At 40.2% G+C, this 288358-nt stretch overlaps 4 protein-coding genes across 6 annotated transcripts; all 4 read left to right on the plus strand.

Annotated features, from left to right (window-relative positions):
* The first annotated feature begins 958 nt into the window (after window positions 1–958).
* Window positions 959–150318, plus strand: PCSK6 (proprotein convertase subtilisin/kexin type 6). 3 transcript variants are annotated; one of them, XM_075207657.1, is made up of 21 exons: window positions 959–1201; window positions 43418–43522; window positions 68800–68910; window positions 69935–70078; window positions 70903–70979; window positions 71591–71679; window positions 84228–84400; window positions 86705–86917; window positions 91908–92008; window positions 92830–92933; window positions 93476–93593; window positions 103630–103818; window positions 106560–106696; window positions 113911–114087; window positions 115878–115980; window positions 116339–116535; window positions 118011–118098; window positions 134811–134914; window positions 147181–147310; window positions 147404–147516; window positions 147970–150318. In XM_075207657.1, exons 1-21 carry the CDS (start codon window positions 1040–1042, stop codon window positions 148065–148067), a joined length of 2733 nt encoding a protein of 910 aa, XP_075063758.1. In that variant the 5' UTR covers window positions 959–1039; the 3' UTR covers window positions 148068–150318. The 3 variants fall into 3 exon arrangements, 2 of the variants coding, with proteins under 2 accessions (XP_075063758.1, XP_075063759.1); XR_012691231.1 differs by lacking the exons at window positions 118011–118098; window positions 134811–134914; window positions 147181–147310; window positions 147404–147516; window positions 147970–150318 and having other exon boundaries at window positions 113911–114100; window positions 116339–116356; XM_075207658.1 differs by lacking the exons at window positions 106560–106696; window positions 113911–114087; window positions 115878–115980; ... (4 more) ...; window positions 147404–147516; window positions 147970–150318 and having other exon boundaries at window positions 93480–93593; window positions 103630–103756.
* Window positions 150319–176224: 25906 nt separating this feature from the next.
* SNRPA1 (small nuclear ribonucleoprotein polypeptide A') lies at window positions 176225–182239 on the plus strand. The gene is made up of 9 exons (XM_075207659.1): window positions 176225–176396; window positions 178423–178570; window positions 178798–178876; window positions 178968–179014; window positions 180138–180240; window positions 180693–180772; window positions 181254–181329; window positions 181691–181784; window positions 182093–182239. Exons 1-9 carry the CDS (start codon window positions 176315–176317, stop codon window positions 182161–182163), a joined length of 780 nt encoding a protein of 259 aa, XP_075063760.1. The 5' UTR covers window positions 176225–176314; the 3' UTR covers window positions 182164–182239.
* Window positions 182240–189725: 7486 nt separating this feature from the next.
* On the plus strand, window positions 189726–208707 carry SELENOS (selenoprotein S). The gene is made up of 6 exons (XM_075207660.1): window positions 189726–189879; window positions 196479–196604; window positions 199362–199468; window positions 205822–205911; window positions 206593–206674; window positions 207243–208707. The coding sequence occupies exons 1-6, from the start codon at window positions 189801–189803 to the stop codon at window positions 207320–207322; spliced, it is 564 nt and encodes a 187-aa protein (XP_075063761.1). The 5' UTR covers window positions 189726–189800; the 3' UTR covers window positions 207323–208707.
* Window positions 208708–241255: 32548 nt separating this feature from the next.
* Window positions 241256–284275, plus strand: CHSY1 (chondroitin sulfate synthase 1). The gene is made up of 3 exons (XM_075207661.1): window positions 241256–241946; window positions 246642–247137; window positions 281148–284275. The coding sequence occupies exons 1-3, from the start codon at window positions 241612–241614 to the stop codon at window positions 282738–282740; spliced, it is 2424 nt and encodes an 807-aa protein (XP_075063762.1). The 5' UTR covers window positions 241256–241611; the 3' UTR covers window positions 282741–284275.
* Window positions 284276–288358: the final 4083 nt, after the last annotated feature.

The following is a 288358-nucleotide window of genomic DNA, read 5'->3' on the forward strand; positions in this document are numbered from 1 at the left end:
GCTTTGTGATTGATCTTTCTGCTAACACCCTCCTCCACACCAGTTTTCTGTGAGAGAAATGGAGGAGTCCCATGAGCTTTGGCTAGTGGGAAGGTCCACTTAAGAAAAAATGTTTCCTAGGTGGCAATGTAATTTTAATACATATTAATAATAATAAAAAGTAATATTTAAAGGCTCACACGTGGGACTGGTAAAGAACCTCACCTTACACACCGCTTTCCTTACTGGAGCTCGGGCAGCTGCTCTATCTAGCCGTTTTTCCTAAATATCTGTTCATCATATCACAGGCAAAAGTTTAGATGCACAGATCAATAAGAAAACACAATCACATAGATTGCAGTTTTTATTGGTCCTCCTGTTGACACCAATCTCAGCAGCCGATAAATGATAAAGAATGAAGGGTACTATTATTACTAGTCAGTATTGCTGTTGATTTGTAAGGATCTGCACTGCTTTGCAGCACCAGACTGGTAGTGCAATGCTACAAAAATGGATAATCTCCAGGAAAAACTGCTTCAGTATGCAATTCCCAGTGCTCCAGTAAGGGAAAGGAGTAAATAAATGAAAACGTAGAGTATATATATCTGCATTTTAAAGAGGATACATAGTGATGCATACTAGCATTATTCTCCTTTACTTATCAAATTTCTGAATCAGTCCCTCCCTTGTACCTCTGAGTTTGTATAGTAGTTGTTTAAAGTCCCATGTTACTGTATTTCTACCTACTCTTTTAATGCATATGAGCACAGATGTAATGTATGTATATGTTCACAATCTCCCATACAGTTTACTACCTGTATTAATTGAATAATCACCCATCATGACCTCTCCTGTGCAGCTGTCCCCGCCCACTCACGCGTGGCCTCCTCGTCCAGACCCACCCTCTTCTCTCACCGTGTGCAGGTCGAGCTCCTGATTGGTCGATGAGTTGACAAATAGCATGTGGCGGAACGCGGCTTCCAGCAGATGTACAGAGCCGGGAAGTTGGCCACATTCTATCCGCCTGGTGCGCTCTGTGAGCGGGCAGTGGACTCCCAACATGCTCCCCCTCACCGGTCCGCTCTTCCTTCTCATCCTGCCAGCCTGCTTGGCGCTCAACCCCCGCCCTGTCTACTCCAACCACTGGGCTGTACGAGTACCAGGGGGACCCGAGAAAGCTGCGGAGCTGGCTACTAAATACGGCTACCTGAACCTGGGGCAGGTGGGCATCTGGTATCTGTGATACACTGTGCGGGGCAGCGCTGCTCTCTGTCTAATGTTATACCTTTTATATTGCTGCTTGTAACTTTACTACTTCTCATTACATAACTTACAGGATAGAGTATTATTATTATTATTATTATGTCCTATTCGTTCCTGGTCCGTCTGTTTCTATGTTTGCAGTGGTCATGAGCAGAAGATGAAGAATACAAAGGTACATCTGTAAATGCAGCTAAATGTTTAACAGTGCTGTCTAACACTTTTTGTAGTTCATTTCTAATGGAAGATAATGGGTTAAAATTTGTATGTTTTGTCAGTGTCTTATATCTTTAACCTGGATCAGTGGGATTTTGCCTTTGCTTTGGTTGTAAGCAGCTATTAGAACTCCAACTCTTATATGTAGCAACATCGCACTCTACAAACTATATATAGGATAATGTATTAATGAAAATACGTTTGTGTTTTGTTAGTTATCCTAGGTTCTGCATGATGTCATAACGGAATATGGTTTATGGTAAATTAATCTGATAACTTGATAAACTGTTTAGTGTCTTGGTTTTTTTTAATAGTTTAACTTTCTTTTGTTAATAAGATGATAGAGGCTTATAATACAAGTATTTTATTATAGGTTAATATTTTTATTTAGCAGGATTATAACTGTTTTAGTGGGCAGGTGAATTGTATTTGTATATGTGTGTATATATAATGTACTTTTATTTTTATTTTTTTCAAAGGAGCAATGTTTTATTTGTTCCCCGCAATCTGTTCTAATTAGCCATGCTTGTTGTTGCCTCAAAAGTTTTTTTGCTTTATTGCTGGTATTGGTTGGTGTTCATATGTTTAATATAAAGTGGGTTTTAATGTGTTGTGCTTTGTTGACCAGAGTTTGCTACCTAGGGCTTAAAGTGTTATGATCACCTCTCTGGTGCAGGTTTATTGTTCGGATACTTGGTTTTATTGGTAGTATTAGACAGCTTATGAATGGTATTTTTTTTTTTTTTTACTTGTCCCTGGATAAAAGGTTTTGTATTTATATATCCCAGATGATTCCATTTGCTATAAGCAGTGTAGATATGTATTTATCTGAGGTAGTCTTGAGTCTGCTGGGTGGAATTTGCCATTAATAGTCATTATATATTTCTCTACTGTTTCTGAGCAATGCACAGCACCCTTGCTATATATCCTTACATTTCTCACAGGAATGTCCCTCTGTTAACACTTAAACTTCTTTATAACACTACATCTGGTGTTAATTTCTACACAGCTGAGAATTTATCTGAGGTATGGTTAAATCCAGTTTGGTGCTTGTGTAAATGACATGAAGCATTATTTAAATAGATTCATAAGAAGCTGTTAGGAGCATGAACATGCTAATGAGCTTTGGGTAGCTACTGCAGTGTACAGAGTATATCTAGAATTGTACTGTGAATCAGTGCTGTATGGTTTCAGTGCTATATGAATCGGTGATGTTGAGTTTTAGCTTGGTCAAGTAATAGGGGGGAAGTATTGTGGCATAGGATAATTTACTGTCTGACATACTCCAGTAGGGTACCCCACCGTGGACTGATGTCTAGATTTTTTTTTGGGCATATTTAGTAGCAATTCCAAATACAAAAATAAAATAAAAATACTGCACCAGTTTGGGCAAATAAATTTTTAGAGCAAAGTAAATGAGTTTATTCTTAGCGAGTTGCTGATTTGCATTCTACCACTTTTGGAAGGCTAGATTGTGTACAATAATATAGCTGTCATTATAAGTCACACAGACACTGCTGCTTTTCTTTGCTGAACATCTTTCTGTTCAGTGGTTGTCAGTTAATATTGTCCTAGAATGCCTCTTATGATTTGCTTATATGTGTAAATGCTGTTATGGAGAATTTCTGACGTGTTTTTTTTTTTTTTTTTTTTGGGGCTGAAAATAACTTGATGTAAACTGCAACATGCTGCATTTTCTGTGGCAAGGAAAATGTTGATCTTGAAATGTTCCAGTTGTAATGAATAGCTCTATCTGTACTGAGAACAGTCCAAGCAAAGCAAGGCTTTATTGCAGTACAACTCCTATCCGCAAGCCTGAGTAGATAACATTTTATGTTAAAATCTGTTTACTCCATTTACTCAGGAGACAGTTGACCACCATTGAACTGAATTTTGTTGCTCTTTTGAGACACAAAGAAATAGGCTTTAGTGGTTTGTCGGACGCCTATAAATAAAATAAAGATGATGATCCGTTTGCATTGTGCAAAATATTATAAATATCACCATAAATATTTATGTAAATATTATGTTAGCTTTTATAGATGTAGAGCATTGTTTTGATGTCATGAGTAACTTGAAGGAAGAGTGATAACTGTAAACAAGACAAAAGTAAAGTATTTCAGCTTAATGATGGTTTTGCACGGTAGCAATAGAATGCGATGCTTGTACAGCTAGATAAACACACCTTTCATAAGAGGTGAATCGCTTACTGATTTATTACAGTGAAGGTGAAATACTCTTCCCCTGTCATATGAGCGCTGTCGTCTGATAGGGGGATGAGCAGTTTACCTGCTATGTGTCAGTGTGAATCCTATGAATGTTGTGACGTTCTAGCTGCAAGACTTTTATTTCTACAGTGTTGTCACCTCAAAACCTTTGAAATTTATTTATGATTTTGAACCTAAACATGATGGAAAAACACACCATTCATACTACAGATTACTTAATGAGGGAAGCAAGACACACTCACAGTATATCAGTCCGTGAAAGTAATAGGATGTATGCAAACCAGTCATCTACCCCAATGGTATTGAATTTGAAAAGGGTTAGCTACAACCATAGTCTGTTTATAATGTTTCAGGCAGTCAGACCAGCCTAAATCAGAGAGCGGTGTGAGATGTAGTCAGTCACAGTTCAGGGGGACGTGTCCAATGAGCCCAGCAGGCACATTTATAGGGAAGGAACTGAGAAATGAGGGCATAGCCAGGTCATATGCAACAAGGTGCCATTTCTGTGACACATTTGAAACAGGAATCTGAGTGCATTCACCCCATTTTATATAGAGTTAAATATGATTTGCCCAGGAAACAAATAGGGATGTGCACCGGCGACTTTTGAGGTCTCGTGTTTTGTGTTTTGGATCCGGATTTTCGTTATTTTTGAGGTTCGGATTTGTCTCGCAAAACACTTGACGAAAGGTCTCGGTTCGGATTTAAGGTATTGGATTCGGATTTTTTTTGAAAAAAACATAAAAAGTTTAAAAATCAAGTTTTTGGGCTTATTTTCACTCCTAGGCTATTATTAACCTCAATAACATTCAATAACAAGCATTTCCACTAATTTACAGTGTATTCTGAACACCTCACAATATAGTTATTAGTCCAAAACGTTGCAACAAGGTATCTTTCTGGACTGCGTAGAGGAGTGGGTCACCACAATATATATTAAAAACCCTGAACTTTTATGATTCGCACCAATAATTGTACCTGGACTGCGTAGAGGAGTGGGTCACCACAATATATTAAAAACCCTGAACTTTTATGAATCGCACCAATAAATGTACCTGGACTGCGTAGAGGAGTGGGTCACCACAATATATATAATAAGAAAACCATCAACTGGTTTGATTCGCACCAATAAATGTACCTGGACTGCGTAGAGGAGTGGGTCACCACAATATATTAAAAACCCTGAACTTTTATGAATCGCACCAATAAATGTACCTGGACTGCGTAGAGGAGTGGGTCACCACAATATATATAATAAGAAAACCATCAACTTGTTTGATTCGCACCAATAAATGTACCTGGACTGCGTAGAGGAGTGGGTCACCACAATATCTTAAAAACCCTGAACTTTTATGAATCGCACCAATAAATGTACCTGGACTGCGTAGAGGAGTGGGTCACCACAATATATATAATAAGAAAACCATCAACTTGTTTGATTCGCACCAATAAATGTACCTGGACTGCGTAGAGGAGTGGGTCACCACAATATATTAAAAACCCTGAACTTTTATGAATCGCACCAATAAATGTACCTGGACTGCGTAGAGGAGTGGGTCACCACAATATATATAATAAGAAAACCATCAACTGGTTTGATTCGCACCAATAAATGTACCTGGACTGCGTAGAGGAGTGGGTCACCACAATATATTAAAAACCCTGAACTTTTATGAATCGCACCAATAAATGTACCTGGACTGCGTAGAGGAGTGGGTCACCACAATATATATAATAAGAAAACCATCAACTTGTTTGATTCGCACCAATAAATGTACCTGGACTGCGTAGAGGAGTGGGTCACCACAATATCTTAAAAACCCTGAACTTTTATGAATCGCACCAATAAATGTACCTGGACTGCGTAGAGGAGTGGGTCACCACAATATATATAATAAGAAAACCATCAACTTGTTTGATTCGCACCAATAAATGTACCTGGACTGCGTAGAGGAGTGGGTCACCACAATATATTAAAAACCCTGAACTTTTATGAATCGCACCAATAAATGTACCTGGACTGCGTAGAGGAGTGGGTCACCACAATATCTTAAAAACCCTGAACTTTTATGAATCGCACCAATAAATGTACCTGGACTGCGTAGAGGAGTGGGTCACCACAATATATATAATAAGAAAACCATCAACTTGTTTGATTCGCACCAATAAATGTACCTGGACTGCGTAGAGGAGTGGGTCACCACAATATATATAATAAGAAAACCATCAACTTGTTTGATTCGCACCAATAAATGTACCTGGACTGCGTAGAGGAGTGGGCACTGGGCACCACAATAAAATATATAAAAAACCTTCAACAGGTCTGCATTACACTACACATACGGCTGCTCCTCCATCCTCTCCATCATATACATGTTGGAGTTTTAGCATGTGACAACCTCTTGTTTTTGATAATGTCAGTGCATTTTGAATATTTTTCAATTTGCCCCACACCACTGAATGTACTTTATCTATGATACGCATCTATCTATCTTGACTGCGTAGTGTGGTGGCCCCGGTACACAATTTGGTACCGGGGCCACAATAAAATAAATACACCCTCCACGTGTCAGAATTCCACCAAACAAGTATCTGGACTGCGTAGTGGGGTGGCCCCGGTACCCAACTTGATACCGGGGCCACAATAAAATAAATACACCCTCCACGTGTCAGAATTCCACCAAACAAGTATCTGGACTGCGTAGTGGGGTGGCCCCGGTACCCAACTTGATACCGGGGCCACAATAAAATAAATACACCCTCCACGTGTCAGAATTCCACCAAACAAGTATCTGGACTGCGTAGTGGGGTGGCCCCGGTACCCAACTTGATACCGGGGCCACAATAAAATAAATACACCCTCCACGTGTCAGAATTCCACCAAACAAGTATCTGGACTGCGTAGTGGGGTGGCCCCGGTACCCAACTTGATACCGGGGCCACAATAAAATAAATACACCCTCCACGTGTCAGAATTCCACCAAACAAGTATCTGGACTGCGTAGTGGGGTGGCCCCGGTACCCAACTTGATACCGGGGCCACAATAAAATAAATACACCCTCCACGTGTCAGAATTCCACCAAACAAGTATCTGGACTGCGTAGTGGGGTGGCCCCGGTACCCAACTTGATACCGGGGCCACAATACCTCCTCCAAACATGCTACAGACAATTCGTCATTGAGATCCCATTAAGTATGTTAAAGACAGACAGGGTCCAAGTGTTATTAGTTGACTTTGTAAAGAAAAAAACTGTCCCTGTTGCACATAGTCGTGCAATGAAGACTTACTTTTTCATTTAAAGGCACGATCTTTCAAGTGTAGTGTTTGTAAGTCTAAGTCATATTATACTTTTGGTAAAATTGGTTTTTTTGGTTCCTCTTTATGTTAATTAATTAGTAATAGAATTAAAGTAGGAAATAGAATTAAATAGAATTAAAGTAGGAAATAGAGTGGTATAGAGTTGTAGTGTGGTATAGATAGAGTGGTCCACACAATATAATAATAAAACCCTCAACTGGTCTGAATTCCACCAAACAAGTATCTTGACTGCGTAGTGTGGTGGCCCCGGTACACAATTTGGTACCGAGGCCACAATATAATTAAAAAACCCTCCACGTGTCGGAATTCCACCAAACAAGTATCTGGACTGCATAGTGGGGTGGCCCCGGTACCCAATTTGATACCGGGGCCACAATACCTCCTCAAAACATGCTCCAGACAATTCGTCATTGACAGACCCCAGACAGACAGGGTCGTAGTGTTATTGTTTGACTTTGTAAACCCAAAAAAATGTCCCTGTTGCACTTGCACATAGTCGTGCAATCAAGACTGACTTTTTCATTTAAAGGCACGATCTTTCAAGTGTCAGAAAGAGAGAGAAGACACAGGAGAGGAGAGTTGTAGCTGGGGACCTGGGGTGGAAGCTCCCAGGCTCCCCCAGCATTGCCTGGAAGTCTGAGCGTGGTGACTGAGCCAGGGCAAGGAATGTGTGCCCTGGATGAGGGGGAGAACTCCATGCCACTATAGTGAACCCAAGAGAGAGGGGGACACTGCACATGGAAGAGGCCCTGGAGTGAGGGCTGCTACAAGAGGCATGGTAGCTGTAGTGTCAGATCCTGAGGCTGAGAGTACACAGAGTGACGTGTCAGAGCACAGGAGACATTATCCCCGCAGAGGAGGGATGAGCTGCAGTTGAGAGGTCTGCTGTTGAAATAGGACATGCACACTTTAACAAACCAATCATTTCAGCGACAGGGCCTACCAAACAACTTTGACTGAAATGATTGGTTTGTTTGGGCCCCCACACCAAAAAAGCTATTCATCTCTCCCTGTACAGACTAAACAGGCTCTACTGAGGCAAGATGTCGTCCTCATCCTCAACCTCTGATTCCTCTCCCCCTACAGTGTCTACTTCCTCCTCATCACACATTATCAATTCGTCCCCGCTGGACTCCACAACCACAGGTCCCTCTGTAGTATCTGGAGGGCAGTGCTGTACTTCATTGAGGAATTGATTATTCATTTTTATAAACATCATTTTTTCAACGTTGTGAGGAAGCAACCTCCTTCGCCGCTCACTGACCAGGTTCCCCGCTGCACTAAAAACTCTTTCCGAGTACACACTGGAGGGGGGACAACTCAGGTAAAATAGAGCCAGTTTGTACAGGGGCTTCCAAACTGCCTTTTTTTCCTGCCAGTAACAATATGGACTGTCTGACATGTCTACTTGGATGGTGTCAGCAAAGTAATCATCCACAATTTTTTCTATTGTGACAGCATCCAATGCAGCGAGAGTAGACATGTCTGCAATGGTTGGCAGGTCCTTCAGTCCGGACCAGATGTTATCAGCATCCCCGCCAGTGCCTCTTTTGGGAAAACTGAGCTTTTTCCTCGCAGCCATAGATGTGGAAGAAAATGAGGGTGGAGCTGTTGGCATGTCACGGTCCTCTTCAGAGGACAATCTCCTGACCAGCAGGTCTTTGCACCGCTGTAGATTTGTGTCCGCCGGAAACAGAGACACAACATACGCTTTAAACCGAGGATCGAGCACGGTGGCCAGAATGTATTCCTCTGACTTTAAAAGAGTGACCACCCTCGGATCCTGGCAAAGCGTACGAAGGGCTACATCCACAAGAGCTACATGCTTGCTGTAATCGCAATGGCTTACCAGCTCCTCCCTCACTTTCTCCAGCTGCTTCTGCAACAGCCTGATCAGGGGAATGACCTGACTCAAGCTGGCAGTGTCGGAACTGACTTCTCGTGTGGCAAGTTCAAATGGCTGCAGAACCTTGCACAACACGGAAATCAGTCTCCACTGCGCTTGACTCAGGCGCATCCCCACTCCTTTGCCTATGTCGTAGGTGGCTGTGTAGGCCTGAATGGCCTTTTGCTGCTCCTCCATCCTCTGCAGCATATAGAGGGTGGAGTTCCAGCGCGTCACAACCTCTTGTTTGAGGTGATGGCAGGGCAGGTTCAAGCTTTTCTGATGTGCCTCTAGTCTGCGGTAGGCACTGGCTGAATGCCGAAAGTGTCCAGCAATTTTGCGGGCCACCGCAAGCATCTCCTGCACACCCCTGTCACTCTTGAGGTAATGCTGCACCACCAAATTAATGGTGTGGGCAAAACATGGGACGTGCTGGAAATTGCCCATATTTAATGCCCGCACAATGTTACTGGCATTGTCTGACACCACAAATCCCCATGAGAGTCTAAGTGGGGTAAGCCACTGGGAGATAATTTCCCTCATTTTCTCTAATATGTTGGCAGCGTTGTGCCTCTTATTAAAGCCTGTAATGCACAATGTTGCCTGCCTTTGCATGAGCAGCCATTTTGTAGATGCTGCTACTGATGCAGCTGTTGCTGTTGCTGCGGAAGGGGATGCATCTACCCAGTGGGCTGTCACAGTCATATAGTCCTTCGTTTGCCCAGAACCACTTGTCCACATGTCCGTGGTTAAGTGGACAGTGGGTACAACCGCATTTTTAAGAGCACTGAGGACACTTGATCGTACTTCTCTGTACATTTTTGGTATCGCCTGCCTAGTGAAGTGGAATCTCGAGGGGATTTGGTACCGGGGACACAATACCTCCATCAACCCTCTAAATCCCACTCCACTGATGGCGGACACCGGGCGCACGTCTAACACCAACATTGCAGTTACAGCCGCAGTTATACGCTTTGCAATAGGGTGACTACTATCGTATTTGGTGGTCATGGCAAACGACTGTTGGACGGTCAATTGTTTGGTGAAAGACTTAGCGGTCTTACGACTTCCCCTCTGGGAAGATGACCGACTAACAGCAGCAACAGCAGCAGTGGCAGTAGTAGGCGTACCGCTGCAGGATTCCTCGGATGAATCCCGTATTGAGGAGGACTCAGTCTGGCTGGTGACTTGGGCTGCAGGACTGAATCTGATGGAGATTGTGGAGGAAGTTGACGAGGAGGGTGTTGCTGGTGTGTATCCAACTGGACCACGGGATTTAGGTGTCCCTGTACCGATGAGGGTCCTAGCCCCAGTTCCTGAACTAACCACTGAACTATGAAGGTTATTCAGGTGACGTATAAGGGAGGATGTTCCTAGGTGGGCAAGATCCTTACCCCTGCTTATTTGAGCTTTACATAAGCTACATATTGCCATACATTGGTTGTCTGGATTTGGATAAAAATAACTCCAGACCGAAGAGGTGCATTTTTTGGTCTTCTGACCAGGCATGACGATGGGCTTTTTCATCCCATGGACATCAGCTGTTTCCCCCCCTGGTGCCTCATTTACAATAACCACATCACCATCCTCATCATCAAGTTCCTCCACAGCGCCAGCTACATCATCAATAGCCTCCTCCCGAGCCACCTCTTCCCGTACAGTGATGGGAAGGTCAGGCTTGACAACCACCAACACGCTTGGACTCGCCTTGGGGATTTGTGATAATTTCTCTTTAGAAGGCAGAGTTGTTTGCTGTTTTGTTGCTGACAGCATAACTCTCTTCAATTTTTTGTAGGGGGGGGGAGGAGGAGGAGGGCTAAGATCCGTGGGTGAAGCTGAACCACTAGTCATGAACACGGGCCAGGGCCTAAGCCGTTCCTTGCCACTCCGTGTCGTAAATGGCATATTGGCAACTTTACGTTTCTCCTCAGATGATTTTAAGTTTCTCTTTTTGCTACTTTTTCTTAACTTGGGCTTTTTGGATTTTACATGCCCGGTACTACGAGATTGGGCATCGGGCTTGGAAGACGACGTTGATGGCATTTCATCGTCTATGTCATGACTAGTGGCAGCAGCTTCAGCATTAGGAGGAAGTGGGTCTTGATCTTTCCCTACTTTATCCTCCAAATTTTTGGTCTCCATTATATGTAGCACAAGATACTGCAGAATGTGTGAACTTGGTAATATTGCAGTACCAATGGACTTATAATGCTGGATTGGTTTTGCAAATTTGGTTATAATTATTATATATATTTTTTTTTTTTTAAATTTTTTATTTTTTTTTACTTTTTTTTTATTTTTTACAAACTTGGGAATAATGGGGAAATAACTATGCCCTTAGAAGCACAGAGCACAGGACACAGCACCACTGGACTGAACAGGACACGGCACAGGACCCAGCAGCACTACGGAACTCAGCAGGACAGAGCACAGGACACAGCACCACTGGACTGATACTGCAGAATGTGTAAACTTTGTAATATTGCAGTACCACTGGACTTTTACTGCTGAATGTGTGAACTTGGTAATATTGCAGTACCAATGGACTTATAATGCTGGATTGGTTTTGCAAATTTGGTTATAATTATTATATATATTTTTTTTTTTTTTAATTTTTTATTTTTTTTTACTTTTTTTTTATTTTTTACAAACTTGGGAATAATGGGGAAATAACTATGCCCTTAGAAGCACAGAGCACAGGACACAGCACCACTGGACTGAACAGGACACGGCACAGGACCCAGCAGCACTACGGAACTCAGCAGGACAGAGCACAGGACACAGCACCACTGGACTGATACTGCAGAATGTGTAAACTTTGTAATATTGCAGTACCACTGGACTTTTACTGCTGAATGTGTGAACTTGGTAATATTGCAGTACCAATGGGCTTATACTGCAGGATTGGTTGTGAAAATTTTGTGGTAATTAAAAAATATTAAAGTAGTTTTTGGTATTTTATAAAAAAAACTTTTTTTTATTTTTTTAAACACAGGGGAATATTGGGGAAATAACTATGCCCTTAGAAGCACAGAGCACAGGACACAGCACCACTGGACTGAACAGGACACAGCACAGGACCCAGCAGCACCACTGACCTCAGAAGGACAGAGCACAGCACACAGCACCACTGGACTGATACTGCAGAACACAGCACAGCACAGCACAGCACAGCACTAAACAGCACAGCACTAAACAGCACAGAACTAAACAGCACAGAACTAAACAGCACAGAGGACCACCTAACACACCCTCCCTCTACCCTGATCAATGCCCGAGTGAAGATGGCGGCGACTAGCGGGGAATTTATAGGATCCGAGTATCGCGAGATCCGACAACGGGATTATGAGTCAGAGCCTCAGTTTCACTTTTGAATTTGGCGCCAATACCCGGATCTGTCTCGGATCCGACTCGGATCCGCAACGTTCGGGTGGGCTCGGATTTCAGAAATCCGAGCGCGCTCATCCCTAGAAACAAATATGGATGGGTATCATGTGACCAGATCAGTGAACAGGTCCAGGATGTTGTCCTATTTATCTCTGTTAGCTGAGGAAGAGCAGAGTGCCACTTGTTTCTGCATACTTGGAGTGTGTTTTTGAAACTTAGCAATGTGGCATATATTCCGATCAGCCACGACATGAAAACCACTGACAAGTACCATTGATTATCTTGTCACAAATGGCACCTGTCAAGAAGTGAACAGTTAGTTCTCGAAATTGATGTATTGGGAGCAGGAAAAATGGGCAAGTGCAAGGATCTGAACGACAAGAGCCAAATTATGATGGCGAGAGGACCGGGTTAGAGCATCTCCAAAACTGCTGGTCTTGTGGGGGTGATCCCGGTATGCAGTGGTTAGTACCTACCATACGTAGTGGTTCAGGAAGGTCAACTGGTGAATCGGCAACAGGGTCATGGGCACCCAATGCTCTTTGATGCGCTTGGGTAATGAAGGCTAGCTTGTCTGGTCCAGAACACAGTGTATCACAACTTGCTGCATAGCCGCAGACCATTCAGAGTGCCTATGCTGACACCTGTCCACTGGTAAAAGCACTCACAATGGGTATGTGAGCACCAGACCTGGGCCATGGAAAAATGGAAGAAGGTGGGCTGGTCTGATGAATCATGTTTTCTTTTACAGCCAGGTCTGTGTGCATTTACCTGAAGATATGGCCCCAAGATGCAATATGGGAAGAAGGCAAGGCGGCAGAGGCAGTGTAATGCTCTGGGCAATGTTATGCTGGGAAACCTTGAGTCCTGGCATTCATGTGGATGTTTGACGCGTATTACCTACTTAAACAATGTTGTAGACCAAATACATCCCTTTATGGCAACACTATTCTCTGATGGCAGTGCCCTCTTTCAGCAGTATAATGCACCCTGCCACACTGCAAAAATTGTCTTGGAATGGTTTGAGGAACATGAGTTCAAGGTACTGACTTGACCTCCAAATTTCCCAGCTCTCATTCAGATTGAGCATCTGTAGGATGTGCTGGAAAAACAAGTCCGCGGTATTAAGGCCCCACCTCGCAACTTACAGGACTTAAAGGATCTGCTGCTAACGGCTTAGTGCCAGATACCACAGGACACCTTCAGAGGTCTTGTGGAGTCCATGCCTTGATGGGTCAGAGCGGTTTTGCTGGCACAAGAGGAACCTACACAATATTAGACAGGTGGTTATATATCGATATATAGTAGATACTTTTTAGATTGTAAGAACTTGGAAGTGACTCTGAGGATCACTCCTTTGTAACGGAGGTTACAGGATGCATGGCAGCAGTAAGATGGAGACTTAAATACATGAAAAATAAATCGTTTGGAAGAGCAAAGCTTTCTTGTAAAGCATTGAAAGGCCAAAATGACTTAATGTATTTAATACCAATGGACGCCTACTGAAGGTGATCCTGCATAGAAAGAAATGTGTAATTGGGAGATCTATTAATGTTTTCTGAGATATTCAATTTACTTGCTCCATTCCAATATTTAATTATTGTCTGGTAATAAAGTATATATTGTCTTCCAGCAATATCCTTTATATACACTTGGAGAATGCCTTGTAAGAATCCACGGAGTGTAGCTCTTGGTGTACCACCAGTTTCTGTGTACGGTTTTAGGCACTAATATAAATAAACTGAGTTGCCAAAAAGTACATATGTAGATCTGGAAAGACAAATCCATCCTAGTCTGGCGTCTTTATAAACTGTTGAACTTATAGGAGCCAGATACCAAGATGAAGTCAGTGGTTGAAAGGGAGCTTTTTAGACATAGGAATAGGTCTGTTGTGAAATAGATATTGATAGTGGGTAAATTGTTTTGATATATTCCATTAAATTTAAAGGGAAAATGGACCAACCTTAACTTCTTGTAATCAATAACTGGTTGAATCTACATGGAGAAAACTGCCAGATACTAAAAGGATGTACAAGGAGAAGCTTTGAATAAGACCTGAAAAGTGCATGTCAAAAGTAGGCAGGGCCATCTTATTGAATATGTGCTGACTATGTAGGGAGTGTTCCATCTTTCCCTTTCTCATGCCATGCAAAGGGATGCATTAAGATGGCTAGGGACTCTGAGGCAAGTGCAAATAATTAGAGGAAAGGGTTAAAGCCCTGATGGGTTTCCCAAACAAAGGGCTGAAGGAATGGATTGGTGTGAATCCTAGCTTGTGATGCAAGGTGCTGCTTGTAAAGCCACTTGACCACCTTGACTGCCCTAGTAAAGTGAAGATGCAGGCGTGTACCCGTTTGTATCAGATTGACACAGCATGCCACCAAATATTACACATAGCCGCAAAAACTAGTGGTAGCTGTTCCAACTAACCAATCACAAAACACAAAAATGTGCAATCAAAGACTAAAACATCACCCGCACACCCAAACCTGCAACGCACAGAGAGTCTGAATTCCCAAACGAGAGACCAGTAACCTCTAAATTTAAGGAGACAATTGAGAAATTCTTGATATATTCCCAGCCCCCAAAATAGGGGAGAGGGAAAGCTGTGGCTGTAAGCAATAAATAAGCGCGGACAAGAAAAATCTGACACTTCGCTTTTTCTTCCTTGTGGTTAAGGAGACTGCTGTGTTTGACCAAGCCAGGAAGAGCCTTCAGTACTGAAAATAAATGGAGGGATGTCATCTACCGTCACATAGGGTATAACATTGCATATCGGTACTTAGTTACGTTGTTTGGGGCTCTTTGCTTGTGCACCTCAGCTGATTAATCTAGGGAAATTTAAATATTGCCACACCTTACTGCCTTCTTTTTTCTATCCAAGAGCTGATTATTGGAGAAATTGTAAACAATATAACTATTGGAGGTCGTAATGGAACAAATGGTTTAAGTAGATGGTGTTTGAAACCCCATGAGCCCCTCCATCCTTATTGGCCTTGCCAGGGGAGGTCTCTAACTAGTTCTTCAATAACTCTGGTTTATAGACTCCAAATTTCTCATTAAAGTCCTAAAGCCAAATGGTGTTCCCATGTAGTCTGTTTGCCAATTTGTCTCATAGGAGTCTCTCTAAAAAACTTTCCCATGCCTTGAGACATCTTTAATGTACAAACCAACTGTAATACATTTTCTAAATGTACCCAAGTGTACACTTAATATTTTTGTGAAGGTCAATGCATATTGGTAAAGCTCAATGAATACATATACAAAAATGTATGTGCTTTTCTTAAACATCGTTCACTTTTATCTGCAGTAGTTGTAGAAAAGTTAACTCTGAATTTAACATTTTGGAGTGTGGAGTGGCCCATTTCTTGTGTTAACACATAATAGTTTGAATAGGTACAGTAGATTGTATTGGTAAAAAAAAACACATGGAAAATGCCTTAAACATATCGCCAAGATCCGTCTAAAGTGCACATTGGTTTTAATGCATTTTATCGATTTCCCCAGCATGTGTGTAAATGAGCCATTAATCTACCTCCGTAAACCACCTTATCACGTCACCCATAACTTCCTGTGACAGAGATAAATTAGCATGGAGGATGAAATGTGTGACACTGGTTGGGATTCACTTGTCTAAATAATACTCCGTAACGGTGTCCTGAATAAAATGTGGGGTTTAATGTGGTTGAAGCAGATTGGTTAGGTGGGGTTATGAGGCAAATGGTTTAAAGTCCTTTGTTAATGTAACCATCACTTGCTTCACATGCAGAGTCTGGCACACTTGCTGAATAGTATGTTTCAGGCTGCTTATGAGGTTAAGTCTCCCGCTTGGATTTTGTGAGTATTATGTGAAATGTCAGATCTGGGACCTCCGCAAAACTGTAACCTGCATTCAATCAATATTTAATTTAAAAACATTCATTTTCCAGTCACACTGCATTTTGATTTGTTTTGTGGAGGATTGGGGCTGGAAAGAGGGGCTCAAATAATCCTGCTGTCTTGGGTGCAGAATCTGCTGACTTAGACCCTTTACGGGATTTAATTCTCAGTATGGAAAACTATAACCCTTGCTGTGCTAGCAAACGGAATTTTCAATACACTAACGCTTCCTGCCTGGTCCTGAAGTTGATAAAGCATTGTTGAGGTGTATTCAGTCTATGGGTTCTCTGGGTATGGCTTTCAGCTACCACCCTCCCACCCCGTTTCCAGAAGTCACAGGTCAGGTTGTCACTGTGGCTGGTCTCCCAGCTCTCGGGTCCCCTGCACTGTTTTTAATGAATTCTCCTGTCATCACCAGATTGAAAGTCCCAAAGCAGTAAATCATTTACACTTTTTCTGGTCTCCCTCTTCTCTTATTGACCAAAGATCTTGGTCCATGCAAGACATCTTGCACCAGGTTATTGCAAAGATTGGCTGCTAGGGCTAAATTGTCAAAAACCTAAAGTAAATTAATTGGGTGTAGACTAAAATGCACAAGTGATTTCAAATGTTTGATATAACATGCAGCCTGTGGGATAAGCCTAATCTATCCTCATTGTAATTTAACATTTACAGGGTGCCACACAATTCTGCAGCGCTGTACAGAGAGGTAGTACGATAAGGGTACATACAACACAAGTAACATTACATGGCACGAATAACAAGGAAAACAAGGGTAATGTTACACGAAGTATAAAAGACAAAATGATTGAACAGGGTGACATGGGGTCCTGAGAAGAAACGCTAAGCCTCTAGTTTTGTCACTAGTATCAGTGCCAAGAGAGATGCTCTGGAACACAGAGGCTGGTGATACTAAATGATAATACACGGTTCAAGGTGCTGCTAATCTCCCTCACGAGTGCTTGCTCTGAGGCACCTGCGAGGATAGAGACCGAACTTGCTGGAGTCCTCAGTGTGATCAAGTATGGAGAGATGCTACCTGGAGCCATACAATTATGCTGATGTGACTGCTGCTATGAACAGGCAGAAGTGAGAAAGATAGTACAACGACATGAGTGAGCTCTTATGCCAAGTAAAACCGCTGTAACTAAATGTAAATAAAAATCTAAATTATTTAAATCTCTTCAAATAAGATGGTTCAACACTGATAACTGTACACTGTTATTAAATCTGCATGTGCAGGACACCTGTCTTCTGTTCACCAACAGTGAGGTGAGCTCACCAGGGTGGATGACCCAAGGGAGTTGTATGTAATGGAGCAATACGCCATCAGGCAAACAGTGGGTTACATCATTGTGAAACATCCTTGAGTATTAACTTTGCATCTTCTGAATTTGTTTATCCATCGGGATGTTTACGCATACTTGCGGCATGTGCTGTGTACATTGATTTGCACAATCTTTTTTGGCTTGGGCATGAAGACCTTTTATCCAGATGTGTCGCACGACATTTAGTTTCATTCCTTTGTTATAGTATGATTTAGTGCCACCATTTGAGCATTTTCTGACCAGACTTTGATCTATTTACATGTTGTAGAGCTTTTATTTTTTGTTACTTGTGAAATTTTTTTTTTTTTTTTTTTACAGCTTAGCTTTGTCCGGTTTTAACCAGGACACGACTTATAAAATGTGTGGCTTTACACTTCGCACAGTTACTTTTAATTTATGAACTATACTAGAAAAATCTGAATCTTGTTGTTGTGGCATATGCTCCCATTTCATGTGCATCAGTTTTAATAAACATCAGAAAATGTTACTCTTCTATTTTTCAACAGTAAACTAATCTCTTAGAAGTCCAGAGTACAGCTTTGCATTTTTTAAGTAATAAACACTTTTCGTGCTAAAGAGTTAAACATTCTTGAAAACTTTCCGTGAATAAGTGATACTGTTTTATTTTGGGTTTTGACCAAATAATGCCACACTAACAAGGTGCCTGTTTGTGTATGTATATTTTCCTCAAAAAAAAAAAAAAAAAAAAAATATATATATATATATATATATATATATATATATATATATATATATATATATATATATATATATATATATATGAGAGAGAGAGAAACTGACATTTGCTCCTGTAGATATACATTTAGAATGTGTACTCTTCATACAGCTGGAATCATTTATCCCCTGTAAGTTTTTATTTTGGTGTATTATAAAAGAATTACAAACATTGTGTTAAACAATGTTGCTTGGTAAGGATTTTATAGTAATTGAGCTTTTGAAATGGTCACGAAATATTATAAGTGTAGTGGGTTTGTTAACTTGGTTATTTTAAAAGGTAACCACAACAGTATATTAAGATGTCTTATTTAGCTGTTAAAATAGCAGTAGCTGGAATTGGTAGGATTTATGATGAATGTATAGAGCACTTTCATGTTGTGCTATGTACCATGGTTACTGAAAACAGTAAACAAAATAAAACTTCAAGCTTCACAGGTATTTGATTGCAGGAGTAGCCTTTGCAATGAGTAGTGGAGGCCCTTGGGGTGGATGGCATGCTTTCAAGGGTATGTAGTTAGTGCTTGTCTATCACAGTAGTTGACATTCTCTAAACCAGTGATTACAGATTAGGAGCATGTCTCAGTGATAAAGCACAGTTTATGCTGGCCACACTCAGATATTGGAAATTGGCCTAGTACTGCCTCTTATGTTGCCTCAAAACAAGCATAATGCCAGAGAATCTGATGAAAGATCAGATAATTTTCTGTTGGCATCAGATTATCTGCTGTGTCGTCATCTGCTGTGTCGTCATCTGCTGTGTCGTCATCTGCTGTGTCGTCATCTGCTGTGTCGTCATCTGCTGTGTCGTCATCTGCTGTGTCGTCATCTGCTGATTACACTTTGACTCCTAGCGTGAGTGTCAAAAATCCAAGTCCGGGGTACACACTACAAAATCGTTCAAGCAATTTTTTTTACAAACGACCGTTCCAATCAGTCTGCCGATACATGCGTACACACTATACACTATTTACCTTCAGATCTGTGCTTTTCATCTGGTCCTCTAGTTGTTTAGAGAATGACTGCAAAGTATTCATTCCTGTCACATTGATTAACTGCCTTGTTATAGCTATCCACATGTCATTACAAGTTCCATTAGCTTCAGTGACCCTGAAACAAAATATTCAGTCTCAGCGAACGGACAAATCATTCAATCTACAACACTCACTACATGTATTCACCAGGCATGTTCATTGCTGGCATCGGCTGAAAAGACCATGACTCCATAAACTCTATGAAGATTGTGATCGTGAGTGCATATATAACTACATGATCGGAAGGCGGTTGGAACGAGATTAGGTTTACCGACCAACCAAATGAACCGACAATCTGTACTTTGGACCAACTATTAACCATCGTGTAAGTGTACACACTATTGCGATATTGGGCCGAACGGTCGGTTTATGGCTGTTTGGCCCGATAATCAACTGAAAAACCTGTAGTGTGTAGTAGTGAGTATCCAGCCTTAGCCATAGGTGTAAGGCCAAATTAAATGTATATCCTGTTTGCCATTACTTTAGCTTGAGGGGACACGATTTAGAGATAGATATAGATGGATATAGAGAAAGAGATATATATTCCCACACACTTGTGTTTTCCCAGCGAACATTTCACATTTAGGTGTTGACTTGTGCCATTCAGACAATGATTGAGGGAGTGGAAAGTTACTTGTTTCCCAGCACAAATAAATGCAGTGCAGGTAAGAATTGCATCGCCACTGTGGGTAATTCACCTATAAATATTTTTTTATTTTTTTTTTACTGCAATGAGCCTGTGTACTTTATACAGGCAGAACATTTTTTTTTTAAAACCACTCATAATTTTTATCTAAACAGACCTCTACAGTAAGTATGACTTTAAGTCTCATACAGACATTAATTTTAAGAATGTGCACTATTATAATTTGCACTCAGTCTATTAAATGCACTTTGATGCTGATGTTCTAAGAAATGTAAGTGAATGTATCTTTGTGTAAACTTTATTTTTTTTTTTTTACTTTTTTTTTTTCATTAGCCTTCGCTTTAACTTAAATTCAGCATTATCTGCCACAGAGGCATTAAACATAATAAAATTGTAAGGGAACGCTGACTTGGCACTCATCAAATCATTTAGCCAGCACTAGTCGTGGCGTATTTTTCTGCTAGACTGAACAACTTCCTGTGTCATCACCATAGAGTGCTAGCTGAGGAGCTGTGAGCTGCTAATCTGGATGATGGAACATCCTGAGCTGTACAAGTTGTTCAGACCTGGCTACAGTGGATACTACACAGAGGAGGCATTGCTGGATGTTGTCAAAGGGGACATATATTCTGTAATGGAATGTCCTGACATGAACAAGGAACAGCAAGGCAATATCATTTTTATCACAATTTTCATTTTCTTTCTTTGTTGTTTTTTAAATTGCTTCTACACTGGAATATTTTTAAAGTGTAATAGCAACTTCCCAGGGCCAGATTATCCAATAGGCTCACTGGGCTGCAGCCTAGGGCACAAAGCTTTTTGGAGGGTGTTACATTTTGGGGAGTGCGAAATTGTCGGAGGTTTAAACTGAAATTTTAAGATATAGGAGAATAATTGTTCCCCTAAGTAAAGAGAAAACATGAAAGAAAAATGTAAGATTTTAATCTTGATGTAACGGCTGAAGACAATGAGTTATCCTTGGGTGGCCACTTGAGGATAAGTGAGTAGGAGAGACAAGAATTTTGACAGGTACAGGTTTGGCAGCCCCCTCCAACTTTCACATCTACACCCTCAGTAGCGCTCGTTTATGCCTCCTTTCTGCTCTATAGTTCTGACTTTAATGGGGCGGTGAAGGAAGCCCGATTTTAAATTAAGAATGCGTTTGTTTTTACCTACCATGTATTAGTCGTGTGGAAAGCGAGCGGGTGCTATGAGCATATCAGCCTATGGCGGCCTGAACCCATAATCGGCCCTGCCACTCCCTCCCTTCAACGCCACATGCCTCCACTCTTGGATGCACCAGATACCACCCAAAACTAATCTAGTAACCATATTAAATAGTCACTACTTAAATCCAATTAAATTAATTTTAGTAACCTCAACCTAAGGATTGCTTACGTGCGATCTGGAGCCTGCAGAGGAAGAAGGAAGATTACACTGCACTCCCTCCACCTCTTTGGATTTCATGTGTTACGTGACTTCCCTTCATTGTGCGGAGGAGGTCATGTGATGGGGAATATGGCTGCTCCAGCTCAGTCGTCTTCTCTTTGTCATAAAGCAGAGAATAGGCCAGAGTGGAGGCAGGGCTGGGGGCTGCAGGAAAAGGATTGCGTATTGCCCATTACTGGATTAGAGGGATCTCAAAGCAGTCAAATGCCAACACTGCAGTACCTCAGACAAGATTAGGATACAGACTTACTTTCTGCAATTGCCGTTCCTAAGATGCATGAAGATGGGGTTCAAAATATGGATCGATTATCCTTTTATAGATCAAAATGCCTGTTTTTCATGATTTGTTTTCCCCTTTCAGAACTGTGGGAAAACTGAGAAAATCGATTCAGTCATTTGAATAGGAGAAAAGCCTCCTTACTGAGGAGACAGAGCAGCTGCAAGATTGATCTACATCTCTCACGCCTCCACTTCTGCTGTACCACTTTGCAAATCCCTACACTGGCTCCCTGTGTCCTCCAGAATCCAATTCAAATTCTCAGTTGCCTACAAAGCCCTCAACAACACCACCCTTTCATACATCTCAAATCTCCTATTAAAATACTCTCCCACCCTCTTAAATCTGCCTATGATCTCTCGCTTGTGCCTACAAGACTTCTCCCGTGCTGCTCCCCAATTATGGAATTCCCTACCATGCCCAATTAACCTTTCGCACAGCCTTTAAATCTGACGCTCTCTGGAAAAAAAAATATATATATTTTTATTGCTTATCATATCCCAGATGATCCCATAGTCACTCACTAATGCACCCTCACAACTGTCCCAATATTCACTCTGAGCCACACTCTCCTCGTTTCAGCTGTGCCCTTTTCCACTTACAATGCAAGTTCCCTCATGAGCTGGGCCCTCCATACCCTTTATTTTCATGTCTGCATTTATTTTGTCTACCTTCTATGCCCCTGTTTTATGTATGTACTGTTATCCCTACTGTACGGCACTGACGCCTTACAAATCGAAGGTAAAAGCATACAGAATTAAAGCCATGCATTGTCTGTTGCAACACCAAGATTCCTCTGTCCAGAGCAGGGAGCACCTAAAAAAGCCACCTGGGTGAGAAAAATTGTGGATCCACACTGCTCTGAAATAATGAAGTTCTCTGGTGATCTGAAGAACCAGCTTGAAAGAGCATTAACAAGAATGCAGGAGTAGGACATTTTGCACTTTAGGAAAAGTCTTCAAAGTAACCCATGAATGTGTCACCTTAATCGCTGTTTGTTGTTAAAACTAAACATTTTGGTAGATTAAAGGCTTTTAATCATGTACACCCTATACTACTCAAATTACTCCATGATTGTACCTATTCCAACATCTGCACCAAACTTGCATCTATTTCACTGACCTGCACGAACAGTCCCACTACAACATGCAGTATATATACTCCAACACAAACAGACCAAAGAGCACAGCATTTGTGTCCCTCCACATCCACGTCAATGGCCATTGAAACTTAAGGGTCTCTGGATATGGGCCTGACTACATACATATAGCCATCACTCATTTTATAAATCTCCATTGCTAGAACCTCTTAAGGTTCATGATCTGTAAATAGAATGTCATTTTGATTGTATTAATGTTATGTTTTATAACTAAAACATTTATTTACATGTTTGTTTTATCTGCGCAATGAAAAAAATAATAAACATAGTACAGCTTTTAAACATTTTCATTTCTTTATCTTAAATGATCAGTAAATAACGTTTAAAGAAATGAAAAACTATCTTTTTGATTTAAGGTATGCTTGAAGGGAAGATTGTTTGATATTACCAGGGTACTTTTCCAGCAGGAGAAATAAAATGTTGGTCAGATTTCTTTCAAGTGTTTGTCCTAAGCTGTACTTTAATTTTTTTTTTTTTTGCTGCTAAATATGTGGGAGGGGGGGGGGGGGGGGAATGACAAATCCGGATTGTAATGGATCTTATCACAAATGTTGTTTTCATTGAATGGCCTGTAAATGCACACAAGGTTAAAACAAACTTGTTATAGTGAGCTTGCACAGAAAAAAGATTGCTTAATAATTTAGCCTCCCCATCACAGCTATTTTAAGTATAGAGTGATCAAGTTGAGCAGTCTTATTTCTGACAGTTTAATTGCAAGATACAAGTTTGAAACCTTGGATGTGCCTCACATGTAGAGAGAATCATTTTATCCTACTGAGTGATTGTATCACGTGGAGAAAATCTTGTGCACGTTCACTTGTTGATAGCATGACCTGACACTAGTATACAAAGTACACAATACTTTTGTGAAGTTGAAGTACCTTCATGAAATTTCAGCAGCTAAGTAGAATGTCACAACCAATAAGCCGCACACCACACCTATGTTTAATATGAGGCAGCTGAATGAGTGTTCTTTAATTAGGATTTGTCCATGCAGGTATCTTGTAACCATGCAAGCTGTATGTTGTGTTAGAGAAAATTAACAATCATTGATCCTTATTATGCTATTAACACAGGTGTGCCTAGCTGTTAAATAAACATTTACACTGCGCTACCACTTTGGTCCCCCCCTTCCCCACCTCCAGCAGAGCTGATGGTAAGTGGATGAGTCTGCATGGAAACTTAACTCTTATGCTGCTCATTGTTCAACGCATCTTTAAACAAGAAGTGTAATGCAGTGTTAAAGTTATTGGTGTTTTCTGTAATGCCTTTTCTACTGGAAAAAGATGTTTCTAATAAATTTAAAAAAACAAACAAAAGTTATTGGTGTTTATATCTGGTGTTGCAGCGCATATAAATGCAGTTTAACTGTACAGGATATCAGTGGTGATCAGCACACACTTTTGCTTTACACCAGATGGATGTGGCCAGATTCTTTAGAGGGAGGGAATCGTGCTGACAGTCTCAATGAGATCTGTAACTATTTTACCAACGACAAAGTCCAAATGAGCGTGCTGGTTCATGTGTACACACCTACACCATTTACCTTCAGATCTGTCATAACCATCTGATGAAAAGATCTGCCTACACTGCTGGTGGTGAGTGCATACACAATTACCCGACATCGTTCCATTGTTAGATATTTTGTCCATTTATAAAATCAAATCAATGATACAATGTGCTTTGGTACAACAGAACATGATTGTGGGAACGCACCCACTAGTGTGATACCGGACCCAACAGTCCTTTATTGTGTGATTGGCACAATACTTGGGTGAAAAACCTGTAGTGTGTACCCAGCTTAAAAGCAGCATAACATTGTTTTCCACCTGGCTCTTGAGACGGCATAAAAACCAAATACATAATTTTGTTTAATAAATTCTGATTTATATGTATAGAAACAATTGTTTATAGTTTGATGGGTTTTTTTTTGTGCCAAATGTTCTCATTTGTGTCAAACAACTTTGCACTTGAGTCCCTATGATGAAAATAAAACAGAGTGCGATTAACACAGCAAGATGTATTGTACTGAAGTGAATGGTCTTTAAATTGCTACTGGCACTTTCTTCGAGTGCTCAAGATACATCACATTTCCTTTCCCCTTTATCCACTGAGCCACTCTGGGTGGGCTGAGCTCTCCATACCAGTAGAATTGACTTATGCAGATGTCTAAAATGTTTGAAAATGTACCTGTATGTTGCACGTATTCAAATAATAATAAATGTCGATTCTCTCATCATAAACTGTTTACGATGTTTCAGCATAAGTGGAATGTTGTGCACATTGATTTAAGCTTTTATCATGTATTTAATTGCAACAAATTGTAGTTTTAAGTTCATATTGTGTAACTCCTTTGTGTTGGTGACCCAATTCACTTTTTTTGTCCATTTTACAGTAGATTACATGAAATGTTGCACAGTATTGTCCAATCTTACCTTTAGTAAATTTGCTCAGACAGTTTGGATGTTGAATCAAACTTGAAGGGACCTTTGAACATGCTTGTTCCCTTTGTAGTCCCTTTGTAGTCCCTTTGTAGTCCCTTTGTAGTCCCGCTTTGGATTATTAGAGTGCTGATACTGGTGGCTGGCAGTATCTACCTGATTCATGTACACTCTATAATTTTCCAGAGTTCTGCTGTGACTTCGGCTATTGAATGTTAAAACGGTGTTCATAGGCGGCCTTTTAAGAGTTGGATGTAGTCACCGTCTTTCCCTGTCCTATACAATATTGCTGTGCTCTTAAGTGTTCAACATGTCCTGATTCAGTTCCTTGCAATTTATTCCTGAAAGCCCTTCCATTTTGAGATGCCTCTTTTCCTTGTGGGCATTCTCAGCCTAATGCCAATGGCTTCATCATGCAAATGAGCAGGAAGATATAGATTTTGCAAGAGTCTAATAGTATAAGGCATCCCTTTCGTGGACTAAACAAATGTTCATGAGATTGCAACCTACCAATTCATGAGGGTCCTCTATCTCATGAAAATATTAGGCCTCATGAATTTTAGTCAGGTGCTGCCTCAGTGAGGTCACTGTCTCAAAGCCCTTTAATATTTTGCATGCTCTTGTGGCACACTAAATGGCATGAGTCAGCCGGCGTCTGAGACAATGATCCAGATGACCCATATTTCCTTCATAGTTTGCAATCAAAGTGGGCTCATAGTAGTGAATCACCACCACTCGAGTAGTGTTAGCGCAAGCCCTACGTGATCTAGATTGTGGCAAAATGCTGTCTTGTCAAAGTCTTCAGGTGTTTACGGTTCACGGCCACTGCTCTGGGTTGCTCTTGAATTGTCCTTTCTGGTTTTCCACTATTGAAATACACAGCTAAGAACGAAGGCAACTGTACAAATGAGAAAGTAAATGCATGTTAACCCGTATATTGCAGCGGCAGCTCTGTCTTTATATACCGACCATTTTATCACTGGTGGGGTTTCATTAACAACAACTTTTTATAGATAACTAAGACAGGTTAAGTGCAGCTTGCAAGTACTTGCTTTCCCAATATATTTTTAATATGGCTTTGAACAGTACAAGGATAGATAAGAGTATAAAGCAAACAGTGAGGTAGTGAAACAGTCTATGGCTTGAATCATTGTAAATATAGGGCTAATTGACAATGAGCACAATTCAATATCACTATATTGCATATAAACCAGTACTGTCTAAATAGCCTTTTTTTTTTTAAACAATTTATATGTAAGCGTTTAGGTTATGAAGGTTACAATACTATTCTGTAAGATATTATGAAACCTTTTATAACAGTAATAAAACAAAACATTATAAAACTGCAGTCTTTATAGTGGATCTAATTGAATACATGTCCTTTGGCTGACAAGACATGCTGGAGCTTGTGGCTCTCTCGCTGCTGTGGGGATTACAAGTTGTCTTAGACTGTGCTACAGCATCTAAGCTTGTATCTGCCTATCCTGCTGTTAAATCCAGAGGATTCAGATTGGCCATCTGTGATTGATTCCCAGTTCCAGGTGTTCCCAATGATTAGCTCTCATATTTATTACTAGATTGGAACGCTGCAAAAATCTAAATATAGATGTGCTTTTTTTTTTATAGGTTTGTTCTGCTTAGGTCTTTACAATATATACTGTCACTCTAGACAACTTGTTCAGCACCACCCCCTATTCTCCCACCTATGCCATCAAAAACAATAGAGGAGAGATTAACTTACATTCATAAACTTTCATGGTGCACATTTACTGACAAATAGTCATTCAAGGAAATTGCAGATCATGTGGGATCATACTTTTGGTTTCCTTCTGCCCTGGCTCTGCACATTGATTGTACAGCCCATATCTCGCTTCTGAAATATAGAATTACGTTTATCCTTGTCTCACCCATGTGACTTGCATTTTCCTTGGGAAAGAATATGAAGATTTGGTAATAAACCTTGTCCAATTTCTATATAGATGATAAATGATTGCATAGCACGGGGCCTTGCAGCTGTTAGATGTTAACACTATTCCAAAGTAAATTGGCTGATACTTGTTACCATGGTGACAGGCCCATCATCGCCTTTCGTAAAGCCATAATGGCATTTAACATGCTGATAAAAGGCTTCCTTACTGTCTTTCATATCCTGTGCCTTTTGGATGCTCTAGAGGAAAAGTTTAAACTAGTCTGCTCCACCTAAATAGCACTGGAAAAGCTGCAGTGTGTTTTAAGCCTTAAAATGTGTTTCTTAGTAAGAAAACATTTTGTTTTTTATGTTTTAGGTACAAATACACACTAAAAGTATTGTAGAAGTGATAACTTTATCAGAAACAAATTTAAAAGTTTTAGGGCTTTGAGCAAAACTAAATCTGCAATGCTAACTACAATGGGGCCATCTCTCTCCTCTACCACTCTGTCCTGGCCCCATCGGACATTGCACCAGCCACTTGGCCTGGGAAGCAGACCTGAGCAATTCCCTTAACGATGAACAGTGGGGAAACAATCCATACTCATATTTCCAAATGCTCCACCAGTGTAGCTATTAAAGAAAATATCTATAAAATTCTCACCAGATGGTACCTGGTCCCCGCCCGCCTCCACACCATGTTCCCTAATGCCTCTGATACATGCTGGTGGCAGTGTGGCCAGCGGGGAGACTTCATGGAGATATGGTGGAAGTGCCTGGCAATGTCTTCCTTTTGGGCAGACAGACATCACTGGGCTCACCCTCACTTTGACCCCTGCCAATCTTCTCCTGTGTGCCCCCATCTTGGCAAAGCCGCTGATAAGTTGGTTTTGTACATTTCCTGTGCGGCACAGTTTCACCTAGCTCGCTATTGGGAAAAGAAGCAATCCCACCTTGTGCCGGGAAGTAGTTAACCGTATATGGTTCCAATGCTGCTTCCAAACTACTCTCTAACATCCTCACTTGACCTCTCCCAGTGGATTGAATCCGCTACTCATCAGAATGGCCACTGTCTTGATCTTGTTTTCTCTAGATTATACTCAGTTTCTGATTTCCTTAACACTCCTTTCCCCCTCTCGGATCATCACCTTATTAGCTACTCGCTCACCCCAGTTCTTTACTCTCGCTAGTGTCAAACACTTCCAAGCCTCCACACAACCGCAGGAATTTCAACTCTATTGATTTTCAACAGTTTTCCACCTCTCTCCAACACCACCTCTCCCCAATTTCTACATTCACCTCCCCTGATCGGGCAGTACCCCATTTTCATCTAACCCTAGCAACTGCCCTGGATCAAGTGGCTCCAGCGACACTACATACTTCGCGTAGAATTCGTTGGCAACTGTGGCACACTACAGTAACACAAACTCTACAAAAACTTTCTCGTAAAGCACAACATCACTGGCGTAAATCTTGTACCTCTAATGATTTCATCCCATATACTGATATCTACCACTCCAAAAGAAATGCTCTGGACACTGCTAAACAAACCTACTTCCAATCTCATCTATGCTCAGACTTCTAACCCCAAACGCCTCTTTAACACATTTAAATCTCTTCTGAATCCTTCTGCCCCAAATCCTCCAACTACCATCAGTGCACAGGATCTTGCTTCCTATGTCAAGGACAAAATTGATAAGATCAGACTTGAAATGATATCATCTCCCTTGACAAGCAATCGGCTCAATTCCTTTGTAGCACCCTCTGACACTCTCTTCATTTGATCCCACAAATGAAGAGGAAGTTTCTACTCTTATCTTCCTACTCTACCTCCTGTCCTCTTGATCCCATTCCCTCACAAATTGGTATGTCCCTGTCTCCTGTGCTCATTCCCCCTCAAACTAAAATCTGTAATCTATCTCTCTACTGGTATTTTTCCATCACTATTCAAGCAGTGATTACTCCCATTTTAAAAAAACAGAATTCTGACCCTAACTCTCTCGTAAATTACCGCCCCATCTCCCAGCTCCCATGCCCCTCCAAGCTTCTCGAGAGAATTGCCTACACTCGCCTCACACACTTTCTTACAGCAAACAACCTATTAGATCCTCTTCAGTCAGGCTTTCGCTCTCAACACTCCACAGAGACTGCGCTGACCAAGGCTGTCAATGATTTGATCACAGCAAAAAATAACCATTACTCTCTTTTAATTCTCCTGGATCTCTCTGCTGCATTTGACACTGTTGACCACTCTCTCCTCATACAAATGCTACAATCCCTGGGTCTTGATGGCACTGTCCTATCCTGGTTCTCATCCTACCTATCTAATCGCGCTTTCAGTGTTAATTTCTCTGGATCCACCTCTGCTCCGCTTCCTTTATCAGTTGGAGTACTACAAGGCTCAGTCCTAGGTCCTCTGCTATTCTCTATCTACACCACTTCTCTTGGAAAACTAATAAGCTCCTTTGGATTTCAGTATATTCTCTATGCAGATGATACACAAATCTGTCTATCCTCTCCTGATCTTTCACCATCTGTGCTGTCTCGCGTTACTGACTGTCTTTCTGCCATTTCATCTTTGTCTTCTCACCAACTCAATCTCAATCTTTCAAAAACTGAATTAATAATATTCCCACCCAAAAACCGAAGCTTCCTGCCTGACATTTCTATTTTTGTTGATAACATGACCATAAATCCCACCCCGCAAGCTCGTTGCCTAGGTGTAATCCTTGATTCACAGCTGTCATTTATTCCCCACATCAACTCTATCTAAATCATGCTACATACACCTAAAGAACATTTCCAGAATACGCACATTTCTTACACAAGACACCGCAAAAATATTAATTCATGCACTCATCTCCTGCATTGACTATTGCAATTCCATCCTTACTGGTCTTCCCAAAGTAAGACTTGAACCCCTACAATCTATTTTGCACGCAGCGGCTAGATTGATTTTCCTTGCAAACCGTTATTTCTCTGCTCAGCCACTCTGTCTCTACATTGGCTGCTTGTATTTCAACAAAACCAATATAAAATTCTTCTAACATATAAGGCCATCAACAAAATTGCACAGACATACATTTCCTCACTTGTCTCAAACTATCTCCCGACTCAACACCTCCGTTCTGCACAAGATCTACGTCTCTTCCACTCTCATCACATCCTCCCATTCTCGGTTACAGGATTTTTTCCGGGCTGCACCCACGTTGTGGAATTCCCTCCCACACACAGTAAGACTTTCCTCTAGTCTTCAAACCTTCAAGCGTTAACTGAAAACCCACCTCTTCAGACAAGGTTATGATATTCCTCAACCACCATCTTAATCTCCCCTATTACCATCCTCTACACTGCTAACACAAGACAACAACCCTCTGACCAACATTACAACACACACAGCCCACTCAATACTTTTACCTTTGCGTTCTAGCTGGTTCATTGTGCAATATGTTGCACATGCCCTTGTGTTTCAAACTCCCATTGTCCTATAGATTATAAGCTTGCGAGCAGGGTTCTCTTCTCTGTATGTATTATCCAGTATTGTCTTATTAATGTTTGTACCCAATTGTAAAGCGCTACGGAACTTGCTGGCGCTATATAAATAAATGTTGATGAGGATATGGTTTGTGTCTCAAATGGAATATATCACTAATCTCCAGAGCAACAAAGTGGTTTCCTTTCACAAAGTCTGGGGAGGTTGGTATTTGCACCACACGACCCCACTGCCCAGCGCACTGTAAACTCCTATGTTTACTCACTATCCCATACCTGTACTTCCCCCACTTGGTACCCTCAGTCAATAGAGGAGGCACACCCGGTTAGATAAAAGATACGTGCCTCACCCCGGCTCTTCAGACCACTGAACAAAGTCTGTACATCACATCCCGTGATGTTCCGGACAGGCTGAGCCTTTCTGTTTTGAACATGTCTTCCGCACTATGCCAGTGTGACTATTGTAATGCCATGCCTGTTTGTTTACTTCAGATTTCAAAAATAAAGAGAAGTTTTTGTCAGGCTATTTTGGTATTTTTATTTTTGTTTACCAAAGGAAGCAATTGCTACCACACATTTTACTGGTTAGCATGGTGCAACATTATTATTTTTCTTGAATTTCTCTTATAGCACCACATTATTATGTAGTGCTTTCCAGATATTTTTGAATCCTTCACATCCATTACCTGCCTCATTGAAGTCTACCACCTGCCAGTATATTTTCTGTGTAGGTGAAAATTGCACCACACACAAGAAACCCAGGCAAACACAGGGAGAACATACAAGCTTCACACAAAGTGTCCTGGTCAGAATCAAACCCATGGCCCCAGCACTGTAAGGCAGCATTTCTAATTATGGCGCCATAATGTCTCTGATCAAATGGGAACTTTACTAGTGACCATATTTAACTGATGGTTCCTGGGACAAAGAGTCTAAATTTCAGTGTCTTAAAACATTTTTGGCATTGATTTTAAACACTGGTGTTAAAATTGTGATTAAAACTGTGCAAGTTAAGCCCATGTAAATAGATGTGAAAATAAAATTCATTGTACTAACTTGGACCATATATATATTTGTGTGTTTACACCTTTAATGGATCTGGGAGAGGAAGAAACACGCTCAAGTCTTACCAGACCACAATTGTATGTTCTCCCTGTGTTTGCGTTGGTTTCCTCTGGGTGCTCTGGTTTCCTCCCACACTCCAAAAGCATACTGATAGGTTAACTGGCTATTAAATTGCCCTTATTCTCTCTTGGTCTGTGTGTGTGTGTTAGGGGATTTAGATCCCCTGATGGGGCAGGAACTGATATGAATGAGTGTGGCGCTGCGGAATTAGTGGCGCTATATAGATGATTAGAGTGGAATGATCTCCTTTGTTCTTTCAGGCAATAACCCAGCCTGCAAAACCTCAAATGCTCCCTAAAAACCTATCTGGTCAGGATAACCAAAAACGGTTCCTCTGTCTAACCTCTTCCCTTTCCCCCTCTTCACAATCCTCCTTCAATATTTGTGTTATACTTCACCCTCATTCCTACTTTATTCCTCTTACTACCCGCTCTTGCTCATCTCTCCCTCCTGAGTTCTTGTCCGCTTACCCTGACTCCCCACTTTGTGATTCTTGTCAGTCTGCCCCTTCCCTTTAGCGTTTAAGTTACCCGCTTTTCCTCATCCTCCTGTTCATCTTGCCTTTGGCTGTCCAGCTCCATTTTTGTATCTTGGCCTTTGGCAAAGATTGAGCTGGGGAGCCGAAGGCAAGGTGAACTTTTCCTCCTTCCTATTCATATTTTCTTTGTTCTGTAATTCGCCAATATCCTTTTGACCTGCGCACCTGTTCACAGCTGACATGATTTTATATCCTTGCAAAAGCACTGATTTTGATACGGTTATATTTCTGTATTAGCAATGTACTGATTTCTGAGGCCATAGGCATATGCCAGGGGGAGGAAATGTGTTTTCTGTGACTGAAGGCAGGTAATCTCATGTTAATTAGACGTTTTCATCTGTGTCCAGCACATCCCTTAGCCTGAAGGCAAGGGAGGGGCGGGGTTTAATTAAACTTGCAAGATTTCCTATGTCTCTTAGACGGGATGCAGGAAATCCAGAGATTGATGAAAATTCTGTTAAAGCTTAAATTGTGTTAAATCCTAGTCTGGCGGATCTTACATCCTGAGATATGATGTAATATTTCTGATGTTGCAGAGCCATATAGGATCAGGGGGAGGTGTTGCACCCTGCCATGCTGTGTCCATAACTACATAAAATAGCACTGTCCATGTAGTGCATTATACTATCTGTACTTCTAGAGATCCCTAGTATCTAAAAGTAGTGGATTTAACTGTCCTTATAAGGGCTACTTGAGCTAATAAAACATCAGTGCCTCAAGAACCTGCTTTGATGACTACTTAACCTGATGTAATTCCTGTGACCTGCAGATTATGCCAAATCTAATCAGTTATCCGGCTGTTCTAAGGTTGGAACCCTGCATCTAGTACAAACGCATTGCCAGCTACCTTGCAGCTCTGGCCAGTGTAATAGGCCATGGAAAACCATCCACAGCAACCCTGTTTTGAAGGCAAGAAGTCAGGGGTACCAGTCTAGGTGCCCAGCGAGTGGGTACACTAGCAGAAAGTTACCCAGAAGTAAACGGTGTTGGCAAAGGAGCCTAATGGTGGCAGCAGGCTCCTCCTACTGTGACAGGAGGGGTGCATTTGGGATAAAGAAAAGGGGACGGTGGCAAGTCCAACCGGGCCCCAGCAACAGGGTGGCATAGTTGGTCCATCCTCTCAGAGCTTTTTCAATAAAAAATGATACATGTCAAAGCAGGATCTTAAAGCAGTGACGTTTATGGCTCTGAAAGGGTCCTTGTAAGAACAGGTACATACTAGATAGTTACTAGTTATCACCCAGAAGATATATCTCAGGTGAAATGCAAAATATAGCTCTTTATACAGTTTTTGCACCTATTGACAGAGGAGGGTAAACCAGCTCCACCAAGTCTGAGATAAAACACAAAATGTTTAGCATCAAGATGCAATATATTCTCTAAGCTTGGATATAGCGCAATTTAAATTTTATCAAAATTTTAATCAATCTGATTTCCTAAATGACTTGCGATTTCATCAGTCAAATGGGTTCCCCAGCTCTAACACACAGGATGAAAAGTAGAACGACCCCCTGCTGTGCATTCAGGCGAAAAAGATGTGTTGGTCACTCACATGAAAAGGCTTAATTAGCATGGGTTTCCTTTATTCAGAAAACTTACAGAACCAAGTTGCCTCAATTGGGATATGAACATCTAAATCTATACTAGACCATGTGAAAATACATTTATACTCCCTGCTTGCCGGTTATTAACTGGTGCCACAGCGCCCATACTTTAAATATATACATTTAAATCAATAAACATCCCCTGGTGCTGGGGTTTAACCCATTCGGCGCACTAGCTTTTAGCCCTTTCTATGCTATATCGGCCAACTTGACCATATGGGAAGTGAGGGGGACCCAGTCACACTTGATATAATTTTTCCAGTTTGCAGTTTTTTCTTACAGATACTCATTGTTGTGGAACACATCTACTAGATAAACTAGGTTGTTTGAGCATAGCCATGTTGACCTTCACTGCACTCTGGAGTGACCAAGCATATATTTCTAATTTTATTTTGTTGCTGTGTACAATATGACGTAATTCTGACTTCAGTGACTAATAAGTTGAATGTTCTGACAATTATGAAGGCACTGAAGAGACAATTTAGTGCTCTTGTAGTTTGAGATGCTTGTTTCAGATTTGATTTTCAGTGGTATAATAGTCCATCCTTGATGTAAAGTGGGGATATATCAAAACTAAGCTAGGAATGCCACCCTAAACTTGAACTGAACTTGAAGTTCATGTAGGTGTTTAGCTTCCATAGCTGGGAATGTTATTTTGTCCTGGGTTGACATTTTAACATTTTAATATGTATTGCATGCTGTTTAAATCAGTCAACTGTCCTCAACTGAGACAAGGGTGTGTATTTGATGCATCCACTTTGAACCATGGTCTGAATTTAAAGCCCTTTACTTGAGCATAATGGTCAAGACTTGATGGTTTCTGATTTATATGCATTTATGCAGTGTATGTGGAGTACCTTGGGCAACACTTCAACACGGTGTTGTACACATTACACATCCCACATTTTTATATTGCACCATAAGACATCCCATTGCATATATTTACTAGGGATGTTCACAGGCCACTTTTGGTGTTTTGTGTTTTGGATTCGGATTTCCTTCGCAAAACACCTGACGAAAGGTTTTGGTTCGGATTTATTTTGAAAAAAACATAAGTGCTAAAAACCAGTTTTGTATTTTTTTTTTTTCACTCCTACGCTATTAACCTCAATAACATTCAATAACAATCATTTCCACTAATTTCCAGTCTATTCTGAACACCTCCCAATATTAACAACACGCTCATCTCTAATATTTACTACACCTGGCACAGAGATGACTTATAAGAGGATTGTATGTTAAGCACCACTGGTCCAGAACACCTTTGCTTTTAGAACACCCTTATGTTTGGCAAAATATGGGACACCCATGTCATATAAAGTAATCTTAATATCGCCTAATGTGTTTTTGGGAGTTAGATACTGTAAAATGTTTAAAAAAACGCTTAAGGGTTTATTTACAAAAACTTAAAAAGGAAAAGTGGAGCTATTGCCCATAGCATCCAATCTGATTCTGTTTAGTTTCTAAAATATACTAGAATAAAGCTAGAATATGATTGGGTACTATGGGCATTAGCTCAACTCTTCCTTTTTAGAAGATTTAGTAAATCTACACCCTATTCTAATCCATTTCTAGAAAAGTAAGCATTCTGTTTTCAAATTATCAATGACAAAACAGAAGGACTGCCCTCCAGACCTGGCAGCCCATAGACCTGTTTTAATTATTTCTAAAGCAGGTATTTAACACTTAATGTCCTGGCACAACTCAAGACCCTATTGTTTTAACATTCCCTTTTCATGAAATTTGGCCCAGTACTTCTGCCTTCCACATAACACATGTGGACTGTACAGCATTATGAAGGAAGCGTTGCCTTTAAATACTGGCAGATTTATTTGCCTTTAATCCAAACGATAAAATGAAATGATAGGTCGTGGAGCAGTACCTTGACAATGTCATCTTGGGTAATGTGAGTGTCAGGATCATATTAAATATTATACATAGATTTGTATTCCAGGGAGTTGTGAGCTCAATGTTTTAAGTTTTACTTTATTGCACCTAGCAGAAGGTCTAGCTAGAGGTTACTCAACCATGTTTTAATTTTTTTTTTATTAAGTCTGCCGGTTTTATCAGGGAAATGCCATAGGTTATTAGACAAAAAAAGGATTTAGGCTGGTGTTTTTATTTATTTCCATTAGGAGAGTAGAAAAGCGTGTGTCACATCTCAAGATGAAGCGAGCTATTTAGCTCACCCAAGCAGCAGAAAGAAATGATAGGAAGATGATCAAAGTGCATCATTACTCTCACATCTGAAAGTAGAACTAAAAATATAGTGAGTTGTGGTCTGCGAGACATCCCTGCACCAACATTCTTAATAAGAACAAGATTATCCTGAGCAGTAAAACCTTCCAGCTATTGCTTTCACAAAATAAGAAGCTGGTTATTCTGCATCGCATGAGCAGCATCAGGGAGAATATGGAGTCACTAAAAGGTGATGGATACGATTTATTAGTGAATTCACCTTAGTCTGGATAGTCAGGTGATTTCCAGATTGCACTTTTTGCTTAATAGCTCATCATACAAGAAGTGACGGCAGCAGCCGGTGATTACATAAGTTTATTGGGCCTAACAGGCACTATATATCCAGTCTAAAGGTTGTGTACGCTGTAGTTACAGATCATGAGTGCTGGTATATAGAATGTTGAGTGTTAAGATTAATATGGGCATAGTATTACTGAGGTATGCAGATATGCATTGATCCAACAATGTAAATATGGACCAGTAATGTAAATACAGAATGGCATTGCTTGAAGGTATAATTGGGAAGGATGTCCCACAGGCTGAATAGCCTACTGCTGTCCAACTTATGGAGGGTGAGATAACAATGTGATAGTAAGAGGTTGCTGTAAGTTTATATTATATTGATATATGGCAGAAAATGCTTATACGCACGATAACTTCACAGGTTTTAATTGGCGTTTTTGCACCTCTTGCACTCGAGTGAATTGGTTGCAAGTTTGTCACTTTTTTTTTTGCAATGGATTGAGTAAAAAATATTGTGCAGCATCGCATGCAGCAGTCACCTGAGCCTGTGACGTGTGGCAAATGATTAATCCGAACAAAAACTGGTCTGTCTGAAAAAATAATAATAAAATTGGCCTTTAATTTTACCTCGCAACTAACTACCACTACCAAGATTTGAATTCAAAGCGAACACTTTGTGGAATTTCTGCGGTTCTCCTTGATTTATATTCCACTACAATTAGTTATCATAAACAAAACAATCACCTGTATCTTGGTTATGTAGTGTTTTAAATAACCATGCTATATCTAGCATGTTAATCACTTAAGAACACAAAGACAGAACATTATTAAATGGAGTTTAATATAATGAAAAATGGTATAAAATGATGTAGTAAAGTGACACAGTAATATACAGTTAAGCAAAAGAATTTGTTAAAATAAAAATGAGAAATACATAAACCTGGGGTAAGCTAAAATATGGAACTAACCTTCCATAGCAAAATCCGCAGAAAGTGAACTGTGGATAAAAATTGTTTCATGGATTTTAACACACCTATTTCCCTCATCCGCTCTCTATGTGAACTCCCTGGAAAAGGTTTGTGTCTATTTACATTTTTTTTTAGCTCTATGTATTCAGAGCTCCTTTCTATTTAAAAATCCTACAACTATCCACCAAATCATAGAAATAATGCATTCAATCAACAGGACATAACTTCTTGCACATTTGGCACATGAAATATTACCTTATCAGGTCCAAAATATAGGAAGATACTTTGTTACTATAGACGTATGCAAAAATATTGATACCCTTGCCCTTTCTTCTAAACATAGATGAAATTAACAGTATTTGGTCTCCACTTTTTATCTGTTAATATTATTATTAATTTTTATTTATAAGGCGCCACAAGGCGTCCGCAGCGCCGTACAGAGACAAACAAATTACAATACAATGGGAGACAGCACAGTACAGTAAGCACAGCAACTCAGTAAGCTCAATGCACAGCTAGAGAGGGCGGGGAAGGGGGAGGGAGGATTCGCAAACGACGGGGCCCAAGAAGGAGGGCGCGGAAGGCAGGGAAACCCCCAGTGGGGAGGAGGGAGCGAGAGTGGACGACCCGCGAGGAGGAGGGCTAAGTAGCTGGAGAGCAGAGTTAGAAGTGGTGGAAACAGGAGGAGAGATGGCCCTGCTCAGAGGAGCGTACAATCTAAGTGGAGGGGTGGACAGACAGAGAGACGCAGGGGAGAGAGGGAGAGTAGGGGGACAGAGGCAGAAGATAAGGTAGGAAGTTAAGTGGGAGACAGAAATGCTTTAAGAAAAAGGTGGGTTTTTAGGGCCCGTTTGAAACTGGACAGATTAGGGGAAGTTCTGATGGAGGGAGGGAGCTTGTTCCAGTGAAGGGGTGCAGCGCGGGCGAAGTCTTGGATACGCGCGTGGAAGGAGGTTATAAGGGGGGGAAGAGAGGCGACGGTCAGAGGCAGAACGGAGAGGGCGGGATGGAGCATGAATAGAGAGGAGGGTGGAGATGTAGGGCGCAGTGGACTTGGCGAGGGCCTTGTATATTACAGAAGTTTTTTCTCCATTATGAATTCAATACTGTATATTCTTTTAAATACAAAAGGGAAAATAAATGATATTGACACCCTAGACCAGTGATGGGCAAACTTTTTCAGGAGCAGGCCAAATAAAAAAGAAAAACTTTAGGCGGGCCAATATAATTTATTAAAAAACTCAAATATCGAAATATATAATACAGATTTTTTGAATGGGACGGGAGGGTGTTATATAGCAGTGTTACCTCTATAAGTGCAGCGATTGTACAGACACATAACTGAACCTCCTCCATTCTTATCTGTAGGGACGGGGGTTCTTTTTAGAAACCTCTATTTTGCGTTCTGTAAACCTAGCGATGATATGAAACCAGATTAGTTTTTGAGTAAAACGGACATTCTCACAGATGAGTTGTTTTTTTTTTCCTGGTGTGTTGTCAACTCCATTTGGGAGTGACAACAGTGGGATCCTCCTGGGCTTCCTACTGTATAACCCCCCCCCCCACACACACACACTTTTACTGAGATAGCTACAAATGATTTAAAACGGTCGTACTTTGTGTCTGAAAGTCAGCTTGAATCTGTTTGCAGTTGAGGTGCTTTGTCCACCATTCGAACAAACCTGCGCTGACCTCTTTGACCAAGTTATCTTGCAGCCACATCAGGGGAGGTTGGCTACAGTGCCATGAGGCTTAAACTTCCTAATAACATTATGTACACGGAAAACTGGATCATCAAGGTCTCTGGAGATGGATTTGTAGTCTTGATATGCCCATGGTTGATTAAATCTTCTGTCTGACCTCCTCAGACAATTCTTTGGCTTTCATTTGTCCATGTTCACTGCAAGTATACAGTGAGATAAAACAGGAGAATAAGTAATTTTGTCTGCTCAAGCTTGTTTGATAAGTAATATTTGTATTGCACGCACCTGATACTCCCTACTGGTGAGTTTAGTTCGAAAGTGAAGGAGAATCACCTGCTTGAAATCTAATTATGTCTACCTTCTGATAGGTGGCAATAATTTTGTCCGACCCATTTAAGGTTTTCTGTGTGGCATAAGCTTTGACTTGGTACATATTTCTGTCTTTTGATTTTTTTTTTTTTATTCCACAGCAACCCAATGAATACATAAGTGGATACTAAACTATATTTGAACATTTTGTTGTGAGATTGCACGTAATTAGTAAAACCTGCAAAGGTGCCAATATTTTTGGAAACTGTTTACGCCATTTTTGAGGTGCTATAAAGTCTTGCAGGCGGTGGGTAGAGATGTTCAGTCTCTAAGTGTAACAAACCCCTTAAGGACAGATCACAGGGTGAATGGATAGGACAAATAGACCGGTGATATGTCAGCAAAGTTAAATTAACCCATGATTTGCTTACACAAATGGTGTTAAAGTACACACAATTCCATATTTTAACTCCTGATCATGTTATAACCACAAAACAATTTGTATTTACACAAGTGAATTATTTGCTTCTGTGTTCACTGTTATAAAAACATACCACCATTGTGTGTGTTTTTTGTTTTTTTTGTTTTTTTTTTGGCAAAGCTCAGTATTTTCTTGTCCTCAAAAATGATAAAGGCAGCAATTAACAGTGGTACGACATTTGTATTACCTAGAGGTGTGGAATTTGTAGTCTCAAAGTATGCTGAAGTAATTCTTAGGTTAACATTCTCTCTCGGTTGTAACAGCCACGATCACACTAATTAGATATAGATGCTGAATCAGACAACCGTGTCTAAGAACTGGTTTTAAAGACTCCTCCTGCCAAAAAGAAATGTAAAATGTTTTTTTGTCTGGAATATTTTCCAGCAATTCGTACTAATTAATTGGTTGTCGTCCTAATGCTTGCTGTACTGTGTTTTTCGAAGAGGATATCTGTCCTTTGGCACAATTAGCTGTTTCCTTAAAGCAAACTTTCACTATTTAGTGGCCATGCTAATGGATAATGACAGGACTTATCTTAACATTTGCCACACTTAGGACATACTAATTTAGATGGTTCATTGATGACCGTCTTAAATGGGCTGTCACCTGTTACTAGTGCCACCGTCATTAGATGGAAAGTCTTAGGAAGAATTCCACAAACGTTTACCATTAAAAGTATTCAAATTATTTACCACTTGATATGGGGTTTTGTAGATGGGGGTGTAGAGATTGGAGTGACAACTCATGAGTGAAAATAACGGGTTTACTTAACATGACCTACATAACTAGAATGCATTCAACAGGAACGTCCCAGCATATCTAGCCAATGATCTCACTTCCTGCCAGGTCATACATTTACATCCATCCCTTCAAGATACAGATAATGGTTTAGGCCTAAAGTGGCAGATGGGTAGGATGGGGCAGCAAGCTAATGGGAGGACAGGCCATGGAAGAATTGCACTAAGTTACGTAGTCCTGGAATTTTGGTTTAGGCTTGGACACCCGACCAGACCTTGGGACGATAGGAAGTGTATCTGGTTGATTTTCCCAAAAGCCCACCTGAGCATTCAGGCATGTCAAGTGATATTCTAGAGTCTGAAGGTATGGTCATGGGCCCATCAGATCTGGACTCCCGTGAAGTGTGAATGAGTTCTGGGTCAACCATAGTTGCATTGGTTGCTGGAGGACTACCTTAGGCCCACTCAGCAGGTGGTGACTGCTATAGGTGGTACTCTCAGCTTGTACCACATAACTGTTGGGATGGACAGATTCTCAGAGGATGGTGGCAGGCGTTTGCATTTATACAGTATGACCTGGAAGATGTGGAAGACTATGTGCTGCTCTCATAACTTTGGTTGGACAGCCGCTTTTAATTGAATATCGTTTGTACTTGTGTTTTTACATGCTGTTGCAATTGTTGCTTAATAACAGGGATGAGCGTTCTGGTGCTGCATGACAACTACTGGGCAAGTGATGGTAAACCATCCTGTGGTGTATTTCTTAGGTTAAGTAATGCTGCAGATATAATGGTGTTATCATGTGTGCATTTATCCAGCAGATGTTTGGCTGGTCGGACAGTTCTTTTTGCTAGTCCATTAGATGAGGATAGTGGGGGCTACTGATAGTGTTGAAAGTCACAAGTATTTGCAATCTCTTTGAACTCTCAACATGAATTGCATGGCATTGTCCATGAGTTGTTGTGGGATGCCATGTGTAGCAAAGTCTTCAGTTTGGCAATAACAGTAGCACTGGTGAGATTGGGTAGGTAGTTTATCTCAAATAACCTTGAATAAGAGTCCACTAAAGCTAGATGTTCCTTTCCTCTCCATTCAAAGATGTCTGCAGCCATGACAGACCAGTGCAACCTGGGAATCTTGTGAAGGTACAGAGGTTCCTTTGGTCGATGCTCTTTGAAAGAGTCTCCACATGTGTCCCCCTGCAATGCTGTCAAAGTCACTAAACAAGGTGGACCAATATAGTATTTGGTGTCTTCAAGGCCCGGGTGCCCCTGGTGGAGCTGCTTTGCATAGTACTTCTGCAGTGTGTGGGGAATTATGAATCGTTGACTTTTCAGGATGACTACATCAGACAGAGTAAACTCATCTCACATGGAAAAGGAGGAGCGCAAATCTTGAGATCCCCCTAGATAACTGGGACCACCCTTGTAATATGATTTGAGTCAGCCATTTGCACAGATCCTTCTCCAAGGTTTCACACTGTAGCTCATCCATTCAGTTGGAGGATAATTGCACAGACAGAACATATTCATCCACAACTTGTGGGCACTCAGTGTGAGGTAAGTTGTTCCAGGAAAGTGTGTAATAATAATAAAAAGACAATTAAAAGATCGGGGCGATCGCCACCCCAGCAGACACTTGGCACGATGGCTGCACAGTATGTGTAGGACCGTCCAGCCGTGACAGGCAGGGACAGTGTTCTGCCCGGCTGCTCTGATTGTGTTTAAAACATTGTCCCTGCCTGTCACGGCTGGACGGACCTGCACATACTGTGCAGCCGTCGGCAGCCTAAACTGTTAGAAAGGGGCGGGGCCTAAATCCCCCCCTAAATCGTCCCGGGTACAGTGGTTTTCTAGATCTGCCCCTGAGTCCAGGAGACCAATCTGGAATTTGGGACATTTTGGGAGAGTGGCCAAGTATGGACTATTCATTAAGCATGTAGATGTGAATGGCAGTTTCTAAAGTACAATTCTTTTCTCTTAACTGTGCGTACAGTATCATTATGAATACCACCAACAATTCTGTCTCTGATTAGCTTTAATGTTGACACATATTATTGCACGTTTTCACCATGCTTTTGGTTTGTGGTATTAAATATGTCTATCCATTATTACATTCTTTACGGGGTGAACATATCTCCTCAAAAAAATTTTTAGAAGCACTTTGGGGTCCCCATGATCCGTCCTTTCCTCATAGACAAATATGTTCGCTTTATCTGCTGCCTCTGCGCCAGCCAGATTTAGTAAAGTATATGCTTGTACCTTTTTTGACTTCTCAAAAAGCCAAGCAATGTAGTATACTTACCATTTCTTTATGAACTGGAGCCAGTTGTCAGCAATGTTTTCATCAAATATGAGAGGATTAATGCAGCGGAGACCTTGAGCCATGTCTACCAACTTGATGACACCATGTAGATGTGGGTGTAAAGACTGGAGTGACAACTCTCAGGAGTGAAACATAACGTGTTTACTCAGCATAACATACATAACTAGAATGCAGAACAGAGAAGAATTTCCCAGCATGCTTAGCCAATAGCATAACTTCCTGCCTGACTCTGTCAGGTAATACATATACAGGCTTTAATTTGTGTTGTAGATCACATTAGCCTAGTGTATGGTGGCACAGCTACATTTAAAATTTGGTTTCCACGTGAAGCGTTGCTTAATGGTGCTTCACTGGCCTGGTTTCATCGACATCAGGAGCTAATGTAGATTTAGGAACGATTAATCCCTTTGTAAAAGTATAATCTTTTGCACTGCCCACAGATAAATATAGCGAAAATGTTAGTGTGCAAACTTGTTTATCTTTGTTTTGTTTGTTTTATTTTCGATTTCTTTATTTTTGCAGATTGGAAATCTAGAGAATTATTACCACTTCTATCACAGCAAGACTATTAAACGATCCACGTATAGCATCCGTGGAAGACACAACTTCCTACAGATGGATCCAAATGTAAGTGCTTTCTTCTGGACAACCAGATATTTTATTTATTTATATATATACATATATATATATATATATATATATATATATATATATATATATATATATATATATATATATATATATATATATATATATGTGTGTGTATATATATATATGTGTGTATATTATTTTTTTTTATAGAATAGTTGTATATTCTCAGTATAGTCTAATTTGCAGTGCTCCCTTACCCTGATTATGCCATTAATAATTACTGCCAGCTCTATTCTGTACACAAAGGTGAACTTGTTCATTAATTCCTTAATTCCCTGATCAATGGCCGCCTTTAAAATGTCATTCTTGCTACAACAGTAGTTTTTTCCTATATTCTAAGCTGGTATTAAAAAGAGAGCATTGTAATGTTTACCTATCCTGGTAGACATTTTACCAAAATACATGTCTAATGTCACTAATATTATGATAAATACTGATAAGTCTGATATCTAATGTCCGATATAGCAATTTCTGAAGCTCCTTTCTTGTGCTACTTGCGTAAATTGATCATTCTAAGGTCTTCCTTTACTACAGTTTTTGTTTAATCAGAAATGCACCTTCCCTTAATACTGGTTTGTGAAGTATTTTATTAGTTGGTCTGGAGTTACTTTTTTTTCAGTGCCTCAATTTTTGCATCCAGTTAACTAAAGGTGACTGTTTTGTATTTTGTTGAATACACTTAAGTCTCAAAGTTTTTAGAAATGAAATTTCTTTCTATAGCGCCTTATAGGAACATAATTTTACCTTCAGCGAACAAAACATAAATTTACAGACAAGTGCATACCAAATATGAATGACTTGGTAATCATTTGAGACCTTACTCAAATTGTCACAAAGATATAGAAATGATGTATCTAGTTACTCTGTACATGCCTAGAGACCGTCTTGGATATGAATTATGGAGAATGACTTTGATGTATTCCATCTCCCATGGAAATGTATAAATGCCCTGGAATGACCACACTTTGTAATCGCAGCATTGTGCTTTTGAAGCGGTCATTATTGCAGGCTTATAGCCCCTATCTTGGCATGCTGATTTTAAAACCATGGTCATGTGAGACTCCCAGGCTAGGGTACATAGAGAATGAATGTGGATACGTGCGCTGTAGGTGACAACACATGTCTGCACATATTTACATTCAATGCCTTGATGCAGATTTATCCTACCTACCGCTACCCCGAGAGGCACTTGTATGCAATGAGTTTAGCTGTTAAAACCATTTATATCTGGGTGTGTATATTTCATAATTTAGTTCTTCCTGACTGTCACCTTTTGTGACAATACAAATGAGCACATGCATATTTGACACTGTATATGCAAGGGGACTATATTATAACTTTGATAGGAACTGGTGATAGGAAACACAAGATGCACTTGCTGCTCAGTCAGCTTTTTTTTTTCCCTGGCAGTATAGTGGTTAAAGTATTTCTCAGAGATGAAAGTGTGAGTTTGGAAGTGTTTGCAGAATTCTCTGCAGTTATTTTTGGGCTAAGCACAGTCTCTGTAGATTTGTAATGGCACTTCTATTTTGTACAGATTGACATTTTTACGCTTTCTCACACTCCTACATTTAAGTTGGCTTATTTTTATGCAGATTTACGGTGCGCAGTTGAAGTCCAGGGGCAAGAGTAAGTGCACATGAAGCAAAATTGTCACCGCAGTGATTCCTCTAACTACATGTTCTTAGGATTATTATGTACTTAGATCTGCACTCAGTGACAACTGCTTTAAAGCCCCATAGCTGTTGGCTGGGTGTTTTCCTGAATGTTTGCTTTTGTGACTTGGTCCAGGTGATGCAAGTACAAAACATCCGATAACTACCGTATAAAGCAAGCTTAGGCAACCTGTGGTTCGCAACCTATTGTAGAACTACAAATGTCAGCATGATATGGCAACGTCTAATTTTTGCATTTAAGAAAAGTACTGCTCTAGTCAATGTATAAATACTGGTTTTATGCTAAAATTAAGGCCTTAATCTACTACAATTGTAGGAATGTGCAGAATCTAGCTTTTAGTTTTAGTTGTATGAATTTTTAGTATTTGAGTAAACAGAATCCAGTTTTATCTTGCAGGACAGATAGAACTATTCCCTTTCATCTTCTATCAAGCTTGTAGAGGTTTTTCCAGATTGTTTAATTTCATAGCTACTTAAACTGTCTGTCTAGTTAGACATTCACAGGCAATGAAATAGGACGGGCTACAATACCCAATTGAATGCTGATCTACTGCTTTTGTGTTGCGTGCAGTGAGATGTATTAAAGAATTGACCTTCATATAAGGTGTAACTAAACCTATACTATTATGATGTAGCAGAGACAACAGCATTGCCTTGCCTTTCAAAAAAACATAGGACAATCTCTATTCAGAATCTACCCACATTCTGTCACTGAATTGAATCCGGTGTAACCCCCTGTCACCACCTCATTCGCACTCTTCTCTGGCCTGGCTAGATCTTATTTGTGGACAAGTGACCAGAGTGTCTCCACACATGTTTGTTTTACAGCAATGTCTATTACACATGTGGACATAGGTGTTGTAGTGTGGTGGTGCAGTGTAGCAGAATAAGTTTGGCGCCAGATCATCTGTCACAAAATCTCTTTATCTAGATGTCTGCACTCCAATACTATACTTGAGTTGCAAATAATGAACATGTAAAGTAATAATTACACTGCTCTCTTCCAGCACTGATCCTTAAATGGTTAACTGAATATTGTTGCAGTATACCTCATACTCCTGCACGAATCAGAAACGCGTGAGGATCTAATTAAGACAGTTCATGTCTTCTCATTCCTCCTACACCACTCTTAGACTGCCGGTGTAGTTGGTCAACAAATTAAGCTAATCCGTTTCATAGCATCACTAAATAACACATTTGCAATAGTATAGATGGACGTTTCACATAGATGGGGATGTTCTTATCCACCATAGGAATAATCCCATTGGTAAAATGGCATACCCGAGCTATCCACTTGGAGCTATTAAGGAAATGCCACAAGGGGGTCTCTCTGAAGCAGGTCATTGCCTTGTCAAGAACCATCAGACAGTCTCTCGTATGTCTAAATTGAAGGACAAAAGTAATGTTACTGCTGGAATCAGAATGGATTATTCTAACAGATGCCAGTATTACAGGTTGGTGAGCTCACCTTCAAGGACGAGTAATGCAAGGCAAGTGGTCTCTAATCGAGAAATCTCTTCATGTAAACATCTTTTGAAAAGAGTGCAGTATGCAAAGCGGTTTAACACTCATTTCCATGTGAAAGGAAAATATCTCAATTTTCTCACAGTACAGTGGTAGCCATCAGAAATCGGCAAGGGGGCACCAAAGGTCAAGCCTTGATTGAAGGGGCAAAGATCATCTCATTGGCAGTAAAGAATCTGTGGGCACTCCTCATTAGATATTGCAGGAGAACAGAATGAAGTAGCAGATTAATTCAGTCGCAAGCATATTCACCCTGGACAGTGTATAACGGGGTGGATGGTTGGCACCTCAGGTAGTGTAATGAAGGATTCTACAGACTCGGTGGTATAGTAGAGGCAAGGGTGTCCCCACTAGTATTGAAGTAAAACAAGGAACACAGGGCTAAAACTGCATAAACACATGAGTTTCTCTTTTGCTTGAGGCATAGGGTTTTCACCACAGTGGCAGATAAGGTACTGTATGGAAGCAACCACAATACCATCAATATACAGTTTCATTCAAACATGTTACAAAATAATTTACATTTTATCATTCTTGTTTCCACAATATCAGCAATATGCAAACATAAATCACTACAAAACATAGGTCACTGAATAAATATCTCATTTTAAAGTTTAGGCACTGTGCTTTAGTGAAATGATTTCACTGGATAAATACTTTAGGAGACAACCGGTTGTTAATGAGTTAATTAGACCAGTTCAGTAAATGCTGTTGCAGATTATCTAGAGAAATGAATCACAATAGACTTTTAGTGCAATTATACTTATCACACAAAAATCAGTAGAGATGCAATAATGATTAATCCAGTTTGTTCAGGTTAGATGATTTAGGAAAAATGACAGTAGGCTTTGGTCACTTAATGATAGAACCCAAAGGGGTAAATTGTAATCCACATGTTTAAGCGAAGTTTCAGCTGACACATGAAGCTTATTTGTACAAGATGAAATCTGTAATCAACTTGATGCATCTGCGACACCCAAGCTCAATGTAAACAGCAATTTTGCTCAATAAACTATTTCCAGTGTAAAGAATTGTCCACTTAGCAATCCGTCTAATGGACTAAGCAGATATCTCCCAGCAACTGTACAGTTAAACAACTTGCAATTCTCTTCAGCAACCTTTTTAGGCAATTCCACAATAGAATCAAACTTCTGATGCAATATAGATAAACTCTTGTGATAAATAATTGCTCTCTAACTTGCAAATAAGTTTAAACACAGATTTTGTTAGAATAAACTTTTCCTTCAGACAGTGCTATAACACCTCTTAATAGTAATATTACAGTCCTGGTCAGAGGCTTTAATAACAGTTTGATGTCTCGCTTAAACAACTTGATCATAGCTAAGCAAAATAACCATAAACTTATCTGTGTGCATGAGTCCTGCTGACATTGCATGGGCAGTGACAAACTAGGTCTTTTCCTGTACTCTAGAGTTGTTTCCACTGGGCTGGCTTTTAAGTCTAGAACTTTAGCTGCAAAAATCCCTCAGGACAAAGCAATAGCATTCAGTGGCCCTGTGGGAAGATCCTCCATTATCACAGGCAGCCTTCATAGCACACTTCACACTAAAACATCCATTAGTCTCTAGCAGTCCATTTTTCCTTCCTCCCTTTTTTTCCCCAAGAATCTCCTTGAAGCCCTCTAGTACATTCTTGGGCTGTAGTTTGCCGTTTGTCCACCAAAATGGCCGACACATTTTGCATTTAGCTTCCCAGAGGCACTCTGGGGAACTATAGTTTTCGGAATGAGTGCATACAGTAATACACCTGTGGTTTGCAGGGTATTAGTGGTTTCTACACTAGGACAAGTTCCTTCAGGGATTCAAAAGGAGAAGGGACAGATGCTCGGATCATTCCGTGGGCATTCCAAATGGAAAAGGTCTTCCCTTGGTTTGCACTGACAACACACATGCCAAGAAAGGTCTGAAAGTAAAAAGGCGGTGATAGCAAATTTTTCTTTCTGGCCTCTGTGTCCAAGGTTTCCAGTGGCTTGGGAAATGCTTAGACAAGACGTGGCCACTACCTCTTCATCCAGATATATTTTGTCAGTGTCCAAGTCGGCACCCAGATCCACCGAAGCTGGCTTTGATGTGGATATTTAGCAGAACCAGCTCCGAACAAAATGAGTGTCAGAAGAGATGATCACTACCTTATTTCAGGCAAGAAATTTGAATTATTTAGATCTTTATTACAGGATTTAGAAGCAGTTTGTCTCCTGGTATGGTGCTAAGCGCAATCCAGTAGCAGCAACAATTCCACGGATCCTGGAATTCCTCCAGGATGGATTTGGCAAAGGCCTTGCAGCATCCACCCTTAAGGTACAGGTGTCGGCTCTCTGAGCATATTCTTGAACACAAAGTTAACCTCACCAGGTATGATTGAGATTCTTCTAGGCAAAGAGAATTCATTCATCATTAAGACCTTTTGTGGCGCATAGTACCTCATTTTAGCTCTAAATGCTGATCTTATCTGATCTTATTGAACCTCTGTAGAATGTCTCCTTGAGACTGCTTGCATAGTGGGAGAGTTACAAGCACAATGGTGTGGTTTCTCAATATCAATTTGCACAAAGTGTTCACTTTACTTTTCTGAATTTCTGTGGAGTTGTAGGCATTACAAACTTTGTTAAAAGCAGAAGTCATCTCTCCTGTTCCTTTAATCCAAAGAGGCACAGATTTCAATTGAAAGCTGTTTCTGGCAGAGCATTCATAGAGTACTTTCAGACCTATTCTCAATCTGTAAAGACTGTTTGTCCACCTGAAATCTGTAAGTTCCATTCTCCATGCCATAGGAAGGGAACATTTACTTTCCACAATAGTGGAATCTTATGTGGGATCTACTCAGTTGGATACAAATTCAGAGACACTGGCGAATTTGTAAGTCCGGTGACATGATCCATAGTTTTATCTGGTGGCAAGATCGAAGGTTAAGAAATCAAGGAATGTTTCTTTCAGAACAAGAATGGATTATTCTCACAGATTCCAGCTCCAGATGTTGTGGTGAGCACCCATTTACTTGTAAAGTTCACATGAGGAACATGGCTACAGTGCTAAAAACCTCTGCATGCTAACGTTCTGGAGAGAAGGGCAGTTTGGAATGCAATTCAGCATTTTCAGTTTTTCCTATGGCAAGCCTCAAGATATTTTCCAAGATATCAGAACAGTAGTTGCTTTTATAAACCAACAAGGAGGCACCAGGCGCAAGACAATGATGACAGAAGGTACATCAATCATGTCATGAGCAGAAAACAATCTATAGTCACTTGCTGTACTTTATGTAGCAGGCAAGAACAATACCATAGCGGATTAACTCAGCATATGTCAAATCCATTCGGGAGAATGGACCTTAGAAGTTTTCCAGTTGTTAATCCAGAAATTTGGTCTATCTGTGATGGATCTAAGGCAAAAACTCAGAACATCAAGATGGTTGATCATACTCCCATCACAGGGACATCAGGGCAGTGGGAGTAGATGTATGTGTTCCCTCCTTTCCATTGCATTGCACACACCCTACGGAAAATCAAGAAAGTAATAGTGGAAGTCAGTGATTCTTCAGTTATGGCCGTGTTGCCAGTGACTTTGAGTGCTCCTGGAGAAATGTTGACCTTAAACATGTCGACCAGATTTTGTACACCAGAGTCCAGTTCTTAACTCAAATCCAGATGGAGTGGAGTTCAACTGTCTTTTGAGATGCAATGGTGTCTCTGATAAGGTAAATGAAGTTCTGCGTCAATCTACAAATCATTTATATTGATTATAGAATCTGGGAAAGAGTAAAGTTCCAGTTATTTGGTATTTTCTTATGGACTGTTTTGACAAGTGGCTTGCTTTCTCTGTCCTGAAAATTCAGGAATCTGTATTCTTAACATATTGGTGTCCAAACTTATTTTCCGGGGTTTTCAAGCAGTAAAGAGAATACATTCTCTGCCACAAAAAGCTTGCTCCTTGGGATCTCAGTATTGTTTTGGAAGCCCTAATGACTGATCCTTTTGAACATTTGAGTTCTACCTCAAATGTCTTGGTAGTGTTTCTTGTAGCAATTATATTTGCTCATATTTGCTCATTGAGTTGGAGAACTACATGCCTTTTGGTGTTAAGAACCTTTTCTAAACATTTATGCAGATAGTGTGAACTATCCCCACTTTTTTCCCTAAACTAGTTTCCACTTTCCAGGTCAACTAAGATTATACTACAATCTCTGCCCACAGCCAGATAATAAGAAAGAAGTTACTCTACACCTTGTTATAGTAGTCTTGGTTTACCTTTCCAGAACGAATGAAGAAAGGTCCTTCCTTTTGGTTCCTATTCTGGCAAGATGGATTAGTCAGGGGAATGGTCATGTAGTGCCTGAAATTTTAAATGCACATTCTACAAGGGACGTGGCAACCTCCTAGACATGCAAACCTTACTCCTCAACAGATGATATCTGCAAAGCAACTGGATGGTCAGCTCTTCACATTTTCACCAGTCATTTTCTTTTGGATGTCGCATTTGTTGCTGATGTGCAATTTGAAAGGAGAAGTTTTATTGAACAAGAAAGTTGTTCAACAAAAATGCAATAAAATTGTGTTGCTGTTAAACCCACCCTACTTTATTATACTGCTTGGGTATCCCAATGTAATGGAGTAGGAGAAGAAATAAGAGAATTATACTTATCGATTCCTTGCAATACTCCATGGCAGCCCAAGCTTCCCACCCTTGTTCTCTGTTTTTGTAAGAGAGCTTGGGAAGTTTCTCAGACACCAGGAGTCAAATGGGGCCTTTTGATATACCCTCTGGGGGTGTTTTCTTGTCCTGTCTGTGCTCTGCTAATTAAGGAGTTATCACATTGTAAAGTCTGCCATGGTGTAAGAGAAGGGAACTATACTTTTTCTTAAAGGTGCAATCAAATCCCCAAAAATCTAATAACTTATTTTAAAACTATGGAACAAACACAGGAATGTAATAAATGGACAATAGAAGTAAGATTGCATTGATACAAGATGAGCATGGGAAAGGGACTGAGCAGGGCCGGACTTGGACTAAAAATCAGCACACAGGCCCACCTTTTGTGGGCTCCATGCACGATACTGTTGCTGGTGCAGTGCAACATGAAGCTATAGCACAAACCTATGTATGGTCTTCTGCTCACCTGATCATTTCCCCCGTTCTGCAAAGCATCTGCAGCACCAGAAAAATGTATAAAATACACACTGCATTACCCCCACATCAACTGGAATTACCTTCACATTACAGCAATACCCTCTCCCACTTATTAGCAATATTAGCCCCCAAACACTACAACATTAACACAAGAGCGCCACCCCCACACTACAACAATACCACCTATTATACGGGTGCCACTGTAGGGAACCAATTTTTTCAAATCTCCCACAAAATAAGAGTACTTACACACTTATAATTAACAAGCACCCTTTTCTCAAATTGTAATGGCAGAATTTTCATGAATCATTTGACACAAAATAAAACGCTTACAAATAAATCAGAAAAAAACTTAACTGTTGAATGATCACCTGAACCTACACTGCCACATTAAAGGTCTTTTCTATTGCTTTTAAATAAAAATGGGTATGGAGGAGGTGGGAGAGAGCTAATTGGATGTTGTCCATCAGTTTGATTATATAGGAAACATTTCGATTATTTACCTGCAAACGTCTGCCCCTCTCACTCACCAGCAGAGCCACCAAGAGACACTTTGGGCTCCGGTACAGCAACTTCTTGGGAGGTCCCTTCATAGTCGACATTGACAGACTTGTCCGTGGAAAACCACTAGGTTCCCCCCCCCCCCTGCAGAAGTGCACAACGTCCGCTATATATATATCTCCCCACAGTTAGGACAAAGGTCATGACTTTCAGAAAGTGCACTAAAAGCAGCATTTTTAGTGAAAGGTATGTAGATATTATGATACAGAAAAATATGAAAAAATATCAACCTTATTTCTTACAATTCTTATGTAAACAACAAATACATATTTGTTGTAGAGAGAGGAACTTAACTTTGACATGTTAAAACTTTAAACATACATATCTAAACAATTTAGGTGATACAAATCAGTGGTCCTGTAAAGTATTGCACAAAGGCTCTTTTCATTGTTTTACCAAGGCAAGCCAACTTACAATATAAATTCCAAAAACACGATAGGAGGTAAGTAGTAGTGTAGTAGTGCCCCTAAATCACATTATGCCACATGGTAGTGCCTCCAAATCACATTATGCCATGCTGTAGTGCCCCATGGTCAAGCAGGGGAAAAAAGTAATAAATACATTGCACATGAGAAAATATATTAACATACTTGATTGTGGCATCTCATAACCAGTGATCTATTCTCCTACTGGATGTGCCAGATAAGGGAGGGTGCCACAGCTGTCTGCTCAGACAGGCAGGCAGTCTTGAGAGATGAGCGCTCCTGCTGGGAACCCGTGACAGAGGTTAGATGGAGGCGAGGAACAGGAAGGGGGTGGGTGTTGGAGCGCGGCACATGTAGTAAGGTAGCTGGTTCCTGGGGAGGAGCCAGCCATCAGGAAGGCAGTCAATGTCGGAGCTGGCCACTTATAGGTTTGATTAAAAAAAATAATTTCTTTTTTCAAGATCATGTGAAGGCGCAGAAATCATATATTCAGGATACCACCCAAGTAATTAAAACATTGGGTAGTTTAGAGTTTCAGGATAATTACTGGATGGTGACTTGCGATGTTGCCACTTTATACACTGTGATTGACCATCAGCAGGGCCTAACCAGATCCAGACATTATTTAGAGTTGGCAGGTTTATTGCGTCAAGCTCAGGTGAACTTTATATTGGATAGTATGGAATTCACAATTTATGGTACGATGGTATGTATTACCTACAAACTCAGGGCATAGTAATGGGTACCAGATTTGCCCCAAGCTATGCAAATTTATTAATGAGCAAGTGGGATCAAGACTACATCTGGTCCTCCCACAAGTTTGTGGCAAGTCTGGTCCTCTGGAGGTCTTATATTGATGACTTCATCATTTGGAGGGGTACTCCTCAATTTCTTGATTTTTTTTTTTACATTACATCAATCGCAATCAGAACAATTTGAGATTTACTTATGCTTGCAGTCAAGACAAAGTTGAATATTTGGAGATCTACATAGAGAATAACATCATTAAAACGAAAACCTTTATTAAACCTGTAGATGTTAATAAAGTAAAGAAAAATGGGATCTGCGCTTCCTCACCTAAGTGTAAAATTGCTACCAATGGGAGTAGTGAAGGGGCTCGTCCCAATCCCCAAAAGACAAACTGGTAAATAAAGTAATTCCCAGACGTAGGTACCAAAGTGTGAACTGAAAAAATAATGTTGATAATGTAAAAGTTAAAAACTTCTATTTATTCTAAACACAATGCGTTGAAATGAACAGATACCACCAGTGCACTGGATAAGTAAAGTTATACATAGAGTAAATACATTGGTATCGCCTGTTTGGTCTGGTAACAGTAAGCACACTCATCCCTACTTCAGCCTATCATGCTAAAATGCTGTAAGTCCAAAGACATAGGAGTGTATATTGTCCACAATAGTTATTTCGCAGCAAAGCACATAGATATCTCCTGATAACAGTTCACAGTCTGACGTAGGAATAGGTATGGCAGGTTAAATTCAGTAAGTTCGTACATATAGGAGTGCATAATGTGCACAGTGGATAAATTGCAACTGTGATTAGTGCATACGCACATGAAGAAAGCACAGTTTAGTGTGTCCGTTGGTAAAGTGAACAATCCTCCAATGTGTACCTGAAATAAAGATAAATCGGTCCGTGTAGGGGCTAGTGGGACTAACCTGCTCCTGGATGCTTGCCCAGAGAGCACCGATCCAGAGGTTGGCGTCCCACGTGTTCTCCAAGCAGTTGCCCCCAAGATCTGCCTGTCCGGAAAGGAAGGTCCTGTACGGCCGTACCTGTATCCTTGCAGGTGTGTGCAGAGTCACTGCAGACTAGACGTTGGATGGTTCGCGCATGCGCAGTAGCGCGTGTCGTTCCAGAATGATTGAAAGTTGGATGTAGGAAGCTCATATTTATTGATTTATATTAGGGTATTTCTATTATGTGCATTCTTCTGACGTATTAGGATTGCTGATTTTTATAATGATATTTTGAGTTTTATTGGTAATTATGATGTTTATGCATTGGGTTTAACATTTGTTTCAATGTGTGTGGAATATGTGTTTAAAATTCATTACTCAAGTAATTAGGATATATGTGGATACACTTTAGGATTTATATATTTTTATTATATTTAGTTTTATATGAATATTTTTATGCATTATGTATTTTTTGTATATTTTTATTTTTATTTTTATTTTCATTTCATTTTTAATTTTAGGATTATCGTGACTATAATTTTATTTGTATACACGTAGTAACCCTTTGTGATCTTTACAGCATAGTTAGTGATGAAGTTGGGCTATTTGGTGTTTGTTAAATTTTATTTTCAAATGTTAAGGGGTTAATGTAATATTGAAGGATTAGTGTGTGAGGGTCAGATGACTCCACCCTAGTATTCCTACCTATCATAGCTAGTCACAGTTAACCAATAGGGACATTGTAGCTATGAATATAAAGATTTGCAAATATATATTTACTCTTGATAAAGTTCCATGTGGGAACGAAACGCGTTGAGTAATATTACTGAAATCCCACTTCCCGACATTTGTGGTTGTGCCTGTCTTCTAGTGACGTTACAATACCCGGCATTTATATGTGAATACTAATTTGTTTTGTTGCTCAATGAAGTTATTCAATCCTAACTACTCCCCCTTTTTTTCTTATGGGACAATCCTCCTGGCCAGATAGGAATCATACTCAGGGGAACACTTCTGCAACTCAGCCTTCTTTATTGAATGGAGGAGGGTCCCGTTATCATATGAGGTCCTTTTTACAGCACAAACCAGAGAATAGTGGAATTTCAAGACTAAACGAAGCATATTTTCCATGCTAGTAATAGGGACAATGCCACAGTTTTAACTGTAAGTGCTTCTTTCCTGATGTATGGTCTATCTGCCACTTCAGTTTCCGCTGTGCCTACTTGTTAATCCATTGTGGACATATGGAATGGTCATCGTTTAAACCACTCTACATATTTGGATGGACATGCAGCTTAACACAGACTCAATTGCCATTATATGTTCATTTATTTTCTTGTTTGTCTTTTGTTTGTTGTGTTTTTTTGGTTTTGTTCTGGAATATCTTGTGCAATTTGGGATTGGGATAAATCCTTTCAATAGCCGCTCGTTCCAGACTTGGTGAGTCTCTGAATTGGAGCGCTACCCCTTGTATTGTCACTAATAGGTTAGGGCCTGCTCCATTAGCTTGGGCGCATAGTGCCATGCCGGAACCCAGTATGACAGACAATAAGATATAAAGTAATGGACAATCCATCCCTGCTTTTGATGGTCCATCTAGCCATCGGCCCTTCTGGCATTTGCCCTGGGATTGAGCCTCTGACATATTTATCAACATCAGTGATTCCCAACCAGGGTGTCATGATGACAGGCTGAATGTATCAAAACAAGTTTTCAGTAACAGCAGAAACTTAAAATAAGTTGATGCTAAGCCATTAGGATTATAAGTGAATTATACGCTTATTGCAAACAAAACAATTTAGCTGTAATTCACATTGGTGTTTTCAAAACATTATATAATCATGACCCTGGCTTTATTAATTACAAAACATTAACATGCCGTAATAACATGAACCATGTGTTGGCAGCTGTGTCAACACCGAAAACGTTGAACAGCTGTGCATTTCTGACATGAGTATTTCAAGGAAATTAAATTGATTGTAAATATTCTTACATCAAAATTTTGATACTTGTTAAATAATGCTACTTTGATATCATATTAAATAATGATAGCAATCAAAAGGAAAACTTGTGTTAATTTTCCTCCAACTCCTATTGTCGTCTGGTGTAATCCATGGTTATTCCTGTTGTGTTTTGTTGTCCCCTGTATTCACAATTTGGGGGGGAAGGGCTGGTATTGCAAGCTCCTGAGTTAGTATGGGTCGTATTGGTATTTTTATTAGTTCTTTTTATTTATTATTCAGTGTCTGCAGCACCGTACAGGAACAATCAGTAGGACAGTACGAGGTAGTATGGTACAATAAACAAGTAGCACTATAACTCTGGTAGCTCAAAGCACAGCTAATAAGAGGCTGAAAGGGGTGAGGGATATTCAACACAAGCAGTGAACCTGTGCCCAAGAGTGTGGGTGCAGCTAACAGGTAAGAGCCACTGAAAAGGTGCAGAGAAAAGCAAGAGTGGAGTCAGTGGGCAGAAGGCCCAAGAAGGAGGTAGGCAGAGTAGTTGGAGAGCAAAGTTAAAAGTAGTGGAAACAGGAGGAGAGAAGGTCCGCTCAAAGGAGCTTACAATCTAAAGGGAAGGGCGAACAAACCGAAGACACAAGGGGTGAAATGGGGGCAGGGTCACACGGAGCAGGACGGGGGAAGAGAGGGAGAGGTAATCTACAAGGTGGGTAGTTAAGCGGATGACGGATAGGCTTTTAAGAATAGGTGGGTGTCGCGAACACCCAGCCTGTCCCAGATACAGCAGTCTGAACAGCTGGCTGTGACTGGTGTTACCTTCATTAACAATGAAAACACCTTTTCTGCCACCACAAAGGATTTATTATGGTGTCCTTACATTCACCAGAACCACTTATTAATGTTTCAAACTTAAATCATATACACATGTAGCATGAGCCTCCCTGGGCTTCGTAAGTTCACAAAGTATCACAGAGCGTAAACTAGATAAAATGTTTAATCTGGAAAAAATATTTCAAAGGCTTTTTTACAAAAAGGTAATAGACATACATTAGGTTGCACATAAGTTTCAAAAAATAAAATAGGAAATAAAATCAGAGTACTACTTACGAGGTAGTCTTGCTGTGTGTGAGGGAACACAAAAGGGTGAAACATTTCAGTCTTATTGGACCACTTATGAAGTGCACACCTTATTGTCTAAGGCAGAAGATTTTAAACCCTTCTTACAGGCTCTTCACCCCCACCTTAGGAATTTACACTTTCAATTCAAAGTCAGATTGATTCCCAAAATGACAGTTTTCCCAAAGTAAATTATCTAGCACTATGGTATATGTTTGGGTACCTCAGAATCTCTCAACTCTGCCTGGCTAAGCCTAACTCCTCTGCATACACAAACTACTCAGATATCTGTTTGGGCCTGGCTGCTTTCATAAGACCATTGACACTTGCCTAGGCCAGACTCAGGTCAGTTAACCAAATACACTTTGAACGGTTACATAAAATATTCACAGTGTTATACATAGATTCAACATAAAATAACAATCAGTGATTGAATATATTACATAATCGCCACAGTGGGTTTTTAATGCCTGTTTGAAGCTGTTCAGATTAGGCGATGTTTTGATAGAATGATGGAGATCGTTCCAATGGATGGGGAGCAGCGCGAGAGAAGTCTTGAATACGTGAGTGAGAAGAGGTAATCGGAGAGGAGGAGAGGCGACTATCGGACGATCGCAGTGGACGGGATGGCGTGTGAATAGATGAGGTTGGGGAGCTGGCGAGGACCTTGTATGTGAGAGTGAGTAGTTTGGAAAGGATTCTGTAGGGGAAGGGGAGCCAGTGAAGCGCTTGGTAGAGGGGGGGAGACAAATGTAGAGTGGTGAGAAAGGAAGAGCAGTCTAGCAGCGGCATGGAGTATAGATGGAAGAGGAGCGAGATGAGTGGGGGAGGCCAATAAGGAGAAGGTTAGAGTAGTCCAATCGTAAGGATCAGTGGATGAGAGATTTGGTGGGGGAGGAAGGGCCGAATGCGAGCACTATTGAATAACGAAGAGGCAGGTTTTGGCAAGAGACTGAATATGGGTGGCAAAGGAGAGAGAAGAGTTGAGGATGACACCCAGGCAGCAAAGTTGGTGAACAGATGAGATAGTGGAATTGTCAACAGTGATAGAGAGGCTGGAGGGGGAGGAGGTTCTAGACGGAGGGAAGACAATAAGTGAGTTTTAGCAATGTTAATTCAAAAATCTAGAGGATGTCCAGAAGCAGATGGCAGAGGCACAAGCAGACACCCTAGAGAGGACGGATGGAGAGAGATGATGAAGATAAGGTAGAGTTGAGTGTAGTCAGTGGAAGATATGTGGTTCCCAAATCACTCACACGGTATTATCGGAAATATAGAAGGATGATTTATTCTGTGGAACAGGATTAAATACAGCACGGCCCCTTAATGATAGCAGGTCCAGCAAGTGAGGAAATCCGTTCAAATAAATCCAGTGAGATATGTTCCACAGCACATCTCTTGCAGAGCATCACCTCTTGGCCACAGTCAGTCACACACGTGTTCAGCTCCCAGGGTAGCCTCTTATCACCTCATAATCCTACCTTGGGAACTACCTGCCCTGGGGAGTTGCAAAAGGGCTCGATTGGTGGGCTTCTCACACTATCCAACCCCCTCCTCTACCTCCCTAGGTGTCCTCCCTCATGTGACCCCTGCTTGGTCCGACTCCTGGCTGTCTATAGAGCTCAATAGAGGGCAATAGGGAGCAAACAAATAACAATGGTAGCTTAATTGACTCAACTCCTGAGTGTTCCCTATGGAGGTGGAATTTAACCCCTGAAGTACTTTTCCAAGGAGATGTTATAGTTCCATCATGGATACTTCCTGATAATATGGCTAAAAAGTGCTGTCTGGATATTAAAATAAGGGGTTGTAACACTGGTTCCATACACCATGCCTGTTTCTTTATAGTCGGAATAAAGGTGCTACTGGAGGCTGAAGGAGCTGATAAGTTCACCCAGGGAGGTGAAAAGAGTAAAGGGCCAAGAACAGAGCACTGTGGGGACCCCAACTGGAAGGGTGGAGGGAGCCAGAGGTGGAAACAGAAGGAGCAGTTGGCAAGGTAAGAGGTGTACCAAGAAAGGACTGTTCCAGAGAGACCAATGGACTGGAGGGTGTGAAGCAGGAGGGGTTGGTCCATTGTTTTGAAGGCTGCTGAGAGGTCCAGGATGATAAAAAGGCAGAAATGGCCCCTAGCTTTAACCAAGAGGAGATTGTTGATGACTTCAGCCAGGGCAGTTTCAGTGGAGTGGAGGGGGCGTAAGCCAGATTGGAGTGGATCAAGAATGGAGTGTTCAGAAAGGTAAGTGGTGAGATAATTGCAGACAAGCCTCAAGTATTATGGAGACAAAGCGGAGAGGAGAAATGGGGGGCGGTAGTTAGAGAGTGAAGTGGGGTCATGATTAGTTTTTTTTAGAATGGGTTAGATGAGAGCATGTTTAAAAGAAGAGTGGAAGATGCCAGTGGAGAGGGACAAATTAAAGAGAAGAGCAAGGTGGGAGCAGGCGGTGAGGGAATGGGGGGAAAAGGAGATGAGGGAATAGGATCCAGGGGGCAGGTTGACGGGGGAGAGGATGAAATGAGAGAGTGGACTTCATCACCTAAGGTAGGGCGGAAGGAGTACAGGAGTTGGTGGCTGAGGGGAAAGGAGGGGGTGATGGAGGAGAAGATTTCAAGCCTGATAGCCTCGATTTTACAAAAGAAAAATGAGGCAAAAGTCAATGACCGTTGGGAGTAAGGGTGGGGGAGAAGGGAGGGGCACAGGAGTGTGTTGAAGGTGGAGAAGAGGTGGGGGCTATTGGAGGACTGTGAAGAGATGAGATTTAAAGGATTATTTAGCGAGGGAGGAGCTGTAAGATGAGGATAAGCTTGAAGTGAAGGAAATCAGCCAGGGAGCAACATTTTCTCCAGTGGCTTTCAGTTTTTGGAGGCAGCGTATAAATTTGGAGAGCTACAGTTGGGGTTTGAAACAGTGAAGGTGGACAGAAGAAGCAGTGAAAACCGTGAGAGTAGTGGTGAGGGTGTGGTTGTAGAGGGAGGCTGCCTAGTTAGGGCAAGCCAGGCTGGATAGAGGGGAGAGGAGAATTTTGAGAGTAGAGGACAGAATAGCAGAATCAAGTATTTAGTTTGCTCCCACAGGGGAACCTACATACCAACCTTCAGAAGTGTTGCTTACGAGTACATTTTTTTTTTTTTGTCCTATTACATTGAAAATGCTTTAGATTCAGTTATAAATGTTGAACCCCTGCCAAAAGATTAATGTAATTAATGAATGCCTTGATAATAATTTTGTTGGTTCAAAAATTTAAGGAACAAAATCAGAATTTATAGAGTGGGGTTTCCAAATACTTGACAACAAGCCTGTGATAGTTCTTTTTTATTTTTTATTTATTTCTTGTGTGAAATGTACTATAAATAACAAGTATGTTTGAGTCACACAGTGCTGTGTTTAAATTCTGATCTGTATACCAATATCTGAGGTCAGCCTCACATCTGGCAATGTCTTACCAGGAGAATGAAATATAAAATAGCTGATTACTAATAACTTTGGCATTATTTCAGTAAATTGAACGGTATCTCCACCCAAAGCTAAGTATTTAGTATAGGGTGGAGTATAAAAAATGTAAAACAAAACCAGAGATTTGACTCACCTGCTATGCACAGTCCACTAAATCCACCCCAAGTCCCTGCTGGATCCCATGCTGTATTGCACTCTTCTCTTGCTGCTATTCTTGTTTGATACAAGTCTGTGGGTGTTAAAGCCTCTTTCTGTGAAAGTAATGAAGAATTTCAGCAGGGGGTTTTAGATGGTTCTTCTGACAGTATGTGGGATCTATATGCCTTGAAAGTGGTATATTTATTAATACTAAGAAATGTTTATTTAACTGCTGCTGTTTGGCTTGGTATAACTGAATATTTAGAAATTCAAAATGAGCATTCTGTGTTCTGCTTATAGTTTATGCTAAACATGCCTGATTTAAATAATGATACTGCTTCAAGGGGCTTACATTACCTGTAATCCTTTTACTGACTTTCTTTTGCACCCCTCAAAGTAGATATATTATTTTTTTTAATTAAAAAAATTAAATCAAAAATAAAATAAAAAAATCAGTGACCTTACTCGTATATCAGACACTCACCCCAAAATACCCCATATACCTCTCATGCCTTACGTGCCCTCAGGTGACATGTAGTGCCAAACTTTCTTCCGATTTTTCCACGTCACTCAAGCCTCTCCACCTTCTTTCCCACACCTCACTTGGAAGTACCAGTGACTACTAATGACCATTAATTAATATCAACCTGCAATAAAATTCTTGCTTTCCTTGTCGACTCCTCTGACGGTCTGTGTGCCTGCTAAAAGCCGGACAACATTGGACTTTATCAGTACTTTGCCGACAGAGAAATGAAGGATCAGTGTACTGGGACTGGTGATTACAGCTCCTCTGAGAATAGGGTTGTGTGTGTTTGGTATATCTGTAAGTGCTATAGTTTTTAAGTGTGATTTTAGAATAAAAGTTACTTTGCTTTCATCAGGGTACATGCTTATGTGATTATGTACCCACTAAGGCTACCAGGTGGTGTTTGGCTAGTGTGTGAGGCTGTCTTCAGGCACTAAATAGCCAACACAGAGCTAACATTTAAGTCCAGTATCCTGACAAATTGCAGATTTTTTTTTTTATCATATTACATAACCTATACTGTAATATTCTTGTGACTTCACTATACTGTGCACATAGTAATTGCATAAACACATGAAATATAAGTTTCACTTGCTTTGGTTTTCCTGACCCTTTAGGTTAAGAGGATTCAAGTAAACAAAATCTATTAGTAAAAAGTCATTAAATCTTATTTATCACAAAAAATACACCTATATCAGTGTTGAATTGTGTGATGTGCAGTGGTTATCCCCTATGTAATGTGTGGAGATGACCTTCCTGCAGGGTGTGTACTTTACAGGTATCCATTATCTCACCACCAGTCAGGACCAGTGTGAGCAGTGTTTTGTCATGTTAATGTGACTCGGTGGCTATAGTAGTTAATCCGCAACACCACTCTGCCTTTGGGGTTTTCAATGCCCGGTATAGTACCTCTTGTTACACTGTACACCTTTGTGCTTCAAGATTTGCCACAAATGCCTCATTCTCTGTATGTCTGGTACAGAGCCCTGATGTATGGAATGTCACCTAAATAAGTGGTTTCTGTTCAGCCACAAGCATCAAGTGGATGAACAGTCCATTCTGATTCCTATTCATTCCATCAATAGATTTTATAAATATATACCTGTTTCTTTTTCTTCTGTCTGTATGGTTATTCAGTATTCCTGCAAGCAAATGACATTTTTTAGCTGTATACAAGACTACTGCTTACTCATCTGCTTGTGCGATGCAGTGACCTCCCTCACCCCGTGGCACGGTACTGTGCAGCAATGCATGTGCTGTCAGGTGTTCAATAATGAAAGACCTTTGGGCCATCTGTCATTTCCCTCTCACCCGTGCGTGTCACAGCAGGCCCAACAGCTGCCGGCTTTCTGATGCTCACCCTCCCATACCCCCAGAGACTTAATCAGGAGATGAGCAAGACTGTGCTCAAGTCTCCGACAAGCTCTTAGGGTCTTGTTGCTTGTGAGGCATTAAATGGCTATTAATAATTGATGGGGATGAGCAGAGACATGGAATGCAATAATCTGTAAGTGTCAGGGGAGGAAAGGGCAGATGGCAAAACATAGAGTTTGACATAGGGATAAGACCTGCCAGCATTGTCAGTTTCCCGATCCTAACACATTTCCAACCGCAGTTTTTTTTTTTTCGTATGTACAAGATCTTGTTTAACCACCTCTGTACTAGGATAATTTTTTTTTTTAATGACACTTCAGAAACTTAATTTTAAGTACTGTGAACTTTTGGAAACTGCTATCCTAGCAATACCTGGTGGTGGGGTGAGTAAAATAGTTGTTGTAGGAACACTGGTGGCCATTGCAGTCAATGTAAACTATCTTTAGTTAACATTATCCAGTTGCCGTTTGATTATTGCTGTTTTAGTGTGAACCAAGCTGTGGTTTTATGTAACATGTAAAATCTTTAATTTCATGTTTTTATACTTAAAAATACTTGGGGATACACTTAATTTACTGAAAGTTCCTTTGAGAAATCGATACCAGTTTTAACGAACAAAGGTTTAAAAAATGTCACTACCAACATTTCCATAGTTTCTTGCAACCATTTCAGAACATGAACTATGCAGCAATGAACATTGGTAGGTGTTGCATAAAGGTAGTGGACCAGAAAATTAAACCAATGTAGTGACGTAAGAGTGTCTCCTTGTGCGGCTAGTACTGCCTGTATGCACCTTGGCACAGAGTCTTCCATTGTCTGGAACTGTGCGATAGAGATGCATTATGATTCTTCCAAGTCACACAGCGGATGTCTGGTTGGAGGCATCATTCCAGCATCTCAGAAATGCTCAGTGGGGTTCAGACCTGGTGACAGAGAAGACCATGACGTATAGATAATGTCACTGTCCTGCTCATCATTGGGTGACACCTTTTGTTCTGTGTGAGTGCGTAGTCATCCTGAATGACACCCCTACGATCAGGAGAGAAATGCTGCAACATGGGGTCATGATTACACTATTAAGTAAAGATTAGCATTGACCCTTTTAACGGAATGACTGTGCATAAACCCTGCCAGAAAAATGAGCCCCACAGCATAATGAAACCACCAGAGCACTTCATTTTTGTAAAGAAGCATTTTGGACAGTAGTGTACTTCTGATTGTTCGTTTGCCGAACATGGTGAAGGATTATCCATCTGGCCTTACCACCTTTCTCTGCTGCTCAGTAATCCATTTCCGGTGCTCTTTGTACCACTAAACTCTCAAACATGCACGGACAGGTGTGAAGAGCGAGCGGTTTATGCACTGCAAGCTGACTGAGGTTCTGTTCTGTAGGGTTCAGTGGACATTTTTTATTTTCTATTAAACTGGTTGTACCATGGGTTGAGATCTGCAGACAACTTATTTGCATTTGCTTGTCTTTTGCCTTGTACTTCAAATCAATGGATATCATGATCCTTAAGCTAAGAATAGTACTGAACTTTGACCTTGGGAATGCACCTCCACCCATTGTTACAGTTTTGAAATTTTCCCTCGACTTCCATGCTCACATCTTCTTAGACTCTGCTCGTTAAACATTAGCAGGTTGAGCTGTCTTGGTCACTAAAGCTCCTGCCAAACGTTTCACAACAATCATTCCTCTTTAAAAAAAAAAAAAAAAGTCAGATACCTTTTGTAGCCCTCCAAGTGACCAGGGCAGACAAGCATTTTTATTCATGATCTTGACTAATCTGGGATGTTTAGTTAATGCATGAGCTACACTTATGTTGAAGCCATTGCTTTTCATATAGTTGGTGGCCCTCATCTACCAAGGTGTTTACATTTTTGTGTCCACCAGCTAGATTGAAAAGATATGGAGTCCTCAAGCTTGACCTTTCATAACTTTCAGGGGATGAAACTGCCAATAGCCTCAGTGAAATGTTCATCCCTGACTCCAAAAAATGGTGATCTGAAATACCTGGGTCAGTCACAACCAGAATGTCCAATACTAATAGCTACAGATGCCATTTTTTCTCATTTGCTGTATTGTGAATTCCTAAAAAAGGACACTTTCCATAGTGATTTTTCTCTAACCACAACAATTTTATAATGCAGAGATATTGTGAGTGGAGGAGGGGGGTTAACAGGTTAGGAAGTGTAGAATCGGGGAGTCCTAGGGTAAGAGGGTAGAGTTCTACAGAAAAGCGATGTTAAGGGATGTCTGAGCTAAAAAGTGGAGATCAAGGAAAGGGGGGGAACCATTGGAGAAGAAAATCAACAGATTATAGAGGTACTAGGAGATTATTAGCATAGTGAGTAGGATAGAGTAGTGTAGGAGATGGACCTCTGCAACAGTCACCTAGAAGGGAAAGACTGCTATGAAAGTACCAGGACTCCAGAGGTTCTCAACATAGACATTTGGGACGTACCACTCTTCACCAGAGGACCAGAACATCCAGAATGTGGCCAGGTACGGTACGATACAGTCAAACTGAAGTATACCCAACTCATTGTGAAGCTTATAATAAATCCTGGCCAGGTGAATAAGAATGCCCTTACAGTTACTGTAACTGACATATACAGAAACTGACAAGCCTGGAACTTCCAACAAACCCTGTAGGGTGCAGTGACTAAATAGAAACAGACCCTGGAACCCTTAGTGATTCATGAACTAAGTCACATTCGCCATCTATAGAGTTTTAAACTACAAACAGATTTGGACTAAAATTAGTAGTTCTAATATCCTGTAATGGAAATATCTGGATAAAATGTAATATATTTAGAATATGTAGAATGTATTAAAAAAAAAGTAATTATATTTATAATAGTTATTGATGTAAGTTTTAGTATATTGTTACGTGTGAATTCACCCCATTCCCAAGAAAACCTCATCCAATTTCTATCCAAACTTCTTTTCCTGTCATCTGATTAGAAGTTGCTCCTTTATAAGGGTCTGGCTTCAGTTGAGGCATCTCACCATTCTCTTCATTTGGGTTGGCAAAGCTTTCTACCAGCAAAGAGAGAGAGTACACAGCAGAGACTACCAGATAACTGTACCACAATGTAACCAGCATTAGTGGTATTGATTGGGCTGGTTACAGCTAAAACAGGGGGATAATAATCCGTATCAGGCTGACCAGCTCACACTATAACTGGGGAAACTTGCCGTCTGGGGTCCCTTTCATAATGATAGTCTAGTTCGCACAGTGCTGAAATCCTAGGGAAATGGGGCCTGCAAAAAAATGTAAGCACCCCCGTTCTGTACTCCCTTTACCACGATCCACCTCTCTCCCACTAAACTCTAAATGTGACCGCAGTTTACTGTGCGTGTGAAGTGTGGTAAAGCATATTTTTACAGGCTCCAACTCTAAATCAGGCACTGACACCAATATAAAGATTGCACATTTATAGGTAAAGGCTGAAGCAGAGACCTTTTCATACAGTAAAGGCAGAATATCGCACCGCTTTTGTCTGGATGACAATATTTTAAACTGTAGAGATCTGCTTGAAAATAGCTTCCCACACCACCCATTTTGATGATCTGTATTTGGTTTGTACTGGAGTATTTCCTCAGGGGTTTCACCCACATATCTGCAGCCTCCTGATATGTAAAGCAGGAAGAGTCTCTAGACAATAGAGCTGCATGCTCTGTAAATTCGAAAGCAAGCAAAAATCCAATTGTCAGACGATGTCACCCTATTTTTATGTGCTGCTTACAATAATTCACAGTTAATGTTCCGAAAATGAGGTCAATAGAATCTTATTCCTCCAGCTAATGTAAGCTGCAGTGCAGTTTGAAATACAATTTTGTAAATATCAGTTTTAGGTTCATAGAGAAATAATGCGTGTACTAGTTTAGGTTTTTCTTTAGGGCCAGGGAGCAATAAAAATGTTCTTTTTTTCTTTATCCTATGTAATTGTAATAAAAATTCTCCCTGTCACACGAGCTGTTAATAGCAGAGAAAGTGATCTATAGAAACTGAATGCAGTTATTTTTACTAGCGATTATTTTTAATCAATGAATGTAATGTAATACATCCCACCAATACCTGTATTGGATATCAAACCAATCATGATATGTATTCCTTTGACTAGTTATGATCAAACTTTTGACACATAAGTCACATTTTTTTGGAGACACACACACACACACACTAATATAACCTTGACTCGACCAACTCGCCATCGTAATCCATAAATCTGCCCTTACACATTGTTTGGGAATCTCTGCAGTTATCACACCAATGTTTACCCATCATCATCATCATTTATTTATATAGCGCCACTAATTCCGCAGTGCTGTACAGAGAACTCACTCACATCACGATATTCAAATTCCTTTCAAGTAACAGTAGAGCCCCCACGTGGCTGTGTTTAGGGGTTCATATGTGGTTACTTCTTCTCCCCCTTCCCTGGTCCTACGCTCAACTAGTAGGTAAATGTGTTTATATAAATGGCCAACAGTCAGCAAATTTCCTTGTACCTGACAGTTCCTTGCTGTGGAAGGAGCAAGGTTTGACATTTCCACATATCTCCAGTTCCTGCATTCCTCAGTCTGACCAGTATGTCAGTGCAAATAACATTTGGTTAGGACAGTGGTTCCCAAACTGTGCGTCGTGGCAGGGCCAGTGGTAAGCAAGGTGGGGGAAAACTTGGTAATTTTGGCTTAGGGGGTGCCTTGAAAAAATTATGGAGATCCTAAGGGTGCCTCGAACTAAGGAGTTTGTTTTGTGATCCGTAACAATGCTTTGCTGTCAATTACCGTGTTGTGAATTAACTGAAATGAATTGTGTAGATTCATAACCCACTTTATACGATTTGCCAGAAACTCTATTTGTAATTTTATGTGCATTTTTATTTTTGGTTATTGCTGAACACCATGGCACCGTGCTGCAAAATTTAGCCAAATTACTTTAATGTATGATATTTTCAGCCTCAGAGGCTAGTTTAGGGTTTAATTTTTTTTAGTTCGTAGTGACACTTGATGCCACCCTCAGCTATAAAATGCTTTTCTGGAACTAGCAGGCAACTTCTTGCAAGAGTTTGTGTAGACAGTGTGTGGGTGGACGTAATAGCAACACTACAAAAAGTAGATTTATAGCTTTCTATTTTGAGTCTGTTTTCATAGACTAATGGGGTTAGTAACTGCTCAGAGAAGCTGTATTTAGTGAATTACAGACTGAATTTTACAATCCTTTAATTTCCAGTCTAGTCCTAAAATCCTGTGATGTCAGGAAGCCAACTTTGAAGCCTGACCAAGTTGAACAAGTGGTTTACTTTCCATCGATATTGCTCTGACTATGGTCATGTATGCAAACAAGTTTGTGTTAAAATTGTTATTGTATGTTTGAGCCGTAAAGTTTTTGCTGTTGTTTATTTGTCTATCAGATAAGTGACCTCTTGTTTCTGAAGTCAGTGTTTGTTTTTACTACAACCATAATTATCAGTGAACCTTACAGAAGAGATGTATATTCTGACTTTAAATGTTTGAGACCTCTAGGTAGGCTTCTGCTCTTTTATACATTGTCATACAAATATTTAATTGGTTACAATGTTCTTTGCATGTATGACATCCCAGGCTGTATAAAATACTTGCTGTTACGTCTGACTTTTCTCTACAGGTAGAGTGGCTACAACAGCAGCAAGTAAAGAAGAGGGTTAAGCGTCACATCCGAGCAGATCCCAACCTTATGTATTTTAATGACCCCATCTGGTCCAACATGTGGTATCTGGTAAGTGTTCTATGCAGAGTTAGTGGTGGCAGAGTCTATACTCCAGGAAACCAGCTGAATGCAGATGTCTCAAAGTGCAAATAAATTAACTGTCCCATAACTGAGGAGAACTTCAAACAAGAGATAATGTATAAAATGTTTCCTTAATTATGAGACTGAGGTTGAGTTTATAGTGGGACCTGTTAGTGTTCTATAACACTCTGCAAATTGCTTATTCTCTGGGTGCATGTGCAATATATACACTATGTCCCTGGTTTGGAGCAGAGATGCTGTTGTCCTCTTCTTTCCATATATTTGTATGTTTATGCATGTATAGGTTGGCCAGAAGAGCCATAGAATGCACAAAATATCAGTGTTTGCGTGGGTTTCCTCCAGATGCTCCTGTTTCATCCCACACTCCAAAAACATTAGTAGATTAATTGGATGCTATCTATATTGACACTAGTCTGCCTGTGTGTGTGTGTATGATGGAATTTAGACTATAAGCTCCGATTGGGGAGGGACTCATGTGACTGAGTTCTCTGTACAGTGATGCGGAATTAGTGGCGCTATATAAATAGCTAATAAGACTGAACAAAAACCATATATGTAAGTGGAACATAAGGCGAGGACAATGCACACATGCCAACATTTGAAGACAAGCTCCAGCGACTCCCTGTAGCACTGTAGAAAAATTGGTGCATGACCCATGCGGAGTCTAGTTGTCCATAAAACAGCCTAGACTCACACCTATGGCCTATTGGGCACTGGGGAGCTCAGATTACTTTTAACCCTCTTTGTTTGTTTTTTTGGACAAATGGAGGGGGCCCAAATCACTATGTTGCTCCTTGGGTCTTAATGAGGGTCTGGACCCATTCAAGTATATGGGACTAGGGCTATAGCCACCAACATAATGCTGCAAGTGGACCTGATCATAACACAGTTCTGCATCCCTCAAGGATGAGGAGTGACTTTGCTAGGCACAAATGGTCATCCTAAAACATATTTTTCATGAGTCACACTGGTTTGTTTCACTGTTTTTCAGCATTGTGGGGATAAGAGCAGCCGGTGCAGGTCCGAAATGAATATCATGGCTGCGTGGCAGAGAGGCTACACCGGCAAGAACGTGGTGGTCAGTATTTTGGATGACGGTGTGGAGAAAAATCACCCAGATCTCATTCACAACTATGTGAGTATATGATGGTTGAGTAGACTGTCCAGACACCTAAGGCCGGCTTCTGCTATCCAGCGTTTGATATAGAATTTCTTTAATACCCTGTAACTTTAAATACAGTGAACTCTGCACGTGTATAAAGTACATTGATTGGACTGGCTACTGTGCAATCCAAACAGAATTCTCCATAAACTTGCACTGTTTGCTGTATTCTTTCAAATTACTCCAGTGTATAATTTCCTTGAGTACTGGCTAATAACTGGGAGGAAGGAGTACAGCAGGAAGTGGTGGAGGGTATCCTAGATATGGGAGTGCCATAATTATACTACTTGGGATAGAGGGGTTTTTTTTAATTTAAAAAAATAAAAAAATGCAAGTGTAGTTTTGATTTTAACAGTGGGTAGGACCATAGACTGCTGGAAGCCATAAGATTTAACAAATGTACAGGATGTTAAGTGGTGGTCAGTGTATGGTGGGTACAACCAGTTGCTTCTCTATGGATATAATTTTCAAATGTGAACTCAAATATGGATAGGCCCCCCTCATTCTGAAACTCCATCCAGTTTCTCTGCTTTGGGATTCAGCAAAGGAAAGTGCAAAAAGTAGATGTAAGCAGTGACTTACAGAAGGTGTCAAGTGTTCTCAAACGAGTATTTCTATGTAGTCAGGTTTAAGTTGACAGTAGTTCTTTTGTTTAAAAACTGAATTGTTTTTGGGTTTTTTTTTCTAATCTGACACATTGATGTTTCCTTCATTGAAACACACAATGTAGTGAAACTATTGAGCAGTTCTGGTGCTTCAGTGCTGTGGAAGACTCACACCTCATTATTTTCTCTTAGGATCCATTTGCAAGCCATGATGTGAATGGTGATGACCAGGATCCGAGTCCAAGATATGACGCCAGCAATGAAAATAAGTGTGTTGGTTTCACAATTTTTCTTGTAATCTAGAGAGACCATCTCAAGCCATGTATTGCCTGACTTGGTTGTCAGTGTGAGAAAAGAAATATTTTTTTTTTCTTGCCATTAGTGTCAGGGCTCAGAAGTAATTTGCCTACTTACCAAAACTGATGGGTAACATTGACTGTCCAGCTGTAGTTCCTTTGGCATGCTGAAACTTGTAGTTCCTCATCAGCTCAAGCTACAGGTTGCTTTTCTTTGCCTAGTGTCTATCGCAAATACTTTATCAGCCTTTCACACTCATAGACACCATCTGTTTACGGTTCTAGAAGTCATATATTAGTGGAGCACAGAAAGCACATGTTGTAGATCAGTGACAGGCAATGTTCACGTTTGAGCTGAGTCAGCACTCAGTGTAGTGTAGCTGGAGGTTGTACATGTTTAAAATACATTGATTAAATGCTGGAAAGGTCTTTCCTTCAGAGCATACAGTTTAAGAAAAATATTGAAGATAAGGTGCTTGCTGCCAGACATGGAAAGTCAGTACAAGTTTCTAACTGGCATAGAAAACAGTCGTTTATATGTGATTAACTGTTACAATGCAACAATTCCATTCTTCTCCCTCTAGGCATGGTACTCGCTGTGCTGGTGAAGTAGCAGCATCTGCTAATAACTCGTACTGCATTGTGGGCATTGCATATAATGCCAGGATTGGCGGTAAGTGGGCCTCAATTCCAGCCACTGAAAATGTAAATTAAATGTGTAGGACTGGAACAAGTTATCCTTTGTCACTTATATAGCAAACATTACTTGCAGATGATGCATTAGTTTGTCCTCCCCTTACTAAATATTTACTAAATACTATATTCAACCTAATCTAACATGTATTTTATAGAGACCTCATCCCAATGAACTCCTAAACTTTTTAATATTACAGGTAGCAAGAGGTACTCTCTCCTCATTGATGGTAGGAAAACAGAGCTGCCAGCATGACTCTGTTCACAGTCTGAATTTCTTGATGACACATGAAGGACACAGATGGGTGGTGGCTGTCTGTGAATGTGATTGACATTGGCAGTTTGGGAAATGATGTATCGGGGTGAGGTAGATGGTGTCACGGGAAAGATCTTATGCTAGTGGTCACCTCCAGCAACAAACTTTAGAAAAACTGAAACTGTCCAGTAGTTAAGTTGCCAGTAAACTTGTATGAAAAAGAGGGTCTTAAGGGAAGAGGGGGAGTTCCGTTTTGGATGACAATGTTAAATTGCAATCATTAGAATTTGGCCTTTTTAAGTGTTATATCTGTGGCTGTTATGACCAGCAATGTGTATTGCATTCCTCAGATATCAGCCACTTAAGTAAAGCATGGTCAGTCTTGAAGTGAATTAATTACAAATAATAAAACCTGTATCCACAGAATAACTAGCAGTCACTCACCAGTACCAGGTAAGTAAAGGCAGCATACAATCATTTACTGGACACCAGATATCGGGGTGCGAACACATAGTGGGTCCCACTTAGGATCTCCACATATATCAGCTGGGATTTTCCAGCGCAATATTGCAAAGGTTACTGCTGAAACTTAGCCTGTAAGTAAGTCCAAAAGAACCTAGTTGACAAGGTATGATTGGCCTAAGGTTACTCTGAATAAAGCCTTGCTCCAGATTTCACCTTCCAGCTTCACCATGGAAATCCAAAGGTCAAGCGGTGTGCATGATGTCCTTTAAGTCTTTATTTGCAGGCTGTTTGTCTTTAGATGTTGTGAAGTTACTGGGGGGTTATAGTGCTCTTTTGCTTTCCAGATGACTGGTTTGCCCGAAAGTAGTCTTGTGCCAAACTGGCTACCCCAGTATCCCCTAAGTGGGTACAATATCACCTAGGTAAAGTAAAGAACCTTTGTTGTCAAAGCACACACACAGGATTACAGCAGTTTTTGGGGATAAGTACCACTTTGTCACCACACAAAGTAATGCACAACCCTCCTGCCTAAAAGGAGCTTTAGTCAATGTTTTACAATGGCGATGCCCTGGCTGCTTAACCACAATCTTCCACTCCTCTACCAGCTCAGTAGGGACCCAGTCCAATGTCATACTGCTTTTGGCAGACCATGAGTAACAGTAGTTCCTTTAAGGCAGGCCTGTCCAACCTGCGGCCCTCCAGATGTTGTGAAACTACAAGCCACAGCATGCGTTGCCAGTAGACAACCTGTTGATAGTTGGAAGGGCATGCTGGGAATTGTAGTTTCACAGCATCTGGAGGGCCGCAGGTTGGACAGGCCTGCTTTAAGGGGGCATGCTAACCTGCCTAACAGCACATAAAGAACACACCTGGTGCCATTTAAGAATTGTGCAGACATAGCATGGAAACACTTGGCACACCATATATGATACAAACAATGCAATAAGGGTATGGCCAAGAGGGTAGGCCAAGCAGGCTTAATATTTATATTCGTACTTCCGGGCACTTTGCTGTCACCGCACATGTAACATTTGCCATGTTGTGCTAGACTATCAGACACGGTGGCTGCAGTTTGTGGAGCTCTTAGCCACAATCTGTCGTGTGCTTGCTCCTTTGGGAGATTGGGTACCTAAGAACTACTTATCATCCACTGCTTTACTTACCTGATAACTGTGAGTGAAACTGCAGTTATTTCATTCATGTTTTCATTAATTCCTTTTGAGCCCTATTATGTGAGTAAAATCTTAACTGACCATTCTATAAAATGACTTTTAATATATTGCTGTACATACACTAAGGTCGTCAGAAGAACCCTCTTCAATTGCGAGTAATTTGTTTTCCTGTATATATGTTTGTGCTGTGGATCCTTTCCATGTACTTGTGTTTTGATTTCTTACCTGATGACCCTTTCAGTCTGTAACCCCACTGTGTTCAGTGATTCATGCGTTGGTTTTTGCTTTTTTAATTTTTTTTAAATTGCTCAGAATTTGTCCAAACATAACTTTAAATAAGACAATTTTGCATCAATGTCTATAATTTTTACTCTTGTTAAAATGTTTGTAAATGAATGAGCTGTAATTACTATTTGGCTCCTTTGGATTAAGTGAATAGAGCAGGAGACTACCTGAGGCCCAATTTCTGTGCTAAGAAACACTTAGTACTATGTATAACATTGCCTACATGACGGTTCTGTATTTTAAAGAAATATTTTTACGTCACTGTTCATTGCAAACTATGTGCCTCCTATTGTGATATGGTTCTTATAACTGCAAACATTCTTCCTGTTTTCATACTCCTCTAAATTCTGAGTTGCTATAATGCAGCGTAATGCATGCTTTGCTGTAGTGTTTGTATATAAATGTCTCTATCCACAGGGTTTTGAATCGTTCCTCTGCCTAGACTGCAAGGACACACAGCTGTAGATGTCTATATTGTGCGTCACCTGCTCCTGGGCAGTGAGCTGGAACGTGTACCAGGGGACAGCAGTCATTAGTCACACTTCATCGAGTTGCCGTGTATATAGTGTTGCTCATCCTGTATCTCACCATGTTCATGTGCTGGAATCCTGGCACCAATTAGCAATGTAGTTTACCCCATCACCAAAGGGGTTAAACAAGTTGCTGGTCCTGGTCACTGCTGTGCAGTGCCTTTTCTGTTACACACTGCGCTGCCACTGGAGGGATTAATCGAAAATATTGTGCAATAACAGTTAACTGTTTTAGTGCCACAGGACAAGCCAATAGTGTAATCTTTAGTGACTAAATCGATTAAATCACTTAGTGTTCCAGTGCCATCATTTATAAGAAAATGGCAAATTGCACTGCTTCATTTATAAGTATGTAGTTAAATGTCTGCATATTTGTAATTTCATGCTTTTTATAAGAGAGCTTTTTGATTGTAAAGTACTTTGTTGCTCCTTCAGTATGTTGAAATGTGTTGCTTAGTCATACCTATTCAATATGGTACAATTTACAGTGGAAGAGTCCACCTACACATGTCTGGCCAGGTATCTGTTTAATGAGCAGTTAACACATAACTAAACATGTTGTATAGTTTTTCACCTTTTACTTGTCCGCATGAAGTTAACCATCTTCTGTGGAGCTATAAATAATCATGGATATTAATGAGCACAAGAACTGCCTATATACTGGCAGGAGCATGCTCATTTTGCTCATGAAACAATTTGTGACATCAAACCGCTTACATTAGAGCTCATGTGATCATTCAGTCTGTGTTTCAAATTTCTGCCCAAATCAATAAATTTATATATGTCTAAGGCAATTACTGCAGAGTGGGGCACAGTTTTATAGCTGGAATTTCTCAATTGTATAACTGAACATTGCAATTAAGTTTTCTAGCATAATTTTTTCCCTCAAAAGTATCCGTTTTGGAGATAAGTGAAGGGATAAAGAAATAAAGGGGGGCATGTACAATGTTCAGTCAGATAAGCTATGACATAAGGGTAGACTACTGAAGGATCAGCATTGTTGATATTCTTGACATTAGCAGCAAGACCATAGCATGTGGTAACCCCTGGACACAGCACTCACCTGTGCAGGGGGGCTGGGTCCCAGGAGTTTAGAAGCCACTGACAGATGGGTGGTGGGCCTACCAATGCTACCCTGAGTGTTGAAGACTACACCTCCCAGCATGCCCAAGGTGCCAACACACAGAAAGGTTGGCCAGATCCCGCTAAATGCAGAGAGCTTTGTGCCAAAGAGCAAGTGCAGCCATCACTGGGACTGCTGCCTTACCAGATGGAGCCACTGAGCCTGCTAAGGAAAATAATACAGTAGGGACAACTGCTGCAAAGAGAAGACTTAGCAGGCAACAGCAACATAGAGAGAGACTAGAGGAAATGAAGGCAAAACTTAAATTGGCAGCTCTTTCATCAAGTCGATCATGGAAAGCTGTCTGGTTACTAGAGAGTTTTCATACTCACAGATGGCATGGGAGAGGGGAGTCTTTAATTGCCAGAGAGTATCCAGTACAAGCTACCAGTAGTACTAGGTCCAGAGGATGTTCATGTCCTGTCCAGTTTCAAATCAGTCCAGGGGGTAAATGTATCAAGCTGCAATTTTTTTCAGCGCTTTAAAATCGCGGGTGATGACCCGCAATTTGAGTCCCCAAGCCGCCAGATGTATTAAGCTGTGTGTTTTCACTGTGATCTTCAAAATCGCTGGTTATCTCTAGCGATTTCATGGGAATTAAAACACGCCCATGTGTAACCAACTCTTGTGTGAGGTCCCCCTGTCCAAGCAGTGTTAACCCTAGTAGTTCCACAAACAAAAAAAAGGCTTTTTTTTTTTATTATTATTTATTTATTTTAAATTTCATCGCCATTTACCCTATACCAATCGCCCAGGGGTGTAAGAAGAGCCCTAGTGCTTTCAGTACTGGGCTGGTTATTCCTAGAGCGGGGACCTGCTAGTTTATTTTAGCAGACCCCACTCCCTAGGGAATCCAGCCCAGCGCTGAACAGCATGGGGTTGATTTGTCATTATGGCAGGGGGACCCCTGCCGAGTGTCCCCCTGCTATAGTGTTGCCCACCTTGGCTGCTTTGCTGGTTACGTGAAAACCGGGGGACCCCCACGCAAAGTTACCCCTATTTTCACGCAACCAGGAGTAGGCTGGCAGCACTAGTATTAATAGTGCTTGGACAGGGGGACCAACACATATTTTTCAAACCATCTATTTATAAACTTTTAAAGCTGTGTAGCTAATCTCACATCTCGGAAGCAGTATCTGGCGATTTTTATTTGAAACTCTGTCGGGTTAGCAAAATCGGAGCTTCATACATTTGGAGATTTGTATAGCTAGAGTGGGGAAAAATCAGGACAGCAATTTGCTACGAGTTGGAAACCAGCGATTTTTTTTAAAAAAAACCATCTCCGATTTTGACATCAAATCTCAGGTTAATACATCGGCATGTTTCAACTCTCCCAAGAAAATCACAGGATTTTCAAAATTGCAGCTTGATACATTTACCTCCAGGTGTCTGCAGAATGTACTATTGGATTTAAATTGTTCCAGGTGCCTGCTCTTGCTAATACCACTCCTACATTATAGCATATAGAAGAGTCGTTGGAGAACCATCCAGGCCTTAGACCAGTGTTTAAAGAGACCTCCAGGTTTCCAGAACTGGACAGTGTCCACAGTGAGTGGGATTGACCAGTTATATACTGCACTGCACCATACATGGTGCTAACCACCAGTACTGCAACTTGTTTAAACCACAGGCTTGGCCTTGAACTGTCCAACACTGCCGTGTCTACTTCTCTCCTTATCCTTTGTACTTATCTGGGCTTTTTCTTGTTAAATGGGTTACTTCCCTTATTGTTTTCATACCAATTATTACTACCATCTACATAATTGTTACTATTGGGACTTCAACCCCCATTAGAATTGTGTTCTTCCAAGTAAGTGTTTACATTCTTTGTCTTCTATACAAGACACTGATTGTTACTTTTAATTACCTTAATTGTAGTTGTTATGACTTTAAACACTGTATGCTGCTACCTCATCTTCTACTGTATAACGTAGTTTATTTTCAGAGTTCATATTCATCAGGTTCTAGTTTTTCAATTTAATCCATGTCTCCTGTATGAGACATTAGTCATTACAGGGTGTGTGCCTGTAGGTTTAACTGAGAGTATCACTCTTTAAGTGAACGCCCAAGTCACTGATCTAAGCAACGATTGCGACTTTTAACGTGTTATTGCTACACAGCCACATTCTAGAAAGCTAGACATCTTTTCCAGTCCATGCTACAGTGCTACTAAGATTATTGTCATTGTGAACTTGCCAATTCAGCAATGCTTTTACTTGTTTCCCCCCTCTCCTGGGGTGTGAGTTATGACCAGCTATTTATAGGAAGTCGGGTCAAGGGTTTACAAAGCCAACCTCTTGTAGACCTTGCTAAGGTTTGCAACCCCCAAAGATAGCACAACTCAGATGGAAGCACTGCCGGCTAATTTGTTATGGGGATAGTTACTAGGAGGAGGTAGGCTAGAAGACAGGTCCAAACGGATAGTGGTATATTGGTTCATTAGCGACATGTAGTATGTCCATAATGGTTTTAACTGGAAGATGCCCCTGCCTTAATTTCTCCAGCACTATGTAGAGCCTTCAGGAAATATAGAATGTATGCCAACTATTGCCTAAGATTTTGCCAAGATATCATGTCTTGAGTTTCTGAAGGTAAGGGGTATGATAAGAATATCATAGAAGGCTGGTACAAGTCCCCACTTAGCAGGCTTAGAATTCATAAGCTCTATAGCTGTCTTAGCTCTAGTTTTTATGCAGTTACAGCAATTTTAATACCGCAATGATACTCCGTTTATTAAATGTTCAATGCTAGCTGAGAAAATAATGTATCCTCTTGTACAATGTTTGCCAATCTGCTAAGGACGAAGGATAGTATTTAAGATATATTCAGATTGTTGTAGATTGAAGTGAAGGGGTAATTTAGGTTTTTCTTGGGAGGTACTATTAATATAGTTTTTGAAAACTGTGTGACAATTGTATTTTAAGCTGTAATACATATGAATTGATACACCAGGATGCATTCCCTTTATAGCTTAGTACATTTATTACTACTGTATGTTTGCCTGTTTAAGAGAAAATTAACCTTAACAAAGATTTCAAAGGGTAGATCTCCTTATGAATTGTAGGTTCAGGGTACAGCAACTTTCCCCCCATTTTATTCCCTATTTGTCCGTCTCCCCCTCCTACCCCCAGTTTTGAGGTAGGTGGGGATAGAACAACCTTTATCAAACAGATCATCAGAATGGTTATAGCACCACAGAGTATTTCCGGAGATCACCACTGATCTTGTAGGAGGCGGTAACCTGTCCAGGTGTGAATACAAGGCAGGGTCATAATGTAAAGGAGACTTAAGCAATATCTAATGGTATGACAGTGGAAGGAAGTGTCTTCTATCAATAATGTGCGGCTCTTGTCAAACTGATGCGTTCTCAAATGAAACAGTCTGTACATCCAGCTTTTCTGTGCGTCACTGTGTACAGAAGACGTGTTTACAATACAGGTCAAAGATCTGATAGCAAGCCTTTGAGATGCATTCATCATGAGGTGAATGTGGCTGAAGGCATCTGATGTAAAACATTAGTGTTTAAGGTGCGTGATAAATGCTGTAATGTTTTTGTCTGCTCGCAGTCCGTTGTAATAGCTACTCTGAGCATTGCTGTCACAATACTTTATTATAAAGAGATTCCTTTACAGACTAGTTCACATTGTTATTGATGGAACAAATACCACATGATCTGCTTTTTTGTACAAATGCTTTCCAGAGTTGTCCGCAGTTCTTGAAGACTGTTCATAGCAGGTTTGGCTGTCCATCCCCATTTCTGCACTGGCCTGTGGTTTATATCCTGGATTAATACAATTGCTTTTCTTTGCTACATCAAGGTTGGGAACTATTTTGTAAAATGCCTTTGTGTTCTAACTAAACAGTGCTCCTCATATTAGCAGAGTATTAAATGTCATTGGGAAACAATGTGCAGAGAATTTTTAGCTGGTTGTATTATGTTTGGGTCCTAGTGCAATGGGCATGTCATGCTTATACTGTGCAAGAACACTCTACTCAGTATAAAATATAATAGTTTACAGATGAGCAAACCCAATACTAAGGCGAAGAGTGAGATATCAAATAAATTTGGATTTTTATTTTCAGTATTGCACTGTTATAAATTCGATAGAATTTTAATTCTTGGAATTCACTTGTAGACTATATCCAGTTAGCTACTTGTTATTCAATTCTTGTAATTTAAGTCCCTGCTTAATTGGGAGCAACAGAGTGGATCATTGCTGGGCACTAGAGGGAAAAGTACCAACTGTTGTGGAATCTTTGTATTTATTCTCTTTACTATATAAGTATTAATATATCTATATAGATGTATCTTGTCTCACATATGTCTGCAAATATATTATCAGTCTTACAATTGGTTGGCTCATAACTAAAGGGCCAAATTACTACTTTAGTCCAATCACATATTTATACACATTTATTACATATGTGCATGTGATTGGCTCATATGTTTTTAAAGGGAAAATAGTATTTGTGTATGCGTGTGTGTGTATATATGTATTCTACCGTCCAAGAAATATATCTGTAATATACTATATACAAAGATATATTATCTTGGCTCATTGACTATGCGGAGATTCTTCAACTTTGCAGCCTGACATAAATATATATTTATGCAGTTTAAATATATCTATAGTTTTAATGATTCTGAAGAAAGACATGGAAAATCCGCTCTTTACTAATTTATACATAATTGATTTCTACACTTACCTTAACACCGACAGAGGATATTACCGAAAGAACTGCTTTGCGACTTCTGGAAAATCCGAAGATGCCGGATGTCGGCGCTTCATTATGACGACGTCACCGAAGACAGCGACATGTACATTTAAAGAGTTATGTTAGGGTTTAGGGTTGGGCATAGGGTTAGGCTGTGTCAAACATTGGTGACGTCAGTTTAAACCACCAGCATTCTCAGATTGTGTAGCAGTTGCATAGCATTAGGTTCGGTAATGTCCTCCGTCGGTGTTGAGGTAAGTGTATATTATAATGTCGTGATTTAACCAAGCAACAGGATACCGTACCCTACCCTGGGATTTTCCCATCATGTGTTCCCTATAATCTTGACTTTCCCATAATAGTCTCCTTGGAGTTATCTTCCAGATTATCCTTAAAACATAAGGGGTCATAAAGGGTGTTTTTGTGTAAATAAGTACAATATAAACCTTGCCTGACTGATTTTTCAGAGTGTTCTAAACAATTTGACCCCAGGAAGCATGTCCTAAAATGTATGATGTATTTTCATCACTAATTGACTTAGATGTGCAAATCTTGTTTGGAAACCCAATCAGTGACAAACTCCTGTTTACAGTTTGTGTCTAACTAAATGTAAATTCCATCCACCCATGTTTTATGGTAGTCTTACAACCATTTTCTAATAACATTACATTTACTGTGAATCAGACAAACTTTATTATTTACCAATTCTCTATTTGATACATTTACGCATATAAGCTATATTTTAACACATCTAGTTCTATCTATATATATCTATATATATCTATATCTATCTATATCCATCTATATCCGTCTCTATATCCGTCTCTATATCCGTCTCTATATCCGTCTCTATATCCGTCTCTATATCCGTCTCTATATCCGTCTCTATATCCGTCTCTATATCCGTCTCTATATCCGTCTCTATATCCGTCTCTATATCCGTCTCTATATCCGTCTCTATATCCGTCTCTATATCCGTGTGTGTGTGTGTATCTATATCCGTGTGTGTGTGTGTGTATCTATATCCGTGTGTGTGTGTGTGTATCTATATCCGTGTGTGTGTGTGTGTATCTATATCCGTGTGTGTGTGTGTGTATCTATATCCGTGTGTGTGTGTGTGTATCTATATCCGTGTGTGTGTATCTATATCCGTGTGTGTGTGTGTGTATCTATATCCGTGTGTGTGTGTGTGTATCTATATCCGTGTGTGTGTGTGTGTATCTATATCCGTGTGTGTGTGTGTGTATCTATATCCGTGTGTGTGTGTGTGTATCTATATCCGTGTGTGTGTGTGTGTATCTATATCCGTGTGTGTGTGTGTGTGTATCTATATCCGTGTGTGTGTGTGTGTGTATCTATATCCGTGTGTGTGTGTGTGTGTATCTATATCCGTGTGTGTGTGTGTGTATCTATATCCGTGTGTGTGTGTGTGTATCTATATCCGTGTGTGTGTGTGTGTATCTATATCCGTGTGTGTGTGTGTGTATCTATATCCGTGTGTGTGTGTGTGTATCTATATCCGTGTGTGTGTGTGTGTATCTATATCCGTGTGTGTGTGTGTGTATCTATATATATATATATCTATATATATATATACACACATATACACACACTATTGTCTAGATTATCCTACTTCAATCTATTTCCACTACCTATTATATTTTAAAACAATTACCTATATAATAACGCAACAGATTGGCAGTTAGGTCCTGAGAGCGGCTATGCATTTGTGGTTATACCCTTCAAACATGTGGAGGGTTATAAATAGATGGGTTCTCATGTAAGGCAGTTTGAATAGAAGCATTACCTCTGTATGTCAACTGAGTAGTTCCGTCATCGGGTACCTTGAAATATGTACCTTTCAACTTTCCCCCTATATCACCTTGTTTATTTTAAAGAAGTTTTCTTATTTTAACATAAAAAAAACTGTTTTAGACTTTGTAGTTAGTATTTAGCGACCTTTAATTTTCGGTCAGAAATGTGATGCATCCTCTGGAAGAATTGGTACTGTGAGTTAGTGCAAGTGTATATAGAACTTGTCTGTGTAAAGTTTACAGTGTTATTATGTCATTGGTGATAAAGCCTCAGGTGATTGATGAAAGTTGGGATGTGATAATACCAGTCAAAGCGGCTGGAGGATGTAACATCGCAGGGAAATAGTTTTACTCCTAAAAGTTAATGCCACCTAATATAACTCTGCAGTTTTAGCACAGGTCCAAAACATTTGTGTACATAATTAAGTCTCTGTATTCTCTTCTGTAAACTTGTATCCATCCTCATGGTCTATGCCAATCACTTTATCCTGTTCAGTCAGTATTTGATGGTTTGTGTGATAGGGGAACATAAGGGCACATAACTCCTCGTTTACCAGGAGCCATAAAAAACATATGTATAGATACAGAAAGTTTGTTGCTGTTGCCCCAATCTTCTTTGTACCAGTTTTGCTTAAAATCCTTGTATTGAACTGTCCTCTAGAGCAAGCTACCATTCATCCTAGAAGGGCTCCTGTAATGTTACTGTTTTCTACTAATAGCTGTTTGAGTGTGCCGCCTTGTATCTTTAGCAGGCTTACTGATGCACTCAATTCATCATCACCATCAATTTATATAGTGGCAGCAAATTCGGTAGCGCTTTACAATTGGAAACAAACACAGTAATAAAACAATACTGGGTAATACAGACAAATGTAAGAAGGCCCTGCTCTCAAGCTTACAGTCTATGGGACAATGGGAGTGGGGTACATGAGGTTAAGTCTTCATATTGTGTTTTGGTTCAGCCAGATTGCAAAGGTAAAAACAAAAAAAACCAAATGGGATTAGTATGCTATATGATCCAGTCACAAAACAATGTTTGTCAGAGGCTTGTTGTCTTGTGTTGCTGGTGGTAATTTAGTGAGATTAAGAAGGTGGTTGAGGAATATTATAAGCTTGCCTGAAGAGGTGGGTTTTCAGAGAACGCTTGAAGGTTTATAGGCCAGAAGGAAGTCTTATTGTGTTAGGGAGGGTATTCCATAGAGTGGGTGCAGCTCGAAAGATTCAGATATTGTACAGAACGGAGTTGTCGAGTTGGGAGATATTTTGAGACAAGTGAGGAGATATGTTGGGGCAGCTTTGTAGGTTAGTAAAAGTATTTTAAATTTTGATTCCGTAAAAAACAGGCAAGCAGTGTAGAGAGACGGCGTGATTCAGCAGAGGAATAACTATTTGCAAGGAGAATCAATCTGGCTGCTGCATGCAAAATAGATTGTAGAGGTGCTAGTCTGTTTAGGGTAAGATCAGTAAGGAGGGAATTGCAATAGTCAATGCGGGAGATGATTAGTGCATGAACTGAGGTTTTGAACTGAAACTGTCAATCATCATAGTGACACTGCTTGATGTGATTGTTACTGACAGCCAGAGCACAGCTAAATACTTCTGCTGTATTTAGAGAACTATTACCAGCTTGATGTACAGGGTTACATTTATTGTTTAAACGATTTGTTTTTGTGAATGAAAAAACGGTGGTGGTATCAGATTTTGTTTACATGTAGTCGAGCTGTAGCAGACTGTAAAGTGTTATGTAAAATAGCACACGGAATAACTGGTTGATTTGGAGTAGTTTTGGAAGGTTTCCCTGGAGAAGAGTGTACAATTAACCGTTAATAACTCCTTAATTAAACTGGTGCTTGCTATTTGTATGCAGGTAGTTACTGGTTATGTGATGGAGAACTTCCCAGATCTATGGATACAGATCTAATTGAGGTTCTGGGCTTTGACAGAAAAACATTATGATACAAATTCCAACACATTAACCCCCCACCCCCTGTGTTTCACTTATCATTGCACGCACCAGACTGCATCGTTGTTTAAAGACACTAAAGTCCTTGCATGTAGACTCTCCTATTTTGTTTTTCAGCAAAGACAAATCGGTTGCAGAGATTTGCTGATTCAGCAACAGCAGCAGAATTAAGCTTGAATACTATGCATTTTCTCATCCTTTCAGGAATCCGCATGCTAGATGGGGATGTAACCGATGTCGTTGAAGCAAAGTCACTGGGCATTCGACCTGACTACATTGACATTTACAGTGCAAGCTGGGGCCCTGATGATGATGGGAAGACTGTAGATGGGCCTGGACCACTGGCTAAAAATGCATTTGAGGAGGGCATTAAGAAGGTGATCAAGATAGACTTTAGCTGTAGTTGAGGCAATGGTGTGCTGAGTTAAGAATTTGTAATGGCTTTTCCTCACTCAATAATATTAAACCTCTTATTTAATTCAAGTTTAAGTGACCCTAGCAAGGAATTTTGCTTTTTTTGTTATGGGTATGGTTGGTATACTGCTTCAGACTTAATTTTGGGGGTCAATACAAATCAGAGGGCTAACTGAAAACGCTCTGAACTTTCAGAAAAATGTAGTCCATATACGAGGTAATCTTCATGCAGGCCCCAAATGCTGCACTATTGAAGCTGATATTGGGCAATTGGCCAGATATTGCAGTGTGACCCAAACTCAATGCATGGACAATGCCAGAAGTGAGTGGCCAAGGTGGGCATTAATCCCATGGATACAGCAGACACATGGCAAGAAAGATTCTGGGGATATCTTGTAGCATTTTATTTCCATGCTGGTTTTACTCTCTGTATGCATTCTTGTATTTTATGGTTTATACTTTCCCTTTTAAATCTTCCAAATTATTACCATAAAAAGAAATCCCCTAAAAAACACACACAGGGCAGTCTAGGTGGACCCATAGCTTATTTTCTGCCATAATATCCTATGAGTTCATCTCCATTGCTGTTGTAAAACAGAATCTTGTTTGATTTTCTAAAGTGCACTAAGGTGAATTCTGAAGTTTGTGTGTAATTTATTGAGCAATTATATTATCCTATTGGTGCATGGAAAAAAGGTTTAGCTAATTGGCTTTTTTTGCTGTTATGTTTTATTACATCATATAATTTTCCATTACATGGGTCCATATGGTACGGGTGTGGCACCAGCTGACACGTTTGTCACATACTGTAGTGTTTTGATAAGACACGAAGGGGAGGTGACCAGGCTGGTTATTGACTTACTAGAGAAGCCATGAGAATATTCCCTATCCTTTCTGCTGTCTATGAAGACTTCAGTTGCAGCTGTGCGATGCTGGTATTCGTCCAGCTCTGTCAGGACTGTGCTGGCTGAAAGCCACCAAGCATCAGAACATCAATCTGCCCCTCCCTTATTTGTGTTGGGGGGGGGGGAGGGCTGTAATGATAGTTTGGAGAGCATTACTAAAAGATCCATTTTACATGTGTTGACATTCTGTGGAAGAGGGTTTTTAAATACAACACGTTAGTCAGGCACAGGGCAATACTAAACATCACACCTTTGAACAAATGCACATTATGACTTAATATATTTTGTTACTAGAAAGTATGCAAGGGTAATTTTGTCAAACCTTTGAACTTTGGCATAGTGGTTTAGGAGCAGCGCCCTGGTGCCTACCTCCCTTCATCTCGGGCTGTTTTTTGGTTTAAAGTGAACAGGTACCCTTGCACATGCAGTAATAAGTTGGTGAATATGCAGACACACATAAATATCCCAGTGTGTACACATGTGTTAAAAGTAATTGGCATCCAATGATTGACAATGCAATGTACAGCTTTCTTATACCTCTGATCTTTCCTCCAGAGTTCAGTGATACACAATGGCAGTAGTAGACTGGTGGGCACATAATCTGACACCTCCATTAATGCTGTCACTGTATCTCCACCTCTACTCTACAAATCTGTCTCAACAACCTTTGCTCTGCAATAGGCTTCACTCTTTGCTGTTATGCTAGGGCACCTCTGTGGTAGACATTAATCACTTGCCCCTGGCTTCCTAGCTACTTGATTCCCTGACAGCTCAAGTTTACTTCTGCACCAGTTTCTTGTATTGACTGTTCATTCACTTCTTCTTGGAATTTCACAGTTGCATTTGTCTCACCACAGTGGAAAAGGATTTTGTATCATCTCAGTACTTGATAAGAGACTATCTGGTATAATTTAAAGGGACCTCAACTTGAACTGCAAACTCTTGTGCACTGAACCTACGGGAACCTTAGTTCCTGTTAAATATAGTCAGTTAAGCTTAGGGGGTGGTACCTTGAATCCCAGGCTATGTCACCCACACCTTTGCAATCAGATGTTAGATTCCGAATAGTGGATGCTGTCATTTTGTGAGTCCGCTGCCTATCGGCTCATTAGGAAATCTTGAAACGATTGGCTCTGTTGTGGAGACTGTAACCTATCTGTTCCCTATGACCAATGATGCATGAAAGTTCCTATGAGCTGATAGGCTGCAGTCCTGTGGATAAAAAGATCCCACAAAATGGCTGCCTTCACTAGAAGTAGGGCCACCATTGCACTTTAGTGGTTGGAAGTCTAAGTGATTGCTTTTTAAATTGGAGCTGAGGTGAAGTAATCCTGTGTTTTTGTTTAATGTATTGGCTCGTAGGGTCGTAAAGGACTAGGTTCCATCTTTGTCTGGGCGTCTGGGAATGGTGGACGAGAGGCGGACTACTGTTCCTGCGATGGATATACCAACAGCATCTATACCATCTCCATCAGTAGCACAACAGAAAATGGTTACAAGCCTTGGTATTTGGAAGAGTGTGCGTCTACGCTTGCCACAACATACAGCAGTGGTGCCTTCTACGAGAGAAAGATAGTAAGTTATGCCGTTAACATTATTTATTTATTTTTAAAACTCTAAAGTGTAAACAGCACGAGAAATACAAAAATCATATTGATCATAAGGATATGAGTAAACAAGATGTCTCCCCTTTTTGTTTTCTACTAGTGGGGGAGAGGGAGATGAATCAGGGATGGGGGGGGGGGGGTGGGAGTAGGAGAGGCACAAATTACAGTGATATTACTAATGAAAATATATGCAGCATGTCCGGGGACAATCAACCTATGCAATTAGAAGTCTTCAACATAGACGAGGTTCTTACCCATGGTTAATGTTTTTTTTTATTTTAAGTAACATTCTACTTTACATTTTTTTATTTATAAAATAGGACACATTGGTAAGACTGAATTTCAAACATCAGGCATTTTGTATATTTGGGGAGTCAAATAAGTGGAGTGGTAAAATGGTAACTTAAATCTATTAGGAAACATTGTACACTTTAGTTCTGGGAGAGCTGGCAGCTAGGTCCTCTAATGCGATCTTACTATTGTAATGTGTTAAAGGAGCAAGAGACCAATTTTAAAGCTTTTTTTTTTTTTTTTTCTATGACTTATGTATTGGAGTTATAAACAAATATATTTAAGTTATTTAAGTTACTTTATATTGGTTAAATTTATTTGTCCATTACCTGCATGTATGCTAAAAATTCCCACCACTACTCTTACCAACTATAGGTAAGATGTACTTCACTTGTTCAGAGGTGAAGGTGGTGGGAAGGAGTAAAAGTGATCGTTGAGGACCCTTCATGCTTTGTGTAAACTTATCCCCACTGAACATATAGGAAGCTGTGTTTTTATGAAATAACAGATGTGAACGGACCCTAGTCCCTTAAGATATCTGAAAAGACTCATCTTTCCAGCTTGTCCACACTGGTTATCAATTGCATTCTTTTTGCGTGAATATAGAATTTTACCTTGCTATGGGTAAGGCTTCTAGCATCTAGTAGAAAATATTCTTTAAAGACTGTAATCGTAGAATAGCATTTTTCAGAAAGAGCATAAAATAGTGACCTTGACCCCAGTATGAGTTAGGGTTCATATCAGTGCTAGAGGGCTCATCAGTAACACTGCAGCAATGTGTCATACGAGTCCTGCTGTTTGAGTTGGTTTTGTCTCCCATTCTCATAAGCCCCATTTTTCCTTCTACTGTCAAACAAGCTATCGAGTACATTACATTAGCAAGCTATTTGCCGTTTTTCAGAGGTTTACCTTATGAGGTGGATCCAGCATGGCAGAATAACACCATTATGCTGACAGTGGTTGTTATGGCAACTGCTCACCGGTACTTTAGTGATTTGAGAAATGTCATCAGCTTGGCAAATTTTGTTTCCTTATGAGAAGCGCGGAGCTTCTCTTCAGTTACCTTGTTTCTAGGCACACGGTAGATGGGTCACTCAATCCTAATACCATGCTCAGTACCGATCAGTGGTGACATTGTCATTCTGAGTTAATGCTGTGTTATGTTCATATTGTTGCTACCAATAAATGTTGTCAAATGCGATTAGTGTGGTTCCAACGCACAGAGATTTAATAGCATAAGATAGCAGGATTCCATCAAACCGTGATGATGCATCGAGAAGGTATAACCAAATACAGGAAAGTATAACAGAATACATTACACATGCACCCCTTAATCCAGGAACAGCTTCAGTCTTGTAGTCTGCAGTCAGAGATTTCATACTGGGCCAGGGGCTTGTTTATATACAATTTGGGTTGACAAAAAAAAAAGTGATGTCACAAATATACACAGATGACACTAAGAAAGTTCTTAATTGGTCCAGGGTTAACGATGTTCCAGTTGTCTGCAGGTCATAAGTCAGTTTGATCTCTCTCCAAAGGAGGGGGCAACTTACTCCAACTGTTGCCTACTTGTCTTCCCGCCGAAAATACAGTTTAAACTGACCCATAAACAAAGTGCTTTTGAGTATTCATCTCATTCTATTCAACTTGCGATCTCTATGTGCAATCGCTACTCTGTTGACATCGGATTTGCTGGTAAAATATAAATTAATGAGATGAAACTCCATACATTTCTGAGGACCTGAACCATAATTACCTTTACTGTAGTATTATCGTATAAATCTCTAATACATTTGTTAATAAATTAATGTGGATTGGAACTTTAATAAAGGTGTACTATTTGTAAGTGTGGTTTACCTGTGCGATTGCGTTATTAACCATACATACTAATCGTAATCACACGGTAAACCAATATTAATAGCCTACTTCATCCAATTATTTGACTTCGACAGCTGGCACAGATACCCCTAAAATCACCCTACCTGGTGTAGCGTATAAGCATATTTAATGCAGAACTGGGGGCTACATATATGTACAAGTGCCACTTGTCTACTCCCTTCCCCAAGATGTAATCACAGCCCAGTATAAGTCTTATTTAGAATTTCGAAAATATCTCCAGATTCTTCCACCCATATCTCCCTCTATTCACAGCCTGATCAGTGGCACCATTTATGGACCCCAATACCTTTATATTTGCATGAAATAAAAAAGCACATATGGGGTTGCAGAGCAGCTATTCTTTGCCTTGTCCAATATTAATACAGTGCTTACAGTTCCCATTTCATGCTGTGCTCTGAGGTTTATTCCTAGTATTTTGCTGTGATGAGGCAGAGACATAACAGGTGGTGACATTAAACAAGTGGAGAATGTTCTTGTCTTTTTCATTTTTACCACTGGATGACTTCTCTATCTACTATTCCATATGCTTATACCAGACCCGACATCCAATTACCTTTTCACAATCTCTGTAGTGTATTAATTCCAGTGTCAGATATTTGAATTTTAAATATTAAAGGACAACTTCTCCAGACTATGCTTCGCTAATTGGCTGGAAGGATGCGGAGAACTTGTGATAATTAATGTACCTGGTATTTTAGGTTCAGACCTCAGTTCTGCGTGGGCTGTATTTATGAAGCAATATAAATTATATGAAGCACATTTAAAGGGTAGACATTTCGATAAAGTATTGAGGAGTAGAAAGCGTTCAGCCATTTAATGTTTTTCTTTTCTCAGTGTTGCAAACGATCAGACTTAATGGTTTTAGAGGGAAGGCAAAGTAGCAAATAGTTGAAGGATTTTACTGTCAGACATGTGCTGTAATTGCGTGCTTAATATGCAACTTAATCCAGTATATATTATAAGGCACAACTTCGCCCTGAGAGAAAAGCCTCAGCATGAGTTCCGAAATAACCTGAACAGCCTTATAAATCTTTAATGAAACAAGAGCGCTGTTTTGTAAACTCCTTTGAAATGTGTTATATGTCTCTCTCTGAAGTCCAAATTTCATGGGCTGCAAGGTTTCAGCTTCAGAAAAATACTTAGGGCTTCCACTTCAATTATAAAAGATGCATGACTTTTTAGGTCTCAGTCTGCATTGCTACATGAACAGGTGCAGCATTAGTATTTGTATTAGCCACAGATGGGTAATGTTGGCTGCTGCTAACCAAATTACCCATGATGCTTGTTGAGCATCATTCGGTATCTAGATGTTCAGAATGCTAGAGTGCTCTAGTGCTATATCTTCTGTGTACCTGTAAGCTGAGCACAGTGTAGGCAGCTACTTGGACTCTTGTGAATGTAGTCTGGACACCTACCTTTGCATTTTACTTCAGATGAGATGTCTAACGAATTTATCAATGACTGAAAGTCCAGATGAGCATGCAGATTCATGTGTACACACCTACACCTATATATATATATATATATATTGTATGTATGTTAGAACATTAAGATTCTGCATACTCGTGTACATGCCAGGGTCCACAATCCTTAGGGTCTCACATGGCTTGGCAGTTCTTGGCAATTTGTATGGTAGTATTGCCACAAAGATGCCAGCTTGGATTTAACTGAGATGAACGCTCTCTCGCATTTTTGCAACAATACCAGGGCTGAAACATAAATTTCTGATGGTGACCTGCTCACACATGGCGTTGGCTACGCCATTGGAAAGCTGTGAATTTCTGTATCCTTGATTTCATGTATTCATATTCTGGTGAACTAATGGGACCCTATTGTAGCCCTCAAGCTTCTCATTTTCCTGAATCTGACATTTCTTGTATGGTAAGGGGGACATTTTCTGGTGCTAACTATATCTCGTGAAATGCTACCAGATAATCCAATCTGCTCAGTGGGATGGGAGAGGGGAAGATAAAGAGAAAAAAATATCAATGTAAATTTGACTGCAAACAGGGTAACATTCTCTCTCAATAGTAAAGGTATCTGTATTACGTATAACTTGGTTATTGACTGTTGTAAGGCAGCAGCATTATCAGCCACCAATAATAAAGCAGACATTGGCGACTGTCATTTCTGTGCAGCTACCAGTGGTGTGGTTACAGCTACAGTGAGGAGAGACAGTAGAAGGTAGAGACATGAAAGGTTAAAGTCATTGTAGAAATCTTCAAACATTTAGCTGCTGGCAACCATTGTCCTTCATTTATCTTAATTGAATCCCATTTATGTTCTAGAGAAGGCTGAGGCTATATGTATGTTTGTGGGCGACCATTTAATGTTGAATATGTACCACAAATATCAGAAGTGTGATCAAATGACCTGTGTTTGATAGGAAGCCTATTGCTAAGAAAGCAGAATGCCTGCGTCTTCTGTAAGTGGGTAACCTTAAGTTATTTTCATGAGTTTTTTTATTTTCATATTTAAAAAAAAAGAAAAGAAAAGGAAGAAAACCTCTGAACCACTTGCCAGAGGTATTCTCTGTGCTTTTTTTGCAGAGATATTCTTCTTTGAACATTGAATTCTGTTACATTTCCTTAGGGATGCTTGTATATCACTATTGCACTACCACTGATTAGCGGACTCTTAGTTTCTAGTTTAACAAAGCTCAGTAAAGGGATGCATAACAAAGGGTAGAATAAGTTGGTTTTTAAATAGCTGCATTTATGTTAACTGTTGCACCATGGTGATGAATTGGAACAATTTCTATTTATTAGGTCACCACGGATCTCAGACAGAGATGTACAGATGATCACACCGGGACTTCAGTGTCTGCTCCTATGGTGGCTGGTGTTATTGCTTTGGCACTGGAGGCAAAGTAAGTTGGAGGTTCTAGAGGCTGTTTAGGCTGCTGCAAATTCTGCAAAGTATACACCTGCGTACTTCGTGTGATGTCCTGTGTGTGTGTTTGAGTAAATTAGAGTCCATTGCTGCAGTGAAGGTCTTTACCCCATGACCTCACAGCATACAAGACCACTGCCGATAACTCTAGTGCAGCAGAGGTGCTTTTGTATTGTGTAAAGCCGCATAATATACAGAATCCCTTATAATGAGCAGACTTTCCCACGTTAAATGTTTGCGCTCTATTTTATTTTAGCTTTCTTTTCTAATGCAAATTTACAGAATGTGTAATATGCCTTTTGTAGACTTAATTTCTTTTAAAGTGATTTAATAATCTTTTTAGGGTGCATATGCTTGGTTTGTTTTTTGGCTTTTCGGCTTGGACTGATGTAAAGATGGGGATGATTACTCCTTGCGTGCCACACATTAATTCAACTTTCTTTTTAAATGTATACTAGGTCATGTCTGCAGTGTTCTATTTTTGGTCTAACACTGAATATAGACAATATTTCACATCACTTCAAGCTGCTGCAATAGGGGGAAAGTAACGCAAAGCAGAGCTTAAAAATGCCATGTGCACCTTCTCTCTCTCTCGGGGATAAGTAAATCTTCTAATCATTACTATGTACTGCTATTTTATAATGTGACATTTCAGAGCATAGCAAGTTTGACTCTGAATGAGAGGTGCAGAAATAGTTCTATGCTTGTTAACGTTTGTTTTGTAACTTTAAGTGTCTAGTGGCAGTAAATGTAAATTGTACCTCCCAGATCAGGACTGACTTTGGCTTTCTTGTTTAGTCCAATGCTTAATTGGAGAGATGTACAGCATCTCCTGGTGAAGACCTCCCGTTCTGTCCACCTCCGGGCCCTCGACTGGAGAACAAATGGAGCTGGGCGCAAAGGTCAGGGAAACCAAAAGTTGATTTTTAGAATTGTTGCGCGCACTCCTCATTTCATTCTGTGTTCTGTCCATAGATAAGTTGGCTCCTTTTTCTGCATTATTTTCTTTGCACTCCTTTTGTTATGACCCAATTGGGTGAAACTTGATCCAGTTTCTTTTAGAGAGGATATTTAGCATAAAGCTCAACTGTGAACCTGTGTTCATGTTACACAGGCTTCAGCTGATAAAACATTAGTGCTTCCAAAGAACTCAATGTGTGGCCTCTGAGCAGGTCAGATAGAGCTCATTGAGCTTCAGTTACTTGAAAATTCAAACACTGCACTTTTCTAGGGCTGCTACAGGTTTCACATATTGAAAACAATCTGTCATGAAGCCATTGTACTTATGTGCCTCTTAAATTGTTTCATAACAGCGCAACCATTCTAGAGCACACTTAAGGGACTGTAAATTCCTATCCTTGTTTGTCTTTAATGCTTGATAACACCAGGGCTGTAATTGTATAGAGCCAAAGACCAGAATTTGTCAGACTTTTATTCTTTTCAGTCAGCCATCTCTATGGTTTTGGCTTGGTGGATGCCGATGCTATGGTGGTGTTGGCCAAGAAGTGGAGAAGCGTGCCAGCTCAACACATGTGCGTTGGAGCATCAGACAGAAGACCTAGGTGAGTGCTGGGGAATGCAATATTGTGCACCTAGCATATCAGTTATCGTGTGTGTTAATGTGATGTGGAACTATTTCAATGTGTGGGTTGCTGGAGGGCTGGTTATACTCCATAAGTGGTTCTGAATTACTTACTGATGTGTGCAAATTACATTTAATATCCTTTTTCTTTTCCTACTGAAGCGTTTAGGGTGCATTAATGGTATTGTTAAAAATCAAACCTAAAAAAAACAAACATAAGTGATACTTTTTGATGTAACTATTATTTCAGTGATACAAGTAGATATAAGTGGAATTTTAGTGTGTTCACAGAATCACTTGGGTGCAAGGTTCTCTAGTAACATTTAACCTTGTGTGTTCTGCATAGAAATCACCCTATTTTATTTCTTCCCAAACTTTTTCCTTCTTAAACATCAGCCACAGAGCAGACAGAAATAAGTTGCCCCAAATGCGGAATACGGAATTTAAAAATAGAGTGGAACGGTAAAGCAAAAGCAGAGCTGGAAGATGTTTCCATTGGTACTTTACACCTTTGTAAAAACAGCCGGCAACAACGCTCCTCTGTAGCTGTATGCATTTATCTAGAGAGACAATAACACAAAACTATTTCCATTTTCTACAACTGGTACTCTAGCGGGAAGTGACTTAATAGGGTGTTGTACAGCCATGTGCAGGTTGTATGTGCCATTGCATTGAGTCTGCCAATGTGTATAATTGTGCTGGAGGGGTGCAGCAACGTTCTTCTACAGTCACTCAATGGGCACCTGGTTAAAAGTGATAAAAACCTCTGCTCATTCCAGAATATCCCATACATTTTCCATTGGGGCAGAATCTAGTGACTGAAAAGACTAACATATGGACAACAACAATGTCCCTTCTCAAAAAGTTGAGCTCTATGGAAAGTAAAAAAGTAATGCTGCTTCTACCAAATCTGGGCCCCTTGGTTGCACCAAGTATACCCCCAACACTCGTCCTCCCATAAATGGCCTAGTCCATACCGGACACTTCTGTTTATAATATCCCTGTAGGCTAAGCTATGCTCCCTGATATCTGGGATTCTTCCCGGCCTTGTCTTACAATGGCAGACGACCCCAGCCCCTCCCCCTCCAGCCCACTTTCCCACTACCTCCCACTTTCCCACTACCTTTCTAATAATATAGATATTGCTTGTGCCAATACAATTTTTTTCATTCATGTATTATGTTTTTTTTATGCACAGCAATTACAGATATGCTTTGTGACAGTGCTTGTTTCTCCTTCCTGCTATCTTCTGGATTGTTTGCTGTCACCCATGTGAATTCAATAAATTTTGAGTTATAAAAAAAAAAAAAAAAGTAATGCTGCAACGTGGTTGTAGATAATCACTCGGTAACATTTACTTGCGGTTGGCATTGACCATAAGAGAATGACTACACCCAAGCAATGCCAGTTAAATGTTGCTCACAACATTATGGAACCACTGCAGTCGTTCACAGTTTTAAATGAGCATTGAGTACTAGAGTTGGTGCCAAATGGGCACTCAAGAGTTTGTTTTTTTACACATGGTGAAGGATAATTCATCTGGCTAGATCATCTTACTCTACTGCTTTGTAGTCCATTACCTTTACTGTTTGCACCCCTGAACTTGCAAACATGCATTGCCGCCAGACATGAATGGTTTATGAACTGTAGACTGACTATATCCTGCTCTGGAGTTCTTCTTGGACTTTTCTTGACAAACCTGTCAGCTTGCAGGACACACAGAACTTGCTTTCCTGTTTCACCTTTGTTTTTTGTAAAGTTGCCTGATGAAGGGGCTTCTGTGCTCTGAAAGCTAGCAAATATAATAATAATTTTTGGGGTTAGCCAATAAAGGTATCACTCCTATAATACTTTTGTCTTTTTTGACACAAAAGTATTTAACATCACATTGATTTTTCTGTTTCACCTTAGAATTAATGCACAGATCATTAACCTGACATATGCACGTCCACCACTGGTTTTTCCTTTTGATTAACAGTCAACAGAAGTGATCCTGCCAAATGTGTCCCAATAATGTCCTCTTTTAAAGTCTCCTCTTCCAGCCTTGCTGGCCTTAACTCTAGGCAACCAGGACAGTCTATTTTATTTATGAACCTGACCATGCTGGGGTGTCTTCTTACTGAATGTTTGAGCCATACTTGTATGAAAGATTTTGCTTTCTAAGCAAATGGATACCTCGTTTACCCAGTTATTTCCAATATTTTGTCCACTACCTGTTGCTATTTTCAGAGAGGAGCCAATTGTTACCAATATGTGAATGGCTAGAAGTAAACCACTCCTCTGCTCAAAAACAGGAATGCTAATTGCAATAAGAGGTTTTGGAGTACTCCACAGCAAACCTAAATGCGCTCAGCAGTTTAAAAGTTTGGTGATGTCCATTTTCAAACCTCATAATCTGGAACAAAGTGTATGTAGTTTTACAGCACTGTGTACAATTGTAAATTGACTGGTGGCATAGAAGATGTACTAAAAATGCCCTTGCTAATTAATACAAAGCAGTAGAGTAATGATTAGAGAAATGATTTTATTAGGAATGGAAGGTCATTAACTGAATCTTTGTACTTATCTGGCACTTTATTTTCTTTTTTTGTAAATATCTTAACAATTTTTAATTTTTTTAGTATAACCGGGATGAGTAACAAAGTAGAGAAGTAGGGTTAGGGTGGTACATCAGAATTATGACTCAAAGTAACAAAAATGCAATTTTAACCAGTCAGAATGGGATACTAGTGCAAAAGGGAATAAATGGAGAGGAGGCCAATGCATTAGAGAATATAATATCTGAATGTGTAGAGGGGGGTTTGCACTACAAGCAAGAGGGGAAGCATAGCACTGCGCGGTATATGTTGAAGGCTGGATAACAGCTGAGGGGAAGCAAACTAATTATGTCTGACCCTTTCGATCATTGCATGAAGACAGAATGCCATGATATTTATTGAGGGGTTCATGAATTACAATTGTCATAAAGACGATGGGTTTGCCAAATTGTTTGCTAGAGCTGTGCTAGAAGGGGTTTCTGCTTTTTTCCATTGAGCTGCTGAACAACAATTGCCGCATTTAGAATGTGATGGATTAGGTATTTGTTTGCGGATGTCTGGGAGAACTCTAGGTAGTAGAGTAAATGTTGTATAGGAAGGAAAAATAGTGACATGTACAGTCAAGGATTACTGGAATGAAGCACACCTTGATTTAGTAGAAGACTACTATATGTGGCCCAGCGTGCCCTCAGAGCCACAACTCCAACAGCGTTCTGATGCTCTCAGAAAAATTGCACAGAGATGGGAAGGTACCATGTACCATCTAAACAGTTTGTAAGCATTTTCTTTCATTCAAGCACTAATGGAGCTCTTAACCGTGTTTTCCCTGATCTGGTCCCATTTCTCAGGGTCAGAGGTTTCCCCCGTTGTCGTCCTCCCACTTAAGTTTGTGTGGGTCCAACATAGGTTAATTATTAAAAATAGGCTATAGAAAGATATGAGCAGTTTCGAGCTGGACCTGGTAAGGCAAGATTTCTGGGATGGGGGAGTACTGCACCCTGCTGCAGGCAACTGTCTGTGGGTGGTGAGGATGTTTAAGCTTGAGGAGATTGAAAGAACCTATGGTATTGAATGCTGAAATGGTCTTTGCGTTCACGGAACTCATGTGCATAGGGGTGATATCGCAGAGAAATTTAATGTTTCTCATCCGGTCCACAAACACCTTAAATTTGTTGCCAGGAGGGAATACTTGGTGTTTTTTGTTTTTGTTTTGTTTTTTCCTAAAACAATTTGTAGACACCGTAACAGTGGTACCAGATGGACAGAGTAAACCTGAGAGTGAGGAGAGCTGTGCAAGAAGTGGTCTGTTTGGATGCAACCCAAAATGGGAAGTGAAGGCCAAGAAAGTCTACTTCAAGGTCCATCCATAGTTTCAAATTTCAAACTAGAACAAGAAGCAGAAGAGAGTATGTATAGAGGGGCACTCTAGGGGTTATATTGGTAATATGAGCAATCAAAACGAAAAAAATTTTCTTTATTTATTAAAAGGAGCATAACTTTTATTGATATACATTAAAAATACTAAGTATCCCATTTAATATCCGGGATTCATGATAATACACAAAATTAGCGAAAATATTAAAAGATGTAAGTGACTGATAGTAACCAAAAATGAAAATACTGTTAAGAAGCAGTATTAACTGCTAAACTGTGTGGCTGTCTAACATATCTAGTATGGGTAAAATACCCTTAATATTTTAGTCAACATAACTGTTATCTAGACCTATCAGTGGCATAATAGAAAATGCCTAGGGGGAAAATTGAGTGTTAATACAATTATAACCTTATTAAGAATGTGTCAATATTAGCACACTGTAATGTAAATGTATACTCTAAATGGAGTTGAATAAGCTATTCATATAGCACAAATGAGTATAGTGTGATGTGTTACATGGAGCCTATATTAGAGGGATTATAAAATCCTAAATAACACCTTTATAATAGTGGGTGATTAATATACCATGAACGTGGTTTGAAGAGTCAGCAAAACCCACTATAGAATGCTATACTTTGTAGAATTGAAACTAATTGTTATATTGGCAACTGGATTCCCTGTAGAGGACCCTATTATACAGCCTCTGTGGATAGTACTGCTATATGTATGGAGAGATTGCCTGTCTAGCACGGGATTCCCTATAAAAGCCCTATAATATAGCCTCTATAGGTGGTTCTGCTTGATGTAATAAGAACTGATAGTGTAACACAGTTCCCTGTGAGGGATTCAATTATGCAGCTTTTGTGACCCGCATATTGTGTGCATAGACAATCTAAAGCTTGGTAAGGAATATGTAATAGCGTTGTTGCCCCTAACTGAAAACAGTACTGAATTTAAAAAGCACTGAGGTGTAGATATTGTAACAGATTGACAAAGCAGCACAACACAGAAACGCCTAACGCGCGTTTCGCTAATTGGCTTTATCAAAGGCAAGCCCTAGTTTCAAATTTGCATGCACATCAATTAGGACGCCTGAGTAAGTTGGGTGACTAATACTTCTGGATATTATATGGAAGTCTCCGGTGTAGTGACAGTAGTAGACAGGTGTAGTCAGGCAGTCCAAGTCAAAGCCAAACAAGCATTGCAGTACACAGGGAGGTTCCAGAGAGAAATCAGGTCAAGCCAAATAATCAAACCAGCCGGGCAGCGAGGTACCAAAACGAAACACAGGAGAATAGTAACAGGAAGCCGAATCAGAACTGAAGAACACTGGATCAGAAATTCAGGAAGCGCTAGAGCAGGAGTGAACCAGTACTCTGCCACCCAACGTGTCAGAGGGTGCTCTATAAACCATAAGGTGCATCCTGATTGGGTGATGATTTGGCGGTCAGACATGCTGACCGGAGATAGCGTCCCACTGCTTAGAAACGGTATGCGTCTGAACAGAGCATGCGCATGCATTGCGTGCAAGGAACAATAAGCGTCCCGCTGCTAGTCAAAGGGGCGCGGCTGACGAGAAGGTGCAGGTGTCAGTCTCCTGCATCAAGTGTCAGTGCAGAGACGGCGCCTGACAACCGCAAGAGAACCCGGAGTCGCCAACCTGATCTAACAAACCTAGAAATATTTTTTGTTGGCGCTTTCTCAGTTAGACAGGAAGTGAATCCGGAAGAGTCTGGAAAACTAGAACCTTGGGAAGACATTAATTTTAGCAGTATTATGCAGCCTAGCCCAGGGGATGCGCAGTTTGAGATTCCTCTTAATAGTCTCCCTTAAGAGTGGAAAATTGGCAGTAAAATGCGGATGGTAAGTTTGTCAGGTGGACACCCAGGTAATTAAACTTGTGTGACTGCCAGCAGAAATTCTAATTACTCTTGAGAAGGTTCAGCATTGTAGGATTGTGTTAACGATTTGTCAGTTAATTTTGAAATTGTATTTTTCTCCATTTAGGAAAAGTTCTTACTTTAGGGTTGAAAAGTGCAGATTGGTTGTTGTGAGCAACATATTTTCAGCATATAAGGTGAGTTTACAACCTAAGAGGAGTAGGGTAACAATTGATACACAAGATATATATATATATCTATATCAATTGTTACCCCACTCCTCTTAGGTATAATCTCCTTTAGACAGGGCCATCGCTAGCTTGTTTCATGACATTGTTATTTTTATCATGTTTCCCCTCAATGTACAGCGCTGCATCAGCACTATATAAATAATGCATAATATACACTGCATATACACATATATGTGCATATACGCTACAATTGGCTTAAGATGAGTTACCTGTAACACATACATTACAGAAGTTGGATAGGAGACACAGTAGAGTATGTATTGCATATTCCAGTTTAGAGAGCATTTAGCTGTGATTGTACAATGACATAGTAAGCGGTATTAGACTGTGGATGATTCTAGCGACATTCCATACAGCCAACTCTTAAGGTTAAGGAGAAAATTGAGTGACTAATTCTTCACATTTCACTTGTGTAATAGGCTGATATTACGACGATGTAATAAATACGACAGGGTTAGAAGATTGGATAGGAGACATTGGATGACAGCTTGGTTTTTCCCTCTGCAATTTTTCTTTTTACAAATGAAGGACACTTTGCACTCCATCTAAAATATTTTGCTGCTAAAACCCAGAAGAAAAATCAATCACTAAAATTGAATTCCCTGCTCCCTTAACTGCCACTTTGCTTCCGATGAAACAGAGGTAGCTTTCGGTACAATTCTTGTGTGTATGGGTTGATACGTACAAATGGGCATGGCCTGCCATATCATAGATACTCAGAAGGCTTATTCTGATTTTTGACATACTCCGTTCCCATCAAGACAATGTTGTAAACATGTGAGGATTAGACATCTCTGCTCAGCAGTTTCCTTTAATGAAGTGAGGAGGTAAAATTTATCATAACACAGCAATAAAAAGGAAACATTGAACAACATTTTACTTTAATGGTTTATATCTTAAAATTGAAATTTGGGGTTTTTGTGGTTCTTAAATTAAACAAGAATAGAAAAATAAGGCTCTGCTATAAATACCGCCTGGGCTTTTTAATCATTGTGTATATGAAGTATTTATGGTGGTAGCTTGTCTTGCAAATTATCTGTGTGCTAACTGGGGACATAAAATCTTGCAGCGGGGATTCTGGTAAATCATCAGCTGTGTTCTGTGGCCATTTATAATCTATTTTAAACTTTGCTTATATAGAAATAAGCAATGTTCCTTTCTTTATAGCTTTATTGAATGGGCTAATCAGTATAGATAATTACTTGAATTTTCTTATGTTGTGTAAACTCGCTCCCATCTATTAGTGAGGCTTGCCGTAACACCCCCAAAAGTTGAACTGTCTCTTTACAAAGCTACAGGCAGTCTGATCAATGTTTACAGACCAGGCAGAGATATGGCATCTCTAATCTGAAAACTAAAATTTAATAGAAACTTGTTGTACATAAAGTAAATATCTGCTGCTAATTGACCTACACACATCCAGAACAAGACACCACAAGAACAGGGGGAACTTCCCCCTGGAGCTTCCGAAGCTCCATATACATTGTTACTACACACAAGTAGGCTATCCGTATATGAAGGACTGCCATTTATACATTTTTGCTTCTCTGTAGTTTGTTTCCTCTCTGCAAAAACTTTCCACAGCTCATGACTGAAATGAAGTCTTTTAAACTTCTGGACTTTTAGTTGGATCTTACAGCAATGGCTGTTTCAAATATAAAATGGTATTTTAACTGTGTATTCAGTATTACTACAGCTGGTTGAAATCTGCATAGTGCTGCAGACGTCTGGCGAGCCCTATAGCCCATAAGCCACCACCTGTCAGCATTAAAGAAGCGACTTAATGTGCAGATCTACAGTACTATGGGTACTTGGTGGGCTGAGTTTCAGGTACTTTTGGAACTGGCCATAGAATATGCAGACGAGTTCCTTCTACCTCCTCTAGTGTCCAAGTTTATGGAAATATGTATTCATAATCTGCATGACTCCTGTTGGTAATAATGAGCATGTGTTAGCCAGTGGACTTACCCCCACTTGGAGAGTACATTTACTTGGTGCATTAATTTTACATCTCCTGTGGTAATGGAGTTGTAGCCAGTTCTTGGTTTATAGCTCACATTGTGATGTTTGGAGCCTGGAAGCAGAGCTGTATTTGGGAACTACGTGGCAGATGAGGTTGTGCTGTGAAATGCCTGGGGTTCTCATTGGAATTCATGGAAATATTTACATTTAATCAGCCTAATTTTGTAAATCCCAGCTGTGCACCTCCAAGGCGACTCGTAGAAGCTGCATTGATGATGCACAAGCTGGTGCTGAGCGCGTACTGGAATTTGCTCAAGCATCACTGACCCTGATGGGTTAACATATTATTTTGCTACAAGTATCTGATTTTCCAGCTCCACTCATCTCCAGTGCTCTGGTGCCTCTTGTCATCACTTCTCTCCTGCCTAATGTTATTTCAGTGCATTGATGCCTTGTAAACCAGATTTAAAGCTAGCTGTAATATTGTTAGTCCTATTTACAAGCAGAGTGTTCAGCCATATCTTGAACATGCAGCAGTTTTCTATTTAATGCTGAATGTTCCATTTGAGATATATATATATATATATGTGTGTGTATATATGTATGTGTGTGTTTGTCATTGTAATTTGTTCAAAATAGTGGACCACTGCGACAAAGCTCTACAATGTTTTGTGTTTCCTTCCATAAGTAAATACATTAAACTAGGGGAGTTAAATTACCTGTAAGATTGACTATTCAAATTGGCGATCTAATAGGCATATTTATTCAAATGTATCAATGTCTGCTGCTGTTGGAACATCCAACCAAAACTTGTAGGTTTGTCAAACAGGGCTGTAACTAGGGCTGTACTAGAGGGGCGACCGCCCAGGGCGTAACGCTGATTGAATATTTTAGGTTTGTTTGGTTAAACTTGAGAGCTAGGAAGTTGTCAGTTTATTTTCTTGCCCCAGGTGCTAAAATTTTATGATACAGCTCTGCTGTCAAATCTCAGTAGTCAGGTGGGCACAATACTACAGATATAAAACCCAAGATGAAATGCAATTCTTTGCTGGATTCTTACACTCCAGATTGCACAAACATTTCTGTAAGTGCCTCTTGAATTCTACAGCATGTTGTCTTCTGCTGTTATAAGGTAAGGAACAAAGTTTACCCCCCTTGGAGGAACTCCTCTGACTTTCAGGCATGTAACTGTACCAATATTTATATTCTGTTTTGTGGTGCGCTAACTAAAAGGATTTTGTCATTTGTGCTGCAAAAAAAAGTGGTTTTTTTTGTTCTGATATTTTTGTTGTTGAAGGCGTAGAACCTCTTATGTCCTCTTTTATGTTCATCATTGTAGATTTCACAGAAGCTATGTTACTGCTAGGCAACAGTACTTGGGTGACATTGTGGTTCTCTTCCCTTTCTGCTTCTTTGCAGTCCTTCTGGCGACAGGCGTGGTGGTCCTGGTTGTTTCCTCACATGGCAGCTGCTGTGTGGAATTCAGCACAACTTGCTGTAGGTTAAGCGAAGATGTGTTCAATTGTAGTTTGCCGTGTAAGGAAACCACCAGGTTTGCAAAGACCCTACAAACTTTTATAAAATTGCAGGGTGACCACTATTTCAGTATGCATTACCCACGTGAAGTACATGGTTGTTTTTTTATCTTTGTCTGGAGAACCCCTTTAATATAGGCAATTTGTGTGTAGTTCTTCAAGAATATTTGTTGTATGTAAGAACATAGTTCACATAAAATGTACATAAAATTAATTTTTTGGATAAGTAATGTTCTGCTAAATACCAGTTTTTTTTTATTGGTCAAGATTATTTGTAACAGTGTTCTGCTGATCCTTTTGTTCTGGTTTGTAGTAATAACCTGCAAATTCTTAGCACTGAAAGGTAAGTAATCATTTTAAATATGAGATTCTGGATAACAAGTTTTAATGCGCTCAGTTCTTATGTGAAACATTCTACTTCCCTTACTGTATCCACAGCACATTAAGATGAAGTTCTTCTCTTTATCTGTCTACAGATTTATCAGAGCCGATCAGTTGATTCGCACCACAACTCAGACCAGCGCCTGTGCGGATCACAGTGGGCACCACGTGGCATATTTAGAGCATGTAGTCGTAAGGGTTACTATATCTCACCCACGCAGGGGGGACTTGCAGATAAATCTCATATCTCCATCAGGGACAAAGTCCCAGCTTCTGGGCAGGAGGTAAGTTAGTAAAGCATGAAAAATATTCCGTACTACTAATTGCTCTGCAGTACTTACCTACCAGTACCAGATGTCTATGGTCTAGTAGAAATGATTGACTCAGACAGTAAAGGTATGTAAACTCATACACAAAACATTTCTATTAACATACTGAATAGACTTCAAATACATCTTCAAATTATGATTAAATACCTTCCATATCACATTCAAAAATTCGCATTTGGACTGTAAACTTGCTGTAAACACTTGCATGGCAAACTCTGATTAGATATTGTGACTTTATCAGTGTACATATCACTTTAGCTAGTAGCTGTAAGGAGTGTGTACAGATTTGTGAATACATTTAAGTTGACCTTTTTCTAAGCTCAATTCAAAATTGCTTTTATAAGGCTGATGTTTTGAGGGGAAAAAATACAATAACGTTGTGCAAGTACTAAGTCTATATGTGATACAGCTATAATTGTATTTTATATGTGGGTTCTGATTATGAACACACTTAAAGGAATTGGTCCATGATTATTAAAGGTTAACTTCACTCAACTGTGTATTCAAAATCATCATTCTGTGCACTACCAGGTACTGGAATAACTCCTGATCTTTAAAATAGGACTTCTGCCTGAATTTGCCTGCTTAAAATACAGAAACACACTGCTGCCTTTGGATAAATAAGCTAAGAAATTATGTTAATCAACAACATTGAGTGCAGTTCAGCTTCCATAGTTACATATTTTGCTAAGTAGTCTCTGTCCTTAGCTGGCCCTTACTGTTCTTCAAACGTGAATATTGCTGGCAGTGTGACTTTCAGAAGAGAAAGGATGTCTTTATAGCGAATGAAGTTGGCGTTAATTCATCCAGTTTAGATATCAGACTATGAATGTATATATTCATAGTCTGATATCTAAACTGGATGAATTAACGCTACATTCGCTATAAAGACATCCTTTCATCTTATAACAATGTCCTTTCATTTGCCAAGCAAAACTACTTCACTTCTCCAATATCCATCCAGTCTTCTAAACCCTGATGCCACTTTGCCACCTTTAAATCTTCTCTGCCCATCTACACCACCTCCCCTTTCTTCCTCACAGCCATGACTTTGCCACCTAATACAAAAAGACAAAATCTATATAATTTGTCAGGTTGTCATCATGTCAGACCCCACTATCACCTGCACTCCCCAGGCCAACCTCTGTTTATTCTCACTGTGCCCTCCCCCCCCCCCCCCCCCCCCATACACTCAACTTCTCTACTACCTCTCCCACACTGGCTGCTTGCCTCTAGCTCAGATACTGCAGACTGACAGCCACAAGAGCACCTGTGCAGCATGAAATAAAAAGCCTCCTCTAGAACCATCTTCTAAAGCCTCTTCTAGAATTTTGCGCAGTTATCAAAAAATGAAGGACAATTATTGTTGCCAGTAGGTTAGTTTTAAGGTTTCTACAGTGACCGGTTCATGTTTCGCGTGTCCACCTCCTGCGCTCTCCTTGCTCCAACCCTATTGCACCACCAGTAGCTGCTCAAAAATGCCAGTGACTGCTTATGAATACTGACTGCTGCTGCTCCACCTTTACAGGGCCATATATACTGTTCTGTTTTATGTCATTGTATGTAATTTGTGTCATGTCATAATCCCCTTGATGTACAACCCTGCTTTATATCAATGCTTTATATATACAAATTTAGTAATAGTGTACTGCTCTCTCGGATTTCTCTGAGGTGGAACAGGGATAAAACAGTATGCATCTGATGTGTTATAAAGGCCACATTTCCAAATGATATCATGACCAATATGATTTAGAGCAAACTCCAACACTAATCTGACATCAGTAGCTAAATGGGGTAACCTGTTCCAAACTAGGCTTGCTCTATAGGGGAAAAAAACCTTTCTAGCTCAATAGCCAGAAAGTGCATCACATGACTGGTGCTAATACCTTTATATACTTATGGTACAGTCCCAAGTTCACATTGACAAGCTTGATGCACTGTACAACTCAATCTGCCATTTTTCTTTTCTGCCTCCTCTTGCGGCCCCCCATCTTCTGCATTACGTGACCACCTTTGCACAGTGCAGGGAGGTCATGCGTTATACCTGGAGGAGGGGTACACTGAGCTCTCCCTTCCTCCTCTGTCCATTGGAAGGTTTGAGGGCCGCTCCTGCAACCCTCCAGCCTCTTGTTGCCCCTCCCTGAACTACAAAATCCACTAATGTGACCGTTATTGGCTCTAGGTTGGCCGTTCCTGTTCACATCTAGAATAAACTTTTCATTCAGAAGCTTTCTGGACAAATTACCCAAATATCTATAAAAGATTTTCTCATGCCTGTAATTTGCAACTACTGTAAGATGTACTGCTCGAGGCCAACTAATGGTTCCTAAATTCAATAAGGAATTAACCCACATCTGTAGGATCTTTTTAACCTTAATGTATGTAAGTAATGCTTTCTGTCTAGAACCAGATAACCATTGTATTGCATGTATCCAAAATATGCTTGAAATCAAGAGGCGACTCTCCATGCATTTCTTCCTGGTAAAATACTTTATAAATTATCTGTCATATAGCTGTAGCAGCGGCTAGTGTCCGCGCTTAAGTGCTGATTTTATGCAAAAGTTCTGTTTTTATGCATCAGGAGCTATTCCAGTGAGTTGCACTATCTGATTTTATGTAGCACAATCACGTTTCAGTGGAATTACCAGGTTTGGGGGTTTTTTTTTGCACAGAATAAACAGTTGTTCTTTTTCCAGGACCTATGATTACTCAAACGAAGGTTTTAAGAACTGGGAGTTTATGACCGTTCATTGCTGGGGTGAAAAGGCTGAAGGGGAATGGATGTTGGAAATTCATGACATGCCGTCCAAACTGCGCAATCCAGAGACACAAGGTAATTGTCACCGGCATATGTGGAAATCAAGCAGTAGCCAAACAAAAGTTGCATAATAGAAAAACAAATGTAAAATTGAGCCGATACGGTTGATCCTGTAGTTCTGGCTGGATCTTGAGCTTTTGCCCTCGGTTGGATGTTGCCATTGCAGGTATATATGTTTACCCTCCCTCCCTCTATAGTAATCAGTTCAGTGTACTTTGTTCCTACTTACTCTTGTCTTTGATCATTTGACAATTCACTTGGTTTAAACCGGTTGTCTCTACTAATTGTTTTCCTCACTTGTTTTCGCCCCTCTCACTCATTTTCTGAAGATGTCAATTGTTTATCATGTAATCTGGTTGACAAAATGGTTTTCCGACCATACTTGCCAACTTTTCCTCGTTGGCGTCAGGGAGATCCTGGGGGAGGTGGGCGTGCAGGGGGTGGGGCTTGATGAATTGCATAATTTTGGCACTGCCCGTAAATGATTGTCACAATTTTGGCCAATTACAGCAGGGGGCGGGGCTAAGATGACACAATATTTGCACCCTTAAGCCTCGCCCCCGCCACTTATCTATTGCGGGGGCAAAAACTGGGAGATTGCTCTGCTCTCCCAGGAGGTCTCCTAGAAATGCGGGAGTCTCCCGGACATTCCGGGAGAGTAGGCAACTATGTGTTAAAGAAAAGCAGCTAATGAATCTCTAGAGACTGAAGTGTCTCTTACATTTCTGTCTCCATTACTGAAGTCATGTTGTCTTACCTGTCAGTCTTTGATTAAATCTTGGTCTCCATGAAAATGGCTACCTCCATAAGCATCAATACATGGACATAGGACACAATTTTTGAACTGTCATCATACCACAGATGGCAAAGCCAACCACGTCTTGTACTGGCTCAGCATCAGGGAGAATGCCAGACTCTTCAGGGATTGAGGGAGATCACCCCTATTTCAGGGAGTCTCCCTGACATTCAGGGCAAGTATGTTTCAGACTATAAATGGATATTTCGCTAAACGTAGGATGTCTGTGCAGAAGATAATATAGCCCTCTAGATTGTGTAACATTTAATAGAATAGAACACGTATATGGCCTTTTATGACAAATTTTCCAATTCTGCCCCAATTATAAATAATGTCGTTTGATAATTTTGAGGGTCTGTGTGAAGTAAGGATTTTGAATATACATTTACACTTCATCCATTTATTGTCTGTAATTAATTTACATGACTTAATAAGGAGTACCCCAGTCTGACGTCATCTAAATAGTTTGAGTGAAGCAAGAGTCCTGAGAGACCACTGACAACAAGCTGTACAGTCCGGTGGGCGAAGAACCAACAGCCAACTTGCATAGGAAGTAAAGTGTCAGCCCACGTGCTGAACCCAGATCAAACAGTGATATGTGAACATCTGGCAGTGTGCGAATAATGGGCTGGGATGGGTGAGAACATTAGTCTATAGTGAGCATTAGTCATGAAGCTTATTCATATTATGTGTTTGCTCTCACTGAAAACAAAACGTTTCAGGAAAAAAAACACATTTGTTTCACGGCTTACACAGTGGTGTTAACTGTTTAAAAGAAACGAAGTATAAACTGCTGTTAGAAGAAATTAAATTACCTTCATAGATAATTCCCTTTCAAAGGGTTTAAACTGTTCCAAAATGTTTATCGATATTGGTGTATTGTTCAAAGTTTAGGGGGTTAGTTTTAACTTATACAGGTTCATTGTTTGGTGCAGAGAAGGAAAAAAATACCTGAAAACTTTAGTTGTAGGCAATTTTGTGGTGTGAATGTTTTGAAATGTCAATCGTGGACACCCTTGGATAGAACACACGGTGTGACAATTGAAACCATTAAATTGAGGTCTACCTCTGAATAGTGTTCTATGAAAACACAAGCAACGCAGTAAAAATCTGTTTGTTGTCGTCTCTTAGCATGCAGCATTTTAGTAGATTGTCATGTTATCTGAATATTCTTTGACCCGCCATAACTGTGCGATAATGGAACTGTTCCCCTCAGTATATGCCCCTCAGTGGGATTCTAGTTCCTTACTGAAAGAGTGAAATGGTCTTGCTGTGAGTGCAGAATGGTTTGTTTCTGATTAGGCTGTTTATAGTCTTTCCACAAATCTGTTCTCTCTAGCACTGAGCTAAAGTACCTCTCAACTGCTCCCATATCTGTCAACAGCTGTGATCGACATTTAAACCTGGGCAGTGCTTGGTATACAAACACTTTTAAATTTTACTTAAAAACGGATTTTGCCCACAAGCAATGAGGTTCTATATTTTATAAGTAACTTTGCTGCCTATCAATTTGGCTGGACTTGGCGATGTCAATAGGCTTTGAAGCCCCTTTGGGTTCATGAGGCACTGGTTCTGAGTGAATCGATGAGCTACACTTTCATGTAAATTAGTTCAGCTTGCAAAATGGATTCATTCATTGTGTGTAGTTGACAAATCCACTTTAAAGGATTTTCCATTTGGGATAGTGACATTTTCCCCGCACACTACTTTGTAGTCCTTTCTGTGAAACCCTTTCCGTACTGTGTCCAAACTACATTTGTTGCTGAGCCTCTGAAGAAGTGTGTCTGGTGCTGAAATCCAAACCACTAATAGAAATGAGACTGCTTATTGGCTGGCCACATCACATCTTCATTAGGAGTCCACAATCTCCAGCTGCTCCTTTTGTCTTCACCCTATATAGTGCAGACCAGAGCTCAACTGATTGGTGCATTTGTTGTGGAAAGCCCATTAGTGACATTCCTCCATCAGGATATGAATAGTTGACCGGAGTCTTGCCTATTATGTAGAAATCTGTGCATTACAATGAAGCTATACTTACCTCATGCTTGTGTACCATAAATACTCATTGTGGTAGAGTACACATGAAGGGATATTAGAGCATATGATCTTCAAAAATACTGCTGCTGCCGGCCAAAATGTGTGTTCTTCATGAATAAATATATATATGAATAAGCTGTTATGGGACTGTGCTATGTAGCGTTGAATATATCTATGCTCTCTGAATGTTACTTTAAAAATCAAGACTAAGGTGAAGATAAAGGAGATAAGTGCTTGCACCTTTGTCTATGCAGCCATGACTCCCAGCCACACATGGATCACCAGAATGAGACCTTGTTCAGTACGAAGTATTGACAGCACACTGAAGGGAAGGTGGTGTCCTAGGTCATGGGTTTATATTTTTGGGAGTGATGATCCCTTGTGGGGTCCCTGTCACTTTGAACTTCTTTAGAGGTTTTATAGTTCTGTGTAAATGTATTTAGAATTCTCTGAAAAGTCAATAATATGGAAATAGTTTTCTGAGCAGATATGGGAGTTACTCTCTGGTGTTTTGCATGCAGTCACTAATTAGTTGGACAGTGTAATGAAGGACCTTGGCATGTAATAGCAGGAAGCCAGTTTCTTCGCCGATGAGATTTATATTAACTGTCTGTAAAGTGCTAATTTCTCCTGTCAGCTGTGTGACCGGTTCAGTCTCTCCTGACTGGGTTATACAAGGTTCTACTCTTGCTTTTCTGCTCCTCTTAGATTTTGGTTCTTTTTTTTTCTCTTTTGGTCTTTTTCCAAATATATATCTGTCCCTCCCAAATCATGTTGACACAGTGAATTTTAATGATACTTGTTCATAACGGTTTGACTTTATTTTTAATTTAAGGGATGCACCTTTTTAGACTAAACGTTATGTCACTGTCACTAAGCTGACACTGGCGAACATTCATTTAACGTTGGATTTTCAGGCATACGTTTGCTGTTAATGTCACAGAATAGCCTTATCAGAAGACAGATGAATCATTCTGTGGAGGAATGTGTCATTTCACTTGTGAATGCTCCCTCCCCAAATTAACCATTTATATTAGTTCAGAAGATAGAGATCTACAGCACTCACCATCTTTAGGTAATTTGTAATTTATTAATGACATCATGCTGTACATACCAACAATATAAAGGTGACAGTAGGCTACTGACCTTGCATCCTGTAGGCACAGTTGTGTAACTAAGGACTTTTGTGCTCTGGGTACGGATTTCCTTTTAAAAGGAAAAATTCCACCAGGCCCCTTTTAACCATGCACTTTGATACAGAGCCCCCATTGACCAATCACAGAACTCCATTGTATGATTCCAATGTATAAATGGGCAGGCAGGTGGGAGATTGGGAGGTGCTCCCCTGTGCTGGGGGGGGGAGGGGTCATTGGGATCAGTAGCTTGATTTTAATATAATTTGTGGGCTCCTGAACTTGCTGCCCTCACTTAATTACGCATCTTTGTATGCGTATTGTATGATGTACATATATGCTGACTGGCCATAAATAATTGTGCATTTTACTGAAAGTCTTGTACCTTCTGCAACCATACAGCTTATGACAAATGTCTACTGTGTTGACCTATTTTGCTATATGATTATGTGATTTGACAGGTTTTTTGTTAGCTTATAATACTTACAAAAAATACCCCTTGTTTCCACTCCTGCTTCTCTTTGCACCTCTTTCAGTGGCTCCTAACCTGTTGGCTGTGGCCACACTTTTGGGCACAGATTCTCAGCTTGTGCCGAATGTACCCTGCACCACATTCCCCTTCCAGTCTTTCTGTAGCTGGATACTATTTGCAGTGCTGATAGTTTTAAGAGTTAGTGTTTCTCGTTTATGGTACTGTACGGTTATACCTTGTCTTATTGTTCGTCCTCTGTACAGTGCTGGGGGCATCTTGTGGCACCCTATAAGTGAAGGATAATAAGTCACATACATGTCCCTTTGCACAATATCCCTCCTGCAGATGATATGGCTTGCATTACAAAATCCATTTTTAGCGTGCAAAAGCACTTCAGCTGATCTAAAAAAAAAAAAAAAAATGAAGATTAATTTTCTTAATTTATAATGGTCAGGTATGTGACGTTTTGTTTTCTCACTATAGAGCAATGGTTTTGTTTTTGTTTTTTATTTAATTTATTCTCACTAAAGGCCAATAGTAGGTGATGGATTTTTAAACTTTAATATACAAACACCCACGGTTACTCTGCAATCCAACATTATCAAAGCTGGACATTGAACAGAAAGCAAAGACAAATGAAAACTAGAAGCTTTTGCCAGAGAAGAAAAAAAAAAGGCCCGTTTTAAGGAAATGTTAAGGCAGACAAAGGCCATAACTATGACACAGAGGGGCCGATTCAATTGATCCGGTAATATTATTCTAACGTTGCAGTTAAAGTAAAAAAAAATACTGCTCTACATTTACTCTGAAGCCGTGGCCGTTTTCACGTTCAAAATAGTGCAATTCAATTCCAAAACTATAAATGCCTCCCCCACGCGTGAATCATAGGTGAATGTGAATGGGAGGAGAGGGGAGGGCTTAACGCAGCCATGTTGAAGCTACAACAATAATCTCTGGCAACGTCAAACGGGTCATCTCCGGGCTTTCTGGTGATTCCCTTGTGACTCTATCGCTTCTATGAGAATTTAGCAATTTTTTGCAGTGAAATTTTCAATTACATTACACTACCCATTTTTTATTATATTGTAATTACACTACAGTAATTTCCAGTTATAGTTGTACCAAAGTACCTTAAAACATATTACTACAAACATATATACATAATAGGGTGGACTTGCAATCTTTGGAAAAAATATTTACATGCTTATAATGCTTTTTTTTTTCAGTTCTTTTGTAATTTTATTAAAAAAAAAACAATCTATTTTCAGATTTTCAATATATACTTTTTTTATTTCATTACTTTTTGGGGGTTTACAATTTTTTTAGCCGGCCAGGAGAGGTGCGAGATAAAACTGCCTATTTGGCAGTTTACATCGCTGTGTTAAAATAGAATTGAATTGCTCCGTTTAGCTTTAGCCTATACCTTAATATGAGGCTCTAACCCGCAGCGATATGCTGTTTTCAGGGAAAAAAAGGAAGGTTAGATTTGCGATTGAGTTGAGGGGAACATCATCGCACTCCAAAATGACAAATTAAAATAGCGTTACAATCGTTTAACGCTCCGTTATACTGTCAATTGAATCGGTCCCAGAGAGAGAGAGGGAGAAGCAACAAAAAACATACTAATAGGTTAATTGGCTGTAAGCTCCAATGGGGCAGGGACTGACATGAATGTGCGAGTTCTCTGTACAGAATGCGGAATTAGTAGCGCTATATAAATAGCTGATGATGGAGGCGGCTTAGGAATGACAGGAAATGTAGAGCTGCCAAGAAGGATAATAGTTATCAGGTCTTCTCCCAATGCTTCTATCTCCCTGACTTCACCTTATAGAATTCCACAAACTGTAAATAGAAATTTGAAAGCCCTGCCAATATTGTCACGTAAACAATTAGTAGTTGTGAGCAGTTTGGTGGATAAGGTGGGTTTAAAACTGTATAAAGCCAAAGAAATGAATTCTGTGGCACAAATAGGCCTACTGTATATAGAGGTGGCGGTAACATTGTATATACTACTCCAGGTGTGCATGATGTAATGAGTGGGAGCTGACTAAAGAAGCTCCAGGAATTAACGCACATGTGATAAGTTGTTGCAGTGATCATATTTATTTAGCAGTGGGCAATCATTGGATACCCCAATACAACAGGTGTATTATCAGGATAAAGAATCGTGCATTGATTTTAGTTTACAGTATGCACAGCCACTGCTTCCATCCACATCTGCTATGGAACAGGGTTCACGTATAACTCCTGGCACATTCTTGCTCGTAAAAATGTGGAAAGAGCTCCTGGAAGCTATATGCTGCACAAGTGTCTGCCATTGACAACTGATATCAGTGTGGTTTTCCTGAAGGAAAAATCAGAACTTAACTTCATATATCAAGAAAATGATGTAGCTAGCATAAAACTGGACAACATGATAGAAAAGCTGCTAACACCCATAATCAATAATTGTGCCATTTCTAGCCTATAAAAAAAAAAATCACAACATGCATGTCAGATGTGACTTCTATTTTGTGTGTGTATGTATATGTGTATGTGTGTGTGTGTGTGTGTGTGTATATGTATGTGTGTGTATATATATATATATATATATATATATATATATATATATATATTTTCAGATATTGCATGTATCATATATTATCTGCTAATATTTATTGTAGTAATGTTCTATTGTACATAATAAAGAACAGTTTGATCTTTGTTTCTGCATGGATTAACTTAATTATATGTCTACAATGTATGTTTGTCATATGCATGACTATGGATTGCCCCTAAACCTATATTTCAGGGAAGTTGAAGGAATGGACACTTATTCTTTATGGTACAGCTGAGCATCCGTACAATCCTCTTGGTTTTCATCACTCAAGATCTCAAAAACTGGATATATCCACCACTGATCTGGAGCCTTCTAAAGCTGCTCTGTTTCAGAGTGCCCTGGAATTTGAGGAAGAGGATGAGTATTCAGGTACAAGCCTAGGGTATGTCATGTATGTACAGAATGATCTAACTCCCATATTAACCTAAAATGTTATACATTTCATTAGAACAGGTAAACTGCACCCCTTTAAAAAATAAATATGCATACACCTGTTATGGAAGTTTGTTTAAACTCTAATATCTGATACACCTAATTGAACATAATCTTAAACCTGATCAGCATCCACCATGTTTTGCATCAGTGAACAATTGGAAAAGAATCAGTGAAGAATTAGAGGGTTCTGGTTGTTAAGTTGAAAAAAATATATTGAGGGAAAAGGGTGGGTCCAAGAGTTGGCTTGATACAGCTATGGGGAGGAAGATTGGTATTGTTCATAATGTTCTATACAGATCTGCTCCGGGTGAATATCGATGTTTGTAATCATTTGGATGTAGGAGTTTGACGTAGCAGATATGACAAATATTTTGGGGTTCACCTTTTATGTATTTTCTAATGTGCTTCCTCCCCTTTAACAAAAAAAATTACATTTTGTCGCCTACAAGTATTTCAAATGCTTTACCCATTTTGGCTGCCTCCAGCCATGTGCTTCTCTACCCAGATCTCCATATGGACTCGTATACATCCTGTGGGGTGAATGATGCGTGCGGCACATGTGTAACAGTCAACACCGTGTCTATTTTTGCCGGTAGAGGCTGCCCTGGTATTTGCAGGGGAAGCATGTTGCTGGTAGTTCCAGGGTCATGGTGGTGAAAATTTATATTTATAATGTGTCAAGAAAAGGTGTTTAAGGGCAGTGTCATATGAGATGATAAATTGGGTTTGTACTTATGTTTTAGAAATATAATATATACTACCACTTGCTTCCTAGAGATTCACGGTTTGCAGCAGGATACCGTTTATGAAGTGCATCCTTGCTTTCAGTTTCCGAAATAAAGCAGCCAGCTCAGTGAATCAAAGCAGCTCACAGTATACATTAAACGTGTTTTTAACCTGAAACGTAATAGGTCATGCAATTTTATAGTGAGGATTTTAGCAAAGACAACTTGCAAATATAATAAACTGTACTACCGGTAGTGCTTCTACCGTGAAGCACTAGTTTTTGTTTTTTTGATGTTTTTTATTTCGGGGTTACTACTTTCCCATAATACCGAAAGAAAATATCTATATTGTCTTTATCTATTGAGGTGGTTCTCAATCTGTTTATGTAGTTAAAAAATGCATATTGATAAAGGTTTTTCAGTACTGTGATCCTAGGGGAAAAATGTGCCAAGGATACCTGTCAAGAAAGTGAACCCGTAGAAGTGAGGAAGGCGTGTTATGTTTATTGTAGTCAATCGGCAAAATTGTAGTTAGAGTATGCTGATAAGACTTGAGTGGTAAATAATTTAGAAATGTTAATATATTAGATAAGTTATAAATGGGAATTGTGAAAGTAGTGTCACATATCCCAGCATACAGAAAGTGAGCCTATGTAGTTGTCACTACACAAAAGAATAAGAACTAGTTACTGATCCACAAGAAGTTGATTTTTGCCTTTTCTTTCTATAGGGATCTGCCAGCCAAAAAATTAGCTGGGCTTGTCCAGGGCCCAATGGCGTTACCTAGCGCTGAGCAAGTATAGTATAGAATTTTGGAGGCTTGTAGATTAGTGTTTGGAATCCCTGAGTGTAGGTGCAGCATGCCTTAATGTACCATAGCACCAAAATACAGACCCATATGAATAAGTGAATTGTTGCCTCATAGTGCATGTCTAATGCCTGAGTACTCTCATCTGATACTTTATTTATCACTTAAAGGTAAATGTTTTTCTTCCCAAGGTCCATGCCATGCAGAGTGTGGTGACCGAGGATGTGATGGGCCTGGCGCTGAGCAGTGTCTCAACTGCATCCATTATAGTCTGGGAAGTGTGAAATCTGGCAGGTAACTTGGTGTATACGATTCCAAAGAACACTTTGATTTAGCTTATCTATTGTACCTCAGTAGAGAACGCTGGGAGATCTATAGATGGCGAAGCACAGTTCAGCATGGGCGGGCTCTTGTTATCAGAGGTACCCTCATATTAAAGATAAGGGTGTTTGGATAACTTAATAGAAATTGAGGGCATCAAAGCATAAAACTTCTAGGTTTCCGTGATCTTTTTTTCTTCTGCAGGTCCTAATGGTTAGTTTTATACATGTCATAAGAGCAGTACTGGAATAATCTCCATGTAGACACTACCAGTAATCACCATAATGTGGTTGTAGTGACCGGATCTGTCCATTCTTTTACGTTGATGCAGGAAGTGTGTGAGCACCTGTCCCCCAGGGTACATGGCAGAAGTTGCTGGGAGGCGATGTAGGCGCTGCTACAGGGGATGTGACATCTGTTTTGGACGAGGACAGAACCAGTGCAGCTCCTGCAAGAGAGGATTCTATCTTCAGCCGGAGAGCAGCTCCTGTACAACGTCTTGCCTGGCAGGGGCATACGCCGATGAAAGTAAAGATTTACACTCTGCAGTTTGTCCCATGTCCAGTTTTGTGCCTGTAAATCAATGTTCTCTGATCCTTCCAATTGCTTATGGCCACCTCTGATCCTTACCTCAATTTCGTGTGTGTATATATGTGTATGTATGTATGTGTGTGTATGTATGTATGTGTGTGTATATATATATATATATATATATATATATATATATATATATATATATATATATATATATATATATATATATATATATATATATATATATATATATATATATATATATATATAATTTCCTCCAACATTTTGTAATATATGTATGTATATATGTGAATTTTGATTTACTAATGTCAGGGGAGCACGTGATTTGTCCAGTGTCTCTAGAAGCTGAAGACGCTTAGGAACCTGTCTGGATTTTGACTGATTACCCTGAATGTAAAGCTGGCCATGACCAGCAATGTTGTATGACTTATAAATCCGTCTCCTCTGGTGCATCTATGAATCCATTGGGCATTTCAAAGTGAAGTCTTTTGTCTTGTTGTTTTCCAGTTCAGGGATTGCCTTATACTGTAGGAGTTCCTTTTTAAGCAGTTTGTTAGGTAAAAAGTATAGACCGCAAATATGCAGAGCCACTAGCACTAGTCATAGTTGTGTACTTTTTGGAATAATTGGTTTGCAATGGGCTTTTTATTTTATTGCAAAATGATCTAATAAAGCACACAGCTAGCACACAAAAGAAATTATTTGATTCAATGTGGTGAGCTCACTGTAGAGAGAAATTCTGAAGCCACTATATACAATAATCACACAATGCCTGAGGGCTGATGACCATCTTTATTGCAATGCGAGTACTAGTCTCTGGGGTCTATTTATTAAAGGGAGATAATCCCTAAATCCTGCAAAGTTTCCCGTTCTCCCAGGATTTAGGGCTTCTACCCATTTACCATAGCCCCAGGCTAGTGAAGACTGTCGCCGGCAGGAAACAAATGTTGGGGGCCTCCAATGATTTATCAAGGACACCATCTGTCCACTGATTGCTGTCTCAGGATGGTGTTACCTGGGGTGCCCACAGAACAAAATGTTGGGGATTACACATTCCTCCTTATTCAAGTGCTTACATGACACATGCAACAATTATATTAAAATGTGTTGTGTGCGCTAGTCAAACCAAGGCTCTTCTGAAGCCACCCTCCAATTGTCTGCTGAATATATTATAAAAAGCAGGCCTGAAACGGCTTTGTGAAATAGTGCATGTATGTAAATAGGGAATGTTCAGCTTTGAATACAAATGTTCTTAATGGTTTCATACCAGCCCCCGGTTTTGCATGCTTTCAGACAGTATTTTAAATTGTTTTCTTTATTCTCTAGGCAGTTAAAACAGGGCAATGTGCAAGTCCCAAAACGTCATGGAAAGACGTGTATCTGCTTCGCAACAATCCCGAGTTATTAGTCCTCATCCATAATCTTACACAATCTTTTTACTCCGTAAGGTCTCAGGCGATGCCTCAAGTGTCACCAAAACTGCAAGAAATGCCTTGGTTACCCCGATAAATGTGTCGTCTGCAGAGATGAGTTCAGGTAAGCTCCCAGTGACTGTTACGTTTACAAGCTGTATTGGAGTCTAGAAATTGTACGTGTGTGTGTGTGTGTGACTGCATGTATTGTGCTTCTAATAACCACCACACGGTAAGAAGCTGGACTGTTCTATTATTGCTCTGGATAAGAGGTTATTCCTGAAGGCAGAACTATCGGAGCGATCTGAATATCTGGAGCCATAAGGACTGGACATCAAGGATCCTTACTATATAGGATGTCGGGAATCTAATTACAGATAAGCTGTTTATTATTCGTCTTTTGGTACGAGGCCAATTCACTTGTTTGTCGCACTGAGAAGACTAATTGTTGGTCATTTAATACACTATGCGTGGCGCTTTTCTCTCCTTTTGTCTTTTAGAATTATTTGGGCACTTGCAAATGAGTGCCTGTTTTTGAGGAGCTGCCTGCTGCGTAAATTTGTATGTCTTTTTATTCTTATTGTGTATGAGGTACACATATACGCATAAGTATTGTCACAATTTTGGTGTTTTTTATATAAATGCAATAAGCGCCTATTGCTTATTATTTTTCTATATATATATATATATATATATATATATATATATATATATATATATATTAGTGTGAGATAGAGAAAATATAAATATATTTTTGACCTAAACATTGGAATCTTAGATACTAATTATGGAGTTATAAGGCAGGTTTAGGTTTTACGTTGTAACATTGCTAACCGATGAGTTACTTCCTACCTTATCTACCACAGTAGGCAAAAAAAAAACAATCCCACGTTTCAGTGGTGGAAATAATTCTGGTATAGAATTAGCATGTCTGTTTTATCCAAATATGTTTATATAGATTGATTTACACAGGCTGTTTCCAGACAGCAGGCTTCTGCTCTGTGACAGTAATGAGAGATGGATGTTCTGCCCTCCTAATGAGCATTATCCAAGTGGCAAGAGTGACAGAGGACTTCATACTTGGGTTTAAAGGGCAATTAAATTTAAAATACAGACTGTATAGAAGTTACTAATAACCAAATAGCTTGTTATACGTCTCATGATCTGCCACGGTTAATAAGCACAAATATTTACTAAAGAAGCAAGAGTTTGATTTCAGTTTAAAAGAAGAGTTAAAATTATTAAAAAATATCGAAAAAGCACACGTCTGGTGTTCTATTGGCATCCCATTCACACCACATACTGTGTGTTTTATGTAGCATAATCACCACATTTATGCAAGATAAGCTCCCCGGTACATAGCCAATTAACATAGCCTGGGAAACCTGAATCATTAGAACATGTGTGCATAAAAAGGCCTATAAAGCTAAATGGGCATGCACATGGAAAAATACAAGTAGACCTAAACTGACAACGTAGTAACAGCAGTTTTTGGGTTCTCTAGGGTTCTAAGGTTGACCAGGTTCATGAATAGTCCAAGTTAAATGAAATGTGTGGACAAACTTTGATTGCTAAAAGCTGTTTTGATCTTTGCACATAATATATAATAAACGTATATTTTGGTCCTCTTTTTGCGGACAAGGTCAGGAGTTCGTTCCCCTCTATTAAATTATCTGCCAAGCTGACATCGTAATGAGGTGATAATTAAATGTAGCAAAACGCTAGCTGGGGTCATCTGACCCTATTCCAAAAAAAAGACAGTAGTTTCACCAAGCAGGAGGGATAACGGTCTGTCATTTCCTTCCATGTACCCACTAATTACCAAATCAAGCACCAGTGAGTGATCAAACTAATTTGTCAGTAAAATAGTAAGATAATGTAACTAGCCATGGAATTGGCTGAGTTGCTATAGCATTAAAAAAAAAAAAAAAAAGCTGTGGTCTGGGCACCCTCCCCTCGTGAAATAATGGTGTTGATGCAAAAATTGTTTCCATAAGGCTGGACGTGCTTTCTTTCAAAGAAATGCATTTACTTGAGCAAATATTTTCATTTAGCTGAGTAAATAGGCAATCGAGTAATAGGTTTGAAAGGCTCACTGTGTTGGTTTGTGAGCTGATATGTGAGGCAAACAGGTAGATGCCTTAAAGTCACATTCTACTTTGTTGATGTTAGAGGGACGTATTCATTTCTAGTCGTCTGTACTGGGAGTAGTGTAGAGTAAACTTCCCATGGATCAGTTCCACAGTTTGCAAGACAGTTGGTGAATTTCGACAGGAACACCAGTTTAAAGTATACAGAATGATTCCATTATTGAGATACTTTGAAACTTTCTGCAATCACCTTTTGTATCCGCTTTCTGGATTTCATGACCTCTGGCTTGAACAGCGTTTGTTCTGTGGAACCTCCAGTGGCGTTCAGTTCAGCTACATTTGCTGGCTTTGTTGGATAAAAGTATTTGCTATATCGCAGAAAAATATTTCCCCAGATAATGATTTATAGTGCAAAATGAAATGAAAGTGACATTACTCTGGCAGGTGTCATCTGAAATAAAGGGTTTGAGCATGGAAAGGGGTCCATCGTCCGTATAGACAGGAATGTTATCCTTACAGTGACCTGGAGCAGGTACAGCTCGTAATTTCTGCTTGACTGCCTTCTCCATTTGCCTCCAATTATGTCCTCTGGCTATAGTTTGTTGTGTTGGATGTAATTTTGTCACACAGAATATGATCAACTGTCTCCTTACTAGGATGCACAATTCCTAAATACTATGTTTGTTGCCAGTGACTATATGGACATTGTGTTGTTCCATTGTTGGAAATACAATAATTACATTTTGCTGTGGAAGACTTAATGTGTATTGATCTTTCCAGTACAAGGTATAGTTTTGTTTACATTATGTAGGATTCAGCTGACTTTTTATATATTGGATTGCAGCTACAGAGGAGAGTACAGTGTTAGGTATTGAGTTTAAAATAACCTTTTATTGGCCAGCTCAGCAGTCTTAGACATGTTTGGTACTCCTACAACATGTATATTACAGGTGCAGCGGTAACTGCTGTAACAAACTGCACTGTATATCTGTCAGGGTAATAATTCAATTTGTTCTGAAGGTAAGACTTCACTGTTTAAATTCCAGCAAATTATTTTTCCTTTCCCTACTCCATGGCAGCCCTTACAATGGGTTAATCCCCAATCGGCTAGTGTAGACAGGAAGAATTTATATATAAGGTAGCTCCTCAGTGTCTCTTCTTCCTGTCTCAGCAGTGTATAGGACAGGTAGTGTAGTGAGTGTTTGTTTTATTTTATTCGAGAGGGCTTACCTGGAGGTTTTTCTGGTTTCCTCTGAGCTGGCTGTGTGGAGGACAGCACCAGCAGGGAAAGTGCCGGACAAGTCTGCCTCTTTGAAGTTTAGCAAGACTGCCGACGGACGTGCACACTGAAATCACGCGCACATGAGTAAGCCCAGGAAGGCTTTGCACCCCCTCCTCCCTGAGTGTCGAAGTCTACAGGATCTTTATTTCCTTCCAAGAAGTAGGGGGGAAGCAGGTGTAAACAAAATAATGTAATGATCACCTGGGTGTGGTCAAAAGCAGGCACTGTGTTGAGCAGCTGCAGCCCATTTCTGAGGCTCAGTGACTGGCTTGGTGTTTGCTGCAGGACCTAGCAGCTACCTGGATAAGTGCACTATGGACCAGGAGCCCGCCTCAAAAAAGCTGAAGGGCACCCCAAGGTAAGCCCTTAAAGAGGGGTTTTTGGTTACTCTTAGGATAGGTTACTTAGTTCCTTTTTTCTATTGTCTACAGTACCTCTGTGGAGCTTGTGCAGGGAAAAAGGAAATATAAACTGAAGATTTGTGTATGTGCAGCTTGTGCTGGTAGTTTACCGAAAGATTGTACTGATCCTTTGTGTGTGTCATGCACCCCGGAAATGGTAGAGGAGCCTGGTCCCCCTGAACAATTTAAGCAGTTCTTTTCATGGATGGTTAATATGATGCAACAGTTTCAGGCCCCAGAAGAGAACAATAAGGGACAGGATATCGATAGCAGAAGATATGGAGGAAATGAGGCCAGGGCCGTCCTCTGAAACATTCAGTTCTGCTCAGGAATGGGATTCGGAGTCAGATAGTGAGGATGAAGTGGAAGAGGATCCCAGGATGTTTAATTTGGATACTATGAATGTTATACTTGGGTATTGAAGAGCCAGCAGTACCAATCAAACCGCAGGATGCATTGTTTTCACAGCACCAAGTAAAGTCTAGAGTGTTCCATACGCATAAGGTGGTTAAAGACTTAATTGCTAAAGAATGTCAGGCTTTAGACAAGAGTGATCTTAATATGGGGAGACTGAATCGTATGTACCCTTTTCAGGATGAAGATGTGCTGAAATGGTGTTCGGTGCCTAAGGTGGATTCAGCCATAGCTGGCTTATCCTCAAAGACCACTCTCCTGTGGGATGATGGGGGTCCATTAAAGGATGCTAAAGATAGGAGAATGGAGACTTCCTTCAGTAAATTACACATCTCCTCCGGCATAACTCTAAAGTTTGGGATAGCCATGGCTTCGGTATCTAGAGCCCTGAGGCTGTGGGCCAGTACTCTACATACAATCTATTTATCTTATCCTCAATGTCTGTATCATCTTAAATCCTTAGAGGTTATGCAGAAAAGCATTGATTTCCTGTGTGAAGCTTCGTTGGATACGATTGTTTTTCTTCCAGGAGCATGACCTTGGCGGTTGTAGCAAGAAAGGCACTCTGGCTAGGTCCGTGGGCGGCAGATCATCAATCCAAGAGCCATCTGACAATGCTTCCATGTGAAGGTAGTTTCTTCTTTGGTGAAAAACTGGATAATCTAATGCAGAGGCTTGCAAGTGGCAATGCCAATCGTCTACCACAGGACAGAAAGGGGAGACGTTTTCTCTTATTCTCCAAAACAACAGTTCAAGGAGGCCCGTGCCTATAGACCAGGGAGACCATATTCTAGGCATCAGGATAATATGGCAAGACAGTCCTTTCGGCCCTTCAGACACAAAAGGGGGAAACAAGGACAGCAAATATCCCAATGACTATCTCCACTAGCTGCAGTGGGTGGCAGGATATCATGCTTTGCAAATGTTTGGATTCAGACCACACAAGACAAAATGGGTCCAGGATATATTTACCAAGGGCTATGCCATAGAATTCTATACCTACCCTGTATGAAACAAGTTTATTCAGTCAGGAAGTCCTTCGTCCTTCCTAGAACAGCAGGCATTGCAGGAAAGCCTAAGAGGCCTGGTGAAAACAAAAGCTATCGTTCCAGTACTGTCAAGTCAGGAAAACATGGGGTTCTATTCCAGACTATTCCTCGTCCAGAAACCATCAGGTGCCTTCAGGACAGTGCTGGATTTAAGGGCTCTCAACTGCTATGTGCGAGCAAGACCTTTCTGGATGGAATCTGTCTACACAATTCTCAAGGCGGTGGAAGTAGGAGATTTTCTGACGGCAATAGACTTAAAAGATGCGTATTTCCATATTCCAATCACACCTCCTCACCAGCAGTTTCTGAGATTTTGCATTCAAGGATGTCACTTCCAGTTCACTTGTCTCCCTTTTGGCCTTTCCACGTCTCCAAGAACATTCACCAAGGTCCTTATAGTTCTCATAGCGATACTCAGGGAAAGAGTCAGAAGGAGCAGCCTTGGACGTTACAGCCCAAGTAATCCAGTTTTTGCAACAGCATGGTTGGTTGGTCAATGTATCAAAAAGCCATCTGACACTCACAACAGCTTGTGTTTCTAGAAGTGCAAATTAATACAAGAACAGACAAAGTCTGCGCCTCTCGAAAGGACGGACAAAATCCAGTCCTTGGCGCACCAAGTTCAAATTCAACCCTGTGTGTCAGCACGAACATGTCTGTGCCTCCTAGGAATATTTTCCTCAACAATAGGAATCCTCCCGTGCGCAAGGTGGCATATGAGAGATCTTCAAGCAGACCTCTTTGTGCAATAGGATCGTACAGTGGGGTCTCTAGGCTCCAAAGTCAACCTTTCAAGACCGGCAAGACTGTCCTTACATTGGTGGCAGCTCCCAGACCTGAGAAAGCAAGGTGTGACTCTCTTGGAACCCGACTGGTGTGTCCTTACCACAGACGCCAGTTCAGTAGACTGGGGTGCTCACATGCAAGCTATGGTCATGAAGGGCACTTGGAGAGACGAAGAGAGATTTTTTTTTTTAGGGAAACATCTTGGAGATGAGAGCGGTCTGGCATGCGATCCAATACTTTCAGCCCTAACTACGAACCAAGCATATATACGAGTGTTCTCTGACAACAGGACTGTGGTAGTCTTCATAAACAAGCAAGGTGGTACCAAGAGCAGAGCATTGTTGCCCAAAATAACCGCATCAATGGAATGGGCAGAGGCGAACCTGAAATCTCTCAGCCCTTCACGTAGCATGCAAAGACAACGTAGTGGCGGACTACTTAAGCAGACACCAAGTCCACCCAGGAGAGGGGAGCTACACAAAGAAGTTTTTCAAATTATACAATGCAGATTTGGAACACCACAGATAGACCTGATGCCCACAGGAAGAAATGCCAAGGTACCCCTCTTCTACTCCCATCACAGAGACAACAGGGCCCTAGGGATAGATGCCCTGTCAATGAAGTGGAACTTCAAGCTGGGGTATGTGTTTCCCCCCTTTCCAGTCATCCCTCAGATACTCGGGAAAAGGGAAAATAAGGAAAGAGAAGGTGGAGGTGATAGCAGTCCTCCCGGCATGGCCGAGGCATCCCTGGTTTGCTGTAGCACAGAGAATGTTGCTGGAACATCCATGGCCGTTACCGGTCAGGCCAGACCTCATACATCAGGATCCAGTTTTACATCCAAATCCAAACTCCCTGAGTTTGATGGTGTGGAAACTGAGAGGCAATTACTGAAATCCAAAGGGGTCTCGGATGAAGTATAAGACATTCTAATTCAGGCCAGGAAGAAGAATTCCTCTGATTTATTACAGAATTTGGAAAAATTAATTTGTTGGGCAAGGGACATGGCAAAGGATTTCAAGTCTGCAGTGTGCCGAATGTGTTATAGTTTCTCAAAGATGGTTTTGTTAAAGGACTAGCACCCGCTACGTTAAAAGGTGCAAGTATAAACTATACGCAAAAATTTTGGCTAATAGACTAAATTCGGTCCTTCCCTCCCTTATACATTATGATCACGTTGGCTTTATACCGGGGCGTCAGGCCAGAGACAATACCAGGAGAGTCGTTGATCTGATTCATATCATTAATACCAGGAAGGCCCCGGCCAATGTTCTCTCCCTTGATGCCGAGAAGGCTTTTGACAGGATCTCCTGGAGCTTTATGTCCCGAGCCTTGTCGGCGTTTGGGATTTCGGGTAACCTCCTCACAGGTATTCAGGCCTTATACTCTCGACCCTCCGCAAGAGTCATGATCAACGGTTCTCCCTCTGACCTTCTCGCCATATCCAATGGTACACGCCAGGGGTGCCCTCTGTCGCCTCTCATCTTTGCCCTTGTTATAGAGCCTCTTGCGGCCTCTATCCGGGCCTGCCCGAACATACAGGGTGTGCGGACGGGGAATCTGGAGAGCAAGCTCTCTCTCTTTGCGGACGATGTCCTTCTAACTCTCCTGCAGCCTGAGAAGTCTCTCCCTGGATTCTTTAGCATATTACACCATTATGGCCACCTCTCAGGGTACAAAATCGGAAGCTCTCCTGCTTAATATTCCCTCCCCAGAAGGACTGGTACTCACTTCCTGCTTTAACTTCCGGTGGCAGAGAAAGAAAATTAAATACTTAGGCATCTTCATTACCGACTCCTATGACTCCCTCTACCGGGAGAACTACCCGGCCCTCTTTGCTAAGATCAAGTCTGAATTGCTCTCCTGGCGCTCACTGATCATTTCGTGGCTGGGCAGGATCATCTCTGTCAAGATGAACCTCCTTCCTAAGCATCTCTATTATTTCCAGACCCTTCCTATCCGAGTCCCCCTTTCGGATCTGTCATCTATCCAAAAATGTCTCTAAGTTTATCTGGAACGGCCGGTCTTCCAGGATTAAGCTGGCTCTCTTAAAGAGACCCACCAGAGGTGGTGGTAGGGGTTTCCCGGATTTGAAAATTTACTATTGGGCGGCTCATCTGAGCCAGATCGCAGCCTCCTTCGCCCCCCCCCCCCGCGGCACTGTCGTGGGTTGACATCGAATCCGCCTATCTTAATTTTCCAATTTTGTCCTGTATATGGGGTCTCAAAATAAACTAGATCTCCTTTCACCTACCAATGCCCTACCCTACTATTTTCAGCTGCAATATGGGAGACCTGCCGACCCCACCTCAAGATTCCGATGTCCTCTCTTACTGTCCTACCTCTTTGGGGTAACCCTGCCTTTTCTCCTGGGCTCTCCTCTGCCTTCTATAGCCGCTGGCTCACTGCGGGAGTTTGATTTGTCGGAGACCTGTTATTTCAGGGGGCCTTTATCTCCTGGGATGGCCTACGCTCTAAATATCCAAGTCTCCATCCTAAATTCTACGAGTACTTCCAATTAAGGCACTTTGTGGGCTCTCTCCTCGGGGGTGCTCCTCTCCCCCTCCTAGGTCTCCCTTTGAATCTCTGTCTCTCCTCACCCTTGAGTAGGGGCATGATCTCCTCTATCTACAGCCTAATTCTCAATGTACTTTTACCTCCGGGCGGTAGGCATGAGAGGGAGTGGGAGAGGGATCTGGGCCCCCCCCCCCCCCAGAGGAGGATTATTGGGAAATCATCAGGGACCAAGTTGCCACCAGCTCTATTTCCACTTCGGTGAAGGAGAACGCATATAAAGTTTACTATAGGTGGTACTACACACCTGACAAACTCACCAAAATGGTCCCCTCTAGTTCTCCATTATGTTGGCGGGGTTGTGGCCAGATGGGCTTCTTTTTGCATATTTGGTGGTCCTGCCCTAAAATATCCTCCTTTTGGGATCGAGTTAGGGCCCTCCTCTCCTCCCTCCTTCCATGCCCTGTCCGGAGAGACCCATGGTCTTTTCTTCTCTGTTACCCTTTGATTGATGATGATAGACAGTCTGCAAAATTGGCTTCCCATGTCCTGGCTGCTGCGCAATGCCTAGTATCTAAGTCCTGGAAACAAGTTGAACCCCCCAACTATGGCGGCCCTGCGATCCTATATCTGGTTTATTGCCCGGATGGAACAGATTACATACCACCTGCATGATAAAGATGATAAATTCCACCAGATTTGGGCCCCTTGGCTTTACTTATAACCCCATACCTTTCTCCTAAAAAGACTCCCTAGGTTTATAAGTAGCCTGACTCTGGACTCTCAATGCTGTTTCCCTTCCCAGAGTAGTAATCCCCTCTGAAACTTTTATTGCCCCTCCTTTATTTATTTGTCTCTCCTCTTAAAAATGAAAGATAGGGATAAGGAACTCTGGGGATAATTGGGAAGTGTTCTCTTTTTTTCTTTCAGTCTCGGTGGCGACCAGTGCCCCCCCCCCCCCCCATTGTATACTTATAAAATGTTATAGTTTCTTGAGCATTCTGGATAACAATTGTATACTTACCTGTCGGTTTATTGTCAACCTCTGCCTACTTTATATATTTGCTATTCAAATATTTTTAGCTTTATTGACATATGCCCATGACATGTACTGTTCTCTGTTTTTGTCTCTTGCCCTGCAAATGTACTAGTTGTTGATTCTTATCTGTACATGATTGCTATTTTTTCAAAATAAATAGTTATAAAAAAAAAAAAAAAGGTGCAAGTATCTGCTCTTAGCATCCTTCTTTATATCAAGTTATCATCTCAAGGTCTCGTCTTCCAGTTTTTTCAGGCACTGAAGAGGTTACAACCGAGGCTGAAACCATTCTTCGCCCCTTGGGACCTTAATATTGGCTTGGACACTTTAAAAGCTCATCCTTTTGAACCCCTTGCAAGACATATCTCTCAGGTTGCTGACTCTGAAGGTGCTCTTCTGGTGGCAATCACTTTGGCTCGTCGAATAGGGGTCATACATGCGTTATGGTGTCAAGAACCCTTTCTGAATAACTATGGTTTTGTTCTATTGAACTTGGCTTCCTACAGAGACACCACCAGATTTCCCCATATAAGGCCTCATTACAGGCAGGCTGATCCTCAATTACACATTTTCCCAAGATCAGCTCCTTCACCTCCTGATATACTAGACTATCATGAACATTCTGATCGTCACTTTGGCTCGTCGAATAGGGGTCATACATGCGTTATGGTGTGAAGAACCCTTTCTGAATAACTATGAAGATACAGTAATTTTGAGGACGAATCCGGAGTATCTACCCAAGGTTGTATCTTCCACATCAATCAAAAATTGATTCTGACATCTCTCTACCCTCATCCCACTAATAGTGACGAAACATGTTTCCATACTCTAGATGTGGTGAAAGCTATATCTGCTTACATTATCAAGACAAAAAATCTTAGGAAGACAAAGCAACTATTTGGACTTTCTGAAGGTCCTTGCAAAGGACATGCCCCATCCAAACCCACATTGGCAAAGTGGATCAGAGAAGTGATTGCACATGCCTACAGGGGGAAAGGGCATGAAGTACCTAGGATACTGAAGGTGCATTCAACTAGGACAGTAGCGACCTCCTGGGCACATAGAACCCATGCATTGGCAAACGGCATCTGTAAGGTAGCCGGATGGTCGTTGATGCACACTTTCTCTAAGCATTATCTTCTTGATGTTTCAGTCTCTAAGGAGACGCAGTTTGGGAGAAAGATTCTCCAGCAAGCGCTGTGAATAAATTTTCTGTTTGACCTTATTAAGGTGTTGGTTTTAATGCCCTCCCGATTATGGTACTGCTTTGGTATATCCCACTGTAAGGGCTGCCATGGAGTAGGGAAAGGAAAATTGAGAATTCTACTCGCCATTAATTTCCTTTCCTTGAAATACTCCATGGCAGCCCTATATTTTCCCACCCTTGTTCTGTAGTTATAGGACGGCTTGGGAAGTTACGAAAGACACTGAGGAAGAGGAGGAGCTACCTTATGTAGGAGCCAGGTGGGACAAAATTCTTCCTGTTTACACTAGTTGATCAGGGATTAACCCATTTTAAGGGCTGCCATGGAGTATTTCAAGGAAAGGAAATTAACGGTGAGTATAATTCTCAATTTTTGCTTTGCTAGGCACCAGAAGTGACCATTGTGGAGATCTCTGTCCAGTTCATTTTCATGGTTTTGTTCTATTGAACGTTGCTTCCTACAGAGACACCACCAGATTTCCCCATATAAGGCCTCATTACAGGCAGGCTGATCCTCAATTACACATTTTCCCAAGATCAGCTCCTTCACCTCCTGATATACTAGACTATCATGAACATTCTGATCTGATTGACTACAGGTTGTGTTGCACATTTTTATATTTACTTTTTGACTGTGTAACCATTAAGCAGGAGATGATTGTCCTAGTCAAACGCACCTTAAAAATCTGTACAAGTGAAAACCTGAATGTTTGCTGTTAAGATTGAATTATGAGCTTAGAAATTGATGCTATACATTAATAATACATAGGCTTTTCAATTTGAATTTTGCTATGTGGTAGGCGCGAAAAGATAAACGTGGCACGTGTTGTAAAATTATGGTGTTAAATTATGCTGAAAAGTTAAATTGACATTCCTGTACAGCATAAGGGATAGTTTTCACTGCTTGATGTGTGCCACTAAAATAATGGGACATGTTGGCAAACAAATGTATTACAGATAGCCTTGGTTTGGCAGCAATATATTTATGCTTAAAAGTAAATAATGCTCTATATGATAAGGTTTTTTGTAAGTTAAAAATTTAATAGTTGACACCGTTGGACCCAATGCTCAGGGCACATGTCCCCTTTTCCTGGTCAAGGAGGGAGTCTGTAAGATCAGCAGTAGCAATATTCCCTTTCTGCCCCTTCACCTAATCTTATGTGGCAGCAGATTTAAGAGAGGGTGTATATAGGCAGTGTTGAAAGAGACTCTGCTTGGCCAAAAAAAAATAGGCCGGCTCTTCAAAAACAAACTTGACGGTGTGATGAGCTTGTGACTCACGGTGGAATAGGTTAACGGAAGAGGCTTGGCATGAGGACATGATAAAATATGAAATGAGATTTTGGGTTGTGAGGGGATCTGGACAGAAATTCAGAAAAAAGCCTTACTCTAAGTTAAGCACCACATTCAAATTCTTTGAGTCTCAGGACACAGCAATGTCTCGATGCAAGACTCTTAATACAAGCCCATAAAGACAATCTGATTTGAATTGTACTAGTTCTCTCCACATATAACTATTTTGGCCATCTTTCCTCACCCCACACAAGCCTTTACACATGAAAAGGATGCTGCTTCTCAGTTGTTTTTTTATTGTTTCTAAAGTTTCTGTTCAGATAATGCATCATTGCAGTCTCTACCTTTTTGAACTTGCTGTGATGTCACTATTGGAATTGGATTACACAAATGGTTTTTGTATGCAAAAATGCTTTTATTCTATGCCAAATCCTTACTGCCGGATGTTTTACTCGATGATAGAGATCCCAAATTTTATATAATTATACTTTGCAGTGTTTATGTGCAACCTTTGTGTTTGAAAGAAATAGGCAGCCACGTGTGGAAGGAAGAAAATTGGATTGACAGAAAAATGTAAACTGAGCCACTCAGTAAATGAAGCAAAAAAAACACCATATCTGTAATAATGGTTAGGATAGTCAGGCCCTCCGTGCTCGGTGGCCTTAAACGCACTCAAGGTTGCATAGTGGGTGAGCAGACTCCTTTCCATGGAGCAGAGCATACGGAAACCTTCTATATCACATCACTTTCCTCAAACACACAGCACCAATTACTTTTCACACTAGGTATTTGAATCACAAATGATAGTAAAAGAGTAAAGCTGGGCACACACTACAGGGTTTTTGTCCAATAATCGGCTCAACCAGCCGACATACCACCGCTCAGTCAAAAGTCGGGTCAGTGTGTGCAGTGACACGATGGTCGAATGTCTGCCCAAATGGATGATTGTTGCCTCATTTGGTTGGTCGTACTGTTAAATATTTTCGTTCCAATCTCGTTTCCATTGTGTAGTGTGTATAAACTTCCGACCGATCCACAAAAGTGAGTATGAAATTACAATCATTGCTCACGACAACATGGCTGTAAAAAGTCGCTAAAGGAACGTCCGCTCTTCCCTTTATCGTCCAAAACAAGGCTAGTGTGTATGCAGTCCCTGGACCGAGCGATCAGACCATCGATCGCATGTAAAATCAATCGGCATAAAAAGTTGGTGGAAAATTCTGTAGTGTGTATCCAGCTTAAGGGTCATAGTCATAATTTAATTATGAGGCGCATAGAATGTGTAGTGCTACACAATCAACAAAACACAGAAAAAAATACAGATAAGGGACAAGAGAAACCATATAATCAGTTAAAATCAATACAATAGACTATAGAGAAAGCAGCTACATAAGAAGACACAACTAGACCAAAGGAAACCTTACAAAGAGCATGAGGAGATAAGAGGTAGAAGGGGACAAGCTTGTGAGAGTTAACATTGAGGAGAAGGGTAGTAAACGGAGACTGCGGAGGTGGAGTGAAAGGGGCAGGTGCAGCTTGAGGAGGGAATTGTCTTAGGAAGAGGCCAGGTAGGCAAGCGTGAAAAGGTGAGTTTTGAAGCAACATTTAAAAGATTTCAGGTTGGGGAGGGAGTGTTAAATGGGGACTTGGGATGAGGAGAGGTTGAAGGTCATGGACAAGTAGGGGAGTATTTCTTGACATGGTTGGAAATATAGGAGCGGTGAGGCATTAGAGGACGTTAGAAGTGAGGGTAGGAAGTAATGGGAAACCTATGGAGAGTTTTGTAGTGACATAGTAAAGGGAATGACGGGAGAGGAAGATTAGTCATGATGTCGCATTCCGGACAGGGTAAAGACATATGTCTGTCAAGCCGGAGACTAGAAGAGTGCAATAGTCAAGGCGGAGATGACCGGAGCATGGATGATGGGTCTTTGTGGCATCCAGGAAGATGAAATGGCGAATCTTGTCAATGTTGCAAGGTGAAAGCAACAGGAATGTGCAAGGGACTGGATGTGGGGAGTGAAATTGAGGGGAGTCAGTGATGACCCCCAGGCAGCATGCATGGGAAACGGGAGAGGGCAACACCATCAACCTTTAAAGAAGATCGGAGGAATGGATGTGACACTAGGTGGTGGAAAGATAATGTGTTCAATTTTAGATTTGATGTTTAAGATAACACCCAGCCATCCAAGTGGAAATTGCAGAGAGGAATCAGACACATGAGAGAGAGGTTAGGAAAGATAGATTAGAGTGTCCTTGGTGTAGAGGTGATATTAGAGTCAAAGGAGAGCAGATGAGTTGACCAAGAGAGGTGGTGTAAAGAGGAAAGTAATGGGCCAATAACAGCCTTGGGGAAACCTATCAAATAGGGACGGGAGTGATGAGCGAGTGTTTGAAGGCAGAAAGGAAGATGCCTGTAGAGAGGTTGAAAAAGATAGGGACAGGTCTTGTGTATATACAAAGGGGTTACAATAAACTCTGTTTAATAGAATGAATTGAAACGTAGATCTTTATGAATGGTAAGTAATGTTTTATTGAAATGACCCGTAGAGCATATGCTTTTTTTGAGGTATGTATGTATGTATAATTTCCGGATCAAATTCAACGCAGGGTTTTGATCTTCTCAGAACCATGTTTTTTTTAATTTGTGAAAAACATCTCAAAAATTGTTCATACTGTTAATCCCCAAAGTTTTATTTTGGGATCATGGGATCATCTGCTAGAGGAGCTTTCACTTTGGACTGTTTGTTAAAATAATGAAAATGAGAACCATCTAGGCCTGTTCATAAAATGTAATTTTTCTCCTTAAATAATCCCTTTGATGTACATTATGTACATTGACACAGTATGTTATACTGAAATATTTAAAAAATTTGATCATTTTATGTCTTTCACATAGTTTAAGAAAGCTTACTACGTATCTCCACCATTTGGTGCTGCTGCTCTGGATGGATGGTGCTACTTGATGGTTTGGAACTGGCTGAAGGCTTCATTTGTTTTTAGTATTTGCATTTCAGCAAGGGTGTACATTCTACCTGTTGGACTTAACGGATTCACCTTACACAGAACATCTACCATAGTAATTCATAAAACATTCGGCTTCCTTGGGTATGAAAAAGATGCTGCTGGAGGAATATCACTTTCACTTCATCAATGTTTTCATCTTTCTCCAAGATAAATGCGAGCTACCATTTCTTGTCATAGACAGCAGTTACATAACCTCTGATGTCAGCAAGTGGGAGCTGATACTACATTATCTTGTGGAACTGAGCAATAACCCTATTGCTCTTTTCGAAGTGTCCCAAGTTGTTTTCTGCAACTGGCACAAACTTTTGCAACTTCTGGCATTTCAGAAAATAATTGACAAATCCATTCTGAAACAGTCCTCAATCCCTTCTTATTCGAAGAATGATTAGCTGTTTTAAATGGGTTGAAACAATAAGGTACCTGTCACTTTCTTGCATCTTTATTCTTGTTTACTTCTCTAAGCCAATTTAAACACCATAGCAGGCTCGGACTGTGCTGCCGGGGAAATATTTTCCATGAGGTTCTGCTGAGGGATGAGAGGAGCATGTGCTGAGCTCTGATTGGAGGAGCCCATCACATGCTCCTCTGACCCGTGGAGATCAGCAGCAGCCTCATGGGCTGTACCTGGCCGGGTGACTGAGGCTTCTTCTTGTGAATACAGTCTTGCTCCCAGTCTGCTGTCTTTCTCCCTCCCAGCACCCTTTCTCCAAGTTGCTGTTCCTTCCTGCTCCCAGCACACACTCTCCCGGTCTGATACTCCACTGTAATTAAACACTCCGCTTTTTCCAATGTGACACAAATGGTCCATGGTCAGGTACGGTTTAAAGGCTTAAAGTAGTGACCAAGGGGCTTTTTTTCACTAATGGAAGCCCACCCAAACCTAACCTGTCCCTGTAAATATTCAGCACAATTGAAGTGGCTTCCCATGTAGAGTATCTTTTCAATAAAGTTTACACGCCTGTGCAGAAGTGGGAGCAGGCGCTGTCTGTAAAATCTCGTCCCCACACACCTGAAAAGGAACGTGCATTCCTCTAATGAAGTAAATTGGAAAAAATTGTTTTGTTGATTTTTTATTTATTTTATTTTTTTCCAGATGTGTAGTGCCTCAAATACAATTTTCATGAATCACTCAAAACTGAAAGCAATTGTAGCAGGTGATCCCAAAATAAAACTTTAGGATTTATTAACAGTACGAAGAATTTTTGAGATGTTTTTCAAAAATGTAAAAATATGGCGTTTTGAGAATCAAAATTTTGATTTTGAAAAAGCAATTAAAAAAAACGTTAAAAGTAAGTTTTTCGCTAAATTACAGCTTTAAATGCCTATAACTTCAAAACCAGTGTACATATCTGCCTAAGATTTGGGGGTTTCCTTACACTTATGGTGGAATTTATTATACCAAATTTAATTGGAATTAGAGAATGGAAGGTAGAATTTTCTCTAAAATTGTGTTTATTTGATGTGGAATATATATGTATATGTGTGTATATATGTATATGTGTGTATATATAATAGAAAAATATATTTTTTTTAAATTATATTGTGTCGCACTAACTGGTAGAGCCTTGGGATAATGGCATGTCACCCACTGACAGCTTAGCAATAAAAAAATGCCTTTAATAAAGACCACACTTTATCGCCCATATGAGTGCTGCCTTTAGTGCTAGTTTGTATGTGAGCCAATGTTTCCTCATTAGTAATTTTATATCGGTGACATTTTTGCATCTTTTGCTTTAGCCTTTCAGGTTCAATGTGTGTGCCAGATTGTGAGCCGGGCACCTTCTACAATGCAGCGTTGATGAAATGTGACCGGTGCCACTCAACCTGTCATTCATGTGTGGGTAAGACATCTTTCCCCCTGCCATCCGTTTTGTGTCCAGATCGTGACAATCTGGCTTGTCGGCTCTTGCTGCATTATGTAGCAGAATCATCTTCACCTTATTCAGAGTGACTGAAAAATTACGATTGTCTTTTGTATTAAAGAAATTAGTCAGATGTAGATTGCAATGAAAAGATCCACGTATGCATGTGACGTGGGTGTGAAAGATACAAACACCTAGTCTGACTAAAATCCCCTCAAATTCTCATACTCTTAAACACACAGCCACAACTAAAACTTGGTTATTTAGTCTTCAGTTGCTCTAAACCAAATCATTCCCATTCTAAAAACAAAACCTATCTCACATCTTCTTTAAGAACACTAAAACCTGATAACATTAAATGCAGTTTCATTTGACAAGTCACAATGCTTATTGACTAAAATTTGCAATTACAAATTTTTCTTCCTTATCTGCACCCCCTATGTGATATCATGGCAAGGTACGCTGGTATGTTAATCTGTTTTACAGCTGTTCTGAGTTCTATTAATAATATAACTCTATTGAAACAGAGCAGAGAGATGGCATTAAGTCCACTAACATTGTTTGATTTTTTTTTTTTTGTGCATATAAGAAATACGTGTTATTGATTCTTTGAGAAGATGCATTATACCTGTATAGGTTCCATGTAGGGCCTTAATATGTTGTGGACACATTTTATCTGACTAGATTCTGTGGTTGCATATTTATGCAGAGAGCTTCTCAAATATTAATTATTAAAAGTATTTCTTTGATTCATTATATTTTCCATTAAGAATATACATGAAGCTTGTGTTATAGCAAATATTGTCCTTTCTGGGCAAAGGAAGTTGAAGCTTCTAGGATATGTAAAGCTCTTTAAATGGACAATAAGTAAGGATTGACTGTAACACTGAACATCTCTGAATATAATCAAAGCTAGGTGATGCACAGTGGACCTCTGAAGCATACTTCAAAATACATTATCCTTCTTTGCAGACAACAATGTGTTCTAAAGCAATTTAATATTTTAGGCACGATCATGAATACATTAATATTATTTTCCCTAATTATAGCATACATATTACCCAGAAGTATTAAGCGTTCCTTGATAAGCATAACTTTGTCGCATTATATTACTTTTTTGGTCTCAAAATTTTCCCCAGCATTGAGTGTCCATGCAAGTGTTAGTTTTTAGGTAAAGTGATTAATTTACACACATTATTCATTTTTAATAGTTTTAAGTTATATTTGCATAACTGGTTTCACACTACATTCTTAAAAATGTAGCACACAAGCTATTTCAGCTAATTTTACCACCTAAACAGACCAGTGTAAATAAACAGCCACCTAAGCACAGAAGCTTTAAGTTTGATTTGCTAGAAACCGTTCATTGAACTGTTTTATGTGTGACTATTCTTTAATACTCTATTATTGAATATAATGCAGAATTATAATTTGACTGTTTAAAGCAAAATCTGAAACTGTAAGTTAAGGTATACTCTGGTCACATTTCTTCCTAAAGATTTGTTATGAGTCAGCCATCCTCTATATAAAACCTCCTGTTTTGCCATATAAACTGATTTCCAATTTGCTGCATCAGTTTCCAATAAGTGTAGATTGTATAGAGTAATGCTACTGCCTTACCCCCCTCTAGTTTCCTTATGGATGATTCATCCAGATTTAAAACGTATCTCTCTGCCTTTCCTTATATCGGCAACTTTAGAAATTAAGCTGTCTCCAGTTTATTTCCATCAGCGCAATCAGTCATTTCACATTCAACTGCTCCCAGCTTGTTCCTGTGCAGTTTTTAAAACAGAACATTACAATGGGGGAGTTCTGTAACAGTGGCGATAAACTTAAAATGGAAGAATATTCATTTATTTAAAAACTGCACCACTTTCATATAAAGTATGGAAGGTGAATTCATCATCCGTTATTTATATAGCGCCACTAATTCCGCAGTGCTGTACAGAGAACTCATTCACATCAGTCCATGCCCCATTGAAGCTTACAGTCTTAATTCCCTAACATACATACACACAGACACAGACAGACAGAGAGAGAGACTAAGGTCAATTTTGATCGCAGCCAATTAACCTACTAGTATGTTTTTGGAGTGTGGGAGGAAACCGGAGCACCCGGAGGAAACCCACGCAAACACGGGGAGAACATACAAACTCCACACATATAAGGCCATGGTCGAGAATCGAACTCATGACCCCAGTGCTGTGATGCAGAAGTGCTAACCACTGAGCCACCGTGCTGCCCACAAATTTATAAATTGCCCAGAGAACGTTATGTTGCCCATATATATCTGATTCTAGTAGTGCAGTTTAGAATATGAAACCTCGGGTTGTTATGGAAAACACTAGGTTTTCATCTGACCCAAAACATTTTATTTACATCCACGTGTATAGATTTTCCACCTGAAACCGGTTACTGCAAAAAGCAATTGGTACAAACTAGAAAAGTATCTACATGAAGTTAATTCATATTAAATCGAAAGCATATTGCATACAAACACAAAATCTCTATTAATTACAAATAAAAAAATTGCAAATGATTTCCATGATCTATGTGAACCACATAAAACATGGAAATGAATCGATTTACATTTGTACAATGTTTTGCATCTACCACTAACCTCATTTCATAAGAATACAGAGTTCTAACCAGTGTCTAGGACACCTTAGAGATTCTTTTGGTGGTGTCTGAGCTGCTCTGGATCCAGATGGATACATTTGTTTATGACAAAAGTGAAGAGCATTGCTGAGCTCCCCCTACAGGAGACTAGTGGTTATTCGGCAGGTTCAGGATTGCAGTAAATATTCTGCTCTTATCCTACGTGTTTCAGAACTTGCATCTCTTTAGCAGTGATTCTATTCCTTGAGCTCCAAGCAGGGGGGACTCTTGTCTGCTCTGCGGCTTTGCCACACACAGAATATGGGAAGAGTCTGGGTGGCCTTGTGTACCTGTGACGCCTGTCTGTGCTGGAAAAGCAGAAGGGTGATTTTGGATTTTACAACATTAAGGCAGGATGACAGTGGGAGAGCAGCGTGTTCACTGATTTATATTAGAACCACAGGCTAATTTGTAGACAAGCAAATGCTTGATTCCTTGTGGATTGGTTGCACATACACTTCATTTCTTTGACAACTTCCATGACCTGAGCGATGATATCACACATGTGGGAAGTCTACTGTCATTTGCAGTGTACAAGCTTTCTAGATGAATTATGTGTTAAGGGATCAAGGTGGTGACTTAAATGTGACATATAAGCAAAGTTTATGCTAGTTGAGGTTGGAAATCATTCTTTAATTTATGGTTCGTCTTTCCCCTTAGCCCGTCGTACAGATTAGTGCCCAAATCCTTAAAGATTCATTGAGGTTCACTAGAGTGCAAGAACAAGATTTAATTTTGTGGGATAAAATTACTTAAATGAGATGAAAAGCAGTGTTTATTTGCAGTGGCATTCACGGCTTTGTGGGATGAGGGACAGTTTTCTCTTCCTCCTAAAAGTATGTCTTCTCCACCTCTGATGTACCAAAGATCTTATCCCTATACTTTTAATAGAACACGTTTTGCACCCCACAGATGCACTGTGGGTGCTGCTTCCTTTAAATAAGTTACACATGTAATACAGTCCCAATATTCCATCTCATGAGTTATTTAAGATTTAATTGAGGCTAAACCAATCAGTATTTTTGCAGAAAAACTAAATGTTTCTATAACACATTTCCCAGGTGTGCCCATAGAAGAGGTGTTTGTAGTAGTATAGTAGCTCTCATCATTCTCTTATGTGCAGTGCCTCCAGCTTAGTCAGAACCATGTGGTGTCTTCATTGGGTAATGTCCAGGAAACCTGCAACACCAGAGGGAGACTAACGGAACCCTGTGCTCACCTATATATGACCTTGACACCCATATCGAATAACGGTGCTGCAAGCTGGTCTTTAGAAGCCACACCGGCACATTTATTTTTAAAGCATGGGGGCCTCTAAATTTTACCTTTTTATATCAAAAATATACTGTTTCAAAAGAAGGTTGCTTTGCAATATTTACATAAAAGGGTCAAGGAAATAGTGTATCGAACAGAATTTTCAATTTGAGTTGACAAGTTAGAATTCAGAGAAATCCGCCACATCTGAAATTTGGAGTTCCGAATAGATTCTTCACACCAAAACCGGATATGAAAACGAGGCAAAGCTTAATTTCCAGGAAAATATGGAACCAAAATGCTTGCTATACAGTACGTATCATTGTACTTTCAGAGGGTGCATTTTTGATAGTGGGCGGTGCCTTATTGCTCCTCCTTGGTACATGTCTTACTCAGGGGGAATATACACCTGTCTCAGTGACTCACCTAGGAATGGCTGAGCTTGGTTGTTACAGTGAAAACCCATATGTACTTCCGGTTTTGGCACTTCCGGTTTATGCGTTCCAACGTGGAAGGACATGCCTCATAGCGAATACAAGTGAGCCATTGCCTCATATATTTTGCAATGATATGCAGACAATCACCTTTTGATGAATCATGAGCTGCAGCTGAAGACAATCTGGGATTGCATAAGAAGTCAGATTACATGTTTTTTGGTTTTTTTGTTTTGTTTTTTCCATTTATAAATTATTTAGAGAGATAAAAAGGATACAAAGCTACATAGAGATCATGAAAAGTATATGAAAATGATATCTGACATGATACCTTAGAGAATGTGGCTAGACAATGACCATATCAGACATTTGAAAAACGCGTTTGTTTTTTAAATGTTTTTCCTGTTCTATGATTATCTTGACAAAGGTCCAAATGTAGAACTGAAACATTGACTTTTCTATTTGTAATTGTAGCTCCTTATATCTAGGATCAAATTTCCACTGTTTTCCCCTCCCTGGGTCTCTTTCTTAAACATTGGTGAGTGCTGGACTAGGGGATTGGATGGGGAGTGCAGATGAGCTGCTGTTCCACAGTGGCACCTCCTGCGGTTTCCCCAGACAGAATGTCTGTCTCAGGCAGTCCTGTGGAGGTCAATGGGTGCTAATTGGCCTTCCCCACCTCCAAATATATGTTATTCCCTACTGAAATTAACCTCGTACACTACTTTGTGATGTCACAAGGTCCCCAGCTGTTCCATGCTTCCTGTAGAGAAAAGAGGGGGGGGGGGGGAATGAATGTAGCTACAGCCCTCTCACCTGTATCCTGGACACCACCTGATGGTCACAACCCACCTGGCTACACTTTAAGAACAATGAATAACAGCTTCACTGTCATATTAACAATATACAATAAACAATATACATATTTACAATAAGATAGAATGTCACCTTATCCACATGTAATTAGACACTGCAGTTGTACTCTAGTGAGCTGGGGAACAAAACCATCCATGTTATAATCCATGTTATATCAAACTCATTCCGTCACACCTTGATGTCGAAGATCTGATCTGCATGGTAGATGCCAAGGTTGTTCTCAAAGCATTTTCTAAGCTGCTGCAAATCAGAGACTGTGAGGCCAAAATGGGATGATTGGTACTGCCTGCAATGATGGGGAAAAGTAGGTAACCCATATCCTAGTTCGAAGCGCCATGGTACTGATAGAGCGTCTATTCAGAATGCTTTGCTGTACCTCTGACGAGAATAAAATTGGGGCACCTTAGCATTTTTCACTGTTGCCATAAGCCCTATATCTGGGAACACAAATTTGTGGCCTAGCAAGTAAGACCTTGTGTAAGGCCTATTTTCCAGGTTAGGCCTGAAACTTGCTGAGATAATCAGGTTTTCTGCCCACGACATCAGAGCTGTAACATCTGACATCGTCTTGCTCTTGGTGCCTCCTTGCTTGTTTATGAAAACTACTGTTCTGTAGTTGGAAAATATTATTAGATTTCTGTACTGTAGGCAGGACTACAAGTGTTGAATTGCATGCCAAGCTGCTCTCATTTCTAGAACATTCCCTTGGTGATGCTTTTCCTTTTTTTTACCCACATGCCTTGTATTATTTCTGTATGCAGATGAGCTCCTAACCTATAGAACTAGAATCTGTTGTAAGCAATATCCACTCTGGTTCTGAAAGTCATACCTTGATTATTTAATCTTGATTGTTGCTACCTGTTGAGGGACTGTTTTGTTATCCTTGAAAGACAGAAGATTCTTAAGTTGTGATCCAACTTACATACGTCATCTTGTCCAAAAAAGAGTGCCTGTGGTTGAAGAAAACATTCCTAGCAGGGGAAGATGAGTCCTTGCTTGGACTTGAAGTTGAGACTGGACGTGGTGTCACAGATTGAATCTTGACAAGTCTTTCATGTGAGAGGCATACTTTGTCTTTTGCAGTATATATCTGGACTCTCAGGAACAGAAGTTGTTGCGAGGGCTCAAGATGACTCTTTGCTGTGTTGTTCACCCAACCATGTTGCTGTAGAAAAAGTATCACCTGAGATGTTATACCTTGGGCAACATATACTGATTTCGCTATGATTGAAGTTCTTATAGATATGGCCACAGGGTTATACCACACTTTCTAAGAGCCGCCATAAGAACTACCAACACTTTGAAGGTTGGGAAGGCTGAATGGAAGGCAGCTGAACTGGAAGAGTCAACCCTGGAAAAGAGTCTTAGAAATCGATGGTGCTGGATTGCAATAGGGATGTGGAAATATGCATCCTGCAGATCTATTGAGGTTAAAAAGTGTCCTTTCCCTACTGCTTGAAAATAATTAACTGTGAACTTTGTTGTCCTTACCTGCCTCAAGTATAAGGGACCAAAAGCACTGTTATCAAACTGCCTGAAATACGTCTGGAAACTTCCTTGAAGGTCTAGAAGTAAGACATTCCTTAAAGCTCGGCCTAAAAGAAAAATATAAAATAGTCTCTCTTCTAGCTTGAGGTAAACAAATAGATCTACTAACAGCAGACTTTTGCACCATAGCATCAAGTTTCTAACCAAAAAGAAATGTACCTTCAAAGAGAAGTGTGGCCAGATGGTTTTGTGATTGCAGGTCGGACACCCACAGGCAGGGCCAACAAGCTCTTCTTGCTACTTACTGCTGAAGTCATGTTTCTAGAAGAAAATAGCATCTAGTGAGGCTTCACAAATTAAATTATTTGACTTATCCCAGTTAACTGTTAGACCTGAAAAGTGACCAAAATCATTAAGTGTATGAAGAAGATGGTCTAAGGAGCTCTCTGCGTCAGAAAAAAATAAGAGCATGTCTGCGTATAAGGCTATAGAGTCTGTGACCTTGCCTGCTGGGAGGCCCAATATGTGCGGATGAGCTCAGATCAAAAATGCCAAAGGCTCTAAAGCTAAAGCAAACAGTGCAGGGGATAAGGCCAAATGAGGTTTTGGTGTGACCATTTGCACAAACCCTCTGCAAGGGCACAATATAGTAATTTATCCTACCTAATACCCTCATCCACGCTGAATTAATGAAGTACCTCCCATAAGTAGTCCCATTCAACCAATTTGAGGGCCTTGGCGGGCTCGAGACAACACCACAAACCCCTTTTCCTCTTTGTGGGCCATTTAGATAGGAGTATGCAGACGGTGGAGATTAGATGTGGTAGACATGCTTGGCATAAATCCCGTTAGGATGAAATATTTGAGAAATTACAGTATTAAGTCTAATTGTGAGAGGAACATTTAAAACATCTATAGTCTTGAGAGAGTCTGGGCAATCAAATCTAACCTAGATAGGCAAGAAGTTGAACGCGTGTGTAGGACAAATTGGATGTATAGACCTCCCTATAATGTAAAAAAGTTTGGACGATTTCTCACTGCCTTTAAAAAGCTTTACTTGCTGACTATTAAATATATACTGACCATCTTGTCCAAGGCCAAACATGCCATATAGCTTCCTCGGATATCAACCTGGGTGTAATTTAAATGTGTAGCGAAAAGGAGTCTACGCTTGGACCTGCCAAATAGGTGGTCCGTCCAATCTAACTGCGCTTGCAGCCACTATCTTCCATAGTTTGTGACTGGAGGTACAATCATTCCATATCTCTGCACCACTGGTTTAAATCAGTTTATTTTTCCTGTTTATAGTTTGTCAGAAACCCGTTTTAATAAGAGTCCCTTTAAGAAAGGCTTTAAAGCGGTCCCAGAGGATGGCCTGGGGAGACTTCTGACTATTCTCATTGAGAAAGCCTTTCCGCATATAAATTAAGTCAGAACCAGCACCCATTGGGTTGAGCCAAAAATAATTCAATTTCCAGAATCAGATACCCCTATCTACAGCTGTATCAATAAACATGATCACTGGGCATGATTGAGTATCCCTCTAGCTAGGTATTCAAAAGATGTTACAAATGGAGCCAGCTTATGAGGTCATAATTAGGTTAATAAGAGATAATGTATGGTAAGTGGTGGAGTGAAATAAATAATTTTGCATGTCTGGGAATCTAAAACTAGGTACACACTACAGGTTGTTCACCCGACTATCAGGCCAATCACATGATAAACAACCATTTTTGCCAATAGTGTGTAGGCTCCAACAATGAACGATTATCATTCCAAAGCACATTGTATCATTTGATTTTTAAACCAAACTAAAAATCTTGTTCAATGATGGAACAATGTCGTTCCAATTCTGCAGTGTGTATGCACTCATGACCGGCAGTGTCCATAGATCTCTATGGAGTGTGCAGTGTCACAATCTTTTCAGCCGATGGTTATGACAGATGAAGAGCACAGATCTGAAGTTACATCTTATCAAATGTCTATAGTGTGAACACATAAATCGGCATGCAGATCGGTACGTTTTTTTTCTTCCAGTCGTTGGTAAAATCGTTAATGTTTTCTCATTGAGAGAAATTTTCTGTAGTGTACCCAGCATAAGCCTCCAAATGTCAACAAGGCCCATATAATCAACTAGTTGGAAAGGGAGCTGAACTGTCTCCAGCCATCTATTGATAACTATTTTTAGAACAGTATTAAAATTAGAGATGGGCGGGCTCGATTCCCCGAGATCCGAATCCATCCGAATTTCGCCTATCCGAGAAATCACCCGCCCATTCGGAATCGAAATCGAGGCAAAACGTCATTGTGACGTATTCGTATTTCTGAGCTCGGTTATCGCGAGATTTGAAAAGCATTAATACCAGCCTCCACATCAATCCATCGCCATTTGACAGAGGGAGAGAGCAGGGTTAGGTCACAGGCTATATTAGCGCGGGGACAGAGCAATAATTGTACACATTATTGTTTAAATTCTATTCTATACAATTCTATTATTATTAATACCAATTCTATTAGCAATTGTTAGAGCAGGAAGAGAGGAGGATAGAGGAGGCTTTTTTTAACATTTTTTGCCCTACAAGTGCTTTGGGGTGTCCATTATTCCCCAGTGTTTTACACTAGATTTTCTGGCTGTTAAAAGTCATATTTGTCAGCAGTATCTATCGAATATAATACTTTCCACTACAAGTGGTTTGGGCTCATTAAAATGGATTCAAAGCAGTCCACATATGACCAGAATCAGCAAGCAGGTGCTGGCACCAGTCCTGATGGTAGTGTTCCCAGTAAGTCATCTGGTAAAGCCTATGTAAAAGTACATCGTCTTTTGAAATCCGGGGAAAAAACACACACAAAAAAAAAATTAGTGTTGAAGCGAAAAAGAAGTGTAACTGAGGAAAAGTTAAGTGCCGATAAAAACAAAATTGCCAACATGCCATTCTACACACGCAGTGGCAAAGAAAGTGATGCCTTCGCCTTTCTCTATTACTGCCAGATCTAAAAATGTTACTGAGCCTTCTTCTTGTAAGGTCACTCGTGACCAAGCAAGACCAAGTAATTTGGAGTCTAAAAGTGGTGCACAACTACTGTTACGCGTGAAAGGCGAGCTGCAATAAAACAGTAAGGTATTAGAGGATAATGTATGCTCAGAATCAGAAATGACACAAATCCCTGTGGAGAGTCCATCCACCAGTGGTATGTGTAATTGTGAGCATTCTGTTAGTGTACCCATAAATAAGGGTCCTTTCATCAGTTCTGCTGATGTGTGCCTGAACAGCCCGAGTGTAGCCGGTGATACACCAATTGAGGATGCCACTTTGGAATTAGAAGAGGATGAGGGGGAGATTTGTGTAGGCGACGAGGGCGCTAATGATGATGATTATGAGGATGATGCAGACAGATACCAAATTGCCTTTGTCTATTTCTTTCATATTCTAATTCTACAGTCTATGCAGGCTGCTTTTTTTCTATTCAACTACAAGTGGAGGGCGAGGGGGGGGGGGGATATAGACAGCCACCAAACTACCTTGGTCCATTTATTTTTTATATTCAGTCTATGCAGGCTGCTTTTTTTATTTATTTAACTACAAGTGGGGGGGGTGGGGGGCTATATAGACTGAAACCAAACTGTCCATTTCTTTATATATTTAACTATAAGTGTAGGGTGTAATATACACCCAAAGACGATGGCTGCATTGCCAATAGGCTGAGATGAAGAGGAAGACAATCAGGTTTGTGTGCAGAATTAAGTACGGCCTACCAGAGATTAAACTGTGTTCTTCCTAATTTATTAGCTTTAGAATTACCTTACTTATCCAAGAAACAGGTGGAGCACTAAATTAGGTTATTTTATTCCCAAAAACATTGATTTATAAACAAAATTGAAAACAAAACCATAACACGACGGTAATCCAGATCCAAAACCAAAACACGGGGCTCAGTGAGCATCTCTAAATTAAAATTGCCCAGGCACACTACTAGTGTATCAGTCGAAAAGCTATATAAAAGTTGCAGCTCTTTAAAGGACGTTACAGTTATAGGGAGGTGAAATATAAAAAGCGAGAATTGTAAGAGGAGACAAATTAATAATCGCTTTTATAAACACATCTTCCAGACAGATCAGTTTGAATATGTTCTTAAATAAAATTCAACTGTTTCTTAACTAAAATAGACACCTCGTGCATTGGGGAGTGTACAGTGTGATATGCCCACCTACGGCCTCTTATGAGGCCATGGGTGGGTGCTTCAACAAGACACGTAATATCAGGATTATGTTTCCAGACCTGGGATAATTCTAGTGAGCTTAACTTTGTCATTGAGGCTTCTGGTATTCCATGTGAGCAAACTAAGCCCTATTCCATCTTGTCTACTTACTGCCAAGTTGAGTAAAGCGACAGTGGAAATGACCAGATAAGGACATAGGCTGAAGATTCAACAACATAGGGGAGAAAGCCTGTACATAGCCATTGCATTAAGAACAGAAAAATTACCATAGCACCTGGTAAGGTAAAAACCGCATGATACCAATCAAACCAAACCCAAATACTGCATATACCCTACTACCCTTCTTAACCTAAACAATAAAAGGAAACTAAAGACTCAAACCAAGTCCCACCCCTTATACCCTGAGAATTCCCAGGTGAAGGATACTTTACCTCCCCCTGGCTGAGTTAATGGAGTAGGCAGTTTCTGCCGCTCTGACACCACGAGGTCCAGGATACCGACCGTTTGGTGCAGAGGGTCCACCAGCCAAACAGAGGTGGTAACAGCAAAGACAATTGAGCTCTGTGGGTCCCACAGCTGTACAGAGATGGTAGTTCAGTAGATCCAAAAACAACCTGTTTCTCGGTATGAAGTCGATCCTCAGTGGTGCTGTGATGTTTGCCAACAGTATTCAGAAATATCCAAATATATATAATACTTTTTAGTTTGGTTTCCATTATGTGTGTTTTATTGGAGCATGCTCTGCCCTGCAGAAGTAGGTATCGATTGGTTTATAGTGGCAGATCCAGGGGAGGGCGATCGGGGCTATCGCCCCCCCTAGCAGGGGCTTGCTGCTGGCGGCTGCACACTATGTGCAGATCCGTTCGGCAGGGACAGTGTACTGCCCGGCTGCTCTGATTGTGTACTAAACACAATCGGAGCATACGGGCAGCACACTGTCCCTACCTGTCACTGCTGAACGGACCTGCACATAGTATGCAGGCTCCGGTAGCCTCCGATGTCAAAAAGGGGGCGTGGCCTAAATCGCCCCGGGTAGAAGTATTCTCTAGATTCGCCGCTGTTGGTTTAACGTGTTTCCAAAGACGGTGAAGTAAGTATACACTTTCATGTGACAAGTAGGGGTAATTCCGCACATTGTAGGTCTTCTGAATTTTCAGTTCAAAAACGACCTTTATTAACTCTGTGGACATTCTTGAGTTGGTGGAAATCTTTTATAATTTGTAAAGTAAACATATGTACTTGTAGAAATCTGATATATTGACAATCGTAGGTGACAGAAATGTTCAACCCCACTCATCTTGCCCTCTGTCTCAGGGACGGGGAAGGATCATTGCACTCAATGTACCAAAGACTTCCACTTACACAACTGGCATTGTGTCCCAACCTGCAGTCCAGGCTTTTATTCTGAAGAGGTGCCTGGGCTGTCGCATAAAATGTGTAGGAGGTAAGTTATCCAGCTGTTTGTATGTCAACACTTCATCCTGTAACTTCTAACTAGACATAGTGTTGATTACTGATCTCCAATCCTGATTTTCAGGTGTGAAGAGAACTGCCTGGTCTGTGAAGCCAGTGGGAATAATTGCGTGAGGTGTAAAGAGGGTTACAGCCTGCTCAGTGGATCGTGTGTTACTAATCACACATGTAACAATGGTGCGTATCTAAGTTGATGCAATAGTGAAGGAAACTTCCCATCGACATGTAGAAGATCATCACTAGTAGAATACCAAGTTAATCAGCAATATTTTTTTATAACATGAGTGTTAATAGCAACTAAACTGGTAATCAAAATGCCATATACATCTAAACTTGCATAGTTTAAATATGCAAATTGATATTTAAATTACACAAATGCTGTTAAGCTATGGCAGAGATTACCTATACTTATGGAACATCCCATCTAACCTGCCTTCCAACCACTACCTAGATGGCAGCTTTTGATGATGGGTTTCTCATTATTGTCTTGGTTGCCTGGTAGTGTTTTTGACCATAATTGGTTTCACTCTGCAGATGCTATATATGCAGTATAGTTGTCTATATAATTTAGTTGTGTACAGATAGTTGGTATGTAATGCCTTGTCATTTTTTTTTCCCCCTCTGCATCAGCTGATGAGATGTTCTGTGAGATGGTAAAGTCCAGCAGGCTCTGCGAGCAGAAGTTGTTCATTCAGTTTTGCTGTCGGACTTGTATGCTCGCAGGCTGATCCTGTGTTTTCAAGTGTCTTCTGCTTCCGACCACAGAGTGACTGCTACCGGTGTAGTGTCCAGAACACCCAATGGTGCTATCTTGATGGCATTAATCTATTTCATGCCAATGTTGACTGGATGGGTTAAGAGGTCCTATGCTTCACAAAACCCTAATTTGATGCATTGCTAGTCACTCTCCACCACACAATTGAGGCTGGATGGGGTTTCAGGCTCATTCAGGATTCGACTTACATCTTTACGGTGCAGGAGAATACACAGATTATCTTTTGCTGGCCCTGTCTTTCAATGTTCAAGTGTGTTACCAGCTCATTCTCTAACACTGAGTGACAATGGTTACTGTGATGGGTGAACAGAATCTACGTTGGCTGTACTTGCTTCCACTGCTTTGTACATTCTGACTGAAACATTCTCCATATGTATCCAAGCATTCCCAGGAGAAAGCAAGGGAGTTTGGTGCCTTGTGTATGAACTTATGATCTCTCAAATGTTTTTTGGCGTTGGTGCATGATTGGTGGTAGGTCTTGAGCTATGAGGAACAATTGTCATAGTGAATCTACTGAAGTTTAACAATAGAATAGTTGATAGGTAATCACTTAAAACTGATACATTTATAGGGGCACACTTTAACAATACACTTAGAGAACATGGAAAGACATGACATGACACAGATCACTAAACACGAACCAGGAATTAAATTTTTTGTAGTCACATTAATATAGATTAACAATTTGCATGCATTTTTAAGCCATAAGACAGGTTTTTTTTCACAAACTTTGTTAATTGAACTTCTACTTTGCCAGAATTGTTTCTAATGTGCGAGACATTCACAGAAGTATCCAAAAAGTCATAGCAGCAATTGTTTGTGGTACAAAAGTATATCAAAAGGAATAGATTGATGTATGTATGCATTTAAAGCTCTTCTACCGCTGTTCTCTGGACATATTTGATGGCTGTATCGCCTCACACTACCTATCATAGTTCAAAGATGCCAGGTATATCTGAGCTGTAATAACACACAGCACTATAGCAATTGCAGCCTGCGATTGTGGGGTCTGGTTTAACAGAATTTACTGTTCCCACCAAACAAACTTACCCTTAACTGAATGAATAAGGTTTATGGGAAGGGATACATGTTGATATTAAGATACTATAAATCTCAATATATATACCATAGATCACAATAAAATATTGAGTAACAGTATTAAATAATGAACCAATAGGAGTCCTTTTTAAAAGGGGTTGTCCATCCAAAACCAATTTTCTTGCATTGCTATGAAGATCATTCATGCGTAGTAATCAGTCTTTGTCCTCCATTAAAGTCTGGCTGCTGCAGATCGCAGATGTAAGTCCAACATATGCAAGGTAAGTATATTTGGGCGAACAACCTTTTGTTACAAAGCCTGAGAATATTTTAAATGGAACAAAACTTCTAATTCTAGTGTCTTAATTACTGTGGACTTTTGAACTGGATCTGAAAACCCCTCTATATATACCCTATATTGGGAGCGGACTTCTTACTCATGTAAAGGGATTTGTTAGGTAAGCATCCAAGCTTTGGGATATTTTAGCCAGTACTGTTACTGATGCCATGTATACGTAATATGCCTGAAGGACCGGACCATTGCCAAAATTGTACATAGCCTTTTAGATGCCAGAACGGCAATTGGAATCTGTGCCCTGCAGGGCCAATGTTTTTAAAGTAATGGTTGTCAAACGCTCAGCACTGTTTTTACATTTTTTTTTGTCTTAAATTATATGATCATTGTGTATTTTTCCATAAATATAATTTTGTATAAGAAATATGTTGTGTTTATAATCTGTCTAGCCTAAATATATATAGTATGCATAAATATGTAGATACTTCTGTGTTGTATGGAATATAAATATATTTTAGGAGAATATTTTAAAGAGAAGCATGTTTAAAGGGTGTCCTCAGCTTCTCTGTGTGCACATTTGCGAAAGGGAAATGTTGTTCAATAATCTTGCCTTCATTTTCCAGCTCAATCCTACTGAGGCATGATGGTTCAGTTCCCAAAACGGCTGCCTCAATGTGTAGCCAATAGGTTAACTTTAGCAACTTACAATACACGAACCTGCAGATTAATTTATCATAATGAAATTAGCCTCACCATCCATTCTGGACTATGGATAAAAGTAATGGAAAGCGATTCCATAATTTCAGTCTGCTGAACCTAAGGTCTGGTCCAAAGATCTCCCATCCTGATGAATAAAATTCCTTACCTGAAATGGCTCAGATTTGTTACTTCAGGAATCACGATTTCATTGGGTCTTTAAAACCATTTTAGTACTTTAAAGCATCCGACTTGGAATGAGATTCAAATATCTCTTGTGGCAAAACACTACAATCTGACACTGTAAATTAAATGAGTATTAACAAAGATTGTTAAAGGCTTGCTGACATGTTGCAACACAAGTATGCATTACAGGCATTTCGGTTGACAATAGTCAAGCAGCGTTGCTGCACTACATTGTACAATGAGGGGGCAAAATACAGGGAATCGATGTCCAAGATGCTTGCTCTTTCCAGTTAGGCTGCTCCACCTGCACACATGCCAGTGCTGAAATTCTAATAAGCCCTTACCTAATTGCTCTTTGTTCAAAAAAATTTGATCCGACTGAGATGCAACTTCTATATACTGGAACTATATAAGGGCCCTTCACAGACCAGCATATTGTATAAGGATGTCTACAGTGGTATAACTAGAAATCTCTGGGGACCGTAGCAAAATTGAGATAAGTGTGGGGGAGGGTGGAGGCCTTCTGTGCACCATCATAGTCATACCCACTGCAATGTATAGATAATATTTTTATTTTTGTGTCAATTAACAAGCAGGCATACTTAATTTCTCTATCCACAGACAACATATTTCCTTATGCCATATCATGTATACCCCGTTCACCATCTCCTACACTGCCCAATCCACCTAGCTCACTGTCCCCAGTAACTGAGGACAAAGTCTCTGCTCTGTTCTGGTCGCCCTACAACTTGCACCCTCTGCCCTATTCCATCCAACTTCTCCCTCTATTTCACTGCACGCAAAACCCCTGGCTCACCACTTCAATCTTTGTCTCTCCGCTAGTACATTCTCATCCTCCGTTAAACATGCACTCATATCAATCCTATAGACATCATTGCTTGACAAAGCCCATCTCCAACTACCACCTGATTTTTCTCTTCCCTTTGTCTCCAAACTTCTTGAGCAACTTGTTAAAGCAGCTCCTCTTGTTTTCTCTCCTGTCATTCCCCTCTCAATCCTCTGCAATCAGAGCTCTAACTACCAACATTCCACTGAGATTGCCCTTACAAAAGTGGTCCACAAACTACTTACAGCACCCCTTAGAGATTCTGGTTCATGGTGGCTACACACAGTTGCTGCAGATTTGTTAACTGTGTTCATTCTTGCTGTGAATCTCCTGTTCCACCACATCCTAAAGGTGCTCTATAGGATTGAGATCCTGGTGACTGGAGGACATTAGCGTACACAGAACTCATTGTCATGTTTGTGGAACCAGCTTAAGATGTGTGCTTTTTAATATATTTCACACACTATTATATTACATGAAAACTAGCCTGCACAGTTGACACGAGGCAGGATAAATTCATGTTTGCAACAACTTCTGACCCTATCAACAGCATATTGCTGCAGAAATCGATTTGTCACACCAGGCCATGTTTTTACATGCATCAATTGTCCAGTTTTGGTGAGCCTGTTCCAACTATAGTATCCGTTTTCTAGTTGACCGGAGTGGAACCTAGTGTGGTCTTCTGCAACTGTATCCCATCCACTTCAAGGTTCGATGTGTTGTGTATTCAGATTTTTTTTTCTGCATACCACTGATATAACACATGGTTATTTGAGTTACTGTCAGCTTGAGCCAGTCTTGCCAATCACCTCTGACCTCGTTATAAACTTGTTTTTGCCCCTATAGAACATTCACTCACTGAATATTTTATTTTGTGTACTATTCTCTATAAACTCTAGGCACTGTTGTGCATGAAAACCCTTGAAATCAGCAGCTTGAGATACTCAAACCACCCTATCTGGCTTCCAGTCAGTCACAGGTCACATTTCTTACCCATTCTGGTGTTTTGGTCTGAGCAACAACTGATCCTCTTGACAACGGCTGCATGCTTTTATGCATTGAGTTGCTGCCGCATGAGTGGCTGATTAAATCTTTGCATTAATAAGCCAGTATACCTAATAATGTGGCCACTGAGTGTAGTTCTGGCATCTGTTAAATTGGTACATGGAATATTTAATATTTGCCATTTCATGAAATATCTACTAGGATATGCACTTTTTTTTGTATTGACATATTTAGCAATGGTCATTATTTCAAGAGAAAAAAATAAGGTTAAACCATGACAATATTCATGGTTTTTATTATGAACAGTAATATTTTGCATAGATTTCTGCAGACAGGGCAAAGATGCTTCTGCCAACAATTGTCAGAAGTATAATTGTCAGGTATGTGTTGGCTAAATGAGCAGAATTGAACATTAAATTAAAACATCTGGATAACTATGCATTTTATTTTTTTTAATAGCTGATTTTTGGAGATATGTTGCTGAACAGTGAAGGTAACAAGCTGGTAGTATGAGGTCCTCTGCTGGCTTTGTGTGTTATGTCAGGTTTTAGGTTTTCTTTCTATTTACTATAAAGCACAGTGTAATTGAATATTTAAATAAACTTTCTCCTGTCCCCACCAGTTGCTCATTTGAATGCCCCAAATTAAACACACCCAGAATGTTGACTTAAGATGAGCAACGTACTGTCTCTCCTGGTCTGTTCAGCAATGATTGAAGTGTTTAGAATATTTGTCATTGCTGGACAGAGCAGTGCCCTGTCTCAGTGCTGCCTCAAACAATGCTGTGTGAGTATTTACATGCTGCGTACTAAGGACATTGCAGTTTCATCTGTTTGTAGTACATGGAGAGGGCTGCTTGTATCAATAGACTAAAGAAGCTGTTTGTTTATGTACTGCAGTTATTTCTGCCACTTGGCACCAATAAACATGTATTTTTTGGTTAAAGATCACGCTGAATGTTTTGCACAGAAAGTAGAAGTTGGTGCATGAGTTAATAAGACCAGACTTTTGAGCAAATGTAGGATGAGCGAGAGAAGGACTTACTTTGACATTTGTTTATATGTATTTAAAGTTCCATGTGCTATTTTCTTTACTTTTTTTAAACTCATTGTTGAATGCAAGTAAAAAATATTTAATGATTATTATAATCTGAGTTTAAAGAAAAAAAAAGTGTCAGGAGTCCTAACACGTTAGATGTAGATTGGGGAAATGGGAGGAGGATGATGATGTCATTCCCTTTTTTAAGTTGGGTACGAGCGTGCCGGATGGACGAGTAAGACATCCGGACAGGTGAGAGTTGCTTGAGAGCCCCAACTAGGCCGGTGCAGTTGACTTTATTCACGGTAATAACGTGATTATTCCAAGACTGTTATGGTCTGGATTATTGATGGCATGAAAACTCCAAATTAGCAGGCATGACCAATTGCTGTTTATTAACAACCTATGATTTCGCGCCTCATTACAATTACTAATCTATGCATAGATCTTAATTTCAACAATAGTATTTATAGTGGTTTACTGGGAGCAACTAAATCTGACTATACATCTTTATACTAACAGTGCTAATCTCTGTTTCCAGAACAAAAGTCCGTCCGAATCGAACTTCTATATGTAACCTTCCAAGTTCAGCAAACCACATATACACCGATTTGGTTTAATTATGACTAGTTTAGATGCCTCAGATTTCACTATTTGTGAGGGTAGTAGCTATTGATACAATTAGTTACATTGTTGTGTTTATATAATTTAGGTATTTGTGTTTTGATTTTATGTTAATAAATTTGTGTACTTTTAATATTATCTGGTGCCCCATGACGTTTATTTAAGGTATTTTACTCCTATTTATTTGATCTTATTCAGTCAGTTGTTGCATCCAGCACTGTAACTTTTAGATGTTTGTCATTATTTGGGAGGTTGCAGCCTTCTCTACAGCTGCTTGACCTTGTTTGCTGAGCAAAATTCATGTATTTACATATTTTTACATAATGATTTATATTTAATTTTGGGGACCTTTTTTCTTTTTTTAGTACGAGTGAAGGACCAGAAATTGCAGGCTCTGTCCTTGAAGCTTCATATTTTCCATACAGTCACACAGCCAAGGCTTTCAGTCAAACTAAGAGCAGCTCCCAGGGCTCCAGGGAGGGTAGCAGTGTTAGTAGGGTAATTTTTCCTGGGCCTTTTTCCAGAAATGCAGCTGTAATACACTAAATGTGTGTGGATTTCTCCTGTATGGTTTCTAACAAAAGATATTACTTCCTTGTCTGAAGTAAAATACTCTCTAGTGTAGTGTGGTGTAACTGTCATGTTCTCCCTTTATAATGCAATCTGATCCCAGTTAGCAATTGATGTTCAGTGCCAAATGACAAGAGCAGGACCAGAGACCTTGTGGACCTGGAGCCTCCACCATGCTGGAGATACAACTTTTATGACCAGAGACATGTAATGATTGCAGCATGGTTGGACAGGAACATTGGCTACCCCCATGGATGCATTGAATGCACACTTTCTTTTAGGTCGTTAAAATCATAGTATGTCTATAGGTGTCCAGCAAGGAAGCTATACGCCCCTCTTCTTGCCATTCGGCTATATGCATGGCCAGGAATAGTTACTAAAGACACCCATATTCCAGTATCCTAAGGTAGTGCTATTAATTCTCCCCTTATGTATTATAATACTTTGGACCCCTATTTAGTAGACAAGGGCCCCATGTATTAGTCTAATTTACAGTGGCATCAGGGGGTGTTTTGTGCAGTCCGAAGGACTGGCTTGCCTTAAATCTGAGAGGGAACGGTGTGTAAATTGAAAGCATGTTGGTACCCATAGTGTGCCAAATCAGTCACTGCTACATTGGTTACCGAGAGACCTCAGACAGGATACCCAAGTACTAGAATAAAAGCCTAGGTACAGGTGAAGTGTTATGCCCACTTGTACAGAAAAAGAGAGTTGAAGTAACAGAGAAACAGGCGGAAGCACAATCCCAACATGTGTGGTATGTGAACTACTGTTGATGTGTCCTGTCTGGAGGAGTAAATAAAGGTGTATTTGTCCACTGTAACATCTGTCTGTACTGCACCTGTCTCATTTCAACTACTAAACTGGTTATTAAAGATGCTTGTGAAAGGGGAAGAGCAGATGGAGATAACTGGAGAAACTCATACCCGCCCACAAGTCTTCTGCATTCTGCCCATCGGGTGGCAAAATTACACAATTATCGCCCCTCACCCCCTGCCCATAAATTTATCACACAGATTGTGCAGTATATAATTAAATAACCAGCAAAATCTGTTTTATGTACTTTGTTCTTCTAATGTTCCATATTTCATGTAGCTATACATTTTCTAAACAGGTCCAAACATTCCAGGCTGCATACAAGAATCTAGGTTAGAGCACCTCAATTTTAATACACAATAAGGGGAAATAAACTGCTGGCCGGCAATTATGGTAGAAATCTCCGTTCATTTTTCCTCCCATCTCTATGGGGCGCGAGAAAATTTGAGCAGAGAGTTCTTTGAAATCACCGTTGCTTAGTGTCTCCACAACATCTATGAGACACTTCACGGCTAATTGAAATCCCCCCTTGGTTTCAAGCTCCATTGCTACCTAGTATTTTCTATAGCCAATGGCTGCCTCGCAGCAGGGCCATCTTTCTTTATTAATATAGACCCCTTGCATCCCAATTGTGCCTACAGTCTGTTTGCCCTCCCTTTAGGATGTAAGCTCTTAGGAGCAGGGCCCTCTTCCGTCCTGTCTCTATACCAGTGGTTCCCAAACTTTTGCAGTTCGCGGCACCCTTCGAGTCTCCATAATTTATTCAAGGCACCCTCCAAAATAATTACCGAGCAGTCCTGTTTTATAAGTAGCTGGGTCAAAAAACGTAATAAGTATTTAGGTCAGAACATAAATACTTATTTAGTTGTATGCAAATATACACATAAATCCAAGGGAAAATAATATTTTTATATATTTTTTCAATTATATTTCTGTCAAAGAATAATTTACAGCTAACTCTGTGCCCCTTCATCTCCACACACACTCCACCCCCTCTGCATCCTTGCTCTGCCCCCTCTGCATTCTCGCTCTGCCCCCTCTGCATCCTGCCATGGCCAGGAAGAGAGAAAAAAAAATAAAAAAACTTACCAATCCGGCGGCGCCTGGGACCCAGCATTCGCCTCCCTCCTCGCTTCTCACTGAATGTCAGGCGTGACGAAGGGAGGAGGATGCTTGGTCCTGGGTGCCTCCGGATTGGTAAATTGGTAAGTTTTTTGGGGGGTTTTTTTATTTTTTATTTTTGCTTTTTGTTTTTTTTATTGTTTTTTTCCCCTCTTGCTCTTCCTGTCCACGACACCCCTGGGAGCCACGGCGCACAGTTTGGGAACCTAGGCTTTATACCAGGGGTGTCCAACCTTTTAACTTCCCTGGGCCAGATTGGAAGACGACAAGTTGGTTTGGGCCGCACATAAGATACAATAACGATAGCTGATCATCCAAAAAACCATAGAAAACATATATATATATATATATATATCACTTTTTTTCAAATCCCCCTATACTTACCTTTCAATCGCCCTGTTCAAAAAATCCTCTCTAGTTATTATACTATAATCATTTTTTGTATTGTTTCGATGCAATATCAATAAAGTGCATTTAAGCCAGGCATTGTGTATCATGGTGCCCTGACCAGGCCTGCGGTACCTGACATATACATCACTGTGACCCCAAATTGTGACCCGTTTTACTAATTACACCACTATGTTAGTTAAGGGATAACAACTTATAATGGGCCAAAGAGAATAATATATAATGCCCCGTTAGTATTACAAGTAGACTTATGTAGCAGGGAGATAAGGTCCATGATGCTCCAGGACCAGGTGACTTTTATTCACTGGTCAACGTCCCTTGAAATAATAAAAAAAATCCCCCTTAACTTACCTTTTAATCGGCTTGTTCTCCTGTCCTCTTCTCTTCTTTTCTCCAATTCTGTGCTGCTGATTGTTCTTCTCGCGCGGGTGACTCCTCTGTGCTGCGCTCCGCAATGGATGTTGGGTGTGATGTCATCATGCCCGACATTCACTGCGAGCGCCGCACGGAGGAGACCAGGGAGGGAGCCGGAGTACCAGCTGACGTGACCGCGTGAACGCAAGGTAAGTATTTTCTTTTCTTTTTTTTTGAAGGATTTTTTTTTTTCATTAACAATGCTGCCCCCTTACCACAACCAAAACTCCTTCTGGGCCACTTTTATAGGCGTGCTGGGCCGCGTGCGGGCCGCGGGTTGGACAACCCTGCTCTATACCATTTCTTCTGCTTATTTTACACGGTTTTATCCTGTATAGTCTACTGTCTATTTTCCATAAGGTGCTGCGGAAATTCTGTGGCACCCTATAAATAAAGATTAACAATTGTGGTGACAATTAAGAGGCATTGCTGAAAACCGAGCAACAGTCCTGGTTTTGGGTGAATAAGGACCATCTGGTAAATGTGGCTGTCTCTCTTTTCTCAAGATATTATACTCTGTCCATGGAGTGACAGAATGCAAGACCATATACATTTGTATAAAATGCATCAGAAAAATTTTCAATAAAAATTAAAAAAAAACTTCCAGAACTAATTTCAGAATAAAGCTGTTTAACAACCCGCATCTGTTTATAATGTTGTTTGTTATACTCATTAATAGAAATCTCCCTTTGCCTTTAAAACTGAACACTTGTTAAATTAATTTGTAGGACCTAAGCTGTGACATAGGTGGCAGAGTTGGACGACATATGCCAGTCTGGCCACTTGGGACGAGTTATTAGATCACTTCTGGCAAAATGGGGCCTGTTATTGTGGTTAGACAATAATTACAAACAGACTAGTATCAGCAATAGTATGACCAGATTTACCAATCTGCTCTATTTTGATTGATTAATTGTGCAGCACACTCCAGTTGGAGCCACACCGAAGTATTGAAGCTTATGTTGTAGCCATAAATTGTACATGCACAGTGCTTTAGGGAACAAATTTAATGGAAAAGCCGATAGAATACTTGGTGGTATAAGAAGAGGTATTGGTTACAGGAAGAGGGATGTTATATTGCCACTTTATAAGTCATGAGTAAGATCTGAATTTGCATTGCTGTGTACAGTTCAGGAGTCACTATCTCCAAAAAGATAAATCAGATGCGCTATAATATGGTGTGTATGGGTTGCATAATGAAACTTATCTGAAAAGATTTCAAGAGCTGAACATGTATAATTTTTAGGAGCAAAGAGGCTGAGGTGATATGATAGATGCCTTCACATATAGTAAATGTATTAATCACACCACCCACCATTCAAACAGGTAAAAGCCACAACAAAATAAGCCTTGCCCAATTATCTATGCAAGCTGTGTCCTCATTTCAACCAGTCATCCCCTAATCTCTCTAACACCCACTTTCTGATCACTACCAGTCCCTGCACACACTGCCTTTTTCAGGGTCTGTGTATTGGGACTTTCACGAGACAGTTTAAAGCAGTGGTCCCAAATACAGTCCTCAGGTACCTTTAACAGTCCAGGTTTTCCAGATCACAAATAAAATAATTAGTATCATCATCAGTTATTTATATAGAGCCACTAATTCCGCAGCGCTGTACAGAGAACTCATTCACATCTGGCCCTGCCCCATTGGAGCTTACAGTCTAAATTCTCTAACACACATAGAAAGACTAGGGCAGTGTTGGCTAACCTGTGACACTCCAGGTGTTGTGAAACTACAAGTCCCAGCATGCTTTGGCAATATATAGCAGCTTATTGCTGAAAGGGTATGTTGGGACTTGTAGTTTTAAAACACCTGGAGTGTCACAGGTTAGCCAACACTGGACTAGGGTCAATTTTGATAGCTGACAATTAACTTACCAGTATGTTTTTGGAGTGTGGGAGTAAACCCATGCAAACACAGGGAGAACATAAACTCCCCATGGTGGGGAATTGAACTCATGACCCCAGTGCTGTGAGGCAGGAGTGCTAACCACTAGGCCACTGTTCTGCCACCTTTTGGATCTTTCAAAATGTGTCAGTCAGTAATAATTACACCTGTGCTCCAGCAGAGAGATATTGAAAACATGCAATGTTAGGGGGCTTGAGGACCAGGTTTGGGAAACACTGGTTTAGAGGTCTGTATTCATATAGTTCAGGAAGGCTGGTTGGCAACGTTTATCTTAGGTGTATAGTCCCACCAAGTGGCCTATTGTGTGCCACCACTAGAGGATGAAGGCAAGCTATGGAGGATATATATATATATATATATATATATATATATATATATATATATATATATATATATATATATGTGTGTGTGTGTCACTAGACTGCCCTCCAACCTCCTTCATAGCCATTCGTGCACCAGAAAAAAATGCAGCCTGATCAAGCAGCAAAGGTCTTCTCTTCAGAACATGCAAAATGCTGCACCCCTGCAGACGCTGACATTTTTATTTACAAACCTTGTGCATGCTGTGCAAAATTTAGCACATTTGGGCAACATAATCTTGCACTGTGAGAAATGATCCCTACTAATCCTGTTAGTAAACCGTCAATAGATGAAAAAATGGATGTGTGCATTACTTGGCATGTCTGGGTCTCTAAACAACAACCACCTCCTGGAAAGCCAAGCTAAGACTGAGCCCCTTAGCGCAGTGATGGGTAACAGGTGGTCCTAAGTCTACATGTGGCCCTCCACGCCTTCACCTAGGTCACCACTTTGTCAGATTTGTTTGTTATAGCTTGTAACACTTGTTTACAATGCCTGCCAATATGTTATTACAGATATGTCTCTGATTAAATGTAATATAAATGTAATATTATAGCCTTGTAATCTTATTTCTGAGATCAAGGCACTGTGTGGCCCTTCTGAAATTTAGAGGGCCTTCGGTGCCTGACGTGTAACCGGTTCCAGAGCTATAACCAGATATTTTAGTGCCCGGGGTGAGCAAGAACACCTGCGCCCCCTATGTTTTTGGGAGAGATAGGAGGCGGTGCACTACCCAAGAAGACATAGCCAAGAGAATGAGGTGGTGTATCTTGCCCATGAAGGGCATTGCCTTTTACAAGCACTATACTGCTAAAGCACAAGATCCTGTTGTGCCTTCAACATACCATCAGCTTGATAGCAGCGGCTTCTTTCACTTTGACCTAGTAACAGCTGTGTATATATTAACAGTGTTCTCCCCAGCGCCTATTTCCCAGGTGGTACACCCGGCTGTTTGTACTTGTCATCTAGCTCTTGGAGCCCAACAGACTTCTATTATAGTAGAATAAACCACTCTTTCTCATATTAGTGTGTGATAGACCATTGACCACTAGTCTGACCAGTCCTGGCACGTATGGGCAATAACCTCCAATATTTTTCTTTATTATTGCAAAGTATTACAACTGCCCCCATATGGCTGGCAAAATGTTTTGGAGAGAACACTGATTAAGCATATAGTAGTGCATGCAGCATGTCATAGGAAAAGCAGTGAGTGAGGCCATGATAATTGGTAGACATAGTTATGCTAAAGAGTAAGGTGTATAATTGTGATGTTTTGCCTGAAACTCGTATCTTGAGTGTTCCAAAAGTTGAAGATTTTCCATTTATTTCATAACCCAGACTGAATTAATTTTATGCAAAAAAATAAAATAAAACAAATACCTCTTCAGCCTATATTAAATAAGGTGAAAACATTAACCACATATATTGTACATATTATTTATATTGTATAAACAAACAAGAAAAATGTCAGGCATGGTCATCACTGCCGAACACATAACCAAACAGTAAGCTTTACAAGCAAGACATTTGTCCCTATTGTTTTATACTGCTATTTCCAGTGTATTTGTTCACATACTGTGGCACCATGTACACAGCCGTGGCCTGCTTCAAATTATCTCTCCCTCCCGGTCTCGGCCACCCCCGGTTTCCATGAATTGCTGTCAATCTCTCATTTACTCCAGCCATCTGTCCCATTTTCACCTATTCCCTCCCCCCTGCGGTGCTGCTCTTCTCAACTGGCTCCTTCGGCAACTTGTAAAGAACCTGGAAGGGAACACAATTAAAAATTAAAAAACTTCTAGTGTCACCTGCTCCTGTATTACTATAGCACGGCCGAACATGACCCTAAGTGGCTCCAGAAAAGGATAAAAGCGGTTGGCCCCAGGTGAGGGGCGAGCCTTCAGGAAGTCCAGAAATGCAAAGTCCTAAATAAAATAAATAAATAAGTAAAACGAAGGTGAGAAGATTGTTTCTGCTCCTTAAGGGCCCTGGGATGCAGCTCAGCTCACCCATGTCTGTGTTCAACCTTGTCACCCCCACATTGAGGAAAGCAGTATTTTTACAGAAAGTATAGCATTAAAAAAACTTTTTTTTTCTTTTTCTTTTTTTTTTTTTTTTTACACAAGGGTGATAGCAGTTGTTGCGGGGATTCATACAGTAAAATAATTTGTTTGTCCCATGCCAAGAGTGGATGGGACAAACATGCAGGGGTGTCGAGAGGTGCGCAGCATGTACAAAGTACTGGGGACTGGGCCTGCATGAGGTGTAGTGAGAGGAGTCACTGACCAAGTGTGGAACCGCCCTCATTGGAGGCTGTGGAAGGGGCCCCAAGAAGTTGCTGTCCTGAAGTTGCTGCTCTTGGCGGTCCTGAACATATGACTACTGTTAAGACTTGGATCTAAACATTTAAAATGTAAGCGGCACACACAAAATAAGACAGGCTAGACGCACTTCTAGGTTATTCTCTAACAAATTTTATGTTACAGAGTCCAAAGTAGTCAATCCAGCACTGAATAGTTCTACTGCACTTTATACCATTTTACAAAATGTCTTAACTCATCAAATAAAACCATACTTGCAACTTTATTTAATTGTCCTTCAGGGAGGGGAGGGCAAGTGGTAACTGCACTAGGGGGAATAGTAAAAGAAGAAAGCAAGGAAAAAGGGCCCTGCTTGTGAGAGCTTACATCTTAAAGGGAAGGAGAGACACAAATAGGGTGATGGCGAGTAGGAGGATTGGAGGTGATAGCCATGAAAAGGGACTTCGGAGGTGGGCTGATATGCTTGAGTAAAGAAATGAATCTTAAGGGGATGTGTAAAGCCTTTGAGAGTAGAGGCTAATCTGATAGGGCATGGGAGATCGTTCCACGGGTGGGAAGCAGCCTTGGTGAAGTCCGAGAGAAAGGAGTGGGAAGAAGTAATCAGTGAAGTAGTGAGGATCCGGTTATTGGCAGAGTGAATGTGGCGGAAAGGAGTGTACAAAGAGATGTAGGGAGGGGGGATTGCTTGCAAGCTTTTTAGGTGATTGTGAGGAGTTTGAAATTAATTCTGTAGGCTACAGGGAGCCAACATAGTGACTGGTGGAGAGGGACAGCAGAGAGAGAGAAGGCAGGCAGCAGCATTGAGAATAGACTTAAGAGGGTCAAACAAGAAGACGGGTAGGCCAGAGAGAAGGAGGTTACAGTAATCAAGGTAAGAGATTGCAAGGGAGTGAATGAGTTGTGGTGGCTTCCAGGGTGAGAAAGGGCTCCTGGATATATTCTAGAGGTGGAAGTAGCAGGATTTGAGAGGGACAGAATGTGAGGTTTGAAGGAGAGTGAGGAGTTGAGGGACAGAAAGGTGGGTAGTGTTAGCAGCAGAAATACAGAGGGGGGTGGTGGGACAATGATTTCAGTATTGAGATTAGAGAAAGGAGGTGAGACAGTAGTAGGCAACCCATCTGAGAAGTTTGGAGGCAAAAGGAAGGGAGGAGATAGGTTGTTAATTAGAGAGAGGGGCAGGGTCCAGGGATGGTTTCTTGAGTATGGGGGAGATGTTTAAAGGAGGCGGGAAAGGTACCAGAGCAGAGGAATAGGTTGACGAGATGGGCAAGGTGAGGGGGGATGGGGTCAAGTGGGGGGGGGGGGGTGAGGAGGATAGAAGAGTGTGTACTTCGTTGGTAGTGGAGGGAAGGTGGAGAAGGAGGGTGGGCTAGCAAGAGAGGTTAACAATGGGGAGAAGGTGATGGAGATATCGTCCACAAAGGAGGGTGGAGGAGGTTGGGGCGAGAAGGGATTGATGGGAAGAGATGTCACCATGCATTGACTATAAATCAAAAAACCACAACACTGAGAGTTGAACACACACTAATCTATAAATAAATCCGTGAAACTGGCATCTAACAATCACATAAACAGATGTTCCACATATAAATATTAACCCTCCTGGGTAAAATATAATGATCTAGACTTTTGTTTTAGGGGGCAATGGTTTATCGATTAGCTCTGACTCCTCCCCTCTCCAGTCCCAACTCATCCAGGCCCTGTGCCATACAACACTATAAGGTCTATGCATCAAACTACGATGAGCCATTAAAACGGAGAAAACAGCAGTTTTCTCCATTAAATGGCCATCGCAGAATGCATCAAGGGCTTATTGCAGGAGAAATCAAAGATATCACCTGCCATAAGCCCCTTTACGTCTTCACAGTCCCCATAGATTAACTTGGGGACTGCGATGTTCAGCAATGCATGAGGTTTTGAAAAGCTTTGCATTGCGCAGAAAGATAATGGCTATCTCAGGATAGCATTACCTTTCCTTTAGTATGGGATTCTGCTGAAGCCTCTCCGGCTTCGCAGAATCCGTAACAGTGGAAGTGTTGTGCGCATGTGCATACCACCTGCAGGAACATAAGATTGCAGTACAGGGGTCACTTCGCCCGGTCTCCCAAAGTAGCCCTGGCATAATGCATTCCAGCGGTGCTTAAATATGCATTGTTGCGACTTTCAGTGATGAATATATAGTAGCATCGCATTGTAATGATGCATAAACCCATATGTGTCTCACAAATTAAGGTATTTTAGGATACGAATTGGTCAGGTTTGTTTTTTTGCTTAATTTTAAGTAAAACATTATATAGTTATAAAATCACAATAAGAGCAACAAATAACAGATATGACTGGCCCATCATTACACTGGACCCCTTTCATCACACTGCTGCCCTCCTATGTGACACGTGTAGAAGGTATGTCACATATACATCTCCAACTCTCCCCTTGTCACATATATTTCCTCACCATTTTCCCCTTGTCACATATGCATACCTTCTACCTGTCCCAATTTAGGCAGGACAATCCAAATTGCCCAGATGGGTAGCTGGGCGCAGTTTCGAAAGTGTGTTTTCCGAGGAGGGAGGGAGGGAGGGGGGGGCCCAGCACTTCCAAAATGCTGGACAAACCTTGGGAGATGTTGTAAAGCCCCGAGTAGTATGACCACGTACCTTATGCTGTCTAGATTCTTCTTTCAAAAAAAAGGGGCAAGCACTAATCTTGCACACAGGCTCACTTTTTTCATAAAACGCCCTGATTGAAGAGCGAGTAAAGCAATTTTAGGATGTTACTATGTATCGGAGATAAGAACATCAAAAAATCCAAATAAATGATGGGATTTTATTTAACTAAACTAACTACTAACTAAAATTAGGAAACTCTTCCCTAAATGTGCTTTGTCCACCCCCCACAGTTAATTTAAATAATCCCATCCTGGAAAATGAAATATTCCTGACATGCTTATTTATATACTTAATAGTACAAACTTGTGGCTCACTTTTTTTTTTTTTTTTATAATTTTTTTTTTTCGATGGTTAATCAAGAAAATACAAACATAAAAACAATAATACCAGGTAACGGACATGATAAAGCCAAAACAGTAATTACAAAGTATCGAATTTGAGGACATTAGGCAAAACATTCAAAATAAAAATAAACAAAGAAAGAAAGTGACCAGTTTTTATATTTTTAGAGAGCGATATTAAAAGTAGGATACAATAACAAAAGGGATTGTTAGGGAAGGGCGGGGGGGAACCACAAAGTTAAGCACCACGAGTTTTCAGAGGTAGTTAGGGTATAACGAGCCAAGAGCTGAGAGGGAGGCGTCCATTGAGCGGACTGCGGTCATCGCACATGGGTCAGAGAAAGATCAAGTTGGGGGGGGGGGGATGCGTTTTCCGCGTTTAGCCATGGAGCCCAGACTTGGTTGAAGACATGGCCTCTATCATGGAGATAGTACGTAATCTCCTCCATGGCGGCCCACATGCCAGATCTGCCTTTTAAGGGCCAAAAGGGACGGAGGTGAAGTATTTTTCCAGTTAAGGGCTATAAGTGATTTAGCTGCTGTCAGAATGTGGGCAGTTAGCTTCTTGGAGAATTTGTCCAAGTCTTGGGGAGGGTAACACAAAAGAAAAACCCAGGGATCTTTTGGGATGGGGCCTTCAAATAGGGTGTTTAGGAAACTATGGACTGAGTCCCAGAAGGAGGTGATCTTAGGGCAAGTCCACCAAATATGATGCATTGTGCCCCTATGGCCACAACCTCGCCAACAAGAGGGTGAGGAAGAAGGGAACATTCTGTGGAGTCTTGTGGGAGTGTAATACCAACGGTAATAGATTTTGTAAAAGGTCTCCTTCAGTTTGGTTGAGATTTAGCTATCCCCAGTCTCATGTCCTCCCAGGCCTCCTCGGCCAGAGGGGGACCAAGGTCCTTTTCCCACTCATCCTCATGAGGGTTTGGAGATGGAAGGGTCGAGATGAGAATACCATATATTCGAAACATCATGCCCTTGTCCTACAAAAAAGCTCGAACGTAGTAAGGTCTCTAAGGACATATGTTGGCGGAAGGGATCGTAAAAAGTGGTTAATTTGGAAAAATTCAAAGAGGCTGAGGGTTTGGGACGGGAATTGGAGTTGGAGATCTGCAAGCGAAAGCCATCGGCCTTGTTTGGAGAAGTCTACAGGGAATTTAAAGTCTGCACAAGTCCACCTGCGGTGCATCGTTTGTGGCTCACTTTTGTTGCTCTGCATGTAGGGCTGTCACAGGGCTCTGTTCTGCAATAAAGCTGTTTTTTTTTATCTCTATGCAATTTATCAATAAAATATCGCTGGGGCAACTGAGCGAAACTCATCTACCTCTATGATACTTTCCCAGAGCAGTAAAGGGAATAAGTTTCACTAATAAAAAAAAATGGATTACAAAATAAAATAGAAAAAAAATATAAAGAAAAAACAAATACAAATAATTTAAAAATATTGACTATTGAAAAAAAATGCTTTATTTAAAAGAAGCATTTTGTCATTTATTTTCTTCAGTTACTGCCATCCTGAGACACTAACAGAACAAGTATTTTGGCAGAACCTGTACCACCGCAATACTTGTTAAATAGGCTTACCTGAAATCTCTGGTGTAACCAAGCTCTGACCCCTCGATGTGTAGGGTGAAGCCCTATAGCAGGCGAAGAACCCAGTTTTTGTTGGCCATGGGGCTTTTTGACGTTTGACAAATATGCCCCATAATTTTAAAATTGACAAATCTGGGACTGAAAGTTTGCTCAGTTAATAATACCCACTCCATACTTCCTTTTTGGTTCCAATAAAGTAACACAGGTGTAAGTAATTTTAGTTCACCAAGAGGTTAAATTATGTGATGTGAGTTCTATGTACAGCGCTGCGGAATTAGTGGCGCCATATAAATAGCTGATGATGATGGGTAAATAAGCATTGTGGGATTAAATCCTTATAATTTACAGATTATTTATCAAGAGCAAAATGACCCACTTACTCTGAGAAAATTATTTTAAACCCTGCATCCATACTGGTTAAAAAATACAATTGTTATCCTCCCAACAGTGAAATCTCTTAAACATCATGGCCCAATCAGAGCCCTTATCCCATGCACTGCTATAGGGCAGTTCCTTACACATTGTGTTTTATATGGGCGTGACTACATCAACCCTGGCACTAGAGCACTAACACACTTCCAGTGCACACAGTCTCCGCTTCCTGCTAAAGGAGGAGGGACACAAACAGTGCGGTGGCAGTGTCCTAGGCGGGGGAGGGGGCACTGGATCTGCCCCTGGAACCGTAAGAAGCAAGTATAAACTTGAAGTAAAGTAATTCACCATGATTGTGTGACAGAGCCGCTCCGCATTATAAAGGCATTTTTGAAAATAGTGTGTTAGTTTGAAGTGGCCTGGTTGAGGCAGGGACAGCTGGGGCGACGGTATGACGTTCCATGAAAGTAGTCAACTTTTGGCTTATTGCAGAAATATATTTATTTTTTTGCTTTGTTGCTGTCACGAGCCGCGGCGGTACTCACAGCCGCCCCGGCTCGCTTCCAGTGCGCCCCGGCGTCCCCATGACGACTGGGACGTCACTTCCTCCTAACTCCCGACCGTTGCCAAGGCAAGGGCCGGACGCTCTGCAGGGTAGCGCGACGTCCCGGCAAAAAAGGGACAGCCGGGCGCATGCGCAGAGCACCTAATAGTCTGATGACTATTAAGCTATAATTCATTAATCAGCCAGCCCCTGGGAATACTTACAGAGCTAGGCTCTGATTGGTCCACTTGTATATTTAAGACAGTGAATCTGCAGCCTCACTGCCGGTTATAGCTTTTCTGCCTCAGTCCTGCTGACCTGCTTTATCCTAGTACCTGCTTTTGTTCCTGTCCCTGTCCCGTGGACACTCTACTGGATTTCCTGTGTATGACCCCTTGCTTGGATTTGGACCCTGCCTGTTTGCTCGTGACCCTGACCTTCCTGCCTGTATCTGGACCTTGCTACCTTGCCTGTGAATCTTGACCTCAGCTTGTGTATTGGATTTCCTGTCTGCTGCCGGCCCTCGACGCGTGCCTGGACTTCACTCCGCTTTCCTGGGTTCTCCCTAGTCGGTACGCACTTCACGACCCTCTGCTAGTCTGCGGCCAAGTCTGTCCCCACCACTAGGGGCTCCAGTGAACACCTGACTGGCAGAGCAGACTCCGGGTTGTGCTGTACCGGCTAGAGGGGTTCCTAACAGTTGCACAATTAAGTATTTAGTAACCTCTTTCTAGAAAATTCCCTATCGCCATAATTTCTCAATAAAATCTTGCTGAGGCAGCTAATCGACACTGGCCCATAGTAGAGATGTTCACCAGTGTTTTGGTTTTGGAGCTGGATTAACTTCATGTTTTGGTTTGGCAAAACCGCCCTTGCGTGTTTTGGTTTTGGATTTGTATTTTTTAGAAAAAATAGCTAAAATATGCTAAAATCACATAATTTTGCTCTCTTTTTGTTCCTACATTATTATTAACCTCAATAACACGAATTTCCAGTCAATTTTGACCACCTCACAGGTCACAATATTATTTTCATCCACTCTCGGACAAAGATTGCAGCGAGCTGGCTGGATACTAAGCAAAAGAGCAACAACATAAACACACGGCAGTTCATAGCACATCTAGGAAACATTGCCACACAGCAGTGGCAGAAAAGAAAAGTGGTGCAAGATGGAATTGTCCTCCCACCCTTATGTAAGATATTGAAAAGGACATTTTAACAAAGCAAGCACTCCAGCGACAAGGAGTGCCACTTTTGTGGCTGAAGTGTTTGGTTTGTTTGGGCCCCCACAAAACAAGCTACTGGCCGTCACCCTGAGCACACGGCCAGTACAGTGAAACTGAGAATGGCTGCATAAAATCATTTATAGTTCATTTGATCGCTCCACCCGTTCCTTGGATAACTATGGAAATTCTACAGCTAATACATGGCGATGAGTGCCACTTTTGTGGCTGATGTGCTTGGTTTGTATGGGCCCCCACAAAACAAGCTAACAATGGGCTTAAGGCACCTAAGGTAACAGTGCTGTTAATGAACTCTACTGTGGCAAGATGTTGCTGTTATCATCCTCAGCCACATCCTCATCAGTGTGTACATCATCCTCACACATTGTTAATTCATCGCCGCTGGAATCCACCATTACAGAAGTCTCTGTATTTTGATGTGATTTGCGGGAAAGACATTCCTTGTGGAAATCCTACTTCATTCTTATGAACATCATCTTTTCCACATTTTGAGGAAGTAGCCTCTGACACTGATGACTGACAAGGTTCCCAGCTGTGCTAAAAACTCTTCCAAGTACACACTGGAGGGTGGGTAGCATAGGCAGTGCAAAGCGAGTAGGTACATGGGTCTCCAAATTCCCTTTTTTTCCTCCCAGTATATAAAGGGACTGTCAGATGTGTCTATAATCATGCTGTTGTTAAAATAATCATGTCATCCTTTGGATGTTGATAGTAGGATCAGGTGGAGTTACAGCAGAGGTATCACGGCTTATGATCAATTCATTTAGATCAGACCAGATATCAAAATGTTGTGCTGTCATTTGCACCATCCCTGGGTCTCTTGGGAAAGCTAAGTTTTTCCTAGGAGCAGTTGACTGAAAAACTGGAGGAGACAACGTCCTGTCACATAACACTTGAGCTGTCATCTTGCTCACCAGGAGCTTCTTGCATCTCTTCAGATCTGGGTCAGTTGGAAACAAAGAGAAGACATAGCTCTTAAACCGAGGATCAAGCACAGTGTGTAAAATGTAGGATCCAATTTCAAGATTTTGATAACTCTTGGATCCTGGTGAAGCGAATAAAGTACTTGATCTACAAGTCCGACATACTTAGCACAATTGCTTTGTTTAATCTCCTCTTCCAGTTTCTCAAGCTGCTTTTCCAAAAGTCTAATTAAGGGAATCACTTGGCTCAAGCTAGCAGTGTATGAACTCCGTTCACAGGTGACTACTTTGAATGGTTTCAGCACCTTGCACAACACGGAAAATATTCTCCACTGCGCTTGAGTAAAATACATTCCCCCTCCTTTCCCAATGTCATGGCTTCTGGAGTAAGCGTGGATGGCTTTTCGGTGTTCCTCCATCCTCAGAAGCATATATAGGGTGGAATTCCACCTTGTTACAACCTCTTGCTTCAGTTGGTGGCAGGGCAAATTAAATTGCTCTTGTAGCTGCTGCAATCTCCTACATGCTGTTGCGAAATGCCGGAAATGTCCAGATATTTTACGGGCCACAGAAAGCATCTCTTGCACGTCCTTGTCATTTTTTTAAAATCTCTGCACCACCAAGTTTATTGTGTGAGCAAAACAGGGAATGTGATGGAATTCACACAGTTGTAATGCTCTCACAATATTGGTGGTGTTATCAGAAATGACATATCCTGAAGAGAGTCTATTAAAGTAATTCTATCGTTTTCAAATAAGCATTGCCCAAGCGATTGTATTGTTTCTAACGCACAAAGTGATTTATTTTAGCAGATGTAAAAAGTTAACAGTTCAATACATGATTGTAATATAATACAGTACAGTACAGCCAATACCAAAAATACATACATACCGCGCTCTTATTGCATGCATTTGCTGCGCATCTACGGGACCCAATGGACAGTATATCTGCTTAGAATACTGTGTCAGAGTTGACTGCAGACTGGGTGCCCGACTATGATCATATATACACATTCAGTGTTACAGAGAACAATAGAGATGACGTAGATTGTTTCTATAGGTCCAGACAAAGGGTAGCTCCAGGGTAAACAGGTCATAGGCTGATTCAATCTAAGGAATCCAAAGGTGGGGGGTCATCTCTCCAGGGGGTCTGCTCCTTTCGTAGCCAGCATCATACAAAGGTTTATTCCCTAATATCAATAACTAAAGTATGCAATGTGCGATCTCTTCGCCGACTGCACCGGACAGCTGCTGATGAATAGGGGATCAATATGATATCAGGCATGACACCTTTCCTATAACCTAAACCTCTAATAACACTAAAATGTACATATAATCATATTATAGAAACTAATAATAAACCAAATACTATCTGCTCATAAATTACAGTGTAACGGAACCAATATGAATATGAATTATATAGATAACTAAATGTTGTAATGCGAGTGTGTGCGTGCGTATTTTGCCATGCAATCGCACCACGCGCTGTGTTAGGTGGCGTATGGATCTGTGTTACGTGGCGTACGCATCGCAATCCCACGGCAAAACAGTATTAACCAATATACTTTCGTTCATCCAATTATACGACTTCAACAAGTCCAAGCGGGATAAGCCATGTTGCAATGACATCCCTTAGTTTTTGTAACAGATTGTCAGTTGTATGCCTCTTAGTGAAGCCGGTGATACACAGAGTAGCCTGCCTCTGACAAATGTGACGATCTTGGGTACATGCTGCTTCTGTTCCTGCTGGTGAAGGCGAATCACCAACCCAGTGGGCTGTCACAGTCATATAATCTTTAGTTTGTCCAGTTCCGCTTGTTCACATACCTGTGGTTAAGTATACAGTGGGTAGAATGGCATTTTATAGCCCAATAATTACATTTTTACGAACCTTTTGGTAGAGGTAAAGAATAGCTTTTCTAGTAAAATGGTGTGATGGAATTTGGTAACGGGGACACAAGACCTCAAGTAATTATCTAAAACCAGCTACATTAATAGTGGATATTGGACGCAGATCTAATACTAGCATGGCGTCTGTGATCCGTTTTGCGACTGGGGGACAGCTTTCATACTTGCTTCCTCTTGCAAAGATTTGTTTAACAGTCAATTGTTATAAACTACTAGTATTCTTCTTCTTGGTCTGCTTCTGGGATGAAGATCCACCACCAGCAGCAGCAGTGGACTAACGCTCAATATTTCTTCTGAGGAACCCAGGATAGTTGAGGAGTCATCTGGCAACTTGGATGCAGGACTAACTTCGATCGCTACTGAGGATATTGATGAGAAAGGTATTGTGGATGTAGATTGCAGATGTCGGGATCTAGCTGAGAAGAGACCTAGCTGATGCTGGACTGATTGTTGTTATTTTTTTAGCAGAAGTTTCCGATTCTCCCTACAGCTTGCCCTGCACTCGCTTCAAATGGCGTAACATGCATGAGGTTCCTAGATGGTTAAGGTCTCTACCTCTACTGACTGTGGCTTTACAAACGCTACAAATGGCTAGACAACTGTTGTCAGGATTTAAATAAACGTAATTCCACACATAAGAGGTGGAATTTTTGGTCTTGTGCCCAGGCATAACAATGGCCTTCTTCTTATCACGTGCGAGAACTGCTTCCACTGGTGCAGGACTTACACAAACAACATCATCCTCATTAGCGCCCTCGTCAGCTACACAAATATCCCCCTCATCCTGTTGCAATTCCACCGGCTACACTTGGGCTGCTCATGCACACATCTGCAGGAATGCTGAAAGGGGCCTTCTTTATGGGTACACGATCAGAAAGGTCAGGATTACACATAGCTCTCGTGAATAGACTTTCCTCAGGGATTTGTGTCATTTCTGAATCTGAACATACATTTTCTTCTAATGCCTTACTGTTTTCTTCCAGCTCGGCTTTCATACGTAAAAGTATTTGGACACCACTTTTGGAGTCAGAATGACCTTACAAGAAGATGCCTCAATGACAGTTCCAGAACTAGCACTCATAGAGAAAGGCGAAGGCCTCAATCTTTCCTTGCCTCTGCGTATGTAGTATGGCATGTTGGTAATTTTACTTTTTTCTGCAGATAACTTTGCCTAGATTACAGGTTATTTTTTCTTTACCAAGGTAAAGGGTGTTTTTTTTACATTTTTGTTTCCCTGACTTAAAAACACTATGCACTTTAACATAGGCTTTAGTAGATGGCATAGCGGGATTACAATCATCATGACTGGTGCCAGCAGCTGCTTGGTGCTTCTGTTCTCCTGTATACCGCTGTGAATCCATTTTGATAACACAGTACAATGTGACTGCAGATTTAGAACAAGACTGCCAGCCGTATTATTTCCATTTCATCAAAAACAATTAGCAATGGAGCTCTCCTGTTTGTGTTAGCTATATAACACAATACAATGTGACTGCGGATTTAGAACAAGACTGCCAGCCCTATTATTTCTATTTCACAAATGACAATTAGCAATGGAGCTCTCCTGTTTCTGTGTGAGCTATAACTCAGTAGAATGTCCCTGAAGACTTTGAAGAACACGGCTATCCCTCCTCTTTCTTTTCTAGCTATGGCGCTGCTCAACTGCACTCAAGACTGCCAAGAACCGTGCTACCCCTTCTGTGTCTCTCTGTGAAATGGTGCTGGGTCGCCGTGGAGGGTGGTACTTATAGAATCAAAAACTCGCAAGAACCGACAACGTAACGATAATGTTTTGGCTCGTTTTCAATTGCATGGGCGCGCAAAAGCTGGTTCGGTACTCAGAGCTGCTAAGGTCGGGTGACCTCTGTTCTCAGAGAACTGAGCCTGAGCATCTCTAGCCCATAGTGGTAAGAGTTAACATACCTCTCGCCCAGCCCAGTGTCATGGTACCTGCGCATGCCTGTTTTAGCTACTCAGTTCACCCATGCATAGTGAAACTGAAAGCCCAGACTTGGGCTATTCCTTCCATTAATAAAAAAAAATATAAACAATAGATTACAATATATAAAATGATGATTAGCAATTGAAAAAAATGCAGTATTTAAATAATGAAGCATTTTTATCTTTGAACTTTTTCTGCTATCGCCATCCTGAGATGTTCCTGCACGGCTGCAATCCTTCTTAAACAGGGTAATGACACTAAGTACTGGTGCTATAGCTGTGCGAAATGCGTCATGAGGCCCCGCCCCCACTACTCAAAAGCCGCAATTTGTGGGATAATACAGTTGGGAGTGGGGCTATGAAGATGCAGTTCGCTGTGAATCATTTTATTAGGCCCTGTCCTCGCCTACTTCACAAGGAAAGTGGGATAAATGCATGAGGTAACACTGCTCTTCCAGGAGTCCAGAGAACTACAAATTTGTAGTATCATGGACATTATAGGAGTAGGCTACTACGCTCTTGATGTATAGAACGAAGCCCTATACATCAACGTGAAAATGCCCCCCATTATCAAGTCCCAATAGTCTTAAATCTGGACAGTGTGCATGAGAAGGGGGCGTGGCCACCTTGCAAGAGGCATGTGATAACTGCCAATCCCCTTCCCCTAAAACACCCTTTCACTGCTAAGTGCACCAACACATGGCACCCATAAGCAAGCCACAATATTTGACAGAAGGCCTGACAGTGATCTCCCCAGCACCTATTTCCCGGGTGCTTCACCCGGCTATTTTTACTTGACACTGTTAGGAACCCCTCCAGCCGGCACAACACAACCCGGAGTCTACTCTGCCAATCAGGTGTTCACTGGAGCCCCTGATGGTGGGGACAGACTGGGCTGCAGACTGACAGAGGGTCGTGAAGTGTGTACCGGCTGGGGAGAACCCAGGCAAGCGGAGTGAGGTCCACGCAGAGGTCAAGGGCCTGCAGCAGGTAGCAAATCCAGTTAACAGGCCGGGGTCAAGGGTCACAGGCAAACAGGAGAAACGGTAAACAGGCCAAAGGTCAGGGTCACGGGATACACAAGCGAAATCCAAATCCAAGCCAAGGGTCATACACGAGAGGTCAGCAGAATACAATACACAGAAACAAGCAGGTCAGCAGACTGTGAGACATAAGCTATAACCGGCAATGAGGCAGCAGAACTCATTGCCTTAAATACCAATGCAGACCAATCAGTAGTTGGATACACTGCTGCAGGCTAATTACTCATACAAAGCAGGGCCAATCAGGGCTTGTCCCTGAAATACACAGATGCAGGCTAATGCCTGTAATATCAGCCCAATAATTAAATCAGCCCACAGGCTACCTGTCATGCGCATGCGCCCGCCTACCACCGGGACGCAGCGCTATAGTAGAGGCGTCCGGCCGTTGCCTTGGTGACAGCCGGGCAGGAAGAGGAAATGACGTCCCGGTCGTCAAGGTGACGGCCGGGACGCCAGGGATAGCCAGAAGCGAGCCGCGGTGGCTGTGAGTACCGCCGCGGCTCGTAACAGACACCCAGCTCTTGGAGCCCTATTATAATAGAATAAACCACTGTTTCTCCTCTTAGAACAGGCACTATGTAAGCACTACAGCCAGCGGTGTGTGTTAGACCACTGACCAGTCCTGGCAGGTGTGGTCAATAACTGCCAACATATTTAATTATTATTGCAAAGAATTACAACTGTCCCCACCCGGCTACTTCTCAATGCCACCTGAGTGGCAAAAGTTTCTGGGGAGAACACTGCCTGATTGTCGGAGTAGTCGGACAGACCCATCAACTCGGAACAATTGAGAGATACGTAAAACGGGTACTAGGGATGTGGAACGGATTTTCTCAGAAATTTTTCAGCAAGTAGTAACTAAGAGGTGGCCAACGGTCAGAAACCAAGAGCCAAAAAATATCTATAGGTACTGCAAAGAGACAACTTTACCTTGTGTGTGCATATACATATACCCAGTATAAACAAACGCATACATACCATACATATATTAAAAATATGACATAATTTACAATATCTTGCTAAGGAAAATCCGACATCTCCACATACTCCAGGCATACCAATCAAATCTCCCTACGTGCCTACACACATTCCATCAGATCTTTCTAAATGTCATCACATATCCTTCAGCCTCTTCACATGCTATTAGATCTCGTACGCCCCTTAGTTTCCCACTCAGAGGAAGAGAAAGAGCACACTACACTCGGTCCTTCTCCTTTTCTTATTAGATTGTCTGTGGCACTGTGATATCCCTGCATTACTCAGAGGAGGTCAAAAGATGCAGCTGCTCATAGTCAAGCAGCTGAATGTTTTCCAATCTGCCCTGCCAGCGCCTGGATAACCATAATTCGCTGATGCTCCCAGTCAGGAGCAACATTTCAAAGCTCAAAAAGCCACAGGTGGCTCTAGAGCAGTGTTGGCTAACCTGTGACACTCCAGGTGTTGTGAAACTACAAGTCCCAGCATGCTTTGCCAATATGTAGCAGCTTATTGCTGGAAGAGTATGCTGGGACTTGTAGTTTCACAACACCTGGAGTGTCACAGGTTGGCCACCACTTGTCTAACTCATATACTGTGCTATGACGGTCAAGAAGATAAAATACAGTTCTCTCTCCTCTACAAAATATTGACTCATTCAGTTCCCATATGGCGTCAGTTACCATGTTTGATGTATTTTCAAGCCACTGCGTGGCATCGTACTAATAAGTAAAGCCTCGCAGTGATTGCACCCTGAACATTAGATGAGCAGACATTCTAATCGAACCACAACCCCTCTGCTAGACTCAGCAGCCACTGCGCTCGATTAGTTCCCCGAGCAATTATTTCTGTCTTATGTCTCGCGCGCTGAGATTGGTCGCCGCTGGTTGGTGTTGGGCGCAGGCGCGCCGGAAGTGACGTAGTGAGGCCTAGCTGGCGTGCGGTTAAGTGCGTTCGTGTCTGGTTCGTAGAGAAGACCCGGGCGGTATCATGGTGAAGCTCACGGCCGATCTGATTGAGCAGGCAGCGCAGTATACGAACGCGGTGCGGGACCGGGAGCTGGATCTACGGGGTGAGTTTTGGGTGGTTAGATGTATACAGTGGTCGGGAACAAGCGGGTGCGCCATGTGTCTGGATGTATTGTAGTACCCGCTGTGCTCTCCATGTGTGACCTCAGCTGAGGCGTATGGCTGGACACTATGAATCTGCTGGGCAGCTTGTAGCTCCACAGTGTATGTTGGATACATCATGCATTATTGTGGAATACTTCCATTAAAGCACTGTTTTACTATCCACTCTATATGACTGGTTATTGTGGGATGGGGGCCAACAATCATCAAGTATGTATATATTTGTATCATTTCGCTCTGCCACCATCTTCCCAATAATTGGATGATTCAGCTTTGTTTTCCCATAAACCATAACTGGGAAATACCAACTAGCCAATGTGACAGAACTGTATTACTACTGGTGCCTAACTCTTTGGAGCCATTTCTATTTGGGCCAAAGGATTTGCTTATTCCTTGGTGTTTTATAATCTGTTGGCTCCTAGATTTGTTCATTTGGCAGCTGAGTACTACACCTCTACCATAAAACCATTAAGCAGCGCTAGCAAAATTATGATGTTCAAATTACTTAAAGGTGGAAGAGCTGGCAATTTGGGCAGTATGTCAGTTATGACCTATTGACATCAATGCAAAAAAAAAAAAAAAAAATACCAAAAGGTAGGTGCCAGTCACATTCAATGTAATCTGTACAATAAGGTAATTATGCAGATACATAGAAACAAAAGGTGCAAGGGCCATGGTTGCTTGGGATGATAGAAAAGTGGCCAGCAATATGTGCTATATGAACTTCCCACTCAGCAAGTCTTTATGGATATAGGAATAAAGTACTTTGAAGAGCAAATGTTTGTGGATAAAGGTTTTTTTTTTGTTAAAAACCTACAGGACTGGTGAAAGTAACTGGCCTTTTCTGTCAGTATCACATGGCAGCTATCTTCCCAAGCTTGCTTATATTAAGTTACTGTAGTTGATCTGTTGTGTGTCTTAAACATTTATTGAAATGACAAATTTTGAATAACGGTGCAAGGTTAATCCAGTCTGGTTTCATCTATCATGTCAGCGCAGCAAGTATGTTGGACCCACATTGTTGTGCTCTCGCCCCATGCTAAAAGTATTCCACATTGTTTGTTAATGATTTTTAAAAAAAAATGGTGGGAGTGATTTGCTATTGGTCAGATACTCGCCCATCTATATCTCTGTAGTCGCCAGTTTTCCTGCTTGAAAATAGTGGATCTGGTTTTATACATAATATCTCCAAGCTCTTGTGTCTAGAGCACAGAAATGGATGCTGCAATAGCTGTCTAGACAGTGCACTTGACACAGGAGGTGTCCGCTCAAACATCCAAGTCATCCTAGCTTTGGAAGGCATGGGACACTTAAAAAAAAAAAAAAAAAGGGTTTTGTCCCTACTAGACATTCTTAATCCACGCTTCATGCTGCTTGTTTCAATGTAAAGGACATATACCAGGTTTGTGCCAAAGAGGCCATCCCACACATTACATGTCAAGTAATTGTGATTTAAGCCCAATTAAGTTCAGTATAAAAAACAAGTCTCTCTCTGAGATCCCATTATATTCTAATCCGTGTTCTCCACAGAAAATTTTGCCAGCCGGATGACATTAAGAAGTAGCCAGGTGGGAGCAATATAATACTTTTCAATAGTGTTAAAAATTTTGAAGGGTATTGCCCACACCTGCCAGGATTGGTCAGACTGGTGGTCAGTGATCGAACACACACTGCTGGCTGTAGTGCTCACATAGTGCCTGTTCTAAGAGGAGGAACAATAGTTTATTCTATTATAATAGGACTCTTGGATTCCAAGAGCCTTGTGGCAAGTAAAAACAGCCGGATGGAGCACCTGGGAAATAGGTGCTGGGGAGAACACTACTGATAAGTAATGAACTTGATTCCAAATGTATGAGAGTTGTTGTGTACACAGGGCTTGAATGTCACAAAGTGAACCACCGGAGGTGTGATGCTGCAGAAAGAAGTCTACGCACTGTGTAAGTAATTAATGTGTTTATATCCCTGTAGGCTACAAAATTCCAGTTATTGAGAATCTTGGGGCCACATTGGACCAGTTTGATACAATTGATTTCTCAGACAATGAAATCAGGAAGTTGGATGGATTTCCTCTATTGAGGAGACTTAAAACAGTATTATTAAACAATAACCGGATATGGTAAGTTGAGTTTCTGACTTTTGATCTTTTGTTTTCCCTGTTCTCATTCATTGTAATGTTTTGACACAGGAGAGTAGATAGGGTTATTTTCACACTCTGATAGTGGCCTACTCTGAATATAGGGCAGTTTATCTTTATTTTTTAAGACTAAAATACCCAGAAAGTTGTAGAATGTGTGGGCCCAAAATGATGGCTTCTCCTGAATGACTTGTTTCTTGTAATTATAGCCGTATCGGGGAAGGTCTTGAACAGGTTTTGCCTAATTTAACTGAAGTGATTCTCACAAACAACAATATCATGGAATTGGTAAGATTCTATTACTTTTCACTTTGATATGGCTTTTCGTGTGTCAACTTGTTTCTTGAGCATGTAACACCATGTGGTTTTTTTTTTTCAGGGTGATCTGGATAATCTGTCAACACTTAAAAATCTCACTTATCTCTGGTAAGTAACATACACTGTACAAACACCTTGTACCTTTTAATATAACAGATGTTGTAGAAATTCTGTAGTGTACCATATTTTGCTTTATTACAGGCCCTGTATAGCTTTAAGAGAAGGTGCTTGTGTGCTGCAGTAGGTTTCTGTATCTATTGGCCAAAGATCAAAACACTTGGGGAGAGGGGCTAAACTTCTGGTGATCCCTATTCAGATGACTATGTGGAAAACTGGATTTAATGACTGCGATCTCAGTGTGTGACATTATCTGACTTTAGTGGTGCCCCATAGGATCTGCCACAAGTGCCACACGGGTCTATCTTTTCAATGTGGCCACATACATGCGTGGACATCTTGTATGTATATGCTCTGAGCAGCTGTATCTGTCTGCATCTTCTAAACTAGCCAGATCCCCAAGGGTAATAACTCTTAGCATGGAGGCATTTTCATGGGGATGCCTGGACAAATGCAGCAGTCTGTACATGTGGCAATGTGTGGTATTATTGTGCCCCTTTTTAAAACTCCTGGGTTTTTTTTTAATGTATTTAATATATGTCTTTAACCTTGGCACTTGGCCATGTTGTCCAAGGTGTAAACTGCCATGTAAATACCTCAAAAATTCACTTGATTTGTTAAATTTGTTGGCCCAAACCATGCAGGTTAAATTTTTCTTTTATTTTTTTTACATTTAATGTATTGGTTATGCTGACATTTGATTGTTTTAACAATCACACCTTGACTATAAAACATAACCTATCAAGACATATTTGTAACTTCTGCATTAGTTTCCTATGTATCCAGACTCTGCCTAAGCACAGATTGTGATGAATTGCTTGAGCTTTTACATGTTTGTGTGAATCTTACTAGTGAGTGTTTATCCACATACACTTGTACATTTGTTGTTTCTGTTTAATCACAAAGGATCCTAGTTTTTAAATTTTATCTACCTCTACATACCTTCTATAAATACAAGCAATGTATTCTATAACAGTATTTTAAATGCAGCTCTTTAGTTGGTTCAATAGATGTTAACAGGAATGTCATTGTCTCCTCTTTAATTATTTGGTGCATACATTATTAATCATGTCGCACACTCCTTTAAGTGTTCATTGTTTTTTTTGTCTTTCAGTTTATTAAGAAATCCAGTCATTAACAAGCGGCAGTACAGATTGTATGTGGTTTTCAAAATACCACAGGTCCGCGTACTAGACTTCCAGAAAGTCCGACTAGCAGTAAGTCATGTGTGGGATGTCTGTCTGATCTGCTTGTGGCTATTTTTTAGGAATAATGTTTGATGGCTGGCAGAAATAAGGTTTTGGTTGATCAGCATGGATGTGAGGGCATAGTCTTGCATGAACTGCAAGAGGCTTTAGTATTCCGATTAATATGATGAATGCATATTGGCAACTCACTAGTTCCCAAACTATTGGAAGAGGTTTTGGTTTTTTGTTTTTTTTTTAGAAGCAGGAACTGGATTTTTCCATGGAGCCTGGTTCAGTCAGTATACACAATTGTTGGTGCTGTCTTGGCTTATGGTTTAGGTTTTAACTTTCTTTGTAGTCCTTTTTCAAGCCAATACATTTCCATTTTATTTTGTAACTAAAAGACTGCTGAGCAGTTAAACCCTAGTGTTCCATTTGCTCTTGCTGATTCTCATTTAACTCTGTGTATGGTATCGCTTCAGGAGCGAGAGGAAGCAGCGAGTTTGTTCAAGGGCAAGCGGGGTGCACAGCTTGCAAAGGATATTGCCAAGAGATCAAAAACGTAAGATACGAATTTCTCTCTGAAAATTGAAAGCTTCCTTCACAAGCACCTTTCACAGACAACTGACCTATGCTTTATAATAGGGATGTAGGAAATGCCATATTTCTTCGAACTGTCTGCCACATCTAGAATTTCATCTTGGGAAGTCTTCAATTGGCTGAATTGAGAAAGGATCCGACAACACTTTTCAGTTTTTCTTTCCACAAACTGTTTATATTGACAATCTATACCAATAATGCTGCTGCTTTCATTTTTGTAATCAATTATGTAATGTAGAAGTAAGCAGGTAAATTACTTTTAGTCTCCCCATCTATTCAAAACAAGGTGCTTCTGAAGAAGCTTTCTTTATGTATCGGTTGTTAACAAAGATAAGATACTACACTGGTTTTTAAATCTTTCATTGTGTTACCTTTGAAAGATTAAGAGAAGCAGATACAGAATTGATGTGAGTGTTGAACGCAATCCATTCTCTGTTTTCTAGGTTCACACCTGGTGCAGGCTTACCTACAGAGAAGAAGAAGGCTGGCCTCTCGCCCGCAGATGTAGAGGCCATTAAGGTACAATGTGCTAAAGCGGTTTGACTCGGACTCCATTTTTAGAGATCTCTAGAGGTTGTTTATAGACAACCTAATGTTATCAGTCTTTTCATTGCAAGTACCCTTTTCCTAAGTATCAGAATCTTTTTTTTTTTTGTGATTAAACTGTTCGAGTCAGGCAGTATATTTTGTGGTATATATCTATGTATTTGTTTGATGTAGATGGTACATTCTGTGATTAGGCAAATGTCCGAGTATATACATCTCCAGAAATGTCTTACAACAGATAACATATTGGTATGCATGTCACTGTATAGAAGCTCATTAAGAAAATATGTATCTGTAATGTTCCAAAACTGAATATATTGTAAACCTGTTGCAGATTGCCATTGCCAATGCTACTACCCTCGCAGAAGTAGAGAGGCTGAAAGGTTTGCTGCAGTCTGGTATGATTCCTGGCAAAGAACTTGCGCCTGGTAAGAGCAAAATGATATATTAATAACTTTACATCAAATACTGTAAAACTAAACCCATACAGAAGGGGATTGGGGAGGGACAATACTCGGCAGACTCAAACATTGGTTGGCTTTTTAGGGCAGCAGTCTCCATATACATAATGTCATATGGCTAAATAGTATAGCTATATCTTGGCTTATCGTGGGATTTATTTTTTCCCTCTTCATTACTGATGGCTTCACTTTTAGCATTTTAGTATGTTATAACTATTAAATGTTTTATATTATATTGTATGCATGGCATTAAGTTTCTGTCCCACCATCCACAGGAACAGAAGTATACATTTCGGAGGAAGCTGAAGAGGAAATGGAGGAAGACATGGTTGTAAATGGGTCCTGAGTGTTTTTCTAATGTTTGTTTTTACTGTAAATGTTCTTCTGTAAATTTAATTCCAATAAACATTTTCTGTAATTTTTGTTTTCTTAAGAGAATGTTAATATTTAATCCTCTAGAAATGGCGCAGACGCTGTAACCTAAGCGCACAGGATATATGGACTGTATAATAGTGCAGCAGGCAGTATCTGTGAAACTGCTGTAATGCAAACACTGCCAACAGCAGGTGCTAGTATGGGTAAGGGGTCATTAAGCTAACGTGTTCCACTATACCAGTTTACATGCTTTTACTAAAGTCTGGCACTAGTAAAAGCATGTGTATTGATGCCAGGGGCTATTGGGTCTTCTGTCCCTTCTCAACACCAGTTCACATTAACAGTGGGTGCACTCATCCCAGTGCTTACAAATGAATAACAAAATTGTTTGTCAGCATTAGAGCTTACATCACATACCATCAATATTGACATTCAGGACTCTGAATGTTGAGATGGTGACTGTAGAGGTGTAATATAGAGACATGAGACTCTGAGCTACATATAGCTTTTTATTGGAGTACTGCTGACCAGAGGGGAGGGGGGGTGTGACCTGGGTCTTGCCTCCATTGTAGCTTTACTGTTTTTGTTTGAAAACATTTCAGGTGATGATCAGTCCCATGCTCAATGTCTATTGAAGACTGCTGCTGTTTTTATACACTTTAGTTCTCTGCACACAACATTCCTTAATTTTAAAACTGCTTTTCACAGACCTTTGGAAAAAAAAAAATGATTAAAACAATTGCTACTCATGAATTTATTGTGAACGTGTAAGGTTTTGCTCCTTGACTTAATTTCCAAATGCTTTTTTATCCTATTTCTATTCACATAGCTGGTATCTACATAATTGTTGGCACGTGATAGGGGAGTGCCACTTTCAGTTTACCTGCCTTTCAGAGTGGTGATGTACCAGAGAACTTTTACCAAGGGTCATATTGTTAGCAGAAGCAAGGTGTCAAGATTTTGCCATATGTGGATGCCCTCCTTGTGGGTAAATCAGCTGCAGGGACAGTCCATGTGATACATTTCCTGCAGCATCATGGATGGGTTATGAAAAAGAGCCAGCTTATTTTAACACAACCAAAAAAGTTTCTGGCAGTCCAAATAGACTCTATACAAAGCAAGATATTTGGCAGTACAATTGTTCTGTTGTATTGCTAAGGCATCACAAGGCTTCCGCAGTAACATACATAGGGGGTTAGAATTTAGAAAATTACTAGATAACAAAAGTACATACTGATAAGACTGATGGGTGCAGAATAGTAAATGTATTCATGCAATGAACAACCATTCGGATAGCATACAAAAACAACTTTGCATAAGACAAACCAGGGAAAGAGTGGAGGATGGAGAGTGGGCAGGTATGAGACATAGGGTAGGGCACCCTGCACGTTAAAGTTTATATTTCAAAGGGAGGGGGTAATGAGAGACAATAGGAGGAAATTGGAATAGTGTAGTTTACAATGTTGCAAAGGTCTACCATGGTGGTTCAGAGGCCTAAGTAATGTAGATACCGATTTGGGCACCGTCAAGGCTGGTGCAGCAGCCCTGATGGTGTCTGGGTCTAGGTAGTGTAGAAGCCTAGCAAAGGCTTCTACACTACCTTGGCAAGTAACAAGGGAGGTATGATGGTGGCCTTGGCAATAGGAATAGTTCTGTGGGTAAGTTGGCACATATAGGATCTCTAGAGTATAGCAGAAATACAGTCCTATGGTGCAGTGTAGGTATAAATCATAAAATACACGTTTAAAATTAAAAGTAAGGTGGAGAACGAAAGTTTACAGGGACAATCCTGCTTAGGAACCTAATAATACAAAGATTGGATCAAAAATGTAAATTGTAAAGTGCTACGGAATTTGCTGGCGCTATATAAATAAATGTTGATGATAATGAAAAATGCACCTGTATCGGGGCTGTGTGAATCCCCACCTTTGCTATAAGCAAAAAATTATCAAAGAAAAAACAAATCAGGGCTGTAGTTGACCCATTTCAATATTGAGATACCAACATAGTAAGAGCTGAAATATAAACACAATAAAAAATTGTATAGAGTAATATTACATCTCCATCTACAAGCATAGAGGTTTCATTCACTGTTGCCCATTGGTATATGGTCTTTATAACAGTGCTAAAAAATTATTGTAGCACAGAGATACAATCATTACTATCTGAGTTTGGTCAGTTCATGTGTGACCTCATTATATGCTGGGTTATATTATAAATACAGTAAACTATGTCACTATTTGATATTTATACAATTGTTTGTGTTCATAATAAAATAATTTTAGTCAGATTTCACTGTGTTGGTATCTCAATATTGAAGTGGGACAACTATTGTGCTGTCTTCTGTTTTTTTTTCCATACGGGATCTCTAACTGGAGCTCTTGAAGAAATGGAATCAAAAACATGTTTTGTTGGATCAGATAAAAAAAATCTTTCTGGGACCACCAAGAAATCTCTCAAGCGAGTCCCAAAATTAGTGACTAGAAGTGTCACTTTTAAGAGCCAGAGTAGAAGATGTTCACAACAGACCAGCATTGCAGGAGTGATCACACATCTCCAGGATCCAATTGCACAAGATGCATCGTCACATAAGGAAAAGAAATTGCATTAGGCATTTTGGGAACGAACAACATATCTGGTATCTGCTATAGGGAAAACACTTGAGTATTGTGACTGGATCACTTGTAAATAACATGGTATAAATTTATTTAAAGGAAATAACACAGGGCACTTATTTATATCATTGCAATGTACCGATTTTACTATTTCGTGTGGCACTTTGTAGAGGAATTGTATTAATTGCTGAAGTATTCATTTCTGATGTAGTAAGCTTTTGTTGAGGAAGTCTTTTGTGTGTTTTGGTAGAGGTAATCTCTTGTTTGGGGTTTTGCAACTTTGCTCAATGAAATGTCCAATTAGGCTTATGTGAGGAGGGAATCTGTTTTGCTGTTAGCAGGAATTACTAAATAAGTCTGTTCAATGTGAGTGACCAACACTCGAATGTACAGCAGGGAGCTGTTGCCTGTATCCTGTTAAAGTGAAAGGAAATCTCCGATCAATGGCATTCAGGATATTGCAGAAAAGTAAATTTTGTTAAGTGTAAATTGCATTTAAATCCATGTTTGGGAAAACATCTTACATCCTGTTACTAAAAATAACTCTGACTTCGGGGGAGCTGGCTTACCCTGTGAGGCTTTGTCCAAAACTGTATAAAACAGCACTGATTTGTACTGAAATGTATCATTCTTGTTCCATCTGACCTGATCATTGGTACCTTCAACCAGTGTGAAAGCAAATAAACATCACTTGTTTCAAAAATCTGCTTGAAAACGTCTTCCATGCTGAAAATCCTGTGACCTACAGATTAGACCCAAAATCTAATCCGTTTCTGGCTGTCTGAGGTTTAGACCCAGCTTCCCAGCACCACCGCTCTGCCTGCTATCCAGCAGCTCTGGCCGGGGGGATCCATCCACAGCAACCCTGATCCTATAGGAAGAGTTCAGGAGTACCAGCCCAGGTGTACCCTAGCAGTGACAGGTTCACAGAAGGAACCCAGTTCTGGATGCCGGTAAGGAGTCCAGTGGTGGCAGCATTTATAAGCCCATCCTACTGCGGTTAGAGGACGCATTTGGGATAAGGAAAGGGAACGTTGGCAAAGTAAGCTCAGCCGGTTCCCAGCCACAATAGACAGGGTGACATAGGCGGTCCATCCTGTCACAAGTATACTCAGGCAATAGGGTTGTGGTGTCACAGAGGAAACAGAAGCAAACAATGATGGTGGAAATAGCAAAGATCAGGTATTGGGCAGAAGAGAATATAATAGCAATGTCAGCATTAAATTTAGCAGCAAAGTTGTACATAATAGCCAATTATATCAGTCACACATAAATACATCCGGGAAAATGGAGTCTAAACCAAGAAGTATTCCAGTTACTAGTAAACAAATTTATAGATGTAAGGGTACAGTACACAACTTTCTTTGAACATAGTTCCAGGAACAGAAGAGATAGATGCTTTAGCAGTTCCCTGGATGTTTCAACTCTGATACATCTCTCCATTTCTCCTCTTTCCTCGAGTCCTGGAGAAAATTGAGAGGGAGAGAGATGTAAGAGGTGTTTGCCCATTTTGGCCAATATGTGCTTGGTACCTGATAGCCTGGGAAATGCTCAGAGAAAGACCATGGCCTCTACATGTTCAGGGAGATTTACTAAACCAGGTTCCATTTTTATATCAAAATTTAAAACATCTATTTTTAATACATTGGAGATTGAGTGTGATTTCCTCAGAAATTGAGATCAGTATACCCTTACAAGCCAGAAAAATAATAATCCTGTATACTTTAGTATAGGTATGGAAAAGGTTTGTGGCCTGGTGTGAGTCTAAAGTTAACCTAACTACAGCGACACACATCTTTCACTTCTTGCAAGATGGTCTTGCGTTAGCCACACTTAAAGCACAAGTGTCTGCTCTAAATGTCCTGGATACCAAACTACCCTTAGAAGAACTGATTACATATTTTTTCCGAGCGAGGATAAATGATCTTTCCCTCACTCAGTTCTTTTGAGGCTCCATGGAACCGCAATTTAGTCATCCATGCATTGATGGACGACTCCTTCAAACCACTATAAGAATCGGTGAAATGTATGACTTTACAAGTATTATACCTAGTGGCAGTAACTGCTGCTTGGAGAGTTGGTGAGTTGCAGGCACTATAGTGCAAGGAACATTTCTTGAATATCTATTGAGAGTGGTGTTGAGAGCTGTTCCTACTTTTCTAACAAAAGTAGTATCTACATTCCACATAAATCAAGAAGTAGTGCTACCAGCTTTCTTCTCACAACCTAAAGATGAGAAAAAAATCTGGTCAGAGCCATTTCCATACTATTGTCTAGGACACAGGAGACAGAGCAACTGTTTGTGATACCTGCAGGTGGTAGCTACTTTTTGGGCAAAGTAGTAGTGTGGACATACTTCCACGCCTTCTGTAGTCCTTATTCTATCATCGGGTGATTTTCAATTTCGCAATCAGCTACACTGTAAATTTTTCTTTAGGCAGCATATCTATTTGGCTCTTAATTATATGTTGCCCGCCCTGTGTATTGCTTGGGTAAGCCTAATTGTAAAGGCTGCATTGGAGGAGCAAAGAAGAACAATTTGAATGATCTTACTTTGTAAGTTGTTTAATATATTTCAGCTGTGAATTATTTGGAAACATGAAGGAAGAGGAGTAGGTGGATTTTATACTCTCTGAGGGTGCGTGTTTGTTTGACCTATCTCTAGCTAAATAAAACAAAAACACCCGTTGTAAAGGCTGCCACAGAGTATTTAGAGGAAAAGGAATTAACAATAAGATAATTGGCATATTTTGCATGTAGGTGCGTAATCTACACTCATTAAGGAACTCTTTTACCCCATCCAATTCCTCCCAGCAGATGGTGCAATCTTTAGCACCCCTGTAGAACCGGCCATCTTGGCCTGCAAATCCATGTACACTCTGATTGTAAAATGAGAACAGACAGGAATACAAACAACTTGCTGCATCAAGTGAAATGGAAATATGTGATCAAATAATATATACAGGATATATAGATTACTTAAAGACACTGGGCCTGATTCATTAAGGATCTTAACTGAAGAAACTTCTTATTTCAGTCTCCTGGACAAAACCATGTTACAATGCAAGGGGTGCAAATTAGTATTCTGTTTTGCACATAAGATAAATACTGGCTGTTTTTTCATGTTGCACAGAAATACTTGATAGCTTATTTGTACACTGAAATTTAAAGTTAGTATAGATCATGCTACTTCTGAGCTGGAGAATGTCAGCAACAATAACCCAAAGGCACATTCCCTATTTCCCTTACATCTCAGTAACTAAAAGAGTATTCTGATCTGAGGTCTTACCCCGAGAAAAGTAATGGTTTCACTTCTATGACATGTGGACATCTTTAAATTAATCCTGGATATCTTCAGGCCACTGTTATCTCTAATGTACAGTAATATGAGATGAGATATGTCATTGGAGGAGCACCTTCTTATTACAATAAGGTATGTTTTAGTGTCGGAGTTCATCAACTACCAGCTTTCTAAAAGCTCAGAAAGGAGTGGACCCTGGGAATTGTGGTTGATTGAACAACTTCCAAAGTCCACTGCTGTAAGCCAAGTCTTTTTACTTTCACTTTCTATATTGATTGCAAATAGAAGCTACACTTTTGTTCAGCTTTGGTTGGCACTATTCATGAACTGATAGCAACCTCCACAAACCTTTAATTCCACCGGAAACATGAGCTAAAAAAGTTGTCCTGAAAAATGTACCACCACTCCTTCCTATACATTCCTTGGTACCCACATTCTGCTATTTAAAACACCTTGGCTGATAACGTTTAAAGATCTAATAACTTTGGACACTGTTCAGGTTAGACCATGTATATCACTTTATTATTTATTTTTAAACTTTTTTACTGTTTTTATATTTCCTCTATTGCTACCTCCCCACCAGACCTCCTGTGAAATAATTGTAGCACTGCTCTTCCTATTCTACTCACCAAACCCCGAGACCGAAAACAGAAGGTGTTTTCACTGACCATATACCATTATATTTGTATTCTATATTTCAATGTGTATATTTTACACAAAGTAATATACTCCAATACTCTAAATTTAAAGAGTATTAAATTGTATAAAAGCAACTAGCTTGGCCTAAGTAGTTATATTTAAAAAGTAGTTATAAATTCATTCATTTTCTCTTTCACGCTATCCTCTCTCTACCTAAATATCTATTTATAAATAGAAAATAAATAAAATGTATATAGATCTCTCACACTTTCAACACAAGTATTGGGGTATAATCATCATTACAATTTTATTTTTATTAGGTTCTTGCAACTGCAGAATCTTATGCATTTTTGTGGGATATTATTGACAAAATAACAAGAAATTGTTAGGTCTACTTATCTGGTCATCGGTAGTAAATTGCATTATATTGTCATGCCACAATCAAATAATATTACAATAAAAGATTTTATGTTTTTAGTGTTTTGGGTGTTTTGTTTACGTTCTCTAGATCATAACATTACAGACTTTATTTTGAGGCATATAATGAAGTCCTCATTCGGAGACAATAAATACTGAATCAGCTACACTGGGAAGGAGACAGGAAGATTCAGTTTTTGACTAAGAATGTATGATAATCCAGTGTAGATGAGATACTCAATTGGGATTAGTGTTTATTAACATAAGAATTTACAAAGACTGGGAAAAAAATCTATTCATAAAAAACCTGGATAACAATTGCCTATTCGTTTTTGGAATAAAAATTAGTTTAATAACGTTAAACTATTATGCTAAATATATGTGCTTAGAAAAGGAAACAACTAGCATGTGTAGAACGCAGAGTATGAGCCTTTCATCCAGTTAGCGATATCAGCCAATCAGAAGCGGTTCTGTGCCTTCCACAGCGAGTCTTGGAACACTGGAATCCAGGCCGCCGATTAGATGAGGTCTCACAGTTTCAGTGACGTAACCTTAGGACACGTCATCCCGGACTGTCACTGACCACAGCGGAGTAAACAGAGAAGAGCTGGAGGAAATAGATCCGGCATCGTCAGCATGGAGCTGGGAGGCCGAGAGGTACCAGCGGACAGACCAGATCTACAGCTGGAATGGGGCGCTTATTTGCAAGAGACAGGTGATACAGGGGTGGTATGTCTGCCACTGGCATATTCAAATGCTGCTTTCTATATACAGTGTTTGGAGGTGTTAAGGGCTACGTTAAGTTGTATTTGGGGGGGGGGGATTTAATATTTCTTATTCTTTACATTGTTCTGGTGTTAAAACTATTCCTCTGTATTAAACCTGTGACACAGAAATTAGCAGCACTAGGACCATGGGTTTAATTTTCTCCAGGTCCCTATCTGTGTGGAGTTTGTTTGCTTTCTCTGTGTTTGCATTGTGTTTCCTCTGGGTCCTCCTGATTCCTCCTCACACACTCTAAAGACATGCTGGTAGGTTAATTGGCGTCAGACAGAAAGTGGGCCCTAGTGTGTGACTTTGAGTCAGGGAATACAGTTGAACACAAGTGCCACCATTTTGTCGTCGTCGTTACCATCATCATCATCTATTTATTTATATAGTGCCACAAATTCCGCAGCTCTGTACAGAGAACATACTCACATCAGTCCCTGCCTCATTGGAGCTTGCAATCTATATCCGCTGACATACACACACACACAGACCGAGAGAGACTAAGGGCAGTTTAATTGAAGCCAATTAACCTACCAGTATGTTTTTGGAGCGTGGGAGGAAACCGGAGCATGTGTTCCTGTGTACGCTTTGTTATTACGGTAGAGGAGTCTCAGCTCAGTTGTGAGGAAAAATGAGCAGAGATTCCAACCAGAATATTGCTGCGGAGTCACATCTCTCTCCAAACTGAATGCTATCCTTAGGCTGCGAGTTCCAATAGGACTGAAGTGAATTATTCAATACTCTGTGTAATATGTTGGAGTTATACCAATAAAGGATAATAAATAAAGATACTCTTGTTTAAGGATAGGCCACCTGTGACTTGCCAGGTGACCTTTGGCATATTGTAATATGTAGCCCACAGGACATCAATATCTGTTAAATCCAATTATAAGACCTAAGTCATCTATAACATATGTATGATACTTCTACCTAGTTTTTTAAGTAGCTGTATGTATCTGGTGCTTTGCAGAACTTAGATAGGGGGGAGGGGGTAGAAGAGTCATTAGTGCATTATGATACGTCACTTGTAAGTAAAACATCATAAGAAGCTTGAAGAAGTTCACCCACAACTAAAAACTCAGGATGGGACTGTGATCTGTCATTCATGATCCATAAAGGAGCAGTAAAAAGTTCATGATCCATAAGGAAGCAGTAAAAAGGTGGCCCCTTAAATTCAAGCCATAATGGTGTACATTTGGAGAATATTTCTTGGTTTGGCATGGTGAAATCATCCATAACCTTATAGGGATTAATCTGTCTAAATCACTCCTTCACACTTGGTACTTGTGGGGGAGGGGAGCAGGAGACCTCCAATGTACCGGGATCACTGCTGTCGCAGCATTGTTCAAATGTCTAAGTAGTGATTTCTTATAGTGGAAAGTCGAAACATTTTGGAGATTAAGCAACCAGAAATCTGGGCCTTCAGGTACTTGGCATCCTATGATTATTGCATCATATTTTCACACTTTACGCCAAAAGAGAACAATGACAGGGCAGTTTCACCAAATGTGTAGAGGGGACCCTGTACCCGAACCAAGCCTCCAGCAGGAGCGTGAGTCACCCTGGAGCATTTAACACAGTTGGGACAGAGACCTATACCAGCGAGAGAGAACCTTTAACTACATCTCCGCCACAAAGCGGTTAGTGAAACTGGTCAGAGTAAATTGGAATATTTTAATTGAATATTGATTGGAGTTAAACTGTCCCAAACCCCAATCCCAAGACCCAGCGAGGTAGGAGTAAAGATTAACAATGAGCATGTTGTAAATGCATGAAATCGTATGTTTGAGTACTCTTGAGAGATGCAGCAAAGGTTCTCAAAGCTGGACAAGCTCCTACTCGACCCCACCACTTGAACGTCACGGCGCTACTGCTAATAGTGTGGTCCTAACTCTAAACAATGAGAGTCCCTTCTTCTATTAGTAGAAGTGCACCTCTTTTACTGGTTAACAGCGGGCTGCTGGGGCCTCCCTGATGGTCACCTACGACATATCCGCTGAGTCATTATGAGTAATGTAATCTGCTAGCATGGATTCAAGTTGGGCTTTGCAATAGGAATCATGGAGAATAGGTTCATTCAATCTGCACATCAACCTTGTCAGTATGGGAAGGTATGTAGCGCCTGGGATCTCTTTTTGGGAACATTGAGACCATTTGTATTAATGAAGCAGACTATGAGAGTTGCCAGAGGTGAGGGATATTGCTATAGAATTATCTGTGAGTTGTGACATTCAGGAGTATGATAGAACGGGTGTGGTATAGACCTAGAGGGACTCGGGAAGATGGGAGCGGAAGGGAAAAACATGGAAAAGACAAACCGTAAGGAAATGGAACAAGGACCAAGTACTGCACCTGGAAGCCATAGGGGTTATCAACCACAAACATGGTGCTGGTATGACCACAATCAAGCGATAAGAACGAGGGTGAGGTGACTGCATCCTCCACTTGTTGAGATACATATAGTTACTATATATGGACAAGGAAAACAATGTACTAGTGAAATAAATAAACTGTAAACAATATAAATTTGACTATCAAGAAGTAATCTAAACAGGAAAGGGACTATATTTCCCTAGTGTTAATAAGACAACACAATGAAATGCGCAACAATAAACACAGTAGTAAGGGTTATGCACAAGAAAAAGCAATACAGAGAATACATTGCTGTGTCATGTGATTATGCCTATGCAGTTATAGAAAGCCCTGAGGGGCTCCTAGGGCAAGAGAACTAAATGCTGAACACCATAGGTCAAGGTAGAAGACTCAAGGAGCGTCCGTCAGATTGCGGGATGAAGTGTCTATAGGGCTTCTGCCTGGCCGGCGGACCTGTTGCCACCATTCACGTTGTATAAGAGACAGGGAAATCAGTCTGGTAGCGCTTTCTCGCCATTCTTGTAGAGAGACATGGGGCAGATCCAGATTTCAGCAGATATGGTCAAGGTCTGAAGGATCCTTAAGCAGCACCTTCTTGCTATTATGCGTAGCATGTACGCTAAGTTTAACCTATATTTAGCATTATGTTTGCGTAGCTCTTCAGTAAGTGGTCTAAGAATCCATCTCTGCTGTAGATTGTGCCAGGAGAGATCTTGGAACACATGTATGTTGTGACCACTGTTGCCAATACCATCAATGCCTCTGACTTTCCGCAATATATCTTCTCTTTGGGAATTATAATGCAGTCTACAAATGATTTCACAAGGTTTCTCCATGTTAAGGGCTTTGGGGTTGTAAGGCCCTGTGGACTTTGTGAGGACATCCACTATACCACGGCAGGGAATATCTTCTAGGATTCCTCTAATGCGAAGATTGTTTCGGCGACTCCCATTATCCAGGCCATCAACTGTTGTCTGAAGATTCTTGAGTTCAGAGCCCTGGGGGTAAATGTATCAAGCTGAGAGTTTTCCGGCGGGTTTGAAAAATGGAGATGTTGCCTATAGCAACCAATCAGATTCTAGCTGTCATTTTGTGGAATCTACTAAATAAATGATAGCTAGACTCTGGTTTTTCAAACTCACTGGAAAACTCTCAGCTTGATACATTTACTCCCTGATGTGAAACAGACTCTTGCAGTTTGGCACATATCTGTTTGAGGAGTCTCTCTATCGTCTTTCAAAGACGTAAGTCTGTTGGCCAAATGTGAAATGTCGGCATGAATACTACAAGCTTCCATGGAAAGAGTCTCCTACATTTTTTTTGCTCCAGAGCCAGAATGTCCTGCTTAGTCGATAAATTGCGGGTTTGAAAAAGTCAGATTCTAGTTATCATTTATTTAGTGTATTTGACAAAATGACAGCTAGAATCTGTTTGGTTGCTATAGGCAACTTCTCCACTTTTTCAAACCTGCAGTTTAGCAAATATACCCCTTAATATGCTGGAGGATCTAACGAAGGTTGATGTTACCCTCCAATGAGGTGGATGCTTCCACAGGTTCTGGGAGCTGGTCATCTCCAGCTAGGGGTGTGATGGTGTACCACTGGAGGAGATATCCATGGCAGTGGAAAGTGTAGAGTCCTTTAAGTAATGTCGTATAGCTGGTCTCTGTGAGGGGTCCTTGCCACGGCTTGCCTCTATTTGGGAAGCAGTTTTCTTATCTTTGACCATGAGATGAATAGGTCGTCTCTTACGTTAGGTTACTTCAAGTGTTGTGAGCGCTAGTTAACAGAGATGGTAATATTGTGGGTCACTTACTCTAAACAGTGTTTTAGACCATGTCGGGGGGGTTAGTGGCTACATAGTGATTGGAGGTTGATTAGCTTATGCCAAGTTTGCAGAAAACCGTTGCATGAGGATGTTGTCCCATCTCTGTGACATCCCCAACTTCTCCAATTCTGTCATTACTCTCTGACCACAATCTCCTTTCCTTTACCCTCTCTTTACCTCCTGCCCCACCTCTCCAAGCCAAAGTTGCTCGCATGCAGCGTCCCATCAATAGTATTAACCCTATCATCTTTGCGTACTCCCTCAAACCCCTCCTCGCTCCCATTTCTTCCCTATCATGTCCTGTCATGTATTTTGCTGCTCTTAGTGTGAGTCCCCATAGCATTACTCACACTCACATGTGCTACTTATGTGTATTACCTCATCTATTTATGACTTGCTTCTGTATCCGGTGCTACAGAACCTGTGGCGCCTTATAAATAAATGATGATAAAAAAAAAAAAAAGATAAGCCACCACAGGGAACAGGATCTCTGAAGCAATATAGTAGAGTTGAAGACGCAGTACCAACTGAGGCCACCGGAGGGCAGCAAATGTCTGTAATATTACACAGTGAGTACTACAGCTGGCCGTGTCCACACCAATTTCACACTGGTAATGTAACAGATAATGTGCACCAAGCCCAGTAATGTAGCACAGTCACAGGGACAGCAACCAAAATGATGTGTTCGCATAGGGAGCAACAATTTAGATGAGATACAATGCTCACCGGCACCTGAGAACTCGAGGTGTCCACACAGCGACGGTACCGCAAGTGATCCGAAGGTAAATCGTGTAGGTGTGTACACATAAATCTACATGCTCATCGGGACTTTTAGTCGTTGGTAAAATCGTTACAGAAATTGCATCTGCAGTAAGTTTCTGTAGTGTGTACCCAGATTTACACCGGACACATACCAATATAAACAGAAAGACAATTAGTACATTATCCACAAAGCAAAACAAGTGTAATAAAATGAATGAATAAAATAATAGTCACAATATCCGATCATCGGGCAATAATATGACCAGGCCTTACAAGACTTTTTCTCCAAAGGTTGATCTCTTCTTTCTGGGAAGTTGTCCAGAGAATCTCTTTGTGGACTGCCCTCAGTTAGCAAAGTTCATCCAGCTTTTTAGAATAAGTTTCAAGGATGATTCTTCCAGGGAACGTCTGTTTCTGGTGATCAATGGATCCCCTGACATTTGCAAGTTCATCTTTAATAGTTCTACTTTCTCGCACATTCCGCAAAATAATAACATATAACCTTATCTTAAATTTTGTTTTTCCTCAGAATTTTAAACTTCCTCTGATTTATTTTTATCTCTATTTAATGGCCCTTGGCCATTACTTCCCCTTTCACTAATGTATCTATTAAATAAATGAGATGGTGAGAACTCTATCTAGAAACAGACACAGCAAGAAATCCCTGTTAATGACAAATGCCTGCAGTTACATTTTTTTTAATAACCTTATCAATCTGCATTTCATTATCCAGTTTGTTACAGGATAACATTATAGATTGTGTCTGTCCTAATGCCACGTTATACTGAAATGCTATGTAGAAAACAACTGGTGGTGGAAAATCTATGTTGTCCTCTGTACTGAAATGTTCATACATCGAAACTCCTTTCAATACGGGTTTGAAAGCAGTAGCTGCATCTGGTTACTATATCTTCGTTTCAGTTTCGTCACCTGTGCGTTGCTTTTCATCAATCTCCCTCTTTGTGTTTCGTCTAGTTACTTGTCTATGTTAATTCCACATTATGCTGAAACTCTATTTATAAAACAAAAGGGAAAAACTTTATTTTGTCAATCTCTTGTTGAACATAAGTATGCGCCCATATTTGTTCAAACGCTACTACCTAGCAGTACGGTTTCATTGGAGTCTATGGCAGATATTTTAATAATAAATAAATAAGAATATTTTAAAGGGAGACTTCACCTTCGTTAGCCATGCAAAGTGATAGATATAATATTTTGACTGTTCAAAACCGTTACTTCCTAATAGTTGTCCTGAAATAAGAAGGTGTATAGATCTATAATTTTATGTGACTCTGAATTTATAGACATTTGTATATTTCTCTAGAGGGCACTCCAGTCTCCCTTTTGCACCTTCTAGTTTACAGAATAATTGTCAGTATATGACCATTCATGTATATGCCTTTGTGTAGAAGAAAGAACTGAGGCTCTTATGGGTAAGCTTCATGACGACAATATTAGAAGGTGGTGAGACGTGCAGGGAACGGGAGCCCTGTGTGTTAGTGGGAGGGATGTGTCTGAAGTTAGTGTAATTGGACTATGTGACCAATGTCCTTCTCTGATGCCTTGATTTCCCCCCTGCAGTTGGCACAACCCTATCAAACTATGGATGGCTCATCCTGTTCGGCTGCATTGGCGTGTATCTTCTGAAGCAGAAGTTGTCGGACAACATCAGCTCGCTACTCACAACTACACCCACATCTGTTGCAGGTATTTAATGCAATGTTCTTTTTAACAGAAAAGTACCAAGTAGTTTTTGCATATGATTAGGCACATTCTATTAAGTATAAAAAAAATAAAATAAAAAAAAAATACTCATTAGCTAAGACATGAAGAGTTTAACATGTTGAGCACAGAAATAATAATAATATATAGGTAGTGTAAGTCTCTTCAAACAGTAAGAGCATACTTGCCTACTCTCCCAGAATGCCCAAGAGACTCCTAAATACCAAGTAAGCCACCCTCCCGAATCCCGCTTCACGTTCTTCTGAAGTGGGCGGGGCCTTGTTGACTCTATTTGAGGGGAATTGCCTTCTCATGGCCTCGCTGCGCAATGACTAATCGTGGCTTTGCGCCGCATGGGGCGAGGCTGTGATGGTACAAATCACGTTGCCACGACCCACCAGCACTTGTCTCAAAAAGTAGGCAAGTATGAGTAAGACCCATCATTTACAAATCATGTTGTACTCTTATACACAACACATGGATATTAATTTAGCCAATGAAATGAACAATGAATGAAAGAAAAGAGGATACCATTGTATCTGAAGTTGTGTAAGATCTGTTCACACACTGCAGATGGAACAGCATTTGGAATTAGATTGTGTCTACTATATTCTATATTGTTTTTAATTTACTATAGGCTCCTGCACACTTCCTGTCTATAGGTACAGTCTGTCTGATATGTGGGGTACATTTATTACAACAGGGGCACTTGTAACAGTACTAAAGGGGTTATAGCCTATAGAAATAGATCCATCATCATCATCATCAACATTTATTTATATAGCGCCAGCAAATTCCGTAGCGCTTTACAATTGGGAACAAACATTCATAAGACAATACTGGATAATACATACAGACAGAGAGGTAAGCGAACCCTGCGCGCAAGCTTACAATCTATAGGACAATGGGAGTTAGAAACACAAGGGCACGTGCTACATCATATTGCACAATGGACCAGCTAGACCGCAAAGGTAAAAGTACTGAGTGGGCTGTGTGTGTGTCAATGTTGGTCAGAGGGTTGTTGTCTTGTGTTAGCTGTGTAGAGGGTGGTAATAGGGTAATCTAGGGAGATTAAGATGGTGGTTGAGGAATATCATAACCTTGTCTGAAGAGGTGGGTTTTCAGAGAACGCTTGAAGGTTTGAAGACTAGAGGAAAGTCTTACTGTGCGTGGGAGGGAATTCCACAAAGTAGTCTATAGCAATCTATTTGATTCTGGAATTTCCTTCTCATCTGGGATGTCCTCAGCTTTAGGGTGGGTGTTGATAGAACAAGCTGTAGCCAATCGGGTCGTCATCATTTTCACAGCAGATGGAGAGGAATGAGTTGATCTGGTGGAAGACTGTGACATATCCACTCCTGTGATTGTGTTGGTGAGGACAGGGGTAGTGTCATGATAGGAGAGGAACAGAGACAAGAGGGCAAATCACAGCCTTAGAGCTGTATAAAGGAAGGAGTAATGTGATGAAACTGGCGCAGGGATACATTGATGTCAGTATGTCTCTGTATTAAGCAGTTTATCCATCCAGCTTTCTCTAAATTCGGTTTGAAAACAATAGCACACATCTGGTTACTATGTCTGACAGTTTCTTCTTCGTTACCCGTGCATCACTTTTCATAAATATTCCCCTTTGTGTTTTTATCTTTTTACAGTATTTAGCCATTTAATCCAGATCACATTGCTCTGAATTCTCCAATCACTGTTTTCTTAGTTTCATCTTTTTTTTTTCGTATTTTCTTATTTTTCTTGACACACATTAATGTTTGTGGTTTGTTTTTACTCTTTAATATGGAGGGTGGTTAATTTCTGTTCAGTCAGTGATTAACGTTACATAATTATTCATATATTTCTCATTCGAAAATGTGCTTTCCCCCCTTACCAATCACTGAATCCACAACCTTTTCATTCTGTCCTTCTAGTTGAATATAAGCTTATTGGGATCGGAAAAAACACCTTCGTGACATAGTTAACACATTGTGCCTTTTCCTCCAATTTCCTTGTTTTTGTTCCTGTCACTGCAGGCTATCTGCGGTTCTGCAGAGATTCCAGGAAAATCAATAGAATCAAAGAATTATTTTTCTTGCTCCTAGCGAAAACCGCAGTAGAATGTGGACTTAATCGATATCCAACTTTCTCTCTGATAAAATAGTCCTAGGGGCCAGGAAAGTTTAAATTGGTCTTGTTAAGCCCCCACATAAAACCACACTGATGTCATTGAAAAGACGATATTATAAAGAAAAAAAATGTTATCTAAAAGCAGTTGCCTTCGTCTCAATGCCTTGTCACTGTTCATTTTGTTTCAAAATGTTATCTAGATGTATTAGCGCAGTGTTGGCTAGAACTCATTAAGAGTATGGAAGTGAAGTACAAATGCTGTTTTGTGACTTTAGGCAGCTACTTTTGCAGAAGTAAATTTTTAAATACATGGATCTGTGGACCAAGGTGGTGTCTGTGTGGGAACAAAACAATGCATCATCTGATGGGAGAAGTGGATATATCAGAGGGGGTCCTCCGAAGACAAATAAGGTGCAGGAGGGGACCCACTTTTTCACCCATATTAAAAAAAATAATAGATGCAGCGTGTTCACCACCAAGAACACGTTGCCTGTGGGAGCAAGGGGTGCAGTGTGCAAGAGGTCATGGGACCCTCCGGAAAGCCTGAATATGTAACCTTTAGGGACCATGTTTCATTTAGGATAGTCCACCTAAATAATAATAGATAATACTATTATTTCTCTTTAGACCCAGAAGCAGTGCTGAGACGAGAGGAAGCAGTGGCGGCGGCCAGGCAGAGGATGCAGGAGGAGCTCAATGCTCAGGCAGAAATATTTAAAGAGAAGCAGAAGCAGGTGAGTTGTAGACTGTTGTGATTTACTTGCTTTGTGACATCAAGACTTGGGGGTAAGTTTATCAAGCTGCGAGTTTCCAGCGGGTTTGAAAAGTGGAGATGTTGCCTATAGCAACCAATCAGATTCTAGTTGCCATTTATTTAGTACAGTCTACAAAATGACAGCTTGAATCTGGTTGGTTACTGTAGGCAACATCTCCACTTCAAACCCGCCGGAAACTCGCAGCTTGATAAACTTACCCCTTGGCGTCTATTCTGGTAACTTTCAAGGACAATTGAATTGACCTTTTCAGAGAAGAACCTTGAAAGTAACATTCATTGTTCAGTGTTAACCTGACATTCCACTACAGCTCTATTACATCATACAGACAGCTGAAGCTCCGCCCACATGGTTACAACAGTGTTTTAATGGGATCTGATACAAGTCGCAGAGCTGTGTATGTAGTCATTTCAGTCACATGACTGCCTCACCCCATTGTAGTTCACTAATCCACACTGGGCATTTCTGCCAAGCTGTCAGTCACTGTAGTTAGGTTGTCTAGTTTGTTTAGGTAGAGAAGCACTCCCTTAACATGGCAACCTGTTGCTGGGCAGTGGAATAGAGCATGGTGGATACAGGGCTGTGCGATAAGGGTGACCGCCCAGGGTGCAAAGCTGAAGGGGGGCGCAGTTAATGAATATTTTAGGTTCATTTGGCTAAAATTGAGGGCTAAGGGGCTGACAATTTTGTTTCTCTCCCCAGGCGCTAAAATTTGAAGTTACGGCTCTGGGTGGATATATGTAATAAAGTACATGTAAACACTCCAATTATATTGTTCAGCTCAGAAATACACATACTTATGTCACACATTGGCTTTAGTTGCTGAAAAATATATATTTTGCCTGTGCACAATGGAGGCTCTCTGTTGACAATGGGTCAACAATCAGACAACTGTAAATCTTCTGGTGGAATATAATATTATTAAACACCCTGTTAATGGGAAATGTGATCTACAAATGATAAATAAGACTTTTTTCACAGGAAGAATGTTCTTTTTGGATGGTTACTTGCTATAACGCTCCTTCATAACAGAACACTGATGAGGGGAGATCTCCTGGCTGGATTCCTCACACAGAATCACAATAGTCATGTTGGCAGTAAGAAAATCTGGCTCTTTCTCCCAAAGCAAATACTGAAAGCCAGGTCCTGGCAGCTCACTCTCCTCCCAGCAGCCGGGGATGTGGGAATCTGAACAGTTCACAGCCGAATGCCAGATATAATACATCATATCTCTGCCTGAGTCATAGGAGGTAGCTGAGGTCAGAACAGAACCCATACTCCCTGGATCACTACACAGACACAACAACTTACTGAGGAGATCAGCAATCTAAGAGGACATTTGTTATAGTAATGACAATAAAACAATATGATGGTTCCCCTTTAAAGAGTTATACAAGTATTAGTTGAGCTGCTGAACAATCATAGAAGATCATTTTGCAGCATATCGCTGCTAAGTGACCTAATAAGTGCATCAGGAACTCAGATTCTATGAAGGCAGATTTTCAGAGACGGGGAATAACCTAGTATGACTGGGCCCACATGATAAGGGGGAGCTAATAGAGATCTGCATGAAGTCTGGGCCTTACATTTCTTTGGAAGGTAAAGCATTGTTATTGCCAGGTATTTTTTGTAGCCTATTTGGCTATAGACATCAGGTGAACCAGATCTTGAGGCCTTTTTTGCTACTTGTCTAGTTGGTTTATGAGCTCACACACGCTCCAGATGTTGTCAGACTATAATTTCGATACTGCCCAAACAAGTCCAGTCTCCTGCTTAACGTTCAGATTGGTCAATAGGGCTGCATATTGTACGTTGTTGAACCATTTGGGTTAAAAAGTAGATTGACCTATGTGCTCAGCACATATGTGTCCAGATTAAGCGATTTAATGATATATTAAAACATGCTGAACTTTTTCTATTTAATATTATCTCTCCAAATCCTTGGGGATCCCTTTCCCTGCATGGGAGCATTTCTGTGTTCGTGTTTGAGTTGTAGGGACATTTTCTCACTAGGTTGATTCATAAGATTTTCATATAAATCGGTGATATTTTTTTTTCTCTCTCCCAGGCCTGTTTCTTCCGTGCCTCATGGCTCTCCTGCTGTGAGGTATAGAGGAAGCCGGCCCAGTACAGAGCATAACTCAATCTGAAGCTATTTGCTTAGAGCATTCGCTATTTGCTAGGCTTTCTGATATTGGGCAATTGAAATCAGTTGCAATGTCCAATAATAATGACTCTCTTGATTTCAATCTAATAATGAGACTATGGAGAATTCGATTGCTGGTGATGTGGCGCGTGAACGTCGCACCGCACACATTGCCTGCAATTCCGATAGAAACCCCTGCTCATTCGATCTCCGGAACGACCGTGAGACACTTCTCGGCTAATTGATCCCCCCCCCCCCCCCCAGTGACTGAAATCATCCTGTTTTGGGGGTGATCATCATCCAATATTAACAGGCCTCTGATGAAGGAGGGGGGGTCGGCTATTCGTGTGTGGCCAGATGAATGCAGGATCAGGTTTAGTCTAGTGTCTCCTCACTCCAGCATTTGTGATTGGTATATGATGTAAATATAAGTATATTTACCCATGTGTAGTGTTGCCACACAGTTTTAGTAGATCTCAAAGTAGTGATCTATTGATCAGCATGAGGAACATTTTGTATGTGCTCCCTGCATGCTATACAGACAGAAACAAGATGCATTCAAGGACATCCGGCCGCATTAGCAGGAAGTGGATGCAAAGTGTTCCTCTTTATGAATCAATAGATGACTATATTGTGGTGAGCTCAGAAGGCCGCACATTGTGGGAACATTGTAACTTGCTCGTCAGCACACAAGCCCTAATGTGTGCTGAATTTCTTTACAAACCACTTGTGCTCTTGCCAGACAACGGTGATGTTAACAGAGAGGTAGATAATGTAGTTATGGCCAGACAACTGGAAATGTAGAATTTCAGCAGAAGTAATGCAAATTGTGGCAGCCATTAGAGGTGACCAACACTACCATGGTAGAGGGGGGCAGAGGCTCCTCCCTTAGTGATGTCACTAGCTCATAGTGATTTGATAGGCTGCATTCTCACACAAAATGGCTGCCTGCACTGTGTAGGTAATAAGTGGATCTAAGTTTAGTCTTTTTTTCTTTCCTGCTCCTTATGTCTGCTAGTGTGACAGTCACGCAGCGTTTATATCGTCTCCTACAGGTATATAGGTGGTGGTGTAAACTCTGGTTTCCTGTCACACTAGCGTTGATACTCTCTAAATTTCCTAGGGACTTGCAGATAAGACAATATAGGGAAAGGCGGCACTGGTGCGTTTTTTCAAGCAGATAAACATTTTCTATTCGAGCTGAAGTGTCATTTTCATCATGCAATTTTTCTTTTTTCCTAATAAAGATCTAATTGTTACAAATGAAAAATCGACTTGGATAAAGCAAAGTTCTATCTGTTTCAAAATCCAGCAAATTTAATAATCTATTTCATTGTGTGGTTTTTTTTCCCACACTCTTTTTAAATTGGTCAAAATCACCAATAAAAACTGTGACTTCATTGTCCAAATGCAAGTGGCCACTGTGGGAAGCCACTTGTGATTGGCCTGGTGTCCCCCTGCCTTGATCATTCAGAAACAAGCAGCGCTAGCATGTGAAGGAATGTTTATTATTATTATTATTATTATTATTATTATTATTATTATTATTATTAATAATAATAATAATATTGTGTCTGCCCATTGGACTGCAATAGATCAAGAAAATAACATTCTATTTTTTATTTAAAGAGGATGGAGTGATGTAGTCACTAACTTTATTAGAGAATTGTGTTTTGTTTTTTTGGGGTTTTTTTTGGGAAAGGGCTCTTGGGCACTTACACCCATTGTAGTGGGATCAATGAGGAGACAAAGTTGTCACTCCAGGGGTCCAGCCTCACAGTCCAGGGAGGTTTGGAAAGGCACCAGCACTTTTGGGAAAACCTCCAAGCATGCATAAAAGATTTATTTATTTTCCCCCTCACTGGTATTGCAGCAAAACCGACTGTCAGAAACTAGTGAGTTTATTTTTGATAACCTGGATTGCTGTTTATCTTATAAATCACCATTTGTATACTTAACACCCCCTACACCCCTCATCACAAGTGATCTCTATTAGATTTGTTGCTGAACAATAGCGATTTAAATCACTATTTATGGAACTCATGCTTTAGTTGATCTTCCCCATTGTGTTTGCATTTGTTGTACAGTTGAGTATACACTATTGTTTTATCAGTCCTTGCAGACACCTGAAGGCTCCAGGTTGACAATGGACTTATAGATAGGGAATCTGGTGTGCTCAGCAAATCCATTTTATGTTCTATAGAATCTACACAGCAGATTGTATGGCAGGATAAATGCTCCTTAGAGTAACAGATTGTAAAGGAATGCTGTTCTGTTCATTTATCCACCCTGCACTTCACCCACACATAGTGAGGCTGAGTCACTGGGCTTGTTCTGTATGTACAAATGAGTTAGTTTGTGCCTGAGGACGTGTTTAACAAATACCATAAATAGCAGACTCCCCAGTGGTGCAAGAGTAGACTAACTAGTTTGGGGTGGGCATATATGCAGCAAGTAAGATCATCATCACCATTTATTTATATAGCGCCACAAATTCCGCAGCGCTGTACAGAGAACTCATTCACATCAGTCCCTGCCCCATTGGAGCTTACAGTCTAAATTCCCTAACATACACCCACCCACAGACAGACAGAGAGAGAGAGACTAGGGTCAATTTTGATAGCAGCCAATTAACCTACTGGTATGGTTTTTGGAGATGACAGTAAAGTATAACACTAAAATGCATATAGTTTTTTTACATGTTAAGGAACCATCTTAACGTGGATAATAACATATTGTTACTGGTAAGCGAGTGCAGCGTGGATGGACCTCAGACTAGTGATCATACATACATACATACATACATACATACATACATACATACATAAATGTGTTCACACTGACTGCTGACATTGTAGCTCCTTAGAACTTGTTGATCCCTTTCTGAGATTAGTTTATGCTGAGGTCACTTTCCAGTAAACCCAGGTAGTGCATCAAGGATGGCTGTAAAACCGCCTAGCAATATGTACACTTTGGTAATATAAGCTGTTTTATTATTGTGTTGCCATATAAAGTCTCTTCCCTATCATTTACCTAACATTCATTAACATTACTGTAGCTCTTCGTTCATTCATAGTTAAGTAAATTTAATAGGGGTGAATAGATGTGAATGTAATTTGCCCTGAAGATAATCTCTTCTTGTGATGGACCCCTGTGTTTTCAGTATATTGGCATTTATTTTGTTGTGTTTGCGCATTCAGTCCATAAGTAGTGTAGAAAGCAGTCTCCGATCACTTCTAGAGCTGCTGCTCTTAACACTGCAGTTATCATACATGTGATGGAGATGTCTGATAAAGGTGGCCATATATATATATACGTTGTGACACTGAACCTGAGTGTCAAGCCACAGTGGGTAGCCCAATGGGTTGAGATCTGGCCATTCGGCTTTCGGGCCAAGCTGGTGGATATCATATTGACTTTACATCATTATATGGAGTTGTAGCCATCTTGGTGCCATGCGCTGAATAGCGAACAATTGCCAACTATGGGCTGTCGCGTCGCAGTGTGTGTGGCCATTTAAAGCCAAGGAATCTGAGTGTGAGGAAACACTCCATTCATTAACACAAATCATTTTCATAGTGTCCTAGTAATGTAACGGTTTCATAAATTGTCCATACTTTATCTTGATTGGCAAATGTTTAGTGGCATATATTAAATGGATGCATAAAATGGTTCAATAAAAATGGTATCATTAAAAATTTCTTGCCAGATATGTAGGCTAGTGAACATTAACCACAACAACACAACAAAGTTCCTCTTAAATTAAGGATAATCTTGCTGCGTGTTCTCATAAACCTGTCACAAATGTTGAGGTGTCAGAGAACTAGATTGACTGACTGTTTACTGAGTACTAATGTACAGGCAAGTGGAAAAATGCTTTGAAATGTCTGGTAAGTCAGTTTAGTAGTATATTGTGCTTGTTCCCTGTTATGGGTATTGTCTTCTCTCCAAACTCTGTTGTGATTCACAGGTAGTATCAAGTAATCCTGGGATTAGGGAACCAATGCTTTTTTCTTTACATCCAGTTGTAGAACTGAAAATCAGCATGTTCTGTTTAATCTTCTTAAAGTGCCTTTTGTTGAGTACATTAACCACCTTTGCATCTTGTGTATACTCTCAATGTCCTCGTTTTTTTTTCTTACCACTTTGTTGTTTTGCTACATTTTAGGTAGAGGAAGAGAAGAGAAATCGGAAGATTCAGAGTTGGGAGAGTATGAAAGAAGGAAAAAGTTACAGAGCGACCTCTCGCCTCAGTCAGGTGACGTCATTGACCGGTCTTTGAGTCGTGATTCTAGAATGTTTATTAACCAATACATGGATTAAGGGATTAACCCTTTCCAAGTGGAGCACACTTAAAAAAACAAACAACAAAAGGTGAAATAGGGCAGGATAAGTTGATCTTTGTGCTGTTATACATTTACAGCGTCATTGACTCATGTTTTTGTCTGTGCTATGCATATCATTGCTGTTTAAATAGATAGCGACAGGACATGGGTGACTCTCTAACCTACATAAGGGAGGCAAATTACCCTTAATCTCAGTTATAAATTAAAACGATACATATAATCAATAAAAAGGGACACCTATCTATAATAACGTATCAGCAGGTATTTTAAACAAGTGTTACAAGCTATATAATTCCAGGCCTACCTATGGAGTGTGCGTCCCGGAAACATTAAAATTGAGCCGGCCCCTGCTGGGGGCGGGGAGAGGGTTGAGACTGCCCCGATCGCCTCGTCTGGATCTGGGATTGGCAGCACGTTCCCATGTATTTTTGCTTGCAATGTCAAGTAAAATAATCTAAATATTGTTTATTAGGAGTGACTACACAGGGGGTGGAAATTACAGTATCTCTTATTTTATTAACTATATCATTATTATTTATATAATTTCAATGAATATGGTCTATTGTTTTGTTTTCTGTCTTTCCCCTCTACAGCCCCAGGAGCCATCTCCCAGTACCTCCACTTCATCGTCTACACCAAAGCCAAAACCAGATCGGAGACCTCTCAGAGGCAGCGGTCAGTATGTGCTAGAACCGTAGTCCACTAGGGAGATGAGGTAGAAAAAAAGGTTTAAAATAAACCAATAGATGTTTTGACTTTACACTTCCAAACATGTAAACCATTCCATGCATGCATACACAATATGATTGCTGTATATGCTGCCAACATTACTACAGGGGGTAGACAGCCCTGGTACACTTCCACTCCACATTAACAATCTGGACACCACAGCCGAGTGTTAGGCTGCATTCTATCTGCATTCATCCCCTGGCTGCACCTCTGGCCCTGTGTGTATTCACAAGGCTGAACGTTGTGAGAGCGGACATAGAGATATTGTGCATTATACAGTGCTGTATTCAGAGAGACTGCAGTAGGCACATACATTGCAGATGTCCAGTCTTCTCACTATTTCTGTAGCAGTCTCCTTTTCTTATGACAATTCTGTGCAATACGAAAATCATAGTTGACCACTATGGCATTGAAAGCCTTTTAGGATTAGTCTTATGTATTTAGGTACAGAGACACCAGTATGTGGGGTCTAAACTTGCAGTTAACTTTTCTTTGTTTTGCCTTCTACCCTCAGGCTTTAACCCTCTGTCAGGCGATGGAGGGGGTGCGTGTGCCTGGAGACCTGGAAGAAGAGGGCCCTCTTCTGGGGGATGAGGTTAAAACTCCTTGCTGGTATTGATTCTTTCACAATACCAGCAAGGTTAAGGGACTGTACCGCCTGCAAAAGTAGCGTCTTTTTTTACCCCTAAGGGTCTCGTGTCTAAGCTTCATCTGGAGTAGAAAGTGGACATGAAGCAAATTGTGTCCTTTTCTGCTTTGCGTCTCTCCAACCAGAAAGGCAACACCTGCGTTTAGAGAGGGATGTTGAATGTACAGACTGCCTGGTGACGTCACAAGTTAACGGATGATGCTGTAGATTTGCCCCCAATGTGGTTTGACGCTCTGAATGATGTCATCCTTACAAATGGTCTGAAACCAATAAGGTTGACTGATGATATGTGGTGGTTATCCCTATATACAAATGTCTCTTCTCATTGTTGCATCTGATGTCAATGGATAAATAGATACTTCGCACCGTTAAACATATGTGGTGATATCTCTGTCTGGAAGACAATGTTTTTTAGATCTTCCACGCTAGAAAATTAGGCACATTTGTAAAGCAGTTATGTACATAATTGCCTTATTAATATCAGTTATGACAAGAGGTTAAAAAAAAAAAAAAAGAAAGGCTTGTATTTAATAAAATCTAAGATTGATTAAAAACAAAGTGTGCTTTTATACGTTGTGCAGTTTTGGGTATCGGGGGGACATTTAAACTAGTGCAAATAGTGGTGATGTCTAAACTGCACTAGAGAAATGATAGCAGGGTTGACCACAGTAAACTTTTCTCTAGTTTTCCTAAATGTCCACCATTGTGGCTATTAACTACTAAATGAATTGTGTATTACATAAGTTCAAATACGGAAGCAAGAAGCACTGTATGCAGTTTTGTACCATTTAACATGTTACACTGTAATGTTTTAAATTATGCACTTTTTAAAACACCATAATTTCCCCATACTTTTGTCTTTTAAAAAAAACAAAAAAATTTCCCTAATGCCCCTACCGGTCCCCTATTTACACCTACCTAACAGATGCTGCAATGACTCTTTGCTTGTAAATGGTGCATCTGTCTCTCTGCACACAGTGGGGGTGGGCAGACATCATTGGACTTTATAAATCACGGGCAATGTTATCTTGTGAACCTGCGTGTATGTTACCACCATTCAGAACTACTACTGTACAGTACTTATAGTGCTATGTGTATACAGTCACATGTCCCTTGTCTCCCTGTAGAAGATGTAGATTCAGAACCCACCCAACAAAAGGCAAAACTAAAAATACAGACAAATGGCTTCATTACATGGTTAATCTGCCTGTAACAGTCCGCAAATCCAAGGGAAAACTATAAACTCCACTAAGAATACAAATCGCAAACTTAATTTTCCCTTCAAGTTGAAACCTCCATTGTGTAATAAATAATTGAAAATGAACTTTAATTTTTGTATTTCCAGTCATTATTTTAAAGGGAATATTGGGGGGGGGGGGGGGGGGGTGTATGTCTTGACTAGTCACATATGAGAAGGTTTCTACATGTATAATGCATCTAATTTACTGGAGGTGTCATTGTCTATTCAATAATATAATGTTAAACGGTAATAAAGAACGAAAAACAGCTTGTGCTGTAATAATCATATTCTGCCTATAGACCGCACAGATTTCTACTTGGGTTCTACCCCTTAGTTAGGATTCTAAAAGTGAACTGTCAAGGTAACTGTTATATTGATTTTCTATTTTCTCTGATATGCCGCGTACAAGTGATTGCTCTTATCAGCAGGCCATACAAACAGAGATTGGTGTAACATCTTAAATGACCAACATCAGGTTGCCATGTCAGCCTGTGTTTATACTTTTATTTACAAAATTGAAAATATCAGTTAGGAACTTTTTTATAAATGAATTATTCAGTGTTTATTTGGCAGTCCACTGCAGCTCTGCTTCATTACAGACAGCCGAAGCTTCTTACGCATCTTTAGTTCAATGCCCTTATGGCATATATGTGTTTAAAAAAAAAGTTACTTTAACTACTGTGACATCACTGGCCCTGCCTCTGTGTGTGAGTTAACCAATCCACACAGTAGATTCCACCAAGCTGTAAGTCCTCTTGTGTTAGAGGCACCTCGCTCCTAACATCTGATGCAGAGGTTTTGACACTCCAGTTGTTTATGTATATTTTTGAGCTCAGTATTGCACAGTTTTTGTGACAATTTGCTCCAGGTGTTAAGCAGACTACAGCAAATGTGATTGGATGAAGAGCTCAACTTCCGCAGAAATAGCTCGGTATTTGCAAATGTGGTTAGATAGGGAGCTAACACCTTTCTGAACCGCCAAGGTTACTTAAATTTAGCATCCATCTTAGATTTCAAACCAGCTCTGTGTTAATATGATTGTTTTGTTACCTTAATATATATCAATATAATACAGAGCATTATAATTTCCCAAAGAAGGTCACTCACAGGACTATAACATTTCAGCACTTGAAAGAATTGGTCAGATCATACCAAGCATCAGCTATGAATCCATCCTAGCGCATTTTTCAAGATGCAGTAATGTTATAGTGTCCTTCTTTGGGAAATCTGTATGATTACTCCTAATTTGGAAGACTGTTTGAGCACCAGGGACATTAGCTACTAAGGTTGTGCCTGACATTTTTATGTGTGTATGCAGTTTGTGATGGCTTTATTAGACAATCAAGAGATTGTGGCCTGTGATTGGTCCTCCTGCTTACCCCCTCCCACTAATACCCTGTTCACACTGCCTCAAAAACCCAGGTTATTGCCAGGGCAAGCCCAGACGATCTAGTTCAGGGCTCAGTGTGAACGGGTCCAGGTCTAATTCCTAGGTTGGATGACCCTGGGAATTAGACCTGGGTCTTTTGGAGGGTTATTCCCGGGTCCGACCCTGGTAGACTCTAGTGTGAACGGTGAGACCCAGGTTTTTCAACCTGGGTCTCACCGAAAAAGCTATTGTAAAGTAAAAAGTACCCTGGTATTTGCCGGCGTGTCCTGCACTGTCACCCGCCAATATCTCTCTTAATAAAACCGGGATAATGCCAGTGTGAAAGTGGTATAATTCTATGATAGAACTAGCAAAGCCCTAGGAAAAATGGTGCATGTTGCACCCCTTGGATTTCCATCTAGGGGAAGGAGCCGCTGCACTGCCACTTAAGTGTTAGTGTAGCTTTAATCCAGTATAAGTGTTCGTGTTTTTTTTTTTGTTTTTATTTTTTATGTTTTTATATTACAGTTAACATAAAATAGAGGGGATGCATACCAAAGCAGGAACATTAATTAGTAACTGAATTAATTAAGTCTACAATGGCTTGGGACAAAATGCAATAATTATGTAAAACCAAACTTAGGTACTGTAGCTGCAACCAATTCAGTCCGGGTGTGGGGGGGAAGGGGTAAATGTATCAAGCTGAGAGTTTTCTGGTGGGTTTGAAAAGTGGAGATGTTGCCTATAGCAACCAAGCAGATTCTAGCTATCATTTTGTAGAATTTACTAAATAAATGAATAGAATACCATTGGTTTATCAAACCGGACGGAAAACTCTCAGCTTAATATATTTACCTGATTCATTTTCTCACATTAGGCTATAAAAGATGACACCTTGTAATGCACGCAAATGATTATGTAAAAGTTTCCATAGATTGCTAAAACTTGAGATCAACATTTGTTGTGTTACTAAGTACAAGCTCATGTCCCATTTATCATCCTTTTCTGGTGGCTACCTGCACTTTCTTCTTTGGACTTCTAGAAAGGTAGTTTCATGCACACAGGAAAAGAAACTGAAACCTGTGCTGTAATGTTACTAGGAGGTCATTTATCATGTAAAATTAAGAGAAGACTGAAAAAAGCTCAGAATTTTTAATTGTTGATTTCTTGTGCATACCCCAAACACATGGAAACTGGGCCTTAATTATTTTTGCTTTCTACATCCATTAATTAAATTCATTTGAAAATGTTTTGGAAAAACTGATTAAATGGTGTCTCCCACTTGGAGCAGTACCATTTAACAACAATGCTTTTATTTTGCATAAGTGTAATGTTCTCATTGTAGCAACAAATACAGGGTACTGTTCTTGGCTTTAAAGCTGAGCTGTTTACATTGAACTGTTTGAAATAACTTTCTAAAGGAATGCCTTTTATGTTTTTTATACTAATTGAACTAACCAAATAATTTGCACATGAATCTCATCCAGAGTACACTAGTTATGTAACTGCCAAGCAGTGATGGTGATGATCAGGCCAAAACATATGGAGCTACATTAGTGTGTTCAATGATGACTTCACACACCTAGCCATATTGGTCACTGTTCAACTGCTGTCCTTGTTCTTAGATAGGTAGTCCCACATGTTGTGCATGTTGAAAATTTTGATCTAGAGACCTGATGCAAACTCTGGGATAGATTCTATCCATCATGTGTCTAGTATATTCTAGAAAATGATAGCTAGAATCTGATTGGTTGCTAAGGGCAACACCTCCCTCAATCTTTAAAGTGACTAATGCATACTTGCCAACTCTCCTTGAATGTCAGGGAGACTCCCTGAAATAGGGGTGATCTCCCTCACTCCCTGAAGAGTCTGGCATTCTCCCTGATGCTGAGCCAGTACAAGACGTGGTTGGCTTCGCCATCTGGGGCATGATGACACAGTTCAGAAATTGTGTCCTATGTCCATGTATTGATGCTTATGGAGGTGGCCATTTTCATGGAGACCAAGATTTAATCAAAGACTTACAGGTAAGACAACATGACTTCAGTAATGGAGACAGAAATGTAAAAGACACTTCAGTCTGTAGAGATTCATTAGCTGCTTTTCTTTAACGCATAGTTGCCTACTCTCCCGGAATGTCCGGGAGACTCCTGCATTTCTGGAAGACCTCCCGGGAGAGCAGGGCAACCTCCCGGTTCTCGCCCCCGCAATAGATAAGTGGCGGGGGGGGGCTTGATGATGTCATATTAGCCCTGCCCCCTGCTGTAATTGGCCAGAATTGTGACAAGTGTTTAGGGGCGGGGCCAAAATGATGCAATTCATCAAGCCCCTCCCCTGCGATCTCCCTGAAGCCTACGAGGAAAAGTTGGCAAGTATGCTAATGTAGGAGAGAAATGTATGTACAGAAATTAAATAAGTGCCAAAGCCATGAAATGCATTATAATGTCCGCTCTTGGGCACAAGCAAAATGTCAGCAATAAATGGATCACCCTTATTTCCTGAACTCAGAATTGGTGCATTTTTCTCTTTTTTTTTTTTTTTTTTTTTTTTGCTGCCTGTTGGAGCCAAGAAAGGAATTCCACCCTGCTGGGAGAACCTCACTGTCTCTGTATAGACCTAGTTTATACAGAGACAGTTTATAATAGGTCTACAGTAGTCAGGTCTTCTAATCTGTGTTTGTATTCAATTAGCATCAGACACAAACACACAAAGGGATTACTGTCCTTTGTTCTTTTGAAACACACTTATGTAATACACTCAACATTTAAAAAAAGAATAAATCCATTTAGTATGGCTGCAATAAGTGTTTCAAAGTTCGCAATTACTTTGATCATAAATAATTTAAAGGTGTTTTGGTTCTGAATTTTTGCATGGTTTTTTTTTTTTTGCTCAGCTAAGTTTGCACTTTGCATCTAGGAAGGGTTTTGTTTTTATTGGTTGTTTTTTTTGGTTTTTTTTCACTTATGGCTTTGGTAAGAAGAAGAAAAAAAACCCTGAATATTCTGGTATGCTTGCTTGTATCGTGCCACTAACTAACTTTTTTTTTTTTTTTAGTCCAATATGTTGGCAGTTTAACATCCATACTTGGATGACTTGGTGACATGGGCATTTGGTGTACATAATGAAGTAATAGGTTTCTCAGGAATCGTCGTCATCATTTATTTATATAGCGCCACAAATTCCGCAGTGCTGTACAGAGGAACTCATACTTGTCTAACTGTATTGCTCTCCTCCTATTGTTTTTATTGAATGAGGAGTTGCTGTGCATTGCAAAAATTATTGTTCTGATGTAGTTTTACCCTCCTCACTATTTTTGTAGTTGTTTGAATTTCAGGTAATTGAAGGTTCTTTAAAAAAAAAAAAAGTGCTAAAAGGCTAAAATGTCATTTTTAGCCAACATACTCTTTCCCTCAAAACTAGCATGGCCGGCATAGCCAGTCTAGGGATTTCCATTTGAAAGAGCTCGCTACTGCCAGCTTTGTAATAGCTTCTTGTACAGAGGTTGTTAATTGGGAACATCTTAAATTCCAGCCACTCTGTCCAATCAGTGTCAACATTAAACACTGACACAGCTTTGTGTGCACTCCCCCCTTCTCCTGGTTCCCAATGCCTGGACTAGGATGGCTGCAGCGCATGCAGGGGTGATATCGCCCAGACTGTGGTGGTCCTTTGTATGGGGCCTCCATGGTTTCACTTGTTGGCAAAGAGGGGTATGTTTGCTAAAAATTAGATATGGAGTGGCTTCATCCTTTACATAATGAAGGGCAGGATGATCAGTAAAGACATCTCATTGGCACTACTGTTTTGAAGAGTTTGCATTTCTGGTCCTTGTAGTGGATATTATCCTTTTGACAAACAATGGGGTACGGTGTATCATACACTTACACAAGTATACTTGTGTGTCACATGAAACCAAAGTCATAGTAAAAAATCTTAGTCCTTGTTCTGTATATTTTAAGTTCTGTGGTTAAAACCAAAATGATGTATTTCTTGATCTTGTAAATTTTACTTTGCTACACTAGAACTAAATGTAGATGCATACGTGTTGTGCTTTGTATTGAATATAGTAAACCATAAACCTATTTGACTTCATTTGGCCCTTGGAATTCACTCCTTTGTGGTGAAATGACTGATAAGTAAATTATGCAAAAGACAAACCCAATGACACCAGACAGACTCCTAAAGTGTTGATCTCTTCTTTGTTACATGGCTCCTGAATGTGTTGGTACATTATGTGAATACAAATGTGTTCTCATCTGTAATGTGGCCTAATCTATATTAAAGGCTAAATCCTAAAGGCTATATTCATGAAGCTTTCTGTGATTATATAAGATAAGCGAAAGGTCACTAAACACACATTATACAAATATAACTTTTCATGAGTTCATACATATACAGGAGCGTAGGAATGAAAATTTTCATGGGGGGCAAAAGGACTACTATGGGGCTTGGAGACCCTTTTTCTCGTTTTCTGACAATTGCAACAGTGACTGTAGATATACAAAGACACCCAATCCTATGTTAATCTTTATCAGTGTTTCAGGGGTTAGGCATCCCCAGTTTCATTGTTTATTTTCCTATAAAAATTATATATTATTAAATACATATTATAATATTAATTACCAGTTAGTACAATGGCTGTTAGAAAGATAGATAAATTCAATTGTTCATCTTAAAAATTTACATTTTAGCCCTTAACCTAGTTTTTATTCAGATTTCGTTGACAGCCTAATCTAATTTGATTGGGAGTATTTTAAATCTATAGTCTCTGACTCACTGGTTATGGTATGTGTTTTAAATTTACATTGCTATATCTCATGTTTGTTACTGGACGCACCGCATGAAATTGTGGGTGAATGTAAAGTGAATAGTTGTTCATCAATACAGGTTAGTTATTAAATGTTTAACGGAACACTTCAGTTTTTTTTAAAATAAACAAACCAATCAATCTGTCTACACTAAGGCACTCAATATTAAGGAACATTTGGGGCTAGATTTACTAAGCTGCGGGTTTGAAAAAGTGGGGATGTTGCCTATAGCAACCAGTCAGATTCTAGCTGTCATTTTGTAGAAGGTACTAAATAAATAAAAGCTAGAATCTGGTTGCTATAGGTAACATCCCCACTTTTTCAAACCCGCAGTTTAGTAAATCTAGCCCTAGGTAGTTAAACTAAGACAATCTGTCATTTAAAAAGTTTCACAAGTTTGGAACAGATACCATGACTTCAGAATGTAGCATGAATGCTTTTGTGTAGAAGATTATGGGGGGGGGGACGGACAAAACACAGTTTTTTTACCCACCCAACAGAAGTCATGGGGGGCAACTGCCCCCTCTGCCCCCCCCACCTCCCGATTCCTACACCCCTGTACATATATTATTATATTATATATTATTAACCTTTATTTATAAGGTACCACAAAGTTTCTGCAGCACCGCACATATTATAAACAATAAACCTTATAGGGTAAATTTTGGGAAGTTTTTTATGTATGAGCTATCACTGGGTTTGGCATGATAATTTGGTGTTTAAGGGGCCTATTTACCACTGGCCACATTCCTTTCATGATGATTTTCAATCCTTATTACAGCAGATTGCAATTATAAGAAAGGTACCATGTACCAGAAATGTACTCTGACTATCAAAAGTGTACAGCCCGAACAGCACCCCTAATAAATGGCTGTCCTGGCGAACACATCTTACCTGTTCGCAGCTTGCTTCCTGGACTTGCGGAAACAGTAGTCTGTTGAGTATTCATCTCTGCATGCTTTGTTCGAAAAGTTCAGGCATGGAAAATGTTGTTAGTAATTAGATATTATATTATATCATGCCATAAGTACGGGAGAAGTACACTTTATTAAAATATTATATTTAACATCTGGCTTAATCCCAGAATTTTTTTTAAAATTGGATCATTTTGTTTAAAATCTAGTTACATCAGTAAGTTAGTAGCACAGGGTCAATTAATTTATTAAAAATATAATTATGGTCTGAATTTGTGATGTTGTTTTAATATTGTAACTGGCGCAGTTTTTTTTATTAAATAATTTCATGGGTCAAATAGAGCGTATGCTATCGTGATGGGCATACACTATATGTTTAAAATTATATATAGGTACAATGTTTTGATTTTAGTATAGGGGTGTGTATATGTGTGTGTATATATATACATATATATATTGTAACAAAGGGAGGCATTTAGCTGGCAATATGCAGAGAAAGCATAGAAGTAGAGTTAAACATTTGTGCAGTAATGCACCTAGATTGATGACTTATGTGTAACAAACAATAGTTTAAGTTTGGTTAACTTACATGATAGAGAAATCCTTCCTCTCAGCAAACAGACAGGGTGTGTCTGTTTAGTGCAAACAGAGCCAGTGATGGGGTGTTTCCTTTTAAAGAGAAGGTGGGTGTGTCACCTGTCCATCAAGCTAAGGCTGGGGGAGGAGTATCGGGTATAAAAGCTTGTTTGTATCATATGTGCACGGAGACCAACGCTGGGTAAGCTGGCTGGTCCTGAGAGAGAGCTGCTCTATGTATAGCTTGCATTTAGGGTCTCCATAATTACTGTGAAAATATACGGTGTCAAAAACATTTACCATCCTGACAATAAAGCTACATCAAAAGGAAGAAGTTGTTCGCGTGTGCTTTTGCAGTAGCGGGCTCTTGACACCAGGGCCGTCTCTTCCATTGGGCACGATGGGCAGGTGCCCGGGGGCCCTGCAGGCAAGGGGGGCCTGTCCGAATTTTAAAATACTTACCTTGCGGTCACATCAGCGGTGATCCGGCTCTCTCCCTGGTCCCCTCTTCCGTGCTGTGCTCACAGTGAATGCTGGGCGTGATGTCACGCCCAGCATTCACTGCAACCACAGCACGGAAGAGGGCAGAAGAGACTCGGCGGCACGGAAAAAAGAAGAGGATCGGACTTAAGGTACGTTAAGGGGGCCCATATATATATATATATATATATATTTGTGTGTGTAAAAAAAATATATATGTATGTAAAAAAAAAGTGATTTTATATATATATATATATATATATATATATATATATATATATATATATATATATATATATATATATATATATATAATCACTTTTTTTTTACACACACACACATATATATATATATATATATATATATTTATTATTATTATTAATTATTAATATTTATTTATAAGGCGCTACAAGGCATCCGCAGCGCCGTACAGAGACAAACAAAATCACAATACAATGGGAGACAGCACAGTACAGTAAACACAGCAACTCAGTACGCTCAATGCACAGCTAGAGAGGGCGGGGAAAGGGGAGGGAGGATCCGAAAACGATGGGGCCCAAGAAGGGGGGCCCGGAAGACAGGGAGACCCCCAGGGGGGAGGAGGGAGCGAAAGTGGACGTGGGGTGGAGGACCTTTGAGGAGGAGGGCTAAGTAGCTGGAGAGCAGAGTTAGAAGTGGTGGAAACAGGAGGAGAGATGGCCCTGCTCAGAGGAGCGTACAATCTAAGGGGAGGGGTGGACAGACAGAGACGCAGGGGAGAGAGGGAGAGTAGGGGGACAGAGGCAGAAGATAAGGTAGGAAGTTAAGTGGGAGACAGAAAGGCTTTAAGAAAAAGGTGGGTTTTTAGGGCCCGTTTGAAGCTGGACAGATTAGGGGAAGTTCTGATGGAGGGAGGGAGCTTGTTCCAGTGGAGGGGGGCAGCGCGGGCGAAGTATTAGTGTGTGTGTGTGTGTAAAAAAAAATATATATGTATGTAAAAAAAAAACGTGTGTGTGTGTATATTTTTACACACACATATATATATATATATATATATATATTATATTTTTTTTTTTTTTTAGGGACCCGGTACACTGCATTGCCCGGGGGCCCATAAAGAAGTTAAGGTGGCCCTGCTTGCCACAAGTGGTGTCAGGAGTGGGATACTCCGGGAAGCAGGTTTCCGCTACGCAACCCGCGCAGACGTCAACATGGAGGAGGTACTGAGAACCCTCGTGAATGTGGCTGCTGCGCAGCAACAGCAGCAAGCTCAGATGCTACGAGTTGCCAAGGCACAGGTGGAAAAGACAAGGCTCTTAAGAGAAGAGAAGCCAGGTGAGACATGACAGAAATGAACCACTTGGTCCTGTTCTCCAGAAAATGTCGCCAGGTGATGACATAGAAGCATATCTGGTGTCCTTTGAGAGACTTGCAAAAAGGGCAAAATGGCCTCCTAAAGATTGGGCTGAGAGGCTGGCGCCATATCTGACTGGTGAAGCTCAGCGAGCGTATATGGATCTAGATGAGGAACGGGCCTTTGATTATTTGTGCCTAAAGTCTGAGATATTGGCTTGCATTGGAGTTTCCGGGCCAGGCCGAGCCCAGCGCTATCACCAATGGCGCTATGATAAAGAAAAACCGGTCAAAACGCAAGTGGCTGAGCTTTCTAAAATTTTAAAGAAATGGCTGCAGCCTGAGGAGAATTCGCCTTCTCGGATTATTGAAGTTCTGGCGATAGATCACTGCATCCGGGGGCTGAACCGCAATTTGCAAAGGTGGGTTCTGCAATCAGACCCACAAACTTATGAAGAGCTTGCCACCGTGGTAGAAAGGTTTTGTGCGCTACAGCAAATGACTAAAGAACCTGCATTTGTGCCAAAGCTGCTGCCACGCCAAAAGCCAGGTTTGACGATCCTTGCTACAGGGCCCAATGGCAAAACTGCTACGGACAGAGGGCCAGGTGCAAAGCCGTCTAATCTGAAGTGTTTTGAATGTGGTGAGCCAGGCCACTTTAAGGCAGAGTGTCCTAAACTACCGGAACCCATGGACTGTTCCGTGGCACATATTGGGCCTGCTTTTCCAAGCTGTTTTACCATGAGTCCCACATCAGGAAGTCCTTGTTTGTTCCGGGTGACTGTGCTAATCAACCAAAACCTTGTTCTGGCCTTGGTTGACTCGGGGAGTGAACTCTCGTTGGTTTCCAGCTCTGCCTTACCCGAAACCATAACTTCTCGGTTGCCCAAGGTGAAGGTTCTTTGCGTACATGGCACGACAGAGGAGTATGAAAGAACAATACTACCAGTCACACTCAAAGACAAATCTGTTATGGTGGTAGCTGCCATAGCACCTAAACTCCCATATTCACTCATTTTGGGGCGAGACTTCCCACTGTTTAATGATGTCCTCAGTGAGCGGATCCGGCCGGACATGCTGGCAACGGATGCAACGGTCGGAAGCCCGGTCTTGAAGGAACCGCCTAAGAATCCACAACATCTGGACATCGATCTTTGGGAACCGCCAAACCGGAATGCCATCCTGGGAGTCACAGCAGGAGTTCCACAAAAGCATCCACCTGTGGGGAAACATGGACAGTCCAAACTAGCATTGGTCGGTGATGTCGCAGATGAGCCCACCCCGCCTGTCAGTGAGGATACGGACTGGTCCGCAATACCAATTTTGTTTCCTCTGCAGGACTTTGCTCGAGACCAACTTAATGATGCCACTTTGGAACATGCCTTTAAAAGTGTGACTGAGGTAAATGGGGTAGCGAAAGCCGCCCAGCCTGCAGAAGGTATACCATATTTTATTGTTAAAAATAGTTTCCTGTATAGAGTTGCTAATGTGCAGGGGGAAAAAGTAGAACAATTAATGGTTCCTCAGGTCCATGTAACCCTAGTGTTAAAAGCAGCACACACACATGTCTGTGAGGGACACCTAGGGGAGGATAAAACATGGGAACGAGTTCTAGTTAGGTTTTATTGGCCCGCGGTACACATGGCAGTGAAAAAGTATTGCCGGTCCTGTCCCATTTGTTAGAGAACCTGTCCCAAACCCATGTACCAGGGCACCTCTCATTCCAATACCAATAGTACAAGTTCCCTTTGAACTGATAGCTATGGACCTTGTGGGGCCACTGGAAAAATCCGCACGTGGGCACCAATATATACTAGTGGTGCTTGACTATGTATCCAGAGGCAATTCCCCTATGAAACATAAAGTCCAGCACCATAGCTAGAGAACTGGTATTGATGTTTACACGTTTGGGAATACCCAAAGAAATTCTCACAGATCAGGGTACTCCATTCATGTCTAAACTGATGAAGGACATGTGCCAGTTGCTAGGGGTTACGGCGCTTCTCACCTCTGTATAACATCCACAAACAGATGGCTTGGTGGAACGCTTTAACCGCACATTAAAGCACATGCTCAGGAAAGCAGTGGCTCAAAAAAAAAAAGATTGGGACACTTTTATTCCCTATTTGATGTTTGCCATCCGTGAGGTACCTCAAGCTTCAACAGGGTTTAGTCCCTTTGAGTTATTGTTTGGGAGACAGCCCAGGGGTATCTTGGATATGTTAAAAGAAGGGTGGGAGCAGCAAGGTCCCAGGGAGCCAAATCTGGTACAATTTGTGTCACAAATGTATGAGAGGCTAGGAAAGATAGGGCCCATTGTGCAGCAACATGTAAAAGAGGCTCAGGAACGACAGAGAAAAAGTTATGATAAAAGTGCTGTTGTTCGATCTTTCAAGCCTGGGGACAAGGTCCTAGTCCTGGTTCCCACCCAGGAAAGCAAACTTTTGGCCCATTGGCAGGGTCCATATGAAGTTCTAGAGGCTGTCGGTCCTGTCAATTACAGAGTCCACCAGTTAGGTAGGAGAAGGGAGGAGCAAATATATAATGTTAACCTCCTTAAACCCTGGCATGATGAGGAAACCTCTCCTCAGGTAGTGAGTACTGCCATTGAAAAGTCTGAAGTGCCCATAGAGCCAGCCTTGTCCATTCAGCAGAGACAACAGACTGAAGAAATGATTTGCCGGAAGAGGGATGTCTTCTCTTCCATTCCTGGGCGCACTACCTTAATCGAACACGACATTGTCACTGCGCCAGGAGTCATTGTAAAGCAGAAGCCGTATTGTATTCCAGAAGCCAGACGGGTGGACGTGAGAAAGGAGGTAGAGAAGATGCTCCATTTAGATGTGATTGAAGAGTCCACTAGTGAGTGGAATAGTCCCATTGTGCTTGTCCCGAAACCCAATGGGACAATTAGGTTCTGCAATGACTTTAGGCGCCTAAACAGTATGTCGCAGTTTGATGCCTATCCGATGCCACGTGTGGATGAACTAGTGGAAAATCTTGCTGGTAGCAATTATTTAACAACCCTTGATGTAACAAAGGGTTATTGGCAAGTTCCCCTGACTTCCACGGCCAAGCCAAAGACTGCATTTTCCACTCCTGATGGTCTCCATCAATATAAAGTCTTACCCTTTGGGCTGCATGGGGCACCTGCCACCTTCCAAAGGGCCATGAATAAATTGCTACGACCTCACACAACTTATGCAGCCGCTTACTTGGACGATATAGTGATTTATACCCCAGACTGGGGATCACATTTAGCCAAAGTTGAGGCGGTCTTAGCTTCATTAAGGTCAGCAGGGTTAACAGCTAACCCAGAGAAATGTGCTATAGCCATGAGAGAAGCCAAATATTTGGGGTACGTTGTTGGTCGAGGGCATGTAAAACCCCAGTTAGACAAAGTGGAGGCAGTCAAAAATTGGGCAAGACCAGAAAAAAAGTCGCAGTTAAGAACCTTTTTAGGCTTAGTAGGTTACTACAGGCGGTTTGTAAGCCACTTCGCCACTAGAGCTGCTCCACTTACAGACATGTTAATAAAAAGTTGTCCAGATAGATTAATCTGGTCTGATTCTGCAGAAACCGCCTGGTCTGATCTTCGGTTAGCTCTTTGTTCCTCCCCAGTTCTACAAGCACCGGATTTTACCCGGAGGTTCTTTCTCCAAACTGATGCTTCTGGTGTTGGCTTAGGTGCAGTCTTGTCACAGGAGAAGAATGGAGTAGAAAATCCTGTCCTGTACCTAAGTCGGAAGTTGCTTCCAATGGAACAAAAATATGCCACTGTGGAGAAATAATGTCTCGCCATAAAATGGGCTACAGAAGCTCTGCACTATTATCTCCTAGGCAGAGAGTTTACCTTAATAGCAGATCATGCACCATTGCGATGGATGCAGAACAACCGGGATGTAAATGCCAAGGTAACCCGTTGGTTCTTGGCATTACAACCTTTCAAATTCTCAGTAGAACATAGACCTGGGATTCTACACAAAAATGCAGATGCATTGTCACGAAAATATGCGCTCTTCGCGAAGTCCACGTCCCCCTACTTGGAGACGCTAGGGGGAGGGATATGTAACAAAGGGAGGCATTTAGCTGGCAATATGCAGAGAAAGCATGGAAGTAGAGTTAAAACATTTGTGCAGTAAAGCACCTAGATTGATGACTTATGTGTAACAAACAATAGTTTACGTTTGGTTAACTTACATGATAGAGAAATCCTTCCTCTCAGCAAACAGACAGGGTGTGTCTGTTTAGTGCAAACAGAGCCAGTGATGGGGCGTTTCCTTTTAAAGAGAAGGTGGGTGTGTCATCTGTCCATCAAGCTAAGGCTGGGTGACGAGTATCGGGTATAAAAGCTTATTTGTATCATATGTGCACGGAGACCAATGCTGGGTAAGCTGGCTGGTCCTGAGAGAGAGCTGCTCTATGTATAGCTAGCGTTTAGGGTCTCCATAATTGCTGTGAAAATATACGGTGTCAAAAACATTTACCAACCTGACAATAAAGCTACATCAAAAGGCAGAAGTTGTTCTTCGCGTGTGCTTCTGCAGTAGCGGGCTCTTGCATATATATATATATATATATATATATATATATATATTATATTATATTATATTTATTGTTATGTGTAAATTATTATTATATTTTTGTGTAACAGTGGCAAGGATTTGTGGCTTTATTCTTTGTTTTTCTTAAAGAAATAGCCCACAGACTTTACTTTAATGATTTGCATTGTCAGGGTTTGAAATGCAAAATAGTCTGATAACATATAACAAGTGTGGGGGATGAGTGTAATTAGGTTGAAGATATTAGCTTCATGTTTGTATGGAAAAGGTTTGTCTTTATAGTTTAGAATTGTATACATTTTCTTGTCAAGATGGCCTTGCAGCTGAATAAATATATATATTTTATTAAGATATGGAATCATAATAGATGGGGGATGGGGGCTGCAATATTATAGTTTGTTTATCCGCTCATTATTTTTTAAATGTGACGTATTTACCATGGTTTTTCCTATTAATTACAATTTATTTTTTATTTTCACATTTTGTATTTTCTAGAATTTTCAGAAAATATATCTGAACATTATTCGCCGGATTATAAAAAATATATCTTTAAACATAAAAAAAAAAGTTAGTGCTTCTTGTATTACATTATATAGAAATGCAATAGCTATTTTGAATCCTAATTCTATTTTAAGTTTAAACAGATATTCTAAATAAATTAAATATATTAAATAATGTAGTATATCAATTCATCTTTAGGATTTATATTAAAAGAATAACTATTTTGTATTTGATACACGTGAATATTTGCAAAAATGTGCATTTAATTTAACTTCAATTGTCTTTTTTCAAAGCTTATTTGCTTTTAAATATTCTTATAAATGCCCTTATACTCAAGCAGCAAGCAGGAATTTGAAACTGCACCCATGAAAATGTGTGCCCCAAGATGCCAGTTTCAATAAATCTCATAGTGTAGATAAGACCAAAGCAATTACTGAAAAAAAAAAAAAAAAAAAGGCACCATGCTTTTCTCCAGCTGAGAATGAGGCTTGGTCATCTCTGCAGGACTCGACACAGACTATCAATCTTTACAGAGTACATTCATTGCTATTGTACAATATTATAAATAATGATTTATTTTTTACTATGGGCACCGTCCAAACAACTGTACCTCCAGCTGCTCATGTATGTAATTTTGTATAGTATATAACTATTTAATCAAAGTTAGTTGTTTATTTTTATCCATAGATACTGTTCCTAGAAAAAAATAAAAGGAGGGGCATCATCATGCTGCCACGTCGGGTAAAACCCAAAGATATATATATATATATATATATATATATATATATATATATATATATATATATATATATATATACTATAAAGTTGAATGGTAATCATTTTATTGTTATTGTAGAAGATCAAAATAATTTTTACTGTTAATGATATAACTTCCATTTAAATATGGTATTTTCTACAAAAAAATTATATATATTTTTCAAGATTTGTTTATGCTCATCTTATTAATGATATGCTTTGTTAAATGTACCATTTTAAATATCTTTTTTAAGAAACAAATATTTAACACATTACAGGAAAAACATTCAAAGATTTATTTTCTTTCTTTTAAAAAAAACTTTATTATGGCATATAATTATTTGTATTCTTTTTTTATTATTTGCAGTTCAAAGAAGCTTGTCTGCAAGTGCAGGAAAAAAACCCTCCCACAAGCATCAATATTCCCCAAAAAAAAGTTAAGGTTGAATGATTTGTTATATAACATATTCTTAATTCTAGTTTCATAAGACAAGCCTTGTATTTGGACAATACTGATTACATTTTTTATTTTGTTATTAATTAAAAATATGTAACACTAAATTTTCAACTTTTATAACAAAATAGTTATATTATTAGAGCTGATACTGTTAACATTGAGTGTACAAATAAAGATTGAAGCTACAAATTGCTAAGGTCCAATTGAAAAAAAAAACAACCAGACACATATAAAAAATGTTGTGTTGCAATGAAGTTTGAATGTTTTTAAACAAAAGTCAAACTGGTATATTTTGTATTCTTCTACAAAATGTTATTTTCCTGTTGGTTCTTTTTTCAGCTTAACTTTTGAAATGACATCATGAGTGACCTAGGGAGAGATCATCATTAGGTAGGGGACCATAAACGTAAAGATAACCATGAATGACTACACATAAAAAATAGAGTAAATATATAGGGGGAAATTTAATTCACCGCAACTCTTCTCCGGAACAGTCAAAGGAGACTCGTGTAGGTGATATTCGTCAATGAATCATCGTTCATTTTTAATTATTTATATCTATTCAGAAAAATAAGAGGATATGCCTCATTGGACAGAATTGTTTGCTGATGCAAAAATCGCTGATGTCCAGCTGGACCTTAAACTGATTAAATATGCGCCTTATATTCATAAGAATTTTTTTAAAGTTATTTTTGTGAAAGTTTTTAATATATTTAAATAACTGTAATATAGTTTAAAGACACAAACCCAATCAGTAATTAAACTCCTGTAATTAAAATAGATAGTAATTAACAATACTTAATATACACAATATAATATGTCTTATGTAAAACACATGTTCCCTACATAAAATTTACAACATTATGCTATATGAACATTGGTTAGCTTAGGTTGAAGCAAAACCAATCTTTTTATTATTATAATAATAACAACATAATTACTTGTATTTCTCCTATTAATTGTAGATTTATACTTGCTAAGGTCTGTAAGTTCACTTGGAAAGAAATCAAGACACTTATGTTTGTAGAATTTTAATTACCTATATACATAACAAAAATAAATTTGTCAGCGCTTATCCTTTAAACTGCATATCTGTCTGTGTCTAGCAAAATGGAAACATGAGGTATTAGTTCATATTTTGATAAAAAGACTTAAGCCTGCATCCCATCGTCAAGGGTACCTCATTATATGCAGGTCCTACACTGACCTATATGCTTTAAACACTATTAATATGCAGTTAAAATCCGATGCACTCATCTCCCAGGTATAGGGGTTTACATCTAGCAGAGGCTTGCTTGTGAGCCACACCCAAATGTGCCTTAAATATTGATGATTGGATGCAGGCTTAAGTCTTTTGATCAAAATATGAACTAATACCTCATGTTTCCATTTTGCTAGACACACACAGATATGCAGTTTAAAGGATAAGCGCTGACATTTCTTTTTGTTTTGTATACATATATGGGCATTTATATTGCCACATACAATATGGGATATACCGAGCGTGGGCTTATTGCCAAGCAGCTGGTACCATATATAATGTGGGATATACCGAGTGCGGGCTTATTTTTCTCTGGTTTTACCTATATACATGTTTAACTGTTGGCATGTCGATCAATAGATTTTATTAAAATAAATATACATTTTTCTAAATACTTTCCAACCAATGTACTATGCTAACAATCTTAACTGATAGGCATATGAAATACCTATTTGATAACAGAGTTATGGGTTTGTCAGTTTCCATCTATATACTAATTTTTATTATTGCTCGTGTGAGAGGTTTTTTAGAAATTATACATATATCAAAATACTATATAATGATACTTATTTGTTTGATATACAGTATATTATGATTTTTGTATGATTTTTTTTTAATTTTTTTTATGAATTCCATTTTTTCTATATTTGTGGGTTTTGTTGTAGTAAATATTGGGGGTCTATTTGACTTTGGAGGCTAGTGGGCGCCATTAAGTATATGTGTGTATCGCTGCATACTGTAGCGATTCAAAATGTACTACCACTTGCTTTAATTATGCCCTGCCGAAACCACCATTCCTAACTTGATAAAAACACCTTCAATTGCTGGCTAATATTGCCAGTAAAAGAAGGAAGTGACCACTGGCCGTGCAAGAGTATAGGTAAGTACATAACATCTTCTCTAGTAGCGATGGAGATCTATGGACTGCATAGAAAGGGAAAGCCAACGCTTCTGGTTAAATGGTGGCAGAACACATAGAGGTTAATGTGCACTGGAGTAACAAAAATTATTAATTATAATATTGTAATGTGCACTGGAGTAACCAATGTCAATATATATATATTTATATTATAGTATAGTTACCGTGTGATTTTTTTTTTCAATGTTGGTTAAATTTTAGAACATATGTTAAATAAGGTCTGGGGTGGGTTATACATTTTTTAGACTTGCACAACCAAATTACTTGACATTTAATGACATTTCATTAACTTCTCTCTCACATATTTCTCTAAAATGAGTTACAGTTGATGGTGTGAAAAGAAAATGTAAAGATGCACACGAGCAGGTTTGTGAAATAATTTTTTCTCTCATTTTGGGACTAATTGACATTTTAATTGATTGACATTTTATATATATATATATATATATATATATATATATATATATATATATATATATATATATATATATATATATATATATATATATATATAATAAAATGTCAATTAAAATGTCAATTAGTATATATATAGCATATTTTGAAGTTACATATGAAAAACATAAAAATATACTAGATGTAATATAAAAATTTGCAGATGCAGTCTGAATTTATAAATTTTATAGACCAAAAATTATCTAGTAATAGATTTTTCTTTGAAAATCAAAGCAATGATAGTAGTGAACACATGTTTTCATGAACGATTGGGCAGCACTGTGGCTCAGTGGTTAGCACTTCAGCCTCACAGCACTGGGGTCATGAGTTCAATTCCCGACCATGGCCTTATCTGTGAGGAGTTTGTATGTTCTCCTTGTGTTTGCGTGGGTTTCCTCCGGGTGCTCCGGTTTCCTCCCACACTCCAAAAACATACTGGTAGGTTAATTGGCTGCTATTAAATTGACCCTAGTCTCTGTGTGTGTGTGTGTGTGTGTGTGTGTGTGTGTGTGTGTAAAATTAGACTGTAAGCTCCCATGGGGCAGGGACTGATGTGAATAAAGCGCTGCATAATTAGTGGCGCTATATAAATAAATGGTGATGATGATGAATTGCTAATAATAGTTGTCTGTTTTCATGTAATGCTCGGTAAACAAACAGTTACACTATACTACACATCAAATGAAAATTATTTTAATGAAATCTGATATATTGGCGTATCTAACGTATATGTATGTATGCCCAAATGTTACATTTTTTAAAATTGTATTCAGCATAGCTGAATAAAATGTTTTTAATATACATGTAATTACTTACCTCTTGACAGTTAAATACTAACATCTATGATCCATAGGTCGTGGTCACATCAAAACATTACTCAGTCGTTATTCTATATCTGAATGGGTAAATAAAAGCAATTATTATCTTATTCCTTGGACGCAAGATATATATTATAAAAAATTAATACATATTTTCATTGCTCCATACATCTAACTAAGTACATGTTTTATATTATGAAATCCTGCTTTACATAAATATATAACACAGATTGGGACAGTTCTATGGTTCAAACATCTCAATGGCTTCTTACAATTTTATAATTCAATTTCTTAAGGTAATGGAGATTTAAAACATGATCATTTTAAGATTTTTTTTTTAATACTTAGCATGCTATGTTTTATAGTTATAAAATGTATGTCAACAAATATTCATTAATTTTAATAATGAGTAGACATTAAGAGAACATGCGTTTGCTTTCATTTATATTACCTTAAAAAAACAACTTATCAAGACAGACCTTGTATAATATGTGTCCCTGGGAGTAGAGATAATTTGTAATTCCAAATGCAGTTAGCCTACTTTTCTTATCTTGATTTAGGCACTAACAAAAGGTCTTCAAGTTTGTTTGAAGTACACCTCAAAACTGCACACTTTGACCCTTTTGAACTCATAGAATTCCTTGAGAAAAAATTGAATTAACAGGTATGTTTTCCAACAATGGATTAGTCTCACACAAGTGTAGACAGCATAATGTTATCTGTCTGAAAAGCAACCAAAGTTATGCAAAAAAACATTAAAAGATAAATGATAAACTTTGACTGTCCCTTTAAAGAAGTAATCGTTTTAAAAAGGTCAAGAAGTAATCCGTTGTGGAAATATAATACATAGAAAAAGGCAAGTTTCACAAGGGGCTAGATGTACAAATTTAATTTGAACACCTTCATTTTTTTTTATTATTAAAACAAAACACTTGAGTTAGCATAAGGCAAGGTTTGGCTTGTGTATTAGTAAAGTAAGAGAAAATTAATATTCAATAATCTTTTTAAAAGTGTTGATATGATATGAAAGATCTAAAGCTGGGTACACACTACAGAAATTTCAACCAACTTTTTATGCTGAGCGATTTTACATGCGACCGATGGTCCGATCGCTCGGTCCATGGACTGCATACACACTAGCCTTGTTTCAGACGAGAAACGGAAGAGCGGACATCCCTTTAGCATGTTGTGGTGAACAATGATTTCAATTTCGTACACACTGCAGCGACATTTGCGGGAAATGTACGAGATACCAAAGACATTAGCATAAAGGGGCAGAGCTTTAGCTATAGTTAACTTCTATTTTATAGAAATGAAGGGAGTTTAGAAAAACATTTAACTGCTAAAGTGGAATGCAATGAATATTCCCTAATAATAAAACCCCTTCGTATGTAATGGAATGCTCCATTCTCGGCGTGCATCATCGCCGATTGGTCCACAGCAGAAACAAACGCCCATGTCTGAGTGTATAAAATGACAGAGGAACCTGTTTGGCGCCGAGGAGTGTGAGACGATGGCAAGTGAGGAGAAAGTGTCAGTAGGGGTTGCGGTTGAGGAGAAGGTGTCAGTGGGGGTTGCGGGTGAGAAGATGTCAGTGGGGGTTGCGGGTGAGGAGAAGGTGTCAGTGGGGGTTGTGGTTGAGGAGAAGGTGTCGGTGAGGGTTGCAGCTATGGAGACGGAGATGGAGATAGAGTCAGAGATGGTGCTGGAAGGGCCAAAAAATGTTGGAAAAGTTAAGGTGGGGGATGGAGATACTCGAGAAGAGGAAAGAGCAAATCCAATGAGCCCAAGAGAGGTGGAGATGATGGTCAAAGTACTGGACCAGGGCGACAACAACATTAAAAAAGGTCAGTAGCAGATGTAGTGTACCTGTTGTGTAGATGTGGTGTCACATAAAGCAATGTAAAAGGCTAATTTATAACCTAATTTTTTATGTCAGAATGAAGGATTAACGGTAAGAAGGCATGTTTAGATACCACTGATACCACTAATGTTACACCTGTTAGCAAACAAAGAAAAATTGAACAAGAAAAATATACTAAAGAAGTTCTACACTAAGGTATTTCAGTGAACATGTGTAGACATGTAAATGCTTTGAGCACATATCTGTACCGTTATAATAACCAAAATGGCGCCTGTTTTCCAGAATATACGGAGGTTAAGCCCCCTATTATTGCGATTTCGCCACAGGGACCAAAATATAGATATAAACTGATCTCGAGCAGTGTGAAAGGTGAGAAAATGAGAGTATTTATGTCGTTGAATATAAGTTACAGATATATAAGTTAAATGGTAAAAAAAAAATATTTCCTTGTTTCGTAGATAAAGAAATCAAAGGGAATAGAAACCCAAGCGACATCAAGACCTGTACTGCCACAAACCAGTAGCACCTTTAAAAATACTAAATACTAAAAATAATACTCTGCAGTATTCAGCTCTCTGGTATGGGCGCGCTTACTTCTCATGCGGATCTTTCTGACAGCTGTGTGTGTTAAAATTTTTGTACCTTTTTCTTGCAATAAAAATGTTGCTTGAACACTGTGTGGTTTATTCTGGGTAATTCACAATTATAAGTTAATAAAGGTTAATATAACTTTAATAGGTTATAAAGGTATAAGTGTATAAAGAGTAAATATGAATACATTGCCACCATAGACGCAAAGGGTAATAACACACGTGCTTTGCACAAGTGTAATGGTCTGCAGCCAGGCAGGTGCAATATACATTGCCACTGGCAATGTGCCACTAATATACATTGATACAAAACACAGTGATGTGCGGATTCCGCACCACGTGGGACTGGGATTGACATAAAAAATTTACATACACTCGCCCCCCAGGTCAAGGAAGTATCGGAGGATTGTCTTGGATCGGTCGGAAGTTTATACACACTACACAGCGGAAACGAGATTGGATGGAAAATATTAAACGGTACGACCAACCAAATGAGTCTATAATAGTTCATTTGGGCAGACTTTCGACCACCGTGTCACTGTACACACTGACCCGAGTTTTGAACGAGCGGTCGTATGTCGGCTGTTTGAGCCGATTATTGGACGAAAACTGTGTAGTGTGTGCCTAGCTTAAGTATGGATGAGGTTCTGTTCTAATAATATGGAGCATAACTGAGGGTTAGATAAAGAGTGGTTTTTGACGTCTTCATATATCTGTTCACTCCACCAACACATCAAAGGTATGTGTAAAGCTAGATACACACTACAGAAATTTCCACCAACTTTTTATGCTGAGCGATTTTACATGCGATCAATGGTCCGAGCGCTCGGTCCATGGACTGCATACACACTAGCCTTGTTTAGGACGATAAAGGGAAGAGCGGACGTTCCTTTAGCGACTTTTTACAGCTATGTTGTCGTGAGCAATGACTCTAATTTGGTACTCACTGTTGTGGATCGGTCGGAAACTTATACACACTACACAATGGAAATGAGATTGGAACGAAAATATTAAACGGTACGACCAACCAAATGAGGCGACAATCGTCCATTTGGGCAGACTTTCGACCATCGTGTCACTACACACACTGACCCGACTTTTGAACGAGCGGTCGTATGTCGGCTGATTAAAACGATTATTGGACGAAAACCCTGTAGTGTGTGCCTAGCTTAAGTTGAGGTACTCAAAGATTTTGCGATATCTGAGATTTCAATACCTTCAGTACTACAGTACTTCAACTTACACACACCTCTTTGTGCGCTCACTTTCACATGCGCAGCATTACTGATCAAATAGTGACTATAGCAACACGTCTCGGCTGTGATTTGACAGCACATGCATGAGTGTATCTTCAGACACAGATTTAATTTACCAATACCATTGTGTAGTTTGCAATAAAGAGATACTGTATATAGACTATTTTATTGATTCTAGGTTCCATTAACTTTTTTTTCCTGGTTTAGTGTGTCATGGTATAAGAATTTTGATACCAGAAGGGGGTGGATTTTGGATTTACAGAGGTTTCACAGGGGAGTGTGAATTACATTCAAGGATTTAATGGGTGTAGCGGTATAGAGATCTTACTGAATAAAAAAAAAAAAAAGATTATTACAAAATGACTGTAGGAGAAGAGTCCACTGAAATGTAATATAATGACAGTGTTCACTCTGCTTCATCAGATGTGTTCTGGCAAGAACTTCAAAGGTTCATACATACATCTCTCCATATATAAATAAATGTGTCATGTTACAATCAACGTAGATATTGTTAGGATTTACATACATGGAGGTATTAACAAACAATTGTAGACCTCATGTGTCAAACTCCCATTGTCCAATAGATTGTAAGCTTGCAAGCAGGGCCCTCTCACCTCTTTGTCTGTTTTACCCAGTTTGTTTATTAGTTTACTATGTTTGTCCCCAATTGTAAAGCGCTACGGAATATGTTGGCGCTATATAAATAAATGATGATGATGAAGGTCACCCCATCAAACACCGTGGGAGGGATTCACTATGGTAATAGTGCGCTCTATGGTCATTTTTAACGCTGATTTAAAGTACCGTATTAGGCCCCGTTACTTTCTGTAGGAACGTGGCCAATTGAATTCCCCCCCCCCCTTTGTTTCAAAAGTGTGCTGCAACAAATATTTATTTGTAACCTAGTTAATGATGCATTAAATAGCACACACTATTAATTTCTTAATTTTGTCCTTGTTATGAATCCTATGACACAAACAGACCAATCAAATCAGCAATATGCACTAAAGTGGATAAAATAATTTAAACAAAACTGTTCCATAAGTTCTTTGAAAAATGTTTTCAATATCATCAGCTGACTTTTTTTTGTGTCATACTTTTCTTCTAGGATAACCACCGAGCCATATTATTGTTGTTGTAAAATAAAGAAAAATACATCATGACAATATTTACTCCAAAATAATGTAATTTACATATATTATTTATTGTTACATTTAATAAATGTGTGACTACAAAAGAGCAGCAACACACAACATAGAGGGTGAAGAGCGTATAAATTGTTACAGTATTTACCAAATGCACTGAGATTGTACACGTATGAATTTATACTTTTATCATTCATCATCATCATCATTTATTTATATAGCGCCACTAATTCCGCAGCGCTGTACAGAGAACTCATTCACATCAGTCCCTGCCCCATTGGAGCTTACAGTCTAAATTCCCTAATACACACACACACACACACACATACACACATACACACATAGACATATACATACAGAGAGGTAGAGACTAGGGTCATTTTTTTTTTTTTTTTTATAGCAGCCAATTAACCTACCAGTATGTTTTTGGATATTCACCGTATCAAGTTATTAGATTGAGAGAACATATATCCACCTACTGACAAAAATGTGAAAAAACGCTTCACATGAGCACCACCATGAAAGTCTCTACCAGAAAGACTTGAGATAATTCTATGAGGCCACAGGCAGAGGTGCAGTGGTAGGGAGGGAAACTTTAAGATAGGAGGAGACTTACAAGTCTTCAGGGAAAAGGGTGGCCTAAAAACCTGAAATAAGATGGAAGTTCAGATATTTGGAGCGGCAGAGCGGTTATCTGGAGGTGGGCCGACAGGATTGGATGTACAGATGATTTTAGATTATTGGCTATTATGATGGGGCATAGGAGTGCATCCAACATCTTAAATGCTGTAGGCTGGTAGGAAATGTGTGGTACTGTGGCAGTGGTGATAGGCAGAGCAGAGGGGCTGTAAATTAGATTGGAGATGTAGTTGGGAATGAATTTGCTTTGGGATGATTTGTGGAGGTCTAAGATTTTACAGTAGATTTGATAGTTGATGAAAACATAGTTGAGTAACTGGCAAAGAGGGAATGCACAGGTAGAATGGTAAACCAAAAGAAAATAATGGGAGAAATTATGTTTATGATAGACTGAAAAGGGGCAAGGTGTGAGGTACATAGACCAGAGAGGAGGTTTGTATAATGAAGCTGAGAGATAATGAGGTATTCAATGATGGTTTCAATAGCTAACATGGGTATGAAAGGTATGGATTATGAAAAAGTTTAGATGGTGAAATCAGAAAGTAATGAGAGGGACTCACTATTGGGAGAGAAGGGGTAGAGGATGACACCCAAGAGGCTTAATTGAGAGACTGAAAACCGTTATTTTACATGTGAAATATAGAGGGGAGATAAGGGTAAAATACATTGAAAATAATGACAGATATTTTAGTATTTGTGAAATAGCATTTCTAAAAGCTATTGAATGTTCAAAAAAGACATTACAATAATAATGGAAAGTAGAGATGGATAAATAGCAGAGGACTCTACATAAATGTGGGTGTCGCCATCATACAGGGAGGAGGTATAGAGGGAGAAGAGTAGATAGGGTAGAATATGACTTTGATGGAATAAAACTGGTCAGGGATGAGGGGAGGAAATAGCATTAGATGTAGAGACAAATAATAAATATCTGATCTGTAATAGGAGCACTGGGAAATGGTATGTTCAAAAGAGACCTGTGAAGGTGGAGGTTTGGAAACATAAAAGGGAAATCTATGGTATTCCAGACAGCTGAAATAATACAAAAGGAATATGAATGGTGAAGAGATTAATAATAAAAAAAAAAGTTGATTATTTTGTTGAGTGGACAGATGTGAGTTAGAGCCAAGGACACACTAAGGTTGGCTATGTGGGCACGGTTGTACCGTTGTTCTGCATGGCTACAAGGTCTGGGCATGATTAGCAATGGTCTTGAACCATATCCCAAATCACCTAAATGGAAAATAAAAATAATAACACGATTGATATAATAATGCAAATATAACAAATATTAAATTGCATATTTAAATGATGATAAATCACCAATGAATTGCAAAGAATGCATGAGTCGTGGGTAGAACATAGAAAACCTGCATTAACATTCAGAATTCTACCTTTGGCATCACTTACCACTTACATGTTCATTGTGTGGAAGTATTTTCTCTTACGTCGTACCTCCTCCATATTGTGTGTTGGTGCTATTGCGCACCAACATTGCTCCCATGATGTTTGGAATTTTACCAATGGCATAGTACGCTTGTTTGACCTCCTGCCACTTTCTTGCTTCATGGGAAAAATTATGTAGTCCTTTTATAGACCTGATTCATCAAGGCATGCATACTGAGTGCAACCTGCATTTGGTTTAAATGCACATATTTTGGCTTTGCGCACGCCCCAAATTCATCAAGGCACGAATCTCAAGATACGTGCTCTAACCAATTCGGTTGTAGATCTGCTGTGAAATACTACACAAGACACAGCATGATACGTCCAATACCTATATGGATTACAAATTCACAAAGCAATGCACAGAAAATAGAAAATATGTATTTAAGTCACCAATAATAAAGGCATTAATGATCAAACAGTGAAAAAATATATGTATATTTTAATATATTTTTCCCCCATGCTGTTAATGTCTACTGAACATAAAATACATTGTTACAGTTGCTAATAATTTTAAACATGTTATAGCATGCATACAAAACTGTCATCACTAGTGATCAGGACTTAAACTAGCCCTGTATTTGGAGCAGGAGATATGGCAGAAAAACAAGATGCCCAGAGCTTGATTTGGACATGGCTGGGTGCCCTTGAGTTTGGCACGGTCTTACTGTAAATCGACTATGGCCAAAATGCCCCTTCCCCACTCCAATCACTCCCCAAAATTGTAGGCTGTAGTAAGTGAGCAGGGCCCCTCTCCCCTCCTGTCTCCATACCCATTTTCAGGCTCCGTATTTACTCCATTTGTCTGTCCCGGAGTTTCTGAAGCATTGGTACTTTGTGTTTACTGTTCTATAGTGTTTCACCCTGTATGGTCTACTGTTTGTACTATGTACGGCGCTGCGGATACCTTGTGGCGCCTAACAAAGGATAATAATAATAATAATAAGTGTCCTTTGCATATAAAGATGGAGCAGACAGGGCTGTATTTACTGGCATAAGTCTCGGTTTTGGGCATGCGCAGAGTGATTTTTTGCGTACAATACGCTCAAAATCAGAAACGTGCCTGAATGAATCAGCTCTTTCATGTTTAAGGATGGCCTTTATAACCATGGAAAAAAACTTGCAAAACATGGGTTGCGATACTCCACCATCAGCTGCGACGATGGGTTGGAATGATCCAGAAGCCAAAAAAAAGAAGTGTACTCAAAAGTTTGGCGATTCCAGGCACATCATTTGTTTTACATGTCTTTAGGTCAATTTCAAGCTTTATACGTCCATATAACGCTAAGATGGCAACGGAAAACAAATGTTAGAGTCCAACGATGTTTTCCTTGTGAAGACCATAAAGTGTTTGGTGTATTCTGAACACATTGTGCTCTTCGAAGATGTCTTCTTCTTTGTAGTCTAGGCTGTGTGATTATGGGACTCCTGGTCAACTGCAGATCTGGCGGGCATCATCCAGAAATTGAGTTAAAACATTTTTTGCGATTGGATAAAAAACTTTCAAAATTGATCTATTTAATAACAAAGGAAAATGTATATTTTAATATTGAAGAATAACAATAGTAATAACACTTGCTAAAAGCGCAGTAATGCAAAAGTAAATACATAAAGAATGATTTATGTATACATGCTGACTGAGAGAATTGTTATTTGAGATGATTAATTTCACGTTAAGATGTAGAAGCCGAAAAAAGGTTACCCTGTGAAGAAAAAGCAAAGAGACCTTTAGCAAATAAGTAGTCTACCAGGAAATAATAGATGTATTTATGACTGCATAATCACAAGTAAAGGACGTCTGCAAAATTAATAGATTACTGCGGAATAAAAAATACATGCTAAGAGGACAAATAAAATTAGGTTCAATAATTAAAAAGCATAGATTAAGTGATGCTCACATAACTAGATTAATTTACCAACGTATGAAATCTTTTTAAATAGAATAAGTTTAAAAAACATGTTAAATTTATATCATTTTTAAAATATTCATTATATAATTAAATGAAAACATACATACGTAAAATAATATATAAAAAAAAGCTGCATACATCATAATGCAAATAAATATAAATTAGAAAATTTTATGAATGAATAAATAATGAAAACTTTGGTTACAAAAAAAAATCATAACTTCAATTGTTCTATACAATACTTTTAAAATAACTAAAAGCACATATTCTGTAAACATTTATTAACATTTTTATATAGCACATTAAAAAAGATCTGTACTTACCCTAGAATATTGTCAAGGGTCCTGGGAAATATTGGTTTATATGGGTCTTACAGATCCTACACACACTGGACACTATAGAGAATCATAATAACACTACTGACGCAGTACATGAGTAGCTGCAGCATGTCAGGGGAGGGATCAATGATCCCTATAAACATGCGTTGTCGAGCTCACCTCTTGAGCGGCGATGAAAACTAGTTTCCACGCTAATAAACGCCACCCTGAGATGGCGTACATTAAAGAAGACAAGTTCGGAAAAGGTACGGATTTCGGAACTTGATAAATTATGAGGACTGCATTTGCGTATGATGAGAGTGGGACCACTGCAATCCAATGTTATAAATAGCATCGTTGGTTAACAATTTAACGTTTTTGAGGGATGTTCACCTCTTAGGTGGTTGATAAATAGGCCCATATATCACACCGGATATCCCTTTTGGTGTCAGCTATTGTCTAATATTGAATAATAAAGATATGTATTAGTTATCCTCTGTAAGTTCCTCCGCATGGCATTGCTTTTTCATGCAACAAAGACTTTTGTATTTTCTTTGTTCCATTTGAAATGCTATGGCACCATTTCTCCAATAGAGGGACTCAAAGATCTTGCAGGAATGGTTTAGCTTCTTTTTCTTGCTTAAGTCATTTATTATTGTAGCCCACCAAAAGGTTTATCATGTGGAGAAACACCTATCACATAAGAAAAGAGAAAAGCTATGAGCTATGCCTTTACATTAATCGCACACAAAGCAGTAGATGTTGCTCAGTGTGTGTCTGTGGGTTTCTATCTCCACTTATTCAAATAACACACCTGGATAATATGTGGGTTCATATAATCCCATACTTGGCAATTTTTTTTTTTTCCTTTTCATCTCCGAGAGATCCTGGAAGGGGGGTTTGGTGAGAGGGCAGAAGGGGGCGGGTTGCGGGCAATAGCGTCCCTTTGGCTCTGCCCCCACGACAAAATCAACATTTTGTCGTGTGGGGCGGGCCAAAATTATGCGATTCCCTGCGAATTGCATCACTGAGGCTCACATCCTGGCCACTCCACTAAGAAGTGGGCAGGATGTGGGAGAATTGCCTGGTCTCCTGGGCGTCCGGGAGCCCTACCTGGAATTCGGAAGTCTCCCAGACATTCCGAGACAGTTGGCAATAATGTATAATGTTGCTTTTATATTTAATTTATTTGGGGTTCCCATGTATCCTAGATTTCCCAGGATAATCCCCTGAACCTCACAGTGCCCCCCCCCCCCCTTATTAATGCAACCTAATTAAAGGGATTATATCTTCCTGCATTTTGGACTTTAAATTTAGTATATGGTGCAGTTTATGGCCTGAGAAAAACTTCAGATCAAATGGGTTTCCTAGTTTTATATTAAAAAAAAGATGGGAGCCCTACATTTGTTACAGAATTGTGTGATTTATGTAATTCTATATTTGCAGTAAAACTGTTGCAAACAGAATAATGTGCACAAATGAGCTCAGTGCTATTTTAAATAAACTGGCAGTAAAGAAGTTTTTGTACACTATACAAACTGCAGTTGTATAGCAACCTGTCTAGGGGTCTATTTAACGCATATTGCTCATGTTAATTATTTCATATTGCAATAAGAAATTAATTAACGTGGAAATTTAATAAAATTGATTAGCTGGGACAGCGGCTTCGATATATGCTTGTCCTAGCAAATAATTTATAGTACAGATTCCTATGGCCCTGCACAATTTGTAAAGTCAGGGAGAGAGAGAGATCTGTAGGGTAGTATGGCTGATGAGGACTGGATTTGTGTTCAATGAGGCTGGTACTGCAGCAGATATCTCCAATATCTGCTGGGATCCTCTAATAATAAATAGCGTTGTTATTTGAGAATGTGGTAATCACCTGCAAACTGCAGTTTAAACCTATTCAGATGTTCATTAAAAAGTTCCCCATGCATGATATTAGTGATGTAACAGTGCCACAGTCTATATTTTGTTCAGTATAACCATATTGTTTGATATATTGATTCATTGTCATTCTGCTTCCCAGTAAATTGATTATTTTTCATTGAGTTCATTTCTATACAATGATATCATCACCATTATCCGCTATTTATATAGCGTCATACACTAGCTTCAGGTTGATAGTGCAGTCTGTGACTTGAAATGCAACAATCCCACAAATTTATTAAGAATGATGACAAATGATTTTGTTTTGTTTTATATCTAGTACATACTTTTTGTGAACAGCTTCAAGTGGGAAGTGATGGTAAGCGTCATATCTGAAAATCAACGTTTGGTTACAAATGCAGAAGTAAATATTTGCAATGCATTAATCTTATTAAATAGATGTATAAACATAACATATTTCGTTTTAGTATGATAACTTGTAATAGTTGAATTATTTCTGTATTGTTATATACAACAGACATAGTTATTATTTAATGTGATTCACCTTTGAACTTGCAATATTGTAGTTTGGATATTTGAATAGAATCCAACTAACAAACAGGATTGTTTTGTTATTATTCCCACAATAACATGTGCAATGTGGTTATACAGCGTAGCGTAGCCGCCTAGTCTTGCACACAGTCTTCATGATGCATTACTTCCACAATAGCATGTGCAATGTGGCTATATAGTATAGACTAGCCTTGCATACAGTGTACATGGTGCATTACTCCCACAGTAACATGTACTATGTTATACATACAGTGTACATGGTGCATTACACCCACAGTAACATGTACTATGTTATACATACAGTGTACATGATGCATTACACCCACAGTAACATGTACTATGTTATACAGTGTACAAGATGCATTACACCCACAGTAACATGTGCTATGTTATACACCGTAGACTAGCCTTGCACAGTGTACATGATGCATTACACCCACAGTATCATGTGCTATATCGGCGGTTCCCAAAGTGTGCGCCGCGGCTCCCAGGGGTTCCTGCGCCGCTGTCACTGGGGTGCTGCGGGCCAGCCATAGGAAAAAAAGAAAGAACACAAAAACTTACCAATCTGCGCGCCGCTGGGACCCAGCAGCCTCCTCTCTCACGCAGCTGTCACTGAATATCGACGTCAGTGACAGCTGCGGGAGAGAGGTGGATGCTAGGTTCCGGCGCCGCGCGGATTGGTAAGTTTTTGTGTTCTTTCTTTTTTTTCTATGGCTGGCGCGCGGCAGAAGAGTGAGAGGAATCGTGACAGCGGGGCAGAGGAGAGGGATAGCGGGGCAGAGGAGGGGGGCAGAGGAAGGGCAGAGGAGGGGGACAGCGGGGCAGAGGAGGTGGACAGCGGGGCAGAGGATGGGCAGAGGAGGGGGACAGCAGGGCAGAGGAGGGGGACAGCGGGGCAGAGGATGGGGACAGCGGGGCAGAGGAGGGGGGCAGAGGATGGCCACAGCGGGGCAGAGGATGGGGACAGCAGGGCAGAGGAGGGGCAGAGGAGGGGCAGAGGAGGAGGAGGACACAGAGTGAGAGGGGCAGTGGAGGGGGACACAGCGTGAGAGAGGGCAGTGGAGGGGGACACAGCGTGAGAGGGACAGAGGAGGAGGACACAGTGTGAGAGGGGCAGAGGAGGGAGACACAGCGTGAGAGGGGCAGTGGAGGGGCACACAGCATGAGAGAGGGCAGAGGAGGGGGGGACAGCGTGAGAGAGGGCAGACAGTGTGAGAGAGGTCAGAGGAGGGGGGACAGCGTGACAGCGGGCAGAGGGGGCAGTGTGAGAGAGGGCAATGTGTCTGGATGCAGAGGGGGCAGAGTGTCTGGATGCAGAGGGGGGCATTTTTGCATACAACTAAATAAGTATTTCTGTCCTGACCTAAATACTTATTACAATTTTTTGACCCAACTACTTCTAAAACAGGACTGCTCAATAATTATTTTGGAGGGGTGCCTCGAAAAAAATTGGAGACTCTAAGGGTGCCGTGAACTGAAAAAGTTTGGGAACCACTGTGCTATATTATACACCGTAGACTAGCCTTACATACAGTGTACAAGATGCATTACTCCCACTGTAACATGTGCTATGTTATACACTGTAGACTAGCCTTTCACAGTGTACATGTCATGATGCATTACACCCACCGTAACATGTACTATGTTATACACACAGTGTACGTAATGCATCACTCCCACCACAGAGTGAACTGAGCGCCCTCTACAGCTGTAGCGAAAGTTTTGATGTCTCTCCAGGTCACGTGAGCCCGGGCCTCTCTCACTCGAAGCCAATCAGATGAGCCGTATGGGTGCCGGGCGGGTTCAATCCCTCGTTCTGTGTCCTGTGTTCGCTTAAAGAGCCGCGGCGCGGGTGACGTGAGGAGTGTGAGAGGGAGGACGGGGAAGCGGCACTGGAGAGACGGGGAGGGAGAAGCAGCGGTAACAAGGAGACCCCTCCAGGCCCGAGCAGTACGGGGACAGGGGTCGGGCTGGGTGGATGTGGCAGCGGGCATAGCGCGGCACTGAGCACTATCCCGTAGATGCCAGTGCTGGCTGGGTGAGCCGGGCATGTGCGCAGTGTGACGGGCACGGTCTATCTGCGGTCCGGTCTGTACGAGTGGGGACGGAGGTCGGTGCAGCCCCGCAGAGAGGGGGCCACCCTGCTGCCGCCACAACGCAGTCCTGCTCCCCCGGGATGGCCGGCCGCAGCCGCCGCTCGTGGCTCAGCGTCTTACTGGGGCTGGTGCTGGGCTTCCTCCTGGCCTCCCGGCTCATCCTGCCCCGGGCCGCGGAGCTGCACAGATACAGCCGGAGAGGAGGGGGCCTGGGCGCTGCAGGGGGGGCGGCGAGCGGCTGCGGGATGCAGCCTGGGCTGAGAACTGAGCTGAACTGGAGAGACCTACAAGCCCCGTTCATGGGAGCCCTGGACCCCGGCAGCGACGACGACTTACCCCAGAATAAGAACTTTCTGTTTGTAGGCGTGATGACTGCCCAGAAATACCTGCACAGCAGAGCCGTGGCCGCGTACAGGTGAGTGCTCTGCCCCTGTGCCAGCATCCAGCATGACACATCCACCAGCTTCTTGGTACATGGGCTCTAGCTTCATGATACATGGGCTTCACACTGTATATCCTTCACTAGCTTCATGGTACATGGGCTTTGCACTGTATATCCTTCACTAGCTTCATGGTACATGGGCTTTGCACTGTATATCCTTCACTAGCTTCATGGTACATGGGCTGCGCACTGTTTATCCTTCACTAGCTTCATGGTACGTGGGCTGCGCACTGTATATCCTTCACTAGCTTCATGGTACATGGGCTGCGCACTGTATATCCTTCACTAGCTTCATGGTACATGGGCTGCGCACTGTATATCCTTCACTAGCTTCATGGTACATGGGCTGCGCACTGTATATCCTTCACTAGCTTCATGGTACATGGGCTGCGCACTGTATATCCTTCACTAGCTTCATGGTACATGGGCTGCGCACTGTATATCCTTCACTAGCTTCATGGTACATGGGCTGCGCACTGTATATCCTTCACTAGCTTCATGGTACATGGGCTGCGCACTGTATATCCTTAGTAACCCTAAAGTGCAAACTGTCCATAGTCCCTTCTGTTTTTTTAATATTTGCTGTTTATTGAATATTGTCCTTATTTTAGCACAAATTGTGGTACAGTAATGAATAACTGGTTTCATTATTCAGTGTCATTGTGAGCATTGTATGATTTAAGTTAATAGCTAGTTGTATAGTATCTACATATTATGTAGTTCTTTACAGAAAATATTTATTTGCATCAGTCTCTGTGCTAATGGGGTTAATCAGCACCCAATATCTTTGGACTGTAGGAAGAAACCCTGGTGAACACAGAACATACCAATTCCACAGAGATTGGGCCCTTGGAATCAAACCCATGTGCTCAGCGCTGTGAGGTAGCAATGCTATCCACTGTGCACTGGATGTTGAGAGTGTAGATACTACTTGCAGCATACACTGGTAATTATAAAGCATCTAGTATAATGCATTGCGCTTACTCTGCATTGCACATTCCAATTTTCGTATTTCTGTTAACGTGACCTTTTGGATAGGCGATCTTCACAAGTTTGTGGGACTAAGTGAATGGTGCAGCTCTTGTTTCTATAAATACTTATGTCACTCTTACCCATTCGATATTAATATTAAGGGTTTGAGGAATACAAGTGTACCCTTTGAAGTATTGCATTATGTTATATATTGATATTGCTGGCTCAAAGCTTGGGTTTGTTTTATTTATAGATAACAGAACCCGTTTTTGTTTGATTATTCCAATTGTGCACTTGCTAAAAAGTCATTCAGTATTTTGTCTTGTTTTTGTGTTTTTTTTTTTTTTAAATTTTATTTGGTGTCTTATACATATTAGGCGAACAAACCATAAAGTTTCATTGTTTCAAATTGAGTTCAGATCTTGGTGTAGGGAAAGGGACCCAGTGGGCATATGTCGGCGTTATAGCTGAGTTAATTGGTTTTAAAAGTTGTTGTTTTTTTTTATGGGCCTAGGGCCTATTTTTTTAAGATGCTGTTTAATTATGGCCTTAAATGATAGATGCTCACACAATAAGGGTTTATGCATATACTGACTGTTTTGGAGCAATGCAAAGCTCTTGTATCAAGTTTGTACAGTAGGTCTCCAGTCCTGTTGCACAGATTTGTTGACTTGCTTTGTCCTTGACTATGGACAACAGACAAATCTAGGTTTGTGAATTTATATAATTGGATGTATAGATCTGCTGTATGGATTTAAAGGTGCTAAAAATTAGCGTGTATGCTTGGACTATAGTATTCTCTGAGATGGAGTATTTCTAATGCTATTTCACTATATATATTTCCAAATACATTGTTGCTAAATGAATGAGCAAATGCCATGTAGCTGTCTAGATTCCATTGTTCTAATCCTAGGCTATTATCACAAAGGGGGCCAGCAGTATAATCCTATAATGTTTGCATATGCTGATTTTATTGCTTTTTGCATATCTCTAATTTTGTGGTCTGGATTAGTTTTTCTTCAAGATGTGTAATTGTAGCCTGTCTGATGTAACTTGATTGATTTACTTGTGGGATAATTTTGTTTTATTGATTTGGAAAATGTACTGTTTTTAAACTTCAAATTAGCACTTGCTTGGTGAGACATCTTGTTTTGTTTTTTTTTTGTTTTTTTAAGACTGTCAGGCTACCTAAACTGTAGCCTGGGATATCGGCTAATTGGCAAATAATATCTAACTCCACAATTGAAGCTGTCTATACACACAATGTTTTGAACAGCTAACTTGATTCATTTAGAACAATGACCTGGATCTGACTGTGTAGTCCTTGCCTGATGACACAAATTAAGCCTCATGTGATTCGTTTGCCCTTAAGAGTGCCAAGTGTCCAATTTAGTCACACAAGGGAGCTTCAGAAGCCTAAGTGACTTTCAATGGCCAAAAAATGTCTGTGTTTACAAAAATACCAGTGATAGAGGCCTTTAATTGTCAAACCACAAATCCGTTTTGAAGCTGCTGCATTTTAAAGCAATCACTTTGTTATGATGCATGTATAAATGGCCTACTCCCACTAGAACATTCACCTACAAATGCACAGGCACTGTATTCTGCAGCTGTCTAAAGGTTACAGCAATTGTAGTTCGTTTAACTCAATTGAAGGATTATCTCAGGTTGATAAGTACTAAAGCTCTTATCAAGTAAGTTGTGTTTGTTTGCATCTTACTTTGATGTGTTGCTGAATCACTGAAAGTTTATCACTGAAACTGCATCACTGAAAGTTTGAAAGAGACAACCCAGCCGCATATTGATGCTGATTGGCCTGTTGTGTAAGTATTCTCAGTCGCACTTGAGGTAATGTTGAATGGGTCAGTGCTTTTGGATGTACTTTTATTTATTTTAGTTTAGAAGACATTACACACTTTTATTGTTGTGGTATAAAAAGTAAGCAATATTAAGATTACCCTTGACCTTTTTTTTTTTTAATCTTTTGTTTGTGCATAATTTTTATTTTTTAAGTGGAACATCCAGTGTTGCAGCTGATAAACTATAAAAAAAAAATGTGAATTTAATTGTGGCTTGTATGGATATTTAGTTTCATTCTATCGGTTTTTCAAATTTAAATTGATCAACCACTGTACTTTGTGAACTCTACAGCAGTTTTTATATTAAAATTATATTGGATTGTATTTGATTAGGTAAGATGTTAAAAAAGAAAGTTCTCTTTCTCTTCTATATCATCCCATCTGAGGTCATGTGCCCTCTGTTACATCGGGATCTGTTTATGCCCTGGCATCATAAGTAACTGGTGGTGCATAAAGTACTTGCTGATCTGGGTGGTGTTCAGTCATTTTAGCTGCTAGATTGAATTGCGCATGGGCACTATAGGTTTATATGTAGCTACCTAGAACTTTACATATAAATGCCACTTCCTATTTGCTATACAGAGTAACGTCACTTCAGTACTCTGTACGTTACTCTGAGTTGTTAAGTATCTTATTTTAAGATACCTTTATACTGTTTAGTACTCTAATTAATTATGTAGAGTAGATTGCACACCCTAAATCATGTGTTCCATTTTTCTCATCACTTCAGCCAGACTCCATTTCCATCCAGTACACGTCTTGCCTAGTAAAAGGTGGTAGTGTATCACCTCCTTTTATCCAGGGCCTGGAGACTGCTACATTCAGCCATTTTACCGTGGTTCCTCTTGCAGCCCCATTATCTTGGTTGGTCCTCAGACTGAATTCTTCCGCCACCATTTAAATGTGGATAACACATTTTGCTGTTACCTTGGCTAGGGAGTGTGGCCTCTTTACACTTTAATCAGATCTGAAATGATGAAGAGTTTTTCGAAAATACCTGAATGCGAACTAAATGCCTGATCTAATTCCAAGAATGCTGCTTCTATAACCACTCTAACTGGAGCTGCAAGCCTTTCATGTATTGCAAGAGTGCACACCATCCCCCCTATGATAAGAGGGCCACATAACTCCTGAACTGGTTCTCTGTCTCCAGGCTGTATTTGGCTGTATCTGTTGAGAACCTTCAGTGAAAATTGCAGAGGAATGTGTTAAATTAATACAGTGAAGAATCTTCTGACCTAAAGTGTAGATCTCCCCTTCTATTTCCACAGACAGTGACTAATTGGAAACATTTAAAAGTTAAAATATTATTTCATAAGTGCTTACTACAGCAGGAAGTCTAGCAAGAGTAGTATATAGTTCTACATTACTCAATAACTTTAAATTTACCAAGATGACCAACATGTTGTATGATTAACTGTCAGGAAACCAAATCGCTGATCTGTTTTTCTTTTGATCATGCAAATGTGGAAAGATAATAATGAAGCAATGTGCCTCTGTCTCAAATACCTTGTTTGGCTCAGCCAAGTTGCAAACTGCTTGTATTCTTGAAATTGACACTCAGATTCTTGATAAAAATGATTGTCCGAATTACAGACCAGCCAATCCTACTGATCAGTCTAGAGTTGGTATAGTGAAAGCAAGGTTGACAAGTCTCATTCTTGGGGAAGCTATTAAGTGCTAGTGAGTAATGTTACATTCATTGAAATAAACAAATAAACACTGTTTCTAAATTGCTTATGAAATTGTAGTTATTTGTATGTCATGTGGCCTATAATAAGTATTCTAATTTAAATACATAGTCATGTGTTAAGCATTTGTTTTTGTTTTTTTGTAGAACTTGGTCACAGTCCATCCCTGGAAAGGTGGAATTTTTCTCAAGCGAGGGCTCTGACACATCTATACCAATCCCAATTATGGCTCTACAAGGTGTAGATGATTCCTACCCACCACAAAAGAAGTCCTTTATGATGCTAAAATATATGCATGATCATTACCTGGATCAGTACGAGTGGTTCATGAGAGCAGATGACGATGTCTATATCAAAGGTGACCGCCTAGAGAGCTTTCTACGCAGCCTCAACAGCAGTGAGCCGTTCTTCTTGGGGCAGACTGGCTTGGGCACTACAGAGGAGATGGGTAAATTGGCATTAGAACCAGGTGAAAACTTCTGTATGGGTGGCCCTGGTGTGATCATGAGTAGAGAGGTCCTGCGCAGAATGGTGCCGCACATCGGAGAGTGTCTACAAGGGATGTACACAACCCACGAAGATGTGGAAATTGGCAGATGTGTCCGGAGGTTTGCAGGGGTGCAGTGTGTCTGGTCTTATGAGGTAAGATTTGTGTTCAGATTATTCTGCTTAAGTAAATCTCTTTATTGAGCAGATATTAGGTGCTTTTCACCAAAGAACAGTCTCTCTGAGTTGTGTAGGACACTCCTAATGGATTCCATTCCATAAATATCCAAATCCAGTAAATAATACAGGTGAGGAGGGTGGGCTATTTGACAGTATACATCATTAAAGTTGTCACACGTTTAGTGGTTGTCAAAATTGGTAGCAATAAAATATGCTCCAATTAGCGCCAAGGGAGGCATGCATTTGGGTGCATTGAGCTAGGTGAGCACATATCTTGAGGAACATGAGCTTCATTCATCCAGGACACCTGCAAACATTTGCTGTTTTTGTGTACGGTTTGCACTTGGATACGGGTTTCCTACCTGGGCCAAATGACATTTTGGGTGGGTAAACAGGTTAAAAAAATTCTATCGAGAGATATATATATATATATATATTTTATACACAAGTTTTCATAGTTGCTGCTTAGTTTCAGTTCCAGCAGCTTCTTGGTAGGTAAGGGTAAATTAATTCAGTGACTTGTTTTATCAGCATTAATCTTGTATTTTTCAGTTCTGAATTTTTAGTAGTGTATTAGAGAGGGAGGTGTGTTACAGAGTAGGTCATACATCCTCCATGTGTAGGGGTGCTTTGTGAACTCTGGGGCTTAATTTAAAATGGAACTGTCTGAATTACATTTTATTTTAGCCGATAAAGGTTCTGTCATGAGGACAAATATGAGAGGATATGGAGGTCAGTGCCATTTGAAATTTTAATTTTTGTGAATCGTTTCTCTACCTGCCTTTTGCGATTGTAACAGAAATAAATCAGTAGTAACAATTATATTAATAAAATTAATATTCCTGTGGTTTTTAATAAACTTGATGGATTCACCCCATGATAGAATATCAGGACCTCCGTTTACACAATATTGGGCCTTGCTCCGGTCTGAAGATGGCGCAGATGACGTGTGTCTGACTAGCTCAGCCACATCTCCTGGTTTTTGTTTTAAGAGTAAAAATTACACGACTTTGGCAAAATGTGTGATTTCTCAGCAGTAAGAGTAATCCTATATTATCACTTGTGCACAATAATATTTATAGTACAGTTTGATTGCCAACAGGCTAAGGAAGTGAGATGTGCAAAGGAAACATTATCAGAACATTCTGATACTACTTATCAGAAGATTCTAAACTGGGATGTGTTAAATGCCTTGTTTCATTGCAAAGCAAGATAAACATACAATACTGACGGAAAAAATAATTTTCTTTAATCCTTTGAATATTCTCATTGTTCCACTATAGCTGAAATAAGATGCCCTGTGTCTTAATGCTTTTGCATTCTAAAGTTTAATTTTCATTTTTTTGTGGGCATTCCTCAGCATTGTGACTAAGTATATTAGAATGAGAGAGTGCTTTATTTATAGGTGCAATAATACCCAAGGGACATTACTGGGATTTGTTATCGGAGACATTTTTACTTTGATCTGGCATGTATGCCATTTCACAATGGGGACATAACTGATCACTCAGGGTTGACAATGTTGATGGATTAGTTTAAAGTGACTTTATATGAATGCGTTTTCTCCTCCCATATCCAGCAGTATAGGCGGTGTCAGAATAGAGGTTTATGCACAGACTTGTGTAGTAGTTTAACAGTTCAGTCTGTATCTTGCCTTCATTTTGGTTTAGGCATCAATCAATATTAAGTAGATAAGCTTCTAGATCAGGGTTTCCCAAACCCAGTCCTCAGGGCTCCCCAACAGTGCAGGTTTTCCATATCTCCTTGCTGGAGCACAGGTGTAGTCATTACTGACTGACACACTGTAACAGATCCACAGGTGGTCCTGATTATGTCACGTGATCTGGAAAACCTGCACTGTTGGGGAGCCCTGAGGACTGGGTTTGGGAAACCCTGCTGTAGATCATACTTTACTGACAAAGGAGTGCAATTGTTACTCCCAAATATTGTACACTTGTATTTGACAAGTTATCAGCCACACTAGTTGTTTATAATACAATTGGGGACATTTGTGAATGGTGGTGTTTGTCATGGCAACCTGTTGGCTTTCTTGACCTTTTTATAGTCGCTCATAAATTATATGTTTAGCCTGGCTGCTATTGGCATCACCACCCATTTTAGTAGTTTTATCATGTTGGCTAGAATGAAGAAACTTGCCATGAGATACTTAGCGATAGGCCAGATTACAAGGCTTTCTCATTAGGTGCTCACCTATCTCCACTTCTAGACACTGATATCTTGTGACTGAGTTTCCAGTCCAGTCTGCAGGAAATGAATAAGATATGAAGATGGATCATCCTTTCCACTGAGTTGAAGCAAATCCTCTCATAAGGATAAAGAGACTTAATGCTGTAGGCAGCTAATTAGAGGACTGTGCTCAGTTTTCCAAACCGAGGTCAATGATCGCTAGTTACATTTTATTCAAGCAAAGTATTTCTTCTAGTTAGTCAGAAAGTGGACTTGGACCAAATAAGAAATGCTTACTCTTACAATCAATTACTCTACGTTCCATTTGATAGTAATTCCGCACCAATAAACTTTACTGGTAATAATGTCACCATATAGGGCTTAGAAAAAATATAAAGGTATTTAAAAGTGCTTCAGAAGTCCCTACTCTAAAAATCTGAAGGGCCCTCCCATCAGAGAGATATGCACATGTAGTGTCTGGTTATGTATCTTTTATAGCTGTCAAAGGTGGAAAGGTGTGTAGCATTTAAGCTAGAATCTATTGCTCAAATGCCACCCCTCCTTCCCCATGTGTTAGATTAGTAGTTTTAGTTATCTGCCGCTATGTATAGTTTGAGAGTTGTGTTAAAATCCAGAAAATTACAATGATCAAACTTACAATACATTAACTATAGAAATACGCTTGTTGTTGCCTTCGTTCCAGTGTAGTCTGACACTATCTGTACTGCCAGGAAGTTCCTGTTCTTGGTGTCTAACCATTCGTGTGAAGATAAGGTCTCAGCAGTAATGGAATTCAGGTTAAACTTTTTATTATGAGTTCTTTAACATTTAATCCATAGTCTAATTGTTTTTAAAATTGTGTATTTTAGTAAGGTTGATTTCTCATTGGTTATTTTATTGTATAATTGCTTTCAATTATTAACATAATTGTTGCAGAATATCTGCATCATTTTTATCATTTTTTTTTTTTTTTTGGGGCACTTCTCTCCAGCATCATAGGGTGTAAGGAACACTCCACGGCTTACACACCACTTTGTTCAAGTCAGAAAAGGCCATATCCATATCTTTACTGGGAAAGGTTTGAGTGGTTTGTTTTAATTGAGAGATCTGAGGTCTTGACTCCTTTACCCCCATAGAACTTGTAAATGCAGATAGAATTTTATTTTTCTTGTAAATCCTTCAATTTCCAGATGTTTCTGCTTGGCCAGAAATATTGCTGCTGCTTGTAGAATTGATCATTAGCAGAAAAACATAATATACCTTCAAACAATTACCCGGTTAAAACATCAGTGCAAAGATGCTGTGTAAATGTGAGCAGAGCCCTATGTATGCTAGTGACTTCCCTATTGCTCATGTAGGAAAAGATTTAGTTTCTCTGCTTCTTTTCATTTGCAGCCTAACACAGTATTTCTTATGTGTTGTGTGGGTCAGTCCACACCTGCTTTACTGTTGGCTCTTTCTGACCTTCAGGGTTACAAGTTTAGTAAACGAATTAGGGCCAGCTTAGTTCCAGCCTGACATGTTATCCTGGGAAGCTGCTTGTCTGCACTCACTTCCTGCGAGCTCCAGCTTATCTAAACTTCTGGTGTTGCAGAGGGGGTCCTGTCTTGTGTCCATCTACAGAAGCCTGGGAAAACACTTGCTAAATATTGTCAGGAAGGTGGAGATTATCATCTTGACACTCTGGAGAGCGAAAGCATTTATGTACAAGCCTTGGGGTTTGAGGAAGTGTTAGAAAATGTGAACAGTTGGTGAGGCTCTATTGAACAGTATAAGGATAATCCACAAGCTGCTGCAATATCTTGCTTTGGCGTAGTCTGAAATATTTTTGTAACCACCAGTTGACGACAACTCCTGGCGGAGTGTGCTGGGCTGGGAGTCGTATTTGAACAGCTGGCTGTAGCTTTTGTTTGGTGCACCTTTTGAAAATGGCTAGTCTGTTTTAGACATGTAGGTATGTGTTTGGTGCTACAAAGAAAACATTTGCTTCCTTTCCTAGAGGATAGAATGAAAAGCCCAACACAGGGAGGTGTATGGTGTCTGTGGGATTGACACTGCAAAAGGCAAAATGTGACTTCCAAGCCTATTAATAATCTGCTTGTCTACTTTATTAGTCTATTGAGGGTCTATCTCTTGCAGACTGATCCTTTTGGTTGACACAAGGCTACTCTGTGACAAAACACCTCCTAGCCCCCAGTGCACTGAATTATATTTAGTTTAGGTCACTGGCCTCTACATTGCAATCTGCTGTAGCAATAAGCCCGGTGTATGAGCTGCCTTGGTGAGGAAGCAATATGCTCTGCTTTCTACTCCATCATTTTTCTGTGAGAAAAGTGTACACCATATTCTGCTTACATAAACCAATGTTGTCGTTTGTCGTCACAATTTTTTTTTTTTCTTTTACTTTTCCAACTACTTGTGTATCTTTGCAATCTATTGCTTCCCGGTTCTTTAGTCGCATTACAAGGGTGATTGGGCCTTTATTGTAGATCTTACCCAACTGGGGAGCTGCAGGTTGCCTCTCTGTACTTTTAGAGTAGTGTTGCTCTATTGAACTTTTATTTTGGACACTTCCCATACTCTGCACACTTATCTCATGTCACCTTGTCATGTTAGTGTGACTGCTTTGTTGCTTCTGTAACCTTGGTAGCTTTGGCTCAGTGACTAGAGGGAACATGTCCAGTTTATAAGTAGTATTTAGTTTATTTCCTTTACTCTGCAGAAATTCCGACATCACTGTCATTGACTAACATTTTGGCAGTCCTCAATGTTAAGTATTAGTAAAACAGTGCAACACAGTGGAGTGATGTGGTGTTTGGAATTACCAATGGGTTTGTGAAAATCACATTGTTAGTCCATATAGTCCATAGAAGGATATCTTCAAAGTATGAATATGAAGCTGGGTACACACATATGCAAGTATCGCACAGATCACGCGATTAACGACTGTTTGTTCAGATTTTGCAAGACAGTGTGTACGCTCTCACGATCATGTTTTATCATAAAAAAAATAAATAATAAGATTGCACAATGTCTTTTCAGCAGATTTTATTATTTATTATTATTATTAATTTTTATTTATAGGGCGCCACAAAGTATCCGTAGCGCCGTACAAGGACAAACAATGGCACAGTACAAGGTGAAACAGCACAGTACAAGTAACAGTAAGCACTATAACTCTGGGGGCTCAGGCACAGCATGAAAGGGAGGGAGGGGAAAAGTGAGTACAGGCAGGTAACTATGGCCCAAGAGGGTGGGCACGGATGACGGGTTGAGAGTCACTAAGGGGAGCGGAGAGAAGCGAGAGGAGACAGAGGGCAGAGGGACTGAGAGGAGGTGAGCTGAGTAGCTGGAGAGCGCAGTTAAAAGTGATGGAAACAGAAGGTAGGAGAGCCCTGCTCAAAGGAACGAACAATCTAAAGGGAGGGGGAAGACAGACAGACACATGGATGAGACGAAGAGACGGGAGGAAGGGGGAGAAGGGATGAGAAAGAGAGGGAGCCGACCGGTGGGAGTTTAGGCATGAGACTGGAAGGCTTTAAGGAAAAGGTGGGTTTTTAGTGTTCGTTTGAAAGAGGACAGATTAGGGGAAGTTCTGATGGAGCGGGGGAGCTTGTTCCAATGGAGGGGAGCGGCGCGGGAGAAGTCTTGGATATGTGCGTGAGAGAAGGTAATCGGAGGGGAAGAGAGGCGACGATCGTTGGACGATCGCAGTGAGCAGGAGGGAGTGTGAGTAGAGATAAGGTTAGAGATGTAGGGAGCAGTGGAGTTGGCGAGGGCCTTGTAATTCAGAGTGAGGAGCTTGAAAAGGATTCTGTAGGGGAAGGGGAGCCAGTGAAGGGCTTGGTAGAGTGGGGATACAGAGGTGGAACGGCGAGAGAGGAAAATAAGCCTAGCAGCGGCGTTAAGTACAGATCTAAGGGGAGCGAGATGAGAGGGGGAGGCCGATAAGGAGAAGGTTGCAGTAGTCCAAGCGGGAGATAATCAGAGAGTGGACGAGGGATTTGGTGGCATCCTGGGAGAGGAAGGGCCGAATGCGGGCAATGTTGCGAAGCTGGAAACGGCAGGATTTGGCGAGAGAGTGAATGTGAGGGGCAAAGGAGAGACAGGAGTCGAGGATGACACCTAGGCAGCGGAGTTGGGGAACAGGGGAGATAGATGAGTTGTCAACAGTGATGGAGAGGTCAGAGGGGAAGGAGGTACGAGAGGGAGGAAAGACAATGAGTTCAGTTTTAGCAAGATTGAGTTTAAGAAATCTAGAGGACATCCAGGAGGAGATGGCAGAGAGGCATGCGGATACCCTGGAAAGAAGGGAGGGAGAGAGATCAGGAGAGGAAAGGTAGAGTTGAGTGTTTGAGAGATAAGATCACAGATCTGAAGGTAGATTGTGTAGGTGTGTAAACATGAATCGGCATCTTTCAATTGGTGAAATCGTTAAGATATTGCATCTAAAATAAAGATTGCACAGGTGTGCACCTAACTTTATCGTTGTCACAAGGCAATGGTATGGATCCCGGATCAACTCTGTGACCATGAGCAAAAAACTTTGACACTATATTATTGGTGTCATAATTGGAGTTTAGGTTTTGAGCAGCTTGGTTTGCTGCACAAAATCCTGTGCACTGGACCATATGGAAACTAGCAATGTGATCTGAAGCAACACCTTTCAGCAACAATGTCACTTCTGCCTTTCACAACAGGAGGATTATGAAGAGAAGTTGACAAATGGTAAGACTCGCTAGCCTGCAGAATCATTTTTTAGTCTGAGTTGTGTTGCGGTTATGTATTGATGCCTATTTTCTGTTGTATTTATTAGACGTTACAGAAGAGGGTGAGGTGTTGCTCTTGTTCATCCTGTCCATTAATAGAATTCCTTTTATACTATCATTTCTCAGTTTTCTGCCTGCTGAGTTTCTCTTATCTGTGTAACTAAGTCTGCGTAATTAATTGTACCTTACTTGAGCTCTACATTATGTAACTTTACCCCAAGAATGGGGCAGCAGCGCAGTGGTTAAGTTAGGACTTCTGCCTTACAGAACTAGGGCCATGAGTTCAATTTCCGGCCATGACCTTTTCTGTGAGAAGTTTGTATGTTCTCCCTGTGTTTGCGTGGGTTTCCTCCGGGTGCTCAGGTTTTCTCCCACACTCCAAAAACATACTGGTAGTTTAATTGGCTACTAACAAATTGACCCTAGCCTGTGTGTGTATGTTGGGGGATTTAGATTGTAAGTTGCAAATGGGCAGGGACAGGTGAGTTCTATGTGGGATTAGTGGAGCCATATAAATAGATGATGATGATAAATGTGATATTGGTGTGGCAAGGACTTCTAGTTTTTTGGGCTTCAGACGTTGCATTGAATTGAGCCCTTAGGGGCATATTCAATTAGCTTTTGGATTCGCGGTAACGCGCGTTGCCGCGAAAAGTGCGCGTTCTTGCGGGTATTACGGTACCGCATTAACGCGGATTTTCGTTCGCAACCCTATGGGCTGCGAACGAAAATCCACGTTATTGCGGTACCGTGTATTACGTTTCGCGGCTGTTCCGGCGCGTTACGGCGAATCCAAAAGCTAATTGAATATGCCCCTTAATGTTCTAAAGGTTTAGAAGGTTACACACTCACCAGGTTATCACTAGGTCTATAAAGTTTACTACAAAACAAAAATTTTTTTGCAGCCATCTTTTTAATTCAGTCCTCAATTTTACCCAATTGATCACCCATTATCTCTCGTGTGTGTGTGTGTGTGTGTGGGTGTGGTGCCCTTTCAATAGCTTGTGTCTTTAAAACGTGGGAGAGGACTGTTGCGTCAGACAGTAACCACTGCTGGGATATGAGCCAGCAGTGCCTTAGAATCCATTCAGATAGCACTATGGGGTCCTTTGGATGAGTCGGGGACTACATGTGGGACTGTCACTCTAGTTAGTTGGCTATCGCTGAGTTAGACCAATTTATATTGCTGGGTATGTTCTATAGAAACACTTTCTGCGGCCACCCCAGCAATTGTACCACTACACTAGCCAGTCATTGGTGCATAGTGATCTTCTGCATTTTAAAAGGATTGTAAAACTTAATGCAGTTTAAATGAGCTATAAAATGTTTCATGGTTGTGTTTTAATCCGTTGCTGAGGATTGCGCAGGATTTAAATGTCTGCTAAATCCCTGTGTAGGTACAGAAGCCTGTGGCCATGTATTTCCCCAGTACAAATGCAGAAAATGATTTGAGCTTCGGTCTTCTGGCTGCAGGAATTTATAAAACATGACAGAGACTAATCCATAGTTAATTAAACTGGCTTGAATTATAGAGCTAATCCCCCTAGATGGACACTCTGAGATGGAGGAACATGTATACTTCAGCAGCATTACACTTCCTTAGCAAACTGGAACGTTTATCTATGTAAATGTGTGTAGTGTATTTGTTTTTATTCTCTCCCTGCTACTAGCTGCTCCAGAAACATCACTATTTTAATGTTTTCTCTGTTAATAAGCTGGTACAGTCAATCAAACTTTTACTGCATCTGATTTTAAGAAACTTTCACTTTTTCTAGTCCTGTTTATCCATTTATACGTTAAGACATGTTTAATGTATGCTAAAACATTGCTGGTAGTTTGGGTTCAATTCAGTCGGAGTGCAGGATCCTGCTATTTGGGTTTGCAATTTATGGCAGAAGTAGTTCAGCAAAGATTGTCCACAACAAACGAGTGGGTGTAAGGCTGGGTACACACTGCAGACTCTCTCCCAGTGCGATATTGTTAATGATTTTATCAACCACTGAGATTCCCAATCAGCATGCAGATTCATGTGTACACACTACACATTTTATAAGATTTACCTTCAGGTCTGTGCTCTTCATCTGTCATAACCATCTGCTGAAAAGATCCTAACTCTGTACACTCTATGGAAATCTGCCTACACTGCTGGTCGTGAGTACGTACACACTGCAGAATTGGAACAATGTCATTCCATCGTTCATAGTGGTTTCTAGTCTAGTGTTTATAAAATAACAAACGCTACTATGTGCTTTGGCGCGATAAAACATGATCGTTGGAGCGTACCCTCCAATGCGATAATGAACAGTCATTTATCGTGTGATTGGTATAATAATCATATGAAAAACCTGTAGAGTGTACCTGACTGTATAAGCGATAGACAAATCATGTACCCCTGGGTGGTGGGAATGGAGGGGTGGCCACCTGCTCACGCTAGACGATTTAGATTTTACATACTATAACTATTTGATTTTATAGAGCGGAGTTATTTCCATTTACCTATTCTATACAGCTAGACTGCAATGGATGTTGGGACCATAAGAGATAAATTTGTTGGGAATGTTCACATATGGGATGGTGCAGAAAGTGGCCTTGGAAGAAACCATTTAAATCCTTGCCTGGGGTTATTGTCTAGGAGCAGCTGTATTGACCACTAAATGTGCTGCCCACATGTATCACACACAGCCAAAAGCATAGGTCAAGCAGAGGCTAAGTAGAAACAAGCCTGGGTGCCGTAGTTATGCTATGGTGTGTTTCCTTATTTTTATGTCATTCATATCGCTGTGGGTTTTTTTCTAGGATTGTCCTGTAGTTTTATTGTTCAAAAATGTATTAATGTATTTCTGTAAGGCTTTTAATTTCCTTATTTCTGGTGACTGTTTGCCACATGAGTAGGTGATGTTGTATCTATGTATCTGGTCACTGTCACTGAAGGTGGTAAATAACATTTGAGTGCTACTTGACTCTTGGTCAGATGCAGTTACAGAAAGGTATCGGGATGATTTTGCTTATCTAATACTACTTAAAGGGCAGTGATAATTAAAGTTGTCAATCTTTTATGTAATGCAACATTTAAATGGGAGCATAACTACCTGTGTTGTGTGTGTGTGTGTGTGTAACATTTTGCACAACATTCTAAATAGATGCTGCTTTATTTTTGGAAGCTGCATCTATTCATGTACCTGTTTCCACTGTGTAATTTATTTTTCATTGGATGAATAGAGCAAAAGATAGAAGTGACACCGTAGCTGTTAGGGTGTAGAGGAACCTTGTATTTGCACAGTGGTTACGGGACTACTTAAAAGTACAAAACTTTTTTTTTTTTTTTTCCTTCCACTGTCATGCTAGTCTTATTTATTAAGGCTTATCGATAGATTTCCTGTGTTTTATGTGCCTTTTATTAGAGAACTCCTTGACCTTTTTACCCTTTAGAACTTTCAATAGACCCAACTGCAGCTGGTTGCCATATAAATGGACTTGATATGCAGCTACAATGCCAACAGGACTTACATAACAATCTGTTTGATCTGGTTGTGTGCAGTCATAAGTCTAATCTTATGTTCCAATACAGTGTTGTGGCTAATGTCCTCTGTTGCTAGAGTGAGTGTTCTTCATCTCTGTGCAGTTCTTGGGGTGTTCCCCAGCTCCTGAGGTTCCATATGGAGTTTGTGCTTTTTGCATTGTGTTTAATAGAATTAATGTGCAGTATCCAACAGTATGCCGATATTTTACTTCATTAGTATTACTTACACTGCATGAACACACATGCTTGATTGTTGTTGTGTGGTATCGTTTCTTTCTATACTTCATATCCTTCTTGGTAAGATGCGGCAATGTTTTGTTTTTGTTTTTTTTGATAATTAGCGGTACTTTTCTAGTAATATCTACGTGGACCTAGTAAAAGAATCTTGATGAAAGCCTTAGACCTGGGATGCTTGTGGCTGCATTTTATGGCATTATGGAAAACTGGAGAATGCTAGAAATCAAATGAGGTCAAGGTCAGACGAGGAGAGCGTGATTTGCTACAATCTTAAGTTGTAAGGTCTTCGGGAGACTAATGTCCTCTATAATAAGGCACTTGTTCTTTCACTGTCTCCTTTAGTGTTTTTGGGCACCAAACTTTTGCGATCGGGTCAGGAAAAAAAAAGTAAGCAAACCAAACATTTTTAGTTTCAGCATTAAATTGACAATCTTACTGTGTAAAGTGTAGATTTGGAATTTTGGGCAGTTGTGACTTATTTCATAGAAGATACAACATAATTTATTTGTGGCCCTGGCAGAAAAGTGCAATAAATGTTACTGCCACTTCATCATCTCCCCTTCACTTCCCATAGAGCAGGAACCGAGGTGGTTAAGTAAGGTCTTGTGTGATCGCATTCATAAGAAACAGTTTGTAGTGATACAGTGATTTTTGTCGGCACCATGTCTTGCAGTCCTTTTGTTTGGTGTATTGCCTGCAGTAGCATTGCTAATTCTTCTTCTGGTAAGTACGACTTGACAAGAATGTGCACAAAGAAGAGGTTAAGGGAGCATGACTGGGAGCACAGTGCTAGAATGTGGGCATTTGATTTACCACTTGCTGACTCAAGTCTCGCACACAAGTGTGGAACAAGGTGAGCTATGAATAACATCGTTTATTCCCCTCTGTTTTGGAGGCATGCCATTCTGTGCCGTGGTAGGGATCTCCCCCCTTCCAAGGCTTTAGTTGTCCTTCATATTCTTGTATAACGGGAAGAGAATTCTGGGATGTGACCTGTGTTGCCCTCCTCTTGATATACATCTTGTACAAGACTAGTTTGAGGCTTAAGCTTTCTTATATCCACAAATGTATATCCATTGAGCCTATTGTTGGTCCTATAGAATGTCTTTGGTGTATATTTTGTGTGGGGGGGGGGGAGGTGATTGTTTAGTTTGTTTCACATGTGACTATAATTTGGAGAGAATGAGCAGGGTTTTTTTTTTTTTTTGTTTGTTTTTTTTTTATGCAAAATGAAGCGTTAAGTGTAAAATCTTGCAAACTTTTTAAATGGTCAGAACAGGCTGTGGGCATAGTTGGTGTTGGAGAACGTGACTGAAAGCTGACCTTTTGTACATTTAAATGGTCCAGTGATGAAGAGAAGCTTTACCTCCAAAGGCTTATGATAAAAACTCTGCTTGGGTTCCCTTTCAACAATTGTTCTGCTCTATAATTAGTTTATTCTGCAAAAACAAAAAAATACCAAAATCATGATGGACACTTAGTGGCTTTATGCTGATTGCTGCACACAGGCAGTTGTTGGAATTGAAGCTCCAACGGTCACTATTGCTGACCGTTTTTATGAAGTATAATTTCCTTTAAACTTTGTAGAAGTCAGAGCTGTTTCAGAGTGTTAAATTGTCACCGGGATATGTTGTACAATGGCAGCGAGACATTCCAGATGTTACTAAGTAGTCCGCCAATAATTCTCCACCGCCAATTCAGCAACAGCTGGACAGCTGCAGATTGCCGCTCAGGCTGCACCTACAGTCTAGCTACTGGTTTGTGCCTAAACAGTTAAACAAGTGTCCATTAATAAGAGCCATTCAGCCCCAGAGTCTCTCCTTTAGCTGTAAAAGGATATCGCTCAGGATATGGTTTGAGAAGGGGGTGAATAAAGGCCTCCCCATGCATTTACAAAGCACACATTGTTCAGACCCATTGCCAGCCCCCTGCCCAGCGCTAGCTGCAGTGCTTTCCCTAGGAAAGGATATTGAATTCCAGTTATCTTGTGATAAGTGATAGGTTACAGAAGCATTTTCTGCACAATGACTCAGTCACCAAACCGAAAAAAAAACACCTTCCGCTTCCATTTAACTTGCATTAAAAGGCACATTGTCATCTTCAGAAATGATTTAAAGGGCTCTTATTCAGGAAGTGGAGACTTGTTTGTGTGATGCAGAGTCTCCACGTAAGCTTTTTCACTGAAACAGAGCCCAGAATGTTGTCTTTCTGCATGAAAAGCCAGCCGTGCATCCTATGTAGTAAGATTATTTGCATATGTGGATTTTCATCACCACTATAATTGAAGAGGTTTAATATCTCATTTAGCGCCTCATAATATGAAACCTCCATGCTAGAGGGTGACTGTGTGTGTTTTGCCTTTTTGCTTTATTTAGTAAATTGAGTAAAATAACTGCAGACACTGATTATGTCTGTTTTAAAAACTACCCATCCCCCATCGTAAACATGAATATAGTGTTCCTTTTATTTGTTAGATTGGACTCCTTTGATATTCCTGGGGTACAATATGTATTTACAGATTAGATACAATGACCAAATCTCGCCAGTGATTGCATTGTTTCCTGTTATCACATATCCTCACTGTTCAGTTAAAGTGCACCTATGTCACTGACTGAGCCTGAGAATGCAGTCTATAAGTACATGAAGAACTAGTCACTAGAGGTGTTCTATAGGTTCCCTTGCTGTAAGTTATAGGTTTGTTTGTCTGTGGTTGGGGGGGAAGGGTGTTTGCTTTTTAGATTATTTTACCCTTTAGTTCTGTACTGTGGTCAAGTTGCCGGAGCTTTTTCATTGCATGTACTAAAAATTTAGACTATATAGAATGGGTATTGCAATTTGCATTTGACTATTTGATGGAAATCAGGTGCAAGTGCAGTTAATTCACAGCTTAAATCTCAATACAGGATTGTACTAATCTCCACACTGCCCTATAAAGAGAAATTGCCACATTTTAATACAGGTTGAATTTTAATTGAGAACGCTAGATTCGGCCATTCCTTGTGGTGGTCAATTTTGTAATTATACATTTGCTAGCCATTGGTACTTGGGTTTTAAGGCAGCAATCCCATGAGTGTGGGGTGTTTGTTGTGTGTGTTTTTGTTTTGGTTTTTTTAAATCTATCACTGTGGCGGTCTTAGGACGGTATTTACCAATTCCTTTTTCGTTCTGTGAAGGTACATTGCTTGCTCTTATGTTTTATTACAGCTCCTATTAGCTGTACTACTGCGCTATTGACTTAACTTGTTTTTGCAACGTGGTGTGGTGGTGTCTTCCTGTGTGGTGGTGTAGAATGAGCCTGGCATCTGAATGGGAAGCGTTTAAGGCTTGTTGACTTGACGGAGGCTTGGGCTATTTTTGTGTGCGTGCAGTGTCCAGTAATCTGCTACTGGCATCTCTATAGTAGAAGTGTTTTTTCTAGTGGCAGTGTTGCCATTTTAGTTGCTGGATCAGTAGTAGTAAACTGACATGTGCAGACTATAGCAATACACAAAGGAAAGATTGCAAATCCTACATTTTTAACGTGTTGTGCCATCAGGGACGTGCCGGTCATGTGATCCACAAATTGTAAACCAAACACCTCTGCCCTAGCAACCTGTTTTTGAAAGTGGATAAAACTGCATCTGAATTAAAAGAGAATGCCCAAAAGCTCAACTAAGCTATATTTTTAAAACCTTGCCCACATAGGGTTGTTTTTGTTTGTTGGGCAGTTATTTAGCAAGAGAGTGCAGTGCTTGCTTTCAGTATGACTGGTGCGCACAGCTGAGTCTGAAAATTGATATTTCATTGCACGTTGTGGAGCTAGGTTCTCTCATGGAGGTTTCTGCTGGAGGGACACAGGACCCAATTAAGCACTGCAACACTGAGCCCCCTTTCTCTACGACAGGCTTAAAGTCCATGTGAGCCCAGCACTGGACTATGTCCTATTTCATATAATTTTTCTTATTTCATTCCTTTAGAAACAAAGCAGTTTTACCCTCTACACGACTATAAAGGAACAGGTCTGATTGCTGCCTTCTAATTAATAGAAAATGCTAATGGTATCGATAGGTCAGACAGTTGTCTGCCATTCCAGGCACCACAGTTTCACTAAAAGCTGCTTGTTTTTTTTTATTTTTCTCCCCAATTAAGAGTGTGAAATATTACATTGCAGGTTGTCTACTTTATATACAAGATATGTTTGTTTTTGTTTAAAAAAGAAAGCTTCTAGTACCAGGAGCAATGGTATCTGATTTGCAACCAATCAATCGGATAACAAGTTAGTGGAGCAAGACTAATGTAAGCAGAGATCTGACTGTTTGTCTTTGGTTATCGCACATTATTGCTCTTTGCAACATGCAATTTATTAAATAAGCCTCTTGTACTAGTGTTAGTGGAGTCCAGTTACCTACCTTCCTCTAATTTGTGGGTCATACTCTTAACCATAAAAGACTGGAGCCCATTTTGGACTCTGCCTCTAAAGCATCCCAGAAATAACTTCATGTAACAAACCTTACTGCCAAAGTGTTATCTATCCCCCAGCCTCTTACTTGCAGTTCAGTATGTTGGGTTTCTGGAACAAGTTTGCATTGTGTTCAATGCAAGCCAACCATTTATTACCTTTTGAGGGAATTTTTCTTAAGTGTGCCAGTCCACTTTGGTAACTGGGCAATATAATTTGGCACACTTGTCTCAACAATTGTGTGCATTTTTTGTTTGTTTGTTTGTGGTTTGTTTTGTTTGCACGAATAACAGGATGTTGTAGTTGTGTGTCAGCACCTTAATTGTTCTCATCAGAGCAGATGAGATGATTCTTTCGCACAGTTATTAATCTAACAAACTCTTCTCCTGTAGACTGAGCTATTTAGTAATGTGTGGTTAATTATTTCCTGTTTACCAGTAGTATTGCAGTGATGATTCTAGTTCCTAGTGAATAGATAAATTAATATTGTATGTGTGCAGGTGATTGATACGATACACTTTAAGGTTTTAGGCTGGGTGTAAGCACTACAGAATTTTCTGATTTACAATGATTTCAATAATGACTGTGAGGCATGCCCAGCATGGTGTTTCATGTGTACACATGATACATGTTTTAAAAGATTTACCCTCAGAACTGTGCTCTCCATCTGTCATATTCGTCGGCTGAAAAGATGTGTAAACTCTCTGGAGATCCTGATCGGGAGTGCATACACACTGCAGGATTGGAAGGACGTCGTTCCATAGCTGAATATCGCATAAGTGTGTACTTAAACGGTGAGCATTCCAAAGCATCGGCCATCTTTTGGCTTGATTGTTCAGCAGAACTATAAATCTTGTTCCAGTCCTGCAGTGTGTATGCAATTGTAGATGACTCATTGGTCGGAAAATTCTGTTCTGTACCCAGCATTATTCACAAGACCTGTCTAAAAACAGTGAGCTTCATAAAAAATGTATTCTTTAACATTACAGTGAACCTTTAAAAAAATAAAAATTGCTAAGTGGCCAATACCTTAGGGACTTCTATATTGTTTAAAATCTAGATTTATTCCTGTGGGGTTTTGTTTTATTTCCTCCTCAGCCAGCAATAAACCAAGCTTTGACTATTTTGTTTGAGCAAAATCTGAAAAAAACTTGGTTTACCACCTATTGGTTTACAGCAGGTGTCTTCAGAAAAAGGTATGCTCCAGAATATTATTAATTTCCCAAACAATTAGTCCTTTCACAAATATTTTCCTATTTAGGTGTTTACAACACTGCTTTAGATTGTCGTATCCTTAGTTGCACTTTCCACAAACAGGTCACATGTTCTGGTCTGAACTAGATTGAACATTTCTTGTGTTTTATTAACCTTTACTTTCATAAGTCATTCTACTGGACCGTATTAGTGTAAAGTAGTTTCTGAAACAGGAACGCGCAATGCCAAGTATTCTGCAAATCCTTCTCCCCTGTATGGTTTCCAGGTCTGCGGACTGGCTGACACACTGATAAGGAAGTTTGAGCTTTTTTTTTTTTTTTTTTGTTACATCATTGTTCAGGGGCAGATTAATCCATCATTGCATAAAGCCTTTTATTGTAATTGATCAAGATAATACAGTAGACTCAGTAGCTGTGCAAATCTTGCGGTCTGGGTTAGTTGCATAACAAAGAGCCAATTCATATAATGTATGAGTGCCAAGTTTCTTCAGGTAAGTGATAGCTAAGTGGTTATACTATAAACCTTGTATCTCCTCTAAAAGGCACTTGGGTGCAGACCAATGTTGCACAGAGCTTGCACTGAGTGAAAAGATCATGTAGCAGTATTCACAAAACTTAGGGGTACACAATCCCCCTAGGAACTATTGACTATTTCACATTGAAAAGAACGGTCTTCTCTTATTTTCAGCAAAGGGTTTGCACATCAGTGGTCCGTATTGGCTCCTCAGAGTTTGTATATGGCCAGGTCCTTGTCTGTGTAGTTAGTATGTTCTCTTTGTGGGTTTCCTCCATGTTCTCTAGGTTTCTTTCCACAGTCCAAAGGTTATGTCAGAATTCACCCTTGTATGTGTGGTAGGGACTCTAGATTGTAAGCTTCAATGGGACAGGCACTGATGTGAATAGGTACATATTGTCTGTACAGTGTTGCGTGATATGATTGGAGCTATACAAGTAAACAATAAGAAATAGTTCATGTTTTGTATTGCAAGATTACAACCTACTTCAGTCTATTTTGCACTTTTAAAATCAGCTTAGATAGCTCCTGTAAACTTGTGATCCTTATATCTTCTGAACCAGCTTATGGACAGTCCATGCTGCTAAGGAGTTAAGAGATTGAATGTGTAAAATGCCATGCACTTCAGGAACAGAACAAGCTTGTTTTTATAATCCAAAACGGTCAGTTTGTGTTCCTGAAAGTCTGCTTGGACTGCCACAGATCTGAATAGTTGTGCTAAAAAAATAAATATACAAGTTTGTGTTTACAAAGAGGCTCTTTTTCCATGGAGCAGCTTCCTGGCTGTGAGCCTTCATTGGTCAATTAACAGAGTATATACTGAGTAATACAGTATATAGGAAAGGAGATTTGTAGCTCCTGATGGTAATTGAGCCCCACCTGTCTTGCCCAATCTGCTACTGCATTTCATAGCCCATGGCCCTGACTCAGGATGGGTCATCTTTAGTCTTTTAACCAGTTTATTGTTTCAATGCACATTTTTAATTCACAACACATTCTCTACTCCTCAGCAGGTTTCACAGTATTGTTCAACTAGAAACAAGCTTGTTTGATGATGCTTTAGACCCCTTACCTGCTGGTGTCAAAAATACATGTTTTCACTACTGGTTTAGCACTAGCAAATTGCACTGGTATGGGAATGGATCCAATAGCCCTATACTCATTGCCTACTACACATAGAATTTGACAGCAGATAAGAACCGCTTGTCCCAATGTAAACATGCTTGGTCTATCCCAAGCATGTTTACATTGCTCTACTTTATCAGCCTCTACCACTTCTGAAGGGAGGCTATTCCACTTATCCACTACCCTTTCTGTGGAGTAATTTTTCCTCAGATTTTCTCTGAACCTACTACCAGTTTCTGTGCATGTCCTCGTGTTGTAATATTCTCCTGTACCTTCTTAAAGGCCTTGATGTATTTGAAAGTTTTCATCTTGTCTGGTGCAAAGGAGGGAACCGGGGTTTGACAGAAACTATACATATTAATATATTTAGTACTTCTGGTTTCTAGTTTTGTGCTGTAGGTCATACACCGATTTAGTTGCACACTTCTTTGTAAAGTCTCTAATGTATTTATATCCTTCTGGAGATATGGCCTCCAGAACTGAACAGTGTTTTAGATGAGGCCGTACCAATGACCTATACAGTGGCTACTGATTCCCCCACCCTATACGTTGTGGTCAATGGAGTGTCCTAGGAAAAACAGGTTTGTCCAAATCACAATTGCAAGAGCTGGTCAACAACCACAGACCGTGTTTCAGATGGAGTTTAATGCAATAGCATTGGGTCATCAACATTTGCAAGATCCAAAATCAAAAGGGCAACAATATTTTGTAAGCTACTCTTATAGTATGTATGCTATGTCACTGTTGGCTAACCTGTGACACCCCAGGTCTTGTGAAACTACAAGTCACAGCATGCTTTGCCAATATATAGCAGCTTATTGCTGGAAGGGTATGCTGGGACGGGACTTGACTTAACACCCGGAGTGTCACAGGTTAGCCAACACTGCTATATGCTCTTTAGTCTATGTACAAGAATTGAGTAGAATTGTATTAGTTTGGAGACCCATGGCACAAAGTGTATGTGATATAGTTCTGCATACCTGTATATCACTATTGAAAGTTGAGTAAAGACTAAAACTATTCCACAGTTACTTAGACTGAGTTGTGAGTAGGACTATGTATGCTCTCCCAAGTATTCACCAGAAGTGGACTGCATATGTGAACTTCAATTACTGTGAATGTGCACAAGATTAAAGTTTTAATGAAAGTGTTAAAGAATTGGTCAATAGAATTGGTGGTAAAGGGTGGAGGAAGGCTGTATACTTGGAGTGCCCTATTTGACAATTTGCGAAGATGTTAATGATACACAAGCTTACTTTGAGTTGGCATCCCAATTTATTTGCCTTATTAGCTTTCGTAATGTAACAAAGGGATTCACAGCTGGAGCACACTCTGTGAATTGACACGGGAAAGTGAATCCCCCCTTTTCATGAATGGAAACCTGCTTTGAGAATTTTTTCTTGAATGAGAAGCTTTCTGGCTCTCTCATCATAGGAATACATGAAACAGTTTACCTTTCTGTATGAAAGGTTTCGTAATCTCGGATTCACTTACTGACAGCTGATAAATCAAGAGAATTGTGTCTCAACCAGTTTGGGTGACCACAGTGACTAATGATTGTTATATCTGCATTGCATGTGTGTGACGTCAAGTTTTTTTCCATCTCTAAACTGCAACACCCCATTACCATTCTTTATTTTCTGTAGAAGTACTTCCTGACTTGTCTTTTCAAGTATCAAACAGTTCATAAAGTTCTATGGAAAATACAATGAGCACCCCTGACTGACCAATAGAAAGCTAGTGTCATTCATATGTAACAACATAATGTCTGTCCATCTGAACCTCTGCAGGATTAATATGTAAAAAGCATTTGTTTTCTGTTCAGATTTGGTCCCAAGTTATGCAAAGGAGATTTGTTCTGCTATAAATATGATAGAATATACCTATATTTCAAATGTGGAAATGTTTACTGTGTGTTGGTAACAAAACAGCAATATGCATTTTACCTCAAGTGTTGTCTTTACAAATGAGGTACTTGAATAATATATTGTCTGGAATCTTTGTGTAATTGTATGTGAGGTATAGCAGGGAACAGGTTAAGAGATTGCTGCTACAACTTGTGTGCTGTTCTCCAGTACGGTGTACACATGGACAGTGATTCTGCCTCTCCTCATTCTTGCACAGCTTCATATTTTCTAAAGTGATCACAAGTCTGCTAATGTTTCTTGGCCTCAACCCTCTGACTGTTTCCAAGATCCTGAGATTGAAACTGCTGATGCCTTGGGATTTTCTAACAGAAGGCATCCAGATTAACGGCCTGTGATGTCACAGCACTGATGCTGGGGGAGCCTCTTATCTAAAGGCTTCTCATGGCACTTTATTATATGTGAGACTCTGCGGTGCCTACATACTTTGTAAGGTAGACCAGATAAAGTATGGAAATGTAAAGGACGTAAAGACTGCAAGCTGCAGTCCAATGATGACATAGAATCCTGTAGCATGTGTGGGTTTTGGTGTTTTTTGGGTTTATTTTTTTACTGATATTTTCCTTATTGCAGGTTGAAGGGTATTATAACCATATAAGGAAGTTTATTTATTTCCATACCTCTAATTGCTTATATGCTTCCTACACCCAGCGGTGGACAAATGGTATATTTGTGTGCCAGCCTCTCCATCCTAGTATACGGGAGAAACCTGTAAATGTCCTCAGCAAAATTCACTGGTTACCATGAGATCAGAGAGAGTCATAATCCCATTGTCAGTTACTGTAGGGTCTTCCCAAAAAGAAAATCCAGCTGGTTGAGTTTTTTTTATTAGAGGAGATGTTCATTCACTTTTAAGTATTTAAATTTCTGAATGAAAGTGGACTTGACCTTTAATGAGCCGGAAGCATTTTGCAACCATTGGCAGATATAGAAACTGCTTCCAAGAGTTGGCAGCATTGGTTGCATTGCTAGTGGTGTCGAGCCCTGATGTACTCTTAGTATATTGCTCTTTATTGTCCCAATAATCTAGTCTCCATTTATATTCTTACTCGGTGTGTATTAACCATATATTTCCGTTGGACCTTCAAGGGTATTTTGTTACTGATGGCCTTTTCAGTGCTGATTATTGACTTGCGTTGGTACTCAAATTAATTGTTGAAATTCACACTGGTCTAATTTGCACATAGGCATAACACCATAGGCTCATATAGAACAATGCACTAATTGTATTGCCTCATCTAAATCTCATGCTTCTGAATTAAGCCTTGAAACAGCAAGTGGGCACTGTACTTTGACCAGTCTAGAAATAATGTTTGACCTGTTTAATCCAATAGAAACCACAAATGCTGCAGAGTCCTTTGTGCTTTTTGTTCATTGCGTTACAGACCTGGTATTCCTGAGCGATGTGTTCAGGGAAGGAAATTATTTGTTAATGGGCTAGTCAGCAAGCCAAGACATACTCGCACAACGTGTAATTAGCGGCTCTGTTCTGTCATTTGGAAGCTAACAATTTTCTCGTACAGATGTTTCACCTGGATCACACCTGGATGCACCAGTGTCTTTCACTTCCGCTTACACACAGTGGTTAGATGCACAGCTGGCTCTGAACATTGCAGAGTAGCATTCAGTAGTGGTACTGATGATTGCTGGTGAATAGGTCCCTGGAGATCCGTTTCTGCAAGACAAAGGAAATAGTTTTGTGTACTTGCCTTGATTTGCATTTTTTTTTTGTACGTTTACAGGAAACTGTCCTCCCCTATGTTGGTGAGCAATGTATTCTCTAATATCCAAACAGTACGTACAGCTATACATCTCCAGTCCCAGGTCCTGTACAGCATGTTCTAGTTACCAATGTACACAATGCTAACTCTCTTGCTACTGTACAATGTAAGGACTGTTACATCCTGACCTGAAATCACTCCCAAGTCTATCACAAAGTCTGTCTCCCCTGTTAAGTAGGTCTAATGTGCTTCATTTTTTTTTTATTTTTTTTTAAGGTTTATCTGAGGTATTTTATTCTCTGCCCATAGTCTAGTCTGTCTCATTCACCCATTTCTTTCCTCTTTGGCATGAAATATACATAAAGAAAAGACCACAGCCAGGAAAAACTTGCAGCCATATGAAATCACCTCAAATTCTCTCTTGGGAGTGCCAGGCTCTCTAGGAGCTGTTTTGTTTATTAAAGCTATAGTTGCTTTGCTAAATAGTGTATCTTGTATGTTGCTAAACACATTGGCGCTAGTTAATGTTCAAATTCCGTGTGTAGTTAATCTCCTGTTATAGGAGAAAATGCACCTTGTTCCTTGCTCTGTATGTGGGCAATGATAAATGGATTGTAAATCTACATGTACTTTTCTTTTATAACGTGGACCAGACACTGTGCAGACAGCTGTGTATTGTGTCCTGGACCATTATATAACACTGCAGCCCATCTATTCGCTAGGATCACCAAGGTATCGGACACTAGTCAATTCATAGGCTGAATATTGCTACAATAATTATAGAATGTCAATACTCCCTAGTTTGATACTAATATTGGGAAATGAGGGGGGGAAATGGGTATGCAGTCTAACCTACTTTTTTTTTTTTTTTTTTTTTTTTTCCCCTTTACATTTTGTCCAGGTTCGTCATTCATAGATTTCTTGTTTTTGGAGGGTTTTTTTTTCTCTGTTACAGGAGTGGATAAAATGTACAATTTTAGTTTTGTCAAATCTAGGAGCCAGCTCGATCTTCTGATTAGCTAAAGAATGTGGCTGAATCTTAGGCAGCCCCAGTAATTGAAGTTATGTACATCCGAGATGACACGTATCAGGCTGCGACTTCAGGAGTAGAAATGATTCTCCCCTGGAGTATAAATAAGCATTGGTGGACAGTTGTGTGTCCTGAAGAACTGCATACAAAGATTCCAATATATTTACCAGTTAAGATTCCCAAAATTAAAAGTTCCATAGTATAAAGGTAGGACTGTTCTGTGAGCACATTCGCTCTTCCCTTATACAAAATAAATGTAACTCCTGAAGTCTGTGCTTCAGTGGCTTCTTTTGTTTTATTCCTCTGTCTGCACTGTGGGGGGGTTCTCATTCAACTCTTTATTGTGGAGAGACTAAAACAAAGCAAAGCCTGGGGACCATAGTAATAAACCTCAGGCTACATGTTTATAGATCTCATTACACAAAGGCTTTGATGCAAAAGCTGCATATGGAATGTGTCCGGGCGGGTATGACACGTTCCTTTCTATCCCCCCCCCCCCCCCCCCCTTGAGTGTTTGTCTGGTTCTTCAGCTGCTAAACCTGAACTCTCCGCTAGCTCTGTCAGCTACAGCATTACGCATGACTCACACAAAACATGAGACTGGCAGAACATGAAACAGGCATGCACTGGCATGGTACTGCCTCCACACATGGGAAAGGAAATACATCTTTAGGATCTAACAGACCGTACTGATATAGTAAACAGTGCTGGAAGGAAGCATTACATATGTATTTGTCATCCGTTCTAATCCAGGTTTACCCCTATTTTATTTTAATTTTAGTCCTAGTCCAATGAGTCTGTCCCCCCCCCCCCCCCCTCCCCCTTGTATAGCCCTAATAAACCTTTTCTCTATAGCGGGGCAATATATTGCTATTCAGATAACTGTCAGCTTTTTACTGCTGCTCTGTGACCGCAATCTGCTATAGCTTTAGAGAACTGGATGCTCATTCACAAAAATATAGACGTAATGAAAATGAAAGCACAATACAAACTGGTGTACTAAGATTTTACTATATTAAAGAGATTATGTATATATTATACAAGTTAACCAGTGCATGATACTCATGCATTCTAGTCAAATCAAGCTACTTAAGGTGTTAAAAAGGTTCTTGTCATGCATTTGGGGCTAGGCCAGGCCTCCTCAGGGGAAGAGCGTTACTTCCCGACGTAAGCGCCCTCTTTTAACGTGGCTTTGTCCACATGTCACCACCTCATCCTTCATCTTCATCGCCACATCCTTAATCTCCATCGTTTTACTGTTCTAAAACCTCTCGATACACAACGTTTCTGCTAAACACCTTATCGCTGTGCTCAATCAGTCTTCCTTAAAGGGCAGTATTCATAACCTGCACTTTCACATCACTGCTTCTCCGTACTCGTGAAAATGCGACATACAATTGTCCATGACCAAACACAAGCTCTGGTAAATAAATACCCACACGGTCAAGAGTTTGAGCCCTCAACTGGTAAATTTAGCCTTTACTACCCCTCCTATGGGGGGAAGGGGGGATGATGGAAGTTAACTGACTTCACTATTATAATTTTTTTGTCAAATGTCAGTATACCAAATTTCAGGTCAATTGGATGAGCCCTTTCTGAGAAAATAGTTTTTTCCACACACACATACTAACACACGCCGCTAGGCTTATATATATTAGATTATAATATAATTTTTCACTCATTCCTATGTATAGAACACCCCCTCCAGTCATGTAATGCCCTCACTTCCTACCCCCCCTCCCCCTTGCTATCATCCATTGATGGAAGTTTATTGCTCACAGTAGGTAAGTCCTTAGTCTCCTCTTGTGACACTAAAAGCTCTGCAGCAGCGCTCTGAAATGACAGGCAGCTTGGCAGCAGTCTGATTTGTTGTCTCTGATGGCGCCGGTCCCGATGAGCAAGGCCCGCCCCCTCCTGCCGGGTGTGGGGGGGGGGGGGGGGGGATAAAATAATTTTTCCTGTAAACATGGTTTTATAGTTAGAACACATGGGAATGAGGCCATAAGAAACCATTCATCATATTGGTCACTGAAAAGCACATTAAAGGCACTTGTGAGCAAGGGAGCCTTAAATATGGGGAATTTTTGTAATTCACTGAAGGTAGGCAAGTGAAGGCAAAAACTCAATTGTAGAAACATTTTTAATTTAATGGAGGCACTATCATAAGTATTTTTGTTACAAACGTGAGATTGTTTAGTACAACCGTAGAGATCTACTATATGTTCTCAATTGTACTCTTGATTGCACTGTTTTCTAGTGTCATTGTGTGCTGCGTAACTTTATGTACTTTGTGTTGGTATATTCAGGTCATTGACAGATGTTTAGTGTGTAATAATATCTTCAAATATAGTAGTGAAATGAACCACATAATTCCATATATAACTTGATAAAACCTAGCTCTATGTATAGTCTACCCAGTGCGTTTTCCATCTTGTGGAATGTTAATTGTAGGACAGAACAGTACAAGTACCAGGTTGATTATGCTACCACAATACAGAAGAGCATGAATGGGGCGTGTGACGTTGTCTAGGAAACCTCAGACCCATCTGTTTTCTGGAGATTTCTATTTTCAGTGTGCAATCCAATCGCCAAATGTGGACCACAGCCCTAATTGTATGTGTCCAACAACAGATGGTTTGGAGTAATGGCAAACATTTGTGAATAGCCATGACTCCTGCAGCATTTGATATTTTACAGACCGTTTTCTGTGTCTGTTTTTTGAAGCGCTTTTTCTGTTTATTGTTAAATGTCCCTTTTTGGAGCGCACAATCACAGAATACACACCTCCTTCAGAATGGTTTCAAGACGACAGAATTACAACAGACCAAACACATACTCATCAATTTGACAATCTCTTGGTGTAATAATCAAAGGCTTTGTCTTGTGTGTTAACTTTTGCTATTTAGTTCCTCTTTCTTGTCTGTCCTGATATTTTACCTCGTTACTCCTGGCTTTGACCAATATGCTTCTAGTTCACAAAACAATTATGTGTTTTCCTCTATCTTCAGTGATTATGGAAGTTTTAAACCATCAAGATGAAGGTAATAATTGCATGCATTCTTCTAGAATTATAGCTGAAGGACCTAATTGATCTCGCACTATCTATAACCTGACTGGGTAGGGAAGCGTTGGTTTTCGGCATGCTTCCAATCACATCTGTTTGCAAACGAGCTTTTGTTTTAAAAACATCTTAGCATGGCAGGCCATGGATTCAAATAGGGAGGGAGTGATTGGTTTGCAGTCTCCTGAGGACTGTGCAGGTAGATAAATGTGAAGGGTGAAGTTTTTTTTTTTTTGTTTACACTTTTGGCCGTTGTCTTTATTAGCAAAAGCCTGTATAGTGATGAAGGTGAATGTCATGCTCCTCACAGTGGAAAGTTCGTCATAGGGCTGAACTTTTTTTTTTTTTTTTTTTTTTTTTTTTCCCCCAATGGTTGATTTATATAGGTGTCATTTTCTGGGTTTAGTTGTCCTTTAACGGATAATTCTTTCAAGATGTTTCTTTAGCAACATTTTGTGTCTGTGAAATACAAGCCAGGATTTGAGGTAAGACGCACGTTGCCACACACCTCTGTTTTGTCATGGAACAAATGGTTCATTTAGCAGGTTTAGCCCAGCTGAATCCTGTGCGTGGCCGGCAAGCTGATACCACAGAAAGAGATGGCTGTTTTAGAATATTTGGAATGAATCTTTCAGTTTACTTATGTCAAATATGTAAGGGGCTCTTTCACCCCCTCACCCCCTCCTCTTAATTGTTGAGTAGCACACTAAATGTAAATGCTCTGAATGATGTCTGAGTGAGTAGAGATGGGCTTTGAAAACTTATTTTTGTGTTCCTGGTTTCAGTACATTTGAGATGGTCAATAGGAAGAAACTAATTTAGCTACCACAAATTGTACTTGTTTCTTTTAAAAGGGGAACCTCCAATCCTCATACAATCACAAAGGAAGTAAGGTTTGCTTAAAATTTGAAGGGAACTTGGATGTTCTGTATTTGTCAAATTGTTTCCCCCTTGGAGTGAAAATGACCTCTAGAGTGACGCATGATCAGCTCATTCTGGCATCTGGTATGATTTGTGCTGCTTCAATGAGAAATTGGGCCCATTTGTCAACTTTATCTGCTAATGTAGATATCTGCCCAAAGCAAATGGATTCTTATTGGGTCACCCCTCTTATTGGCCGGATGATGCCAAAGCTGCTTATGCCATCTTTTTTAGAAAGTTGATTTATAGCTCCTTGTATACTTGAAAATAACATGATTTATTTTCAAAATGTCAAATTCAGAGTTGTGAATGCACTTTCTTTATTTGCTCTTCATTAGAATTTTAGATCTATATATTTTTTTTTTATTTTTTTTTGTTGCATAACTCCCCATTGTAATATCCTGCATTTATTTTAATATCCTGCAGATTTCGATTTAAAAAAAACAAACCAAAAAACATTTTAAGTAGACTTTTTTTTTTTTTTTTTTTCCCCTTCCAACAGATACAAATTGCTAAAGGGCATCATTTGGAAAAACGAATGTTCCATATTGTAACCAGATGCCCGTCTGCAGTTTTCCTGTTTGCCTGGCAGAATGTTTCCTTCTGCTTTTCATTGTCTCAGTAATGCCCTCTTCAGAGCTGCCTCCTATATTGTACCTGCCTTATAACAAGTGTTTCTACATTCTTCTAGCAATCTGTGTGTTCTCAACTTGCTCTGCAGTATAAAGTACAGAAGGGCAGCACAGTGGCCTAGTGGTTAGCACTTCTGCCTCACAGCGCTGGGCTCATGAGTTCAATTCCCGACCATGGCCTTATATGTGTGGAGTTTGTATGTTCTCCCTGTGTTTGCGTGGGTTTCCTCCGGGTGCTCCGGTTTCCTCCCACACTCCAAAAACATATTGGTAGGTTAATTGGCTGCTATCAAAAATTGACCCTAGTTTCTGTCGGTCTCCCTGTCTGTCTATCTCCCTCTTTGTCTGTCTGTGTCTGTGTGAATGTGTGTCTATATTAGGGAATTTAGACTGTGAACCCCAATGGGGCAGGGACTGATGTGAATGAGTTCTCTGTACAGCGCTGCGGAATTAGTGGCGCTATATAAATAAATGATGATGAATATTTGGCTAACAGACACTTTGAAATGTTGCAGCGATCATCATGACTTCTGTTTATTACCGTACTATAGCAGAAGTAACGCTCACTAGGAGCAGGTTACATCGCATGCATTGACCTGTGTGCTTTGTCATGTCACCAGTTCCTAATGACTGTTTTGTAGGCATTCTCCTACAAAACCGGTTCTGTATAGGGATAAATGCAGGTCTTGCATATCACTTAACACCTCCCCCTGTTTTAAAGGGTGTAATGTATTAGTACATATTCTTGATTCTAACAAATGTCTGCCTTAAGCTGGGTGCATAAAAAGTTGGTCGAAATTTCTGTAGTGTGTAGAGCGATTTTACATGCAATCGATGATCCGATCGCTCGGTCCATGGACTGCATACACACTAGCCTTATTTAGGACGATAAAGGGAAGAGCGGACGTCCCTTTAGCGACTTTTTACAGCCATGTTGTCGTGAGCAATGACTAATTTCGTACTCTGTTGTGGATTGGTCGGAAGTTTATACACACTACACAACAGAAACGAGATTGGACCGAAAATATTAAACGGTACGACCAACCAAATGAGGAGAAAATCGTCCATTTGGGCAGACTTTCGACCATCGTGTCACTGCACACACTGACCCGACTTTTAAACAAGCGGTCGTATGTCGGCTGCTTGAGCCAATTATTGGATGAACAGTGTAGTGTGTACCCAGCTTTAGTGATAACTTGCAAATGTCTCTCACCTGTCAGAGTTGGCTAAAGTTGGTAGCACAGATTGTTTCCTCTCCAGTAACAAGTTCTGGGGGTTTTTTATTTACAGCTGAAATTCTAAATATAGTTCACACATGTAGACTTTGGCAAAATAAATGCATAACATGAATCTGTACAATATGTGAACACATTTTGAACGTAACCAAGCTCTACTTTCTTGCATTCCCCCCCCCCCCCCCCATTTCAATAATCCTAGACGAGGGGTGTCCAACCTTTTTAGCTTCCCTGGGCCACATTGGGAGACGGCGAGTTGGTTTGGGCTGCACATAAGATACAATAACGGTGGCTGATCATCCAAAAAACCATAGAGTGTGTGTGTGTGTGTGTGTGTGTGTATGTGTGTGTGTCACTTTTTTTTCAAATCCCCCTATACTTACCTTTCAATCGCCCTGTTCAAAAAATCCTCTAGTTATTATACTATAATCACTTTTTGTATTGTTTTGATGCAATATCAATAAAGTGCATTTAAGTCAGGCATTGTATATCAGGGTGCCCTGACCAGGCCTGCGGTACCTGACATATACATCACTGTGACCCCAAATTGTGACCTGTTTTGATAATTACACCACTATGTTGGTTAAGGGATAACAACTTATAATAGACCAAAGAGAATAATATATAATGCCCCATTAGTATTACAAGTAGAAGTATGTAGCAGGGAGATGAGGTCCATGATGCTCCAGGACCAGGTGACTTCTTTACTGGTCAGCGTCCCTTGAAATAATAAAAAAAATCCCCCTCAACTTACCTTTTAATCGGCTTGTTCTCTTGTCCTCTCTTTTCTCCAATTCTGTGCTGCTGATTGTTCTTCTCGCCCGGGTGACTCCGCTGTGCTGCGCTCCGCAATGGATGTTGGGCGTGATGTCATCACGCCCGACATTCTCTGCGAGCACCACATGGAGGAGGAGACAAGGGAGGGAGCCGGAGTACCAGCTGACGTGACCGCAAGGTAAGTATTTTTTTATTTTTTTTTGCAGGATTTTTATTTCCATTAACAGTGCTGCCCCTTTGCCACAACCAAAACTCCTTCTGGGCCACATTTACAGGCGTGCTGGGCAACACTGTCCTAGACACTCCACAACAATCTATGTGCCCAAGTATATAAATTAACTTGTTTTTGAGTAAGAACTGTTTAAAAAAAGCTGCAATTGTCACTGACTGATAATTGAGGTATAGGATGAACTCTTGTAACCCTTTATTATGCAACTCCCTAATTGCTGATAATCAGGGTACTTGACTCATCTGACCTTGCTTGACAGGCGCTTCCTGGCATGAGCAGTCCGTTTTAACATGCCGGAACAAGACTTTATGGATCAATTTTGTTGTACACTAGTTCTTCATACAATAATAATATACAGCTAAACATTGTTACAAAGCAATCAGGTCCTATATATTTATCCATAGCAAAAGTTAAAACATATAATGGAACCATTGTGAGATTAGAATGTAGAGGATTGGTGTTACTACTCTCTGCGCTCATTAAGTTGGTACAATAAGGTGAAATCTTGGTCTATCTAGGGAATAGCAAAGATGTTTCTGTGTAGCCTCACAGGGGTGCAGAGACCTTAGCAATACTTGAAGTGGTTAACATAGGCTTTGCTGACCCTCTATTCTTCTAGTGCCACGTACACATCCAAAAACCTACACAACTCCTTTCTCTGCAGCTGTCCAGACTTTAAGTGGTTCTTTATAGTTTTATTGTGGGAAAAGGCTTGTGGTTGGGCTGGGGCAATAATACAAGCTGTTCTGCTTTTAGAAAGGGAAACGTTGGCTGTTTTTCTTAATTATCTATATTTAAATGCTCATTTGAGGGATTTTCATAAAGGGTTTTGTGTAACATCCTGCCAAGCTGAGGCGACTAGGTGACATTTCATTTAAATCTGTGCCACATCATCAGTTTCCTCTTATTTGAATACTCCCTGGCCACATCGCAGCAGAAAGCTGCTTCCTCACAAAGGCAGACAATGGAAGAAGTGACAATTCTAAATGCAAGTTTTCAGCCATGCTACTAACTGTTATCCATATCCACACTTACCAAACTTGGTCTGATATATGGGTGTATAAACACCTGCATATACAAATAGGCAATATGGGGTCATTTGTCAGCATTTACACTTCTGAGGTGTTGCTAAGCATTTTTTATATTTTGTCTTGTATGGTGATTGGGGAGTACGGGGAAGGCATCTTGTCATTATTTATTCTGCAAAAAAGGTACTTGTTAGATGCGTTTTGCTCTCCCCTGCCCTCCCCCCTTTTGCTTTGAAATCGTGTAAAGGGGGGAAGTGGAATCCATGACACGAGTCTACTGTTTATCTAATCCTATATTTAGCAGACTGATATTTACATTGTGTTCTCTAGTTTTAGTTCTAAATGAGCAGCTCATGGGCCGGTCTTGTGACCTAGTCACTTTTTGTGCATGTACATTTATTTCTATTTAAACAACTAGACAACAACTTGCATCCTATGTAAATATTCAGATTTCTGCTATTGCAAGACATGGTAAGATTCTATAGAACCATTACTAAAGATGGTGCGCATGGGCTGAATGTGCTACTCGTACCAAGCGACAATCCTTGCTTAATTTGGACACACATTGAGAGGCAAATTGGAGGAGATCGGGCTGTTTGGATCAGTGCTGTATTAAATAAACATTTCTTTTTTTTGTGGCAATGGATGGGGGTGTCTTTAACTTAAAATGTGTCTTTATAGTGGACAAACTGGTATTTTAGGGTAACTGGAGGTTTATACTGTACAGACCCATAATACAATGTTTAACTGTTGTAAATGTCACTTATATAGTGTCAATAAAGTTGTATTCATGTAATAGAAACAGATTGTCAGTGGACAATACCCCTTAAACACTCCAGTGTATTAGGTGACAACTGTCCCTGGCCCAGATAACCTGGAATGCCCTGCTCATACTATACATAAAAGCAGTATCTGATGCACAGTGGCTACCACTTTACTGGTTGTGCAAGGGCTGCCGTTGGTTTTGGCAGAACTCTGCAGGTGCCTCTGTCCCTAACTGTATACACCTCTGAATGGGAACAGTCCCTACCCTTGTTGAAAACACTGAAGGCTGAGAGCACAACAAGCCAAACCTTTCACTTAATGTTCAGCAACTCTGTTTTCACAATCCTCTGGATAGGTTTCCACTTGTGTTTTGGGGTGTGACATTTATGTGGATTCAAAAGTGCAACCATGTAATTGCATGGTAGTCTTGTCATATATAAATTATCCATTTGGTGCCCTCTGGCACTTAAAGTGGGAGTTTTCCAACTTCGTAGTGCAGCTTTAATAGTTTTTTTTTAACATTTTAATTTAGCTTTTGTGCGGCTGGATCACTTGGAAATTTGTATAAATATATTTAACTTGGTGGCGCACTATGCCTCTGTTTGTCATTGCAAATGTACTGCATTTTGTATTGGAAACGTACTGATGCCAAATATCTGATGTAATAGCTGACTTTTGTGGTGCCAGCTAGGAAAGGGGGCTCTTGACCATCTGTACTTCTAGATGATCACTAGCACACCCAGCTGTAAGGAGCCCTTGGGCAAGTAAACGTCACTGCTTGAAAATTCTTCCTGAGGCCTATTACCTGCTGTATCCTGTGACCAGCAGATAAGAGCTTACACTCTAATCCATTCCCCCGGCTGACCTGTGTTGAACCCGGCATCTGTGTCAATGTTTTGCCCACTACCCAGCAGTTCTGATCCATAGTAAGTTGTTTTTAAAAACCCTTCTCTGTCAGACGTTTGGGAGTTTTGTTTTACGAAGCACGGGCAACAAAGTAACTGTTAGCTAGATGGGTGGTGCAGATGGGGTAGCAATGTTTAGCACACTTGCATAATAGGAAATCTCATCTGGAAATACAATGGAGATGTTTCAAATGGCCTGTGTAACTGCTCATCATTGCAGAATGTAGATGAAGCCTTTCTGTAAAACTCTTCCCTTAAAATTCCATTCGCTCACATGGGAAAGCTACAAAAATTGGGTAAGGGTTTTGTATGCTTCCTAACATGTCTCACCACTAATTGAGATATGATCGCAGAATTTTCTGGCCTGGTTTTGTTTTGTCTCCATCATTGTACATTTAATAGCCTGTAAATAAATGTTTGTAAAGGTTTTGCAGTAAAGAAGGTTTTTGCCTAGCCCTGGTAACTTGTAAAAAAAAATTGCTGTTTTTATGGAAAGCCAAGTGAGAATCCTGTCCATTTGCAGCCAGAGATGAGTCTGACCTGGTACTTTTTTTTTTTTTTTTTTTTTTTTTTTAAGGCGACACACATTGCTTGCACTTATCCATTGATAACCTGCTGAACATGGGGCCTTGTTCCTGAGATTTGCTACACTGACTCTACAGTATAATCTCCTACTGTGATGAAATCCTTTGGGACATCCTCTAGGCAGGATGCCAAGTTCCCTATAAACTGGGCCTTGGTTGTAAGCCCGCTTTGACCGATGCAGTCTACTCTCCCTGGCAGGAGTATATCTTCATTAAAACTCAGAAACAGAAACACAACACACACTCTTTCAGTTGGGCTTTTGGAGAGCAGCCAATATAGTCCACAGCAGCGTTACCACAAACATCCAGCCTCCAATGCTTGAGGGAACGGCACAGCAATTAAGGTGTTAACGGGTCTTGTGTAAACAGAAGTTGGAGAAAGCTTGGTGTCCTTTTGTGGGTGAAGTCTGTACATTGTGAATTTTTTTTTTTACATAAAGTGACAACGTAATGCATAGATACTATACTTTCTATATTGGGTCGTAACAATCTCCTATGTACACCTTATGCTATCCTGTAGAATTTGAGGGCACTGAATTCTGCAGTACTGCTTGTATGTATGTGTGTAAATTTATATATTGGAGAGAGAGATCTATATCTCGTACCTATGTATGCTCTTGTGTTTGGCTTGACGTGCAGGCACACTTCTGCCTTGTTTCCCTGACGCATCAAGATAACTTTGCAGTGTTCTTTCACTTTATTTTAGTTTTTGTTTTTTTGTTTTTTTACCATTCCTTAACGTATGGTGTCCCACAAAGTTTAAAGGAATAGTTTATTAGTAACTAGTCCAAGTCTGAATTTTCTTTTTTTTTTTTTTTTTTTTTCTGTCCCTGTAAGCATGTTCTGCGAATCGTGTATAAATTCCATGCATTCTTGCTGAAGCTGAGCATTACAAATATTTTTAGTTTTCTTAGGACCTTTATCCAAAATGATTTGGGTGTTAGAGGAACTGGGGGTGGAACAGGGAGTTTGGTTCGCTATTGGTAATGTGTTATACGGGTATGCTGGGCACTGTATATGTAAGCTCTTGTGCTTCTTGTAAACTCCACATTGTGAGCAGGAAGCACAATGAGCGGCCATGTAAAATACTAGTAGCAAAAAACTTTTTAAAGTAACTTTATAAATGAATTTATCAAACTTTTCTTAAACTTTGTTTATTTTTCTTCCAGATGCAGCAGCTGTTTTATGAGAACTATGAGCCGAACAAAAAGGGCTATATTCGGGACCTGCATAACAGCAAAATTCACAAAGCCATCACCTTACACCCTAATAAAAATCCTCCATACCAGTATCGACTGCACAGTTACATGCTGAGCCGCAAGATAGCCGAGCTGCGTTACCGCACAATTCGGCTCCACAGAGAGATTGTCCTGATGAGCAAGTACGGTAGCACAGAGGTTCACAAGGATGATTTACAGTTGGGAATTGCCCCATCTTTTATGCGGTTCCAGCCACGCCAACGGGAGGAGATCCTAGAGTGGGAGTTTCTCACCGGGAAATATTTGTATACAGCTGCTGATGGACAGCCGCCTAGACGTGGGATGGATGCTTCACAGAAGGCTGCTCTTGATGACATAGTGATGCAAGTCATGGAAATGATTAACGCAAATGCCAAAACCCGTGGTCGTATTATTGACTTTAAGGAAGTCCAGTATGGATATCGCAGGCTCAATCCCATGTATGGGGCAGAATATGTTCTAGATCTGCTTCTATTGTACAAAAAGCACAAAGGCAAGAAAATGACTGTACCTGTGAGGAGACATGCCTACCTTCAACAAACCTTCAGCAAGATTCAGTTCATGGAACATGAAGAGATTGATGCTAAAGAGCTGGCTAATCGAATAAACCAGGAATCGGGATCGTTGTCTTTTCTTTCCAATTCTCTTAAGATGTTTGTTCCTTTCCAGCTCACCTCTACAAAGGTTGACAACAAAGAGCCCAAAGACAAGAAGATCAACATTCTGGTTCCATTGTCTGGTCGCTTTGAAATGTTTAGTAGGTTCATGGCTAACTTTGAAAAGATTTGCCTCATTCCCAAACAAAATGTGAAGCTGGTTATTTTGCTTTTTAATTCTGATGCCAACCCCGACAAGGAAAAGCAAGTTGACCTCATGAGAGATTATCGTGTTAAATATCCAAAGGCAGATATGCAAATCTTACCTGTGACTGGGGAGTTCTCCAGAGCTTTGGCCTTGGAAGTTGGATCTTCTCAGTTTAGCAATGACTCTTTGCTTTTCTTTTGTGATGTGGATTTGGTGTTTACCACGGAGTTTCTTCAGCGCTGTAGGACCAACACCATTTTAGGACAACAAGTGTATTTTCCAATTATATTCAGCCAGTATGATCCCAAGATTGTTTATGCTGGACAGGTTCCTAGTGACAACCATTATGCATTTACACAGAAGACTGGTTTCTGGAGGAACTATGGGTTTGGCATTACCTGTGTTCACAAAGGAGACCATTTACATGCTGGAGGCTTTGATGTTTCCATTCAGGGATGGGGACTAGAGGATGTGGACCTTTTTAATAAAGTGGTACAAGCAGGTTTAAAGACTTTTAGAAGTCAGGAGGTGGGTATGGTCCACATACACCATCCTGTTTTTTGCGATCCTAATCTTGATCCTAAACAGTACAAAATGTGTTTGGGATCCAAAGCCTCTACTCATGGTTCCACCCAGAGGCTAGCTGAACTATGGCTTGATAAAAATGACCCTACATTTGGTAAAACTATTCATACAAATGAGACTGTGAGGACATCATGATAAGCCAGCGCCGCTGGTACTCTACAGACATTTTAATAGCCATCTAATTTATTTTTTCAAACGAGTTTTTGTTTTTAAATAGTTAAGGAAGGCAACAGATTTTTTTGAAAAGTCTGTCGTATGAAAAGCTGTGTTACTGATTGAGCTTTTCGGACAAAAACAAATGTGATCAGTATTTGCCTTTCAGTCGTTGCAATATGACAACTTGAAGTATCTTTATGATCAAATCCCTGTGTTCTCACATTCCATGAAGTTCTGTTTTCAATGCTACACCCACCACACTCAATGCAAACAATGAGGCCAGTAGACCCTGCACTGTACCTGGCATATCTGTTTGTTTGCTCTAATACTGGTCCTTCATATTTGTAGTTAGCACCAACATGGTGATTTTGTTACTTTGGGACATTTCATGATTATTATGACTGTAGAGAAAAGACGGTCTTTATTTGGAACAAAGCATTCCTGTCTTTTAAGGTTAGGATCTACTTTAGGATAAACTGCATTCTGGCAATTGTATGGATATTGTCATTTCCTTTAGGTATGTCATTCTATTTTGTGGTGTTTGTTATGGGTTTTTTTTTTTTTTTTTTTTTTATATGCCTCCTTAAATAAAACAAAATATGTATAGCAAAATATGTAGCAAAAATGTGTAAACGTTAGGTTTTTCGTTATGGCCATTAATTCCTAGTATACAATTTTTGTCTTTTTATATTTTGTTTTTCCCCCAAATTTTATATTAAGTCATAATTTATTTAAATGCCATAGTGGATTGTTTTGGATTTTCTGTTTTGTTGGTGGGGGGGTGGTTTTCTTTTCTTCCTGTGTGCACACATTCCTCTACTGTTGAAGTGATACTTGACCATATTTGTGTGCCAGTGTTAATACCGGTTCTAGGATTGCCATGGTACACTGCAGGATCTGTATGTATACTGACTCAAACAACATTTTTGCAGAGTCCTCATGCTGTACCCCATAATGTGTCCTTATTGTTTGTATTCTAATCCTGCCACTAAAGCAGCTTCTGACCCTTTTTTGACCATATTTGCACATTCCCAACCATTCTTTGTCAACCTTTTAAAATCCTCTACAAAATGTGCCTTACCTATTTTAAACTGACACACACCTATCCAGACCCTTAAGGACCAATTCACCAGGTATCTGTTACCAACATGAGGAATGTATCCTAGAATCATGTAAGCAGGTAACTTCAAAGTGTTATGTAAACTAGTTTTCTCTTCAGAATTTCTGCTAGCTGTCTCTGTGCCTTAAATGTGTCCCTCTTCTCCTGTTGAGGGGGTGGTGCAATGGATACAAGGCGCTGATATGTGTACCAAATACACCATATAAGCTCTCTAACTAGAGCTCTGGGTCTTCAGGTCTCATCCTTCTTCCATACTGCTTTCTGTTTGTTACGGTGAAAGAATAGTGCGCTATGGACTATGTTTTAAATTATTTGGCTTTTATTTTAACATTGACTCCCTCCCCAAAGAAATGTTTTTGATTTATGTAAAATGTTTAATAAAATGTTCAATGAAAAAAAAACAAGTTGCATGCACTTTGTCTTTTATATATACAGGGTGATTCAAAAGTCGCAGTACACCCTTTTATTTCAAAAACTCTACAGGAATTGGGCAGATTTCAAGATGGCGCCCATGTTTGGTACATACCGTAAAAAATGGAGCACGTCACCCATACCTTACTGGAGTATTCAGGTTTCCCAATTTCCTGTAGAGTTTTTGAAATAAAAGGGTGTACTGCGACTTTTGAATCACCCTGTAGAACAACATTACAATTCACAATTTTAATTTCTGCTGGTCTCAATTGTTTCAGCCCTTTCCGTCCTCTTCTTTTAGGGGCTGGCAGAAAACTTTAGCCTGGGGTGACATAGGCTGCTGAGCCATATCTATTAGGAACATTTTAAATGAATAATGCAGGTAGCCCAGTGACGCAGCCCAATGTAGCTCACTATGGGACCGGCCCAGGGGGCAGAGGCCCACCTGTCATCCAGCCCTGCAAGCTCCTGGGTATGATCCATTCAGATCTCCTTTGCTTCTACATTCTACTTCTCCTGAACACTCACACAGCATGCATGCACGCTCTTCCTTTGACCAGAACTATAATAAGACAGCATGTACTTTTCACGTGTAACACAGGATTCTAAATGAGCTGGCATCAAAATTGGATACACATACATCACTGACCTGGAAATCCATTAAAATCTGTTAGGATAGTGTAATTAACACTTAAAATACACCTTCCTCCTGAATGTAATGTTACATAGTGCTTTAGTTTTTATGTTTTGTATGTAAGACTTTAATCTTGCTCGTTAAACGCAAACACAGCTCCTGGTTTACCATCTGAGATGGATAAAATTAAATGATATGTGATTCTTCTTCCCTTTCTAATAGAGAAGCATGGAGAAGTCATCAAGTTTCCAGGTAGTCTGCAGAATTGGTACAACAAATTTGCTTGTCTTATTTTAAAAGTTTTCTAATCCTATTTTGCATTTGTTCATGGCTTGGTGGTTAGCACTTCTGCCTCGCAGCACTGGGCTCATGAGTTTGATTCTCGACTGTGGAGTTTGTATGTTCTCCCTGTGTTTGTGTGGGTTTCCTCCCACACTCCAAAAACATACTGGTAGGTTAATTGGCTGCTATTAAATTGCCTTTAGTCTCGTGTGTGTGTGTGTGTGTGTGTGTGTGCAGGGACTGATGCGAGTGAGTTCTCTGTACAGTGCTGCGGAATTGGCGCTATATAGAGCGATGATGATGAAATAAGTGTCATTTTTATAGGTAATTAGTAAGTGCTTGCAAAATGTAACATTTAGTAGAGTTGCTATTGGCTGTCTCTTCTCCATAATTCCTGTGTGGGGGACATGGCTAAGTGGCAACTGAACTGTCTAACTTAAATTAATCTGCTCTGATGCACTCCACCACACTAAAAACTACTGGCCCCTTGCTAATGAGTGCTAGTGCTCTTCCCAGTACCCATTCGCTCTGTGTAAGGGGTCCTGAGGCAACTTTACCACCCCAAGGGTTTCCAGTAGAATGGCAGGACCCCATTTTGTTATGCTTTAAAAATAAACAGAACACACCATTGCTTAATGTTTGAAATTAAAACCACCAAATCCTCACTCAGCAATTTATACATTTTAAAAAAAGAATAATATTTTACTTTTTTTAATGAGGCAGCGCAAGTGCTCTGGTGAAAGCCCCAGCAGAATGTTGGAAAAGAATCCATTGACTGTGTCCGTAGTCATTCAGCCAAGCATAAGAGGCTTCCCACGCTAGCTGCTTGTGATTGGCTAGGCGGTAAGGGGGAGGGCTAGTAACTCAATGGTTTGATTATGCATTAATAGCATTTCTACAAACTGTCTCCAAAAACCTGCTAACCAAACGCATTAAGATAATATTGGCAGAACCTTTTGTGGGTGTCTGTAAAAAGTATCTTTAATAAAACAAATACCTTGATTACGTTTAAACTGTTTTGTAGCAATTTGTTACGCAGGTACTCATAGATGACAATGACTGTAGCGGTCAGGGAGTAGTACAGACTTCTACACGTATCTGCAGATGTTAAGCACTTTGAATTATAATTAATAGCGCAGTATAACTAATTATAATGCAGTATACTGTTGTGGGCTCTGTTAGAAACTGCTCTATTATACTAATATTTTTCTCTGGTCACTTTGCTATATAACGGGAGAGACCAACACAGCTATTGCTGTACCTGTCTTCTCGCATACAAAAAGCCGCAAACCTAAACTCCCAATCCGTGCATGCGCAGTAGCAGCATGGTGTGGGCCAAATTCTGCCCCACTTACTGTCCCACTAGACTACCAGGGATTATATTGGAGATGAAGCGTAGCGCTCCACATCAGCAGATGAAAGTGTGAGCACAAATGGGTATGGTGTAAATTTCCCAATGAGCTATTACTGTTATTGTGATATCAAATACATGCAAACCAATTTTCATCTCATAGTTTGATCACTTCAACATTTACATTCAAATAAGACTCTACCCGGAGTTAAAACTCACAAACGTTTAAACTCCAATGTTGTGGTGCTATAGGATTTTATGACTTTTAAATCCACTTAAAATACCGCACTACAATGTCTGTCTAGTCACTGATAAGGCAGAATAATATGCATTATAATGGATTGGATAAATGAAAACCATGTAATAGGAATTGCAGATACAGACGTTAGAGACCAGGCTGAAGTTAGTTTGTCAAAGGTTAAATGCTGTTGGGCCACAAATTTTGATAGTGGGAATCAACACAGGGTGGTCAGTTACATATTAAACACCTGTCTTTTGCCTGGCCCAACACGGTTTTGGACATAAAATCAGGTGGCAAAGTGGGCACAGATAGCAATTCAATACTTTTTGAATAAGTAGCTGTAGTTTTCTCAAGGGTTGATTTGTATTTATTTTTATTAAAAATTGCAACAAAAATAAATCCCATATCTTTGTCTAAAATAAAATGGACAATATACAACATCAAGGGGTAAAATGGACCAATAGGAACGAAATTTCACATTATCATAAAACCCAAATCTCCTACAATCCCTCCACAAAAACTACTGCATCACTTCCCAAGTGAGAATAGTTATATACATCAAAGAAACATGACATCATCAAACACAATACTCTGCATTACAACAACCCTGTCACCAATCTATAATACCACTCGCACACCTTATACAGTCAGCAAATGAAAACAAACTTTAAATGTAAGTTCTGCAATTAGCCCTGATTTATCTATGTTGGTTTCATTGTGTCTGCTAATGATTGTGCATGTCTGTTTATAGCTGAAACGTGAGCCATTGTGTCCCTTCTTAGGACACTTTTATATTTTGTATGTTTTTGTTTTTTTTGTTTTCATAAAGCAATTGAAAGATATTACTGATGTTTTAGTCTTATTAGCGCCAAAGTTACACATTTCTTGGTCTTCAACAAAGAGCGTCGTCACGCTGACGGGAGGTCCAGACTTTTGAATTAATATATTTCTATTACAATCTCTGTCCCCATCAATATTTATATAGCGCCAGCAAATTCCGTTGCGCTTTACAATTGGGAACAAACATTAATAAAATACTGGGTAATACATACAGAGTGGTAAGAGAACCCTGCTCGCAAGCTTACAATCTATAGGACAATGGAAGTTTGAAACACAAGGGCATGTGCTACATCATAATGCACAATGGACCAGCTAGAACGCAAAGGTAAAAGTATTGAGTGGGCCGTGTGTGTAGCAATGTTAATCAGTGGGTTGTTGTCTTGTGTTAGCTGTGTAGAGGGTGGTAATAGGGTGGGTAGCCTTGGGAGATTAAGATGGTGGTTGAGGAATATCATAAGCTTGTCTGAAGAGGTGGGTTTTCAGAGAACGCTGGAAGGTTTGCAGACTAAAGAAAAGTTTTACTGTGCGAGGGGAGTGAATTCCACAAAGTGGGTGCAGCCTGAAAAAAGTCCTGTAACCGGTAATGGAAGGATGTAATGAGGGTGTGCAGAACGGAGGTGTCGAGTTGGGAGATAGTTTGAGACAAGTGAGGAAATGTATGTCGGTGCCATTTTGTTGACGGCCTTGTATGTTAGAAGAATTTTATATTTGATTAGTC

The sequence above is a fragment of the Mixophyes fleayi genome, chromosome 4, assembly GCF_038048845.1.
Source record: "Mixophyes fleayi isolate aMixFle1 chromosome 4, aMixFle1.hap1, whole genome shotgun sequence".
Classification (NCBI taxonomy): Eukaryota; Metazoa; Chordata; class Amphibia; order Anura; family Limnodynastidae; genus Mixophyes; species Mixophyes fleayi.

What these genes read in the sequence shown, in the direction of transcription:
- SELENOS (XM_075207660.1), top strand. Translation starts at nt 189,801, where the DNA reads ATGGAGCTGGGAGGCCGAGAGGTACCAGCGGACAGACCAGATCTACAG. An exon ending in TACACCCACATCTGTTGCAG is followed by an intron (nt 196,605 to 199,361) that starts GTATTTAATGCA and finishes ATTTCTCTTTAG; the next exon opens with ACCCAGAAGCAGTGCTGAGA. An exon ending in CGACCTCTCGCCTCAGTCAG is followed by an intron (nt 205,912 to 206,592) that starts GTGACGTCATTG and finishes TCCCCTCTACAG; the next exon opens with CCCCAGGAGCCATCTCCCAG.
- SNRPA1 (XM_075207659.1), top strand. Translation starts at nt 176,315, where the DNA reads ATGGTGAAGCTCACGGCCGATCTGATTGAGCAGGCAGCGCAGTATACG. An exon ending in CCGGGAGCTGGATCTACGGG is followed by an intron (nt 176,397 to 178,422) that starts GTGAGTTTTGGG and finishes ATATCCCTGTAG; the next exon opens with GCTACAAAATTCCAGTTATT. An exon ending in TCCAGAAAGTCCGACTAGCA is followed by an intron (nt 180,241 to 180,692) that starts GTAAGTCATGTG and finishes GTATCGCTTCAG; the next exon opens with GAGCGAGAGGAAGCAGCGAG.
- CHSY1 (XM_075207661.1), top strand. Translation starts at nt 241,612, where the DNA reads ATGGCCGGCCGCAGCCGCCGCTCGTGGCTCAGCGTCTTACTGGGGCTG. An exon ending in AGAGCCGTGGCCGCGTACAG is followed by an intron (nt 241,947 to 246,641) that starts GTGAGTGCTCTG and finishes GTTTTTTTGTAG; the next exon opens with AACTTGGTCACAGTCCATCC. An exon ending in AGTGTGTCTGGTCTTATGAG is followed by an intron (nt 247,138 to 281,147) that starts GTAAGATTTGTG and finishes TTTTTCTTCCAG; the next exon opens with ATGCAGCAGCTGTTTTATGA.
- PCSK6 (XM_075207657.1), top strand. Translation starts at nt 1,040, where the DNA reads ATGCTCCCCCTCACCGGTCCGCTCTTCCTTCTCATCCTGCCAGCCTGC. An exon ending in GTCTGCAGAGATGAGTTCAG is followed by an intron (nt 118,099 to 134,810) that starts GTAAGCTCCCAG and finishes CTTTTGCTTTAG; the next exon opens with CCTTTCAGGTTCAATGTGTG. An exon ending in TAATCACACATGTAACAATG is followed by an intron (nt 147,517 to 147,969) that starts GTGCGTATCTAA and finishes CCTCTGCATCAG; the next exon opens with CTGATGAGATGTTCTGTGAG.